The sequence below is a fragment of the Sinohyriopsis cumingii genome, chromosome 2 (assembly GCF_028554795.1).
Source record: "Sinohyriopsis cumingii isolate HCF-2022 chromosome 2, ASM2855479v2, whole genome shotgun sequence".
NCBI classification, from domain to species: domain Eukaryota; kingdom Metazoa; phylum Mollusca; class Bivalvia; order Unionida; family Unionidae; genus Sinohyriopsis; species Sinohyriopsis cumingii.
In genome coordinates this window covers 107,120,449-107,408,806 of record NC_142962.1, presented here as the reverse complement: position 1 = coordinate 107,408,806, position 288,358 = coordinate 107,120,449, and the positions used below count along the sequence as shown (strand labels likewise).

Here is a 288,358-nt window from a genome sequence, read left to right as displayed (position 1 = left end):
TGATAATAAGTTGAAAGAATTATCTTAACCATTTGCTAGCAGCACTTTGCAAGAGTTCATTTCTTGGGTTTAGATGATGAAAAATGTGCTAACATACAACATGTATTGGTGCACAAAAATCCCCTGAAAATGATTTTTAATTTAAAACTAGTTTAAGAAATGTAACACAAGAAGAGAAAATTACCATAAATTGTGTAGTTTTTCCTTAAGATCAATTTTAATTTTTTAAGAGATGGAATATTCTTTACAATTCAAAGAAAAATTTATTTTCTTGCAGCATAAATAAGAATATATCTATATAAAAAAAACATTATATTATAAAGTAATGCTTAAGAAAACCAAGATCATATATATATATATATATATATATATATATATATATATATATATATATATATATATATATATATATATATATGTTTGTCTTGACCATTTCAGTTGCAATTTAGCAAGTTTAATAGTTACTTAGCAGAATTTGTTGAAGTATATAGAAGGCAAATAATGTCACTTCATATTTCTGGTTATTGCAAGATGTGTTTAATAATATCCTAGAAAGTTGTTGTTAACAGTACATGTATATTTACTTGTGCCATTGTTTTCTTTACTTCAGACTTTAAAAAACTATAACATGATGGTCAGTATTATAAGATGTCTATAAATAATTTAGTAGTCAGAATCTTTGAATCTGTTTTGTGGGCATTTTCCAATCCATTGAGGGGGGGGGCATATTTCAGTCTATGTTTTGGTTACATATTTCAGCATGTAAAAAATTAAAAAGAATGTCTGTATCCAAGTTAGAAAATGTTAAATAAAAAATAATTTCCACAAAAAATTGATTATTGTTTGTAATTATTGAGTCATTATGTACTGCTTTTAGTACTTTTTATTTCAAATCTGTGAAATAGAGGTGAGCAGTTGGACTATCATTGTTGGTATCTGCACATGTCAAAGCACACATCTATGTGCAGCTTCACTGCATCACTGTTCTTGCTAAGACCCAGTTTGTCATGGTTTTATTGCACCTACTGTCATGGTGGCTATGGGGACTAACTTTGTACATACATGTACACTAGCTATGCTTTCTGTGTTACATTTTTTGAATTTTATTAAGAATTTTTAGTGTGTACCAGTATTCTCCCCAGGACATTAGCCATTGCACTAAAAATAAGCAATAGTTTTAGCCCTCAATGCTTTGTACCAGTACCAATATGCTTTGATTTTTCCCAATAACTTTTACAAATGATTCTGTTTAAAATAAAAGTCACTTAATTTCAGCCCATATAACTCAAATGACACCTTTTCTTTGTGCTTCTTGAGTATTTAAGATCAGTCAAGATAATTACTTGCTCAGTTAGCTATTATCATTTTTACCTAGCTTGGCCATACAGCCTGTGGATGACCTTATGCTGGTTCTTTGGACTAGCATACCATATAGGCACCATCCATTTAGTATGTACGCAAAAATCTGGCAAAGCTTGAGCCCTCCCTCCTCCCTGTACACATGCATACTTTTTTTTTATCCCTCCCCCCACCTGTGTACGTACACTTGATGCACACACACACACACCAGAATTCTCTAGAACGGCCTATATTTAATCCATGCAGAAATGATCATGGATTAATAATATTAACATGTTTAATAAAACAGATAGTCAACCGACATTGAATGTCTGGCTGCATCAAAGAAATAAACTGCATAACTTTAAAAAGTTTGTCTAGTGTCTGCTAAAATTCAAATGTTGCAGTTGAACAGGTTACATGTTAAACAAATTATTATCGAGGTTTCAGCCCCCCTGCCCTTTCCTATGAATACATACATTATTAGCAGACCACCACCCCATATGCAAGAATATGCATTTGGGTTAACCTCCCCTCCCCCCTCCATGTGTACATAATACATGGATGGCCCCACATTCTTGCTTATAAATAGAGTGAAACTGCAAACAACAAAGATCCCAATCTGCCATAGCATAATGTTCTGCAGATCAGGGTCTGCCTTGATTGTTTTACTGATTAGTCCTAACAAACTGCACAGACCCAGATCTGCTGGCGCATTATGTGATGGTAGATCTGGTTCTGTGTAGTTTGCAGTTGAACTCCACTTATAAGCAAGTATAAATGGTAATTTGTTCTTGTTTCATAAGCGACTATATATGGTAGTCACCAGATCAGCTTTTTAATGATTAGCCTGCTGGTAGTGTGTACTATATTTCAATTGTTTTCATTACCAACTGATAGGCATGACACATTTCTTTTGAAGTTAGTAAAATCCTTACTAAAAAATCCTCACTCACCCCTAAAACAAAGCTGATAACGACCTATATTCCTAGAAGCTAGATTTAATTGGGCATGAGACACAGGCTTTGAGTAACCTTGGAGTGAAAACCAGCAAGAGAAGCATAGTTCATGCATCAACAATTACCTTGATCAGCCACTATGACTGGGCATCACAAAAAGCATGCAGTATGCAATCCACTATTTAATTCCTATACTTGTTCATGGTATAACACAACTTGAAAGTAATCTATGAATATATACAATGTATAAGTATTGATATGTAAAGTGTACTGCTGAATAAGTCTATTTATTCTATTTATCCTAAGTTCCAACTGCACTGGTCAGGAAAAGACATTCAGTGAAGAATAGAATGTATGTCGGATGAAAAATATCTGTATAGTCAGGAGTTAAATGCAAATGCCAAACCTATGTTGGTAAAGTTAAAATGAAGGTCACAGTGACCTTTGGATATAAGTGTTTAATACTAACAGAGATGCAGCCATTATCTTGTTTCTGATTGGAACATAAATAGTATCCAATTAATCAACTATAAACATAAAATTCAAAGGAAGTCAATCAATCATGAAATACAGGTGACAGAGACCTTTTTTTGCAATAAGGGTATATTACTTATCAAAATGCATCCATCACCATGTGTCTTGATTCTGTATAGGATATGATATATATCTAATACCAAATTCTTTCATTGGTAGTGTGCGTGTGTGTGTGTGTTTTGGATTTTTAACATAGCTTTAACAATTTTTCAATTATATTGATATGATATCTGCAGTGTGGAAGCTTATTGTGATATCTAGCACTGGGGTATCATGCTGCAGACACGTATCATGATGTACCATCCAGTCAAATTATTCTGACATCAGGCCGACCAGTCCTAACACTAACCCCATAATGTTGAGTGCCAAGTGAGGCAGTTGCTAGTATACTTTTTTATAATTTTTGGGTATGACTTGGCCGAGGTTCGAACCCGCGACATCCCACGCCCGAGGCGGATGCTCTAACCACTAGGTCACCAGAGTGGTTGCATGGTCCAGATCTAAACACAAAAATTTGACAAAATCATAAAATGGTACTAACGGCTGCCTCACTAGGAGCTCGGCATTAAGAAGTTAGTGTTAGGACTGGTCTGCATGATGTCAGGATAATGTGACTGGGTGGGACATGACACTACATGTCTGCGGCATGATGCCCCAGTGTTAGACATCGCTATAAACTGCCACACTGCAGACATCGTAGCGATATGACTGAAACATTGTTAAAGCTAACTTAAAAATCCCAAATCACAGAAACCACTTAAAGATTCGCAGAGGTGATCGATGTCATACTCTAGTTGTATAACACACCATTTCCAAAGGAAACGCAGCGAGCTGTTCTGCTGGTTCTTTCTGTCACATACACACATGCATGCGCACGTGCGTTAATCATGTTGAGTTTGATAAACCGGACAATACCAACACAGCAGTATACTTGAAGTGCTGGATTTATGTCCAGATTTTCCCTTTAAATTAGGGAGTGGGATAAAAGCTTTAAAAAAAATTGATCCTTTGAAAAATGTCTTGATCAAAGTAGATTGAGAAAACAAGTTTACACAAGAATTGAAAACAATGTTACAAAGAAGTTACTCCGGTAAAGTTAGTAAATGCGGTTATGACCATCCATACTACTAAAAATAGTACAATCTAATTTATTTGGCTCATGTTGGTGTGTGAGAATAAATACTTCTGGCGCGCTTGGGGGCGGGGGTGAATGTACTTGCTGCTTATGTGTGTAGACCGTAGTGATATTTCACTACTACAATAAATGGATATGACAGTGTGCTATAATTGTGGTACTGAAAAAGCACCAAACTAAGTGAATAGAAGGAATAGCACGTACCAACGTTATAGAACTTTTTCTGTGTGCTGGAACAATTTGAAGATAACAGTAAAGTGCTTATGTGGTAGAACTATTACACAGAGAAATTTCCGTTGGTGAAAATACCCACAAAATAAAACAGGACTCGAAACAGAACGAATGATAGAAGAAAACAGAGAACTATCGTGCCAACGTAAACCATTTAATACAAGCAATGACGCCAGATTCAGGGAGTAAAAGTGTCATATCATTTGATCTGATTTAATCATTTGGTAGTTTGGAACCAGCTAAAGACAACATTCCGTAACATGAATGACGGGAAACACAACATTACACCTCATAGAAAGTGTCAATGTACACGACACTTAGTTTTTGACAGATGTGGAGACAAATTAGAAAATGAACATGAGAATTTGTATTGATCAAACAACCATTGTGTTTGGGGGGCGGGTGGGTTTAGATCCAAAAACATTCCAGTTAAACAATAAGTGATATACAAGAAAAACACGATAACTACACTCATGCCTGAGTAATAACTGAGAGAAAAAAATGAAAAAAGACTATTGAAAGATCTCGAATCGATTTATCACTTAATTTCAGAAAGATTAATAAAAAGCAGCAAATACAGTGATAAAGACTACAGTCATGTCTACGAGATCGTGACCAGCGTAAAGGTAACGAAAATCACAGTTGTTGATGCAATCATAAGAACATAAAGACCTCTTTCAAATTTCATTTAGAGAATATATAGCACGAATTCACACAACTACACGATTAATCTATGCATTTTTTCGTGACAATATATTTGACATGTACCATAAAATCTTTGGTCACAAAGAATTACTACAAATTAACCCAAATCAGTTCATATGGTATAACGGTACCAATTGCGCAAGTCCAGGTGGGCGGAGCTTAAGGTGTATGGAACATTGTATTCAGAATTAAAGAACAACACTAGCTGTGATCGGTGCATTATGTAAGAGTTGTACTTTCTGTTTGGCTTAAAAAAATGTTGAGCCTCTTGGCAACATGTGAGTTTGTGTTAATTTCTATCTAGGTCATATTTTGTATTTTTTATGATTTTTTTAAAATATGGTACACATGACTGAAAATGTGCTTGTTGTGACTAGATAACTCTTACCCCTGTCTAGTTCCAGTAGAGTTATCTCTCTTAAATGCAATGGAGTACCTGGTTATGTCATTGTCAAATTGACAATCTAGTATTGTTCTATATGGCAGTGTGTGACATGCATGCCCAAGTAGGACAGAAAGTATATTTATTTCACAGAACATTAGCATTGAGGTATATGGAAAAACAATTGGTACCGTGATACCATATGGGAAGCATTTGTATACCATTCTAGCTGAGTTGATATGGGAATAATTTGTATACCATTCTGGAGGAGTTGATATGGGAAGCATTTGCATACCATTCTAGATGAGTTGATATGGGAATCATTTGTATACCATTCTATATGATATGCAAATGGTATATAGATGTTGAAGATTCATTTTTCACAGACACCTAGTTGATGTGTTAATGAGGATGAAAAGATAATTTGCTCTTTATAAAGTGTAACATCTTGCATACAATGACCTTACTAGATACACTGCATAAAGCAATACACATGTGTAATCATCATTTTCATCCGGCAGGTAGTACTGTGTTTTTTGAGCTTCCGTAATCAAGCTGACATGCACACGATACATTCTTCCATCCGCTTGCGAAAAGATGGTAATTTGTTTTCAAGCAGTATTATTGAAGTGCGCTAAAAATATTCGAGCACCTCTATACGAGCTAAAACGATCGGACTATTTGAATTTATTATTAAATTTTCAACACACACAAATACCCATTGACAGAAATGATAACAATAAAATACAACAAAACAGTGTTAGGTATATTAACATCTGCATGCATCTGCACCGGTACAAATAACAGAAAATAAAAACCAGTGTATTTATCCATGCATGAATCGTAAGGTTGTCTTTCAAAAAGCTTAAGCAAACTGCAGTGTTGTTGTTAGTCATAAATAATATCTATATTTCGTGTCTCTAAAATTAATTCAAAGTACTTTTGCTGTGTTTAGAAGTTGTTTTCTGATGTTAAAACAATCTTTTTTGCAAAAGAATGAATTTTGTGAAAAAGATTTCTTCGTGGAATATTGTAAGCAATTTGATTTAATAAACAAGGACAAGCAAAATTAGTGTATATACATTTAAAAAGAAATAGAAAGTCAATATTTTCTCCTACTCTCTAGGGTAGTAAATTAAAATGTCTGCAAATTGGTTCAGTTGAGTTACTGGCAAAATTCAAACCTACATTAAAATATACATTTTGTACAACTTTTGTACAACCATTTAAATTTGTTGATTGGTGAGGGGACCAAGGTTCATAACAACATTTAAAAATCAGTATTATGAAATATAAACATTACAAAGATGGAGACTGGCTCACAGTGTTTGTAAAGTGTAATTTTAAAGCTCCAACAGCTGCATTTAATTGGATATAGTTGGCTTAATACAGACATTAAAACTGAGGGTACGTCTCAACCATACCATCACATACTGATGTCGCCCTATAGCTTCACACACCTCCCTTTAAATAGCTAAAGCAAATATGATTTGGGAGGTGGGGTGGAATGGGATAAATGTGATGCAACAACTCTTCTTCACATTCGCTACAGTTTCTCACACCTGTCGTCACACCTGTCGTCTACTCTATCAGCAAATCTCTGATGGAGTTCGCAATCGCTTATATGTCCGATAGATTTACAAAACTTTGCGTCATCAGCAAAGTAAAAGACACCGAGTGCTCAAAAAGTAAAGGGATGCCATTTGTATGCAATAAAAATAAATTGGATCCCAAAACAGACCGCTGAAGTACCCCAGAAATGACCTCGTTCCATTTTGAATTTCGACTAGTTCCATCAACTCTCTGATATATGTTTTTCAAATATGAGGAAAATCAGCCAAGAATATCACCAGTCACTCATAGGATTGAAGTTTATGTGAAAGAAATTAGCGAGACACAGAATCAAATACATTTGGCAAAGTCAGTTTAAACTGCATGAACCTATAACTTGCCATCAAAATATAGATATTATTTATGACTAACAAGAGTGTACATCGGTCCACATGTTGAGGCGCCGAGAACAGGTGAATCAATGCAGTGAACTGCACTTATTTATAGGTACAGGAAGGATTGAAACGGATTGAGTTCATTCACCAATCCGAACACGCGTTACAAAATTCAGTCAGCCCGCATCCAATCCGAAGAGAGCAGTCTGTGACGTCATGTAGTCTATATAGATTCGCTAGCGCTTGTGTGCAGTCAATCTATGCGACAGTGATTCAACATGACGGAAACTCAGAAAACGATCCATTGGGGTGCACCAGCAGGGGAGACTGCCCAAGGGAACCCGGACTTACTTTCAGAAGAGGTGAATTGGGATTTTGTGGATTTTCTCTCCTCGCAAGAATTTGTTCCGGAACCTGCGTTACCTTCTTCATTACCGCAAGTGGAGAATTTTAGACAGAGACAGAAAGAAGAATTGGAGAAATTTATACAACGACAAAAGGAAGCGGAACAGGCTTTTCTCCTACAGCAACAGCAGCAAGAAGAAGAGGTAAGAAAAAAACAACTGCAACAACAGCAAGAAGAAGTAGCAGCAAAGAAACAAGAGGGTGAAAATCAAACGGCTACGGTACTGTTGGACATTTTAGCGGAGTTAAGAAGTCTGAAACAAATGTATCAGACTTCTTTATCACGACCGAAGAGAATACGACCTTCCCGAGCTAAACACGTCAACCCTGTGACTAAGCCTACCGTACCACCCTTAGTGATTTCAACCCAATCATTATCATCATCATCATCAACATTACGCAGTCCAGAAGTAGGCCTTGGCCGTGGCAAAGGCTTAAGGCAGTTAAAGTTGATTGCTTAAACTCACCCCTACACCATAAAGAAAAAAGGCCCTTTTCAGGGCCACCCACATTTCTCGAAAAGAGATAGCCTTTCAATTTGCCAATAACTCAAAAAAAAAAAAAAAAAAGAAACCCCACCCATTTTACCCTTATAGTACGTGTCTGTGTATGAGTGCGTGAGTGTAGCTTCTTATTTTAAAATCAAAACTCAAAGACACTTACCTTATATCATTCATTTATTCTTTTCTCCATTTTTTACAATCCAATTCACAATTCACAACACAACACTTTAACAAAAAGTTCATTGACTTCTTCTTTCTCCTTGTTTAGTCTCTCTGTTTTTTGAATTTCTTCACCGTCTTTTCCTCATTTTCTTCCCTTCTTCTTTTCTTCTCCTGTTTCTTTTTCTTCACTTGTCTGCTTTCTTCCTCTGAAGAATCCCTCTCTTCTTCCGAAGAATCCCTCTCTTCTTCTGAAGAATCCTTCTTTTCTTCTGACTCCTCTTGTTTCTTTTTTGGGCAATCTGGAGACCAATGTCCTTTTTCTTTACAATAATAACAGGTATCTTGACTTTTGTCTTTTTTAGCCCCTGTTTCTTTTCTTTTTTGACGGTCTGGACACTCTGAAGACCAATGCCCTTTCTTCTGACAGATATAGCAAGTATCCTGACTTTTATCTCGAAAGGAAGGAGAGTAGTCCGTCGGCTGGTCTGAAGAGAATTTTCTAATGACCCCTCGCAAAGCTCTGACGAAACGTTCCATTTGGGTAGTCTCTTCCATCGTTGTGCTCGGCTTGAGAGTGAAATGAATAGTGAAAGAACAAGACACACACCCTTTTATATACGCTGGTTAGCCATGACTATAAATTAGTCTATGGTGTTTACACTTGAGTCATTTGACGTTTTGTACTCAAGATGAAACGATCCCATTCATTCGAGAAGAAAGAAGAAGAAAGTAAGAGGCAGAAACGTGATCTATCGCCTCGTACCAAAGCTGAAATCTTGGCACAAATTCATGCCAGTGATTTTGAAGAGGACATGAGTGAATCAGAATTTGAAACCTCTAAACCAAGTTCACCACCCTTAGTCAACCCTGAAAAATACTATTCCATTCGAGAGACGGAAAAGCGCTCCTCTAGAAAATTTAGAACCACGGCTTACACCTACACGGTGAAGTTTAAAGATTTCAAGGCCGACGTACCCTTGGAGAAAGCAAAAGGGTTTATCACCGAGATGTGGGATTCTTTGCTCACCGCACTCAAGCGACAATGTCAACCCAAAGAAGACGATCGCTTGACACTATCCATAGATCACGACGGTTTGAAATCCCCTGTTTGGATCGAGTTTAGCAGACCCGCAGAACTAACTCCTTCCAAAATCATGGACAAGATTCAACACGTACAACAATCTAATGACCAGTTTGACATCACCGATGGTAAAGCCACACTGAAAATGGCTCACGTCTCTCTTCCTCAAGGGACAGGACGCAAAAAGATGTTATTGGTGGACGACCTTCGCAACACCAAAACAAGTCTCGTCCGAATTAACAACCCTCAAGACCAGATGTGTTTAGCCCGAGCCATCGTGGTGGGACGAACCTATGCCAACAAGAACTACACGGTAGAATGGAAAAGAACCTGGAACACTATTCAACGTTCCAATCGAGCCAAACAACGAAACGAAGCAGAACTCCTGTTGCAACAAGCCGGACTGTCCAAAGACACACCCTGTGGCATTCCTGAGATGCAAAAATTGCAAGATGTCCTAGCTCCCCGATACACCTTGAAAGTGCACCCTCAAGAAATGCGCGGGCCTCTGTTGTTTCGAGGCCAAGACTTTAAGGACGGAAAATACATTCATGTCTATTATCACGATGACCATTTCGATACCATTACCAGTATCAATGGATTCCTGGGATACAGATATTACTGTGAGAAATGTGATTATGGTTATAACAATCGAGAGCAACACAAGCATTGTGGATGGAAATGCCCAGGATGTTTGGCCTCTCCATCCTGTCTGAGCGAAAAACCAGTGCCTTGTTCAACTTGTCAGCGCACGTTTGTCAGTCCTACCTGTTACCAACAACATCTGAAAACACAAGGTTCACAGCAGAAATGTGCTTGTCAACTGCTGAGATTGTGCCCCACGTGTGAACAAGTCATACGTACCAGTAAGGCCAAGGCACACGTATGTCGAGGAAAGAAAAAATGTCACATTTGTCACCACATCGTGGACTTGGAACACCAATGCTACGTGCAAAAATACCAACCCCCACCAGAGAAAGAGGACGGTCACAAGAAGAAAGGCAATTTCATCTTTTTCGATTTCGAATGCATGCAAGAGACTGGCATTCACATTCCTAATTTTTGCGTGGCTCATCGAGCGTGCGAGAAGTGCATTCAAGAACCTATCTTCAGTCATTGCCCTCACTGCAGCAAGATTCCTGGAGGGCGTGAAAAAATCTTTCGGGGACCGAACACGTTAGCCGATTTTGCCCAATGGGTCTTAGACCCCATCGACAAGACGTGGAGCCAAGAGGACATCGAACGTTACGGAGATTGTCATCGTCATGCCACGGTGATGGCTCACAATTTCTCCGGATACGATGGACAGTTTCTTTTGAGATACTATACAGAACAAGGCACCGAACGTCCTAAAGTGACTTTGAACGGAGCCAAAATCATTTTCATGCAAGTGGGACAAGTACAGTTTAAAGATTCGATGAGCTATTTGGCCATGCCTTTGAGTCGAATGCCTAAAACGTTTGGAATGACAGAAATGGCTAAAGGGTACTTTCCTCACTTTTTCAATACGGAAGCCAATCAACACGCCGTTCTACCCCATTTGCCTGAGGCTCACTATTACGACCCCGACAACATGCGTACCGAACAACGAGAAGCTTTCTACGTTTGGTACCAGGCTCACGCCTCGGACCCTTTCGACTTTCAGGAAGAAATGTTAAAGTATTGTCGTTCCGACGTGGACATTTTACGACGTTGCTGTGGAAAATTTCGAGAACTGTTCATGGAACACGGAGGGGTAGATCCTTTGAAAGAAGCTTGCACCATTGCCAAAGCGTGTTCCTTAGTGTATCGACAACGATTCATGCCTGAAAACACCGTGGCTGTCATCAGCCCTCAAACGACCCACTTTGTCAAACGTCAATACTCGGTCAAAGCCCTACGCTGGTTACATTACTTGTGCGACAAGGAAGACAAGTGGATTCAGCATGCCCGCAACGGAGGGGGCGAAAAGACCATCGGAACGTATTCGGTCGATGGCTGGGACTTAGAAAACCCCAAGATCGTGTACGAGTTTAACGGTTGCTTATTTCACGGATGTCCCGTCTGTTACCCTGACCGTGGCACTAAAAATCAGTTTTTGCAAGGATCCATGGAAGACTTGTACCAGGACACTTGTCAGCGACGCCTAAAGTTAGAACAGCAAGGATACCAAGTGGTGGAAATGTGGGAACACGAGTACGATCACCGTATGAAAACCGATCCCGAGTTTAAACGCCTCGTGGAAAGTTACCAGTTCATGGACCCGCTGAACCCGAGGGATAGTTTGTACGGAGGAAGGACCAATGCCACCTGTTTGCTGTACCAAGCCGACGAAGAGAAAGGAGAAGAAATCAAATACTTGGACGTGTGTTCGCTGTATCCCTACGTGTGCAAATATTGTCGCTTTCCTGTAGGGCACCCGCAATTGCTGACGGAACACATCGACCTGGTCAACATTCGACAATACGAAGGCTTGATCAAGTGCAAAGTTTTGCCTCCCACGAACCTGTACCATCCCGTCTTACCTCACCATTGTCAAGGCAAACTGATGTTTCCCTTGTGCCGTACTTGTGCCGAAACGTGCAACCAAGACCAACCTTGTCAGCACAGCCAGGAAGAACGGGCCTTGACGGGAACCTGGGTCAGCGTAGAATTGTTCAAAGCTCTGGACATGGGATACCAACTGTTAGAAGTGTACGAAATTTGCCTCTTTCCCAAGACACAACAATACCACAAGGGTGATCCCAGTCAGAACGGCATTTTCGCCGACTACGTGGATGCCTTTTTGAAACTGAAGCAAGAAGCCAGCGGCTATCCTTCCTGGTGTCACACTCCCGAAGACCAAATACAATTCAAAGAGAAATACTACGAACAAGAAGGCATCACTTTAGACCACATCGAGAAAAACGAAGGCAGGCGATCGTTTGCCAAAGTGATGTTAAATTGCTTGTGGGGTAAAATGGCACAACGACCGTGTTTACCCAAGACGGAATATTTGACAGAACCTTCCCGCTACTTCCAAATGATTCACGACAAAACCAAATACATGAAACACGTGGACGTCGTTCGAGAGGATTTGATCTTGGTCAATTACGAAGAAGATCTGGACTTTGTACAAGACGACCCTTTTGGAAATGTCATCATTGCAGCTTACGTGACAGCCCATGCTCGCTTAAAATTGTACGAAGCTTTAGAACTGTTAGAAGAACGCGTCCTGTACTTTGACACGGACAGTTGCATTTACATCGATCACCCGATTCAACATCACCCTGACATCGAAGGAGACCGTTTAGGAGCCTGGACAGACGAGCATCCCGACGACAAGATTCTAAGTTTCGTCAGTGGTGGTCCCAAAAATTACGGCTACGAATACCGTGACAAACAAGGAGAAGTGCACACGACGTGCAAAGTGAAAGGACTGACTCTGAATTATCGTACCAGTCGTGTGGTCAACTTTGGGGTATTGAAAGAAGCCTTGCAATCGGGAGAGGATGGAAACTTTAAAGTGACCACTCACCAACCGAACAAAATTGTACGTTTACCCACTCACCACATCGTCAGTCGACCCTTGGAAAAAGTCTATCAAATTGTATACCAGAAGCGAGTGCGACTTCCCAATCATTTCACCTTACCGTACAGTCACGTCGGTATTGGTCTGTATATAAAAAAGGAACCCTAGGCAAGATCGATAGTTCATTGTGACTACCAAGACCGAGCGAACAAGATGAATACTTTCAGAGAAACACAGAACAAGTTGTTTAGAAGGGCACAATTCAAGTGTGAGGCTTCGGAAGTGGAATGCGATTGTGAGCCTTGCGATGGGTACGATGCTGTACGTTGTGACCTGAGCGATGCCGTAAAGCATCATGGGAACTTTAGTGTCCCTACCCCTATCATGGAAAGTGATGCTGTGCGTGTCAAACCTGAGGGATGCGAAAGTGATGCCGCTCGTCCTCTTGGACATTTTACTGGGTTTCGTTTTAAAGGGGAATGTTCACCTTCACGTCTACCCCCTTACGGATGTCATCCAGCCCTGAGCAAACTCCTACCCATGTCACTCAACCCTCATCGAAACGAACCTGTGAAAGACGAATATTCGTTCCCTGTGCGTTTGTCGGAATACTGCGACTTTGAAAATCGTCTTCAATCGTTCAAAGGAAAATGGCCAAAGTATCTGGGAGGACCGACCCCCGAAGAATTAGCCAGAGCCGGATTTTTCTACTTGGGCGAAGGAGATAAAGTCAAGTGCTTCAGTTGCGGTGTGTCACTTCACCACTGGGAACCGCAAGATTCGGCCTACGTAGAACATGCTCGATGGTCACCGAATTGTCATTACTTACCCTTAGTGGGACCGAGACATTGAAGTAACTTCTTACCATAATAATCTGTTCATGGATACTTTGCTAGAGAACATTCGTGCCTTGCCTGTGGAATTGAGAGAATGCGTTTACCGAGAGCTGGTCAAAATACAAGTGAAACGTAAAGAACAATTGCATCCGTTACGTCACCGGTGTTTGAACCACTGGTACCTTCAGGCTATACAAGGACTGATTGAGTTGAAAGTGTTCCATTGGACAGACATTGATCAACGACCTCCTGGTTATAAAAAGGAATGGTTTGGTATGGACGATTCTATCTACTACATTGTAAACGTACTGCATCGAATTCCAGAGGAAGAGTTAACGAATTACCAACATCTTTCACGCAATGTCAACTTGGTGAAAGAGGAAACTTCTGAACGAATTGTAATGTGTAAATTAGTGGTGAAACGATTTAGATTCGACAATGAATTAAAACCATGTTTGTGCAAACAGTACATTTCTTGTGTCAGACCAAGGAGGATTTAGTATGACCTATTCATGGATACTTTGCTAGAGAACATTCGTGCCTTGCCTGTGGAATTGAGAGAATGCATTTACCGAGAGCTGGTCAAAATACAAGTCAAACGTAAAGAACAATTGCATCCGATACCTCACCAGATCTTTAACCACTGGTACCTGAATGGTATAAGAGAACTGATTCGTCAGAAATTGTTTCAGTGGTCAGACCTTGTTCAATACTTCCAGGCCCCCGATGATCCACGTGTTGATCATTTTGGTTACTTCGAGATTCACCTAGAGCAACCCATTGAGGAAGACGAGGTAAAGGATTACCAACATATTTTCCGTGGAATCTACTTAGCGGAAGAGGAAACTTCTAATCGAACTCTGACGTTTCGGTTACAATATGCAAGATTTACATTCCCAACTGGAGAACGAAGATCACTAGCTAGAAAGTACGTGTATTCTTTTCGAAACAAAGAGACTATAAAAACAGGCTGCTATGCCACGACTTATGTCGTATGTAATCCAACAGATTCCGTGGAAGGAACTCAATGACAATATTCAAACTGTGGATCATTACCATCGATTATTACAAGAACTGTATCCATTCAATTTGGGTCGACAAGTGGTGTGTGTCTTAGTGACTTGTTTTCTGGGATTTCGTTTACCAGCCGATTCTTTGTGGACTCTTTACGAACAGTACTTACCACACCCCTATGGCCTTAAATGGTCACGAAAAACTCCTTTTGCTCAAAGCCTTGCGTTTTCATCTGGATACTTCTCGACCTCAACAGGAAAAAAAGATTCGTCAACTTTTAGCTACCCAAGACGTGTATGACGATGTGTGTGTAGCTTGTGACTTACATCCCCATTGGACAGATGTCCGTGCCTGGAAAGAATGGGGTTTTGAGGCTTGGACCCAAGAAGTGGCCCAGTATGCACGAGAGTTGTTCAAGGAAAAAAGTTACTTTTCAACCCGTGTTAGTGATGGTGCCAGAAGAACCAGTCACCCAGGACAGGACTGTCGTGGACAGACCTGAAAGACCCTTTTCGGGAGGACACTTGTGTGACCTTACCCCCTACTATAGAACTGGTTAGAACATTACCCAAAACATGTGGTTGTTGTACAGACACTTGTTTTTATTCCACGTTCATGGTTATCATGTGCCTTTTATCCTTGTACTTAAGCCTTTGGCTTTTATGTATTTTTGTCTTTCGTATTCATGTTTGATAAAAAACATTCAATAAACGTGTTCTGAAAAAGTATATAAACTCTTGTCTTGTTTGTTTTTCGTGTCACAAGTGACATTTCTCACACCATGGCTACCTCTGCTGTCTCTGCTCCCTCTTCCTCTACTGTCAAAGTCATCGACGAACACTTAGATCGTGCCAGTTGGGAGGCTTTGTATCTTCGCCATCCCTTTAACATGCTCATTGCTGGACCTAGCGGTTCAGGCAAAACCGAATTCGTCAAACGTTTGATCGAACATAAACATCATTTGATCGATCGATCCCCTCAACGAATCGTGTGGTGTTACAAAGAGTGGCAATCGGCGTACAGCCTCTTGCGAGAAAGTCAAGGCGATTCCATCGTGTTTGTGGAAGGCATTCCTAAAGAAGACGATGGCATCGTCTCTGACTCCCGTCTAACCCATTTGGTCATTTTTGACGACATGATAGGAGAAGACGAAGAAGAAATTAAACTGTGGTTCACGTGCAAAGGGCATCACCGTAATGCCAGTGTCGTTTACATCACCCAAAATTTGTTTCAACAAAGTAAAGCCCATCGCACCATCAGTCTCAATGCGCATTACGTGGTCTTGTTTAAAAGCCCTCGAGATAAATCGCAAGTGCAAGTCTTAGCCAAACAGTTAGGAACGCCTTGGCTGACTCAGGCGTACGACGATGCCACTCAAACGCCACACGCCTATTTACTCGTCGATTTGAAACCTACGACCCCCGAGGATTTGCGATTTCGTACCCACTTGTTTCACCACTGGTGCCAAGACGGAGGGCCTGTCCTGTACACGTCTCCGTCCTCGACTTCATTTCACTCCCCATGAAAAAAAATCTATAAAAACCTCAGACCCTTTCTCGTCTGCCTCACACAGTGTGAACATGACGTCCCTTCAGTTGCATCTTCGCGTCAAATTGATTCGTGCCTTGTATGGTATCAGTCGAGAAAAAGATCCACAAACACGAGCTCGTGTCTTAGAAGCTAGTCTCAAAGAAGTCTTACGATGGTTCACGGTGACGGCACGTCAATTACTCCAAGGAATCATTCAGATTCCTCATCAAACCAAACGCTTTTTCGATCGAAACAAAGTCGCTTTGGTCCAACTGGCCGATCCCCGCATCGACACTCAAACCAAAAAACAAATCATTTTGAAACCTGGAGGGAGCGGTACTCTAGGAGGGGTCATCATTCGCTCACTCTTAAGATGGGATCCTAATGCCCCCAAACTTCTCCCCAAGAAAAAAGTCCAACGAAGCCCCAAGAAGAAAAAGAAAAAGACCAGGTCCCCAAGAAGAATAACTTCTCCAGTGGCAGGACCCTCCTCTTACCAGACACCACCACCCCGGAAAAAGAAAAGATGCCCCCAGAAAAAGAAACAGAAAAAAAGTCCCCAGAAAAAGAAAAGTCCACAGAAGAAAACTAGTCGCAAGAGAGGCACCTCGGCCAGGACGCAACCTTACACTCGCAAACCACGACCTGCCACGGCAGTGACTGCGTCTCCGGCAGCCTCACGTTTGTCCACTTCTCCGTTGATGTCACCAGGAACTGAAGAGTACTTGGAGACGTTGATCACACCAAGAACTTCTCCGTTGATGACCCCCAAAAGAACTTCCCCAGTGGCAGGACCTTCCAATTTAGCGGCAGTGGCTGCTGCTCACAAAGTACCTTCTCCCAAAATCAAAGTCCATGAAAGATCGGGCATGTTACAAAGTTTACTGGATTTGTCCAAGCAAGAACTGGCTCGATTTAGTCCGCTGCGTACCCCTGCACGACGTGTCATGCCTGTCCTCAAACTGATACGACGTAAAGACAATCAGTGGCGACGCGTTCCAGTATAAAAAAGGCCTGTGACCAAGTAGGGTATCAGTGTTTTTTGGTGCTCCTAAAGACTCAAAGATGTCACCCTCCAGAAAACCCCAAGGAAAGAAAAGGAAAGGACTGCCACCACGTTTAGCCAAACATGGGGACCTGTTATCTGTCCTGTCCAAAGCTTCTCCACCCTTACGAAAAAAACTCATTCAAACGGCTTCCAAAGAGGTCATCGATACCGTGTGCGAATGTTGTTTGAACGTCTTGAAAGGCACGATCCCTTTGTCCAAACACCAGAAACAATTCTTAAGCAAGCATCGTCACGTTCTTCGCCAAATGGTTCGAAAAAAAATTCCCATTCGTCAAAAAAAGAAGATGTTGGTCCAACGTGGAGGCATTTTGCCTCTCTTGTTAGGCCCCATACTGAAAGGAGTCTTGGGAACCATGTTGGGAGGACTGGTGGGAGCAAGATAAAAAGGCTCTCGGAAGTCCCAAGATCTCAGAATCGACCCCTGACAACCCCATGGAAGGACGAAAACTAGCTTTAGTGCCTTACAAACGATGGATGGAATACCATCGGTGGCAAGAACAACGCACCCCGCATTTACCTCCCAATCCCAATTTGAGCGAAATGTCCCAGTTACAACACGAATTGCAGTCCTTGATGGATCGCCAAGATTTGTCCGAAACAGAAAAATCGCAAAAGTACGGTCAACTCTTGCAACGATTGCAACTCTTTCACCAGAAAGCTTTAGACGAAACAGCTCTACCCACTCTGAAAGATTTTAAGACCTTGATGAAAAGTCCAGCACCATCACCAGTACCAGTACCAGTACCAGTACCAGTGGTCAAGACAGAAAAAGGAGAAGAAGAAGAGGAAGGGTTTCTAACTCCACCAGAAAAAGTACGCAAGTTAACAACACCACCTACCTCCAGAATTGGATGGATTAAAAAGATGATGGCCACCCCTTCTTCATCACAAGAGAAAAAGAAAGTGAAGACAGAAGTGAAACAAGAACCGATATCCCCTGCACAGACATCCTCCTCCTCTTCGACACCTACTGCCGGTCGCACACGCAAAGCCTTGCAATCCAAGAAAATACCCCAAGAGAAAAAGAGTAGCCTCTTCCAAGAGTGGGTGCCTTATTAACACATCAACCAACACAAAAAATGGAAAAAGTCTTAGCCAGCATTTACTACGATCCCTCTCATCCTGCAGGTTACGCAGGAGTTCAAAAATTGTATCGTGCTGCCAAAACTCGACTGAAAAGTCTCCGTTTACCTCAAGTGCAACGATGGTTACAAGAACAAGCTACCTACACTTTACACAAACCCATTCGACGCAAGTTTGCCAGAAGTCGCACCCGAGTGGAAGGCATCGATCATCAATGGCAAGCCGATTTAGCCGATGTCTCTCATTTGGCCAGCTACAATCGCGGCTACAAATATTTGTTTTGTGTCATCGACGTCTTTTCCAAATTTGCCTGGGTCGTGCCCTTGACTTCCAAATCCAGCAGCGAGTTAGTGCGAGCCCTGCAACGAGTGTTGAAACAAAGCGGTCGTCACCCTCTTCGATGGCAAACGGACAAAGGCACCGAATTTCTGAACCAAGCTTTCCAAAAAGAATTAAAGAAACGTGACATTCATTTTTTTACCACCGAGAATCCCGAAACCAAAGCCAGCATCGTGGAACGTTTTCAACGCACTTTGAAAGAACGCATGTGGAAATATTTTACGCATCACCACACTCTGAAGTACATCGACATCTTACCGCACCTGGTGCAAGCGTACAACCAATCTTACCATCGAAGCATCGGACGTGCCCCGCAAGACGTGACTCCCGACAACGAAGTGCTGGTGTTTGAGCGTCTGTTTGGTACGTCCCCGACGAGGGCTGTCCCCAAGAAAAGTGGAGAGTTGACCGTAGGAGATTGGGTGCGCATTGGCAAAACCAAACGCACTTTCGACAAAGGTTAGTTACCTAACTGGACGACCGAATTGTTTCGCGTCACTGGACGAGTGCATGGCCGTCATCCTGCCGTCTATAAATTGGAAGACATCAACGGAGAAGTATTCAAAGGAACGTTTTATTTACCCGAGTTACAACGTGTCACCAAAAAAGAAGACAACGTGTACGACATCGAAAGCATTCTCGAACGCAGAACCCGTAAAGTGGGCAAACGACGTGTCAAAGAAGTCAAAGTACGTTGGAAAGGATATCCACCCAGTTTCGATTCTTGGATCGACGCTTCGCAAGTCATCGACTATAAAAAGAAGAAGTGACCATCATGCCCTTTCACACAGCAGACGTAGCTACGTCGACCACTCCTTCTTCCCCTAGTTCTTCTGTGCAAGATTTACAAAAACAACCCTTGTGGGTGTGGTGTGGAGAACGTGTGCCTAAAACGCAAATCGTCTTTTTCTGCCAAATCTTCGTGGTGTATTGTGTCATCGGGGCAGCCATCGCCAATTTGAGTTTGCAACAAGGAGACAAACAATTGTGGACCATTTTATTGAGCAGTTGCATCGGTTACCTGCTTCCCAATCCCTCCCTGAAATTCTCCTCGAACGGGAACGTTGTGTCCAGTGCCAGTGCCAGTCACCACTCCAACAACAACCACAACCAGAACCCCATTTTGGGCGGAGACACGCCTCTGACGTCCAGTAATAACCCCTCGGACAGCCACAGAACTCTGGAATTATGAGTCACGAAAACCAATTTTACTTAACCTTACCCAGTGACAGTTCCATGGAGGTGTTTCCCAACAACACATTGTGCTGTTACACGGCTAAATTACCTCAAGCCATCCCCTTAGATCACGAAGCCCATTGGGAAGTGGCTTTAGTAGAAATGATTCACCCGACCCAAGTCCTCAATGTCCTTCCCAACCAAAATAAATTTGATGTGGAAGTTTATGACGAGCAAGTGCAAAAGTGGATGGATGACCATAGCAAATATGACAAGAAAACCCGTTTACAAAATCAAAAGTACACCACCTATCACTTGTTCATTTCCCCAGGCTATTATTTTAGTGGTCAACATTTGGTCAGCACCATAGCCACCAGGTTTAATGGCGTGTTTCTGAAAGCTTTGGAAAGTGTCTATAAAGGTATCGTCACCCTGGAATACCACAAAACAGCTCGTCGCTTCCTGATAAAATTTCCTGAGGGGCGTAAAATGATGTCTTTCTTATTTTGTCCTGAATTGTTTGACATGTTGGGCGGAGACATGGAGATGAGGAAGAAAGTAGAACAAAAACCCGAATTACCAATCATTGGCGACAACGAGACTTTTGCCAAGTATTTTCGTACCCCGGTAGAACTGAACCAAGGACTGAATTTGATGTTTGTGTACTCCGATGTGGTGGAGTACAACGTGGTGGGACACACCTCCGTACCGTTAGTGCGTGTCATTCCTTTCAAAGTGGATTCTGCCGCAAACGCTGACGAGGAAGGTGGAAACACTTACCACGTCCACCGCGAATTTGTCCATCCTCACTATTTGCCTGTCAGCAAGTCGTATTTGGACACAGTCAACATTACTATAAAAGGAGATTTGGGACAAAATATTCCATTCACCAAAGGAAAAGTCACGGTGAAACTCCATTTTCGAAAACGGTTTTCTCACGATTCGTAAGTAAGTCATGTATCCAGTGTACCGAGGGGTTGCACGACAGCGAGGACACGGTTTAGGAGACATGTTAAAATCAGCCTTTCGTTCGGTGGCCCCGGTGTTGAAACCGATGGTGACACGCGGATTGCACGCCTTGAAAGATGCGGCACTGACGCAAGGCAAAGAATTTCTCCAAAATGTCATCATCGACAAACAAAACCCTAAAGAAGCCTTGATGAGGGCAGGCAAAAATGTCTTGCTGCAAACGGGTAAAGACATTTTAGGCCGACGAGACACACCTATAAATGCCCTGCACGCTACCGAATCAGGCATTCAGCAAGGACAAGGTAGAAAGAGACGACGACGAAGAAAACACCCTTTCACCAGACTTCAAGCTAGAAAGGCCAAGAAAAGAAGAACCGTTCGAGACTTAGACGTTTTCGATTATTGAAACACAGAAAAAAAAATGATGCACCGAGAGTCTTGCGCTTGTTCCAAGACGGAACTGGATCTGTTTGCCATTCCCCCCACCATGATGACCATGCAAGAATCTCAGTGGGTGGAATTTCACCCCGTCTCCTCATTGACCGATTCCGCTCCCATCGAGTTTGAAATCAAAGGACAGCCCGAAGATTACATCGATCTGAATAGCAGTTACTTGTACCTGAAAGTCAAAGTTGTAGATAAGACAGGAGGTGATATAGACACTGAAGCAGTAGCTCCCGTCAACAATTTCATGCATTCCTTGTTCAGCGGAGTGGACTTGTACTTGAACAACAAACTGGTCAGCAGCAGCATGGATACTTACCCTTATCGGGCCTACCTGGAAAATCTCTTGACGTACGGAATAGATGCCAAGAACACTCATCTCAATGCCTGTGTGGTATGGGAAGCTGACGATGAAGGCCAGTTTGAAGAATTGGTAACTGATACAACCAAAGAACACAATGGGGGATTTGTAGAACGAAGAGACAGAATCAAAGATGGAAAGAGTTTAGAACTGATGGATCGTTTACATTTGGACATGTGGTTGCAAGAGAAATATTTGCTGAACGGGGTGAATGTTCGCCTGAGACTGAATCGGAGCAGTACCGCTTTCCATTTATTGGCTAGTGCTGACGATTACAAAACCAAAATCCAAGAAGCCAGACTCTACGTGCGACGTGTGGAAGTGCTACCTAAAGTAGGTAACGACATCAGTCAGACGTTGAGCAGAACGACCGCCAAGTATCCGATCCGACGCGTGGAAGTGAAAACCTTCACCATTCCCAAGGGACAGCGATCCATGATCGAAGATCATCTGTTCCAAGGACAGCTACCCAAACGTTTGATCGTTGGTATCGTCGAGAATGAAGCCTTCAACGGAACTATCACTAAAAATCCTTTCTACTTTAAACACTTTGACGTGTCCAAGATCGAAGTCAGTCGCGATGGCAAGACCTTGTGTACCCGACCTTTCGAACCTGACTTTAAAAAGAAGAATTACTTGAGGTCGTACTTGTCCCTGTACGAAGCCACCGGACAGTTAGGAACCAACACCAGTCACGGCATTACGTACGAGGATTATGCAGGAGGCTACGCTTTGTGGGCTTTCGATTTCACTCCAGACCAAGGCAGCGACGAGGGACATTTCCACCCTATAAAATCCGGCCAGATTCGTGTGGAAATTCAGTTTGCAATCAAAGACCCCGGTGTTGATGATAATCCAACGTTGAACGTCATCCTGTATGCAGAATTCGATAATACCATAGAAATCAACAGTTTGAGAGAAGTCATTCTAGATTACTAGAAGCCATGGAAGACTGTTATCCCTCTTTACCTAGTGAAGAAACTTTGGACATGGAATGTGAGGAGACCGTGGAAGGAGAATCCCAAGACAAAGACGAAGAAATTGTCATGATGAAGTCGAGATGGCCAGAACAAAAAACCCATTTAGTCTCCTGTTTTGCCAAACACTTGGTCGAAAAAATGACGGAATTGATCAAGAAAAATTGCTATGGATGTCAAAACGATCATCCCAGTCAAATTCAACACGATAAATGCCTGATGTTGAGTCAAGAAGAAAAATTGGACGAGTATCTGGACGAAGCTTGGAGTCTCATCTCAAACAAAGACGTGTTGCACCAGTGGTATAAAGACTTGCGTGAACATTCTTGTCCACCATTAACCACTCAAGAGATCCATCGTATCGAAGCTCTCCTGAATCAGAGTGAGGAAACAGAACGAATAACCGTTTATTCGTCAGACATTTTCAAGCAAAAAGTCAGGATCGAATTGACAACTTATTATTACCTGTGAAGAAGAAGAAGACAAAAACCACACAAATGGATACCTGGGAACTTTATTACCTTTTGAACCACAGTTCGTATACGGCTTCTTGGAATCCTGTCGTCTGTGCTAAAGATGAACTCCCTCATCGCAAACCTCAAGACCATCAAGCTTACGTGATCAACACGGACGACAGTCATCTCCCAGGAACCCACTGGGTAGCCGTCTACTTTCCTCAAGAAGGATGTGTGGAATATTTCGATTCGTACGGATTACCCCCTTTGGAAGACGATATCATCGACTTTATGAGAAGAAATGCTCAAACCACCCGATTCAATAACGTGAAATTACAAGACACAGATTCCTTGGTGTGTGGACAGTACTGTGTGTATTTTCTGCATCATCGCAGCCTGGGCTATTCCTTAGAACATTTAGTGACTCATTTCGATCCTCGTTCTTCTGCTAGAAACGATGTGAAAGTAGATCGATGGTTTTGTGACCATTATGCTTATCTTTTGTCTCAAGCTAGGAAACGTAGTGTCCATCAATGGCCTAATGATTTCCAACAGTGGAAATCACAATTTCATTCACAACGTTGTCAGCCCTGTTCAAAGTAGATTGTCTATTGAGAAAAAAATGTTTGTGATTAGAAAAAAAATTGTTTGATGTTGTAGTGTTGGATTATTGTTAAAAAATGTTAGAGTTGTTGTTTAGTGTTAAGTGATTTTTGAATAAAAAATGTTGTGTTTTGAAAAAATGTCTTTGTCTTTTGTTTAGCTATAAGAATGTTGGATTGATGCTCTTTGATTTCTTACTATCCCTCTCATGACACTCACTGAACGTTGCGGCTCGAAAACCGTGTGGGGGATGTTTTCCTTCACGTCCGCGCTTTGACTTTAAGAACCGGGGTTGTTTCCAGTCTAACCATCCATTGTCGACTCATCCTCCTACGAAGATGTGCTCCAAACTAGCTAAGCTCAACGAAGCCTACGTGAATTTGCATAGGGTCAGACACAGTCTGATACCGAAGCCAGAAGAAATAGAGAATGTGAGAATGTTAAAAATCACTGAAGACCTGATAGAAGAGCTCTTCAGAGAAGAAATGAACGGGGAAAAAGAAGAATGGACAGAGAAGTACAGACTTCAGAGACAGCAGCAACAGCAGCAACAACAGCAACAGCAGCAGCAGCAGCAACCTGAACCTGACAGAGGCTTTGTCGATTGCCGTATCGACACTAAAGAGTTCTTCTTCTCTTTCCGAAGAAGCAGACCTATCGCCAGAAAGTCTATCCTCAGAGGACATCGCATTCTTAGAAACTAAAAAAGAATGCCATAGCAAAACAAAAAAAAAAAACAGCCCTTTTCAGGGCTACCCAATACTCTAGAAAAGAAATAACCATCGATTTGCCAATGTGTGTAGGTAGAGTAGTGTGAAAATAAACACTAACTCTTTCTTAAAAAATGTGAGGGTATGTGTTTGTGTGTTTGTGTGTTTGTAAGTGATAAAGTAGGTTGGTGTGGATAGTAGATTAAAATTATGTCTTTTTGGTGTTTGAGGTGTATATTTGGGGTTAGATTGGATTGCTTTGAGTATGTGGATAGTCTATTGAAGTGATTTATAAAAAATTTTACAATAGTGATGGGTAGCAAAAAAAAGTGAGTGAGTGTTTCTTTTAGGTCCGCGCGTTGTTGTTGTTGTTGTTTTTTGGTCATGATCTAGGTAAGATGAATTTTATGTTTTAGGGGATGTTTTCCTTCACGTCCGCGCTTTCAGTATAAACTGAAACTCGTTCGGCAGTCCAGCTACCCTTGTTGATTGATCAACACCAAAAATGAACACGAGACTGGAGAAACTGTTGGAACTTCATGTGCATCTGGAATATGCCAGGCGCATATTAAATGAACTGGCCGCGGAAGCCATTGTCGAGGAGGGAAGGATAAGAGAGGAGGAAAGAAGAAACAAAGAAGAGGAGGAGAGAAGATATAAAGAAGAAGAAGAAGAGGAAAGAAGATACAAAGAGGAGGAGAGAAGATACAAAGAAGAGGAGGAGGAAAAGGAGAGAAGAAAAAATTTCAGAATCCCAGAGAGCGAAAATTGGGATTCTGAAGCGACATATCCTGCCTCTGCTCTCTCCCCCCAAAAGGTAAAAAGTAACTGGGGGATAAGGTGTGTATGTGGCGCCAGGCCTGGAAGGTGCCACCATTAACCAGGTGTCCATGAAGTTCCAAACAAAACAGCCCTTTTCAGGGCTACCCAATACTCTAGAAAAGAAATAACGATCGATTTGCCAATGTGTGTAGGTAGAGTAGTGTGTATATAAACACTAACTCTTTTTTAATGTGTGAGGGTATGTGTTGGTGTGTTAGTGTTTATAAGAGCTCAGGTATGTTTGTGTGAATAGTAGATTATGGGTTTATTAATTGTTTCTTAGCGTATGTGGAGAGTATAGTTGGGGTTATATTATATGAAATGAAAAAGTAGGGGGATGTTTTCCTTCACGTCCGCGCGTTGTTCGGTCATGATCTAGGTAAGATCAATTTTATGTTTTTAGGGGATGTTTTCCTTCACGTACGCGCTTTCAGTATAAAACTAACAGTGTTGGCCATTGGAACCCATTCTACGGAATAAGCAAACAAGAAGATGCCGGCAGCTTCAGCTTTATACAACGATCTTATGGGAAGTTGGTATTGGATGGTAGATGGATTGAGTGTAGTAGAAAGGGTTGAACAGGAATGGAGGTATGCAGTGACAAAAGACTTCGTCTCAAGACAAGTAACCAGCCTCCACTTATCCGTAAATATTGTAAAAGAAATGATAGAGGATGAGGAGAAGAGAATCAGAGGTTTAATTAACCCACCGTATGTCAAAGTGGGTAAGTTAAAAGAAGCGATAGATCATGTGACGGGTGCAAGGTGCTTTCTAGAAGACATTGTAGAATGGACAGATTGGTCTTTCGCGAAGTGGGGGTTAGAAAAACTTAAGAAAGCTGAAGAACTAATGAGGAATGTGCTGACCGAAGAGGTCAAGAAGATCAAAGAAAAGTGGTCAAAGGAAAGAAAAGAAGAAGAAAATAGAAAAAAAGGGATGAATTCGAAAAACTGAACACAAACTGGATGAAAATCCAAGAGAAGTTCCGGGCCATGGGCCACCCGGACTGGTTGCCGGAAACAGAAAAGAAAAAGAAGAAAGGAATGATGGACAAAATAAGAGGATGGTGGAAGAAGTTAAGAAGTTAAAAGAAGAAGAAGAAAAAACCCAAAGGCCCTTTTCAGGGCCAGCCATATTTCTCGAAAAGAGATAGCCTTTCCATTGCCTACCCCTTTTTTTAAATTTAAAAAAAAAAAAAAAAAAAAAATCCCATGTTCAATTCCCTTTGTCCCTAAACAAGCCCAAACTCTATTCCCCATGTTAAATTCCCCTTGTACGTAGAGTGGCCCACGATTTTTCGCCATGTTAAATTCCCCTTGTACGTAGAGTGGCCCACGATTTTTCGCCATGTTAAATTTCCATTGTACGTAGAGTGGCCCAGGGGTCCCTGTAATGCTAATTCCCATTGTACGTAGGGTGGCCCCCTTCACTACTAATAATAAATAATAATAATAATACTTTATTCAGTAATTTGTACAAGTAAATATAATGTGCGCCGTGGTTGAAAGAAGTTAAATATGGTGTTCATCATGAGTATAGATACATAATTTTGTTATGTATATTTGATTTAATTATATCTGATTTAATATATATTTATTTCAATTTAATTGTTTGTCAGTTTTTAAAAAAAATGATTTTCACTACATGATATTGTAATGTCAATTTATTCACTAGAGATGATACTTTTTTTAGAAAATAGTTTGACCTTGACTGTTAGTTTATAAACACCAGGTGTTGATCTAAATCCTGACATTGTTTCAGAATTTGTAACTACCTTCGTAAATAAATTCTGTTTTATTTTAAAATGATTGGTTATTTCGAGGATATGATGGGACTTTGTCTTTACGATATAAACAAAAAAAATTTATTTTATTTTTATTTCTTAGACTACAAAATGATTAGTTTTCGTTAGGGTCACACTGGGTAAACGTGACCTGTAACAAGTATTTGCTTCTATACACTTCCAGAAGATGATCATGTAACCCTTGTTAGTAGTAAATAGGGGCACTTTACGTACAATGGGAATTAGCATTAAAAACACCCCTGGGTCAGATTACGTACAATGGAAATTTAACATGGCGAAAAATCGTGGGTCAGATTACGTACAATGGGAATTAACATGGGAATAAATCGTGGGTCACTTTACGTACAAGGGGAATTTAACATGGAACTATAGTGTGGGTCTGTCTAGCGACAAGGGGAAATTAACATGGGGGAATAGAGTTTGGGCTTGTCTAGGGACAAGAGGAATTGAATATGGGATTTTTTTTTATAAAAAAAAAATTAAAAAAAGGGGTAGGCAATTGAAAAGTCATTCTCTTTTCGAGAAATGTGGGTGGCCCTGAAAAGGGCCTTTGGGTTTCTTCTGCTTCTTCTTCTTTTATTTCCTCCATTTCCTCATCCACCCCCTAATCTTTCCCAAAATTCCTTTGTTCTTCCTCTTTTCTTTTTCTGGTAACCAGTCTGGGTGCCCCATAGCCCTGAACTTCTCTTGTATCTTTATCCAATTGCTGTTGAGTTTTTAAAATGCGTCTTTTTTCTTTAAGTTTTCTTTCTCCTTTCTTTCTTTACTCCACTTGTCTTTGATCTTCATGACCTCTTCCTCCATCACTTTTCTCATTAGTTGTTCCGATTTCTTAATCTGGTCCAGGCCTTTTTTGACAAAGGACCACTCTGTCCATTCCATTACTTATTCCAAAAAACACCTTACTTCTAGCACATTATCCATGGCTTCTTTCAAGTGGACAATCTTTACATACTCTGGATCTATAAAGCCTCTTAGTCTTTTTACTTCTTCTTCTATCATCTCTGCCACCAGAGCCATGGATGATTTTAGGTTTGTCACTTGCCTTCTTACAAAATCCCTGGTTATTTCATACTTCCATTCACGTTCAATCCTTTCCACTGCATAAGCTCCATCCACCATCCAATACCAAATGTCCTTTAACTGGTTAAACAATTCTGTTACAGCTACCATTTTCTTTCCTTTATTCCTTAGAATGGTGCGAACGACGAACGTTGTGGGTTCTTATACTTAAAGTGCGGACGTGAAGGAAAAGATCCCCCTAAAACAAAATTGATCTTACCTAGATCATGACCAAACAACGCGCGGACGTGAAGGAAAACATCCCCCACTTTTCTCATTTCATATAATAAAACCCAAACTGTACTCTCCACATACGCTAAGAAACAATAAAGAAACTACTATTCACACAAACTTTACTTGAGCAGTTACAAACACTAACACAAACACGCTCACTATTAATAAAGAGTTAGTGTTTATATTCACACTACTCTACCTACACACATTGGCAAATTGATAGTTATTTCTTTTCTTGAGTATTGTGTAGCCCTGAAAAGGGCTGTTTTTTTGGATCTTCATGGACACCTGGTTAATGGTGGCACCTTCCAGGCCTGGCGCCACATACACATCTTGTTCCCCAGTTACTTTTTACTTTTTTGGGGGAGAGAGCAGAGGCAGGATATCTGGCTTCAGAATCCCAATTTTCGGTTTCTGGGATTCTGAAATTTCTTCTTCTTCTCTCTTTTTGCTCCTCCTCTTCTTTGTTTCTTCTCTCCTCCTCCTCTTCTTTGTATCTTCTCTCCGCCTCTTCTTTGTATCTTCTCTCCTCCTCTTCTTTGTTTCTTCTTTCCTCCTCCTCTCTTATCCTTCCCTCTTCCACAATGGCTTCCGAGGCCAGTTCATTTAGTATGCGCCTGGCATATTCCAGATGCACATGAAGTTCCAACAGTTTCGCCAGTCTCGTGTTCATTTTTGGTGTTGATCAATCAACAAGGGTAGCTAGACTGCCGAACGAGTTTCAATTTATAGTGAAAGCGCGGACGTGAAAGAAAACATCCCCCCTAAAAAACATAAAATTGATCTTACCTAGATCATGACCAATAAAAACAACGCGCGGACCTAAAAGAAACACTCATTCACTTTTTTATGCTACCCATCACTATTTTAATTTTTTTTTATAAATCACTTCAATAGACTATTTACATACGCAAAGCAATCCAATCTAACCCCAAATATACACCTCAAACACCAAAAAAAGACATCATTTTAATCTACTATCCATACCAACGTACATGAGCACTTACAAACACATACCCTCACATTTTTTAAAAAAGAGTTAGTGTTTATATTCACACTACTCTACCTACACACATTGGCAAATGGATGGTTATTTCTTTTCTAGAGTATTGGGTAGCCCTGAAAAGGGCTGGTTTTTTTTGTGTTTTTTTGTTTGCTATGGCAATCTTTTTTAGTTTCTAAGAATGAGATGTCCTCTGATTATAGACTTTCTGGCGATAGGTCTGCTTCTTCGGAAAGAGAAGAAGAACTCTTTGGTGTCGATACGACAATCGACAAAGCCTCTGTCAGCTTCAGGTTGCTGCTGCTGTTGTTGTTGTTGTTGCTGCTGCTGCTGTTGCTGCTGTTTCTGAAGTCTGTACTTCTCTGTCCATTCTTCTTTCTCCCTGTTCACGTCTTCTCTGAAGAGCTCTTCTATGAGGTCTTCAGTGACTTTTAACATTCTCACATTGTCTATTTCTTCTGGCTTCGGTATCAGACTGTGTCTGACCCTATGCAAATTCACGTAGGCTTCGTTGAGCTTAGCTAGTTTGGAGCACATCTTCGTAGGAGGATGAGTCGACAATGGATGGTTAGACTGGAAACAACCCCGGTTCTTAAAGTCAAAGCGCGGACGTGAAGGAAAACATCCCCCACACGGTTTTCGAGCCGCAACGTTCAGTGAGTGTCATGAGAGGGATAGTAAGAAGTCAAAGAGCATCATTCAAACATTCTTATAGCTAAACAAAAGACAAAGGCATTTTTTTCAAAACACAACATTTTTTATTCAAAAATCACTTAACACTAAACAACAACTCTAACATTTTTTAACAATAATCCAGCATTATAACATCAAACATTTTTTTTTCAAATCACAAATATTTTTTTCTCAATTTACAGTCTACTTTAAACAGGGCTGACAACGTTGTGAATGAAATTGTGATTTCCACTGTTGGAAGTCATTAGGCCATTGATGGACACTACGTTTCCTAGCTTGAGACAAAAGATAAGCATAATGGTCACAGAACCATCGATCTACTTTCACATCATTTCTAGAAGAAGAACGAGGATCAAAATGAGTCACTAAATGTTCTAAGGAATAGCCCAGGCTGCGATGATGCAGAAAATACACACAATATTGTCCACACACCAAGGAATCTGTGCCTTGTAATTTCACATTATTGAATCGGGTGGTTTGAGCATTTCTTCTCATAAAGTCAATGATACCGTCTTCCAAAGGGGGCAATCCGTACGAATCGAAATATTCCATACATCCTTCTTGAGGAAAGTAAACGGCTACCCAGTGGGTTCCTGGAAGATGACTGTCGTCTGTGTTGATCACATAAGCTAGATGGTCTTGAGGTTTGCGATGAGGGAGTTCATCTTTAGCACAGACGACAGGATTCCAAGAAGCCGTATATGAACTGTGGTTCCAAAGGTAATAAAGTTCCCAGGTATCCATTTGTGTGTTTTTTTTTTCTTCTTCACAGGTAATAATAAGTCGTCAATTCGATCCTGACTTTTTGCTTGAAAATGTCTGACAAATAACCGTTTCTTCGTTTCGTCTCCTCACTCTGATTCAGGAGAGTTTCGATACGATGGATCTCTTGAGTGGTTAATGGTGGACAAGAATGTTCACGCAAGTCTTTATACCACTGGTGCAACACGTCTTCGTCCGAGATGAGACTCCAAGCTTCGTCCAGATATTCGTCCAATTTTTCTTCTTGACTCAACATCAGGCATTTATCGTGTTGAATTTGACTGGGATGATCGTTTTGACATCCATAGCAATTTTTCTTGATCAATTCCGTCATTTTGTCGACCAAGTGTTTGGCAAAACAGCAGACTAAATGGGCTTCTTGTTCTGGCCATCTTGACTTCATCATGATATCTTCTTCGTCTTTGTCTTGGGATTCTTCTTCCGCGGTCTCCTCACATTCCATCTCCAAAGTTTCTCCACTAGGTAAAGAGGGATAACAGTCTTCCATAGCTTCTAATAATCTAGAATGACTTCTCTCAAACTGTTGATTTCTATGGTATTATCAAATTCTGCATACAGGATGACGTTCACCGTTACATCAGGATCTCGGTTTGCAAACTGAATTTCGACACGAATCTGGCCGGATTTTATAGGGTGGAAATGTCCCTCGTCGCTGCCTTGGTCTGGAGTGAAATCAAAAGCCCACAAAGCGTAGCCTCCTGCGTAATCCTCGTACGTAATACCGTGACTGGTGTTGGTTCCTAACTGTCCGGTAGCTTCGTACAGGGACAAGTACGATCTCAAGTAATTCTTCGCGGCACCAAAGTTAGGTTCGAAAGGTCGGGTACACAAGGTCTTGCCATCGCGACTGACTTCAATCTTGGACACGCCAAAGTGTTGAAAGTTGAAAGGATTTTCAGCGTAGGCTCCGTTGAAGGCTGCATTGCTTACGATGCCAAGGATTAAACGCTTGGGTAACTGTCCTTGGAACAGATGATCTTCGATCATGGATCGCTGTCCAGCAGGAATGGTGAACGTTTTCACTTCCACTCTTCGTATCGGATACTTGGCGGTCTTTCTGCTCAACGTCTGACTGATGTCGTTTCCCACTTTAGGTAACACTTCTACGCGACGCACGTAGAGCCTGGCTTCTTGAATGACGGTTTTGTAAGTGGAACCATCAGCAGCCATCAAATGGAAAACGGCACTGCTGCGATTCAGTCTCAGGCGGATATCCACCCCGTTCAGCAAATACTTTTCTTGTAACCACATGTCCAAATGCAAGCGATCCATCAGTTCTAAACTACGACTTAGATGAATTTTCTTTCGTCGTTCTACAAATCCCAATAAATTTTGAGCATCCCCAGCAACTGTAATGTTGTTGAACCTATTCACTTGGTCAGGTTTCCATACCACGCAAGCATCCAGATGAGTGTTCTTGGCTTCTTTTCCGTACGTCAAGAGATTTTCCAGGTAGGCTCGGTAAGGGTAAGTATCCATGCTGCTGCTGACCAGTTTGTTATTCAAATACAAGTCCACTCCACTGAACAAGGAATGCATGAAATTATTGACGGGAGCTACTGCATCATCATTGTCTATGTTAGCGTTGGGTGGATCGATCACTTTCACTTTCAAGTATAGGTAACTGCTATTCAGATCGATGTAATCTTCGGGCTGTCCTTTGATTTCAAACTCGATGGGAGCGGAATCGGTCAATGAGGAGACGGGATGAAATTCCACCCACTGGGATTCTTGCATGGTCATCATGGTGGGGGGAATGGCAAACATATCCAGTTCCGACTTGGAACAAGCATATGACTCTCGGTGCATCATTTTTTGTCTCTTTCTCAATAATCGAAAACGTCTAAGTCTCGAACGGTTCTTCTTTTCTTGGCCTTTCTAGCTTTAAGTCTGGTGAAAGGGTGTTTTCTTCGTCGTCTCTTTCTGCCTTGTCCTTGCTGAATGCCTGACTCGGTAGCGTGCAGGGCATTTATAGGTGTGTCTCGTCGGCCTAAAATGTCTTTACCCGTTTGCAGCAAGACATTTTTGCCTGCTCTCATGAAGGCTTCTTTAGGGTTTTGTTTGTCGATGATGACATTTTGGAGAAATTCTTTGCCTTGTGTCAGTGCCGCATCTTTCAAGGCGTGCAATCCGCGTGTCACCATCGGTTTCAACACCGGGGCCACCGAACGAAAGGCCGATTTTAACATGTCTCCTAAACCGTGTCCTCGCTGTCGTGCAACCCCTTGGTACACTGGATACATGACTTAAGAGTCGTGAGAAAACCGTTTTCGAAAATGGAGTTTCACCGTGACTTTTCCTTTGGTGAATGGAATATTTTGTCCCAAATCTCCATTTATAGTAATGTTGACCGTGTCCAAATAAGACTTGCTGACGGGCAAATAGTGAGGATGGACAAATTCGCGGTGGACGTGGTAAGTGTTTCCACCTTCCTCGTCAGCGTTCGTGGCAGAATCCACTTTGAAAGGAATGACACGCAGTAACGGCACGGAGGTGTGTCCCACCACGTTGTACTCCACCACATCGGAATACACGAACATCAAATTCAGTCCTTGATTCAGTTCTACTGGGGTACGAAATAACTTGGTAAAAGACTCGTTGTCGTAAACGATGGGTAATTCGTTTTTCTTCATCATGGCCATTCTCATGTTCATGTCTCCGCCCAACATGTCAAACAATTCAGGACAAAATAAAATGGACATGATTTTACTCCGTTCAAATTTCATCGAGAAGCGACGAGCTGCTTTGTGGTACTCCATGGTGACACTTTTGTTGACATGCTCCAAAGCTTTCAGAAACACGCCATTAAACCTGGTGGCTATGGTGCTGACCAAATATTGACCACTAAAATAATAGCCTGATGGAATGAACAAGTGATAGGTGGTGTACTTTTGTGTACGGGTTTTCTTGTCATATTTGACATTGGTATCCATCCACTGTTGCAATGGCTCGTCATGAACTTCCACATCAAAAAAATTTTGATTGGGAAGGACATTGAGGACTTGGGTCGGGTGAATGATTTCTACTAAAGCCACTTCCCAATGGGCTTCGTGATCTAAGGGGATGCCCTGAGGTAATTTGGCCGTGTAACAGCACAACGTGTTGTGGGGAAACACCTCCATGGAACTGTCACTGGGTAAGGTTAAGTAAAATTGGCTTTGGTGACTCATAATTCCAGAGTTCTGTGGCTGTCCGAGGGGTTACTGGACGTCAGAGACGTGTCTTCGCCCAAAATGGGGTTCTGGTTGTGGTTGTTGTTGTTGGAGTGGTGACTGACACTGGCACTGGACACAAGGTTCCCGTTTGAGGAGAATTTCAGGGAGGGATTGGGAAGCAGGTAACCGATGCAACTGCTCAATAAAATGGTCCACAATTGTTTGTCTCCTTGTTGCAAACTCAAATTGGCAATGGCTGCCCCGATGACACAATACACCACGAAGATTTGGCAGAAAAAGACGATTTGCGTTTTAGGCACACGTTCTCCACACCACACCCACAAGGGTTGTTTTTGTAAATCTTGCACAGAAGAACTAGGTGAAGGAGGAGTGGTAAACGTAGCTGCGTCTGCTGTGTGAAAGGGCATGATGGTCACTTCTTTTTATAGTCGATGACTTGCGAAGCGTCGATCCAAGAATCAAAACTGGGTGGATATCCTTTCCAACGTACTTTGACTTCTTTGACACGTCGTTTGCCCACTTTACGGGTTCTGCGTTCGAGAATGCTTTCGATGTCGTACACGTTGTCTTCTTTTTTGGTGACACGTTGTAACTCGGGCAAATAAAACGTTCCTTTGAGCACTTCTCCGTTCATGTCTTCCAATTTATAGACGGCAGGATGACGGCCATGCACTCGTCCAGTGACGCGAAACAATTCGGTCGTCCAGTTACGTAAGTAACCTTTGTCGAAAGTGCGTTTGGTTTTGCCAATGCGCACCCAATCTCCTCGGCCAACTCTCCACTTTTCTTGGGGACAGCCCTCGTCGGGGACGTACCAAACAGGCGCTCAAACACCGACACTTCGTTGTCGGGAGTCACTTCTTGCGGGGCACGTCCGATGCTTCGATGGTAAGATTGGTTGTACGCTTGCACCAGGTGCGGTAAGATGTCGATGTACTTCAGAGTGTAGTGATGCGTAAAATATTTCCACATGCGTTCTTTCAAAGTGCGTTGAAAACGTTCCACGATGCTGGCTTTGGTTTCGGGATTCTCGTTGGTAAAAAAATGAATGTCACGTTTCTTTAATTCTTTTTGGAAAGCTTGGTTCAGAAATTCGGTGCCTTTGTCCGTTTGCCATCGAAGAGGGTGACGACCGCTTTGTTTCAACACCCGTTGCAGGGCTCGCACTAACTCGCTGATCGATTTGGTAGTCAAGGGCACGACCCAGGCAAATTTGGAAAAGACGTCGATGACACAAAACAAATATTTGTAGCCACGATTATAGCTGGCCAAATGAGAGACATCGGCTAAATCGGCTTGCCATTGATGATCGATGCCTTCCACTCGGGTGCGACTTCTGGCAAACTTGCGTCGAATGGGTTTGTGTAAAGTGTAGGTAGCTTGTTCTTGTAACCATCGTTGCACTTGAGGTAAACGGAGACTTTTCAATCGAGTTTTGGCAGCACGATACAATTTTTGAACTCCTGCGTAACCTGCAGGATGAGAGGGATCGAAATAAATGCTGGCTAAGACTTTTTCCATTTTTTGTGTTTGTGTGTTAATAAGACATCCACTCTTGGAGGATGCTACTCTTTTTCTCTTGGGGTATTTTCTTGGATTGCAATGCTTTGCGTGTGCGACCGGCAATAGGTGTTGAAGAGGAGGATGTCTGAGCGGGGGATATCGGTTCTTGTTTCACTTCTGTCTTCACTTCTGTCTTCACTTTCTTTTTCTCTTGTGATGAAGAAGGGGTGGCCATCATCTTTTTAATCCATCCAATTCTGGAGGTAGGTGGTGTTGTTAACTTGCGTACTTTTTCTGGTGGAGTTTGAAACCCTTCTTCTTCTTCTCCTTTTTCTGTCTTGGTCACTGGTAGTGATGGTACTGGTACTGGTACTGGTACTGGTACTGGTACAGATGATGGTGCTGAACTTTTCATCAAGGTCTTAAAATCTTTCAGAGTAGGTAGAGCTGTTTCGTCTAAAGCTTTCTGGTGAAAGAGTTGCAGTCGTTGCAAGAGTTGACCGTACTTTTGCGATTTTTCTGTTTCGGACAAATCTTGGCGATCCATCAAGGACTGCAATTCGTGTTGTAACTGGGACATCTCGTTCAAATGGGGATTGGGAGGTAAGTGCGGGGTACGTTGTTCTTGCCACCGATGGTATTCCATCCATCGTATGTAAGGCACTAAAGCCAGTTTTCGTCCTTCCATGGGGTTGTCAGGGGTCGATTCTGAGATCTTGGGACTTCCGAGAGCCTTTTTATCTTGCTCCCACCAGTCCTCCCAACATGGTTCCCAAGACTCCTTTCAGTAAGGGGCCTAACAAGAGAGGTAAAATACCTCCACGTTCGACCAACATCTTTTTTTGACGAATGGGAATTTTCTTTTGAACCATTTGGCGAGGAACGTGACGATGTTTGCTTAAGCATTGTTTCTGGTGTTTGGACAAAGGGATCGTGCCTTTCAAGACGTTCAAGCAACATTCGCACACGGTATCGATGACCTCTTTGGAGGCCGATTGAATGAGTTTTTTTCGTAGAGGTGGAGAAGCTTTGGACAGGACAGATAACATGTCCCCATGTTTGACTAAACGTGGTGGTAGTCCTTTCCTTTTCTTTCCTTGGGGTTTTCTGGAGGGTGACATCTTTGAGTCTTCAGGAGCACCAAAAAACACTGATACTCCCGACTTGGTCACAGGCCTTTTTTATACTGGAACGCGTCGCCACTGATTGTCTTTACGTCGTATCAGTTTGAGGACAGGCATGACACGTCGTGGAGGGGTACGTAACGGACTAAATCGAGCCAGTTCTTGCTTGGACAAATCCAGTAAACTTTGTAACATGCCCGATCTTTCTTGGACTTTGATTTTGGGAGAAGGTACTTTGTGAGCAGCAGCCACTGCCACTAAATTGGAGGGTCCTGCCACTGGGGAAGTTCTTTTTGGGGGTCATCAACGGAGAAGTTCTTGGTGTAATCAACGTCTCCAAGTACTCTTCAGTTCTTGGTGTCATCAACGGAGAAGTGGATGAACGTGAGGATGCCGGAGACGCAGTCACCGCCGTGGCAGGTCGTGATTTGCGAGTGTAAGGTTGCGTCCTGGCCGACGTGCCTCTCTTGCGACTAGTTTTCTTCTGTGGGCTTTTCTTTTTCTGGGGACTTTTTCTCTGTTTCTTTTTCTGGGGGCATCTTTTCTTTTTCCGGGGTGGTGTCTGGTAAGAGGAGGGTCCTGCCACTGGAGAAGTTATTCTTCTTGGGGACCTGGTCTTTTTCTTCTTGGGGCTTCGTTGGACTTTTTTCTTGGGGAGAAGTTTGGGGGATTAGGATCCCATCTTAAGAGAGAGCGAATGATGACCCCTCCTAGAGTACCGCGTTTGGTTTGATGAGGAATCTGAATGATTCCTTGGAGTATTTGACGTGCCGTCACCGTGAACCATCGTAAGACTTCTTTGAGACTAGCTTCTAAGACACGAGCTCGTATTTGTGGATTTTTTTCTCGACTGATGCCATACAAGGCACGAATCAATTTGACGGGAAGATGCGACTGAAGGGACGTCATGTTCAAAATGTGTGAGACGAAAAGGGTCTGAGGTTTTTATAGATTTTTTTTCGTGGAGTGAAATTAAGTCGAGGACGGAGACGTGTACAGGACAGGCCCTCCGTCTTGGCACCAGTGGTGAAACAAGTGGGTACGAAATCGCAAATCCTCGGGGGTCGTAGGTTTCAAATCGACGAGTAAATAGGCGTGTGGTGATTGAGTGGCATCGTCGTACGCCTGAGTCAGCCAAGGCGTTCCTAACTGTTTGGCTAAGACTTGCACTTGCGATTTATCTCGAGGGCTTTTAAACAAGACCACGTAATGCGCATTGAGACTGATGGTGCGATGGGCTTTACTTTGTTGAAACAAATTTTGGGTGATGTAAACGACACTGGCATTACGGTGATGCCCTTTGCGCGTGAACCACAGTTTAATTTCTTCTTCGTCTTCTCCTAACATGTCGTCGAAAATGACCAAATGGGTTTGACGGGAGTCAGAGACGATGCCGTCGTCTTCTTTAGGAATGCCTTCCACAAACACGATGGAATCGCCTTGACTTTCTCGCAAGAGGCTGTACGCCGATTGCCACTCTTTGTAACACCACACGATCCGTTGAGGTGGCCGATCGATCAAATGATGTTTATGTTCGATCAAACGTTTGACGAATTCGGTTTTGCCTGAACCGCTAGGTCCAGCAATGAACATGTTAAAGGGATGGCGAAGATACAAAGCCTCCCAACTGGCACGATCTAAGTGTTCGTCGATGACTTTGACAGTAGAGGAAGAGGGAGCAGAGACAGCAGAGGTAGCCATTGTGTGAGAAATGTCACTTGTGACACGAAAACAAACAAGACAAGAGTTTATATACTTTTTCAGAACATGTTTATTGAATGTTTTTTTCAAACATGAATACGAAAGACAAAAATACATAAAAGCCAAAGGCTTAAGTACAAGGATAACAGGCAGATGATAACCATTAACGTGGAATAAAAACAAGTGTCTGTACAACATGTTTTGGGTAATGTTCTAACCAGTTCTATAGTAGGGGGTAAGGTCACACAAGTGTCCTCCCGAAAGGGTCTTTCAGGCCTGTCCACGACAGTCCCGTCCTGGGTGACGGGTTCTTCTGGCACCGTCACTAACACGGGTTGAAAAGTAACTTTTTTCCTTGAACAACTCTCGTGCATACTGGGCCACTTCTTGGGTCCAAGCCTCAAAATCCCATTCTTTCCAGGCACGGACATCTGTCCAATGGGGATGTAAGTCACAAGCTACACACACATCGTCATACACGTCTTGGGTAGCTAAAAGTTGACGAATCTTTTTTTCCCGTAGAGGTCGAGAAGTATCCAGATGAAACCGCAAGGCTTTGAGCAAAAGGAGTTTTTCGTGACCATTTAAGGCCATTGAGGTGGTAAGTACTGATCGTAAAGAGTCCACAAAGAATCGGCTGGTAAACGAAATCCCAGAAAACAAGTCACTAAGACACACACCACTTGTCGACCCAAATTGAATGGATACAGTTCTTGTAATAATCGATGGTAATGATCCACGGTTTGAATATGGTCATTGAGTTCCTTCCACGGAATCTGTTCAATGACATGTGACATAAGTCGTGGCATGGCAGCCTGTTTTTATATTCTCTTTTTTTCGGATGCAATACACGTACTTTCTAGCCAGAGATCTTCGTTCTCCAGTAGGGAATTTAAATGTTACATACTGTAACCGAAACGTCAGAGTTCGTTTAGAAGTTTCGTCTTCCGCTAAGCAGATTCCACGTAACAAATGTTGGTAATCCTTTAACTCGTCTTCCTGCAGTAAGTGAATGTCGAAGTAACCAAAATTATGAACATGTACATCATTGGCGACCTCAAAGTTGTGAACAATGTCTGACCACTGAAACAATTTCTGACGAATCATTTTTCTTATACCATTCAGGTACCAGTGGTTAAAGATCTGGTGACGTAACGGATGCAATTGTTCTTTACGTTTGACTTGTATTTTGACCAGCTCTCGGTAAATCCTTTCTCTCAACTCCTCAGGCAAGCCCAAAATGTTCTCTTGTAAAGTATCCATAAGTATATACACTGTTTTTGGAATCCTTGGGTGGTGGCCAATAGCCTCGTTTAACTTTGTGCCTAATGTAATATCCACTCATAATCAGTCTTCTTGTACTTTGGAACAGAGCATAATTTAAAAACGGTTGAATAACTTTGCGTTTGCGTTTCACTTGTATTTTGATCAGTTCTCGGTAAATGCGTTCTCTCAACTCCACAGGCAAGGCACGAATGTTCTCTTGTAAAGTATCCATGAATAGGTCATACTAAATCCTCTTTGGTCTGACACAAGACATGTACTGTTTGCACGATTTTCAAAGTCGCAGTATTCCGACAAACGCACAGGGAACGAATATTCGTCTTTCACAGGTTCGTTTCGATGAGGGTTGAGTGACATGGGCAGGAGTTTGCTCAGGGCTGGATGACATCCGTAAGGGGGTAGACGTGAAGGTGAACATTCCCCTTTAAAACGAAACCCAGTAAAGTGTCCAAGAGGACGAGTGGCATCGCTTTCACATCCCTCAGGTTTGACACGCACAGCATCACTTTCCATGATAGGGGTCGTAAGAACAAAGTTCCCATGATGCTTTACGGCATCGCTAAGGTCATAACGTACAGCATCGTTCCCATCGCAAGGCTCACAATCGCATTCCACTTCCGAAGCCTCACACTTGAATTGTGCCCTTCTAAACAACTTGTTCTGTGTTTCTCTGAAAGTATTCATCTTGTTCGCTCGGTCTTGGTAGTCACAATGAACTATCGATCTTGACCATAGCCCCCTTTTTATACTAGTCGCAATGCAGTCTCCAGCTTGTACATCTTTCCTTTTTTACGTTTTTTATGTCTTGTTCTGGAAGGTACCGTCGACATTGTACCGTAGTGTGATGGGTGGAAAGGCCATAGAAAGGTAAGGGCAGTGCGGAGACCATCGAGTATGTTCCAGAATAGCTGAATCTTTATAGATACATAGATCCATTCGTAACTTCAGTCCGCAAGCGAAACACTGTACCTCGTATCCCAATCCTGACTCAGGTCCCAAGTAGACAAATCCTGTTCTAGCTAAAACATGCGAAGAAGGTAATCCTTCCCTATCCGTAGGCCATTTCTGAAACGTGTCCAATCGACGGGCACAATCACAATAGTCAGGTAAGAAGACTGGAAAATGGTAGGGTTTGAACTTGGAGTTCTCATCGGGTTTCTCACTCGATTCTTGCTGTGGCGAAGTCATCCTTCTAGCAGGTGACTATCCTCTTACAACCAATGTTTTATACCAACGTGTCCATACGGTAAGGTGAAATGATTGGGAAGTCGCACTCGCTTCTGGTACACGCTTTGATAGACTTTTTACAAGGGTCGACTGACGATGTGGTGAGTGGGTAAACGTACAATCTTGTTGGGTTGATAGGTGGTCACTTTAAAGTTTCCATCCTCTCCGGATTGCAAGGCTTCTTTCAATACCCCAAAGTTGACCACTCGACTGGTACGATAATTCAGAGTCAGTCCTTTCACTTTGCACGTCGTGTGCACTTCTCCTTGTTTGTCACGGTATTCGTAGCCGTAATTTTTGGGACCGCCACTGACGAAGCTTAGAATCTTGTCGTCGGGATGCTCGTCTGTCCAGGCTCCTAAACGGTCTCCTTCGATGTTAGGGTGCTGTTGACTCGGGTGATGGATGTAAATGCAACTGTCCGTGTGAAAGTACAGGACGCGTTCTCCTAACAGTTCTAAAGCTTCGTACAATTTTAAGCGAGCATGAGCTGTCACGTAAGCCGCAATGATGACATTTCCAAAAGGGTCGTCTTGTACAAAGTCCAGATCTTCTTCGTAATTGACCAAGATCAAATCCTCTCGAACGACGTCCACGTGTTTCATGTATTTGGTTTTGTCGTGAATCATCTGGAAGTAGCGGGAAGGTTCTGTCAAATATTCCGTCTTGGGTAAACACGGTCGTTGTGCCATTTTACCCCACAAGCAATCTAACATCACTTTGGCAAACGATCGCCTGCCTTCGTTTTTCTCGATGTGGTCTAAAGAGATGCCTTCTTGTTCATAGTATTTCTCTTTGAACTGTATTTGGTCTTCGGGAGTGTGACACCAGGAAGGATAGCCGCTGGCTTCTTGCTTCAGTTTCAAAAAGGCATCCACGTAGTCAGCGAAAATGCATTTCTGACTGGGGTCACCCTTGTGGTATTGTTGTGTCTTGGCAAAGTGGCAAATTTCGTACACTTCTAACAGTCGGTATCCCATGACCAGAGCTTTGAACAATTCTACGCTGACCCAGGTTCCCGTCAAGACACGTTCTTCCTGGCTGTGATGGCAAGGCTGGTCTTGGTTGCACGTTTCGGCACAAGTACGGCACAATGGAAACATCAGTTTGCCTTGACAATGGTGAGGTAAGACGGGATGGTATAGGTTCGTGGGAGGCAAAACTTTACACTTGATCAAGCCTTCGTATTGTCGAATGTTTTTCAGGTCGATGTGTTCCGTCAGCAATTGCGGGTGCACTGCAGGAAAGCGACAATACTTGCACACGTAGGGATACAGCGAACACACGTCCAAGTATTTGATTTCTTCTCCTTTCTCTTCGTCGGCTTGGTACAGCAAACAGGTGGCATTGGTCCTTCCTCCGTACAAACTATCCCTCGGGTTCAGCGGGTCCATGAACTGGTAACTTTCCACGAGACGTTTAAACTCGGGATCGATTTTCAAACGGTGATCGTATTCGTGTTCCCACATTTCCACCACTTGGTATCCTTCCTGTTCCAACTTTAGGCGCCGCTGACAAGTGTCCTGGTACAGGTCTTCCATGGTCCGTTGTAAAAACTGATTTTTAGTGTCACGATCAGGGTAGCAGACGGGACATCCGTGAAATAAGCAACCGTTAAACTCATACACGATCTTGGGGTTTTCTAAGTCCCAGCCATCGACCGAATACGTTCCGATGGTCTTTTCACCCCCTCCGTTGCGGGCATGCTGAATCCACTTGTCTTCCTTGTCGCACAAGTAATGTAACCAACGTAGGGCTTTGGCCGAGTATTGACGTTTGACAAAGTGGGTCGTTTGAGGACTGATGACAGCCACGGTGTTTTCAGGCATGAATCGTTGTCGATACACTAAGGAACACGCTTTGGCAATGATGCAAGCTTCTTTCAAAGGATCGACCCCTCCGTGTTCCATGAACAGTTCTCGAAATTTTCCACAGCAACGTCGTAAAATGTCCACGTCGGAACGACAATACTTTAGCATTTCTTCCTGAAAGTCGAAAGGGTCCGAGGCGTGAGCCTGGTACCAAGCGTAGAAAGCTTCTCGTTGTTCGGTACGCATGTTGTCGGGGTCGTAATAGTGAGCCTCAGGCAAATGGGGTAGAACGGCGTGTTGATTGGCTTCCGTATTGAAAAAGTGTGTAAAGTACCCTTTAGCCATTTCTGTCATTCCAAACGTTTTAGGCATTCGACTCAAAGGCATGGCCAAGTAACTCATCGAATCTTTAAACTGTACTTGTCCCACTTGCATGAAAATGATTTTGGCTCCGTTCAAAGTCACTTTAGGACGTTCGGTGCCTTGTTCCGTATAGTATCTCAAAAGAAACTGTCCATCGTATCCGGAGAAATTGTGAGCCATCACCGTGGCATGACGATGACAATCTCCGTAACGTTCGATGTCCTCTTGGCTCCACGTCTTGTCGACGGGGTCTAAAACCCATTGGGCAAAATCGGCTAACGTGTTCGGTCCTCTAAAGATTTTTTCACGCCCTCCAGGAATCTTGCTGCAGTGAGGGCAATGACTGAAGATAGGTTCTTGAATGCACTTCTCGCACGCTCGATGAGCCACGCAGAAATTAGGAATGTGAATGCTGGTCTCTTGCATGCATTCGAAATCGAAAAAGATGAAATTGCCTTTCTTCTTGTGACCGTCCTCTTTCTCTGGTGGGGGGTGGTATTTTTGCACGTAGCATTGGTGTTCCAAGTCCACGATGTGGTGACAAATGTGACATTTTTTCTTTCCTCGACATACGTGTGCCTTGGCAGCATTGGTACATATGCCTTGTCCACACGTAGGGCACAATCTCAGGAGTTGACAAGCACATTTCTGCTGTGAACCTTGCGTCTTCAGATGTTGTTGGTAACAGGTAGGACTGACAAACGTTCGCAGACAAGTTGAACAAGGCACTGGTTTTTCGCTCAGACAAGGTGAAGAGGCCAAACAGCCTGAGCATTTCGATCCACAATGCTTGTGTTGCTCTCGATTATTATAACCATGGTCACATTTCTCACAGTAATAACTGTATCCCAGGAATCCGGTGATACTGGTAATGGTATCGAAATGTTCATCGTGATAATAGACATGAATGTATTTTCCGTCCTTAAAGTCTTGGCCTCGAAACAACAGAGGTCCGCGCACTTCTTGAGGGTGCACTTTCAAGGTGTAGCGTGGAGCTAGGGCATCTTGCAATTTTTGCATCTCAGGAATGCCACAGGGTGTGTCTTTGGACAGGCCGGCTTGTTGCAACAGGAGTTCTGCTTCGTTTCGTTGTTTGGCTCGATAGGAACGTTGAATAGTGTTCCAGGTTCTTTTCCATTCTACCGTGTCGTTCTTGTTGACATAGGTTCTTCCTACCACGATGGCACGGGCTAAACACATCTGGTCATGAGTGTTGTTAATTCGGACGAGACTCTTTTTGGTGTTGCGAAGGTCGTCCACCAATAACATCTTTTTGCGTCCAGTCCCTTGAGGAGGAGAGATGTGGGTCATGTCCAGTATGGCTTTACCATCGGTGATGTCAAACTGATCATTAGATTGTTGTACGTGTTGAATCTTGTCCATGACTTTGGAAGCGGTCAATTCTGCAGGGGTGCTAAACTCGATCCAAACAGGGGATTTCAAACCGTCGTGTTGTATGGAAAGTCTCAAGCGATCGTCTTCTTTGGGTTGACATTGTCGCTTGAGTGCAGTGAGCAAAGAATCCCACACCCCAGTGATGAACACTTCTGCTTTCTCTAACGGCACTTCAGCCTTGAAATCTTTAAACTTCACCGTGTATTTGTAAGCCGTGGTTCTAAATTTTCTAGAGGAGCGCTTTTCCGTCTCTCGAATGGAATAGTATTTTTCAGGGTTGACTAAGGGTGACGAACTTGGTTTAGAGGTTTCAAATTCTGGTTCACTCATGTCCTCTTCAAAATCACTGGCATGAATTTGTGCCAAGATTTCAGCCCTGGTACGAGGCGATAGATCACGTTTCTGCCTCTTACTTTCTTCTTCTTTCTTCTCGAATGAATAGGATCGTTTCATTTTGAGTGAAAAACGTCAAATGACTCAAGTTTAAACACCATAGACTAATTTATAGTCATGGCAGACCAGCGTATATAAAAGGGTGTGTGTCTTGTCCTTTCACTATTCATTTCACTCTCAAGTCGAGCACAACGATGGAAGAGACTAACCAAATCGAACGTTTCGTCAGAGCTTTGCGAGGGGTCATTAGAAAATTCTCTTCAGACCAGCCGACGGACTACTCTCCTTCCTTTCGAGATAAAAGTCAAGATACTTGCTATATCTGTCAGAAGAAAGGGCATTGGTCTTCAGAGTGTCCAGACCGTCAAAAAAGAACAAAAACAGGGGCTAAAAAAGACAAAAGTCAAGATACCTGTTATTATTGTAAAGAAAAAGGACATTGGTCTCCAGATTGCCCAAAAAAGAAACAAGAGGAGTCAGAAGAAAAGAGAAATTATTCAGAAGAAGAGAGGGATTCTTCGGAAGAAGAGAGGGATTTTTTAGAGGAAGAAAGCAGACAGGTGAAGAAAAAGGAACAGGAGAAGAAAAGAAGAAGGGAAGAAAGTGAGGAGGAAGAAGAGGAAAAGAGTGTGACGGTGAAGAAATTTAAAAAACAGAGAGACTAAACGAGGAGAAAGAAGAAGTCAATGAACTTTCTTTAAAAGTGTTATGATGTGAATTGTGAATTGGATTGTAATAATGGATAAAAGAATAAATTAATGATATAAGGTAAGTGTCTTTGAGTTATGATTTTAAAATAAGAACGTACACTCACGCACTCATACAAAGACACGTACTATAGGGTGTAAAATGGGTTGGGTTTTTTTTGAGTTATTGGCAAATTGAAAGGCTATCTCTTTTCGAGAAATGTGGGTGGCCCTGAAAAGGGCCTTTTTTCTTTATGGTGTAGGGGTGAGTTTAAGCAATCAACTTTAACTGCCTTAAGCCTTTGCCACGGCCAAGGCCTACTTCTGGACTGCGTAATGTTGATGATGATGATGATAATGATTGGGTTGAAATCACTAAGGGTGGTACGGTAGGCTTAGTCACAGGGTTAACGTGTTTAGCTCGGGAAGGTCGTATTCTCTTCGGTCGTAATAAAGAAGTCTGATACATTTGTTTCAGACTTCTTAACTCCGCTAAAATGTCCAACAGTACTGTGACCGTTTGATTTTCACCCTCTTGTTTCTTTGCTGCTACTTCTTCTTGCTGTTGTTGCTGTTGGTTTTTTCTTACCTCTTCTTCTTGCTGCTGTTGCTGTAGGAGAAAAGCTTGTTCCGCTTCCTTTTGTCGTTGTATAAATTTCTCCAATTCTTCTTTCTGTCTCAGTCTAAAATTCTCCACTTGCGGTAATGAAGAAGGTAACGAAGGTTCCGGAACAAATTCTTGCGAGGAGAGAAAATCCACAAAATCCCAATTCACCTCTTCTGAAAGTAAGTCCGGGTTCCCTTGGGCAGTCTCCCCTGTTGGTGCACCCCAATGGATCGTTTTCTGAATTTCCGTCATGTTGAATCACTGTCGCATAGACTGACTGCACACAAGCGCTAGCGAATCTATATAGACCAACTGACGTCACAGACTACTCTCTTCGGATTGGATGCGGGCTGACTGAATTTTGTAACGCGTGTTCGGATTGGTGAATGAACTCAATCCGTTTCAATCCTTCCTCTACCTATAAATAAGCGCAGTTCACTGCATTGATTCACCTGTTCTCGTCGCTTCAAGATGTGGACCACAGTCGAATCATCCACCCTTGTGTCTTCCATGATGTTTAGGACGGACATGCTCATGTATGTCCGATCCAAGTGGACCGTTGTCCACAGGCCAAACACCAGTCTGTGGATACGTAGGATCTACGTAGAAAGACAAGGATGCCTCAAAAGAGTGCTGATTTACGGGCCAACAGTGAGACGCAGCCTAAGGACAAGAAGAAGACCAATGCGGTGCCCTTTATGTTAATGGATACATTAACATAAACCCAAAGGCCCTTTTCAGGGCCACCCATATTTCTCGAAAAGAGAATGACCTTTCAATTGCCTACCCCTTTTTTTAATTTTTAAAAAAAAAAAAAAAATCCCATATTCAATTCCCCTTGTCCCTAGACAAGCCCAAACTCTATTCCCCCATGTTAATTTCCCCTTGTCGCTAGACAGACCCACACTATAGTTCCATGTTAAATTCCCCTTGTACGTAAAGTGACCCACGATTTATTCCCATGTTAATTCCCATTGTACGTAATCTGACCCACGCTTTTTCGCCATGTTAAATTTCCATTGTACGTAATCTGACCCAGGGGTGTTTTTAATGCTAATTCCCATTGTACGTAAAGTGCCCCTATTTACTACTCTTGTTTACGTTTTAGAAAGCCCATATAATCCATGTTTTGGAGAATTAATCTCAGTAGAACTGTTAGTTGTATGTTGTTCTGTTTGGGGTTATTTCAGATTACTTGGTTTGGAGTTATTTCAAATTACTTGGATTCAAAAGGATTAATTCTGTTATTTTTCTGGAAAATACGTGTGCTTATGTAATATTGTGGAACAATAACAGTATTTTTTAAATAAAAATTTATTCAGCTATCAGAAACCGGAGAGATAAGTCTTGTTTCTACAGACCGCTCCAGTGGCCTAGTGGTTAGACCGTCCGCCTCGGATGCGGGAGGTCGTGGGTTCGATCCCCGGCCGAGTCATACCAAAGACTTACAAAAATGGTACTAACAGCTGCCTCGCTTGGCGCTCAGCATTAAGAGGTTAGTGTTTCGGACTGGTCGGCCTGGTGTCAGGATAATGTGACTGGGTGGGACATCGTGCTACATGTCTGCGGCATGGTGCCCCAGTGCTAGACATCACTGTAACCTGTCACACTGCAGACATCGTAGCAATATGACCGAAAAATTGTTAAAAGCTACGTTAAAAATCCAAATCACACAAACACACTTGTTTCTACAAGAAACCGTAGACTTCAACACTACAGATTGCAGCATGTCATCTTCTTTCATCTTAGATTCTTCGTCGGGATTCGAACGTGAAATCAGAAGAACATTTTGTTATTAGGACTACTAAAAAAAATTTTGGGATTTGATTCTATAAAACCGTAAGCTCATATTTTGTTATATTTACATAATTTTTCCAGGGAAGCCAAATTGATGTAGTAAGAAAGATTTCTTAAAATTACAATATTCTGTGACTCATTAGGGATACAGTTTTTCTACAGATGGAAAGAGATAATAAACTTCATTAAATTATTTCTTTCTTATATGGTCGTAAGCTGGACAAATACAAAAAAAAAATGGAATTTATCTTCTACCTAATAAACTTTATTTTTCTGGCATAGTTCACAATACATATTATTTCTCTCAATCCTGCTATGCCTACCTCAGGTAGTACCGGTTTCTATTTTCAGAGTATGCGCAGAGCATCTAAATTTAGCAAGTCATTTCTTAACAAAATACGATAATCCACATAAGAGGTATTTTCCCGCTCATAATTCGGTTTTATACATACTATAATACCCAAATTTATGTGAGTTCTTAATATCACTTTGCCAGTTTTGAGGTGTTGAATCCTTCATTTTTTTTTAAAATAGTGCGAAAATTTGTTTTTCGTCTCCAACATCTTTTTTAGCCAAACATACCCAAAATCGAAACGAAATAACATGTCTTTAGCTTCGGTAACCCAGGTGACACGGTTAGTTTCATCTAGTCGTTTCAGCATTAAATAACGTTGTTGTGGGTATCGAGTTGAAGGCATTCTTATGACCTTCAACCAGTATTTAATGTAACGTACAAAATACGAGGCACAAAGTGGGTATTCTTCTCAATCCCCTAACACAATCGCATTATTGGTAGATTTAGGAACACCTAAATACTGTTTGCAAAAATTGTATTGCACAATTTCAATATCTCTACTAAATTCATATCCCCAAATTTATGACTCTTAGCAAGCAATTGGTTTATTACCAAATCAAACATTTTACACTAAAGCAGGCGAATCATTTTTGATAATTCAAAATCTTTGAAGTTGCTTTCTTTGCCTGAACTTTTTTTTATCTGTTTTTCTTTCCTCCAAACCAACTTTTGGTTGAAAAATAAACCCATGTACTTGTAATAAGGCACACCTCCAATACGACTTTCTTTGAAAAACCATACCTCCTTTTGCTTGACATAATAATTTTAGTTTTATCAAGATTACCCATCATCTCAGTTTTATCAAAGGAACGTTCGATAACATTTATTTGGTTCTGAAGTAGCTTTACTGCATCGGCGCAATTAGTGATATCATCAGCGTAAAGTACTGGAAAATAGCATCAATATCATCTGCCATAAATATACCTCTGTTGCATTCGATCTTCAAATGAGTAGTAAAATCATTAATAAAATTGGAAAACATGATAGGGCTTAAAACACAACATTGCCTTGTACCAAGTGTACATTCGAAATAAGCAGTTAAACCTTTGGGTGTTCTGGTACGGCTTTTTAGATTTCTATATATATCTATTAAAATGTTTACTATTTTACCATTCATACCCTTAGGTATTATTGACGACCATAACATATCATGCTGTATTTTATCAAAAGCTTTTTCAAATCAACAAAAAAGACAACAAAAACTACCTTTTCTTTTAGTAATATATTTCTGAGTTAAAGCCTGAATAATAAAGATATTGTAGCATGCAGAGTATTATTTTTCCCCATAAAGCCTGCCTGTTCTTCATCTAGAACACCATTGTTTTCCGTCCACGTATATATACGAGTATTCAATATATCAGTAAAGACTTTGTATAGAGTGTCAATAAGAGAAATTACTCTGTAATTGTTTGGATCGTTCTTGTCACCGCAATTATATATAGGACAGATAATACTCTTCTCCCACTGTTTAGGAAAGCAACCGGATTCAAAGAGTTTGTTGAACAGAGCGTTAAGGAATGGTAAGCTCGTTTTCTTCGTGCACTGATAAAAACGAGTAGGTATCATATCAGGTCCAATGGTTTTGTTTTTTATTTTAATTTCGTCATTTGTATAGGAATATTTAAGTCATCAACCTGTAAGTGAGGTATTTCTTCGCTAACAATATTGTCAGTCATTTAACTCGCACACAGACTTTTTCAATAAAGATTTAAAACATTCATACCAGGTTTTTTGTTGTTGGGATATATATATATATATATATATATATATATATATATATATATATATATATATATATATATATATATATATATATATATATTCTAGTTAATGTTGAGAATAACGGGTTTCCCGTTTCAAAATATGCCAAAATTGTCGAGGGTTTTTCCTCGCTGGAGTTAATTTGTTCATATGGACTTCTCTAGTGTATCTTTTCTTGAGTGCGATTATTGATTTAAAAGCTGTTTTATACTCTCTATACAATTTAAAGTCAGCTTCTGAATTTGAGAATCGAAAGCGTCTTAACATGTAGTTTTTATTATATTTTGACTTATCGCATTCCCTATCCTACCAAAGTGGTTGATTCATTATCATAGTAGGCGCTCTATCTCTGGTCTGCAAAACTGAATCTATATTCTGATATACTGAACTAATATTCCGAGAGAGAAGTCAATATCAGAAACAAAATATCTGAATAGATAATTATTCATGTCTTCAAAGGTTCTGTTAAACATTCTTACAAATGGCTGTATATTGTCTACAGTAAGACGAAAATATTCTCTTTAGTAAGGGTATAAATATCAATATTAATGTTGTCTACATCACAATAAGTTTGATGGTCATTAACATCCAGTTTGGGAAATGTTATCTTCATTTCTCACACACTGAGTTAGTCTAATTGAACAATGTATTGGAAAATGTGTGATTCATCTCAAGTCCCTATCCCAAATCCGATGATACACCTAAATAGTTTAGAGGAACATGTCATATGGTCCACTACGCTGCAACCGTTATGAGTTATGTATGTGAAATGACCATCGAGCCTTCCATTCATAATACGAATATTAACATTTCTGCACAAATCTATTAACGATAAGCCAAAATTTTTATACCCATTATCGTCTTTTGAATGCCTCTAAATTGAAAACCTATCTGCATCATAATCAACATTGCATTCATACATAAAATCAACCGTATCCTCAGGGATAACATTTTCAAAATTCTTAATTCTAGCATTCAAATCTCCAGATAAGAAAAGATAATAATTTCTATGTTGGTTTTTAATCGTAAATAACTTCTCGTTTAATGATTCAATTCCATCTTCAATAATATTGTTATATATTGGAGAATATTCATGGAAATGTACATGAATACCATAATTATATCTTTATCAGTATGCAAAGTTAATGACTTAAGTAGCAGCACTACGCAGTCATTAAACGTATCAAATACTCCTTTTACAAAATCTTTAATTACGACTGCTTTGCGCACAAAAACGGCTACACCTTCCGATATCCTACCTTTAACCATCTTATTACGAACACAACTATAAGTAATTTAATCTTCAATTTTTTTTTAAAATTCCTCTAATGCTTTTCCACAATCTTTAAAAACTTGAGTAGTAAGGTTCCACCAGAAATATTCTCGACTCCTACACCAGCCAAAAGATCGAACTATTTTAGCAGTAAGCGAAACGGCATGTACTATCTACTTAACAAAGTGATTGTGTTAATTTTAAATGGATCGATGAATAAAAAAATCCTTTGTTTTCACGGGCCATTCTCAGTTTGCTCGATAGCATTGCAACAAAGTTCAGGGAAAAAAGAATGCATATTGTCAAAGAGTAAAAATTATTATCTGTCCCAGACACATGTAGAGATGCCAAAGTTGTGACCCTGGATATACCTCTTTTAAAATATAGACAGAGAGAAAGAGACAGAGGGGGAGAGAGAAAGAATGAGAGAAAGACGCGACACAGTGGTTTTGGTGCACACATCTTAGCAGCCAAAAGCTAATACAAAATAGATTGTCTTTCTTCCAAATATTTACTTCAGCTGAATTTATTACTTGTTAATTAAAAATTATTGAATAGAACAATTAAAATATGCAAACAACACTCGGCTGTCTTGAAACTCAAAGCAGACATTATGATGCCAATTTAGCATTTCTTGCCCAGGGTAAAAGTTTATTTCTCATTCTGTGAATAAGTTATTCCAGATCTATTCTCATTCTGTGAATAGGGTATTCAAAGTCTTCTTTTATTATAATGTGAATTAGATATTCAAATTTTCTATTCTCATTCTGTGAATACGCAATTCAAAATTTTCTATTCTCATTCTGTGAATACGATAATCAAAATATATTCCCATTCCATGAACAGGGAGAATAGAGTATTCAAAGTCTTATATTCTTATTTTGCGAATAAGATAGTCAAATTCTTCTATTCTGACTCTGCGCATAAAATATTCAAAATCTTCTATTCTCACTCTGTGAATACGATAATCAAAATCTATTCTCATTCTATGAACAGATTTTTCGAAGTCCTCTATTCTCATTCTGTGAATATTGGAAATCTTCTATTCTCTGTGAATAAGTATTCAAAATCTTCTGAACCATCGTCGACTCCTGAGAACAATGTGGTAGAATTAAATCTCAGTCGAAAGAGTGAACTATGTATGATCGTCTTCTCGCTGGTGAAGAGTGTGGCTGTGGTAAATAAATAAATAAAATTGTATGCAACATTGTATTGTGCTTATAAAATGAAAATGCATATCAATTCTATCAAATTTTGAATTACTTTCAAATTAAACACAAAATACCGACAAATAATTTAACAGACAAATCCAATAATCCACTAATTTGTCGAGTACTAGCCGCCTAGCTTATTATCTGTCAAAAACCAACTACTAAATTTTCAACTGTATATATTCCACCACAAATATACATGCATGCATGCACGCACCAGAAATATATACATGCAACACACACTCACGCACACATACATACACACACACATACATACATACATACATACATACAGTTGGAGTATGCGCATTTGGTTATAGCTCCCCGTTTTAAGGAGTTCTTAGATCTGTGTGATTACTAGTGTGATTATAGGAATTCGGCGTAATGGAAATATCCCTAGCCCGAAATAATTAGCCAGTTACTAGGAGCAAACGTCACGGAGTGAAGTGTTAATGAGTTTCCAAAATGCCATGGTTCACTAGTAGTGAATTCAGGCCAAAACTGAATGAATGTCCCTGGTCCCTGTCGTAAGATAGTCCATATTAAAATCTAGTGGTGTCACTGGTGTACATTGGTAGTGTGACTGCAGTGGCAGTATTTACGGTAGGAAACCGGTAAATTACACAAAGGAATAAATAAGTTGGGACTCAGCAGATATCGTTTATGTCGCCATGGTGACAAATGTGGTGCAGTTATATTGGCGAAATGTGCCTGGAAAGCATACATTGGCTGGCCTAATGTGGCGGAGTTAAAATAGTTCCCAGTGTTAGGGGATACTCGTATAGTTTCTACGGCGTGAACGGCTGGCGGTAAGGAAACCTGATGAAGAGAAACCAAGCAGTTGTGCGGTTGATAGATATTTGGCAGGTTGTTTTATCTGTGGTCTTGCATTAATCAGAGTAAAATTGAAGTATAGAAGGGACACGTTGGGCTTTCTAATTTACAACTGAAGTTGTATAGAAGTCTTTGGAAATTTGGGGTAAACTTATGACTTCTAGTGAGAATCGCGCCAGGGTTTTGACAACCGCTCAGTCAAGAAAGACCCCTGACTTGTAACAAGACATACATACATACATACATACATACATACATACATACATACATACATACATATAATCATAGCTTACTCTTGCTTTTCGCAGTACCGCCGTTCTAAGAACTACTCCATGGTTCTCGAGTGGGACGGCTTGGGATTCAGACAGGGGCGGTGGAGCAGTGTTTGTGCACATTTCCAGGAGTGGTGAAGAAGGCAACTCTTGCATGCCACCTTCAAGGTCTGTAGAAAGATCTGATCTATTTGGATGCGAATAGCCTTGTTCTTGCTGTGCACGTCCAGGAGACAATAATGGTTCAGAAAGTTCTAAAGATGGTCCTGCAACCATCGCGGATGATGGATCTGATACGTGTTCTGGCAAGTGTTGCTGGTGCTCACCTGAAAATTTCGCAACAAAAGAAAAATATTCATATGCAATCAGAAATGGCTATCTTTTTTAAATACTGAAGATATTGCGATCAGAAATTATTACGATATTCATACTAAATGAGTGGTTTAGTCTTTTTTATTTTTGTCCTATTTCTTGCATTATCCCGTCCAGCACTTATGTTACCGTGTGTGAGGAAATTTCCGTGTGGTGTCATTGTTGGGGCTTGCCTCCAATCACAAAAATATATATATTTAGTTATATATTACTGACGAATGTTCAATATAATTCACCAGAACTCAAATTATATAATAAAAAAGTATGGTGTGCATAATACTTATAATAAAGTATTTTAGAAATAATTATCATTATATGTTGAGAACTAATTTTAAAATGCCCTTTCATTTTTAAAGAATTAGTAAACTTATTTTTATGATATTAGTTTACACTTTCACTAGTCAAGTTATTCTGTAAATTAGAACAATATAAAAAATATTCTTAACTAATTGTAAACAGGGGACATAATTAAAAAAAATTGATTAATGAATGTCATACAGTGTTTTGGAATTTGGACCTTTTGGATATATCGTATTAAGACGGTGAATCCAACAGGTTTCCTGTAGCAGTCATTCCATCTCAGAATTGGCTATAACAATAGGTTGAAAGGAGAAATCTTGCAAAGTATGGGAACTCTTGTTAAAATGTGCGGCAACATGAGATGAAAATGATTGATCGATATAAATTTTTGTATGTCTGATCTATGTTGGTTCTTACGTTTAGATATTTGTTGACTGGTTTGTCCAATATATTGGATGCCACATTTTGTGCATGTGATCAAATAAATGACAGTTGATGTTGCACAATTAGTATCACAATGCATATTAAAAGTTTCTTTCTTATTAATACTATTGAAAAAAGTATTTTCATTAATAAAAGAACAGTGTGAACATCTGGGTCTATTATACTTACTTGATGATCCCATTTTATATGATTTTTTTTTTCCAGCTTAGAATTAATAGGAAATCTTTAAGACTTTTAGTTCTTTTATAAGCAAGTGTGGTTTTGCTTTGGTGTAGCGATTTAACACTTGCTTTACATGCTAATTGTAATAAAACCCCATATTTATCGATAATCTTACCTATATTAGGCAACCTTGGATTATATTCAATAACAAAAGGAATCTGTCCCGATGTGACATCATCATTGCGACCTATCGCAACGGGTGTTACTTACGGCTTGGGTCGACACATAGTACAGTCAATAAACCGACTGAAATCAACTCTTTGTTAACATGAGTGTGTGTTGGGCCCATTCCCACTCAAGAAAGCCCTTCATTCAGGTCGTTAGGGACATATAGTCCTGCGACCTGACGGCTAAATTAGCAGTGCTCCTTGAGCACATAAACGCCTATGGGATGTGGCACTAATTCCTTCCCCCAGGAACATTTAGCATCCCGCTGTGAGGGAATAAACCCGTCGCAAATGCCTTTTTAGGCGCACGCGTCGTAAATCCAAATAATCAATCAATCAATCAATCAAAACAATTGAAATGATATCGTCATTTCTATTTTTGATTTTACATTGTAAAGATTCAAGTTGTGTAAGAGAAAATACTTTTTGGAAAGCAGTACTAATGATGTCAATAGGGTAAATTCTATTTTAAAAAAATGCTGATATAACTCTGTCAAAGATTATATAAAAACAGTGTAATCCGAAATAAGTCTTCTATATCTTATTGCTTGACTATATGGTATCCCGTTTATACATGACTTTGGATGACATGAAGAATATTCAACATACTGGTGAATATTCGTGTTTTTAACATGAACCATATCATTATTTTTATTTTTCACGACCTCTACGTCCAAATATGACACTTACTTAATTTTATTGTTGGATGTAGTTTGCTTAAACCATGTATTATATATGTGTGTGTGTGTGTGTGTGTGTGTGTCATCCATTCAAATACTCTCATCTCCTCACCATTTATTGTTTCCATAGCTGCAAACATGACGTAAGCGAATTCTTCTGCATCCCTTTCGTTGGAAAACTTGAGACCGTAGACATGGAAAGCCGAATCTCGCCATTGATGAAATGTGGGCGTGGCTTGGATGTATTTCATCCCTCTCGCGATTTCACTGGCTAAAAACACCTGTGGAAGAAAATGAGAATCCAAAGTTAAAAAATTTGCCCCAGATTTGCTATATTCGTACAGCAAAATCAGGTTGATTCATCACAATCTTACTCCCGTCGTTTATAGAAAATGGCTGTTCTTTGGGCCAAAATTTAGCCCGGCTTCTCAAACCTGTCTGACAATAAACCTTGTGTCCGATGACTGCAGACAATAGGCAATCTAAAACGTTATTCAGTTTAAGGCGAATTTTTTAAATGCCCGAGCAAAGTCATTTAGATTCTGATTGCATTCTTTATCTTCTTTTTTTTTGGGGGGGGGGGGCAGGTATTTTGCCTTGCTTCATGGCTTTTTTTCTTCCAGTGAAAGTTTAACCTCGCAAATGCAAAGCATGGAAAAGGAGTGGCGGTCTTGATTTCAAAGCTGAATGATTACAACCATTATTGACATTTTTGAAGAAAAAAAATCTTTAAAAAAAATCCCAACTTTTTATCTATTTTTCTTTTATTTCTTCTACTACGTCTTTTATGTGGTGGTGGTGGGTGGGTGGGGGATACAAATATTTCACTGAAGCCACTCTTATCTTCATTGACTCAAAAGTTCTGAGTTAAAAATCAAGAATTGTCAATTTTTCTGTTTTCATGATATTCCTAGAAACGCATTTTTATGTTACGACAGTTGCAATATTTACGTAAATCACGCTTTGTAAAAAATATATTGCTTATAATATATGAAGGAAAGTATGCATTGTTCCGATGAAGAACAAAATCCCTAATCATACACAAATTTCTGTCAAAACTTATCCACCGGTTTCTTCCAAAAAATACTAAACAATCTTAAAATGTTTATATAAAATAAAATGTTAGAATCATTTGAGAGGTACGACCTCATGATTATCGCTCTCTTTTCCGATGATCGTCATTTTGTTATTGCTTGTGTTATGGTAAATCCCCAGCTCGATCTGTTCCGATGTAGGACACCATCTTTGGTTGACTTCATCATACATCATAAGAAGAGCTCTAGCGGACACCAGTAATAGGTGATCGTCGCTTTAAAAAAGAAAAAATAAGGTTATGGTTATTTACGCTTCACTTATCCATTCATCTAGTAAAATGGTTATTTACGCTTCACTCATCCATTCATCTAGTAAAATGACTCACGCAACGGAGATACACTAAAAGCGATTTACTTCCGTTTCATTAGTCGAGTTATTTTCGGTAGAGATAGCAGAAGTTAGACTAAAAGCGGGTCAAACTTTTCAACTTGGGATAATTTTCAGGTGACTCAGGGTAAATTTCCTTTTGGATAACTATGTCAGAAAGCATTATAAGTATCCCACAACATCCCCACGCTTTCAGAAGTATGACTTAATTGGTGGTGTGTTATTGCAGAGATGTTTGATTTTAATTTTTAAATGAATATTAAAACTGATAAAAGTTATTGTTAATCTCATTGAATGATCAGTGCCATCTTTGTTTCTATTTTCTAAAAGGAAAGTTTCCAATTAAGACATATAAAATCTTTAACTATTTCAGTTTTTACAATTTTACTCTTTTCTACAGCTGACTATGAACAATTTTCTTGACATTATGCAAACATTGGGTTTTATCTAATGTTTTATGGCTGGTCTATGGACACATTTTCCGATCATTTAAAAACCGCAATTAACTGTATCGACCTTCGAGGTTAGTAGGGACTGTAATATTCTGAAGACAATATTTATGAATGCGACATGATATAATACAAGAACCTTCGTCTTACATAACAAAATTAAAATAATAAAGGTAAATGATTGCAATTAAACCTTTCTGCATGCAACACTGCTATTGACCAATATTGCTAACATGTGCATAATGCATGCGTCTATATATTGCATAGTTCGACCCTTACAAAAGACAGCTAAAAATCATAACTATGCAAGTATTGTACATCCATTAATATTTGTATCAACTGTGTAATAAAATAACGTACAAATCTACTGACAAGTCATGCAAATATCTTGTAAAATTTTGTGTAATTAAATCAACAATTTGGTTCAGGTTGAGAACCGCGTTACGATGTCTTAAAACTTTAAAATACTGTAACATAAAACGTTAATGTTGTTGAAGCCACAGGTGAAAAAATGCTTTACATAGCGTTCTCACTTACAAGACGAATCCATCTGCAAACTACAGACCCAAATCTGGGTATGTGCCGTTTGTTAGGAGTAATCAGTAGAATAAACAAAACAGACCCTGATCTGTATGCTCATTATGATTCTGCAGATGAGGTTCTTTCTTGTTTGCAGTTTGACTTGACTTATAAGCGAGTAATTACGGTATCTCTCGCCATCTCCTAATCACGCGAGACTTAACATGTATCACTACACTAATTATATTCCTTGCATATTTCATTTTTAAAAAATAGCGTTTTGATGGAATACATTTCATTAGTTTATACGCACCATGACTATCTTAGTCACTAACCTGGATTACAACCTATAAACATATTAGCATAGGTTATGATGCATTTTCTACAAATAGTTACAAATGAGGCTGCAAGGGACAGTTTTTATGCACATATTTATTGTGGCCCGCACCTGCCTAATATAAAACTTAATAAAACATAAAATACATGAGTGAGGTCAAAATGGTTTATACTTTTGGATAGGAGTGTGTGTGATTTGGATTTTTAACGTAGCTTTAACAATTTTTCAGTCATATCGCTACGATGTCTGCAGTGTGACAGTTTATAGTGATGTCTTGCACTGGGGCATCATGCCACAGAAATGTAGCATGATGTCCAATCCAGTCACATTAACCTGACACCAGACCGACCAGTCCGAACACTAAACTCCTAATGCTGAGCGCCAAGCGAGGCAGCTGTAAGTACCATTTTTGTAAGTCTTTGCTATGACTCGGCAGAGGATCGAACCCACCACGACCTTCCGCATCCAAGACGGACGTTCTAACCACTAGCCACCAGAGCGGTCACTTTTGGATAGGTATAATAAAGTCAAACATAAGACGATCAGCCATTTCACCAGACAAGTCGGTGGGAATTCATAGAATAAAAAGTTTATTCACCTCACCCCCACCCCCCACAATTTATACATGCATTTTTCATGTCCGAAGGCCATTTTTTAGAACACGTGATGCTCACTGTGCAAACACAATCTCTTTCCCTGGGTGATGATTTTGAAAAACATCGTGTACTTAATAGCCTGATGCAATTAAAAATAGGCAGTTTTTGAGATATTCTACTTACTTTGAACCAACGTGTCTACTGCTATACGCGGCTAGCTCTGTTTCCTAGCCGACTATTGGTATTTCACTGGCTACATAATGTGCAGTGACTACGTGATGTGAACATGCCTCACATCAGTTTCAAGAACAACACAAGCCGGAATGACCCAATTCACAGATATATCCATATTTTTAATGATTACACTACAATAGTTCAAAAAGTAACACCACAACCTTAAGTTAAGACATTTACCTGTGGTGCTATTAATATCATATTTCAATTTACAAAATTGTCCCCTACCACCTGAATGAAACGACAGTACAAGTGATCTTTCTGAAACCAGTCGAATTATATGCGTTTGCTATGTCCTCGCACTCAAAGACAAGAGGAAGAAGTCTACAAACGTTTGTTTTCTCTTTGGGTTCTAAAGCTGCTTTCTATTTAAGACAACTAACGATCTTTGTTGGTTAGCAAATCTCCAAGAAAAATCAAAGATATAGATAATATATAATATTAAATTTCTGAAGTATTGCAGTAGATGCAAGAACAGCTGACCGTCGCAATTACATAAATATACATATAAACAAGCATAATTAGCACATTTGGTTAACATTTTAACATTTGCTCAGGCGTAGTTTGCTCCATAGTTCACTTTATTTTACAAGAAAATGGTCTAAGTGTATTGTGACGTCATGGCATAAGTTACAAATGTGATGTGCAAACACAAAAGGTCGTTTATCATACTCATCGAACAAATGGGTATCATACTGATTTTGAGGTTTTAAAACCATTTTGTAGCTTTTTTGTGGAAACGTTATGTAATTTACTTTGACTGGATCTCAAGCAACGTTTTGAAGCAGAATGTTCTTTCATTTTAAGTGTTGAAAGTGTATAGTTTTAGCCATCTAAATGTAAAGAAAGCTTACTATAGGAAACGTTCCTGCCGTTTCGCGCTCGTTTTTGTTTTGTTTCTTCTACATTTTTTGTTGGGAGAGGGAAGGGAGCGTACGCCCTTGACATGTTCGATAGTCTTGTCCCTTGTTCTCAGAGATTGATGGGGGCCCCCGAGTGTCCGAGTGGTCTAAAGCGCTCTTCGTTATGGATCACTGCCATCTCACCTCTGTCTTCGTGGGTTCGAGTCTCGGATTCGGCTAATGTGGGTATGTGAGAAAGCTTCCAGTAGCTTCTTGAGGGTGGGTGGTTGTTTCCGGGGTCTTCCCGGGTTCTTCCTCCACCATTAATATTGGCCGCCATGTATAGCCTATCGTGTGCTGAAAAATGGCGTTAAACCCTACAACAACAACAACAGAGCTTGATGATAACAAAGTCTCAAACTATACCTCAAAATCCTATGTTTAAAAAAACCTGACATTCTTTAACTGTCATTAAGAATAAAGCTAGAAACAGAATTTATGGTACATCAACTAGCGTGTGAAATTTAAGTTAGTAAGAAGTGCTATTAATATCATATTACAACATCTGAGTTCTAGTGTTTGTTTCGAGATTTTTTAAAAAAAAATCAGGGAATAATAGGTTAAACTAGGTTCATACCTTTCTACCGAAGAGATCAGCCTTGTAGATGTTGATTCTTGTACCGTACCTTCGCTGTGAAAGTCATCCGCTGGTGATTGAGCCTCGCTAACATCATTGTATCTACAAACGGTATTTACACTGTAAGAAGTAACATTGTGGGACTTTGAACATTTCATGGCCCGGTGGCACATTGCGCACCTGTCACAGTACACTTCATCACACTCAGAACATCGGTAGCATCCCCGAGACACTGAACCGTACACTTGACATGGGTCACACGCACGTGCTGCCTGTGCTTTCTGTGCATCAATTATTGAAACGATAACATGGTTTAGCCTGAATCTCTCCACTAACGCTGATGGAGAATCGTCCACGTTCAAATGCGTTTCTTCTCTGCATTCCGGACACACGATAATAACTTTATCATGACTAATGTCTCTGCTAATGTTTCTATTGCGCAACTGACTTGTTACAAACTTGGTAAGGCATCCATGGCAAAAAGTATGAAGGCACGGAAGACATCTAGGTGTGCAAAAAATATCAAGGCACAAAGAGCAAGTAATAACTCTCTCGTCAACCCGAATTTCTCCCTCAGCCATGTCAGCTGAACAAGTGATAGTAAGGACAAGTTCTCACTCAAGGAGATTATTTAGTGTCCTAGTTATCGTTTCACAACTCGTATATATCCGGTACCTAGTTACCTACGCATAAATTAAAGTTTTGAAAAGGATGCGCGCTTGCTTGTGCAATTAAAGTATATTTGTTGCACAGACCTGTAGGTAAGCACTGTGCACATCGTGTTACCGTCGAGATGAAAATATTGTATAGAAATGCCTTCGTCTTTTTGACCCGCATGACCGCTGAAGATCGCCAGGTGTTGTATCACATAGGCACAAGGACCGAAGCGCCGATAAATATAACAATGAAAAAGCGGCCAACCATTCTTAAGGGCTGAATACAACAGATTGTGATAACAAAGAAAACACGTCGTAGAACAAATACCCCGAGTAATTTAAGTCTCCAGTGACCTTCTCATAAGTACGAATTCCAACACCTTTAATACCACAGTGAAAATATTTTCTCCGAAATAGTATTTTAAAGGTGAGCTTTGATTATACATTTATTTTATAAATTAAATACTGAAACTTACTGGAAGAGGACATTGATATCTGTTTGCAAGAATCAATCAAAATAATATTGCTTTCTGTCGAGTATTGGTTTGAACGTTATCTGAGCAAGCAATCACGTTGTGTTCCAACGCTCAGGCACTTGAGGGGTTCTAAATATAATTTGTCCTCGTTTGAGTAATACTTGGTAACAAAACCTAATAGCAGTTTCGTCTTTCATCAAATTTCTCAGAGATCTAACAAGACGGTTTCCTATTGCCGTGGTATCCTGCGGCAAGGACACGCACCAGAAGATAGTTAATGAGTAACACGGTGAGTCATATTTACAAATATCTTCAGAAGTCGAGACAAGTCCAAACCGTAAAATAACAACGTGTTATCGATTTAATGGTTAATCGGACGGGATTATTTTTTTTTAGAATATCGTCTGCTATGAGTAATAATGAGGAGATTGTTGTTGTTTTTGTAGGGTTTAACGCCATTTTTCAGCACAAGATAGGCTATACATGGCGGCCAGTATAACTGGTGGAGGAACAACCCTGGTAAACCCAGGGAAGAGCCACCGACCCACGAGAAGCTACTGGCAGGCTTTCCCACGTACCCACGCCAGCCGTACCTTAGACTCGAACCCACGCAGACAGAGGTGAGATAGCAGTGATTCGGAACGGTGAGCGCTTTAGACCACTCGGCCACTCGGGGCCCCAATAATGAGGAGATGGTTGTTGTTGTTGTTGTTTTTGTAGGGTTTAACGCCCTTTTTCAGCACAAGATAGGCTATACATGGCGGCCAGTATAACTGGTGGAGGAAGAACCCTGGAAAACCCAGGGAAGAACCACCGACCCACGAGAAGCTACTGGCAGACTTTCCGACATACCCACGTTATAAGCCGAGCCTTGGATTCGAACAAACGCAGACATGGGTGAGATGACAGTGATCCGGGGCCCCAATAATGAGGAGATGGTAAGAACAAGGTTATTTTTCCCAGCAATGAGGGGTCAGATTTTTGTCTTTAAAGAAATTTCACTCCCGGCCAGTGAATATTAAATGATCGATGAAAGAAAGAGCTAAAGTCAATCGTAACAAAAGCAACTTTAAATAATTTTTCTTTTCGATCCATAAGGAAATATCAACTGAATATGGGGAAAATAGATAAATTAAAGAAAACAAACTTTGCAGTTCAAATTTCCAGTTTACTGAGGAAAAGAATGCAGGCGGTAACATCCTTTTCAGAAATAATAAGGATACTTTGTTTTGCAGATATCGAAACTTGATTATTAGAACTAACTGCATCAGATTTGAAGCTTCTGGTCCGGATACAGACAACCGGCACCGATCCCCTTAAGAGAGCACCGGCGTCTATGTGCCAGTTGACAGGGGAATAAAATTAATAATAATAATAATAATAATAATAATAATAATAATTTATTATAATAATAATAATACTTTCATAGGTTATTATATATCCTTAGGTTAGAGCGTCCGCCTCGGATGCGAGAGGTCGCGGCTCGAACTCCGGCCGAGTCATATCAAAGACTTATAATAATGGTACCAGCAGCTGCCTCGCTTGGCGCTCAGCTTTAACAAGTTAGTGTTAGGTTTGGTGGGCATGGTGTCAGGTTAATGTGACTGGGTGGGACATGGTGCTACATATCTGCGACATGATGCCCCAGTGCTAGATATCACAATAAACCGTCACACTCCAGCCGTTGTAGCGATATGACTGAAAAATTGTTTAAGCTACGTTATAAATCTAAATCACACACACACACCTCCACCCCACACATCCTTAAGTGATACATTGAGAATTGCACATTAGAAAGTGTATGTGACTCTTCGTTCGTTTTTATTTGATATTTTCGATAAGTACTTAATTTTTTTCTTCAAATCATGATGTGCAATTCATCAGTTGTTTTTATATTTATTTCTCAAGATTTTTGAAGTTTTTCATATTTCGGATTAATGTTCCTATTGTGGAAAGTAAACTGTTATCTTAAAGATTCTAGAACTAGTTTGCTGGTTTTTGTTTGTGTTGTTATTTTTTTAATTTTTATTTTAAAGAAAGTGTATACCTGCGAAGATTTTTAAGTTCAGGCACGTAATGTCTTGGGTACGAAACGTCTATGGTACAAAAAGAAAAATTCTAACGGATTGATACGAAACGTCTTGAGTAAAATTATATCGATATGAAATGTCTTTGATTTGAATTGTTTTGTGTACAAAATGTATTGAGTGCGAAATGTCTCATGTAGTATAGTAATGTGGGCTATATTGACATACTTTGTAAGCATTTTCAAGTCCATCTTGCCATGTTGCTGTTACACATTTTTTTCAGAACTTGGCCCAGTCATATTTGTGCTATTTTTGAAAATAGAATAATAAATTTAAAATTGAGATTGTTGGCAGACGCAAATGCATAACGGACGCAGGCCATTCCATAAGCACTGTTTGCCTTCCGCTCCGTCATCTAAACATTGACAGTAATTTACGGAAGGATGCTTGTATGGCTTTAAAAAAAGCAGTCGGTTAAAGACTGTTGTATTTTCAGTAATGTTGGACATATTTGTTGGCAGATCAGCATCATGTGCATACATGTGAAAGCCAACCAAGCTATAATGCTTTCTGTTAAACTTTGCCAAACTCTTTTGACATTATTTTTTTTTAGAACTCTTGTAAATGTTTCTCAATTCCCATTCCCAGCAGCCACAAGTGATAGCGGATCGGCATTATTTGAAGAGAAAAAAAAAACCCATCTAAATGACTATCATGCCAATCTGATGCCAGAATGCTTTTCATAAAATGTGGCCAGGTCTGTTCACAGGTTGCAAGTAAAAGTAGTTTTTAGGTTTTCCTATTTTTAGTAATGGCTGCTATAGTTGATGTCAGTTCAATATGGGGTTAAATTGAATTTAAAGTCATCAATATATGGATATTTTCTGTTAAATTTGACAAATTCCACCAAGCGTTTATTTTAAAAGAAATCTCTTAAAGGTGTTTTTTTTTTATCTGTTGAGACAAGAAGCATATTTGCTGGCATATCGGCATCATTTGTATACATTTTGAAACTCATTATATCAGGATGCTCTGTGCCAAATTTTGCCCAAAGTGGTTTAGTATTGTTGATTTTTTGCCAATGAATTTTTGAGAGACCCACGAGAGACACAGTATCATTTCACAAACTTTGCCCTCTGCTAGATGAGCTAAAGACTGACAGACTTTCATGCAAGGACCCTTGTAGTGAAAATTTGTCAAATTCTGTTGTTTGGATTCTGAAAGTAGCTTCACGATTTTTCTAATTTTAGCAATTGTGGCCATATTTGAAGACAGATCAGAATCATTCGTGTAAATCTGAAAGCCACCAACGCCTGGACGATTTCTGTTAAACTCAGTCAAATTCTGTTGAACTATATTTCTTTTTAGAAGTCATTCAGACGTTTTCTAATTTTCAGTTAACAACACCCATAGTTGACGGCGGATTGGCATCATTTAAACAAAAATTGAAATACCCTGATGACAACATGCTTTTTATTCATTTTGATAAAACTCTGTCGAGCGGCATTAAGAATAAATCATTCTTAGGTTTTCCCATTTTTAGCAACGGTGGCTATATTAGATAGCGGATTGACATTATTTGTACAAAATTTAAACCATCTATGCCAGTATGATTTCGGTCAAATTATTTCAAGTGGGTTTTGAGAACTACCTAAACGTTTTCTATTGCTAATAACAGCGTCCATACTTGATAGCAGATCAGTATCGTTTGCATAAATTTACAGGCCTTTCATTTTTAGTAACGTTGACCGTACCTGATAGCGAATTCGGCATCATACGAACAAATTTTTGAAAGAACTTCTTGCCTGTATGTTTGTCAGTTATGGTAACGTTCCGTTAAGTGGTGTTGTAGAAATAAGTTCAACAGGGACTGTAGGGACGACGGACGACGTTCTACGGAGTATCGACAGAGAACCATATCACAAGATCGTTTGGTCTTATGGCACAGCAAGCTAAAAACGGGATCTGTGTTATTATTGTCAAACACACAAAAATCATACAAATACCTACCTGAACCCAATAGCAACATGTGCTATATTTTAGTATTACCCTGGGTGACTGTAGAATACTAGTATGTGTATAAGTTTGAAAGTTTATAATAATAATAATAATAATTTATTACTTCCTCATATGGGGCCCCGAGTGGCCGAGTGGTCTAAAGCGCTCTCCGTTACGGATCACTGCCATCTCACCTCTGTCTGCGTGGGTTCGAGTCTCGGATTCGGCTAATGTGGGTATGTGAGAAAGCTTGCCAGTAGCTTCTCGTGGGTCGGTGGTTCTTTCCGGGGTTTTCCCGGGTTCTTCCTCCACCATTAATACTGGCCGCCATGTATAGCCTATCGTGTGCTGAAAAATGGCGTTAAACCCTACAACAACAACAACAACAACAACTTCCTCATATCTTTAGAAGCTAAGCGCGTTACACTATTAGTAGTATAAGGGGTGAGATTAGCGACAATGGGAATTAGCATTAAAAACACCCCCTGGGTAAGATTAGCGACAATAGAAATTTAACATTAACCACCCTGGGTAAGATTAGCGACAATGGAAATTTAACATGGGCAAAAAACCCTGGGTAAGATTAGCGACAATGGAATTTAACATTGGAGAAAGGAAAAAAAGGAAATATTGAGATTAGCGACAAAGGCATTCGAACAATGGAAAAAAAAATATCGATTCTAGGGACAAAGGCAATTGAACATGGGGAATAGAGTTTGGGTCTGTCTAGGGACAAGGGGAATTGAACATGGGAATAGAGTTTGGGTTTGTCTAGGGACAAAGGGGAACTGAACATGTTAGAAAAAAAAACTACTTTAGGGACAAGGGGAATTGAACATGGGATTTTGTTTTTTTTTAAAAAAAAATTATAAAGGGGTAGGCAATCGAAAGGCTATCTCTTTTCGAGAAATGTGGGTGGCCCTGAAAAGGGCCTTTGGATTTATGTTAATATTAATATTAACATAGACGGCATCTGTCACATCTTCTTCTTCTTAAACTCCTTCTAACTGCAGGTCCATACACAAGTACCCTCTTGAGGCATCCTTGTCTTTCTATGTAAACTCTTCTCATCTATAGACTAGTATCTGTCCTATCAACAACAGTCCACTTGGACCGGACATACATGAGCATGTCCGTCCTAAACATCATTGAAGACACAAGGCTGGATGATTCAACTGTGGTCCACATCGTGAGGCGACGAGAACAGGTGAATCAATGCAGTGAACTGCGCTTATTTATAGGCAGAGGAAGGATTGAAACGGATTGAGTTCATTCACCAATCCGAACACGCGTTACAAATTTCAGTCAGTCCGCATCCAATCCGAAGAGAGCAATCTGTGGTCTATATAGATTCGCAAGCGCCTGTGTGATGTCAATCTATGCGACAGTGATTCAACATGACGGAAACTCAGAAAACGATCCATTGGGGTGCACCAGCAGTGGAGACCGCCCAAGGGAACCCGGACTTACTTTCAGAAGAGGTACATTGGGATTTTGTGGATTTTCTTACCTCGCAAGAATTTGTTCCGGAACCTTCGTCTCATTCTTCATTACCGCAAGTGGAGAATTTTAGACAGAGACAGAAAGAAGAATTGGAGAAATTTATGCAACGACAAAAGGAAGCGGAACAAGCTTTTCTCCTACAGCAACAGCAACAGCAACAAGAAGAGGTAAGAAAAAAACAACAACAAGAAGTAGCAGCAAAGAAACAAGAGGGTGAAAATCAAACGGCTACGGTACTGTTGGACATTTTAGCGGAGTTAAGAAGTCTGAAACAAATGTATCAGACTTCTTTATCACGACCGAAGAGAATACGACCTTCCCGAGCTAAACACGCCAACCCTGTGACTAAGCCTATCGTACCACCCTTAGTGATTTCAACCCAATCATCATCATCAGAAGTAGGCCTCGGCCGTGGCAAAGGCTTAAGACAGTTAAAGTTGATTGCTTAAACTCACCCCTACACCAAAAAAGGCCCTTCTCAGGGCCACCCACTTCTCTCGAAAAGAGATAGCCTTTCAATTTGCCAATAACTCAAAAATCAACAAAAAAAACCATTTTACCCTTATAAGTTTGAAAGTTTATAATAATAATAATAATAATAATAATAATAATTTATTACTTCCTCATATCTTTAGAAGCTAAGCGCGTTACACTATTAGACATAGAAAAGCATAAACAACAACACAATTACAAAAACAAACACCATGAAATTACAACATAAAAGCACACTGACGATAATTAAGGAAATACACATTATCAGGTCTTTGAGTCTGTTCTTGTAGTCGAAATATGTGCATTTTAGGAGCACTATTGAATGAGATAAGTGTCCTTGTGTCTATATGGGCAGTTCATTCCAACTAACTGGGTCTTGGTATGTAAAAGAGCGTTGTCGGTATGACTTCATTTTAACAGTGGGATCAGTGAGAATAGTGTCTGAAGATGTGATGTACACGTGGGTGAGGTCAGATAGGTATATTGGAATGTTGTTGTTGTTGTTGTTGTGGGGTTTAACGCCATTTTTCAGCACACGATGGGCTATGTATGGAGGAAGAACCCGGGAAAACCCCGGGAAGAATCATCGACCCACGAGAAGCTGCTGGCAAGCTTTCTCACATGCCAACATTGGCCAAATCCTAGACTCGAACCCACGCAGACAGAGGTGAGATGGCAGTAATCCGTAACGGAGAGCGCTTTAGACCACTCGGACGTTTCTAGTTGTCACGTTTGCTCAGCCCGGTTCGTAAGTCGTGTACAAACTAAGGTATTAGTACTAGCCATGTTTGATATCTGAACTTATAACAGACTAGAGTTAATCTCTTACGCAAGGTTACCGTGACCAGAGAGAAGATCCGGCGTCTTGAATCGGCACAGATGTTAGATAGAGCAACTTCACACCTAGGTATTACAGCTTTGTCCTAGATCAGAGGAACCGCGAGGGAACGGGTCGTGTTCTAAATCCGTCCCCACGTGGACAGCCAGCGAGAAGGACATTGTCCGCTAAGTTTGACTGGATCGAATTAAAGAGACATCCAATGGGAACTGAGACGGAGGGTTTGGTAACAATTTCGATCTGAATTATAACTTGTAACTAGCAATCGAAAATCTAGTTCTCCTGGGAAGATTGCTAAGCAAATAGGATTATCTCCAGAAAGTCACTCGTAATTTGGCGGCAAAACTTAGAAACAGATTCTTAGTGTAGAAGAAGGATGGCACACATAGGTTTTGTGTCGACTACAGGAAGCTGAATCAGGTAACGGAATTTCAAGTCGAAATGCTACCTGACCCAGAAAATATTTTCGCTTCTGTCTCGAAAGCGAAATATTTTTCAAAGTTGGATTTGTCCAAGGGCGATTAGCACATTCCGGTAAGGGAGGATGATAGGGCAAAGCTCACTTTTGCTACTCCCGATGGGACCTACCAATGGTATGTCATGCCGTTCGGAGTCCAGAATGGGCTCAGCGTCTTCACTAGAACATTATGGAGCAGATACGTAAGGCGGTATTGACGGATTGCCTTTCCAAATATCACCTTGGGTTCGGGACTTTGGACTATTTGGGACATAACCTGAGTCAAGGCACGCTGTTCCCAGAGAAGTCGAAGGTGAAGTAGCTGAGAAACACAGCACACCCCACCACAAATACTGAGGTGAGGTCATTCCTGTGATCTGCCGGGTATTACCGGAGGTATGAAGCCAATATCAGTGCGATTGCGGGGCCGTTGTCTGACCTGATCAGGAAACGGGCCCCGAGTAAAGTTATTTGGACGGATTCGTGTGAGCATTGAAGGATAGGCTGACATCCGACGCTTTTGTCCGTCTACCGGATCTGTGCAAATACTTCGTGCTCCGCATTGAGGCTGGCGACACGGGCCTGGGATCAGTATTACTGCAAGAGCACGAGGGGACGCTTTTTGCTGTCTGCAGTCGGAAACTGTTGACGAGAAAAACCACTCCATTCCTCGTAATCGTGTTCTGGATATCACGGTTCGAGCGGTACTTATACGGGCGAAAGTTTATATTGGAGACCGACCACTAACCCCTCGCCTATCTCACGCAGGCGAAATTGTCGAAAGGACGCTTGATGCGATGGTCGCTGTTCTTACAGTAGTACCAGATGCAGATCAGATACGTAAAAGGAACCGAGAACGTAGGCGCCGATTTCATGAGCAGGAGCGCTTAAATGGCACAGATCTCTCTGTAGATCCTCATATGTTGTGCTGTATATTCGTGTCCGTACTTAGCGTGTAGCGTCGTTATGATTTTGTTTCTTTTATTGCTTGTAGTAACGCACATTTGCATTTGGATCAATTTCGGGGAAATAAAATCCCGATTTTATTCTCAAGCGCGTGTGTGTGTCACGTTTGCTCAGCTCAGTTCTTAAGTCATGTATAAACTTAGGTATTAGTATAAGCCATGTTTGATGTCTGAACACATCCGCAGGCTAGAGTTAATCTCTTATGCAAGGTTACCGTGACCAAAGAGAAGATTCGGCATCTTGAATCGGCACAGGTATTAGATAGTGCAACTTCACACCTAGGTGTTACAGCTTTGTCCTAGATCAGAGGAACCGCAAGGGAACGGGGCGTGTTCTAAATCCCTCCCCACGTGGACAAAACAACGGGAAGGACAATGTTCACTAAGTTTGATTTGATCGAATCAAAGAGACATCCAATCGGAATTGAGATGGAGGGTGTGGTAACAATTTCGATCCGAATTATAACTTCTTAATAGCAAGCAAAAATTTAGTTCTTTTGGGAAGATTGCTGAGCAAATAGGATTACCCCGAGAAAGCCACTCATACTTTGGCAGGAAAACTTGGAAACAGATTCTAAGGAAAGACAAAGGAAGCTTTTTGGGGGACATAACTTCCGGTTCATTTGAGTCCCGAGTCTCTAAGTAAGAGGGGACATGAAAGTAAGATTAGCAGAGCAGTCAGAGTTGACAAGTCTAGACGGTATAGAGTCGAAGAAGAGGAGGGAGGAAAAGTAGTCGCGGAGAAGAAAGTGAAGAAGAAGGAGTATAGAGAAGTCGCGGAGAAGAAGGAATTTGGAGAAAGTCGGGATGAAGAGAAGAAGGGCTTGGAGAATTAGGAGAGGAGAATACACAGATGAGTAGACTACAAAGACAGGTGGAAAGCTATCTCACATTACTAATCAAAAGATGCAATAGGCTATCACAGGGTCGAACGGAAGGAGAGTACTTGGAAAATTTTAATGATTTGATTTAGATGAATTTCACTTTTTTTGTATATTCAATCATTTAACCATTGGCACTGCTGACTGAGGGCTCAGAGCTTTACATCTTTCACTAAATATCGAGCCTGGGTGGGACTTCTATACGAATTTAAATAACTACTGGAAGCACCCCACCCCAACACCTACGCATAACAAACCCCGACACGCCAAGTGGGTTTAATATGCTTTTATGCCAGACCACTCACAAATTGACAGGCTGAATTATGAAAAAGGAGTTAACAATTTTAGAGGCTGTTTTTAAGAAAGACGTTTCTAAAATATATATAACCAATGAAAGCATGATTTTTAATATTGAAGTATATTTTGAAGGACACAAAACCATACTATCTATATATATATATATATATATATATATATATATATATATATATATATATATATATATATATATATATATCTGTGTGTGTGCGTATTTATGTGTGTGTGAGTGTATATATATATATATATATATATATATATATATATATATATATATATATATATATATATATATAAATAATGATCATAGAATAATGATATTCAATGTTATTCATCTGGACTGCATTCCATTTGCAATTATTAAATAGCAAATGATACGAAGCAAAAGCCAATTATTTATGATTTATAATGATACACATGCTCAACATGATTCGATCGTGTATGGGTATCAATTACTGCTAACCGCTCTGGTGGCCTAAATGGTTAGAGTGTCTGCCTCGGATGCGGGTTCAAGCCTCGTCAGAGTCATATCAAAGACATTTTAAAAAAATGGTACTAGCGACTGCTTCATTTCGCACTTAGCATTAGGAGGTTAGTGTTAGGACTGGTCGGCCTCGTGTCAATATAAAGTGACTGGTTTGGGGTATGATGCGAAATGTCTGCGAGCAGCAGGGAGGGTGAACAGAGTCTAATTGGTTCACCTGTATTTTCGCAAATTAAGACTTCCTAGGGGATCGCAAAAATCGTTAAAAAAAATTACGATATTCAGCGTAAAATAACTTCGTCAACGACAAATTGGTTTACCTGTTATCGCTGATAGGTTTTTTTTTTCTTCGATGTAACTTAAGAAAATACGCACAATTGTCGGTGACGCGTTGAGAGCGTCGCCCTCTATGCTGCTCAATTAAAATATTTTATCAAGACCAACTCGATACCGTGTTCTAGGATCGTGTAAGTTTATTGTTATAAATCCGTGCGGGGTTATTTTAGCACGACTAAATAAATTTTTAAATTTATTTATGTCCATATCACCGCTGCACCAGGTCTGATGAATATTTCGTAACGTGTGAGTATCAACTCCGTTAAAGACAGTAAGAATATTACAGTTATCTCTGATCACTTTAGGGATCTGTGTATACCGCTGGGTTACATAAATGACATCTGTGTTTTTGTGTCTACCTCTGGAAAATATCCTAGCTGGATTTGATTGTTTATCCAACATTACGTCATCGTAAACAACTAAATTGTTAATTGACCCATCAATATCATCAATATTTGGCGCTTCATTGATGTCAGTTATAAATTCAACAACATCATCTCCACTTAACGATTTTGCGCTTTCATTATAATCTTTTATTACATCATAACAACGCTGATCGTCTACAGATGGTGCTACCAGATATAATTTATCCCATTTCATCCACTTCATTATTAAATTAAGTAACAACTGCGTTTTGCCACTTCCAGATGGACCTATAATAATCATACGAACAGAATTTGGTAGCGCTGCGTCATGCTTAACTGGTTCTCGTTTCCTCGTTGCAGTAAAGTCAGTGATTTCCATCAGAAAATATATAAAAAGAATATGAATTTATATTGTGTGAAATGCAGGGCGCGCACGCCAACAAGTGATTTAACAACCATTACAATAAAAAATAATAGATCTGCGGTTACGGGCAAGTGTGAACGATGCGGTACAAAGAAATTTAAATTTATCTCCACTGGCAAGTCAAGGTGGAAAACCAAAACCAAAATCAAAATCAAGTAAAAAAAAAAAAGCAACAGGGAGGTGATATTGCATCAAAATTAGGAAAACTACCGGGGACTCCGTGGGCTAAATACCCAGGAGAAAAACATCTTCCACGATATAGTTACTGCAGCCCTGGAACCAGACTTGATATCAGACTTGATGACCAAGATCAACCAAAACCAGGTGAGTATCCGATAAACGCTATTGATAAGGCGTGTCATGCTCATGATGTAGCTTATAAAAGAAAAAATCTGCAGAATAGACATCTCGCAGATGTGAAATTAATTCACGCGCTAAATTCCATTACTGATAAATCGCTCAATGAAAAATTAGCTAGTTGGTTAATAAAATCCGCAATGAAAGGTAAATTAGCGTTAGGTGCTGGTAATTAATTATAAATGGAGTCGATTTATTATTCCCCAAAAGGATATTGGAGGGGTAGCGCAGCAATTAGTAAACTCGCTGAAGCAGCAAAAGTTACGCGCGTTACTGCTAAAAGTTGGTTATCCAAACAGGCAATATGGCAAATTTACCAACCACCGCCTAAACAAATTCACTTTGCACATTTCAATGTCAGTGTGCCAAATGAAGTTCATCAAGCTGATATATTATTTCTGCCACATGATACCATTAAAATCCGAAGACGTCAAATAACATATAAATACGCGCTAACTATAGTTGATATTGCAAGTGGATACAAAGATGCGGAACCGTTAACGACTAAAACAACATCTGAAGCAGCCAATGCTTTTGAACGAATTTATCAACGAGGACCTCTACGATGGCCACATCTATTACAAGTTGATCCTGGCAAAGAATTTCAGGGTGCAGTATCATCGCTGATGAAACAACATAACGTCACCATCAGACAAGGACATTCTGAAATTTACCGTGATCAGGCAGTTGTTGAGCGATTTAATCGAACACTTGCTGAGCGGTTATTTGGATATCAATACGCGAAGGAATTCATTCAGGACAAGAGATCACGCGAATGGGTTGCAAGATTACCAAGCGTGATAACTGCATTAAATAATGAAATTACTCGAACAACCAACATGAAACCTATTAATGCAATTACCAAAAAACATATACCACAACGACGTGATTTTTCAGCACAACCAATACTGGGTGATGTCACTGTGAGATATTTATATGAACCAGGTGAACTTGAAAAGGGTAAAAAAAGAGCGACTGATCTTATCTGGAGCATCACTACACACAAGATATCTAAAGCAGCAGAGGGGGCGAACAGACCGAAACTAATTTTAAAAATAACTATTCCACGGGAATTATTCCTCGATAGAAGCCTATTTTGATGAAATAAACACTTCTACGTATCTACATAAAACATATCGAAAACTGTGTAAAAATTATGTCAACGACGACGTGGTATCAGCACCACGGGAGAACAGACCGAAACTAAATTTAAAACAAACTATTCCACGGAAATTACTCCTCGATAGAAACCTATTTCGGTGAAATAAACCCTTTCACGGGGCCCACGTAAACACATCGAAATTATTTTTATGCTGCAAAAATTGTGTCGAGGCCGACGCGATATCGTGTTCGCGGATCATGTAAATTTATTGTCACAAATCCATGCGGGGTTCTTTGAGCGCGACTGAAGAAATTTTTAAATTTATTAATATCCATATCGCCGCTACACCAGGTTTGATGAATATTTCTCAGCGTATGTGTATCAACACCGTTAAACACAGCAAGAAGATTACAGTTATCCCTGATTACTTTTGGTATTTGTGTGTAACGTTGAGTAACATAAATGACATCGGTGTTTTTATGACGACCTCGGGAGAATATCCTTGCAGGATTTTTTTGTTTATCCAGCATCACATCATCGTACACTACTAGGTTATTTTTTTCCCCGTCGAGGTCCTCAACGGATGGAGCTTCTTCGATATCAGTGATAAATTCAACTACTTCCTCACCGTCTTCACTCAGCGCTTTTGCACTCTCATTAAAATCTTTTATAACATTATAGCATCGCTGATCATCTACAGATGGTGCTACCAAATACAGCTTATCCCACTTCATCCACTTTATAATCAGGTTCAGCAACAACTGTGTTTTACCTGAACCGGATGGTCCAATGATAATCATTCTGATAGAGTTTGGCAACACCGAATTATGCTTGATTGGCTCCCTTCGCCGCGTCGCAGAAAAGTCTGTAATTTCCATTTGTATACAAAGAATAATAATTATGGATCTATATTGTGTGAAGTGTCGGGCACGAACCCCTACGAATGATCTAACAACCATTACAACAAAAAATAACAGACTAGCACTTTCTGGTACGTGTACGCGATGTGGCACAAAAAAATTTAAATTTCAAAAAAAAAACGAGGTGGTGACATTGCAGCCGCCCTCGGACGACTTCCAGGTACCCCTTGGAGTAAATATCCCGGAGAAAAACATCTTCCAGGATACAATTACTGCGGTCCCGGGACTCGTCTAGATATCAGACTTGACAGCAACGATCAGCCCAAACCTGGCGAGTATCCGATAAACGCTATCGACGCAGCGTGTCACATACATGATATTGCTTATCGAAGTAAAGATCTACAAGACAGGCATATCGCGGATGTGAAATTAATTCATGCACTAAGCGCCATAAAAAATAAATCATTTAGGGAGTCACTCGCTAATTGGTTAGTAAGATCAGCGATGAAATCTAAATTAGTAATCGGGGCTGGATAATTAATAGAAATGCAAGCATTTCCAATGCAGACAAGTCCAAGGACTTCCAACGCTAGTGTTTCCATGCAAGCGATTTATTATTCCCCAATCGGATATTGGAGAGGTAACTCAGCAATTAATAAACTCGCCAACGCGGCATCAGTAACACGCGAGGTTGCCAAAAATTGGCTATCAAAACAAGCAATATGGCAAATCTACTTACCACCACCTCGACAAATCAACTTTGCACATTTTGATGTTAGTGTGCCCAATGAAGTTCATCAGGCTGACATACTATTCCTGCCTCATGATACTGTCCGTAGAAAAACATACAAATACGCGCTAACAGTAGTTGATGTTGCTAGTAGATACAAAGAAGCAGAACCATTAATGACAAAAACAGCGTCCGAAGTCGCCTCTGCGTTTTCGCGAATTTATCAACGAGGACCTCTAAACTGGCCACGATTATTACAAGTTGATCCTGGCAAGGAATTTCAGGGCGCGGTGTCATCACTGACAAAGCAGCATAACGTTACCATACGACGAGGACATACTGAAATTCATCACGATCAGGCAATTGTTGAGCGATTTAATAGAACACTCGCTGAGAGATTATTCGGATACCAGTACGCGAGGGAATTCATTTACGATACGAGATCTCGTGAATGGGTTGCAAGACTGCCAAACGTGATAGCCGCACTGAACAATGAAATTACCAGAACAACAAACATGAGACCTGTAAATGCAATCACAAAAAAATATATACCCGGCGTCCGTGGACATGTTTCAACGCTAGCGTCCCCACTGCTGGGTAATGTCACCGTTAGGTATTTATACGAACCAGGCGAACTAGAAGGAGGAAAAAAAAGAGCAACCGATCCCACATGGAGTGTTACTACACATAAGATATCCAGCATAACCAGATCAACCGGCAGACCTCCCATCTACAGATTAGATTCGACTGCTCCTCAACGCGGATTTAAACGCGAGCAACTTCAGGTGATTCCCACGGATACACAACTGCCACCCAAATCACTAAAGTGATTCGCACTAAAGTGATCCGCACCCTCTGCGTCGGTTACACTCAAGACAGGTCAACATCACATTTTCACGTGCATGACCGCGACTGCTATCTATTCTATCTACGGTAAATTGCCTTGGGTCGTTTTTCGAATACTGCCACAGCAATAAACAATTACAACTCGCACAGTGATTATTCTGCTGTTGTTGTAATTGTATTACAAATTCAACATCCAAACTTGGATCAAACTCTCTACCATTTTTTTTGTCGCTCTGTTTGTAACCGGCTAATTTCTTTCTTATTGTATCCGCGATTGAGCTGTTGATGCTGTCGTTGATAACATCATCTAATACAATTCTTCGTAACTGACCTATCCTTCTTACTCTTGACACGGCTAAATAAACTAAATTTGACCACTCGATGCGATCATCAACAATCCAAACTGTTGTATCTGAAATAGTTAGTCCCTGCGAACTGTGGATGGTCATAGCGTATCCTAGCACCCATGGTGATTTATTCATTTTCAATGCCTGTTCAACAGCATCAATATCAACTGTGATAATATCATTTAATACTAAATTCTGTTTTTCCGATCTCCCGGGTATATCAACGTCGATATTCTGCAATCGCGTATCAGCTGGTCTATAACACAATGGCACTACCAGCATTGGAAATTTCTTCTGATGTAACTGAAATAACCGCTGCTGAAGTGTATCCCTGACTATCTTTCTACTTGCCACTATGAGATCACTCGGGTTCCACATTTCCTCGAAGTCGTTCATGGAAGTCTCTGGAATTATTTCACGCATTATCTCACATTGGACTTTATCAGGTTGTAGCCTGATCAACGCCTTAAACTCTTTCAGCGTTTCATCGAGTGATCTAACATCATTAGTTATTTCCTCATAATAATCTACAAAAGTTTTTAGCCACGTGTGTGGAGATTCACCTGTAAATGGCGGTGGTTGACCATGATCGCCGCACATCACCACTGCGGTATTTTTCTTTAGCAACCAATCCAGAAACTGTTTTAATGTATCCAACGGCACAGTGTCTATCTCATCCCAGATGATTATTCCAGGGATATATTTCGTTCCCATTCGTTCAGGTGTCCACGTGCCGCCGCTGTATTTGAAAAAACTGTGATACGTGCACGCGTTAACATCCCGTTGTCTCATCTCCCTGGCAAGTCTGTGTGTGGGAGTCAGCACGACCAAGTCAGAACCGCGAAATAATTCAATCGCGCGAGTTGTCTTACCAGAACCACCAGGCCCGTTCAGATAAACTGTTCTATGTCTCACAACAGGATCGTGCACCGATGGTAGTGAAGTTGTCCCCAACGAAACCGTCGAAGACATTTCTGCGCTGCGATATTCATCCTCGATTTCAACATCAGCTGATTCACAATATCCATGCAACATTTCATTTTTTATTCTCCATGAGCCCCACGATGGATCATTCGGTATAACCTTATTCAACGCCGCTAAGTGTTTTTTATCGATATAGAATGAATCCGTTGCAACTCTCACTGCGTCAACGGGAAACCTATTAATCATCGACAACAAATTTATGGATACATAAGCGAGCATCGAAGATCTCAAATGTGTGTACTGAGATGATTCTCCGTCGATGTAACTAACAACAGTCCCTAGTTTTTCCCCGTTTGACAGAAACACATCTTCGCGGGTACAAAACGTATTATTCGTGGCGGCATCAGCGACAATAAGATCCAATTCGGCCTCGTCCATGATTAATCGACTATGATGTAGTTTATGATCATACGCCCCACCTTGAGTAAATTTTCCTATTATTCTTCGTCCTAGATCTTTTGCTGTGCTTTCATCAGTTCGGGGAGCTCTTTCGATGATAGTGTCGATAAACGATTCTGGATATTCTCGGAAATTATTAGTTTCTTCGATGACTTGCGGAGTTGGCAACCAAACTTCAGCTTGACGATCATAGCATATAATCGCGGTACTGACCGTCAGCGACAGCAGTATTCGACTGTCAAGCATGTATCGCAATAACACTATCGGTGCCCATCGCTTCTCAACGAAATGTCTGCCAAACCAAACATAACACACAGGATGTAAATCCTTAGCGAGTTTAAACGACGACACACAAGCAACCCCGGTCAGGTCAAAATCAGGCAATGGTCCGTCAACAGCAACTCTTGTCATCGAGCTTGTAATATGACCAAACCGTTTAAAATATTCGCTGCATTCTCCACGCCCAAGGAAACTTCCCGGATAACACGCCGTCATATCCACGGATATCATATCGCGGTGATCATACTGGGTATTCCACAAACCACCGTGTCCGTATTCGATACAGCTCTGTTGAATATCCTCGAGAAAACTCTTCGGGGTTGGTCTCCATGAATTTCGTTCTCGGGCTATATGCGTGACAACACCCGGGACAGTAAAACACTGCGTCAGTAACGTATCAGTGTTCGTCGCATGATATTTTTCTGCGAGTTTTTTCATTTCGTGATGTAATGCCGCAGTTCTGTATACCTCCCCGTTGGGTTTCACAAACTGATCAAACTCTCCCTCGAGGTCACTTCGGAATAACCACACCGACACTGGATCGGTTTTACTTATATGATAAATAAAATCAAACATGGAAACTCTTCGAGTTTCACCACTAGTGGTTCCCCCGCTAGCATTTTCCAATTCCGGATAATACTTTACAACACGGTCTCGAGGAAATATCCTAACTGAGTCAGTCCAGGCGTGACTGTTATGATCGATAATAGTTATTGGTGCTCCACGGGAATCATATTTACTCTTGTACAATACCTCACCGGTCAACGATGAAACCGTTATAGGAAATTTTAGTAATCGTTCGAGCTCGGCAACATCATTTATTGACGCTCCTTCATCCACTACTTTTGCCGCCCACGCTGTTATTTTAGTCTGTCTTAGCGGTGTTAGGCCGTTTCCTCGCGCGGCATTTTTAAAATGTTCCATTACTCGCTCGGCTACACAATTCATCCTGGAAGTCAGAGACTTCTCTGGGGATTTTATCCCCGTTGACTCTGTCAATGATGACGTCAACGACTCCGACATTTTCATCGGTTTGAGTTTATCAACGCGTGGTTTCTTAATCGGATAAATTCCATAAATGACTGCGGTCACAGGATACGCTCTGGCATAATATGGTGTATCAATCCCAACAAGTACTCCCGGGTTTGTGTCTTTGTTCACAAGAACGGTCTTTCCGTGCCGGGTATCAAGAACAGGGTCTAGTTTGTCTCTGATAATCCACGTTGTTTCACCTGTTTCCTCGTCGTCGACGCCAATAATAAATTTTATCTGAATGAAATATTTTTTATCATCGAGATACCCAATTATGTTACGCGCGATTGTATCATTGATGGTACCATCAATGATCGTGTTTTCAGAAACGTCGGCGTTTTCAGAAATGATTTTATACGAAGACCACACATGTGCGGCACCATCACGACGAAACTCTTCTTTGGCGTTCTTGATAACACCAATTACCGCTGCGAGTTCTCGTCGTCGTCGATCAAAAGTTAACCGGTCAAGATCGAATCGACCCCGGGGAAATTGGAAATTTCTAGGTTTTATTCTGGATAGTCTTGAGAAACTCATTATTATAATTAAGACAAGTATTTAAATAGACAAAGATATTATATATAATGAACCAATGCAAGTGGATCAAACTAAATTCGGCCGCGCCGTGTAGCAAACCATGCAGACACGAATACTGTGGACAACATGCTCAACAGGTCCGCGGCGGTAGTTTAGGACCGATGCCGTGTATCAGATGCGGTGTTGGAACACAGGGAAAAACGCAATTATGTTCGGCGTGTGGTGGAAAACGCTATCGAGAACTAAAACGGTATTACGATAAAAAACATCCAGACTCTGAAAATGCAAGGTATTTCTCCGAGCGTGATTATATAAATAAGTTTTCAGACAAATTATGAATTAGACAAATGATTTTGCTTATAATATAATGAATCAAGAATTCATCCCACAACAAGAATTTGTTGCACATCCAACTATTCCCAATTATGAAGCAAACCGCGACGGAGTAGTACGACACTGCACGCGAAGACGACCAGTTGGTGTAGTTGATAATAGTGGTTATTCACGATTTACTGCCATGGGTGGAAAAAGATATTTATGCCATCGTTTCGTCTATGAATGTTTCCATGGAGTGATCCCTAAAGGTCTTGTTGTTGATCACATTAATGGTAACACCCTTGATAACTCTATAGATAATCTTCGCGTGGTCACTCAGAGTAAGAACTGCCGGTCGGGTAAAACAGGACGTAGTAAAACAGTTGGAAAACGGGCTATTAAGTCTACAAATACACAAACTGGTGAAGAAATTGTATTCCAGTCAATGAGCGCCGCTGGTAGGTATTTCGATATTTGTCCACCTGTTGTACAGTATGTCGCAGCTGGGATCCGCAAAACAGCATTTTCAAAACGACTAAAACAAAAAATCTCATTTTGTTACGTCGACAACTTGGAAGTCAAAGACGCTAGCGTTTCCAAAGACGCAGAAATGCAAGCATGAGAAACTCAAAGAGTTTCCAGAGAAATGTTTAGACTTCCAGTTAGATAAAAAAAATGGTTATAATATATGAATTACGAGAGTATTAATATCGTAATTGATGAAATTCAAAAATTGAAGCAGCGGGGGTTTAATATTTTAACAGACGCTGAAACAATTATGTCAGATTTTGAATCCTTGAATGAGCTATCAACGAAGAAGAATACTCTTCCCGCGCGATACAGGTTCATTAAGATGTTGCAAAATTGCATTTATAGATCACTTGCCACGATCACCCACGAACAGGTATCTGAATTTATTCCGTTGACGCGTGCAGTTGAAAGTATTCGTCTTACACTATCACACGAGTATGAGACTCGAAAATTAATTAACTCCCGAGTGAGATTGTTAAAAAGTCAAATAAAGAATTCAGACGCAGAAGTCAAGGACGCAGAAATGCAAGGACTTCTGGATACATTAAGCATTTCTCAAGTCTAACGTGGAAACACCATTGTGAGTTTACAAGGGTAAAAAAAAAGTATTATTTTTTTTTTGTCTTTGAAATTCTACTGTGGAAACGCTAGCGTTTCTGCGTCTTTGACTTCTCAGAACTCTTTGAGTTCCAGGATTTGCTTGAGTGTTTCAGCATCAATACACGAATGAGAATAGTTCATGATGTGTTCTTGGTCACAAAAAACTGTGATCGTGTGATACTTCTGTAACTGTTCCTGTTGCGGCCGTGTCAACAAGAAGTCTTCGTTGCCGTGGTCGTCAACGACTATTCCGACGGGGAAATGCAAAGCATTTCTCACGACAGTGTCAGGTTCCGAATACTGTTCCGAAGAAACGCTAACGTTTCCAGAAATGCTTGCATTTCCAAATGCGGTCTTGATTGCCGCGTTGAGAATTTGTTTGTCATGTATGCGAACTCGGACATGGATATACTCGCGCATTATACACAACTGCAGTTTTTTAAATGTGGAAATGCATTGCATGAGAAGTCTTTAGACTTCCACAGAAGTCTTTGAGTTTCAGGTCTTCAGGATTTCACCAATAAGTTTATACTAACAGTCTCGCCACGCAGGTCCAACAGATTCCCGCGTTGGTCGACGAGTTTGAAATTTATCGTTGACAACCACGGATTATTGCACCGTAGATAGACAGGATTGATTGGTTCTTGCACAATCAGAAAACCAGGGGGGTCTTTTGGTGTGAACGTGTATAGGATAAACCCCTGTTGGGCCGTGCCTGCATTTCCGGCGCTGTAGCTACCGTCGATGACGTCACATACAAGATTGACCGCAATAACATCTGTGATCGAAACGATCCCCGGAGATACGTGTCTGCCATCCGCGGATGTACTGTTGTCGTGCTTGAGAATAACCGGCTGCGGTTTTGTTCGCGTGTACGCGTCAGTGATATCCTTATAGGATTCATCGATGAGATCCTGGACTGATTTTCGCAGCTCTGGCGCGTTATATCCAGGAAATTTATAAGTTGGAATATCCTCCACGCGAATACCACGTGTGGCTGCAAATTTTGATTTGGTTAGAAGTCCAGGATGATCATCCTCATCCTCAAGGTCCAGTATAGTCTGAATTATTTTTATTCTTATAATTTCCATGGCGGATGCGAGTTTGTTTAGTTTTTCTATGACCGCGATAATATTATCACGCGAGGTTGTTAAATCATGAGTATAATCCTGGAAATATCCTCGCAGCAGCTGTAGTTGTTGTTGATGTACTAGATTGATCGGAATAAATAATTCAGATTCCATATCATTTAGATAGTACACGCGGGGCTCCTGCCCTGCATCACGGGTAGTTACTAGCCTCCAAGAATTATTGTACATGAAAGAAATATATCTTTTTTCTAGTAGTAATTGATCTGCAAGGAATAAATAATGGTCGTACTTGAGGTCGTGTAGTGCTTCTTTGTCTGTCATAAAATCCGATTTTTCAGGTTTTGGTGGGCGCGGTTTAACCTCAACGGAGGGGTCTCGTGGCCATCCTAATACGGTTCTGATTGAGCTGTTATAAATATCCACGGCGTATCCCGGCAATGAGACTTCAATGACCGAAGACAGCGTTGGTTCATGAGCTGTTATAGATATTTTGGCTTCCTTGCCGGTGATTCGTTTTATTTGGCGTTGTATCTCATTATTGATTTCTTCGATCTGATAACTCCCAGTGGGTAGTGTAATTGTATCCCATTCAAGTTCAGCCGAGTCCACTTGGGTTTTCCACGAGAACACAAATGAATTATTCGGCTGCAGACCACCAAATGATGCCGACCTGATATTGGGCCAGCTGTGATACACACTGAGCTTTGCCAACGCGACTTCGTTCACCCGAATTGGAGTTCGAAAATTAATGCCGAATTGGGGATCCGTCGACGATACTGAAATCATTGTGGTCTTTGCCGGGGTTGTGTTTGTGGCTATTTGTTGAAGCAGTTCCGTTGACATTATTTATTTGTTTAGTTTTCAAATAGTCATTGTACGCATCTGACATTAGTTTGAATTCAGAATCTGATATCGACGCGGCGTCGCTACTTTGCACGTCTAACGATGATGATATCAGCGATGATAATTTCTGATATGCGGTCGTGGCTGTATTTAATTTTGTCGTGTAATCGTGTAATTTTGTGTTAGCGCACGAGGATATTTTTTTTGCTATGATGTTGAAAACTCCCCCCGCGGTAGTGGCCGTACAAATAGAGATTGTGACAGCGGCCACGGCCGTTATCGGAGTAACCGCTGATAGTATTACTCCCGCGGATGCAACAACGGCAGATACTGAATAAACCGCGACGTCTAACACTGTTATGCGTCTGCGGTATTTTTTTACTTTTTGACTGGTTACTTCGATGACAGTTTTTAACTCAGATTGCCACTCACGGACTTGATTGTATCGATACGCGGATGCGTTTTCCATTATTGTATTACCCGGTGACCAATTGAGGTGTTTCAGCGACAAATTCCAGGCAATACCAAGTGGTTGAGTCTATTTTATCGTCGGTTTCCAGCATAAATTCTTCTTCGGTTCCCTTGTTTAGCACCACAGTCGCAACTCCGGAAATCTTATCAGTTAAATAATGCCGCCACGGATATTTGGTAAGTATCTTAAATGCTGCGGAAGAAAATACTGACAGTCTGTATACTCCAGTGACCTTTGCAGTGTAGCTTGTGATGGTGTTATTATCTCGTGACCATGTCCCTGATCCTGATTTTACAACGTAGCTGACGTTAACAATATCCGATGGGGTTACTCCGGCAGGAATTTTAATTAAATTAAATTTTGCAAGTATCTCCGGAATTCCATTTACTACGTTATCTAATTTTTCCTTGATGTCAGCGAGTTTCATATTGACGATATTAGGTTTCCCGAAGAACTCATCTACGGTATTAAGAACGTTTCTGCGAAGTCTTGTAAACGCGCCCACGTGAACATCATACTCAGCTCGTAACGTGGATAATTTAGTATCTATGGCGGTGTCGGCTGTGTCCACATACTGTTTGTTTGCTGCGTCGTCGTTCGAAGTTGGATCTCTCAGTACGGTTATTTTGTTGTTGTTCATGCTGAGTTCGCCGGTCATTACGTCGCCGGCTTTTTTCACACATTTATCAACACCTTTATCAATACTGTCTTTGATGCTCACGATTGATATATTCGAGTCCTTGATCCGGCCGCCATCACTAAATGCAACGAAGTTATCCTTGGTAGCTCCAAGAACTCTGCGAATTATATCATTCCACTTAATGTTGCTCGTTCTTAGTTTTCCTTGCCTGTCTTGGAAAATAGCAACTTCATCTGGGTCAACTCCAGCTATATTCAAAAGATTATCGACTTCATCTCGGGTCGCATATTTTGAGAGATCAACATCTGTGCTTGGTTTACCTCTTCGTGAAGGTCTTCCGTAAATATCCACCATTATTTGTATTACTGTTTTTCAAATGTTGTGACCGCTACCAATCCGAGAATTTCTCGATGCGGTATATTCATGCACGAGTTTATGAGGAGACGTTGTTGGATTTCTTGAGATTGCATCAAGAACATTTAAAACCTCGTTCCCACAAATGGGCGGATCAATTAATGTTTGTGTTGGTAACGTCGACTGCCACACTGGAATTGGAAATCCTTCCGATTTCTTGACATACTTGAGAAACTCAACTGGCGGTGCTAGCCCGTACGAATCGAAATAGATAATTCCACGTGGATCGATCGCGTAAGCAACCCAGTGAGTTCCCGGACCATCTTTGTTGTCGAGATTGATAATGCCAGTTTCTGGATTATTCGGTCGTTGCGGTAATTGATCTCGCATAAATACTCCTCGGAAGTGTTTTACACGTAGTTTTTTAACAGCATCGAGTAAATCAAAATTAGAAGCTGGAAGCTTCAACATTGGAAACACTTTATGTTTCGGCGTTAGAATTTTTTTGGATACCACGATGCGGGAGTTCCTGGTAGTCTTAGTCCGCGTCCCTTTTTTTTCTTGTATCCGGATCCTGTTGCTTTCTTTAGTACCATTTCCCCAAGAGCTAACATAGGTAATGCTGTTTTAGGGGGGGGAGGTAGTGAAGACATAATCCTCTTCGCCATGGTGGGACCTACTGCAGCGAGTAATCCTGGAAGGGCCGCAAGTGGTATATTACCACCCTTTTTCGTGCCCCGGTTGCGGTATCCTTTGCCGGCTATTTTATCTGCTGCAATCCCGGCTACTTTTCCAACTACTCCTAATGCGGCTGCTTTTGCTACGGCGGGGGCGGCTGCAGCGATCAATCCTGGTATTGCCGCGGCAAGTATTGGAATAAGAGGAAATATTCCACCGGTTTTAACCATATCGTGGATGGCCGCAGCTCCAAAATGAAGTTTGATTCCACGTCGAGCCGCGATCGCGTTAGAAATTTGATTGAGCTGTGTTTGAGTAACTGCTAGTTTATTCTGTCCTGTACCGAGTTGTGAATGTTTGAGAGTTATAGATGTTCCTGACGACGATGCTTGTTTAGATCGTAGTTTATTGATTTGTCCTTGCGATAAAGCAACATTGACGTGATGATATACCATTTTATTTAATAAGGTATGATTTAATTGTGTTTCATTACATGTTTTCTACGGGAGCGTCGATGACTCTCATTCTACCGCCAACACCTTCAAGCAGCATTGCTTTATCGGAAAGTATAACCGCGACAGCTCTAAAACCAGCAACACCTGCAATTGTGGGGAAAGTCGGTGGAACCGCAAGTGGATTTCCATCTACACCAACGATTGCAGGGGGAAATATACCCACATTAGCCCTGAAGTGTATATCAACGACAGATTGTTTTGTTAAATCCATATGCTCGAGTGAGAAGTAATAAATCGGATACAGTGTTGTAAAATCCAATTGTGATATTTGCAAACCAGTATCGATATTTTGATCGCGCCCCATAAATGACATCAGACGATGATATGCCCGTGCAACTTCATTTCGATCATAATTTATCGTTATATCCTCGGATGGTTCTTGATGTCCGTTTATTCGCAGCGAAACCTCAGTGACATTAAGTTTGTCAAATATCATATGCGATCGTGTTTGTTCGCCAGTTCTGCTGCTGTTCTGAAGTGCAATGAAAATATGACGCGGTGCCGACACTCCTTGTTGTGATGATATATGCCACGTGAATTGACCAGCACCAGAACCTTGAATGGAATCTGTTGTTGTTGTCAACCATGATATCAAAGATTTACCGCCGGTGTCCATGAAAGAAAGTAACCGCTGTTCTTCGACGAGTGATGGAGTCATAACTGGCATCCACAACGCGAGCTTTGATAATATTACTTTGCCATTGAGTGCTGTGGTAGTAGCAATTAAACCGGCGGCTATTTCGTGCCAGAGGGCATCATTGTCATCACTTTTTCGGTTAAGTACAACTGTATGTTTGGCTCCAAAGATAACCTTTCGGACATTTCTGCAGAATCCAAAGATGTGCGACAATGGAATCGCGCATGAAAATCTTTTATTGTCACCCGACAACATCAACCTCCGCGTTGCAAAACCTAAATTGTAATCCGGATTGGGAAAAGGTAAATCTTCTACGGCAGCAGCACCAAAAGGAGCTATACGGATGGTTGGTGTTCTCAAAACGGTAGGTCTATGATCGGGATAATTAGTATTATCCTTGGCGAACATCATAGTCGGACCAGCCGATCTAGTGTAGTCATCGGAGTATCGTGCCAATCCGATAATTGTTGTGGCAACGTCGACATTATCCTGAATCGTTTCAATTTCTCTTCCGTCAATGCTGTATGAAGCACTTTTGAACAGCGCCATGATACCATTGTTGACAAACCCAACTCGAGCACCAGCTCCGTATGCTGGACCAGTAGCTGTTACAAGTTTACCCGTGACTTCAAGAAATGCTTCCGAGGGTAGAAAATATCTGCTTGTGTCCTGAACTCGCAATTCGATTCGTCCACGCTGATCAGGCACTGTTGCTTCATATGAATAATACTGAAAATCATGTACAGAATCGTCTTTGAGTATTGGTGCATCCATGTCAAATGCGGGATCGGATATACGTTTGAACATTTTATATAAAATCATCGCCGTCTAAAACGAAGTCCACTTCCTGATATCAGGCTTGTATTTATTTGTTCGGGTGTTTGGGTTACAAGTTCTGCAAGTTTTTGATTGGCAGCCTTATTTATTACTTTACTGACGTGTGCGGGCATAAGTTCAGTACTGGCCAGTTTCACCGGTGGTGGTTTTTCTGGTCTACGAATTAACCGCGCCAGTCTATCCTTGATTGACGCGAATGCTTTCCCGGCAAGATCACCAACAGTTCCAAGGGCTTTATCCTTGACAACATCAATAGCTTTCATCGACAATTGTTTCGCAATCGGAATCACTTTAGGAGCTATTCTTGAAAACAATCCAGTAATCGTATCACCGAGACCATCTCCGTAGGTTGCTCTGTAGACTGGTAATCGCGAGTTCACTACGCGGACTTGTATCACGCGGCCAGGTTGAGAATTGTGTATGATCATTTTATTTAATTATTGTTTCTCTAACTTAGTCGCTGTGGTAATCGTCGACGAGTTCATTAATGAGCCCCCGGTAAGTACCAATATCCATAATTTTACGCTGAAATAATCTTTGACAGATATTCGCGGCTTCGTTTATGATTTCGCGAGAGTTGTTTCCGGCACGTCTTCCTCCGATGAGAACTTCCAACCGTGATACATCATTGATGATATTATCAGGACAAGTAATGTGACTACCAAGACCACTACCTGTAACTGTATCTGGTGCGTCGTGAAATTCTCCCTCTGGAGATTGCGGTCGAGGAGGTTCTTGCTGCGGTAGCGGAGGTTGTATTTGTTGTTGCTGTTGTTGCAGAGGTGGAGGAAGTTGATACTGGGGGGATTGTTTTTGTTTTATTTGTTTTATTCGCTCGTTATAAAGTTTTTTTACGTCTCCATCAAAATCTCTAAAATCTAAATCATCATCTCTAGCTTGCTTTTTGTTTGTATGTATTCGATATATCCATTTGATAAGATTATCATCAGTTATTTTTTCATAGGGGGGTTTTAAGATACTAGATTTTTTAAATATACTAGTTAATACTTTTTTAGGTAATTCTCCCCTTTTAGTATTTCTAATTTCTTCGATAAAATTTTCCTTAAATCTTTTAATCAATTCTACGTTTTCTTTTACTGGTTTTGGTTCTTTTCCCACATCGGCGACGTCAGTACCTTCAGGTGGAAGTTGAGCCGCAGCTATGCCAGTTGGAAGATCTCGTAAAATCTTCTTTGTCTGTTTAGTTCTTCTTGCTATTTTTTCAGCCTGCGTCGCAGTTTGTTTTGATACCGGAAGAAGATCTTCTTTGATGACAGTTGTAACCCGTTCAGTAGCTTTGGTCACGGGTTTAAATAATTCCTCCGCGGATTCTGCAAAGACTTCCCGTGCTTGCTGTCGTTGTTGTAATTTTTCTCTGACACTATCACGGACAGGAAGAAATTTCTGAATTGCTTTGAGACGTTCTCGAGCTAATCTAGTCGTACGTGCTTCTCCAATATTTGCCATTATTTATTTGTCAATGATTTAATTCCACTAACACACGTCGTCGTTGACACAATTTTTGCAGCATAAAAATAATTTCGATGTGTTTACGTGGGCCCCGTGAAAGGGTTTATTTCACCGAAATAGGTTTCTATCGAGGAGTAATTTCCGTGGAATAGTTTGTTTTAAATTTAGTTTCGGTCTGTTCTCCCGTGGTGCTGATACCACGTCGTCGTTGACATAATTTTTACACAGTTTTCGATATGTTTTATGTAGATACGTAGAAGTGTTTATTTCATCAAAATAGGCTTCTATCGAGGAATAATTCCCGTGGAAGAGTTATTTTTAAAATTAGTTTCGGTCTGTTCGCCCCCTCTGCTGCTTCTAACATAATTAGATCTACTGGTAGACCAGCAATCTACAGGTTGGATTCAACTGCTCCTCAACGTGGATTCACACATGAACAATTACAAGTAATTCCCGAGGATACACAATTACCGCCCAAATCATTTAACTAGCGCCTCTACGCCGGTTGCACTCAAGACAGGTTAGCATCACATTTTGTCGTGTATGACCAAGACGATTATCTTTTCTATCTACGGTGAATTGTCTTGGGTGTTTACTCGAATACTGCCACAACATTATACAATTACAGCTCGCACAATGATTATTCTGCTGTTGCTTCAGTGTCATGATAAATTCAACATCAAGGTCAAATTCTCGATTATTTTTTTTTGTCACTTTGTTTGTAACCGGCTAATTTTTTTCTTATTATATCACTGTTGTTTTCATTATTAATTTCATCAGCCATTGACTCATCCAAGATAATCCTTCGCAGTTGAGATATTCTTCTGACTCTGGACACAGCCAAGTAAACTAAGTTTGACCACTCGATTCGATCATCAACGATCCAAACAACTGTATCAGTGATGGTCAGTCCTTGAGATGAATGTATCGTCATTGCGTATCCTAGCGTCCACGGGGATTTATCAGCGCGCAGTGCATCTTCAACAACATTGACATCAACTGTGACAATATCATTTAATACTAAATTCTGTTTCTCGGTCTGTCCTGGTATATCAATGTCGATATTCTATAACCGCGTAACAGCTGGTCTATAACACAATGGTACTGGCAGTGTTGGAAATTTTTTCTTGTGTAATTGAAATAACTGTTGTTGAAGTGTGTCTCTGACTATCTTTCTACTTGCCACTATCAAATCGTTTGGTCTCCACGTTTTCCAAAAGTCGTTCAAGGAAGTTTCTGAAATCACCTTGCGCATTATTTCACACAGAATTTTATTCGGTTGTAGTCTGAGTAATGTTTTAAATTCCTTTAATTCTGCATCAAGAGATCTGTGATCATCAGTTATCTCCTCGTAATAATCAACAAAATTCTTCATCCAATCGTGTGGAGATGGTCCAACAAACGGAGGTGGCTGACCGTGATCGCCGCACATCATCACAGCTGTATGTTTTGTTAATAACCAATCGAGAAATGTTTTTAATGTTTCTAACGGTACCGTACATATTTCATCCCAAATTATAACCTTTGGAATATATTTCTCTCCCATTCGATCTGAAGTCCACACACCACCACTGTATTTGAGAAAGTTGTGATAAGTACAAGAATTAACTCCTTGTTGTTTCATCTCCCTGGCAAGTCTGTGTGTTGGTGTTAACACGATCATATCCGAATTCTGTCGAAATAATTCGATTACTCGAGTTGTCTTACCAGAGCCCCCCCCCGCCCCGTTCAAGTAAACGGTTTTGTGTCTGGATACTGGGTCATACACAGATGGTGCATTCGACATTTCTGATAATTCTGATTTACAATAACTATCTTTGATCTCAACATCAGCGGATTCACAATAGCAATGTAACATTTCCTTTTTTATTCTCCATCAACTCCACAATTCATCATTGCTTGTAAAACGAGCCAGTAATTCTGAATATTTTTTTATCGATATAAAATGAATCCGTAGCAACTCTAACTGCAGTGTCAGGAAATCTATTTATCATCGATAGCAAATTTATAGAAACATAAGCATGCATCGAAGATCTTAAATGGGTGTACTGAGGCGATTCTCCGTTGATGTAACTAACAATTGTGTCCAACCATGTTCCGTCAGACAAGTAAGCGTCCTCCCGATTACAAAATATATTTCTCGCAGTGGCATCATTAATTATAAAATCTAATTCAACATCATCCACAATCAATCGTGAGTGATGTCGTTTATGATCATATGCACCACCCTGAGTAAATTTACCGATTATTCTTCTACCGAGATCCTTTGCTGTTTTTTCACTGTTGTTGAGTTTAATCTTAAGAATATTAGAAGCATCATTAACAATGACATCCGCGGGTAGATCTGGATATTCCTGTTTGCATTCTTCGATGACTTCATCGAGACTGATACGCTCCGGTGATGGTAACCAAACCGAAGTCTGCGGTCGATATGATATAATTGCTTCACTGACAACCAACGATATCAATATTTTACTGTCGATCATATATCGTAATAACACTATTGGCGCCCAACGTTTCTCCGAGAAGTGTCTGCCAAACCAAATATAACAAATCGGATGAAGATTCATAGTGAATTCAAACGACGTTACACGAGCAAATCCTGTCAGGGAAAAATCGGGTAATGGACCATTAATTGATACTCTTACCATCTCATGACAAGGATGACCAAATCTTTTAAAATATCCAGCACACTCACCCATCCCAAGAAAACTTCCGGGATAACACGCGGTCATGTCTAAGGAAACCATCTCGCTGATATTATACTTGGTGTTCCACAAACCGCCGTGTCCGTATTCGATACAACTATCCTGGACATCTGTAAGGAACTCAGCGTGTGTTGGTCTCCATGAATTTCTTTCTCGAGCAGCGTGGGCAGCAACTGATGGAATTGTTAAACAATTAGTTAATAATTGCTCAGTATTTTCTGAGTACCTCTGTGCGAGTTTTCTCATTTCTTCGTGGAGAGATTCCTTACGACATCATTCGCCGTTAGGTCTTACAAATTGATCATACTCGCCTTCTTCGGAACTTTTAAACAACCATACTGACACAGGGTCGTTTTTGCTTATTCAGCTGATAGCATCAAATATTCCACTCCAAAAGCTCTCTGACGAGTAATATCTCACAACACGATTTCGTGGAAATATTGTGACTGCGGCGCTCCAAGCATAAGCGTTGTGATCAATAATTTCAATTGATGCTCCTCTTGATTTACTATCTGATTCATATAAAACCTCTCCTGTTAACGCTTTTACTATCATTGGAAAATTTAATTTAATTGATAACTCAGCGACATCGTTTATTGACGCGCCTGTATCCTTAACCGATTCAGCCCATTTGTTTATTTTTTCACGTCGCAGATCAGTTAAACCGTTTCCACGCTTCGCATTTGTAAAATATTCTATTACTCGCTCGGCTACACAATTCAGCTTTGAAAATCTCATCGGGGTAAGATCATTAATGTTAGGTCTATCATTTAGCTGATAGATTCCATAAATAACCGCTGTTACACGATACGCTCGAGCGTAATATGGTTTGTCAATCCCAGTCAGCATTCCTGGTTTGGAATCTTTACTTAACAGAGCGGTTTTTCCATTAGCAAGGACAGGGTCACGTTTGTCACGGATAATCCACGTGTCGGAATCCGCCTGCACAATAAACTTTATTCTGAAATGGTATTTCTGATTGAGGTAATCGATAATTGTTTTCGCTCGTGTATCGTTCATTGTAGCGTCCTTGACATCGTTGTCATGTATAATTTTGAACGTGGACCACACGTGAGATGCTCCATCATCACGAAATTCTTTTTTGGCATCTCTGATAATATCAAACAGACCAGTCAGAGCTCGCCTTCGCGAATCAGGGGTTAGTCTGTCAAGATCGAATCTAGAAGCTTTCCGGGGTTTGATTGCAGATAATCTCTCAAACTCCTCCATATTATATTTAAGACAAATATTTAGATAAGAAATATATATATATATATATATATATATATATATATATATATATATATATATATATATATATATATATAATGAATCAGTGCAAGTGGCTCAAGGTAGGATCTGTAACTGTTTGTAACAAATCCTGCAGAAAAGAATTCTGCAGGGAACATTCCCAAAGCAACCGAAGGGGGAGTTCAGGACCAATACCGTGTCTGCGATGTGGTATTGGGGTCAGGGGTAAAACACAATTGTGCGCAGGTTGCGGGGGAAAAGATATCGTGAACTTAAAAGATATTATAACAAAAAGAATAACAATGATGTGCTGAAATGTGAGGGCGATTATATAACTAGGTTTCAGACAAATTATAAATTAGACAAATGACATTATTATATAAAATGAACCAGGAATTTGTCCGACATCCCATCATCAAGAATTACGAAGCGAATCGTAATGGAATAGTTAGACATTGTCTGCTGAAAAATTCAGTTGGTATTGTTAATAATTCTGGTTATCTTAGATTTACTGCTGGGGGAAAAAGTTACTACAATCACAGGTTTGTATTCGAGTGTTTCTTTGGGAAGATCAAAGATGGTTTTGTGATCGATCACATTAACAGAGATAAACTTAATAACTCTCTTTAAAATTTACGAGTTATCACACAAAGGGAAAATTCTGCACGTGGGAATGCTGGGGGAAGCAGAAGGCCTAAGATGGTTCAATCTTTAAATATAGCGACCGGTGAAAAGAGAGTTTTTCAGTCGATGTACGCGGCTGGCAAGTATTTTGATATTTAGTCGCGTTCGGTCCAACGTGTTGCAGAAAATATAATCAAATCAACATTTTCATACAAGTTTAATAACTGGATCATATTTTCTTATGCAGATAAAGATAATGGAGACAACTCTGCAGCGACTGTGTAAAAGTCAATGATGCGATTATCCCCCCTTGATTTCATCAAGGAGATTGCACGACACATATCATTACCTGTAAAGGTAATATACATTATCCAGCGAGCAGAACTATATACAGTTTTTTTTTACAGCCTATTGTAACCGTCTTATTGTATACACACTAGCAGCAGTCTATTTTCGCATTAACACTTCCGCGTTTGATAAAATCAACAATTGTCAGTACAGGTAAATATTTCGTCAAGGTGATTTCATCAAGGAGATTGCACAACACATACCATTATCTGTAAAGGTAATATGCATTATCCAGCGGCAGGCAGAACTGTATAGTATTTTTTTACAGCCAATTGTAACCGTCTTATTGTATACACACTAGCAGCAGACTATTTTCACAGTAACACTTCCGCGTTTGATAAAATCAACAATTGTCAGTACAGGTAAATGTTATTTTCACAAAATCTAGTTCAGAACTTAAAATCTAGTTCAGAATTCAGCTGCAGCTCTGTCAATAGTTACCTATATGATAATTTTAAAATCCTATATCATCAGATGAGACCGTGGTGTAGTGGTTAGTTCGGCTGTCTCTCGTCTATGACGTTATCACTGCCAACGGATCGAATCTCGTAACAGACATAGTGTCGACGGTGCCAATAAATATGGCTTTTATGTGGGGAGCTCCAGCAAGGGCCCTGATGTTCATATCCTCCTCTACGTCAAATCGTGGGGGTGACGTTTTTTCATCCCTGGGATTTAATCGGGGGGGGGGGGGGGGGGTATGTACATGAAAAGTACACAGACAGCCTTCTGAATACTCTAACATTTCGCCTCACTTTCGCTTAGAGAATTTGCTGGAGGTATGTTTGTGAATGCGCCCCCCAAAAATAAACAGTTGCCTTGGATGCAGAAAGCTCTACGTCACATGGGTCTCATTCAGAAAGAATGCGGCCACGATCACGAAGGATGCCCAGAATCGACAAGAAACGATCTGTAAGACAAAAATCTCCGAGATAAAATCTTGCGACAAAAAGTCTGAAAGGACCTCGTGAAAAAGCCAGTGCAAGACCCATTGATTGATAACCGCTCATCAAGGCTGCTGTTTATTTTTTCTTTTAAATATATAATTATATAAATAATGAATTACGAAAATATCAATGATGTAATTGTTGCTATTAAAAAATTAGAAGAAAACATAATTAATATATCTAATGAATTAAATCCTGAAAAAATCATGTCTGATTTTGAAGCACTATATGAGGCTAAATTGGAAGGTCGGTATATTTTGCCTGCTTAGTATAAATTTATAAAGAGAATCCAGACAGAGTTATATAAATCACCAGCTACAATAGAAGAACATCAACTAGATGAATATGTCCCTCTCTGCCGTGCAATCGAAAAAATTAGGTCAGCATTATCTGAAGAATACGAAGCCAGGAAGGTAATTCATACTCGTGTAAGACAGTTGAGAAAAAAGATTGAGAGATAGATCCCCTTGATTGGGAAATGGAAGTCAGGTACGTGGAAATGAAACTGAAAGTAGAATGTCAGTCTCGCTGCACTGACAGAAAAAAAAATATTTTTTTACCTGCATCAATCTGACCCACATCAATCAATCTGACGAGTTATTTTCACTTATATGATCTGACCTGCATCAATCTGACCTGCATCAATCTGATGAGTTATTTGTATGATCTGACCCACATGAATCTGACCTACATCAATCAATCTGATTCACTTGTATCATCTGCATCTGTATCAATCTGATCTGCAGAGTTAAATAACATTTCCTTAAGCCGATCAAATGTAATGCAGGAATGCGTGTAATTTAAAATCTGGTCTCTGTCACATGTGATCATACAAGTACATTCTTGCCGCAGTTCATCTAACTGCCCCTGCGTTAATAAAAAGTCTTCATTACCGAATACATCAATAAATAAATCAACTGTGCTGACCGGGGATTGCATAAACACCTCTTTGATGTAGTTTTCAAGTGCTTGTTTGTTGAGAATAAAAACCTTCACGTGCTGGTACATATACAATACTCGTTTGATTAAGTAGGAATCAGGGTCTGTCAGGAAAAAATAAAATTCTTTGCAGGTATATTTTTTTTTACTGAATTTGCATGATTTTGACAGGTATATTACCCTGCAGAATTAGCAAATCGGACGATTTTCATGTTTCTGTCAGGTATATTACCCTGCAGAATTAGTAAATCGGTCGATTTTCATGATTTTGACAGGCATATTGCCCTTCAGAATTAGCAAATCGGACGATGTGTACAAAATATATATAAATAAAATATTTTTACTGTTGCTAGTGCACAAAAAATACTTGCTTGTGAATTTCAGTCGATTTTTATGATTTTGTCAGGTATATTACCCTTCCGAATTAGCAAATCGGACGATTTTCATGATTTTGACAGGCATATTACCCTTCAGAATTGAGAAATTTTACAGTTTTTCAGTAAAAAAAAAATTCTTATAATTCTGAGCGACACTAAAAAAAAATATCCACCCTGACTGTCAGGATTTTTTTTGAATAAGATTCTGAAGATTGAAAATCTTTAGGATAGAAATCCTTAGGATGGAAATCTTTACGATTGAAATCCTTAGGATTTTACAAGTAGATTAATGTGTAGTGTTTCATGTCTTAAATCCAGAAGGTGGTTAGACTGGTCTGTTAGTTTGAAATTTATTCTTGATAATAGTGGATTATAACACTGCAAATAAACTTGATTGATCGTGTTTAATGATTTCATCGCGTGAAGTTATATCAGAAAGATGTTCTTGAAAGAGTTGCCGCAGTTGCTGTAGTTTTCTTTTATGTTCTTGATTAATTTCGCTGAAGTGTCTAAACATTTGATTTGGACTAAGTAGGTTTCTTTCAGCACCAACTGACCAAAATTCGGTTCCATCACCCTCATCTCTATATCTAATAGCCATCGCATCTTCACTCAGCGGTGAATTTCTTATTCTAAGTAAAAGATCTTTGTACGATGGTGCCATATCGTGGTACGAAGTCTTATCCGTGAAATAATCAGACTTTTTCGGTTCTGCTGGTATCGGTGGTGCTTCGGGTGGGATTTCATGCCATCCTAACACTGTTCTGATCTAACTCTGATATATATATCTACGGCGTAGTCTGGAGTGCTTATTTCAATCGCAGAAGACAGCGTTGGTTCATGAACAGTTATTTTTATCTTGGATTCTTTTCCTGTGATATTTTTTATTCGACGTTGTAATTCCTCACTGATTTCTTCGATTTGATAAGACCCCGTTGGTATCCCAATGACGTTCCAGTCGGGTGTACCATCTGGTCGGTTTTTATGTGCAAACACGAACGAATTATTCGCTGGTAATCCACCAAACGATTTTGATCTGATATTGGGCTAACTGTGGTATACTCGTAATTGTGCTAGTGCGGTTTCTTTCACGGAAATTGCAGTTGGAAAATTAATACTAAATTCAGGGTTAGTCGAACTTACCGTTATCATCGAAATTCTCTTGGGGTTTGTATTTTCGACTATGTTGAGCAGAGCTCGATGAAGTAATTCCGTCATTATCTATCTTGGTTGTTTTTAAATGGCGGATGCAGTCTTCGTATATCTTAACCATTAGAGCGAATTCGGAATATGGTATTTTTGTATCATCGATGCTTGATGATATCAACGACGATAATTTTGAGTATGCGGCTGTGGCTGTGTTTAGTTGTATGACGTAATCGTGCAATTTTGTGCTCGTGCACGAGGATATTTTTTTGCGATTATATTAAAAAAACCTGCGATTGCAGTTGATGAAGAGACGATTGTTACTGCGATTGTTACTGGTGTTAGTGCTGATAATGCTACTCCGGTGGATGCAACTAACGCGGATTCAGAGTATACTAACGCATCCAGGATGACTGCTCGTCGTTTATATTTTTTTTACTTTTAGATTGTATTTGTCGATGAGGGTTTTTAACTCTGATTGCCATTCGCGCACTTGATCGTATCTATATTGTTGCGCATCTAATGTTGTTGTTGATGCTGTTAAGGATGTCATTTATTATCTTACGCAGTAACCAACTGAGGTGTTACAGCTACAAATTCCAAACACCACCAGTAAGATGTTGCGTATAATGTCTTATCGGCTGCTTCCAGTATAAATTCCTCTTCGGTTCCGCTATTTATTATTACAGTCACAACCCCGGAAAACCTGTCGGTGGAATATCGCCAGGGATATTTTGTAAATATCTCAAATTTTGCAGCACTGAACACAGACAGTCTATACACACCAGTAACTGTTGCGATGTATTTGATAGTTTTATTTTGTTCAGACCATGTTGCAAATCCAGATGATACCGTGTATACTATGTTGGCAAAATGCCCGGGAGTAACTCCAGGTGGAATTTTAATCAAATTGGTTTTGTTAACGATCTCAGGAATCCCACCTACGATATTTTGCTGTGTTTGTTTGATCGCGTCAATGTCGGTTTTGATATCAGAAAGATTTATGCCGACGGTGAGCGGAGTGCCGAAGAATCCTTCTGCCATTTCATTAATTTTTTGAAAGTTTCTACGAAGCCTTGAAAACGCGTTTACGTGAACGTCATACTCGACCCGCAGCGTGGATAATTTACTGTCTACGGTGTCGACGTATAATTTGTTTGCGACGTCGTTGTCAGATTTTGGAGTTGTTACAGCTACTATTTTGTTCCCGTTCATGTTGAGTTCACCTGTCATTGTGTCACCGGTATTTTTTAAACGATTTGATAATAACGCTTCTAGGGTTGCGAAATGCGCGTCAACATATTGTTTGTTTGAGGCATCTTCCGGGGATGTTGGATTTCTTAATACTGTTATCTTGTTTCCGTTCATGCTGAGTTCACCTGTCATTGTGTCACCGGTATTTTTTAAGCGATTTGATACAACTTTTTTCATCTCGTCTCTGATGGTTGTAAACGATAAACTTGAATCCCTGATTTTTCCGCTGTCAGTAAATACAGGGATGTTATCTGGGGTAGCTCCAAGAACCATGCGAACTATGTCATTCCATCTGATATTGCTGGTTTTTAGTTTTCCGTATCGGTCCTGAAAAATAACAACCTCATCTGGGTCTATCCCGGATAACGTTAAAAGATTGTAAATTTCATCTTTGGTCGCATATTTTGATAAATCTAACTCACCGCGTTTTTTTATGTTTGCTTCGATGAGAGATCTTCCGTAAATATCTACCATTATTCTCTTAAGAATTGTTTAAATCGACCTGCGGTATACTCGTGCACGACTTTGTGAGGTGGTTTGGTTGATTTTGATATCGCGTCAAGAACATTTAATACTTCACGGCCACATATTGGTGGATCGGTTAGTGTTTGTGTTGGTAGCGTTGAATACCAGATTGGAATGGGAGTGTTTTGCACTGGAGTACTTCGTACTCTACGTGCATTCCTGAGGAATTCGACTGGCGGTGCTAACCCATACGAATCGAAATAGATAATTCCACGTGGATCGATCGCTTAAGCAACCCAGTGAGTTCCTGGACCATCACTGTTATAAAGATTAATAATTCCGGTTTCTGGATTATTCGGTTGTTGTGGTAATTGATCTCGCATAAAGACGCCTTTGAAATTGTTTATATCTAATTGTTTAGCATCATCTAGCAAATCAAAATTTGACATCGGTGTGTGTAATACTTCGTATTGTGTCAAAACCGTTTGGGTACCATGAAGGTGGAGTTCCTGGAAGTCTTAGACCCCGTCCTTTTTTTTGTACCCTTTTCCAGTTGCTTTTTTCAAAGCCATTCCAGCACTGTCCCAACAGCCCCCAACGCGGCTGCTTTTGCGAAAGCTGGGGCAGCAGCAGCTATCATCGTTGGTATTGCTGCGAGAAGCGGAAATATACCACCGGTTTTAGCCATATCCTTGATAGCTTCGGGAGCGAAATCAAGTTGAACTCCGGTTTTTGCTTGCTTTGCTTTATTGAAATGTTTTAGTTGGGTTTTAGGCAACGATAACTTGTTTGGACCACCGTTAGCGATTTGATAATTTTTTTTAGTGTTATCGTTGCCCCACATGCACTTGCGTTTTTCGATTGTAATTTCTTTACCTGACCAGAAGTCAAAGTGACATTAACATGACTGTATGACATTTTATAATAAATGCGATTGATCTAATTGTCTACATGTTTTTGAAAACTACATGTTTTCTACTGGTGCATCAATGAGTCTCATTCGGCCATTGATACCTTCAAGTAACATTGCCTTATTGCTAAGTATGACTGCGATTGCTTTGTAACCAGTGTCATGAACTAACGGATCAAGATTGAAAATTGGTAGGTGACCAATCTGAGCTCGGAAGTATATATCGACGACAGATTGCTTGGATAAATCAAGATGCTCCAGCGGGAAGTAATAAATCGGATACAGATTTGTAAAATCAAACTGTGATATTTGCGTCCCAGTATCTATATTTGTATTACGCGCCAAGAACGTCAGCCAACGATGATACGCACGCGCTACATGATTTTGTGTAAAATTTAGTGATATATCTTCAGATGGTTCTTGTTGCCCGTTTATTCTCAACGAAACATCAGTAACATCAAGATTCTCAAATATCATATGAGATCGGTTTTGTTCATTTTCCCGACTCTTTCCTTGCAGTGCAATAAAAATATGTCGTGACGCAGAAATACCTTGTTGTGATGCTATATGCCAAGCAAACAAACCCACGGCAGAACTTTGAGCGGAATCTGTGGTCACTGTTAACCACGATAACAATGATTTACCACCCTGATTCATAAAAGAAAGTAATCGGGGTTCTTATGTGATCGATGGAGTTAATACCGGCATCCACAGTGAAAGTTTTGTTATCTCTACTTTGCCAGCATCAGCAGCAGCATCATCATCAACAATACCAGCTCCTCGCCAGATCGCATCATTATCACTTTCTTTTCTGTAAAGCACAACTCCAAAGATAACCCTTCTAAAATCTCTGCAAAATCCAAAGATACGAGTTAGTGGAATCGCACATGAAAAGTTCCTACTGAGCCCTGACAACATTGTTTGGCGTGTTGCAAATCCTAAATTGTATTTGGGGCTAATACCTTTTATAATTTCAAAAGGATTAGTTGGTTTAGCTTCGCGGTCGGGGTTGTTAGCTTCTACCTGATCAACATTTCCAGTAGCAACTGGCGTGAGTAACTTGATATACTGAATATGATCGGCGTTGTCGGTAATATCTTTAGCAAACATCATTGATGGACCAGCCGATCTTATAAAGTCGTCAGAGTATCTTGCTAGACCAATTATTGTTGTAGCAACATCGACATCCTTCTGAATCGATTCGATATTTTTTCCATCAATCATGTAATTGGCGCTACTAAATAATGCCATAATTCCATTATTGACAAAACCAACTCGGTCATTGGCACCGTAGTTATTATTATTCGTCTTTACAAGTCTACCCTCTACTTCAATAAAAGCCTCACGAGGTAGAAAATATCTACTTGTATCATGAACTTGAAGTTTGATACACCCTCGTTGATTTGGTTCTTTTGCATCATAGGAATAAAATTGATAATCACGAACTGAGTTATCTTGCTCGACCGGCTCATCTATGTTAAATGCTGGGTCGGATATGCGTTTGAACATTTTATACTATTGCGTATTTTTCCAAATGGTGATTATTTTCGTCGAACACGAAGTCCACTTCCTGCTATCAAATTCGCTGTTATATTTTTTTGTGCGTCAGATTCCTGGTTTAATAACGCTGCTAGTCCCTGATTTGCAGCTTGATTTATCACCTTACTAACATCCGCGGGCATAATTTCAGTACTCGGTAATTTCACCGGTGGTTTTCGTCTTATTAATCGCGCTAGTCTTTCTTTGATTACCGAGAGCGCCTTACCAGCAGCGCTAACAATTGCACCAGGAGCTTTTTCACTAACAACATTAATGGCTTTCATCGATAATTGTTTTGCAAGAGGACCAAATTTTGGTGCTAACCCTGCAAATAATTTTTGAGTCACAAAAAAAAGTCCGTCTCCGTAAGCTGCTCTATAGATTGGTAATCGTGAGTCTACTGCTCTGATCTGCACAGGTGCATGTCTGTTATATATGACCATTATGCTATTTACTATTGTTTAATCGCTGTAATCATCGAGTTCTCAGTAAATACTAGTATCCATGACACCACCTTGAAACAATCGCCGACAGATATCAGCTGCTTCATTAATTATTTCTGATGAGTTATTTCCGGCTCGTTTTCCTCCTATGAGGACTTCTAACCGCGAAACGTCATTGAAGATACTATTAGGGCAGGGAATATAATCACTCCCCAAACCACTACCAGTAGCACCAGTGTCAGGTTTATCGTCTTTTGTTGTCTCGGAAAATGTTTGTTGTTTTATATCCATTTGCTTAAGTTTCCTTACCTCTGGATCAAATTTTCTGTACTTATCACCACTGGCTTGTCTTTCTTTCTATTTATGCGATATATCCATTTTATAAGATCGGTGCCGTCTGCCTTCCCTTTAAAACCATGTTTTAAGACATTAGATTTATCGAGTATACTAAGAAATATTTTTTTCAGGCAACTTTTCTACTTCAGTACTTGTGATATCTTTGATAAAATCCTCCCTAAATCTTGCAATCAATTTAATATTTTCTTTTATTGGTTTAAGCGCAGGTTTCACATCAGTAACTTCAATTTGTCTACCTTCAGGTATTTCACCGAGTCGAGATTCCACGGCAGCTATTTTTTCGGCAGTTTCTTTTAATACCTGAATAAGACTTTCTTGTTTCTCACCTGGTTCCTTTTTAGGTCCCCTAATGGCAGCTAAAACATCTTCAGTAACCGCAGTGACAGGTTTAAACAACTGTTCCGATTCCGCTGCGTACTCAACTTGCGCTTCCTGCAGCGATTGAACATTTTTTTAAAACTCATCCTTTACAAGGATGTATTTCTTAAATGCTTCTTCTAGCTCTCTAGCTAGTCTAGCTGTGTAGGATTCCGAATGTACCATTATTTGGTATAACAATTTTTTAATTGAGCAGCAGGGAGGGCGACGCTCTCAACGCGTCACCGACAATTGCGCGTATTTTCTTAAGTTACATCGAAGAAAAAAAAACCTATCAGCGATAACAGGTAAACCAATTTGTCGTTGACGAAGTTGTTTTACGCTGAATATCGCATTTTTTTAAACGATTTTTGCGATCCCCCAGGAAGTCTTAATTTGCGAAAATACAGGTGAACCAATTATATTCTGTTCACCCTCCCTGCTGCTCTGCGGCATAATGCCCAAGTGCTAGACATTACTATAAACTGCCAAACTGCAGTCATCATAGCGTTATGACTGGAAAATTGTTAAAGTTACCTTAAAAATCTAAATCACACACACACATTAATTACTGTCCGTCTGACATAAATCACTGCTATCAAGTCAAGCAACGAATCAATATAGCACTTAAGTTTAGGAACTCAGTTTTCAATGAAACAATATGCAATAAACTATGCAGTATAATTATATAAAAATAGAATTATATTGCTTGATGTGCAAAAAGCAACATAAAAAAAAAAATGACGAATTTGCCACACAAATTAAAAACGTTAGGGATATTGTGAATGATTCCTATAATTGAAGAAACCAAATCTGGCAGAAATGTTATAAAAGTCAGTTGTACAACATGCAACAAATATTTATGTCACCAAAAATTGATGGCAAACTGGGCACACACAAGACAACTATGCCCTTTTTGTGCCAAAAAGCAATATCCAGCTGCATTCTTATAAATATTTCGGGTCAGGTAATCCATTGGAAAATGGTTAACCTTTAAACCAGCTGGATAGAATATGTAAATGACATGGCCACTGTTATGATGAAAAGTTCCCTTACAAAGATCAATGTGATACAAAACAGATGGGCAAATGCACATGAAACACCCAGCCAAAAGCACAGAAACAATTTGTTACAAGGCTAATTACTTGCAAAAACATGGGCTTGGATTGGGCATATCTCAAACCTTAAAAAAAGGCATTGGGTGAATCAAAATAATATTTTAACTTGCGAAAGAATTGCATAAACCCCAAATTAGGAAGTTTCTGAATGCCGTGTCATTAATATTCTGCAATAGGAATCAAGTCGAACCCCAAGGAGGTATGGGAGAGGCTGCCGAGTCCTGTGGTCAGGACTTGGGTGCTGGAGCTGTTTCAGAGCATGTCAATGTACAGCGTTTTGTGGCTTTAGGGTAAGAGTTGATTTATCTTACTAGTCCATCAGAAATTCTCACACAGAGGAGAGGTCAGCATGCAGACCGGTGACTTCTTCGTCCTGAGCTTTGCGTTTTCACGCTTTGCCCATAGTTCTAATCTACAAGACAAACAGAGCAAAACGTTTAAAACTGTAGCCCTGCACCTGTCTCTTTGAACACGATGTTGGTGCAGAGCTAAAGCTTAAAATCTTGATCCTGAAATTGATAACAGGCCATCTAATAAAGCAATGAAGCGTACTGGTAAAATATAATGACATAACCACGTCTGAGGAGGAAACATTTACACCTGTGGGCCTGCACATGTGATTTTTTGAATACCATGTGGGCGCAGAGCTATAGCAAATGATGGTTACTCAGAAAAAAGTGATAGCAGACGATCTCATTTATAATGTTTTTCCTGTAGGGATGGTCAAGGACGGCATATTCAAAGTAGAAACATTGAAGCATGGCGTTCCAAGGCAAAGGATGCCGTGGTAAAGCAAAATCACCTGTTTGTACCAGAAAAGATGAATTATATATATATATATAAGGAGTTTCTTTAGGGCACGAATACATGCACACATATTAATACTGTAGCCCAAAGAGAACTTGTGAAATTGAATAGGCTACCTGTGCGAGTAACTAAGTGCTCTTTAAATATGACGGAATGCTTATGCAGATAAACAGGACCCAAGTGTCACCTATAAAAACATGCATGAGTAAGACATGACTTTGTAAACAGTGTATAGAAAGCTCACCTGTACTTGTCTGACCAGAGCAGGAGCAATTCAGAAACATAGTGTCTACATTGCACATTAAAAGGGAACTGAGGCACCAGTATGGATATCTTACAAAGTTGATATGACAATGTCCATTATGTGGCAGTGACCTGTAGGTAAAATGGCCCACAGACTGCCTGTACAAGTAAATACATTGCAGTTGGTGCCCGGATGCTCAAAATGCCCTTCAACAGAAATTTACTGATATGTGCTCATTCATAATGGAATTACACATATACTTAGTTTTTATAAATGCTAGCTTGAACTTAATGTGAAGTTGTTTAGGCTCCCCGTGCAAGTACCTGAATTTGTGACGACAAAATGTTAGAAAATTGAAAAGGCAGAACTTTGGAGGCATAGGAAGAAAAAAGTTGGAAATATAGATGGCGTATAATTTCCATAGAAGTGAAAAAACTCCTCCAATTTGTAATGGTATATCTCCCACATAAATTCTGGCTTTTGCAAGGCCTCTTGTGATGAGAGGATGCCTCTTGGCATGAGCATAAGTAGTAATTGAAAGGTTATTACACTCTGCCGCCAATTTTTATACATAAGGGGAGATCACTCTGCCTGACTGCCATATAGGTCGCCAGACAACGTTTAGCTTTCTTTAGCTGAAATTAGTAACTGGGAGGGTTGGATTTGCGAGGTAGTAGTAGTTCATGTAAGGAATTATGACTGGGTAACGTATTTAAAGAAGAAACTATCTTTTTAAAGTCAAATCCTACTATTTTGTGACACATTGTGATCTGGCATGTATATTGCTCTAAGAGTGTGGTCTTAACAGAGATACATACAATCAACTGTTATTAACTGAACTTGAGAAATAAACTTTGAACACAACATTTAACCAAAGTCAGTTACAAAGTTCATACAAACATCTCAGGAATAAATCTGAAGACTTTTCTAGAGCTCATTATGATTTTTTTCCAAGGTTCCTTATATTAACTTACCCACCTTTAAAATTTAATTATAAAACCTTTTATTATACATTTAATTACGCTAAGTCCATCCACCATAATTAAATTATAAAGTCTGAAACGTTTATTTTGAAATGTAAACATCAACACATATACAACAGTAATGTCAGCAAAAGTTTCCGTTATTACTAATTTACCATTTGCATATGCACTTTGTCAAATCATTGTTTCTTCCAAGCAATGCCAAATATTTACATTTAACTTCTTCAAATCCTAGCATTAAATAAATACACTATGACTTAATCTGTCTTTTTATGATGGTCACATGCAACGTAGTTACAGTATTTTATGTCATACCTTCAAATGTACAGAACAGAACAGAAAATGTTGGCCAGTAGTGTAGGCCACCAGCCCATAACATTTAATAACAATGTACCATGAAAAAAAAAATGATCTTTCTGAACATAATGTAAACTAAATATTTACAATCACATAATGTCTGGCTTAAACGTACATTTGAAACCTTTCAATCTTTTGAAAATGACAATTTTCTTGACATTCAGTTTAAATGTTTGTTTTATAATACATACAAAAATATTATACATACAGAAAGTGCATATCACTTCGATTTCCTTACAGAAGAGTAATGCTGTTGATATACACTCAAAACACAATAGGAATCTTTAACAAAATCCAAAAGCAGAGAGAATTGCAAATTTCCACTAATAAGATCAATCTCATAGCTGCAGAATTTTTTATATGAGCTGCAGGTGCTTGTTTGCTTGCAAATACTGAGACTGTACTCTTTTAGTCCTTGAGAATAAGACTTGTGCATAGTAACATCTGAACATTAGCAATCACATACTTTCGCTTATAACATATACAGATTTACAGATCACATACATACATAACATGTACACATTTACAGTATAATCACTAAATTTATATTGCTATTTTTCATTTTATTAATTTTCTTAGAAAATCAGGCATCCCCCACTTTCTAAAACAAAACATTCCAGGTTTTCTTCTTGGTAATATGCTTAACTGCATATGTTTGAAAGAAGAAACATTTTTAAGAAAGGGCTGCTTCACATTTTGACAAAAAGCCTTAAAAATCACATACCTATGCATAAAAAGATAGACTGAATTTTTAAAAATCATTTACATCGGTCGCTAAGATTTACTTTTAATGTAATTGAAGGCCAGGGCATGGGATTCTGCATTTAAAACAGGTTCATCAGCCTCGAGATTTCTATATATCTACCAGGATCTGATAGTAAAATTCACCACAAAGGTGAGTTTGGGGTGGAAGAGATGATGAAGGTGCCTAATGACAGGATGTTTGATGATAATAAGAATGTAGTTTAAAGTGTGAACTGCTAAATAATAAATAAAGATGTATTTCAATAAATTTTCATTAACATTACACATCAAATGGGAAATGGAGAACATAAGCTTTATTATTTTTCTCTTTAACTTATCGAGATCATGTCACAGACTGGTCTTCACACTTTCCACATGACCGTGATTTTATGGCACACTATTACTGTAAGGCTGCATCCACACAAAATACTGATATGGCACCAACTAATGTGATCATACAATTCTGTGCAGATGCTATTAGTCAGGTTTCTTACCTTTGCATCACTGTGTGTCAGGTACAACTGATAGTGACATAACACAAGCTATGTCATCAAATTAATTTTATTTCATGACAATTTTGTAAAGGTAGGAGATACTCTCAAATAAAATGCTGGGTTATCCATTTCCACAGCTAACAATTTAGCCGATACTCCAGCTGCCTTGAAGTCTTTTCTCAGGAAGTAATAACTCTACACAATGCAGCTAGCATTACAATAGGGGAACTATACATGCTGCTTTCCTCTTTTTTGTTTGTTAAATGCAAGCCTTTACTTTGGAGATTATTATCAATGGATATTACCATATATATCTATTTGTTTTATTGACTTATTGAAAATAATTATATTTTCCTAATGAAATTATGAGTCATTCTGTCATTAAACAGTCATCTTACAGGGTTTGGTTTACTCTGCAAAAGACTGAAAAGCAAGGCTCTTCCATTAAATATGTGTGGGACCCACCTAAGGCACTTTCAAAGTGAAGTTGTTACCCATTGATGCAATTTAGGATTTTGGATCATTTCATATGAAATCTTTCTGTAATCAGGATACCCTGGCAAATATTTTTAAAATACTCCCTTCTTTGGGTACATTGTGCTGGCAGATCTGGGTCCATGCAGCTTGCATTTGGACTAATCTTATAATGAGTATATACAATATGTTTAAACAGAACCATCCTGGGGTACATTGGACTTAAAGAGTTGTTTATCTGAACTCCAACAAAAAAAATAATAAAAAATGCAAATGTAAAATGTACGCAGTAAACAAAACTTCTATTTAATGCAAACTTTCCCAATTCATTTATCTCTGATCATGGTTGGTGACAGCCAAATGCTTGTGTACTCAAATGGCCATTTGGTTAAGTTGGGTTAGGTTTGGTTTGGTGTCATGGCAAAATACACCAAAAAACTGCACTGACTAAAAAAATAAAATCATTTAATGTATTACCATGTCATTCAGGAGACTACATCCTTGTAACTTGTGTATAAAATAAAAAACAAAAAATCACCTCATTTCCAACCTCAATGAAAGTATTAAATCTTACTGATTTCTACTTTCCTCTACTCAAGGAAATGAAGCCTTTTTCCAAAATTAAGAATTAGCCATCTGCAAAGATACAGATTTAAGACTGACCACCTTTTAGACTGCAAACAATTTATGAGTAATGGCCATGTGATTAAACAACAAGAAGGAAAATAAAAAACAGTCATTCATATTACCTATCTTCATTCATAAGTGCTTTTGACTGCTGTCCAGAATGCAGCCAATACAATAAAATGAACATAAATTGTTCATATTGAAAAATCTTCAAATGAAGAGCAAAACTGAGTTAACTCCTCTTAACCTGTTCATACTGAAAGCCCTTTACATGATGAGTGTAGCTGAATTACCTCCTACCATGTTTTTTAAATGTATTATTAAAATCACTGCCACTACCAATAAATAAAATAAAAATAAAGATTTGTTTGACATTAAACAGTACAAACTGAATAATTATCTTACTAAATGAAAAATATTTTCTATTCCCTTTAAACTGGATTGTCTCAACTAAATGGCTCATTCAATTAGAAGAAATGTAAGCTATGTTGCCTTAGCTCATAATGATGCATTAGCTGTCTAAGACCTGCCCAAGTTTTATTAAACACCAGTGATGTTATGTTCTATTTCTCTTTAGAAGCCATATGTCGCATAAGTTGACTGGTCAATTTTTCTAGCTTTCTGACATCTTGGGCATGCTCCGATCTGTACTGGAGACACTGAAATAGCAAAAATATTTGTAACCGAGCTGCAATCCACATGTTTCAGATATAAATTCCAACTACTGTATCAGAACTGCATCATAAAAAAAAATCTTCACAGCTAATACTAGAACTGAAAGCGAGAAGAGATACCACAAATCAAGAATCAAATTAGAAGGTCAAGAGCCTTTTGTTCACCATACATGATGGCAAAATAAATGTGGTTGACTTGACTTTTTCAAAATCATTTTGTTAGTTTGTGAACATTTTTTTTACCCCCAAACTAATGTGATTTTTTTTCCTCTATGGAAATGAGAAATTTATTATAATAAATGTTGTCAGAGTGAGCAGCAAAGAATAAAAAGAAAGTCCAATCCAAACATCTCCCCGATTTTAGTAATATTTCCTGAAGTATGTATTTTCCCTACAAAGGCTCTGCAATTTGGGTACATATATTTCATCCAGTAAGATACGGCCCATAATAATGCATGTGTTTTACTGTACTGAACCTAATAAAGTTCATTTCAGAACTTAAACTGAAATAAAATACCACATGAGACAGAGTCTACTTGGTGATGCTCATAATTGCCGGAGAACACAGGGCAAATAAACTGACAAGTTAATATCTGTTAATTCCAAGGGCTAGTAAATTTAAGATTTTATTCCACTGCATGAACAATTCAAGTAAATAGAAGAATATGCTTTCAAGATTCATGTGAAATAAGCACACTATGCAATGCCAGAGTTGGGAAATTTTCCAGCAGGTATTATCTAATTTCATTAACCCCATTGTGTAATCTACATTGGGATTATCAGATTTCATTAACCTCAATGTATAATCTACAACGGGATTATCATATTTCATTAACTCCAATGTGTAATCTACATCAGGATATTTGCTTTGCCGTAAGACACCAAACCAAACCATTGTTATACAGGTCACACTTGCCATGTACCTACACACAAAATTTTAACAAGGCTCTTTGGTTATATAAACTGGAACTAATTGATTCTAAAGAATACATATTAATAAATTATTTTTGACTTTTTTAAATTTTATATTAATAAATTTATCTTAAGTAAAAGATCACCTTTTAAAATGCATTAAGATTAACCACTATGACTATCACGCATTTACTTTTTACTTTTCCTTATGTTTACTAATATCTGAATGGGTCAGAATGGACAATATTGGTCTGATATTTTTAACAATTTTCTATTCATTATCGCCTTAGAAACTGAAAGAAATCTTCAAATAAGTTTCACCAACGATTATCTTATTATCATTTAGACTAAGACTAAGATCAAAGTACTGAGGATACTGATGGATTGGTGGGTAGAAGTGATACTAAGCAACACAAGATCTGATAAAGGGACATAACTCCATTAACACTGCTGTTCATAGTCCTTTTTACTATCATAAATATGCTGACTTAAACAACCTTTATAATATTTTATGCATTTTCATTTCTTTTTGAGTCACATCAGAATTTAAACATTATATGAGGAATTAGTGTTATTTTCTTTTAAAAGGATATTGTACGTTTTGTTTCAAGTACATTCAGGGGGTACTCTACAGATATTACGAACTTCTCAGAGTGACACATGTAAGGGGAAGTTGTTTACATTTGCAACATGCATAATGGAGAGAATGTTGGCATACCTCTATGTTACTGTCAATTACTGTGGCTGAAATTTCTTAGGATATTGTATTTGTGGAAACTGTACATAGTATAAGCACATGGCAAACCAAAATGACTGCTGCCACGGGTTAAAAAAATCAGCCTGAACTAGTCGAAAGTATACAATCCTTAGCAGTCATTAACATTGGGAAAATGAATTTTGCCCGACCAGACACTACCAGCTTCTGAAAGTGAAGTTAATGAAATACCAAATATATAAAAATTTAAAAAAAACATTACTTGCTCTTTTCTTCTTACAATTTACCTCTTAAGTCCACAAAGCGAAAATAACAAAGTGGAGCTTACAGTTTTTTTTTCTTCATAGATGCACATCTGAAATAAGGCCAAGCTGTATACTTGATAACCTATATTACATCCATCATTCATATACCAAAATAAAGGGAATTATAAGTTATTTTAACAAACCTTATTGGGGCCCCGAGCGGCCAAGAGGTCTAAAGTGCTCACCATTCTGAATCACTGCAATCTCACCTAATGTCTGTGTGGGTTAAAGTATCAGGCTTGGTTAATGTGGATACATGAGAAAGCCTGCCAGCAGTTTCTCCTGGGTTGGTGGTTCTTCCAGGGGTTTTCCTCCACCAGCTATACTGGCTGCCATGTATAGCCTATCTTGTGCTGAAATGTAGCGTTAAACCCTACAACAACAACAACAACAACAAGACCTATCATATACAAGGTTCTTTTTAAATAGCCAGTATAAACAGTGTGGAAAACTAGGGAAAGTCTTTTCTTCAAAAACTCAAAATATGAAACTGTAGAGTGCCACCTCATCAGTGGAAACAATGTCTAAGGGCAGTTACTCAAATATAATTATTTATCCAAATCTGAGTTGCCTCCTTTGACATGTATAACTTGGTTACAATTGTTACTCTCATGTCTGTGCCAACAGATGTAGTCCCAATCTATTTTTTTCACCATCTTTTTTTGTGGTCATTCATGGCTTATATTTAGGTATTCTTGGTACTGATATAAATGATATTTTTTTTCTTTAAAATATGACCATTTTGGTTTGACTGTTTTCGTGACAGCACCCAGTGAGTAATCTGACATACATGCATGCCCTAATTGGAATCTGTGACACATGGCACAATCTTTTATTTACAGTTCAGCCTCTGAGAAAAAAATAGCCAGTTAACCTCTGACTTTCACAGTGAATTTAACTTGGAAGGTACTTTAGATTAACATATGATTTATTAAGTTTGGACACACTGTAAAGTTCAATACTGACAAACAAATGTACATACTATATTGGGAAAATAATTGTGATGCAAGTCCTGTAACTGCCTTGAATTTCCACTCGATCTATACTATAAACCAATTATAGTAAGATCATAAAGTCTGTTACTATAATTGGCAATACAAGATAAATTTGGTAAAGATAATGGACACTATGCCATAAGTATGGAGAGCTTGAAATCCCTCCAAGTCAAAAAGTATTCTTTTGGAAAAAAGTTGCATTGAGAATACAAGCTGCTATGAAATAAAGATCTGCATTGGACAGAGTTCTACATTTGTACTTGGGATGTATCACATTAATGCAGACCTATCCCTCTTTAAAATACTCTAAAGTTTGGTATCAGCTTTTAGAAATGTATTCAATGCCACAAAAATGTACTGAAGCAAAATAATAACCAAATTCAAATCGAGAATTTGAACAATATACAAAGCCTACAGAGGTCTCGCTAGGATTTTAAAACTAGGAGTCCTGGACTCTCATTTTGGTAAAAACAGTAGTCCCACCATCAAAAGTTGCAGTCCTTTCTTTCCTATAGAATCAACATAGACGTGAGTGCATCTATTTTTAGATGGAGAGGTTATCGTAATGTAATCACTCACTATAATATGGCTTCGTAATGATGTAATATCAGCCCATTAACAGGATCGCAAATTTAATTGTATACATACTTGTAGTAATTTTAGGCAAATAAATAGTATCAGATTTGCTGTTTTCCCCCGTATTTTCGCAAATACGTGTCAAGTCAGAAAACAGCTTAGACCTTAAAGCGCATCTTGTGAATTCCACAACATAGCATTGTCCCATACGTTTCTGACCTACATAATTTGCATTTTAAAGTTAAATCATTAATAAAATAATACCTAGGCTTTGGTTTCAATGATTTGTATATTTTTTCTGAATATATTTGCTTGAAGATTTAAGAAAACAAACAATCTGGTACATCCCAGACTTAGCGAAGTCCACCAATATTTCCCCCTACGCCTACTGGTTCACTTACAGTTTCAAACTAATTTTATGACGAAATAGTGCATAAGAGGCAGATAATATATATCCACATCACTGATTCTGATCTTAAAACACAAGTTTGTATGTTTCATCATCAAAGGATAGCATGCAGGAAATTGACAGTTGCTACCTTACTCAGAAAAGGGTTAATGGTCAATCAGCTACCAAAACATAATGCTTGTGAATGGGCAAGAGTTTGTTTGTCAACATAATTGATATAAAAACTAGGCCTAGCTACTGATGCCTTGATGAATACATTTCGCTACAACACTAGAACTAACTGGGCTAAGGCTAGAGGCATCATTTAAAAAAAATATGGTATGGTCAATGTACCACTTAAATAATCACAGGGCGAAGTTGTTTTCACTTTCCTAACAGAAGAAGGCGAAGTTTACATTTTTAGGCAACTTGTCACCCACTTACGAATGGCATTTTGTCTTAAGTCTCAACATGCCTTGTTTCTGAGATCACAAGCGCTGCTTATTCTGCTACATTCGGAAAAGAACACAAGTTGTTTATTTGATGTACTTTTATAAATGACCACATGTACATCTCTGGGTCTTTCTGCCTCTGAATTCAATCACTGTAAATATCTACATTTTCCCACATGGCCACCAGTCAAAGCCTTTGAACTTGCCGCCCAGCTATTGCATCATGTTCTTTTTTATGTACTCTTATAAAATGGCAACATGTATGTATCAAGGGGTCTTTCAGTCACTGAATTCTGTCATTGTAAATATCAGCACAGCTAAATGATCAATACATTTTCCCACAAAGCAGGACTGACAAGTCTTTGAATTTTGCCGCACACCTATTACATGTGTATGGAGGATTCCCGCCTCAGTGATTTTCTGCATCCCAGATCAAAAACTGGCGTCCAAATACACTTAATTAAGCGTTTCCGGGATCTCTGGCCTAGCTGCTTTTGTATTCTTGCCACATTGCAAACATGTTTTTAAGCCATGAATACAGTACTAAAACAATGAATGGTTTAAAACTTGAATAATGTTTTTTAAATTAATAATTATTAAGTCAAATCAAAGCATATTCAACAAAAAACACCCTCACCACACCCCAACCCATTAAAACATATTTCTCTAAAAATCATAAAAGAAAACATTACACCGTAAATTAGCACAGACAGTGAATGTCTACAAAATGGACATAATGATGCTATTGTAGGGTTTCACATAAATATTAGGACATAATGATGCTATTGTAGGGTTTCACATAAATATTAACCACTGAGTTAATCGTCTTACCACTGAATCATCTGTAATTTTGATGGACAGTTTCCCTTCACACTGTCGATATTTTATTACAAAGCGGCACTGAAAAAAAGGTAAAACAGAAGGAAAATTATTTTAATGAATGAAAAAAAAACGCAATATAAATCAAATCTGACTTGAACAACTTAAGGCAGTATGCAGTAAAAACAATGTTAATAGATTTATACAAAACCAAAAGTTTAAATATTTGCAAAAATAAAATATGTACAACCTTTTGCTTAATTCCTACAAGCCAGTGCTGCACTTTGGTTGAACAGTCAGGGGGACATGTTATGTACCTCAGTAATGATCAACATTTGTTAATTTAGTGGGACACAAGTAGTCTTAGGCAGGTAAAAATGCACTGTGTTCCCTCTGGTTACAACACTGCAAGCAAAACAAAAAGCTACTAATGACTTTAAAAGGTCATGTAAAGTAGACAACAGAGCAGGGTTAAAACCAAAGCCACTAATAACTTTAAAAGGTCATGTAAAGTAGACAATAGAGCAAGGTTAAAACCAAAGCCACTAATGACTTTAAAAGGTCATGTAAAGTAGACAACGGAGCAGGGTTATAACCAAAGCCACTAATGACTTTAAAAGGTCATGTAAAGTAGACAATGGAGCAAGGTTATAACCAAAGCCACTAATGACTTTAAAAGGTCACGTAAAGTAGACAACAGAGCAAGGTTAAAACCAAAGCCACTAATGACTTTAAAAGGTCACGTAAAGTAGACAACAGAGCAAGGTTAAAACCAAAGCCACTAATGACTTTAAAAGGTCATGTAAAGTAGACAACAGAGCAAGGTTAAAACCAAAGCAACTAATGACTTTAAAAGGTCACGTAAAGTAGACAACAGAGCAAGGTTATAACCAAAGCCACTAATGATTTTAAAAGGTCATGTAAAGTAGACAATGGAGCAAGGTTATAACCAAAGCCACTAATGACTTTAAAAGGTCATGTAAAGTAGACAACAGAGCAAGGTTATAACCAAAGCAACTAATGACTTTAAAAGGTCATGTAAAGTAGACAATGGAGCAGGGTTATAACCAAAGCCACTAATGACTTTAAAAGGTCATGTAAAGTAGACAACAGAGCAAGGTTATAACCAAAGCAACTAATGACTTTAAAAGGTCATGTAAAGTAGACAATGGAGCAGGGTTATAACCAAAGCCACTAATGACTTTAAAAGGTCATGTAAAGTAGACAACAGAGCAAGGTTATAACCAAAGCCACTAATGACTTTAAAAGGTCATGTAAAGTAGACAACGGAGCAAGGTTATAACCAAAGCCACTAATGACTTTAAAAGGTCATGTAAAGTAGACAATGGAGCAAGGTTATAACCAAAGCCACTAATGACTTTAAAAGGTCATGTAAAGTAGACAACAGAGCAAGGTTATAACCAAAGCCACTAATGACTTTAAAAGGTCATGTAAAGTAGACAACAGAGCAAGGTTAAAACCAAAGCCACTAATGACTTTAAAAGGTCATGTAAAGTAGACAACAGAGCAAGGTTAAAACCAAAGCCACTAATAACTTTAAAAGGTCATGTAAAGTAGACAATGGAGCAAGGTTATAACCAAAGCATGGCTTGAAAGAAATATCCTGATACAGACATAATCTACACTGTGCACCACTTGTAAGTACAACTTTTTAACTGCTGCATATACCATACTTTTGTCTAAATCCCTCCCCCCCCCATGCATTCTGGCAGATAGTTTATGTAAGAATCATGTCATTTGGCAACGATCACCAACTATCCCGAATTAGTGAACCCCCAAACCAGGACACACCATTTTCATATTTATCTGCTTTAGCCCATTCACGTACTACAAAACCCAATTCACATACTTAAAAAAAAAAAAAATCACAGTTCAGATCTGACCCTGGATGGCATGGTTTCAATGATACAATATGGGAAAGCTATGTGACTGCTTAAATTTATCAGAACTAATATTTATTCCCAATTCTGTAATGCACTGAAATAATTTTCCAACAAGATCATTTCAAAAAAAAAATAAGGTAGGCAAATTCTGCCTAATGCCCTTCATAGTTTATATATATTTGTAATCAACAGCTACAGTGCTGAGACATCATCCCAGTCCTTCATGAAACCCCTAATAGGAAACTCACATAAATTATCTATCATCTGCATAAAAGTTGTACAGACCATTTTATAACAAAAATTCTGTCCCATTTCTGGACTTGGCACCAGCCATTTTATCTTCCTGAGAAATTTTTCATCAAAACATCTAGACACTGTTTTGTTCTCCTTGTCTGTCCCATGTCCTATGCTATTTGGTGAAAAACATAAAAGGTTTCTGTCTTGGATATGGTATCATACAGCATTATAGTGCCATGGTGTACTGTATTCTACTAGTACTAAACAAAAAAGACAATATTCCTGATACTGATACTTGTTTACTTACTCTGTTTCGAACTATGTATTCAAGAAATACTATCAAATAATGCCAGTTTTGCAACAACGAAAAAGGTCCAATAGAAAACACAATGTCTACCATCATATTAAACAAGATTCTTGTATTCTTGTTGTTGTTGTTGTTGTTGTAGGGTTTAACGCCATTTTTCAGCACACGATAGGCTATACATGGCGGCCAGTATTAATGGTGGAGGAAGAACCTGGGAAAACCCCGGAAAGAACCACCGACCCTCGAGAAGCTACTGGCAAGCTTTCTCACATACCCACATTAGCCGAATCCAAGACTCGAACCTACGCAGACAGAGGTGAGATGGCAGTGATCCGTAACGGAGAGCGCTTTAGACCACTCGGCCACTCGGGGCCCCTTGTATTCTTGTGGTAAATGATGTAAGCAGCTTGTAAAATAAACACCATGTCAATAACAACATCCAGAATCGTCTATAGTAGAAAACTTAAAATTACAAACTTTAAAAATATTTACATATTTACAGTGTAGGTCTATAAGTTTTATTTCCAGTTACTTTATGATGAGGTAATGCAATGCTCTCTCCTCAGTAGTCTAAGTTCTCAGCAAGATAGGGAATCCAGTGGATCTGACATTACACTTCCCCTCCTTTACAACAATCACTTGCTATCAATTAACAAGTTCCTCTGGATCAGTGATTTTGAACTCTTCCAGTCAAAATACATTGCTATTGTGTTTGTTAAATGGCACCTGTTCTTCTACAAAGCTTTATTTTCTTTACAGAAAGGTTTTTCTTTGCAGAACTTCTTCCTCTTGATTTCTGTATGTGATCGATGGTGCTACCTGCCCACTGTGTATGAACATACTATTAACGGACAGATTCCGTATTTACTACATGTAGCTATGATGTTTACTGGAGAAACTATTCTTTCATTCTTTCACTCCAATGTTTCCTTGTTTTAAATTAATTAGTATGAATTACTGGTATAACTTCATTCATTTTTTTTGGACACATCATTAATTATATCAAGAGAAAGATTCAGAATACCGTGGAATGAGTTGTAATACAATGACTGTTATTGGCAGTAAGCAATATGTAAATAATGTCAATCAATTAACCACTAGAAACCATCACCAACTTGGACTTTATTCAGCCAAGTGGGATGTAATTCTGCTTTCAGTATGAGATGGAGCAAGCATATAATTCAATGGGGTGGGGGTGGGGTGTAAAGGTAAAAATGTAAATCTTTCTGATATTTTCTGTTGATTCATTATTTTCTTATTTCTACAGAGGAAACATTGTTCAATGAGTTTGTTATCAATTAAGATCAAACACTTCCTGGTAACAAACATACAGCTCTAACAACCAGCAAATGGTTCAATGACTTATTAAGAACAAAGATAGTAAAAACTGTGAAATTATGGAATCTGCAAGAATAGGAGTGAGTCTACATATAGTGACAGTAAAGGATTTGAATACTTAATTGACATGAGAATACTGAATACTGCCATTTAGTACATAATAGTCAAAGTGACAAATCTGAATTTTGAATTCTGAAACTTGGAAGGAATATAATCCATAGAGTGGCAATAAAAAGTGATTTTGATTTTTGCAAGCATGGATTATTTATGGTCTAAATCTATATGTTTACCATATTTCTGATTCTTTATAAAGGGTTACTGTAGCTATGTAGAGATTTATTTTCAATGAATATGTGAATAATTAAGGATTGACCATTTCTTTTATGTTCACTGAAGTATACCCCACCAAAAAAAGACTATTTATACTGTGATATATGAAAAACTAAGCTATTCAATTGTTATGATTAAATGTTATGTCTAGTAAAGACAATAAATAAAAGTCTTTTAAGAAGCTACTGAGTCCCACTTGAACAATCAGGTTGCAAATACTTTACAAAGATTTATTTTCAATGCAAATGCCACAAAAAGTAGGGCTTAAGCGTTTTCTTTTTGGCTGATACAGGCATGAACCCAAAAAATTCAAAATGACCTGGCCAATCAGATTGGTTTTAAATGTACCAATTAAAGAAAAATACAATTAATCACCATATAAATGTGTAATCAAATTCATGAAAATTAGTGAAATGTCACTATTTAATGTCCATATGACCTGTATGACTTGTACTTTAACTGGAAACTAAAAATCACACAAAGATACAAAGATTTTAAAACAATATATATATGAAATGATCCTTAACATTACATCCATATTAACTATTATATAAATTGTGGACTGATAGGCTGTGTACATAATGGGCAGAGCAGCATCTAACACAATGTTAAACTGTTAATATTTCTCTATATAAAGCAATATATATATCTTTAAGTTATTGTTGTTGTTGTGGGGTTTAACGCCATTTTTTAGCACACGATAGGCTATGCATGTTGGCCAGTATTAATGGTGGAGGAAGAACCCGGGAAAACCCCAGGAAGAACCAATGACCTGGCAAGCTTTCTCACATACCCACATTGGCCGAATCCTAGACTATATTAAGTTCCATTATGAGCAGTTCTAAAAATATCAGATGGCCCAACATCCAGGGCCCCTCTAAATTTATATCGGGTACTTCCTGTATTATGAGTTACATGCCCATCAGACGTGTCCAAAAAAATTAATAATATGCACAAGAAAAATTGATCGCACTGACTGATGAAATTTGTTTATGGATTTACAAGATGATGACATACCCCAGGGGTCAAGTTAGACCGGAATTTTAGGAAGAAGTGACTTTTTCTTTTGGACAGAACAGGGAGAAGTGAGAGCTCAACAAGGATAAGTGGAAGGAAAGCTTTCTCTTATTTGAATTACGCCCTCTATTTCCCAGTATTCATATTTAACGTTGGATTTATGCAATACTTTAAAGTAGAATATTTTCAGAGTTATTTTGTTCATATCACTTTAAATTGCCACTCTATGGATTATATTCCTTCCAAGTTTCAGAATTCAAAATTCAGATTTGTCACTTTGAAAGAGAATAATAAAAACTACATTGTACCGAATTTTAACTGAGTAACTATCTGTAATATTTTTTTAATAACTTTCTAAAAGTTAACAATAATGGCACTTGAAAGATTTCTAAACACATCTGAAACAGCCCCTGTACCAAGTTCATGAGGGCAAATGCCCACGTGTGTTCAGATTATACTTTCATCTTCATTTCTTCGTTGCAGATAAAACATTACCATAAGTATTCATACATAGCACACTGAAATGCATAAAATTACAGACATGGCTCTTCTATAGTTGGTATATGAACTAAACCCTTTTTTCCAACAAAATCAACAGACATGAGTGCATCTATTTTTAGAAGGAGGGGTTTTCATAATGTAACCACTCACCTTATATAACTTTATTACAATAATCCATTGAAAGGATTGCAAATTTTTGGTTTTATTGTCTATGTATTTTGTAGTAATTTTAGGCATTGGTTAAAATTTGTTTCACTGCTTTTTTCAGTATTTTCACAAATATGACTAAAGTAAGAAAACAATCTTGACCTAAGTAACAGCACTTCTCACGAATTCCACAACATAGCATTGTTCCATTAGTTTCTGACTTACAAAATTGCATTTTATAGTTAAATCTTCAATAACATAATACCTAGTCTTTGCTTTCTAAGAAGTGTATATTTTTATGAATATGCCCAATGGTTTACAAAAACAGATCATCTAAAAAACTGGTACTTCCCAGACACAGTGATGTCCACCATTATTTCCCTGTTACCGGTACTAGTTCACATACAGTTTCAAATTAAAACTTCTCCCAGTTATTCAGTAATTTGAAAAAAGATTAAAAGGAAAATGTAATTAACATCTTCCCATGACTTTAGTCTATTGCTCTTTGCCATTTACTGTTTATTCTTTCTTACTGTACTAAGCAATCATTAACTAGAGTGTATGTCAATGCAGTCATTTAGGTGCATTTGTTCAAATTAAATTATTGTTTTTCTAAAATTTTCAAACAATCACCATTTACGAGTAACTAACTTATAGAAAATGACACTCATTACTGAAATAGTCAATACTGAATATCTACAGGACTTGATTTGTACTTTAACTGGATGCTAACAATCATACACAGAAGCAATGAAGATAGAAAGACATACAATGAATTTAAAAAACAACAATATTAAATAACGTTGAGAAAGGACACCCACATTTTTTCATAAATCAAAGACCAATAGGCCTAGTCCAATAAATCAACCTCCCAAACCTGTGCTGATACTGATGGGTGATATGTGGATCTGACATCACCTATTTATTAAAATTTTGTTGCATAGAAATCTTTCTTGGACACACATGCATACACTTTAGACAATTAAATGTATTTGGTAGCAGTCATATCTAGCACAAAATAAAAATGGCCACAGGACAGAAGGTTGTGATATTCCATTATTCTACAACATAAGACACATCACCCAATATTTTTGTTCTGGAGGGTGATGGGTCTTACTGCCTAACTAATGGCACTGTGTAGCGTGTTTTGATGTCGACTAACAGTATGACGAAAGTCAAATTTTCAGAAATATTACACACAACTGGCAACCAACAACGACGCTTTCCTAAAAAGTAAAGTTATGTTTATGCCAGACTTTACTTACCCCAATGTCTTTTCTCTAATAAATTCAAATTCTCACAAAAGAAATGGACCTGTTTTCAAGTTTTGTTGGCCTACATTTCAGTTGGCTGGAAAGCGATGAAAGCCGGGAATGCGAAAATCGGGTTAAGTTGAAATATTATTCTTTAATGAAATGAATAAAAATATATTATGCCTATTGGGACTGTAAAGCAATGTTTCATTTCGTTCAAGAAACATATTCACCATATGAACCTACTTAAACATACTTTGGCATACCATCGCATTGCAATAAATTCAAATGCATGTCAATGGAAAACATGAAAATGCGTTCATTTGCTAGTGTCATATTTTCATTCTGCCAGGATAAAGACAGCACAGTAAGTATATTAATTACACATAAATTAGTGGAAGAGTGTCGATATATCCTGCCAAATGTGTGAGATATTCCTGAAACTGTGACTATTCGTTCTGATGTCAACGACATCGGAACACGCTATACAAGCCCATTATTTGGATAGTAAGACATAGCACTTAAACAAAAACAACATGTGGTATGTCTTACATTGTAGGACTACTATTCCATGTGGATTTACAAGCTGTCAATCATAAAATTTGCTCTGGAAATATAATGCACATGTGGCCATAAGAACCATTCAACCTACCATAGACCCAATACCCAGAAGTCTAGGAGCACTGACCTGTGACCTTGGAACCGCCTTTCCATCCTCTCCCCCCTTGACATGGCCAAACATCAAAACAAACAATGTGCAGTGCACACCCTTAATACCACTGAAAATTCAGTACCAAACATAATTGTGTGATGGGTCCATTCCCGCTCGTACATACATAAATGTAGCTTAATAATGATGACTGAATAGGTTGAGTGTATACTGGGTCTACTCCCACTCGCCTTCAAGCCCTCCATTCAGACAGGATTTCTTGTAAGGTCCACTGCCTGACGGCTTTAATTAAAAAGTGCTCCATGAGCACATAAATGCCTGGGGGAAGTTAGTCCATTTCCTTCCCCTAAGAGCAATTGAATAGCCTACCATGTAGGCATAAAGCAAAGGTAAATGCTTGAAAGAGCACAAACCTCTTTAATCAAACATAGATAGATAGCTCCACAGCTGCAAGAAAATGTATAAAATGTACACTGATGAGTGCAGACAAGATTTTCTGCAGTTTTGCAGGTTTTAATGAATGGGCGATATCATCCCTAAACCACCAGTCAACATCTCAGGTGTGGTTCTTATTTATCAGCCTACGATAGGCAAAGTATTTAAATAGCGATTTGGGTAATCCCGGTTTGTTATGCAGTGGCGTCACTCGGGTTGGTGTCACCCAGTGCGGTAGCTCATGGTGTCACTCCCATGGTCCTCCTTCCGTAACAGACCATACAAAATCCTTAGTAATGTCATTTTGGTGTCACCCCCTCTGATGGTGTCACCCGGTGCAGTCCGCACCCCCCGCATCCCTCTAGCAACGCCACTGCTGTGCCTGCTAGTCATGTATTTAACTATGATCAGTTATCCGCTTATGAAATCCGACTAGACCGAGCAGTGTGTGTTCTGTAAAATTTGCAATTTTTCATTTTGGTGTCACCCCTCTGAGATGGTGTCACCCGGTGCGGTCCGCACCCCCCTAGCGACGCCACTGTTGTTATGGGCCCAGAATGTTGTTTTGTGAGCCGATCCTGCTACAGTCCTACATGTAAGACCTCGATGCTGTGGGCATCAAGGTCTTACAGCCTAACTAACGGCACTGTGTAGCGTGTTTTGATGTCGACCAACATCATTATGAAAGTCAAATTTTCAGGAATATTTCACACAATTGACAACTAAAATAACAATTCTTTTCTACAAAGTAAAGTCATAATGTTTTAGTCAGACTTTGCTTACTCTGATGTTTTTTTTTTCTAATAAATTCAAATTCTCACAAAAGAAATGGACCTGTTTTCAAATGGCACTGGCCTACATTTCAGTTGACTGGAAAGGAATGAAAGCCAGAAATGCTGAAATCGTGTTAAGTAAAAATATTATTCATTAACAAAATGAATAAAAAATATATTATGCCTATTGGAACTGTGAGCAACAGTTTGTTTCGTTCAAGAAACATATCCCCAACATGAACCTACTTGAGCTTACCTTGACTACCGTCACATTGGAACAAATTCAAATGTATGTCAATGGAACGTGAAAATGCGTCCATTTGATAGTATCATATTTTCCTTCTGCCAGGATAAAGACAGCACAGCAAGTATATTAATTACACATAAGTTAGTGGAAGAGTGTTGATATAGGCTGCCAAGTGTGAGATGTTCCTGAAACTTTGATTACTCATTCCAGTGTCAACGACATTATTTGGATAGTAAGACATAGCACTAAAACAGAAACAATATGTGCTATGTCTTACATTGTAGGACTATAGTCTGATAATACAAACTCGTTTGTTTGTACCCCCTTACCGATTTAAATAATGGAAACCTTTAATGTGATAAAAAGTGCAAGGCATTTAGTCAATTCATTCATTGATTTATAGTTTCTAACCTGACTCTGAGTAGAGTGGCCTTAACATTGTCATCGTATGCGTGTTTCATGCTTAACGGACATTTTCAGTGCAAGAGATGGACATGCTCGGATCCATTTCCAGTTTCTGGACAAGTCCATTTTCAGGAAAGGGGTGTATCACAACTACAGATGTACATACATAAGTCGTCTGCTTCCGATATTTACAACGTCGAATCAAGCAATGGAAAATAATGACAACTACAAATTTGCTTTTCATGTGGATTTAACAAGCGGTTTAATTTCTATGTTCATATATGCAGAGGGATATAATTCCAAATTCTCAATGTTATGTAATTTATGCAATTATTCAGCAGTTACAGAACACGATGAGCTACATCCTTATGTCGTCTGATGGAAATAAACTAGCCTATAGTGTACACAATATGGCGCCGTGTTAGTATGGAAAGTCCGTTACGCATGAAATGGTGCATGGGATAATAATAATAATGAGGACTTTGTATAGCGCCTAATCTTTAGAAGCTCTAAGCGCTTTACAACATTAGACAACACCTATAAGATAAGAAGTATAATAATATAATTACAAAAACAAACAACATAAAATTTGAAAAACATTAAAAAATAAAAAAAAACATGCTGAGAATATTTCAGGTAGGAAACATTATTAGGTCTTTAAGTTTGTTTTTGGAGTCGAAATAAGTGAGTTTTGAGAGCACTCTTGAATGTGATCACTGTGTCTTTGTGTCTAAGTTCAGTGGGCAATTCATTCCATGTTGCTGGGCCCTGTTATGCAAAAGAACGCTGTCCATATGACTTTGTTTTCATAATGGGAATAATGAGTATACGATTGTCAGAAGAGGAGCGTAAGTATCTTGCTGGTGTGTACACATGGGTGAGGTCAGATAGGTATGTTGGACTAGAGTCCGACTGTGAAATGTAGCACAGAAAACAAATTTTGTGTTTGATTCTGTATCGAATGGAGAGCCAGTGTAGCGCACAGAGCAGCGGGGAGATATGCAGCATTAGTGCCATTCTGGTCAGTCAGGTTAGAAATTATAAATCAATGATTCAATTGACTTAGTTCTGTGCACTTTTTATCACATTAAACGTTCTCGTTTTTGAAATCGGTAGTGGGGTACAAACAAACGGGGATGTAGAGTCAGACTATAGACTCTGCTAATGTGCTATGGGCCGACGAGACCAGATGTCGAAACAGACTGACCTGTGTTGTTAAAAATTGGTAAAAACTGCTACACGAGCTGATGTAATTCCAACTAGAAATAAAAATATCAGAAACTTCTCAATAAACTGGTGTAATTCCAACTAATAATAAAATTTGTATGTTGTTTATGTTTATAATCAACCAATGCGTCATAGTGGTTCAACATACTTTCATCGGATCATTAAGATAAAGACGTTCTGCTGCCTTTGCGAACTCTTCCCATGACGTCAAGTATGTCATTTTGGAACTTCGGAAATTCTATCTCATAGAGAAGGAAGAAAAACAAAACAATTTAAATGCAGGAGAAAAGCGGTGAAATTTGGCTCAACGTGGGCACCGGCAACAGGAAGTTCAGCAATGAGAGTGTCAACGCCGCAAATTGGAATCGAAAAATGTAGTGAAGTCAAAAGAAAAAAGTAAAACAGAAAAATCTCATTAAACAATTTAAGCAAAATTTGATTTTCATTCACAATAACGCGGTGATAATTTTTTATTGAATGCCTCACAGGATTTTATATTTCCGCCATTTCAGCACCTAATGTATAGAAAAATGGCGTCAACGACGGGACATCAATGCGGAAGACAATGAATCTAGGTCAGCATTGCCTTTTCTGAGTATTATCTGTCATCTTTAACGCAGGAGAAGATAAAGCTCGTGACTGTGAAGGAAGAAAGGACGAATATTAGAAGCTGTAGACAAGAGAATTATTGAAAATGACGTATGTATACTTAATGTTTTTCTTCATTTCAGATGCTTTACTGTCAGCGCTCAATTCAATTATATTATTGGATGTTTGCTTATATCCTGACTTTCTTAAGTCGAGGATCATTTATTATTAATATATGGATTGCCTGTCCATGTAAAAGGTCGTACGAGAATGCCCATCGTAATCAGACATCCACAAATTATGTTTCTTGTCACGGTACCTTTGGACTCGTCTTATTGCTTCCAGTTTACATTGGAAATAAGTGGTCGAAAAGTGTACATACAGTCAATAACTGGAAGAGGAAATACCCATGCAGATGTCATTTTCTGTTTTCAGTTTATCTCTTTAGCTATGATAGGTGACACTAAAAAGCTGATGAAGTTCCATGCATTGTGGATCAATAAATAAAAATAATATATATATATATATATATATATATATATATATATATATATATATATATATATATATATATATATATATATATATTCGGCCCAAAGCCAGTTCGGCCCAGCTTGGTCCAAAAATAAGACCATTTGGCCCAGCTTGAAAGATAATTTGGCCCCTCCTTCTTAACAATACAATTATGACATTAGTTTTAACCCATAAAAAGTTTGTTTTCTTATATATATAAAAAAAACTAGATACTCAGTATGGGATAAATACAGTTTTTATATAATTTGTACTGTATAGTTCAAAATTTTAGCTTTTGGTAACAGAACCATGTAGAATAATGATCTTTTTGCAATTTGGGATATATTATGTGTAAAGTATGAAATAAGAGAGGTTTCCTTTTCCTTTCTAGCATTTACTGGTATTTTGTTTTTTTATACCAGTTTTATAAGAGAGAGTGCATTTCATTTGCTTAAAACTATGCAGCATGTGGCACTTGTGCATTATAACATGCTTACACTGTTGTCTGGCTTTTCTGTGCATCTAAGATTTCTGTCATCAATATTGGCACAAAACGCATACCGAATTTGACATTTTGATGAAAATAAAATGCTGCAATGCATACCATTTGAAAAGAGGCAGTTGTCACCAGAATATTCATTTCAAAATAATATTAATTTTTGGATACACAGTATACCACCCGTGTTTTCATGACTCATGATATTTCAGACTATTCTGCACATGGCTTTGAAAGATGTAATGTTTATGCATCGGGCTATGGAGATGAAATATATTACATTGGACTCTTTCTGTCTGCATTTCAGTCGAGTAATTAGGTCAGGTTTGTTGTTGTTGTTGTGGGGTTTAACACCATTTTTTCAGCACATGATAGGCTATACATGGTGGCCAGTGGTAATGGTGGAGGAAAAACCCGGGAAAACTCCGGAAAGAACCACCAACCCACAATAAGCTTCTGGCAAGCTTCCTCACATATCCACATTGGCTGAATCTGAGACTCAAACTGGCACAGGCAGAGGTGAGATGGCAGTGATCCGTAACGGAGAGTGCTTTACACCACTCTGCCACTCGGGAGGTCAGGTTTGTAACAATGCCAATACTTGACATGAGATATTAAGCAGACTAAACCGATACTGTAAAAAACAATAGTTAAAGCTCAAAATTTTATAAAAATAAGCTATTATGTGGAAGAGCAACAACAATGAATAGGATGTAATGTGTTTACAATATCTCATTTATGGGGAAAAAATTATTAAAGAATTAAGAAACAAACTATGCGCTGGGGAGTGTCTTGAGAATCCTGTTCTAGCGGCAAGTTTACATGCTGGATAGCAGACGATTAAGTAGGTGTGGGACAGTTTCTTGCAAAATCAAAAATTTTTATTAAAATGCAGCATTGTTCTAAGGTAAACATTTCCATCTTTTAAATGTATTTATTTGAATGATTCTAAAAGATACATATTAATTCGATTTTTCTAGATTACAAGTTCTTCTTGGTCATTGAGTGGGTCTTCATGTTGACATTAGAAAACACATTTTTCACATGCATTTAGAGTAGAAATGTGAGATATTTTTATATACTTTATGAATATCACTTTCCTCAATTAAAGAATGATCATTCTTTCTTGATACAATTTGGATTTTCAACCGTAAACAACACATGATCCATTGTTTACAGAAATGTTGTATCGTTGTGCAGAATTACCCGACATGGTGATATACAACACAAAATGACAATATCAGATTGGATATGTATTTATTGTCAAGACAGGGATCATTTTGTTATATCAGATGGTTTTCCAAAACAAAATCAAAGCAGAATAGTATTAAAACAATAGACAAATTAATACAAATGTATTAATTCCATTGTGTATTCCCACTCATTCTTCCATTATTTTTTTCAACATCATTACTAACCTAATCGATCAGAAATCATCATAATCCCATTTTCAGACCAATAGAGGTCTTGTATCTCAAAAGTTCATATATTCTTCGGTAAATATCATCAAATAGTGCTATATTTTGGATTTGAAGAAATTCTTTTCATATTTATACATTTATTTCCCTGATTTTAACTTTTTTATCAATATATCAATACATTCTATATTAAATGATTAGGAACATTTAGTCGATCAATTATGAATATCAATAAATGTAATATAGTAATCTTTTTGTTAGAAGTATCATATTACCAAACTCTGGTACTTTAAAAGAAACATGTGATCAAATGATGTAGATTTCAGATTGACATGATAACATGCAATGCCTGAATACAAGTACACAGTCTGTATAATGTTTGATTAAATTATGGATAAGGAAGTAAAATAAATTCAGGTCTGAAACATTCCAGAAATGCCATTTCTTGTGCATAAATAGGAAATTCCTTCACAACAAGAATTTATACACTCACAAATGGATACATGTCTACAGAAATAAACAGTGTCCATGAACATATGTAGATTTTTTAAAATAAATTTGCTGCTTACACAGAAATAAAGATAATTTGTACCATAATTAAGACTGGCAATTAGTCTGTTCATTTCTAATTTGATTGGAAGAAAACAGCAAATATGATTGACGATGTTGACTGGTACTGACAAGCTTTCAGTTTTTGCATGCACACATGAAGACATGTATACATCAGCTTGGAAAATAAAAACAAGCAATAAAAATAACAGTTAAGAGCTTTATATTTCAGCAACTAAACAATGACAAAATACTGAGAATCACTCTCTTTCCCTCACACACACACACACACACACACACTGACACAACTGATATGAAAGTATCAAATTTGTGATCATTGATCAATATAAGGAATAGTTTGATCAACTCCAAAGGCCTTAACACATTAACCCCTAGCGACAACTTTACGGGGCAGGAGGTAGGAGCCTACTGCCGAGCTCTGTAGCGTCATGGTCATGCATGATACACTAAAGTGGATGGTATTATAGAAAGGTAGATAGATGTAGCTCTACAATGATACCAAATAATCTGGAATATCTAGTTGCACTACAAAATACAGATAGAAAAACCTCATTTTTTGGACCCGACTTTTTTTAATGCAAAATTCGCCAGTGGTCAGAATCCCATTTTGTGTCTGGATTTTAGACTTTTTGGTCTCAGATCTAAGGCAAACCGGTATGAACTGCAAACAGACAGATGAGTCTTTGCAAAAAGTAGGATAAGATAGGCATTTGGAATAAAGAGTGGTCTCCATACGAAAATAATGGTTCCGTTTAGCAAAAAAAACACAAAAAACAAGTCCAACTTTTACCCTTCAGCTCATGCGCGAGTCAAATAGCCAACGAAAAACGATGTTTCTAACACAACTAGGCAGTATGTTATTGAAAGATGACCGGGGATTTGGTGTTTTCGAGTATATTCAGAAATAGCTTTCAAAATATGTTTCCTACTCAATTTCCAGGCAAAAATGGCAAAAACCTCCAGGGGTTAATGTGTTAAGACACACACAAAACTGATTTGGTTGCTGATGTTTTGAACATTCAGTCTTAATTGTATACTGTAGCAACAGCTGTCTATTTGTAATGCCCAAATGGTTTTTTGTAATTGTAAATAAGAGATACATAAATAGTTATTTTGTGGTGTTTGTGGCATGATTCTGAAACTAAGTCAGTTCTTCAGCTAAATGTATTCAGAACTTTATTCAGTAGGACTCTTGTTAAAAATGCTTGGTTTGTTTGGGGTTTTAATTCAAAATACAATAAGTTCTTTGTATATTTTTATTTTGTATAATAGGAGAGTAGATTATTTGTTGAATTTTACAAAACTTGTTGGTGTTTGCTCTTTTCAGTTACTTATTTTAAGACCATAATCATAATAAAATATATTTCGTACATGAAGAAAAGTTGTTCATCAAGCAATAAAACATTGCTTCTACTATTTTTTGTGTAATCCCTTTTTTCAATATCTACTGCAAAATAAAAGATAGTTTTGTTTGAATTATTTGTCTCTAATGGTAGGTATTATTTTCATGAGATACTAAAAACAAATATTCGGGTAACAAAATTATGAGTTATTCTTAGTTCCACATGTCCTGTGTTGCCAATGGTGGAACTAGTCACTATTCATGGCCTGTTAAAGAATCATCACCTCCTTACTGCATTGAACTTCAAGATACAGACACACACTATAGCTCTATAATGCTATTATTCTTAAATTCTAAAATTATTAAATGAAATCAGGATCGACAAACCATGAAGTACAAAAGTTAAACAAAAGCTAAATCAGAAATAATAAACATACATTCGTTTTTTTTTTATGGTTATATAGGCCTACGCTTGACACATATTACTCAGAAACAAATTTGAAGAAAGTGTAAATTTAAAGATGTAAAAACAATTACAATAGGCCCTTTGAAGTACATCCATGAAAACCTTAATGAAACACATGTTATGGGTATTAACAGAACTGCCAACTGTTATGATTTTGCCGTAAGTCTTATGAAATTTACCATTAAAATATGAACTTATGGCATACAGGCAAACACTATGAAAAAATGATCATTGCCAAAAGATCCGGATTTTTTTTTCATCTTTGTTTGATTTGGATCCTGGTTTCCTATTAGAAGTAGTGAAATTGGTCAGGGAACCAGACTAACTTTACAGCAGCACATCAGATGCTTTAAACTGCAGCTATTTGTTTATGCAAATCGTCTGCATGATCACACTGTTGATCATAGAATTTTTTTAAAAATGGTGTCCAGCAGGCGATGCATGTTTAAGACAAAAGGGGAAATAAGCCTCTTGAAATGTGTTAATAGTCATCACAGAAATATAAAAAGGAATATTCAGAATCTTGTGAATAAAAGCTAGAAGGGACACAATTATGTTTATTGGACATTATGTGCCAATTTGAGTATGACTTATGGCGGGAAATATGATTACCGTCATCATGTGGAATGGAAGAAAGAATTTCAAGAATTACATCAAGTTGAGAGATAGCAACAAGTCATTGAGCTCCATAGGGTTTGGAACTAAAATTTGTGCAACTGTACTAGTGGTAAATATCGTCTACATGTACTTTACAAACTTTTCAGTTGAACATAATGTTTATCGTCGCTGCATGTTTTGAATACCAAGCTTTTTAATTACGTTTTCCAGCTTTACAATAACAGTTTATGGTATTTTGTTACACTTTACTCAAAACATGTCAAACTTAACGGGAAAAAAATCAACTGCCTTACTGAGATGGACTCATCAGGGTTGGCTGCTCTGTATTAAGAGTCTTTAATTTTCTACCTTTTTTGCCGGTTAAGAAAATTACAGATTGTCTAATTGATGTTAAAAACGAAACAAGTATCCATTGCAAGATGATTACACGAAAGCCTTTTGAATTATCCCTATCAAAGTTGGATTATTATACTCAAGGAATATGCCCCACCCCTACTTTTGTTACTAATTTGTAACAAGTACATCTACATTTTATAAGGCCATGTACAATCATGTTTGTCTAATGTGCAGCAGTGCTACAACTTGAAGACTAAAAGTAAATATATTTGTTATAATATCTCATGAAAGGTATTACCAATCTTGGAAAAATGTGTACAGGTCTGTTTGAATATATATTTATATTAAGTATTATTGTTTCATAAATCAATATTGATAATTGACTAGAACACTTAAATTGATAATATTTTCGTGAAGGTGTATGGAATTTTTAGCATAAAAGTTAAATGTATAAATATATTTTTAGAATGTGCAAGATGTCAGTTTGCATTTTCATTCATATCTATGTATGTTGCGGAGTACCCGGCTGTAGAATGTCCATCATATTCCATGAAAAACGATGGAAAACGCTGGAAAATTCTAGCATGGAAAACGCTGGAGTATTTGGACTAATATTCCAGCCTCTGTCCAGGGTAGGCTGGAAAACCCTGAACAATTCTTGCATGGAAAACGCTGGACAATTCTAGCATGGAAAACGCTGGAGTATTTGGACTAATATTCCAGCCTATGTCCAGGGTAGGCTGGAAAACCCTGGACAATTCTAGCATGGAAAACGTTGGAAAATTCTAGCATGGAAAACGCTGGAGTATTTGGACTAATATTCCACCTATGTCCAGGGTAGGCTGGAAAACCCTGGACAATTCTAGCATGGAAAACGCTGGAAAATTCTAGCATGGAAAACGCTGGAGTATTTGGACTAATATTCCAGCCTATGTCCAGGGTAGGCTGGAAAACCCTGGACAATTCTAGCATGGAAAACGCTGGAAAATTCTAGCATGGAAAACGCTGGAGTATTTGGACTAATATTCCAGCCTCTGTCCAGGGTAGGCTGGAAAACCCTGGACAATTCTTGCATGGAAAACGCTGGAAAATTCTAGCATGGAAAACGCTGGAGTATTTGGACTATATTCCAGGCTATGTCCAGGGTAGGCTGGAAAACCCTGGACAATTCTAGCATGGAAAACGATGGAAAACCCTGGACAATTCTAGCATGGAAAATGCTGGAGCATTTGGACTAATATTCCAGTCTTTATCCAGGGTAGGCTGGAAAACCCTGGACAACACTAAAATTTAGCTGAAAATTGTTGAAATATTTTATGAAAACGAGATTTTTAACAGTGATACAACTTTTATTTGATGATAATTTCATGAAGAACATGATCCAAATTACCCCAACCAACTCCTTGTATTGACTGTGATGTTTAGTAACTTTTAAACAAGGAAACAAAAATTAAAAACTATACTTGTCACTCGTAGCTTAATAGGTTGTGCACTAGTATTCAGTAGACAACATGGCTTAAGTTGTCACAAATATCGCTACACTTCTACTGGTGTGTCATAAAATCCAGATTACTGGCTCCTTAACATCATCCAAGTTTCTAAAAATATGTTCTCTTACTCTAGTTATAGTTTGAATTTATTCTGAAGCAATCTTAACAACAAAATAACACAAATTCACGTTAATTTCTATCTCAATTTTAATTAAAAAAATTTAAAATATTTTTTTTACACGTGTTGTTTCATAGTTCATTCACCACATTTCTTATTTTTCTGTTGTCACCAATGGAGTCTGTGGAAGTGATGGTACTCTTGATGGTTTAACCAAATCGCAAAGCTTCTATCTCACCATCACCTCCCCAATGTTATACTTCTCCTTCATGATTTCTGAAATACAAATCATTGTATATTAATGAATAGAATCAAGCAAGATTTCAAATTTATTTCAATCCCATATATATATATATATATATATATATATATATATATATAGAGAGAGAGAGAGAGAGAGAGAGAGAGGGGAGTGAGAGAATGAGAGTTATGCCTGAAACATTTCATGCAATTACAGTACTTTTACAATACCTGAGGTTGGTAATTGTAATGAGGCACTTGGCTTGATGACTAACCTGATAGGCTTAAAAACCTGTGGTTTCCATCATAAATTAAACTGGCTACCTAACTGCTCCTGTGGCCTAAGTCTAAGTGGTTAGAGCGCCTGCTACGGGTGTGAGAGGTCACAGGTTTGAACCCTTAACCGAGTCATACCAAAGACTTATTAAAAAAATGGTACTATTAGCTGCCTTGCCTGGTGCTCAGCATTAACCCTTTACCTCATGCAAGCGTCTTTTGACGCCTCTACTCCATTCACGTGGAAGCGCCTTTTGACGCCTGCTGTAAACATCAGCCATTTTAAGCTGGTTTTCATAGCGCCACCTTCAGGGAAAACCCCCATTTAGATACTACATTCATTTCTGTGAATGACAATTACATCGGATCACGTGGTCACTGTTTATGCCCTGGTCGATATCTGCTATTTAAAGTAACTGGGTCATAATCTCCACTCTCCAAAATGGAGGTCGCGGATTTCATTCAGTACTTAGGAAGTTTTCACGATTAGAATCAGAACTACGAAAGATTCAATAACTTAGGTAAAGGCTCTGATATTGTTGCAGGCAGCAATTAGTTTTCATAAATTATCAAATTCAGATGACTTAGTGATGTAGATGCAGACGACAAATTGTAAATTTCAAGTATGAGAAATGGCAGCTACGATTGGTCACGCGGCCTCACTGACATGACGGTGAATGAGTCCTCTCAAGATTTTAAAGCACGTAAAAAATTCTTCAGTGAAAAAAATTTACGCAGCTATAACAATCAGACTTTTAATCTTAAATTTTTCCACACATAATAGATGTGTACCAAAAATGTAAAATGGTTACAATTGCTGTTTAACATAAAATACACTACAATGCTGAACAGTTAACAGGCAGGCCTATGCGTATGGAGTCGTATAGGTAACAGGTGCTCTATTTATAGCATGCTGCACTTTGTAATTATGCTCTATAAGGTAAACGGTTAAAAGGTTAGTGTTAGGACTGGTCAACCTGGTGTCAAGATAATGTGACTGGGTAGAAGACATTATGCTACACGTCTGTGGCATGATATCCCAGTGCTAGACATCACTATAAATTGCCACACTGCAGACATCGTAGCGATGTGACTAAACATTTGTTAAAGCTACGTTACTAAACATCTGAATCACGCACACACAAACTGGCTACCATATACATGCAGTTGTGATTATACCATTTAAACTGAAAGTAGATTTACATTGTCCATTTGAATATTGCCTGTCTACACTATAATGTTTCAAGTAGTAGTTGTGGATACGTTTAAATTTCATAATAATGTTCCAGCCTTAGTTCATAAAAAAATTTTGTTACAATTTGGCATATATTTTGTCATAGGTTAACAAAGTTTAAAATGCATGGTTAATAATTTAAAATATACCATAAATTATTTGAATTCTGGACTGGTTTTGGAGAGGTGGCCTTGTGTGTGCTTATTATTGGCTCTTGCCCCAGTTAGTGTCTTGCCAATATATTCAACAGAGCTGTACAACATTCTGAATATTTATCTAGCAGCTTTGTTAAAATCCAAAATCTGACATATTTCTGCCTCATGCTGGGTGTGAAAAAAAATTTAATCCAAATTTTCACCATGATGATTCATATGCACTAAGTTTCTGATATATTTACTTATCTATATACACAACTCCAGGTTACAGCTAATGTTCTAGACATTTGAATTTGAAACAAATGTGGTATTACCTCTCGCTTGCTTAATTCAAAATTAAAAGATCGAAGAATTTCAATGAAGCTGTCGCCATCAAGTTGTTTACATAACTGTGCCTTGCCACTTTTTTCTGAAATTAAAGGACACAAACTAAACAAGTATTTTTGGTGAGGAAAATTGATAATCATTTCCAACAGTTTACAACTGTACATTCTTATTAATTATACAATAAGTTACTATTAAATATTACTGAAATGGCTGAATATAAATTGGATAGACAGAAACAAGCCATAATCTGAATTGAAGATTAATTGGAAAAGAGATCTACCGGTATATTTCCGAGTCACAGTCTAAAATTAATTAAAACAAATATAACTTATTGCTACAAATAGCACACTGTCTGGAAAATAATAACGAAAATGTAAAAAATACAAATACCAGTCAGATCATTAATAATATCAAGGGTGAATAAAATTTAAAGTGAAATTTACAATTTGGAAATATATATTCGCAAGGCCGGCACGTACCAACTTTTTTGAAAGACAGACACGAGATGACTGGTCATTGTGCATTAGGATAAGTAAAAAATGTTGCCAGTTATGTAAACAAAGCTTAAAACATAACACATACCTTTCAATATCCTTACAAGTTTGACGTTTAATTTATCAGTCTTCAAACAGCATAAAAAAAGAAATTGTTCCATAGGATATATTTCGTAATAGCTTTCCGTAAATTTACGTCACGTTAAGTCTTTCGCAGCTAAGGTACTTGGCGGCCGTGCAAATAATTTTGCTACAACTGGACTGAGTAATGACTTACCTGCTATTTTCGCAATAATACACTCATGGTATCCCTTGAATCCACGACAAACCGCCATCACTTTCTCTCCCGTGCGATATTCCTTCATTTCTTTTCGTGGCGAGTGTACATTAGCCATACAGATTATGCCTCATTCACCCATATAACCAGTGATATTTCTGGTTCAGTGGTCATCTTAAAATCCTGGGATATTTTATATTTTACAATTTCAATGACACTCCAATCGAAAATTGCGCCCAAATTCTAGACTGGTTATCCAAAGCGTTTTACGGTGCCAAATTTGGAACCAAACTTTACAGAAACGGTTTTTATTTTTTTTTTTGTTTTTTCTTTTTACAGAAAATTTGGTTCTAACACATGAAATCGAAATATGCCGGCTTTTTCAATGTAGTAATTGGTTAAAAAAAATAAGTACATAATTTTATATCCCATCATAGTCAGCTTCATCAGCCATCATCATACGGAACAACCTCGGCTACTTCTGCGTGACAAAAACGTGACTCCGATACGTGAAGGCGAATACTTGACAGAAAAATCAGACATTTTGTTCTCTTTTGATTTATGATTTATCTAAAGAGTTAATATCTATACATCGGATACCAACGCCGTGATTTGGATATGTTGGGGAATGATTGGTTTACAGTAAAGTGGTTTTAGAAGACAAAGTTTACGACCAAGAGGCAATATCGTGTCGAGGTGTGGAACACAAATGGAAAGACAACACAAATTGGACACCCAAATATTATAGGTGAGTATGAAATAAACGGAGTCTCGACTTTATCTCGTTTGCCCAAGTATAAACTGACTATATGATTAACCGCCCAACACTATATATGTATGACTGATAATTAAATTGTAAGCAAGTATTTAAATAAATGTGAAAAGATATACAACGTCAAAAACAAGTTTCCTTTTGCACCAGTTTTAAAATTAGAGTAGGTATTTTTGTTTTTCAATATATATGTATATATAACTTTCAAAGCAACCTAATTTGTGGAATTTTATTTTAACAGCCATAACCTTGTAATTGTCAGTCTTGGAAATGTTAACTCCAGTGATACATGTAAGCCCAAACAGGGTTTGTTCTGGTATTATGATAAAGTTGTGAATTTCTTGAGTATTTATAGATCTAGTCCGAAAAGGTCTTTAGGTTACTGCTAAATTTTCAGACTGCTACATATATAAGTAAAATCATAACTTAAGTAACTTTAAGTCCTGGAAAAAGAAATTTTGAAAAATTTCACATTAATCTTAGCAAGATTAAAATGTACACAAGTTTTACCATGAAGATGATTTTTGAACGATATGTTAATGTTTTAATCAGTCTGACTGTACAGTCTGTAAACATTTTATTGCTGTTTGTGTATTACAGGTACTGGTGTTCAGGACAAAATATATAAGCGGCTTGAAGTTAATTCCACAAAGTCCATTCCTAAAAGCACCATGTACTGGAGGAAGAGAAAACAATGATAATTCCAGGAGTAATAGAGAGTTTTTTTACATTTTAAATAATGTCTGCAGCTGTCTCCCACAACAATGTTTATTTGTATGAAGATAAGCATTATTCTTTATACATTTGTTCTTACCTAGTACATTCACAGCTTAACATGGTTCATATCTTAAACACAGTTTCATTACCATATCAATAATTTAAGGAATAAACAAATTTCACTGTACAACACTAAGTGGAATTTTCAGAGTTCAACAAATTCTGAGTATATGGTGAAATCATTCAGTATTTACAAACAGAATATTCAATGTACGTGTTTGAACAGAACATTCACTCTGTATGGGTTATCCAACACACCATACACAATATGTGCACAATGTACACCATATTTAACCAAATCAGCCAATTACAGAAATTCCAGGAAATATCTGATCAGTATTGATTCTTGCAGAACAAGATATAATAATTTATTGTTATGCATTGTCATACTTCAGTTTTTAATTATTTAAAATGTTAAATATAATTTTTACTTTCATTTTTCTTATAATGCCCTAAAACGTTATGAAACTTGAGTTGTTTTTCTGAAAACATCACATACATTTATGAAGTGTATGTTGTATCACATGTACTTTGTATGATGGAGTATATTATTGTGTATAAATTACTTGTCATTTACATGCATTCATTGTGTATCATATTTGCATTACCCATGTTTAAATGATGCATGCATTAACATTGGATTTGTCAAACTAAACTACTGTAACAGTGTAATATTAACTGTACATATTCAATTCCCACAACAAAACAATAATGTTTGAATGTTAAGATTTTAATATGAATTATACATGTTCACTAAAATTTGTATTTCTCATTACAGTGTTGTTGATCTAGGTGAATCCAGTTCTGTTGGTCTTGGATATTATGAAATTGGTGACAGTACGTAATACTAATCTTCAAATATAATGAGAATATCAACAGATGAACCAACTAGATATGGTGACAGTGACATGAGTTTTTCATCTGACTCAGAAGAAAGTATAGAGTTTTAATCAAGTTCAGACGATGAAGAGTATCATCAGGTGAATGAAGCAACTCAGTCTTACCCATCCCATGTCACAGATCCCCCACTTTATGTCATAGCCCCATAACAAGATATATATTGTAGTGAAATCACAAAGTCTGAACATGTTATTGTCCTTGGGGCTTTGCCAACAAGACATAATTTGTCAGATGCTAAATATGTGACTTTTTGGACTTAATTCAGTTGCATCTTCCTTCAGCAAACACAGGATTGACAATTGTCAAAGATTTGAAGGAAAAATGTGAATTCAGTAAGGAGTATCTCAAATACAATTTTTATTGTGAGATCTGCAAAAAATTGTACTCCGATAAAGAAGAAATGTGTGAAACTGGGGGCTGTACAGGTGTACATAACTAATAATTATGAGCAAACATCTCTTTGGAATGAAGTTGGCTCTGACAAGAAAGAAGACTTCCTTTCATCATCAAAAATAGGATCAAGTGTCTTCGAGAACCTATTATTGTTGTTGAAATTAGAAATGTCATTTATGGTACTGTTCTCCCCAATCATCATGAAAAGGACTAAAATGGCTTTCACCACTGCACAGCAGAATTTCATACTTATACACTAGTGTCAAGCTCATGTGGTGAACAGATTTGGACATATTTATGATTTTATATGCACCAGATATTTTCTGGTCAGGATTTAACACATTTTTCAGGATATCTTTTCATACATGTATAGTTTGTGTTACACCAACATTTTTGTATAGTGATGTTCTTTTGATAATGAACATTTAATTACATATGTGGTACATACAATAAATGATGTACTACTTCAACACTTGTAGTTTGTTTTTTTAAAGCAGGGGTCAAGTGTGTGTGTGTGTGTATGGTTTAGTTTGTTTATTTGACTTGTGTCCTCTATTTCTCAGTATATATTTATCATAGGTTTGAAATAATAGTTTAGTTTCAAGTTCAAAAATCTGTGTTACAGCGCAGTTTAGTCATGATTGCTCTTTCTTTAGGTAATTCAAAATAATTCTCTGTACCAATCTTGAAAATTGACTAAGTTCTTTTCCAGGGTTTTCCATGCTGAAATTTATCCCAAAAATTCTAAGTCCAAACTGTCCATCCTTTTCCAGGGTTTTCCATGCTGAAATTTATCCAAAAAATTCTAAGTCTAAACTGTCCATGCTTTTCCAGGGTTTTCCATGCTGAAAAAAATTCAGAGTCCAAAATGTCCATCATTTTCCAGGGTTTTCCATGCTGAAAAAAATCAAAGTCCAAAATGTCCATCGTTTTCCAGGGTTTTCCATGCTGAAAAATTTCAAAGTCCAAAATGTCCAGCATTTTCCAGGCATGTCCAGCATTTTCCATGCACAATGTCCAGGCTTTCCATGCTAAATTCTGCAGAATATTTCATTTTTCCATCGTTTTCCAGGGTTTTCCATGTTTTTCCATCGTATTCCATCCTTTTCCAGAGTATACGATGGAAAAAGTACAGCCGGGTATGCTTACTTTTTTAAAAAGATAATATCAAGATAGTTCGTTTAAATTTCAGTTTTTTCTAAAACGTATTCAATTTTACAGCCTGTAAAAATTGTGAAAAATATTGTGTCCTAATTATCTTGTATATAAGTGTATTTACTTTGTTGTTGAAAAAATGTAATGGTATCTTTATCCAAAAGATTGTGAAATAATTTCATTAATATAGTAGAAAGGTGCAGCCCCTGACAACTTACCAAAATTTGTGGAGTGGCCTCCCCACTTGGAAAAATTACTGCCCACCCTTGGTCTACTTGACCATTTTGAAAATCTTCTTATTACTATTCCTCCTGCAAGGATGATCTTATCCATAAAAAGACTTCCTATGATGTCTGGTTGGTCCTAAATAAAAATGGTGCTGCTCTGACTTCCAATATGGCCACAATGCCAGCCAGGAATCTTGTTTTTGCTAATACTCGTAAAGGATGGTCAAATCAACATTGAGTTTGTTTGCTAATTACTTCCTATGATGTTTCACCAGTCATTCTACCCACTAGGGGTGTAAATTTCAGGGTTAAAAAAAAAACTTGGTCTCAGAACTGGGGATCAAGTAAAAAATATGAGAGTCAAGAATCTACTGAAATATTTCAGTTGTGCCCATAAATTTTTCATCTGGACATAAGAAACAGCTTTCATTAAATGCTTCCTCCCGCTCTCTGTCTGTCTTCGTTTAGTATATGGTTGTAATTTTGATAGTCCTATTCTTCATTTTGTATCACAGTTGTAAGCCAACACATTACACGTAACATTATATGTCATTACAGAATACTCAAAACTTTTAACCAGCTAGTTTACTCCTACTGTGATGAAGTGTTTAGTTTTGTCAGTTTTATTTTACTTCTTCCTGGAGCACATTTATCCAAAGGTTATGGAGTTTAATAGTTCATTTTCCTTTTAGCACGTTGCACTTACACTTTTAATAGTCTCTTATTGCAGCAAGTTACAAACCAACAAATTACATGCAAGTCATTAAATAAAAAAATACAATAATCCCCTTTGTAATCCAAATAACACATTATTCTCTGCAAGCTTTCTGATTTCTTTGTTGTGAAATAATGCTTTTTTTTGGACCAATAATGTGTTCTTCAGATGCATCATAGTGAACAAGGGCAGATTTTTGTAAATTCTCGGACCCTTCCATGAAAGGATATTCACTTTTGCACACAGAACACAGGTCAGGATGGTCGTCCCAACGGACATGCTATACTCCAGCCAGTGGAATTCTTTCCTCCATTTCTCATTGAAGTTACACTCCACAGTTCCTTTGATATGTTCTGCTTGTTTCACTTTTTTTGCTGGTGATTATGAGTGCATGTCATCTTTCTTGTTGGAAAAGCATCAAGGTTTGTTGTCTGGTTTTTGTTGCCAGCCTGAAGGAAATAAAATAAGAGCTCACGAGATATGGGGAAGCTGTTTCATCATAACATTGCCTACACTCAAAGCATACACAATTCCATCATATGTCCTCTTTGTTGGAGATTGAACAAAATCATGCAGTATGTGAATCCTTTTCATTAAATATACACATGGCATCAAAAAGTGCACCAAATTTTGGGATGTCTGTCTCTGATGCACAAGTGTACACAAGGGAAACACTGCCAGTAGTCTTCATATGATATCTTGTTGGCAGGCGTCCATTTAATATAGCTCCTGCAACAAATGTCTTAAAAATAATGTTGTTATTACTCCCCTTAATGGGTGATCATTATGAAATAGCATTTTCACCAAAAGACTTCAAATGGAGTGTGTTTTGTCCTAAATGAAAATTGTATCACTCTGATATCCAATATGTGTGCCACAGCAGATAATTTGAAAATCTTGTTCTCCCAGAACAATGTCTGAGATGGTCTGAACACTCAACAGTTAAAGGAAGAAATGGTCATATCTTGAATTCCCAGAATTTTCTTTGCCAATAAAGCAACATTCCCTTCAAGAGACTCTTGTTCTTTTAAAAATATAAAACTATACATTGCAGATATTGCTTGCAAACAACAGTGTTTATTGAAAATTGAATGTTCTAGGAACCAGAAAAGGATAGTGATCAGTCTGATTTCTTCTGGTTGGTTAAAATGCAAACAGTGTGACAATGTTTAGAAATTATACATTGATGAATAAAATGAAAGGTTTTTTTCACAACTTTTGTTTTGTTGTAGTTTTTGTTTGTTTTGAAAATCAATATGGGGATATGATCAATTTGCAAATACTTTACTATACTCATCGAATTTTTAACTCACAGAATGGGAAAGCAACACTCTGTTAGGGTGATATTTTAACTGACATGCCTGAGGGTGGAAAGATGGTTACTGTCCAATCTTATCTTTATTGTATACATTTAAAAGCCAGAATAATGAAGCGCTATCTGACACCAAGCTCCAGATTTTCAGGTGACAAGTGAGAGCAGTATTTCACATTATGCATTGCACCATCATGTCCTTATAGGTTCTGCATTTTTGTTAGGTTACCAGTCTGTCTTTGACATCAGTTTTATGTGTACACAGCAATCGAGTTATCATAACAAAGAAATATTTGGTATCACTTACTCTTAAAACTGAATACTGGGCAGTATAACTTAAACATGATCGCTGTGTAACATTAACACATTAACCCCTGGAGGTTTTTGCCATTTTTGCCTGAAAATCGAGTAGGAAACACATTTTGAAAGCTATTTCTGAATAGACTCGAAAACACCAAATCCCCGGTCATCTTTCAATAACATACTGCCTAGTTGTGTTAGAAACATCGTTTTTCGTTGGCTATTTGACTCGCGCATGAGCAGAAGGGTAAAAGTTGGACTTGGTTTTTTGTGTTTTTCTTGTTAAACGGAGCCATTATTTTCGTATGGTGACCACTCTTTATTCCAAATGCCTATCTTATCCTACTTTTTGCAAAGCTCATCTGTCTGTTTGCAGTTCATACCGGTTTGCCTTAGATCTGAGACCAAAAAGTCTAAAGTCCAGACACAAAATGGGATTCCGACCACTGGTGAATTTTGCGTAATTAAAAGTCGGGTCCAAAAAATGAGGTTTTTCTATCTGTATTTTGTAGTGCAACTAGATATTCCAGATTATTTGGTATCATTGTAGAGCTACATCTATCTACCTTCTATAATACCATCCACGTTAGTGTATCATGCATGACCATGACGCTACAGAGTTCGGCAGTAGGCTACTACCTCCTGCCCCGTAAAGTCGTTGCTAGGGGTTAATGTGTTAGTGGAACTTAAAATCTGTTGGGTATTTATGACTTACAAATTAATCTCAAAGTCCAGAATAGAAAGTCGAATAGTGTTATACCATGATAAAAATTAACTTAGAATTAATCAGTGTGGGTCAGTTTTTTCATGGCTTATCTTTCAAAAAATTGACTTTCATTGAGTACCTGAAAAGTCAGACCATTCAAACCAGTTTTAAAGTGTTGTAGGAAGTGAAAAAAAACAAGTGTTGTTGACGTCTGTTTTATCGGAATACACATACATCATATATGATGATACAAAATCATTTACAACTTTATGGAAATGTTGTTTTTCACATTTTGATGTATTGATTTACTTAAGAGGTTTATCAGTTACATTCTTGATAAAAGCAAGTTCTTCCAGTGTCATCTTCTATCTATGTACCACTAACACAGAAAAACAAACAATCTCTTGCCAACAAAGGATTCACAGATTAGATATAAATAGGTAGATGGATGGATAAATAGATTAATTAATACATCACTATAGGATTTATTTACATAGTCCACTAAATCATCATCACAAAAATGTCACAAATATTACTGTATTGTGACTTAATAGTTTTTTCCATGACAACATATGAGAAGTTGTCATTTCAGTGAGTGCTCTAGTAAATTTTGATTCCAAAAGTAACATTTCTATTATTACAGTCTTTTGCAAAACAAGTTCATACAACATATTTGGTGGTTTATATTATAGAAAAATGAAAGTTGAAGATATTTAATTTGTGTTTATACTACTTGGCTGAAAAGTTCCAATCATCATTTATAGAATTTATCCAATATGTGCATACTTTTCTCTATATTCCGTAACTTGACCCTATTCTGGTGTGAGAAAAAAATTCACTTCATCCATAATTGGAGTCCTGCATGGACCCAGGAAGAGGCAGAATGATTTTCTATATCCCCTAAAATAAATATTGCTGAAACTTAAAAGAAAACTGATTACCTTTTAAGCACAGATTGTTCCGTACAAATACTACTAAGCAAATGAAACAAATTTGTTGTGTCTCAATCAATGTTCTACAATTATTTGATGGTACTGCTGCAATAACAAGCCAGCATTTGTTTGGTCCTTGAAAGTTTGCATTTAGCGGTGACTTCAGTAACACATGCATCCTTCATCAAAACAAGCAGATTACAGTTTTCAATAAAAACAAAACGCCTTTCTTCCAAGGAAGTTATAAGCACCAGACTTAAATAAAAGCAATGGAATCTGATTGATTGTTGCATTTATCAAATTGATTGGTGCACTTATTGTGCTGTGACAGTTTCTAAATGGCAGGAAAATGTTTACTGCCAAAGGTGACATAAAATGCAAATTAAATTTCAAATCTTTTGAAACCATAGATATTTGATTGCAATAATGTGTGTTAAACTTTTTAGCTTGTTCACGTTTTTTCCCCTATGAAAAGCTTCTTCCCTTTGTTGCCTCAACAAGATGATAGCTGTCTCCAGCTGACCAAAATCTAGTCCATTTACATGTAGCATGTAAACAACTATAGTAAACAACTATTAAGCCATGTGCTATGGACAACAATAAATATCTCACTGAATTGTTTAGCGACATGTTGACAATGGGCTATAAATTGAATGAGGACTAACATTTTTTTTTACATTAAAGTTATTTGTGTTTACTAATAGCATGCAAATGATATATAAATTTCTAACTTGTGATCCATAGTTGAATTCATGGACCTTTCGAATACTTGTACAGTACGAATTATGGATTTTTCTATACAGCTGTAAGTTATCAATACACACATGTATTTCAGACTAGTTTTGTCTTTAATTAAGCAATATTTCCATGGTTTATTTTCTCTTAGTGTGTAAATCCTACTCATTGACAACAGGTTACTTACAAATTTCACTTGTGTATGAAATTTTATATTTTAAAAAAAACAAAACCTTTAACATCCACTTAAGTCAACAATATTACCTTGGTCACTGGGATATCAAGATAAACAGGTATTAATGTATTATGAAAATGGCAACAGTCATTGTAATTTTGTAACAAAATATTGAGGTTGGTGATATATTTTGGCGACAACTTTATTAATGCCAGCGCCATCCCTGCAGTGGTATTCCAGATAAATTCTGATATTGAATATTTAAACGTTGTTTAAACCTAAAATCTTGATTATTTCAAAGAACAGAGTATGTCACATAGCCTTTTTAACAAATCATTTGCTTTTTTCCAAAGTTTAGTTAGATAGGAAGAATGGTGAAAGTTATGATAAACAGCAGCATTAGGGGCTATTAGAGTTTGAAAACCTGTTATAGATCATAATTATTCATATCATTAGGTATAGGGCTGTCTTAATTCCAATTGTTACATAAATAGGCAGTACAATTATTACTCTACATTTGGTTCACATTTATTTAGTATTTCCCTTATACTGTACATAGATTCATTTTCTATCATTTTCATTATAATGTGTTATGGATCTCAATTACTGCATTATGGTGGATTTCCCATGTATTTCATTGGTATTTAATGCATTTTACGCCAAACTTGGAACTTGCTTTTCTAACTTTTGGTCCTCGGGACATAGGGTTTATACCGGCTGATATATATTGCTGTTTGCATTTTGACTAGAATAAAAAAAATTGTTACAGTGCACCCTGCAGCTCTGAAAGTGATTTTCTGCATGTTCAACCACAAAACATTATCTTGATCTTCATTGATGTCAGCTTCTTTCTTAATGCATCATGCATTTCTGCAGTTTAAATAGTAGATGGAATTAGTCATTTGTACTTGTTTGATTTGTATTTGTGCTGTGACTAAAAGGGCAAGATAGACTTCAGTGTTAAAATCTTTTTTCTAGGCTTTTGGCGACAGTTTGGAGTTGGTTTCACAGCCGCTATCACATAGGAGGAGGTGGGGGTGGGGCTAAATTGGTACAAACATGTATGCTAGTTGTACGTTCTTGGTAAAGAGTTTGCATTTATCTCGGGGTTTTGTGCACACTGTGTATATAGTGATACATGGAATGATGAGCTTGGTCAGAGGGGATGCATCGTGATGAATCTTTACCATTATCACACGGGCCCTGAGTGGCCAAGTGGTCCAAAGCGCTCCCTGTTACGGATCACTGCCATCTTACCTCTGTCTGCATCGGTTCGAGTCTCGAATTCAGCCAATGTGGGTATGTGAGAAAGCTTGCCAGTAGCTTCTCGTTGGGTCAGTGGTTCTTTCCAGGGTTTTTCCAGGTTCTTCCTCAACCATTAATACTGGCCGCCATGTATAGCCTATTGTGTGCTGAAAAATGGCATTAAACCCCACAACAACAACAATAACCTTTATCACAACTGTACTATATATACTCGTATGTAAGTTGAGTCAAACTGCAAAAAACAAAGATCTTAATCTGGCATGGCATAATGCACCTTCAAATCAGTGTCTTTGTTGTTTTTTGTTCTACTGATTACTCAGCAAACTGCACAGACCCTGGCAGATCTGGATCTGTGTAATTTTGCAGCTGGACTTATCTTATAAGCGAATATATATGATAGTTTACATTTTTCCTTAAACAAAATAATGTTGCTGTTACCTACATATACAGTACTAGCAGATCAGGGTCTATGTTGTATGTTCTATTGATTACAGCTAAATGTATAAACTTTGATCTGCTGATGCATTTTTTGAAGGCAGATCTTGGTCTGTGCAGTTGGACTCATCTTATAAGCAAGTGCATACAAAAAATGATCGAACAGTTTGTGCATTGCATTTTACCATTTCAAATATGGATAAAGCTTCCCACAGAAGCTGTCATTATTTTATGAACCCTTAGTGGCCGTTATCATTGGCTTTATCTTGATTGTAGTTTCAGTACATAAGATGGTAGAAGTGTATAAAGAGATCTCTTGTGGTAGATGCTTAATTTTATGTTCAGCTTCTCAAAACTGTATTAAGTATTGGTACTCTCGGCAAGCCAAGTTGTTGCTTATACATGTATGGTGCCCATTCCTTTAAAAATTGATGGACCCAGAATGGCAGTGTCTGCTCCAAGAAGCATAGTTGTATGACTTGCTAATGCATGAAAATTGCACATTACTGTTTATTTTTAGTCCCTTGCATTACTTTTTCATTAAATCCTCCACCATTCATAAAATTTCCCTATTTTCTTTACATGGTGTCTGTAACTTTCCCCATAAATTTTAAAATGTTAGAATACAGTAAACATGGAATAGGCAGCCAGTATAACCCTTCAATATGTCTGTATTTCAGATTAAACTTGTGCTCAGGTCTTCTTGGGTGCATTTCCTCTTTTCTTTGTTCAGTTTCAAGCCGACTTTATAAAAGTTTTGTCATTTTCATCTGGCCCAAAGAAAATGTGAACTTGTTATATGCCCCTTGATGATGAAAATTTATTGTTATCCTTGTCCATTGATCTGCATGTATGTCCATTTACAACACTTAGTTGAGTCTTGAATCTACTCAATTTTCTGGAACTGAAATGGGGGATCAGTGCTTCATGAACACATTTCTATTTTTTTGGACCTTCTTGATGTGTGTACACATGGCTTGGTAAATGCTGTTTAGAGATCATAGTCACTATGCTGAATGATATTGATTAACCTGGTACTTGATTATCTTTTCTGTGATTACAGCTCTCAACCTTTATTTATGGAATATAGTCTACCACATTGCAGTAACAAATCAAATTATTCATATTTGTTTTTTGTGTCTTAATGGCTTCTAAGAGTTTGACTTCTTGAAATATTAATGAACTAGTACAGTATAATAATCACCTTTAGCTTATTCAGTTTTTCCAATTTGAGATAAGGTTACTGAAGTGGGGTGAGTACAAGACTACATTTGTATTTTGGGACATTTTGAAAAATTAGTGTTAGCTTTTTATGGTTTGCCAATATGCCGAACACCAGAGTGATTTTCAAAGGATCATCAGGTTTTAAGATAACTTCATTGTTGACTTCACTCTGTGGATGTGTATCAATCTACACATAGTGAAAGAGTATGACCATAACTTATAATTTTGTAGAATAAGTAGATAGCAGTTTCGGTTTTCAGATCCTGGATGCAATCTTACGGGGAGGAAGGTCAAAGGTCACATCCTTGTAACCAAAACTCCATCCATACTAATTGATGTAGAATGGTCAGATATAGTTACAGGAAGATGAGGGGGCAGGGGCAGTTTTTATGTGCTAATTTAATGTAGCAATCAGTGACCTAGTATAAAAAAATCATTAAAAAAAATCAAATTCACAAGTGAGGTCAAAAAGGTCCATATTTTTAGATACCTATATTAAAACAAAGCATAAGAATAGTATCCACTTGACCAGAGAAGTCAATGGCAGTTCAAAGCAGAAGTTTATGCACCCCAACCCTAATTTTATACTTACAATTTGCATGTCCGAAGGACATTTTTGACACCATGTGATGCTCACAGTGCAAACACAAGCTCTTTTCCTAGATGACAGTTCTGCAAAACAGTGTGTACTAAACAGGCTGATGCAATTGAAAATAGTTGTCATCCAAGCCGTTTTTGAGATGTTCTACTTCCCCCAAACCCATGTGTTTACTGCTATGGGGGGCTAGCTCTTCTTCCTAGCCGACTACTGGTATTTCACTATCAACATACTGCAGAGTAGCTATGGAAGGTGTACATGCCTGACATCAATTTCAAGAACAACACAAGCCCAAAACACCTAGTTCACAACTCTATCCATATCTTTAATTAGTAAACAATAATAACTGTAGAAGTCACACAATAGCCTTAAGTTAAGAAATTTGCCAGGGTCCAATTTACGAAACTGTACCCTGCCACCTGAGTTCATAACAAGTTTGGTTTGGAATCCTACATGCGGGGGGTGGGGGGTGGGGGATTTAGAGTGAAATGGGCAGATATTTTGTTATGGCATTTTTATATAAGTCCAGCCTTGTGGGCTTATTCACACTACACTGACTCCTGAAATTGAAGGAATGCAGACAGTCCTGGGAAAGAACTCTATATCTTTCATGGTTAATTAATTTCACAGATGAAATGATCTCCAGCTGATATTGGTATTAAGATACTGACATGATTATGGTTCAATTATTTTGCCTGACTGTGAAACAGGATAGAGATCACTTGTATACTGGGAATAGAGGGCTATGGGATACTGTAAATGTTGTTAAAGTCTACCAGTTGAAAGCAATAGCTATCTGTAATTAATTAATGGTCATTATTTGTGCATCTTTTATCACCTAAGCATTCTAACTAGGACCAATTTACTACATCTGTTTTAACAGATTTGCTGGACATATTTTTTAAGTGACTAAAATGAATATTGTGCAAGTGTCCAGTTGTTGTAAATTTGAAGGAAAGAAAACACTTCAAGATATGCAGCTGGACAGCAGAATGCCTTTCATATTTATTTTTTACAATGGGTCTTTTCTGGACAGTCTTTTTTTTCCTGAAATGTGTTTCAAAATATTAATTATTTTCATCATTAACCATTTAATTATCTTTTCTGTATAATATTTTTTTTGTTCCTTTCCCATATCAGCATAGATAGGGATTAATTATTTTTCATTTGTCTGCTTTTAATCTGGAAGCTTTTAATCCCTTCCTCAGCTGACCGCTCTGGTGGCCGTATGGTTAGAGTGTCAGCCTCTGATGTTGGAGGTGCTTGTTGAACCCCGGCCGAGTCATACTAAAGACTTATAAAAATGTCACTAACAGCTGCCTCACTAGATGCTCAGTATTAACAGGTTAGTGTTAGGACTGGTCGGCCTGATGTCAGGATAATGTGACTGGGTGGGACATCATGCTACATGTCTGTGACATGATACCCCAGTGCTAGACATCATTGTAAACTGCCACATTGCAGACATCGTAGTAATATGACTGAAAAATTGTTAAAGCTACATTAAAAATCCCAAACATGCACACACACACACACACACACCCTTCCTCAGTTTGGACAGTTTTGTATTTATTATGCATGAGTTTCTCTATTGCCGACCTAAAATAATTTTGCAACATTCTCTAATGTAAGCTGTCACCTTTATACTTATCTTGCAGTGACCATGATAAAAAGTACAAAGAAACTAGACCACTGAAAGGCTGTGAAGTACAGAATTAGTGTATGCTTCATATAATTTTATATAGCAAGGAAAATAAATCAAGCAAGAATAAGATTATAACAAATGAAGGCTTGCATTCCCAGTCTGTTATTCCATATGAATATATTTGATAGGATTTGTAATAAAAAAGGTCTGTGAATTAATAGATCTTTCTTTAAAAGGAAGTTTTAAAGTTTTGTGGGGTTTTCACTATACAGCATTATGAATTAGATCATGAGGCTGTTTTAGAATTTATTCAAGCTTTACAGGAAGTAATAGAGTTATAGTGTGAGTACATATGTGTATGTATTTTTTTCAATCCTTTTTTTTCTCCCAAATTGATCAGGTAGCCTGTCAGGCTGTAAACAATAAACTTGCATTGTGACAGTCCTTAACTTAGTTTTGTGTGTATGTCAGGTTAAGTCAGATGGTATTTAAATACACATGAACATGTAAATTTTCATTTGTAGTAAGTTAGATTTTTGTTTTTACAGCTTGTTTTGTGTTTGAGCATTACTTATTTGAGTAGAGTCATTGTACTGAGTTGGGCTTGGCCTGATGACCAAATGATCTAGGGCACTAGCCATTACAGTCCAGTCCATCTCACCTATGTCCACATGAGTTCAAGTCTTGGCATCAGCCAATGTGGTTATGTGAGAATCAATAGCCTCCTTGATGGTTCTTTACAGGGCTTTCCCAGGTTCTTCCTATACCAGATGTATTAGCCACCATGTACATGTTTAGCCCATCATGTGCTGAAAAATGGTGTAAAACCTACAATACCATAAACCACAACAACAACTATAATGAGCAGTTTCACACCAAGAACAAGTACAGAACTCCTTCACTATAATGCTCAGTCATTGGGATCCATACAAGAGGACCAGCTAAACATGATGGTAATGATAGTCCAGTGTACTGCTTCACAGACCACTATTTGTTATAATCAGCAATCACTGTTTGTAATAACCAGCAACCACTGTTTGTAATAACCGACACTGTATTTCCAAAATAAATTTTAAAAACAAGAAAATCGTTTATCATTGATGTAGTGGGGTGCCAGGTGACCAAGTGGTCTGAAGCATTTGCCTTTACAGGTCACTTACCATCTCACCTTTCATTGTGGGTTTGAGTCTCGGGCTTGGCAAATGTTGGTATGTGAGAAAGCTTGCCAGTAGCTTCCCTTGGGTTGGTGATTTCTACCAGGTGTTTTTATGGATTCTCCCTCCACCAGTTATACTGGCTGTCATGTAAGGCCTGTCTTGCCCTGAAAAATGGCATTAAACTCTAAACAACAACTTACATGTAGTAATAGCTAATATATAAGACAATCTTTACTGAAAGCCTCTAACCTTGTTCAGGTTTACCAGAACATGCACATATGCAAATTAATTTTTTAAATAATCAAGGAAAATAAAACTAAATGATTTTTGCTATTGTTTTATTGCCACCTGAAGGCTTTAGAAAACCTCTTTATCTCAACATAACCAAATTATCTGAATTGTTCTGTTAGGGATATCAAATCTTCAGTCTGCACAGCAATAGGAAATCCTTTATCTATTGCAGAACATTATTTCTGTCTATTATCTAACGAAAGGAGTCTGCTGTAGTAATTGATTACATAATCAATAGATGAGGATGATTGTGTATCAAATGAAGCTTGCAGGCAGTGCTCTGAGTCATTTTTTTCATGTTCTACAATAAAGAAAGGCTTTGCATTCTGAAGTGACTCACCATCCAAGTAGCTAGCTGCATGGTTCAGGTTATGGTTGCTGTTGAAAATTTGCAGCTTTGGGTTATTGAAACGTTTACTCAAACCATTTAGTACAATATCGGTGTTCCATAGATAAAAGTTTGGAGTGTTTTTGCCAGTTCCATTCAGGGCTTATAAAATTACTCCTATTAGCTCTTAAGCTGTACAAGGTAAATACCAGGTTGGTGCTGAAGTGCCTTGAAGAATTGTGTTCTGAAGGATGTAATGTACTGATGTCAATTTCAAGCAGGAGATTTTTAAGCAGGAAATAATCTAATTATGAATGATAATCCATATGCCAGCATCATTGAGCTGGAATTGGAAGAGGACATCTATACTTCTCCATATGGGTCAGTATGCATTTGTCTTTACTAATTGATAGCGATGGGGCTTAAGGTAGGGGAAAACGTAAGGAAGTCAGTACTGAATAGAAAACGTATGGTCTATGCATAAGCAAGATTGGTTGTTTCCTATGAGTCTTCTTATTCTTCTATTTGTTAGAAGACATACTTTCTTTGTATTTGATCAATATTTTATATTTCATCTAAATTCTGCTGAATATGCGTTTTCTCTGATTCAGTGAGCAAGTTTCAGAAATGTTAAAAATAATTTGAGGAATTTTGACTGTAGCTACAGCTCACACCATTGTCTGCTACTGCCTTTCACCAGTTGTACCATGTATACTTGCTTTATAATCCTGATCCAGCTGCAGACTGTACAGACCCAGATCTGTTGTCGCATAATTCCCCAGCAGATCTGGGTCTGTGCAGTTTATTTGGACTAATCTGTAGAACAGTCAAAAAAGACCCTCATCTTTCAGAACATTATCTGATGGCAGATCTGAGTCTATGTTATTTGCAGTTGGAATGGACTTACAATTGAGTTTATATGATATGTACCATACATACTTGCTTATTAGTCGAATCAAATTGCAAACAACAGATATCCTGATCTGCCGTCACATAATACAACTGCTGATTAGGGTCTCTGTTGTTTGTTCTACTGATTACTCCAAACAAATTGAATAGATCTAGATCTGCTGCCGAATTATGTGATGGCAGATCTGTGTGTGCAGTTTGCAGTTGGACTTGTCTTATAAGCGAGTATATGTGGTAATATCGTGTCTATGATGAGTAGGGCAGTAGGTTTATACATGTAGCAATTGTTTCTTTGTCATGCTAGTAAATTCCATTATGAACAGCCATGGGCAAAAGTAAGCCAGAGATTTGATTTTTGCCTGTGGCTTGTGAATATGAGTAATTTCTACAAACCTGGTGTGAATATTAGACACAACTCTTTTTCATCTTTACATGTAAGCAAATTGAAGTCTGTTTTCTGAGCTATATTTATTCTGTTATGTTACTGGCTTTTTACTTTTGTCACTGCCTAATAATCACCAGTCATTTACAATATATTATTGTTTGTACAGTGTGGCATAATAATGATAACATAAATTTAGATGAAGGCACTTAGGTTTTTTAAGTGTTTTCTTAGGCGTCTTCAGAGGCCAGAAGAGGTCAGACTTCTACTGTAAATTGGATTTAGGCCAGATGTTAATTATTTCAAAGTCATGCTTTACTTTGAGCAATTTACTCAGCAAAATTTCATTTCCAATTGATAAACATTTTTGCTAATAAAGATGTGCCATCACCAAATTCCTAATTTCCAAAGAAAAATCCATGAAATTATTTATCATTATACATTTATTTGTTTTAACTGAAAACGATATTTTGCCTGTAAGTTTATAGCTACTTATTTTGTATAGTCAGCACAAAATGTGCCGTATGTAGATGATTCTTCATTGGGGCTGTATATTCATAAAACAAAAAAAAACTGGTACCCAACAAATGGGCACAAGCAACCAATTAAGATCCAGTAGATGCTAATGTTAATATTTGGTCAAATTACTATACCTTCAAGGTCAGACTGGTAAAATAGGCTTTTATCCTATGAACAATCTTCCCAAGAGGGGGCTTAAAATGGATGAAAATGACATCATGTGCAGCTTGTTTTGAAGAGAAAAAAATGACCTTGTACATTCCTACTAAAACAATCCAGCCCAGTGAGATCTTCCCATTTGCATCCAGTAGTCTCTGAATGGGAAAAACAATAAAATAAAAACAGTTATAGGTTTTAGGGATTAGGTTTAAGCATACTATTGCAAACAATTTAACACTGTTTAGACTTATGAAAAAACGATGTTCCTGTGATTATTCTCAGTCATGCAGCGACCTTAATTCTTATAACCACAATATTTAATACCACACTTAGGTTGGTTCTGTGGATCATATAATGAGTACAGTAGTTGGCCCGTTACCAAGTTACCAGATAAAAAGGAAATTCCCAATGCCAGTAACTGCAATATCTCAGCCTTCCTTGGGTACACAAGTTTGTGCTAGGGTTATCTCTGCTTTTCACGGATGACCTTAGTTACACCACTGCACAAATATAATGTGCATTTAATAGTGAGGCACATATGTGTTTTTTTAAGGTCTGTAAAATTGACTATAGGTTATATTTATAGGTACATTCTTAACTGAAGGTTTTACAAGCTTATTTATGTGGGTGAATATGGTTAGTTACTGTAAAGAGTGAATCAGATAAAATTTATGGGGAGACTGTAGCTGGCTCAGGTAACCAGACCCTTCTGCAGTTTTTTTTATCAGATGTAAACCTTTAAATACAAAAAAAATTAAACTTTATCAGTAATAGCAGCCAAAATGGTTAACCATGTCAGATTCTGAAGGAAACCTCAATTTATTTTTGAAATAAAAGTTATCATTCCACACTCCTTTTATTATTTAGGTTTAGTTCAGTTTGCTACATTGTATACTGCTTATAGACTGAGTTCAGTTTTCAGCTTTCCACATCATTGTTCCCATAGGTCCTTCCTTTTATTCCATTTTCCTTCCTGCACAATAACTCCCTTAATTATTGTTGGATTTTTAAATAAATTTGGCTTGTGGTTTGATTTTCACGATACCTTGACCAAGTTAGATTTTCATTTTTCCACTATATGTAATTTATTTTGTCTGAGTTTGATTGTCAGCATTCTGCATCAAAGTTTAACCGAGTTAAAGCCACTGTTTGGGCTAAGAAAACAAACATGTTTCCTATTGCACAGCTGTTAAAATTAGGGTAGACAGGTCAGTTTTTTAAAAACGTTATGTATATTCAGTTTGATATTTGTGATTTTTTTTTTTCTTTGGGGAAAAATAGTGCTTGGGACAGCAGTGAGACACAGGGATGGTTAGCCAACTATTTTTTTTTATTGGCCTTGTCACTTATACCCAGTTTTATTACCACACAGTAACTCCCAATATTTATTATTAGATTTCAATGCAGTATTTTATGGGCATCATTATATTGATTAGTCAATCAAAATCAAAGGACATACAGTTCCTGTAATAAGCTTGTTCCGAATTTAAAAAGGGCATTCTAGTCTCTCCAATTGGTATGTGCATATTGGATTGCTGTGGTACCGTGGGTCTTAAAGCTGGCGATCAGCAAATAAGTACGTAAAAACACTGACCCTCAAGATATTATAATTGTCTGTTTGTTGTTCTTTGCTCTTTATTAAAATGCATTTAATTTCCAGTTTAAAATCAGATGTCTGCGAAATATGATCAATAAATGCTATGTAGATTCTAGGTTATGCAAGGGGAGTTACTCGGATATCTTGGTAATACTGAAAAAATATTTTTAGGATGGCATGAACTTGTCCAGTTGTTGGGAACTTGATGTATATGTTCCGAAAGTGTAAATCAGTTAGCATGGATGCTGCTTCCGTGGCACTGATTCTACCATCTGTGCCATCCAACATAAACTTATCAGACACAGTTAAAGAAATGCATTTGTAACCACCTATGATGTGGAGATTATTGTTGTGATCATCGCAGAGAACCAACATGAGCATGAAAGTACATGTTGACCTCCGATTATTTCAACAAACTCCAAGTGTTCCAATCACAAATATCGTGAAAAGTTATAAATCATGTACAAAAATTAAAAACCTGTAAATTGCAAAAACCACCGGAAAACAACAACTGTCCACACTCCACATTTTGACTATTATTTTCTATCATAGATTCGACCTCTTGATTCTTGACAGATACGGTAATCATGTGATATAACTCTCGCATAACATTGTTGGACATGATCAGACAGCAAACTGTTAACCAATTTGCTACTGTGATAGCGTTGTTAAGAATATATAGATTCTTTTTGAGGACATGGGATACAGACATTATTTGGACACAGTGATATTCTTGGGTGTATTTTTAATGTTGTGTACTTGTCAGCAGTTCTGAGATTTTCCCACAATCAGCTGGTGATAACAGAACTAGTAACTTCTGCTCATGTATTGTATATAAGTACACTCTATGTGATGATATGCCGAAAAGATAAATAAAACTTTGAATACTGCGATACCATAGAACTCACGATATCATAGGAAGCTACCATACATACTCTAGTATTCTGGGATTGTGTCATGCAGCAGGTTTAATATAGGCACATCTTGTTCCTATATATATACCACCTTATTCGTCAGGTCCAAATGCAAACTGCACAAACCCAGATCTGCTTGATATTCAGTTTGTTAGGAGTAGAATAAACAACACAGACATTTAATCTGCAAGTGCATTATATGATGGTAGTTCAGGGTCTATGTTGTTTCCAGTTGGACCTGATTCATAATTGAGTATATATGGTATTTTTCATGCTCATGCACTGGCTGATTATCTCAATTTCTGTATATCTTGTGGGTTTTAACAGCACTTGAACATTATTATTAGCTTCACCTCTGTCTGCATGGGTTCGAGTCTCGGATTCGGCTAATGTGGGCATGTGAGAAAGCTTGCCAGTAGCTTCTCATAGGTCGGTGGTTCTTTCCGGGGTTTTCCCGGGTTCTTCCTCCACCATTAATACTGGCCGCCATGTGTAGCCTATCGTGTGCTGAAAAATGGCGTTAAACCCTACAACAACAACAACAACAACAACAACATTATTAGCTGTATAATGCTAAGGAAATGGGAGCAATTGATCTTTCCCAAGGACACAGTGAGGCAGCCATCCTAGGCTGGCCTGGGCAGATATAAACCCTATAGACCCTAGGATTGAGTCAGGTGCTCTACAAATTGAGTTAATATGACCTCCCACATAAAATTGAACTTAATGTATAAGCAAGTCCAACATACACGTATCATTTAAATATATTCAGTCTTGATAGTTATTATCTTACCTATTACAAAACATTTTTATAATAAAAATATAAATAAGGAAAATTATGCACTACCAACTGATATACAATGGTGACCCCCACACACACCAAAAAAATTGAACTTGAGGTATAAACAATTCAGCTGATTTATATTGTCCAACATATAATTTAATCATATTCAATACAGATAGTGATTATCTTACCTTAGATAGTAATTATCTTACCTTAGATAGTAATTAGATAGTGATTATCTTACCTTATACAAAGCAATTTGTTTAAATGTAAAGAAGGAAAATTATGCACTGTAACCACCTGGCAACCCCAGACAGAATTGAACTTTAGGTATTATGAAGCAAGCCAGCTGATCTATATCTTAAGCATGTAATTTAATCATATTCAATGCAGGTAGTGATTATGCCACCTAATACAAAGCGTGTTGTTGTTGTTTTAAATAAAGGAAATGTATGCAATTGGAAAATCAACAGTAGTACACTTTGTTCTCATTTTTTAAGGAGGACTATCATGGTGTACCTCTCCAGTGGCCTAGTGGTTAGAGCCTTGGATGTGTGAGGTCATGCGATTCAACTCCAGCTGAGTCATACCAAAAACTTATAAATGGTACTAGCAGCTGCCTTGCATGGCACTCAGCATTAAGAGGTTAGTGTTAGGACTGGTTGGCCTGGCATCATGATAAGGTGACTTGGTGGGACATGATGCTACATGTCTGCAGCATGATGCCTCAGTGCTAGACATCACTATAAACTGTCACTGCAGACATCATAGTGATGTGACTGAAAAATTGTTAAAGCTACATTTAAAATCCAAACACATACACTTATCACGGTCACAGGAATACGCTTATTAATCTGTTGAGATAACTTTTCAAACAGACCATATTGGGCACAGACAACTAATTCAGTTCCCTTATACTGTAATATTAATGTTCGGCATAATTGCTGTACCTTTGTGGTAAGAGCAGCAAATTGTGTGCACATACTATAAATGATCTATCTAGAATGAAAAGTCGTAAATGAAATCAAAATGATGTTGATCTGACCTCCAGTATAGCCACCATGGCAGTAAGTTTGAAAATCTTTTTATTGCAAGTCATATTGATTTTCACTGAAAGACAAATGTCTAGTTCATTTTAATGAAAATGGTGCTGATCTGTTTTCCAATGTGGCAACCATGACAGCCAGCTTGAACACCCCAAAATGGATGATCATGCTTACATGGGGTTTTCATCAGAAGATCTAAGAATGTTGTCTGGTGTATCCTTAAGACAGCAACAGCAACAATAAAAACACAGTAGCAGTAATACTCACAATAAGAAACAATACAAAATAATCATCATTTTCAAAGTCCAAATTTTGATATTTGGGTAAATTCATAATTGATCTGGAAACCATCAAGGGTGACGGTGTTGGTGTAATTGCATAAATGATAGTACATATGCATGTGCTATGTCACTGATTTGGTAAGGGGTGGCTATCTTAGAGTATTAAGTACATCTTCTATGGCAACCATATAGAAAAGTGTTGTTTAACTTATTCATCTGCAAACTTGGTAGGACTGTTTCTGAGGACATGCTGTATTAAAACTATTTTGGGGTAGCATCTCTAGCAGTGGTGTAGTTTTCTTGGCAACCAGATGGAAAGTTGATTTTAGACTTTTTCTGCACCATGGCTGAGCTGACTTTTCTCTAGCATGGCTGAGCCAATTTCAGTCATATTTTGTAAAAATATTTGCTGTGACATGCTCTGTAAAATTTGGACCTGGATGGTTCCCCTAGAAGTTTTATGGCATTCATAGCTGCCATACAGAAACTACCGATACTTCAGAAAAGCCGAGTCTATTTAGATTAAACTTGGGTAGAATGTTTGTTTGAATATGGTCTGTTAAAATCATGTCCTGTGTGTCTCCTCTAGCATAGCAACAGCATGGAAAACATGTTTTTTGCCATTTCCAGGCTGTCTCAGACATTTTTGGTTGGCCTTTGTAGGAATGTGTCTTAAGACATTTTGTATCTAAATTGTGTTTAGAGTGGCTATCCTGGTAATAATGCTATATTATTGAAGTTTCTTCAGTTTATCATTTCCTATGGTTAAACATTGTACTAGAGATAAAGCAACATATTTATGATAGAGTTAATTTCTCCTTCCTGAATGGCTTCCTGTTTGAATTGCTGTTCAAGAAATCATGCAGATAAAACATTACAGCATTATATGTTCTGAGTGCAAACTGTAGGATTTATTGGTTTTCTTCCTGGCATCATATCTGGCATCCTGGCAATTTTAAGTATTTTCATTGAAATTTCATTTAAAGTTGCTAATGTTACATGATATAATTAGTTGTCCTTGTGCTACAGTAAATATGATGCCATTCAGAATGTTATTTCCTGATGTATTTCAGTGTATGCAGGAAGTAATTGTAATTGCTAATTGGCTGTGTAGACAGAAAATTTAATTGAGACAGGCAGCCTACAGAGTACTATACTCTTGTACTAACTACTATAATTAAGACCACCTATTCAGAATAAAAAGTGGCCTTATTGTAGGGGTGGTCTCTAATGAAGGGAACAAAATGGTAAAATTGTACTTAGCTAGCTATTTGACATAATACATGCACTTCTCGTTAATAGGTACTGACTTCAGCTTTTGGTCTAAACTAACTTTTGGTCTAAATTAGTTTTTGGTCTAAATTTGCTTTTGGTCTAAATTGGCTTTTGGCCTAAACTAGCTTTTTGTGTAAATTAGTTTTTGGTCTAAGCCATCTCTTGGTCTAAACCAGGTCTTAATTAGCTTTTGGTCTAAATCGGCATTTGGTATAAATTTGCTTTTGGTCTAAATCAGCATTTGGTGTAAATTTGCTTTTGGTCTAAATCGGCTTTTGGTATAAATTTGCTTTTGGTCTAAATTTGCTTTTGAGTTTAACTAGCTTAAAACATCAAGTGCTACGCATACCTGTACATGCCTGGACCCCAATTTGCCTTGTGTTTGTGGGGGTGTCGGGGGAATTGTCGTCTATAAACATGGACATTTTACTGGAACCAATATCACCATGAATTCTGTGTCTAATTACATGTACCACTTAACTTTCTTTAGTAAATCTGCCAAAAAGATGGATCTTACATATGCTTTATTCAGGGCTCGAAATTAATGTTCATTACCCACTGTTAGTGACTTTATGGTTGGGTAACTTGGGTTACTCAAAAACATAATGGGGGTGGGGGATAAGAACAGTGTTACTTTCTGCAACACACATTTATAGCCCGTTATTTGTTGTCATATATGAAGAAAATTAATCTACTTAGGAGGCATTTGCCTCATAAAAAATTATACTTGCTTTGAAGAGTTTTTGTATGCTGTCTGAAGAAACTATTAGGCCCCATGGGTAGGTAGCTGTCAGAAGAAGTGGTGATGGGTTTGTCCATTATATAATTTTGACAAGCCACAGGGGTAGGGTCATCATAGCATCAGAGAAATATAATGGGAGTGATCAAGAGATTTCTTCTGTAATTTTCTCATGAAAAAATTATCTGGCCAAAAATTGTGCTGAAACAAATCTTAACAAAGCCAATCTACACCCATCTGATAGCCTCTGTTATATGATTCTACCATCTTACGTCTCAAATCCAAATGTCATGCAGTGGTAACAGAAATTAGAATAGCCATTGTTGAGGATTCAACCCAGTACTGTTCACATAAAACATTGGCACAGTACCAATCATCTGCATGTAAAAGGACAAGACTAAAGAATTTGGACTGCTCCGGTGGTCTAGTGGTTAGAGTGTCTGCCTTGGATGTGGGAGGTCATGGGTTTGAACCCTAGCTTAATCCTACCAAATACTTATTAAAAAAAATGGTGCTAACAGCTCCCTTGCTAGGCGCTCAGCATTAAGAGAGGTTAGTGTTAGGAGTGGTGGGCCTGGTGTCAGGATAATGTGACTGGGTGGGACATCATGCTACATATCTGTGGCATCATGCCCCAATGCTAGACGTCGCTATAAACTGCCACACTGGAGACATCGTAGCAATATGACTGAAAAATTGTTAAAGCTATGTTAAAAAATCCAAATCACACACACAATTTAAGAGTTAGGAAGAGAGTGACTTCATCTACTGCAATCACTATGCACCAGGGATTTTTCAACCATTTTCAAAATGAGGCTTTTGGTCAATGGAATGGGGACTCTCTATGCATGAAAAGGTAAAATTGGAAAATTTAGATTTTATTTGCACAATGTTAATTCACAGAAATTTGCAAAATAAAAAGATTATTGAGTATTTAAATAATTCAATTGTCCAAAGAGGAAATTAAAGATCATATCCTTTTGTTCAGTATAATGTATTAATAAACTTCAACTTTTGGGTCAATTTTCTCTTGAAAGAGAAAGGTGGAGAGTTAGAGAAAAGGAATTTTACTCTGTGGTCAATTTTGGTGCAGATTTGATTACAATAAATGCCAGGAAATACGTTGCTATTTAAGGAATATCCCCACAGAAAATTCTTCCATAAAAAAAATTAGTGAACTGAAATTTTGTTGACTAATGAGAAGCAGAATATGCCTGGATGGATATGTCCAGTTCTGGTACTACTAACATTTCATCCAATACTTTATCCAAGAAACATGAAAAGAGGGGGTTTCTTGTCTCTAGAAACTGTTTCCCATCGTCTTCTCTAATTTATTTGGAGCTGGCTGTTTTATGTTGTACAGCAAGTGCATTTGAAGCTGAATATAAATTGTTTTAATATTTGTGTCAAGTTTTAGTAATATTTCATCAGTATTTTAATCATCTGAAGGAAAAATATGCACAAGCAAAAGTTCAGAGTGACTATTTTGGCCATTATGCAACTTTCAGTTTCAACACTCACTTCTCCCAAATTTTGGTGACACTTTATTCTGGCTTGAGAGAGAGGTCATTTCACCCAAAAGGCAGCATGGATCCTGTTAAGAAATATTATGTTGCTTTCACTCTTTGGTTTCCTTGCTTCTAAAACTCGTCATAGTAATTTTTATCCCAAAGTCAGTATAATTAAGATTTTTGGAAATACTACGGGAGTTTTTTTGCACTCATATAGAAAAAAATTGACAATTTTTGGCACGGAAATTGTGTTGAATTTCTTCCCCAAAAGAGACCAAAAATATCCCAATTCACTCTTTTGCTTTGCTTAATGGTTTTTGTTGTTTATTTTTCATGTATTGGACTCTTTGCCTTGCAGGGAAGTAGCCATTGTTTCTGCAAGGGCTAATGTGATGGTGTACGATGAAGCGAGCAAGAAATGGATACCAAGTGGTTCGACAGGTACCCCAGGTTTATCCAAGGTCCAAATCTACCATCACACACAGAACACTACCTTTAGAGTTGTGGGCCGAAAATTACAGGACCATGAGGTACACTCTGTAGATTGATTTTCTCAAAAATTGTTCACAGTGTTTGCAAAGTGACATAAGTATTAAATTTCTGTCAGTGACAACAGCATTATCACCATCAGAATGGTACGGTAATAAAATGTTAGTGTTGTTTTGACAGTTACATAAAAAGTATAATGGTGCTAAGTGCAGCAGAGACAACGTTCGTTATATTTCTTGTTTGTTATGTGTGCATCCAAATGCCATTTGTCAGTAGATATATACTTATACAACATAAAAAGTTTGCACCCGTACATTTTCAGTTCATGTAGTTTGAAAGGGTTTATCAGAATCAAAATTAGCAGCAGTTCATCAGATCAGTGCTAATTAATTTCTTGTTCTTTTTAATCCCCATTGTTCTCTTGTTCCCTAGAGTGTTAGAACAACTAGGATTTTTACTTATTATTTTTCAAAATGAGGCTTTATAAGTCTTTGCTGGTTTTGCTTGATTTATAAGGCAAAATCATATGTCAGAGACTAAACCAGATTTATGTACTTGTCATCCCGCCATTGTAGTGCCATAGTCATCAAAATCCCTATTATGGTTAACCATTCTGTCTCTAAAGGATTAGCAAGCATGGAGACATATCCCACTGAAAAGTTTGTATTGTTTATTTGTCTGGAAACCTGCTCATTGCCAATACTGTTATAATGAGAGATCTTCTCAGCCTGCTTTCACTGTAGCATGAGGTACAGCCGGTAATTTTTTGTCTGTGGAGTTGCAATACAAAATGCCCAGAAGCCATGGGGTCTTTTTCTTTTTCTCTTTTTAAGTTATTTGTTAGTTTTTTTTCTTCTTCTGGGTGACAAGGTTGTAAAAAAATGTTTACCCAATGATCTTTTTACATTTAATTTCTGGATATAGTCATTAATTTTCTCGTCATCTTGTGAATACTTTCAAGTAGCTTTGGTGATTTTCTTAACACATTTTATGCTAATGCGACTATGTCATAGTATTTCATTGTCTGTAGTCAAAGTTTCTTTTTCTCTCCATGTTCATGGTATCTCATTCTGTCCATAGTCATAGTATCTCATTCTGTCCATAGCCATAATATCACATTCTGTCCATAGCCATAATATCTCATTCTGTTCATAGCCATAGTATCTCATTCTGTCCTTAGTCATAGTATCTCATTCTGTCCATAGCCATATAGCCATAATATCTCATTCTGTCTAGAGTCATAGTATCTCATTCTGTCCATAGCCATAATATTTCATTCTATCCATAGTCATATTATCTCATTCTATCCATAGTCATAGTATCTCATTCTGTCCATAGTCATAGTATCTCATTCTGTCCATAGTCAAGTATATCATTCTGTCCATAGCCATAATATCTCATTCTATCCATAGTCATAGTATCTCATTCTATCCATAGACATAGTATCTTATTCTATCCATAGTTATAGTATCTCATTCTGTCCAGAGTCATAGTATCTCATTCTGTCCATAGCCATAATATTTCATTCTATCCATGGTCATAGTATCTCATTCTATCCATAGACATAGTATCTTATTCTATCCATAGTCATAGTATCTCATTCTGTCCAGAGTCATAGTATCTCATTCTGTCCATAGCCATAATATCTCATTTTGTTCCATGGTCATAGTATCTTATTCTTTCTATTGTGATAATATCTCAGGACTTGAAACTCTTTGAAGGTTTTCAAGGGGAATGGGTTAGATATGCTTTTTTTTATCTTGGTTGTATATACGATTTAGATCGACAGAAGTTCAACATCCACAAGAAACCAGTTCACGTCGTTACTTTTAATTACTTAAATTTGGATAAACCAGTTGATGAGACCAGTCAGAATATTTACACAAGAAAAACTGCACACTTAAACTGAAGAACATGTTTTAGAATGTGATCATTTGCAGAACAGTTTTTGTAAAAATTATAAGTTTGAACTAACAGTGCTAGAAACTTCAAATTTGAACTAAAATACTAAAAATTGAATTGTCTTATCTTCACTAGTATTAGAGCATTTCATTCATCTTCATGGATAAAAGATTCACGGAACATAAAAGTAAGTTTTTTAATAAATGCTTTTCTTTTCAGTCATTTCAATATACATTGGTAAATGATAAAAAAAATTTATTATATATTTCATGAAGAGAGAGAGAGATATTGAAATATATGGGGGGGGGGACATTTTTGCCACAGTGACAGTATCCCATTTATTCCCACAGTGCCAATATCACTTTTGGAACTACTTTCTCTTTCCATTTAGGAAGTATATATGCCCTCATGTATGTTCATCAGACATGTATTCATTTAGGCCTATTTTTGTAATTTTTCATCTTTTCCTTCTCACTCTCTCTCCGCATAATAATAGAACTTAAAACATGAAAAACTGTTGACCCTCTAGTATATATTTATGTAATCAGTGAAATGTGCTGTCAAAAAAGAAAAAAAAACGGACCCCAAACAACCAAAGCAGTTTTCAAGTATTAACATTTTTATACGAAATTAGTTTTTCACTTGAGTCATGCAGATTGTCATTGACTGAATTTACATGACCTGTTCTACTGGATATTCTGTAGCACCCATAAAGTATCATATACCTATTACATTCAGTGACAAATGGCACACATTTTAAAGAAAAATTCTTGATTTCATATTGTAATAAAATTGTTTTATACAGAGATTATAACTGTCATCCCAATCCTTATCTTGTCTGAAAACAATGGAGAAAGTAGGACGTCAGGCATTGATTAGTGTTGATCGCAAACGGATATCAAGTGACAATCAAAATTAGGGCACAGCATCTCTTACCAAAATATACAGCAAGCCCACCAAAACATAGAATTCATCCCTGAATACAATAATAAACAAAAATAGCAATATCTGTTTATGTAATTTGATGAAGAAAATAACTTTTTCAGAGAATACACTAAAATGTTCAAAAATTACATCTTTTATAAATCATAAGGAATAATTTTGTTCAGCTGCATTTATTTTCTCAATATTAAGTTTTAATTTTAAGTTTAAAATTTATTATTCTATGCACATGGGTATGATCAGATATATATATCATTTGTTTTCCATTAGCATCAGTGTCTGCATTGAATTTTTATTTTAAAGTATTTTTATTGTTTTATACAGAGGAGAAACATGAACACGTAAAGCAAGTTTGTCAACACTACTATTCTCATGATAGTTCTATATCGGGACACTAAATCTTGGGAAGAGAACCTCTCATCTATAGATGAGCATTTTGGAGATGAAGATTATCTTCAGAAAGATTATCCATGTAAGTGACAGGCAGAACATGGAGATTGTGGATTATTTCTGAAAAATTCTTCATGTTTTGGTAGCAGACTGGCAGTTCAAGGAGATTAGAGTTTATCTGTGCATGATTTTTCATGTCCTTATAGAGGTATGGCACTACAAGGAGATCATGGTTTATCCATGCAAGATTCTTCATGTCCTGGTAGAGGTCTGGCACAACAAGGAGATCATGGTTTATCCATGCAAGATTCTTCATCTCCTGGTAGAGGTCTGGCACAACAAGAAAGCTCAGGGTTTATTCATGCAAGATTCTTCATGTCCCAGTAGAGGTCTGGCACAACAAGGAGATTAGGGTTTAACTATGCAAGATTCTTGATGTCCTGAGAGAGGTGTGGCACTGCAAGGATACCAGGGTTTATCCATGCAAGATTCTTCATGTCCCAGTAGAGGTCAGGCACAGCAAGATCAGGGTTTATCCATGCAAGATTATTCATTTGTCAGTTGATCTCTGGCACGTCAAGGAGATCAGGGTTTATCCATGAAGATTCTTCATGTCCCAGTAGAGATCTGGCACAACTAGGAGATCAGGGTTTATCCATGCAAGATTCTTCATGTCCTGGTAGAGGTCTGGCAGGACAAGGAGAGATCGAAGTTTATCCATGCAAGATTATTCATTTGTCAGTTGATCGCTGGCACATCAAGGAGATTAGGGTTTATCCATGCAAGATTCTTCATGTCCCAGTAGAGGTCTGGCACAACAAGGAGATTAGGGTTTATCCATGCAAGATTCTTGATGTCCTGAGAGAGGTGTGGCACTACAAGGATACCAGGGTTTATCCATGCAAGATTCTTCATGTCCCAGTAGAGGTCTGGCACAACAAGGAGATTAGGGTTTATCCATGCAAGATTCTTGATGTCCTGAGAGAGGTGTGGCACTACAAGGATACCTGGGTTTATCCATGCAAGATTCTTCATGTCCCAGTAGAGGTCAGGCACAGCAAGATAAGGGTTTATCCATGCAAGATTATTCATTTGTCAGTTGATCTCTGTCACATCAAGGAGATCAGGGTTTATCCATGAAGATTCTTCATGTCCTAGTAGAGGTCTGGCACAGCAAGGAGATCAGGGTTTATCCATGCAAGATTCTTCATGTCCTGGTAGAGGTCTGGCAGGACAAGGAGAGATCGAAGTTTATCCATGCAAGATTATTCATTTGTCAGTTGATCTCTGGCACATCAAGGAGATTAGGGTTTATCCATGCAAGATTCTTCATGTCCCAGTAGAGGTCTGGCACAACAAGGAGATCATGGTTTATCCATGCAAGATTATTGATGTCCTGAGAGAGGTGTGGCACTACAAGGATACCAGGGTTTATCCATGCAAGATTCTTCATGTCCCAGTAGAGGTCTGGCACAACAAGGAGATTAGGGTTTATCCATGCAAGATTCTTGATGTCCTGAGAGAGGTGTGGCACTACAAGGATACCAGGGTTTATCCATGCAAGATTCTTCATGTCCCAGTAGAGGTCAGGCACAGCAAGATCAGGGTTTATCCATGCAAGATTATTCATTTGTCAGTTGATCTCTGTCACATCAAGGAGATTAGGGTTTATCCATGCAAGATTCTTCATGTCCCGGTAGAGGTCTGGCACAACAAGGAGAACATGGTTTATCCATGCAAGATTCTTCATGTCCTGGTAGAGGTCTGGCAGGACAAGGAGAGATCGAAGTTTATCCATGCAAGATTCTTAATGTCCTGTTAGAGGACTATTAATAAATGGAGAAAGGGGTTTATTCCTTCAAGATTATCCATGTCCTACATGTCCTGTGCCATAACATAGAAAATCTTACAGGATAAATTACAATCTCCTTGACATGGAGAATCTTGTGGGAGATGGATATTGGGGTTTATCCTAGAAAGATTCTCCATGTTCTGGAAGAGGACTAGCAAGACATGGGCTTTGGGATGTATGTCTACAAAATTTGTCAAGTTGTGGTAAGAAAAAACTGTTCATATCCTGGCTGTGTTCACTTATCTTGTTGACATTTCAGAGTATCACATACAGCCATCTGCTTGTAACAAAAGTTCTCACAATTTCCGTCTTAGTATTATTTACTCAATTTACTTAAGCTAATTTTGAATTTTATTTATACTTTTTCAGGTGGTAATAAATTGTGCAGTATTAAAAAATTTGAAATACAACCAAGCCACGCCTACCTTCCACCAGTGGCGGGATAACAGACAGGTGTATGGGCTAAACTTTGCAAATAAAGAAGATGCAGACAGCTTTGCAAATGCTATGCTCACAGCATTAGAAACATTAAACAGTAAGTGTGGATCAACAAACCCCTCCTTTACACTTGGCAAATAATTTATCACATTCTGTTAAAAAAATTCCAATTCATGTCAATTATTGCATGACAAAGCACTTGTAATAAATTATCACTGCCTTCATAATATTTATCATTATAAACATTAATCAGATACAAATTTCAGAGGTAAATACATTATTTATTCAATTTTTTTGCATTTAACTGTTGAGGTTTTTTTACATGCCAGCCATAAGGCAAAGCATTATATGTTATTACCCTGTTCATACATCAGTCTGTTGCCAGTTTTTTACTTTAATTTTCTGCCATCTACATTTACCAAGATTTATAGATGGTTTGCATATGGGATAAGGAAGAACCCTAATGATCTCATGCTCAAAAGCCCCAAAGTTACAGTCACTGACTGAAAGAAGGAAAATGGTTTCCTGACAGAAACTTATTCTGTCCATTTTATGGTTACCAGACTTTATAGCTGTCTTGCACATAGTGTAAGGAAAAACCCTTTTGATATTGGAGTCTTAAGTTGAGCAGTCATGGTCTTTGTGACTAACAGAACAAAATTGGTTTCTGTACAACTACTTGACATACCTTAAAGAAAATTTGTGGATAGCTTGTACTTGAGTAAGGTAGAAGGCTTTTGATTTTGGGGTGAAAAGGTCAAAGGCTAGGGTTACCAATTGAAAGAAGATAAATGGGTTCTGCGCTATAACATTAGTTCTACATCGCAGACCTAGACCAAATGTTGCAGATGACTTACACTCAGGTAGGGAAGAGGCCTATTAATTTCAATGTCTAAAAGTCGTAGGTCAAGGCTTTCAGTACAAAATTAAGTTACCTACATAGAGTACTATTAAGCATTGGGTAGACCTATAAATCTGCATTTTGTGATACTCTGTTCAATGATATTGAGCATTGTTGGTCATAGACCGCCTCTGTGATGGTGTTTTTTTTAATCTGTTGTACATCCATCTGTTAGCACGTGTTTGTTATTACTATACATCCTAAGCTATTTGCAGGGTTGCCAAGAAACTTTTCACACACATTCATCGCGTTGTCTATTTGGTACTTGAAGAAAATGGTGCCACTGGGACAACCACTTTGGCAACCACAGCAGCCATCTTGAAACTCTTGTTATTGTCACTCCTCCTGAATGGATGGTCTTATCAGTATGTGGTTTCCATTAAAATATCTAGTTTGTGGTAATCTGCTGGCTGAATATTTAATGAAACCCCAAGCAGATAATTTAGGGTACAGCAGCCAATTTTGGGTGCACATTGAGACAATTGTGGATATGGTGACATTGGAATCTTGTATTGCTGAAATCATTGGTTTTTGTACGCATGGGCAAGACATTTGAACATGTCCTTTGTCCAAAAAAACAGGCATCATCCAAATATCCCAACCCATTTTGCAGCAGGATGGTTTTCATAATACTTAGTAAATGTTTACAAGACGCAAGTTGGTGTTTGCATCAGTTTTGTTACTAATTTCACATCCTTTGTGCATTTTCTTTGCAATAATTTGTGTTAGATTAGTAGAGACAATTCTTTTAGAAATTAGGTGTAGCCTTTTGCAAGTTTCTTGGGCAGTTGTTAATGTAATAGTATTCCATTGATTCTCCTGACCCAAAATTTGAATGGTAAGATTTTTTTTCTTGTTTTTCATACCTAAAGCATAAAAAAATACCATGATATAGAGTCTGGGGGAGGGGAGATATGGTAGTCCTACCCAGTTCATGGACTATAAATGGTCCCAATTTAATGTCCAATATGGCCATAAAAGCCACTTTCTTGAAAATATTTTTATTGCTACTTCTCTTGAACAAAAATGTGACATTGACAAGACATTTCCACCAGAAGACTTCTTATGATGTCTAGTTGGTCCTAAATGAAAATGGTACTGATCTGATGTCTCTTATGGCTGCCTTGAAAATCTTGTTATCACTACCCCTGAATGCATGGCCATATCAACATGGGATTTGCAGTGAAAGTTTTCTCCTTTTGGCTAGGGCTTTTGCCAGAAGACTTACTGTGATGTCTGGTTGGTCTTAAATGAAAATGATGGCACTTGCTCGTCCAGTATGGTTGCCTTAGCAGTCGTCTTGAGAATCTTGTTAACGCTATGTCTGAAGAGATGGTCATATGAACATGGGGATTTTACTAAAAGACCTTTTATGATGTCTTTTTATGGTGTCTATTTTGTCTTAGTGAAAATGATGCTGATCTGATGTCTGGTAAGGCCCCTACAGTGGCCATCTTGAAAATCTTGTCATCACTACTCTTGAATGGATGGTCATATCAATATTTTGTTTTCACTTAAAGACTTCTTATGATGTCTGTTTTGTTGTAAATGAAGATTGTGCCAATCTTAATTTGAACATGGTTGACACAGTGGCCATCTGGAGAATCTTTTTTTTGATCTTCTCTTATAAGCTGGTTATATCAGTATTGTATCAGTCACCAGAACACTTCATAAGATGTCTAATTGATCCTCAGTGGAAATGGTGTACATCTGATATCCAGTATGGCCACAATGGTGGCCATCTTGAAAATCTTATTGTTGTTACTCCTACAGAACAGATCATGTCAACAGATGACTTGTCATAAATGTCTTTTTGGTCAGAAATATTTATTGCTACCCTTAAACAGAAAGTCATTTTGACATCAGGTTTTCATCAGACAAGTTCTTATGGTGCCTAGTTGGTCATAAATTAAAATGATGCAAATTGACCCTCATTATGGCCACAAAGGTGACCATCTTGAAAATATTATCTATATTATATCCAAATGGATGGTTATATCAACATGGAGGTTTCACCAGTAGACTTGTTATGAAACCTAACTGGTCCTAAATGAAAATTGTGTTAATCTTTCATCCAATATGGCTGCAACAATAACTGTCTTGAAAGTCTTGTTGTTACTATTACCCTGAATAGATGTTCATATCATCATGGAGATTTCACCAAAAGACTTACTTGGTCCAAAATGAAATTTATTCCAATTTGACATCCAGTATTACCACCACAGAAAATAATTTTTTGAAAATCTTGTTCTTGGTGAAGAATGTCAGATGATTTCAACACTCAACAGTCGGAAGGAAGAAATGGTCTTATTATGAATTCCTTGATATTCTTTTTGCCCAGTAGAGTATCAGTGTCTTCAAGGGACTCTTGTTTAGTGATAAAGCAGCAGAAACATTTGTTCCTTAACTGCTGTACTATTAGATGCTTCAAGACATCAGTATCAAGGATTGCACACTGTACCTCTTGGATTTGGTGTCAATACATTTAATGTCTTTTTTTTAATTTATTGAACTTAGTGGGATCTATAAAGTCTTGAAAAAGCAGGTGAGTCAGAATTGGCTGAAATGTATTAATAAACAATTTTTTTAATTTCAGTTAGGTCATTGATTTGGGAAAAAATGTATTCCTTTTGATCAAGTTGTGGCTGCTGTAATTGTGAAAGCTCTGTCATATAAATTGATTATATAATTACCAACATTTCCTTAATAGGTACTCCTGTGCAGGCGCCTAGTAAGTAAACAGTTGTAGAGTATTAGCAGTGTGTGCTAAATTAGTTTTCACAGCTTTTGCTAGTTTATTGCATTGCACATCTTGCAGCTCCTTGTTACAAGGAAGACAATACATTGTTCGTTAATGAATGTTTGCACATTCAGCACTTGACTAAATTGAAAATCTTGCCATTAATCTTCAGATTTGCTTATTTTAAAACTAGTAATAGATTGACCACATCAGTAAATTTATTCTCATTCTAAAATATACACTTTAACATAGGAATGTCCCAGGTGTTTATTTGTGACTGCTATTGTTTGGTCTTTTTTGAGGTTTTTGTTGGATTAAGAGAATGTTAGCCAACAAAAGAAAAGATTTATGGGCTAACTGTTCTTGGAAGGAAAATATAAAATATATTTTTTGATGAAACATACTTAATAAGATGATTAAATGTTTATTATGTTTATCAGAAATTATAGATGAATCAACTTTGTCAGTTTGGTTCACACCACTGATGTTTAAAAACTAGATCTCTTTTTGCATATAGGTTCAGGGTAAATATGTGAAGTATTTTGACTGGATTGCAGTGATAGCGCTCTTACAGTAAATCAGTTTCTTTGAGTATTTGTAACTTTCAGTCAAAATATCCAATAAATCGATTACAATTTCTATGATAACGTTTGGTAAAAATTCAGTTTTGTTTTTTCAAGATATCATGTTAATAGTTTGATTAAATATTAATTGATTATTAATCATTTAACAAAAACTGACAGTTGACAATTATAATTTAGTTTATCTGATTACCACCACTAACTTTGAAGTGACTTGTTTGTTCTTGAGTTTACCATTCATTGAATTTCTTGCCCCCCCTTTTTTTGTTGTCATTCTTATATTTGATAGTTCCCCTTTAAATATACACTTTTTCAATAGACTAACCCCTACAGGAGAAACTGTAGTATTGGTACAGTGACTAACTTGTACATATATATCAAGGAGCTTTTTATTTTTTAAGTTTCTATAGAAAATTGCTTAGGTTAGAATGCTTTGCTAGACAGTAGTTTCTTACAACTTATGTGATAATAATTTGTTAAGTAAGGGCTTATACAAAGTTCATATCTTTGCTGCATAAAGGTCTATGTTACATTAAATAAAACAAAGGTTGCTCACATTTCCATTGATCATGGGTCAAAGTTGCAATAAAATAAATGGTACATATTGAAGTAATTATTGCACGATAGTCAGAGTTACAGGTATCATTCAGTTCTTTTTCAATTGTCCAGCGAAAAGTTAAGCAAAGATGGAGGCACATAAGACTCTGGAGTCCTATACTTACCACCATCACCATTTGTTTGCCCTACTACAACTACTACTACTACTAATACTTTGTCCAGCATAAGTCTGTCCATCCATTCACACTACTTGTAGCTGCCCAGACTATGAAACTCTTACTCATAATTGGATGCCATTTGGTAGGTGGATTCCATATTGTACATATATCTACCTTTAATAGGTTTTGTCTTTTCAAACCCAATTTCGATTGAGTCATTGCCCTTTTTCAGTACATTTTAAATCTCCTCTATTGCATATAAATTTTAACCAGCAATGCTCAGGAACCATCCAGCATATTACGATGCAGTTTCGTCTGTACACCATCTCATAGGTATAGATTTGCGTTTTATGAGTTTTGTCTAGACAAGTCCATTTTGGAGTTATAGCCCTTAAAATTAAAGTTAATATCATCACAGGGGATGTTTGCTTCAAGAACCATTCAACTTATTCTGATGCCTTAAAGGCTTTGGCTTTTCAGGTCGAACATTCAGATGCAGTTTGGTGCGTACACTGTCTTGAAGGACCCGATGTGCCCTTTAGGGGCTTTTATTCTTCAAGTCCAATTTTGGAGTTATGGTCCTTGAAAGTTGATATCTTCAAATGGGATATTTACTTGTAACCAGCTTAACTAAAAAACTATTCAGCACATTCTGATGCTTTGTCTCATCAAGTCGATTTTTAGGAGTTATGGTCCTTGACTATTGATATCTTCAAATGCGATATTTGCTTGTAACCAGCATAGTTCACAAATTATTTTGCATATTCTGATGCATTGTGGGTTTTATATTTTTATCTGCAGTTTGGAATTTACATTGTCTCAAAGGCCTAGATGTGCCTTTTATGGATTTTGTCTCAGTTACACCATTTTGTACAGAATAATAGTTCTTGTAAATTGACTTCATATCTTTATATTGGATGTTTCTTGTATTGATAAGTCCTTGAAGGATTTGAATTTCAAATATTCCACATCATCATTAAGAGGTATAATGGCCCCTGAATGCCTAGGGGCATCATTCAGATGAGCTTCTCTGTCCATCATTTCTTGCATCCATCAGTCCCACTTTTATTGCCTAATTTTAGTTGGATTTTAACCCCAAATTTAGATGAAGCAAGATGTTGAGATCTTGGTTGACTTTGAGTGTTAGCATTCAGTGTTATTGCTGGCATAATTATAGCCCCAGATTGTTTAAATCATACAGTTTCCCTTTTTCATTTCCACACAATAGCTGCTTGCATATAATTAGATTTGAATCCTATTTGGCATGCAGCATGATATTGGTAGAACATTGAAAAAGTTCATTTCTCAGCATTTAGTGTCATTGTTTTGCATAATAAAAGCTGCAAATTATTAGACCCAACCACTTTATTTCGGCACAATAACTTCATTAGTTATTATTGAATTTCAGCCAAATTTAGTAAACAGATATTGATAAAACCTCAGCTGAATTTGAGTGTTGGCAATCTACATCATCATTTATCAGTGTTATAGTTGCCTCTGATTGTCTGAACCGTCCATTTTCCCTTTTCACAATAACTCCGCTATTTATTATCAGGTTTAAATTAAATTTGTATGCTGTTTGGTATTGATGAAACATTGAGTTCACTTGTCAACATTCAATCCTGTGTTCTTGTTTAGCACTACAACCTACCCAGTTTTGTCTCCAGGCACCAGCTCCCTTATTTATTACTTGATTTCAACCAGATTCAGTATGCAGCTATTTATTGATGCAACCTTGACTGTATTTATTAGTTGGCAGTATATCTTACTATCCAGCAGATTTAAAGTTCTTAATTATAAGATCCACCCACATTTGTTTCGGTTTTTCGACACAGTAACTCCATTAATTATTATTGGATTTCATCTACAGCTTGAGATTGATGAGACCTTGGCTGAGATCAGTTGTCTTCCATCTGTACCTCCATTTAAGAGAATTATTGCCCCTGAATTTCAGACCCAACTACTTTCTTTCTTCCTCAATAAATCACTTAATTATTACTGGATTGCAGCCAGATTTGGATTGCCATTTGATGAGGCCATGTTTGAAATCAGTTGTCAGCTTTTTTCATATTTGTTTAGTAGATTGTTGGATTTTGAATGTTCGACCCATTTTTATTTCTGCACAGTAACTTAAGTGTTATTGAATTTTGTCCAGATATGGTCTGGAGCTTGGTTAAGTTGTAACTGTTAGCATTCTGCATTTGTTTCTCAGATTTATTGCCCTTGATTGTCAGATCCACCCAGTTTCATATCCACACAATAACTCCATTAATTATTATATAATTTCATTCCAATTTGGTATACTGCTTGATGTTGATGAGGCCATATCTCTGTTATCAGCATTCTCCGTCACTGTTTTGCAGAGTTACAGTCCATAATTGTCAAGGCCACCTAGTTTCACACAAAAAACTCCTTTAATTGTTATTGTATTTCAACCATTTTTTATTTGCAGCTGATATTGATGAGAACTTGGTGCATTTCAGTTGTCAGCCATCAACAGTCGTCATTTAGTAGTGTTAAAACATCTGTTAATGAGACAAATAAACTTTATTTCCTACACAATATATTCCTTGATTATTATTTGACTAAGTTTTATACACCTTGGTACTGACGGGACCTTGGCTGAGTTCAGTTCCCAGATTGTTAGGCCATTCCATTTTAGTTTCTGTATAATAAATCTGTTAATTATTATTAGATTTCAACCAGAGTTTATAGACATTTTGATATTGATGAGCCAATTGAAATGTGGGGAACATCATTTTCAGGAATTTGATTCTTTATTTGTCATCTGAATATTTATTGACTGCTTGTTCAGTGTGTTCATTTAATCTGACATATTTTACACTGTCTTTAATGCAGATGTGATGTTTGGTAAGCCATGTTGTGTCCAGATTCTTTATCATTACCTCTGAGTTATGCTTTTAAACATTTCTGGTTAACATTTTTGTGCAAATATTTAATTTTAATAAATTTTTAATTGTGCATGGGTATGTAGTGAATCCACCTTATACTAAATACATCTAATCCTAACTCCGCGATTATTTTCTTCTCTGGGGAAACTCGTTAGATCTGGTGTAGATAAACTATATTTTCTCATGAAAAACACTCACCAACTGTAATTAATCTATTTGTGCATGCCATTTAGTACTATACCACAGGTTAGAGTCTGTTCTGTTTCAGATACGATTTCTTGAAATAGCATATACTCTGATCTGCCTGCATAATATGCATCAGCAGATCTTGGTCTGTGCACATTAAGTAACAGCAGTCATGGTCTACACACATTATGCAATGGCAGATCTTGGTCTACACGATTATTTGAAAGCAAATCTCAGTCTATACACATAGTGCAAGAGCTGATTATGGTCTACACACATTACACAATGGCAAATCAGGGTCAACACACACTGTGTATTAACAAATCTGGGTCTACACTATATGATACATACTGATTAACAAATCAACTTGCCTGATTCCTGGGATAAGCTCAAATTTGACTTGGGCCTGCTCAAGTTTACTAGGTACTTGTTCGCTGGCAAGTTTTAAAAAATTAATTGAGGTGTGAAGAGAAAGGGGTCATGTTTTTATTCACAATGCTTTATGTTCTTCAAAGATTTGTGTTGCCGATTTTAAGGTGCAGGAATTAATTGGTAATACAATAACATGCATAATTTCTTTGAAAGTAAAAGTCAATCATCACTAATTATTAACCACTTGAAGGACCTTTTGTTCAAAGTGTGATCAGTGTATAAAAATGTTAGCACCCACAAGTGGTGTTAATGATCTCTTGTTAACGTGATAATTACAGGAGGTCAGTACATAGGCAACAAATTAAATGGATAGAAATAAGTGTTCTCAATTTCGAAAGTTGGCTTGTCAAATATTTTGAAACATGTCGCTGATTTCAAGGTGACTAGATGATAATCATTAAGCAAATGGATAAAATAGATGTTCACAAATCCTTCATTTGTGAGTATAAATAAATCATTCTAAACAGCCATGATTGCATTATTGTTGATTTAGTTGATTAGATGAATCTGTTATGGTATCTAGGAAATAGAAACTTGGTATGGTTTTTAGCTCTAATGCAGGGATGTAAAAATGTTATAAAAGTCAGCATGCCAAGGGCAAGGTGATGGGTAATTTGAAATATTTTCACTGGTCATACTATATCTGCATTCCTTTTGTCATCACATATCTGTTTACATGTATTATTTAAGGTGCCAACAAATATTAGAAAACAAAACTTAAAATAAATATGTGATTTCCTTAAAATATCCCATATTTTTGCTCATGCTGGGATCTTATTTTTGGGGCAAGCTCCAATTTCCCAAGTGCAAGTTCAGTTTTCCAATCAGCTTGCCCTGGGCAAATTTTAAATCCATGGCTCTACACACATTGGGGGCACTAGATCTGGCTATGCATGCATTATGCAGCAGCAAGTTTGGGTCTACACACATTGTAACAGTAGATCTGAAATGTACACAGTATATGATAATGGGTCTATGCACATTATAACAGTAGATCTAGGTATATGCATTTTATGTGATATAGTAGATCTGGGTCTACATAGATTATAACAGCAGACCTAAGTGACTTTAAATCTGGGTATATACACATCATGCATTAGACAGTCTGGGTCTACAAACATTGAGACAATAGATTTGAATATACATGGATTGTGACTAGATCTGGGTACACACATTGTGACTATAGATTTGGGTTCATGCATATTGACTATATCTGGGTACATGCATTATGACTTATCTGGGTACATGCATTCGGAATAGATTTGGGTACATTGTGACTGTAGATTTGGGTTCATGCATTGTGACTGTAGATCTGGATACATCCATCGTGACTCAATCTGGGTACATGCATTGTGAATAGTTTTGGGTACATGCATTGTGACTGTAGATTTGGGTTCATGCATTGTGACTGTAGATCTGGGTACATGCATTTGTGACTAATTCTGGTTCTACACACATTGTGCCTAGATCTGGTTCAGCATGTATTGTCTCTGTAGATCTAGTTCTACATGAATTCTGACAGTAGACATTATCCAACACAAGATCTGGGTCTACACTATTTGCATTTGTTTGCATTTTACAAAGAGAAAATACGTTAATTTCTCAAATTGATGGCTTTCCCATTTAATGAGGACTAAACTGCTGCAAAATTTGACCCTTCCCAAGATTACAGTAGTCTCTTTTTCCTTCTCAATTTAAAAATCCAGGTGCCCATTTCCCACCTCATTTTCCTAATGAGATTTTTTTTGTTTAATTGTTTCTCAAATTTTGTAATGCATATACTCTCTTTTAAGTTGAGTTGAACTGCAAGCAACATAATCACTGATCTGCTGTCACATATAACACTGGCAGATGAGGGTCTGTGTTCATTATTCTACTGATTAGACCTAAGAAACTGCGGCAACTAAAATCTGCTGGTGCTTTATGTGATGGCAGATCCGGGTCTATGCGGTTTGCTGTTGGATCAGACTTATAAGTGTGTATATACGCTAGGTATTGTTGTTATTTTTAGGTCCAAATATAATCAACTGTTCTGTTTAACATATAGCTAAAAAAGTTCTTTTTCATGCAAATTAATTGTAGAAAAGAGAAAGCAATCTTTTCCCATGGCATGAGAATATATTTCAGATTCCAATATTTGCAGACTTCTGATTTCTCAGTTGAGGATCAAAGGAATCATTCCCACAATGCGTGGTTTTATCTCTGCTTTTTTGCAACATAGACCAAATCTTCTGATGGCTCTAGCAAGCAGATACGGTATTTCAAGAGTGATAATGACAAAGAACACATTCAATACATTTTTTGAAAAGTGTGTATATGTACAGGGTGGGTGATCTTTTTATTGTACAATGAATTTTTTCTTAACATGGTGAATCGGTTTATGACTGCATGTTCTAATCATGGAGGATATATAAATTTATATATTACTGTGCATAAAACTTAGTAGTTAGATTCATTATTTTATATGGCAGTTTCTATACAAGTATCTGCAATTGTCCAGAGAAGATTTTCTGGTTATGATATGTTGTAGGCTAGAACATTTTATTGCTTCCATTAGTTTACATAAAGTCATGATAAATGTTATCAGCATGAATGATCTGGAAGATATTAAAGCAAGCTTTTATATAATTATTTGCTTTGCTTACTGTAATTCTGGTCAGCAAGTCAGATGTGAGAGTTCTGGAAAAATGTGTGACATAATGATCAAGTCTGCGTTTCCTTGCTTTCAGGGCAGTTGCTTCAAGTAAGAAAGTTAAGTTTAAAACAATGTTGTTGCAAACAGAAAGTGAGATAACTTCATTTTCAGTGCATTAAGTCAGACAGAATTATCCAAATGAATTGTAGAAGAGCTCTAGTGACTCAGTGGTTAGCATGCAGAATTTGCAACCAGAAGGTTGTGGGTTCAAAACCAATTATTGGATTAGTGCAGGTTGGCTACTGTGGTGTGTCCTCAGGCAAGACACTTTACTCCATTTGCCTCAGTGTAAAATATTTTCTTTTGATGTGCTGTGAAACATAAAACCACATAACTGCCTGATCTCTTTATCACTGTTACGGTATATAGTTAATACGGCAACACTGCAATATATCAAGAGTCAATTTGCACAAGAGATCACCATTTTATGCATATACTGTAGAAGGCTGACAATGAGGTAAGGAAGGTGCCAATTGATTGTGAGGTCAAAAGTCAAGATCATTTTGACTGAAAGAGAAAAATGGTTTCCACACAATACATGTAACATTAGTTTTATCAAAACAGACCTGGACCAGACCTTGCACATGGGATAAGAAAGAAGCCTATTGATTTTGGGTCAAAGGTCATTCAGTGTGACTGAAAGAAAAAAAATTGTTTCTGTACAAAAGTTTCAGTTGTCTATATTGAGAACTATTAAACACGTGGCTGGCATATAATGTGCGATTTACAGAACTTCAGATGGTTTAAGTTGATTTCAGGCATGTATGAATATGCTTTATTGGGCTTGTAGATAAAAACTCAAGTGTTGTTAAATAAATGATCGCATAGTCTTGCATATTTAGTGAGTATATTAGTTTGTGATCCTACTGCTATTTAAAGCAAATGCAGCTCAGTAAATACCGCACTGATATTACTAATTGGTAATAATAATTTCACTAATAAAAACACCTAAGACACCAGTATATACTGAATCAAGATATATATTCCTTAGCTTCGTAATTCAGATGACCATTTTTTAAATTTAATGTTCGAAGCTAATGGATTTAATACTTTTCTGCCCGCCTGATCTTGTGTACTGGTGCACCATGCCCGGTATATATATTTTGATAAAACTTACATTGTCTTTTAAAAAATCCTAAATTTTAAAAGAATTTTTCTTTCTTTACTGAATACTATGGATGGTTTACATTCTCAGTAATGGTAGAACCTATTGATTTGGAGAGTCCAAATATTAAAGGTCAAGGTCACACTGACTTGAAGAACAATCACTTCTGTTCAAAAACTATTTTTCTAGACCACGTACCCTCAACATACTTTGTAAAAATAGATTGCACTTTGTCACACTGAATCAAAGAAAAAAAATGGTTTTGGCACAATAAGTTTAACTACAGACTACATACCTCAACCAAACTTTGTTGATCACTTGCACTGACAGTAGAGAATCCCTTTAATTTGGGGTCATATAGTTAAATGTCAGGGTCACTGTGATACAGGCAAGGATAATGTTTCCTTTGCTCTCCTCCCCCCCCCACCCCACCATCAGGATTGAGAGATTTGGAGCCAAAAACTGTGAAAGACATAAAATGATATGCTTAGAGTGATTTTTTAAAATTTAAATTGATTATATTTTGTAAATACAAGAGAGACACTTGTCCCAATTTCATTTCTCACAATAAAGGAGCTAAATGGGCTTAGTGATTAGCACACTGGACTTGCAACAGAAAGGATGTGGGTTAGAATCCTAATCCTGCCATTGGATTAGCCAGTATTGATTACTATACTGTGAAACATCATATGAATGAATTTCATTTGCAATAAAGAAGGTATCAAAAATAGTTTGCACAGTTAATCATGTCTTGGGAGAACACTGCTGTGCAAGACCATTGTTGAGAGACCAGGATCTCCATGCGGAGATTTATTGATTACTGTACTTACTGTAGTGTTATGACATGTATTGAGAGACCACCTATCTTGAGAGACCATTACTTTTTGGCAAAAGAGGTTTCTTTAAATGTAGAATCTACTGTTTGTGCATGAAAATAGCATCAGTTTAAACAGGAAGTATCTTTGCAAGAATGGATCAGCAAAATGATTGACTATGAACAGAATATAATGAAAAACAGTAGCAAATGCAGTTGGATGGAGTAAAAGTAAATTTGTAACTTGGAATTTTTTCCAGTAGAACCTTTATGAGAACAGTTTCAGTTTGTTTTTCAAATAATGTATGTCGAGTACTTTTGCAGCATATAGCTTTTTAGTGAAATTGGGGTAATAAATATTGTCAAAATTCATCATGATATATTGTAACCATTTAGATCTTCTATCAATAAAAAATAACTTGTCAAAACATAAAATCTTCATATTTTTTAAAACTAAAACATTGTATAAAAAATATCTTTAAAATTACCTAATTTACCTATTTTCTTGGCTGTTCCAGAGCCACCTCCTCCTTCAGTACCACCCCCATCACTTCAGAGAGATCCACAAGCATACCAAATTCCACCTCAGCTGCCACAGACACCACAGCCACTAGTTAATGGGCCAGAACAAGAACCCATCAGGTACAGTATTAACTTATGTCCAGTTCAAATAAACGATTGCTATTTGATAACAATCATCTTCATCAGAATTAACAATTTTCTTGTAAACATATGCATCACTTTATTAGTATTGTTGAGAAATGCCTGAATTCTGCACTGTTGATGGAGTGCCAGTTTTGGTGGATTTCATGGTTAAAGACCAAACAGTTATCCTTCCTTCAGTAGAAAAGCACATTATCTTCAGTTCTACAAAATCTGCCAATGAAAATGTTATTTTTTTGCAAAGACAAAAGAAGTCATACCCTTAAAATTAAATGCATTCACAATGTTGAAAATATCATAGAAATTTATTAAAAAATAGCCAAGATGGTAATTGTCAAAGTGGATTATGTGATTATTAACACGCGCTCATAATATGATTGGTTGGAAGTCCACTAGAATCCCAGATGAGGAGTAATTGATTGGCAGGTGTGGATATAAAGTTGATTGTATTTTCCAGGATAGGCAGACATAGGGATCATTTGGTCTGGTCTTTGGCATCATCACACCAACTCCCATGATATTGTGTGATTCTCTAGGTTTTCACTTTTGTGGTTGAATTACCATGGTTTTATCTCGTGTTTTATTTTATTTTATTTTTTAACAAGTGTTTTCAAAATTTTCTTTATTGTATACTTTGCAGTCTTTGGTTTTTTATTTGTCTTTGCATTATGATGCCCATGACTATTTTTAATTGTTGACATCTTTAATCCAATCCTTCATTTGTCAGAACATATTTGCATGTCCCCAGAGGGGTTTGGTTAATAAAAGGTTTTACTGTATTATACAGTTGTTTTGTTTGAGGTGTTTTTTTATATATAAAGATTAATTCATATAACTTAGAAGAAAAATAATTGCACAGTGATGTATATATGAATAGATAGCAGGTAGCTCACTAAAAAAACAGCTCAGTTTTTACTTCACTTTCACAAAACACAACAGAGGCAGCATGTGTAATATATAAAGGAGGAATAAGTTTTACTCTGTGTATGTGTGTGTGTGTGAGTGAGATTTGGATTTGTAACAGCTTTTTTTTCCAGTCATATTACTATGATGTCTTCATTGTAACAATTTATAGTGATGTCTTGTTCTGGGGCATCATACTGCAGACATTTAGCATGATACCCCACCCAGTAACATTATCCTGACACTGTGCCAACCAGTCTAGAATGACCTCTTAATGCTGAGCGCCAAGCAAGGTAGCTGCTAGTACCATTTTTATCAGTCTTTGATATGACTTGGCTGGGGTTCGAACCTGCGACCTCCACATCCAAGATGGATGCTCTAACCACTAGGCCACTGGAGCAGTCAACACGTTTTACTAATTAACTGCTCAAAACAATTTGCCTTCAGTTCATTTTTTAAAATAGAAAATGCAATTTAGTCGCATTGTAAAAACCTACAGTGGGTACAGAAAAAAGTTGTTTCCACCAATTCATGACATCAGATTTATATAGTTCTAGATATACACCATTGGAATCAGCGAGGGATACCTTTCAATTAATTTATCTGCCTAGCTCAAGCTTAATACAGTCAGCTGCAGATTTGATTCCCTCTACCTTTACGATTACCATGTCAGATAGGTAATCACACTCCAGATTCAGAGAATCTTCACCTTTTTGCATGTTTGGGGATGGGATTCTCTTCACATTTCACTAGAACCTCCAGCATCATACTCTGGTTCCATGACAACTGTGGTAATGGAAGCTGATCAGGATGAGGCTCCAGAGGAACTTCATCCTGAGGGAGAGCTCTGCCAGGTAGTCTTGCTTCAGCAGGCTGGTATTGGTCCTTTTTTTATTTTAACAAGTTGCTGCAATTTTTTGATCATAATTGCTTCTACAAGCTTGTTAACCTTCTGTATTTCTTCTTTTGGAATTGACAGTTGAGCAGGGTGCCAATCAGAAGCAAGTTGTCAACTTCATCCTCCTTGTGCTATGTTTCCAGGATGGCATTTATTTTCAGTTTCTTTGAGATTTTTGTAATCATGGGTTTGTCACTCTCAAGGACATTGAGCTAGGCCCCCACTTTTGTGAGAAGAGGCAACACCAGACAGCTGAGTGGCATGTTTTGCTGTATTGAAGCTTAAAGAATGTCAAATATTCTCTTTGCAGTCTTTCTGTATTTCTCATCAAGAAGCCAGGATCTATTCTTCCTCTTCAAACAAGTGTCAATTGTAGCTTATTATATTACATGTTGTTGTTGAATATATCTCCTCAGCATCTAAAATGTTGATTTTGGCTAGTACAACATAGAGCTTTGCCACTGCTACCCAAGGTTGCTTTTTTTGCTAAGTTGAATGTTATTGCAAACCCACCCCAACCACTGCTGGAACATAAGTTTCAGAACTTTGATAAAATTTGATGCATTGTCAGAGATCAACAAATTCATGAAGGTTCTTCTCGGCAGATATGTCCTTTAAGGCTAGAGTCATATTTTTAGCAGGAATAGTCCTGCTGCTTGGACTTAGAATTGGACCTGGAATTACCAAGGTCTCTGGTCAATAGTTTTTTTAAACTTCATCTCACATTCCTTTGTAATGTAATGGACAGTCACTGTCATGGGTAATTCCAGTTTTGGAGTGAAGTCCAAAAGTCTGCTGTTATGCCAATAACCACTTGGTTCTTAAAGTTGTGTTCAACTTAGCTATTTACCTTAGTTTAAGGGGGGCCCCAAGTGGCAGAGGTCTAAAGCAATCTCCGTTATGGATCACTGCCATCTCACCTCTGTCTGCATGGGTTCAAGTCTCGGATTCGGCTAATGTGGGTGTATGAGAAAGCTTGTGAGTAGCTTCTCTTGGGTCGGTGGTTCTTTCCGGGGTTTTCCCGGGTTCTTCCTCCACCACTAGTACTGGCCGCCACGTATAGCCTATCATGTGCTGAAAAATGGCATTAAACCCTACAACAACAACAACAACCTTTGTTTAAACGTGGGGAAGCATAGTTTCAGTGAACCAAGTGTCTGATGGAAGTATATACCTGAGTGCAAATGTATGTAACATTAGCTTCAATGCATCATGCTCCAGAGTTAACAGTGGGTGCAAATCCTTCACTAAATAACAAGATGCTGCTTTATTGATTTGAGAGTCTCTCTCTGAATTAAATTCCAGTGTTTGTAACCTTTTAGAACTTTTAGAGCTTAGTTTGTCTACTTTCTACTCAAAATTCCAGTTGCAACACTAGTTTCTGTCATGTTTCTTGGAGAGATGATCAATCAATAAAGTAATGATTCATGTATACTGAAATTAAGTTTTACCTTGTCAGCAAATAGGGTAGTTGTATCCATTTTTTAATGTATGATACATTTAATTGTTTTGCTTTTCTTAAATTCCCATTAGTGTATTCCAAACTTTTTGCTTTAACATAAATGTGTGACATCTCATATTTTTATGATATATTTCTCAACATAGTAAAACAATTTGCCGGTTTTGATACCCATGAAATTATGTGTTTTTTTAGAGTATCAACCATTGTTAAATGAATTATTACAATTCTTGACTTTGTCCTTTCAGATCACATAGAAGACATCCATCAGAAGGTTAGTTGATGATATAATGGCTGGGAAAGAATTTCCCTTGTGCAGGTCATACATACAAAGAAAGTTGTCTGTAGTATGGTGGATAAAATCATGTGTGCTTTGTGACATGATTTACTTGATGTGTTCTTTGGCACCATATATCAAGCCATCATATAAGTTACATAACATCACTTGCATATACAGTAAAACCTTAAAATAAACAGTGGGCATACTTTTGATACAAATGATGCAAATCCATCATCAAATATAGCCACCCTTACTAAAATAGAGCACAGTTTAAATGGTATTTGCTTAAAAATTGCTCATCAGAATTCAACCAAGTTTTTACGGAATTCATTCTGTCAAAAAGAAATTTTTAGTAAGCACAGATGTTGCTGGGCCGCCATCACATTTGGCATTGGTTTATAAAAACAACCCCATACATTAAAATGACTTCTCCACAACTGCTCAGCAGAATCTTTTACCAATAAAAGAAAGCGTCTTGTCATGAAGATTAACTCGTATGATGCTGATTATCTCTATGGCAGGCATAACTTGAAAAAAAATACAAGTTTGGGGATATCACGAACCCTGATACTAACCCATATTTCTTGTTCAACTTTGGCTCTTAGGTCGATGTCAGCTTGAGATGTCTCAGGTCCACTTGGACATTTGGTTTAGTTTTACACATTTTTTTACTTTTTGGATAAAAGCCTTGTCATAATTTAGCAAAATCTTCTTGTAATGAGTACACATGATATTTAGTATGTGTACATGTGTTTATATATAGATGACATGATTATATTCTCAGTGCATTATGGAAGTTATTCAGTTTTTATACATTTTTTAAACGCTTGTTGAATCTGACATTTTAACTTTTTTTAAACAGAAAATTTGTCAACTTGATTGAGCTATGACCACATGAGGTAGATAAATGAAGTTTGGAAGGCATGTTTGTATGTATATGTATTTATCCCGATTCAGATTTTGTGCCAATATTGTAAATTTGAAGATATTTTGTTTCTTCTAATTTTTTAATTTTGGGGAACTGTTTTGATCTACAGTGGAGGCAGACATGCTTTGCAAACACAAACGTTCATGTTGTTTTTACTGTTTTGTAACAAGATATCCAGGATACAGTGTTAAAATTTGTTTGGAATTAGCTGGTTCTATTGTTGATAGAATACAGTGAAATTACATATGTACACAGAAACACACACACAACAAAAATACAAGAATACCAGTTATTTTGCATTCAGTGTTAATTGACATTTAGAAATTATTTTGCATTTCATTGTTGAGCAACATGATGCAGTTTTCTTTGATACTTTGAGTATTTGCTGGTCTTGATTTTGTTTATTTGTTAAAACCTTCGGAAATTTTTAGCTGGTTATATTGGATATAGAATATAATGAAAATTATATACACACATGCAGTGTTAAATGACATTCATTAGTTAGTTTGTGTTGTTGGTGCTGAATGACATGTTATTGTTTTCTTGGATACAACTCATTAAATATTTGCTTGTCCTAGTTTTGTTTAATGTTATACTAGATGGCATTTAAAAAAATCTGCTTCATGACATACTGTTGTGAGCTTGCCTGACTTTAATGCCTGGCATGCTTATGGTGTGGCCATGTGTACATCATACATTGTTCATCGATTAATATTTGTTGCCATTTTAGAGGCCATGTTTTTTCAAATCAAGTTTTAATAAAAATTAGCTTTATATGAATAATATCTTAAGTTTTAAGTGAATGCTTATTAATGAAGTGATCTTAAATCTGATTGGTTGAGCTATTTACCACTCTGGCGGCTCTATTTTCAATTTGAATTTGGTCAAACTTGGAATGTATGCCCATGTCATCAGGATCTTGGATAAGCTTGAAAATGAGTGAGATCTGCTTACATTAATGATGTGATCATGCATCTGATTGACTGTACATGTTACCACTCTGGAGCCCATATTTTTGGTCTAATTTTGATAAAACTTGGATTATTGCCTTATATCAGACCTGCCAGTCCATAACAATTTGGCCACAAGCCTTAAGGAAATGACTCTTAGAATACAGACTGATAGAATTAAAGCAAAAATTATGGAAATATAATTGCCATGGTAAAATCTGGTTACTGGTTTGCCCGTGCTTGATTCAGATCCGGCTTTAATATTAGATTCAGTGGAGTTGGTCAGGGAACCAGACTAACTTTATAGGTGTACCTATGATGCTTTAAACTGCACATTATTTCATGTAAAATGATCGCATGATCAAGCTGTTGCTTTTAGCAGTTTTCTAAAACTGCTAACCAACAGGTTATATATGTTCAAGATGAAAGGGACAATAAGCCTCTTGAAAAGTTGTAATGGTCAGTAAAGAAGGAAATAGAATATCCACATTCTTGGGTAGGGGGGACAGGAAAGGCAATAATTCTTATGTGTATCATCTGTTTTGATTGAGTGTGTCTCATGACTGGAGAGATTACTGCTATCACCTCATGAAATAGAGAATGCTAAGTATTATGTGGAGTTGAGAGGTAGCAAGATGACTTTGAGCTGCATAGAGTTTGGTACTGCAGTTTGTGAAACTACTGGAGGTAATTAAGATCTAAGTACACTTCACAGATTGTTTAATTGAATATAATATTTACCATTGCTGCATCATCCTCAGTCACACTTTTGAACTTTTAAATACATTTTCCAACTTGACAATAGCAGTATATGAGTATATGATATTTTGTTATACCTTTAGGAAGAGTATTGTCTGCCTTACTGAGAATTTCTGAGGGAAAAGTATCGACTGCCTTACTGAGAAGGTCTTATTTGGATTGGCATGTTAGTTATGTCATCAAGCTCTTTGATGGGTTTGATTACGAGCAAGGTCCACAAATGTTAATGAGGTGATCGTGTATCTGATTGGCTGAGCTTGTTACTACTCTCAAGGCCATGTTTCTGATCAGATTTGATACGTATACTTATATTATCAGGATCTTGTGTGAATACAGTTATGAGTGACAACCATAACGAGTTTATCTTGCATTTTATTGTCTGGTCATGTGAACACCCAGAGCAATATTCCTGATAAGATTGTTGCCAGATTTGGTAGGTCAACTTATATTACTGTTCTTTGTGTGGTCTTAATGCCATTTTTAACACATATGTTTTATATATGGTGGAGGAAGAACCCCAGGAAACCTGGGAAGATACACCGACACATGGGAAGCCACCGGCAAGCTTTCTCACATACCCCCAAAGGCCGAGCATGGGGCATGAACTCATGCAGACAAAGGTGAGATGGCAGTGATTGGTAAAGGCAACCACTTTAGATCATTTCCACCATCCAGGGCCCCTGTAAACTTGTATCAAGACTTTAGATAATTTTGATTCAAAGAGTCATTTATACATGGTAATGATGTAATCTTGCATCTGATCAGTTGAGCTTGTGGACCCTCATGAGCCCATGTTTCTTATCAGATTTGACATGTAAGCTTGTATCATCAGTTTAATTATGAGTGAGATACATATATATTAATTCGGTCACGAGTCTAATGAGGGGCCCCGAGTGGCCGAGTGGTCTAAAGCGCTGTCCGTCACGGATCACTGCCATCTCACCTCTGTCTGCGTGGGTTCGAGTCTTGGGCTCGGCAAATGTGGATATGTGAGAAAGCTTGCTGGTAGCTTCTCGTGGGTCGGTGGTTCTTTCCGGGGTTTTCCCGGTTCTTCCTCCACCATTAATACTGGCCGCCATGTATAGCCAATCTTGTGCTGAAAAATGGCATTAAACCCTATGACAACAACAACAACGAGTCTAATGCCTTAAACACCCAGCCATCACAAGATCTTGATAATTTTCAGGCTTTGACTACAGGGTTGGTGTACCGTGGATGTAAGGACAGATCCAGCAATCTATGCTATCTGCACAGATTTACTCCCCATATAATGCCAGATATGTGTATGCACATTAAGTTGGGGCTTTGAACAATTCCTAAGTTATGAACACAATCTTGTCCCTTGGGGCTGGGAAAGATTTAGGGGATGCAGAGGAGTTCAAAAATGCAGATCATGGCATAAGCTGGTTGTTGTATGTATAACTTGGGCTTCCTGTGCTGCAAAATATACAAATAGTCTAGAAAGAACACACTTGCACACACTTACACATAGACATGCACACACACAGACATGCACACACACAGAGACACACACATATTAATAGACCTTCAAACTATTCTGTCCCCACTACAGTTAAAATACATTTATAAATTTATATTCACAAGCTGACATATGTCAGCTAGGCAGGTGAGTGGTATTTCCAGTCATGTCATAGTATGGCATAGGATATATGTATTTGTAAACTACACCATATACACATTTTCAGGAACACCATTCCAGCAGCCTGCACCAGTGCCACCAACACCTGTTTTGCAACCAGCTCCACCTGTTGCACCACCAGCGCCACCTGTTCCAGCTCCGCCCCCAGCCCCTCCTTCTGTCGGAGCTCCTCCACCACCACCTCCTCCCCCAATCCCACCAAGTAATACTGGACCTAGTGGTGTGGGTGGCCTCGCAGCAGCCTTGCAAGCAGCAAAACTTAAGAGAACACAGGTTCCTGTTGAAGTATCCAACAATTTTTCTTTCTTTCTCTGCATCAGCAGGCAGACATGGGTATCTCTTTTTTTTGTAGCACCAGCACTGGCATCAGTATCAACATAAGATCTTGTGTTAAAATTTAGAGTTAAAGCTTTTGAAAGGATTACAAATGTTAGCATGACTAGACGGTAGGTGTCTTATCTTTCTAACAGGATCTAGATTTCAAAATTTTAATAGTAAATATGTTGTTCAGAAACCAAGCTTTTATATACACACACACACACACACACACACACACACACACACATATATATATATATATATATATATATATATATATATATTATTTGAATGAAAGTTATGATTAATAAATGATATACATTGTACATATTTCTTGTTATTTATGTTGCCAAAAAAAAATATCCTTTGAGTTCATTTCTTGCAGTAAGAATTTTAATATATTGTTGTTGCTGACCACATATTTAAGGACCTAATAATTGCTGTATCAAACCAATAGGACCATATCCACTGTCTACAAATAAAACGACAGACAAAAATATCAGTATTCACATGCACTTAAAAACAGGCAAATGCAAATTATTTAAATGAATTTTCAGAATGTAAGGAAATTTAATTGTGCATTTTGTTCAGACACATTAATCTTGCTTTCAAGATAGAACAAGATCCTTTCAAGATAGAACAAGATCTTTTTGCTCTTGTTTGGTATATTCCAGTGCTGTCAAATGGATGTTTTCCAACAGCCCTCTCACATGACTTGTTTAGATGGATAGGTTTTTGTCATACATGTACAGGAATATGTTTTAAATGAATAATCCAGTCTTCAGTTTTTTTATCACTAAATTATTCCTCATCTGATACTAAACTACATAGTGTCAGATGAGGAATACTTTTGTACCAGTTTTTTAAGACTAATCAGGTAAACATAGGCCCAGTTTTAATTATCACAGCTTTGCATCATGTTGATTTTATACAGGTGTACATAGATGGTTTGAAAATTAACTACCTTTAAGTTCAGTTGCATCCACACTGGTACATCTTGCTGTTTGTACATTTTTTCATACAATCCTGCTCTTTTCGGATTGGTTTTTTATTGTATCAAAATTTGTGCATACATATATTCATTAGGATGATAATATTTGAAAACAATATTTATTCATAAGGGATTCTGTATTTTCATAAGCAGTAAATCAGTTTATCTTTACAAATACTTTATACAAAATCAGGAGAGAATATTCTACTTTTTTGAGGGAAGATCCTGTAGATGTTTGTGACAGATAAAAACAAAAATTGAAAGTGAGAAATAAATAAGTTTATTCTTTAAAAATAGACAAATATTAATTAGTTCTGTGTTTCTCTTTAAATTTCATTTCTTTTATTAGTATCAGTAGGGCCACAATCATCAGTGAGATGTCTTTAAATCATATTTCACCAATGCATTCAATAGGTTGATGAATGTCATTTGATGTGGTTAATTTGTCCTGCCATGCTTCTTCACAGCATGTGATTGATTTTTAATTTGTAATAATCATCAGCATAACAAATTATTTAAAATGAAATTTGTGAATAAAAGATGTTCATTCCTTACCTATTCTGGTTATTAAAATGAAAGGTTTTCATATAATTTGCAACTGAAAGTTCATTGGGCTTATTTATTTACATTTTCAATACCTATATACACACCTTTGCTTTCTCCTCGACATAAAACCTCCATTTTCACTACTGAAATTTCAGCTATGCTGAAATCTTAGAACTACATTGAAACCTCTGTTAAATTTTTTTTAAATCATCATTTCTAATTCCCTTTCCACACAGAAAGCATTGCAAAACCTTAAATTTGACAAGTCATTAATATCCTAGATGCAACAGAATTATGACTTTGCTTTTAAAACCTTGAACAGCATTGAATTGTCTACTTTTAACTGCCTAGTTGCTTTCATGTAAATCTCATTTTTTTGTAAAAGGTATAAAAGGACCATTTCCTGTCTACAAAGAAAACTACAGAGAAGAATATCAATAGCCATATACATTTGAAAACAAACAATATTTTAAAGTTATTTTTATACTTTTTTTTATTTTTATACTCATTTTGTATTTTTGAGTTATTTTATACTTATTTTATATTTTTTGAGTTATTTTTATACTTGTTTATATTTTCAAGTTTTTTATATATACTTATTTTGTATTTTCAAATTATCTTTTTAATTGTTTTATATTTTTGAGCTATGTGTATACTTTTTTATATTTTCAGGTTATTTATATACTTTTTTATATTTTCAAGTTATTTTTATACTATTTTATATTTTCAAGTTTTATACTTATTTTATATTTTCTGGTTATTTTTATACTTATTTTATATTTTGGAGTTACTTTTATACTTTGTTTATCTTTTCAAGTTTTATACTTAATTTATATTTTCTAGTTATTTTTATACTTATTTTATATTTTAGGGTTATTTTTACACTTTTTGCATTAAGGGTAATGAAAGGCCTGAATGTCAATATGACGATTATACTATGTACAGAGTATAAAATGCTTCACCTTGCTGCTACGCTTCATGAAGTTGAAGCTGGAGATGAAATTTCATTCTTCATTTTGGTATATGAATTCAGTCTCATTTAGAAACAGCAAAAATCAATCAGTGATATTCTTAGTCACAAAATTATCACCATGGCTAATGTAACCCCAAATATAATATTTTATCATTTCCGATTCAGGTAGTCTGCTTCATTTCTTTAGAGTCAATTCAGTGAAATAAGAGCCTCTTGTTGTGGCCCTATGTTTCCATGTAAAGTTGGTTTGAAAGATCGAGACATGGTTGCGGATGAAATGAGAAAAAAAATTGTATCTTCAGTTCTTTTATTGCAGCAGAAATTTAAGTTGAATAAAGTAAGTGACACTCAGATTTCTCAAGATGATGAAGATTATAAGTGTAAAACATGATCAGTAGAAGCAATGGTACAATGATTTCACATACAAAGTAAAGCAATATATATGCATTATTATAGGGATATAACAAACTATAGATAGGACAAAATAACTCTAGTGGTACTATGAATTTTGTTATAAACGTTTTATTATATTATTATTATTATTATTACTATTTGTAGCAAAGAGATAGTAGTCCTACAGGCTCCAAACCCCCACCACCTACAAGTGCAATGGAACGAGTAAGTGGCAATGTTGCTGGTCCAATTGGTGGAGGAGCAAGTTCTGGAGGGATGGACCTGATGGATGAAATGGCCAGAAAGATTGCAATGAGGAGGAAAATAACAGACAAAGAAGATAGTGTAAGTAATTTAATATACATATATAAAAACTTAAGAGCATGAAAGTCAATCTTATTGCTAAATAATCTCAAGATTCTGTAAATAGGGCTCCACTTGACAAAGGTGGCAGAACTTGTAGTAATCATATCTGCCTGTCAGCGGTTTGACTCCTGCTGATAAAATGACTGGGCATCCTGGGATTTCAACCGGATTTGATATGCAGCTCTTTAGCCCCCAGAAGATTCAGATTTCCCGTCTGCTTTGTCATCATTTAGAGGAGTGTGGCCCCTGATGGCCATTCCTACCAAGGATTGTTTGATTTTAACTAAATTTGACATGCATCTCAATGCTAAGAAGTCCTTTAATGATTTGCAGACATGATTTTTCTCCATTTTAAAGCAAAATTCTGCTTTTCTCCCGACTTCAATCAGATATTTCTTGATAGAATATGTTTTTTATATCATCTCCAATCCGGTTTTTTAAAAATGGTCTGTCCAGTCCCATTCCACAATGACCCTTGTAAATTATTTGTTCCATATTTTAGTTAGCACATGACTCTCATAAAGAGTATTCTGATTGGTCAAAGGTTTAAATTCATCCAGTGAATCTTCGTGTAATGGAAACTGATGGCAATGGAAAGAAGAAGCATTCTTGCAAAACATGGCATCCTGAGTTGTTGAGAGAGACCATGACATGAAAAGTTTAGATAAAGGTTTAGAAAACATATGGAAATGGGAATAGCTGGAGCAGAAAGTTGACGGAAATTTAGTTGGTCAGTTTATAAGAAAACTGAACACTAGAGGACTGACATTTTGTATCCTCTACAAGAAAGATCTGAATTACGGTAGTCGCGGTTGGAAGAGTTTGGAAAAGCTCATACAAAAGAAGCTGCACACGGAAAAACTGAAGCTCAGAAGGTATCTGGAAAAAGTGCAGTTAATTACTATAAGAAGAAAGATTTCCTGCATGAGAGAACAGATGTAACCCTCTGTCAGAATATGTGCACTGCATGTTGCCAATACAAGCACCAGCTTGAAAGGAAAAAGGCTCTCATTGAGAAGGAAAAGAAACGATTGCACATTGAGCCAAAAAAAGTCAGTGGTGACAAAAAGGAGGACTTAAGAAATCTTTGCCAAAGCCGCAAAAAGAGCTCGACTGGCATATCATTAGGTTGTCTCCATTGGAGAAAAAGACAAGTGAATGTATGGGATTATTTGTATATAGTTGCTTTACATGGGTGTTTATTTTACAAATTGACAAATAATTGTGACTTCATTATGGTGTGAACACTGACATGCACATGAAATAACTTCAGCATCAATAGTACTGGAGAACAAATTCATAGGAAAATATATATTGTGAAATTGTTGAAGTCAAGTTGAACATATTTGGTAAGTTTATTAGTTTTTCAAATGATTATTTTGGTTTATTTTATCATCATAAGTTGCACCAGCAGCATTTTTTTATGAATGTAAAATGCATTTTTTAACAGGGGCTTCAGCCCCCTGGACACCCCTTGGGACCCCGTTTTGGGAGGACCCCCAAACCCCTCTGAAAAAAATTTCAGCTTTTTTTATGGAAGACCAAAATTATTTCTGGATTTGGATTGCCAGCTTTCCACAACTTCATTTACTGGAGTTATGCTTTGCGCTTTTTGTGTTCAACCCATTACTTATTTGTCAATTTAAAAAGATGTAATTGTAGAACATTTTAGAGATACACATACATAGCTGCCAACTCTCATGATTTTAGTGTGAATTTCACAACTTTCTGCAGTGATTCATGGATTCACGCCGCATGCAAAAAATCACGAATTCCGCAATTCTCAATTATTTTACATTTTCCCATTAAGTGCTAGTCATGATATTGGCAGTTGCCGAAATGGTCCGGTTTTGCTAGTTGTGATATTAGTAGAACTATAGCCAATTCGTACAGTTGGACTGGTAGCAAGCATTTTAGCATATTTTAATCTATATATATATATATATATATATATATATATATATATATATATATATATATATATATATAAGAGTAGTTTTACAAATGCTTTTGAAAGAAACTGGGGCCTAACTCAAATTTTTCAACACATATGTGCGCCAACACTGATTTGAGTTACCGTTCGGCATTGCATCTTGAAAATGTCTTCACCAACAAGGAAAAAGAAATGTAATGCGCAGAAAGTGAAGTTTTGTTTGGAATATACCAAAAATTGGCTGTGCATTCAGCCATCAAATACAGATATACATCATGCATTTGCACAGTGTGCCAAAAATTTTAGCATTGGACATGGTGGCAGGGATGATGTGAAGAAGCACATTGGTAGCTAAAAGCATATAGAGGCTGGGAAACTACATGAAGACAGCTTTTTTGAGTGTTGGAATTTTTTAGATTGAAAGATTAGCCTATGTTGTAATTTGCTCGAGTTTTCTGCACATGCGCTGACACCACTAATTGTTCACCGTTTAACCTTTTATCTTCTGGATAAAAACCATTTCATAATTAAGCTACACTGCAGTTAAAATGTTTTCACCTCCAAGGAAAAAGATTTGTATTCCCAAAAAAGTGAAGTATAGATTGGAGTACGCCTAAATTTGGCCTAGCATTCAGCCATCAAACATTGATGAACATTATGCTTTTCGCACAGTAGTGTGCTGCAAATTTTACAATTGGGAATGTGCACAAGGGCTGGTATTGTTGCTTACAATTTACCTGTCATACAAGTACCATGTAGTAATATTATATAGTACATGTATGACAGATAAATTGTAGACATCGATACTAGCCCTTATGGATATGTGGCAGAACGATGTGAAAAAGCACACTGCTATAGCGCCCCCTGGCCAGCAGATTTCAGTTTTGGAGTACTTTAAGCCATCTACTCAAGTCCTGCATGCTACCAATGCTGAAGCATTGTTTGTGAGCTTTCTTGTTGAACAAGTAACATGCCTTTCTTGGTTAAAGATCAGCAACAGTAACAGTGAAAGATTATTTCCTATTGTGAGGAAAAATAAGACAAACTTTAGTGCCTCCTTAGGTGCTGAAAATTTGTGTATATCAGTAAATTTGGCTGCAAATAAAGTAGTACATGCAATCAGTGTAAATAACATGTTTTAGTTTATTTTGGGATTTTCATATAATGCAGTATTGACCATTGAAATGGATGGAGTTCACTAATTGCATTCAAAATTCACTAATTTTTATCCCACTTTTCACTAATTGCAAGTTGGGAGGGTTGGCAGTGCTGCACATATGTCTGATTTAAAGGTTATAACCATAATTTTTATGCCCCAAAATGTGCAAGGAACATAGTGTTACCCTCTTGTATTTCCTTCCAACTAGCCATCAACCTTCTTAACATAGTCCTGCCATGGAACTTTAGGTAAATGTTGCATGTGGGACAGTTTTTCATGCCATGTTTAGTGCAGGATCATAGATCTTTTCAAACCAAACAGAATCATACAGCTTATAAACTTGTATGCATTAGAAACCAGACAGAATCGTTCAGCTTTTAAACTTGTATGCTTTAGAAACCAAACAGAATCAATCAGCTTTTAAACTTATATGCTTTAGAAACCGAACAGAATCATACAGCTTATAAACTTGTATCCTTTGGAAATCAAACAGAATCAATCAGCTTTTAAACTTGTATGCTTTAGAAACTGAACAGAATCATACAGCTTATAAACTTGTATGCTTTAGAAACCAAACAGAATCAATCAGCTTTTAAACTTGTATGCTTTAGAAACCAAACAGAATCATACAGCTTATAAACTTGTATGCTTTAGAAACCAAACAGAATCATACAGCTTATAAACTTGTATGATATAGAAACCAAACAGAATCATACAGCATATAAACTTGTATGCTTTAGAAACCAAGCAGAATCGTACAGCTTATAAACTTGTATGATATAGAAACCAAACAGAATCATACAGCTTATAAACTTACATGCTTTAGAAAGCAAGCAGAATCATACAGCCTATAAACGTATATGCTTTAGAAACCAAACAGAATCATACAGCCAATAAACTTTTATGCTTTAGAAACCAAACAGAATCATACAGCCTATAAACTTGTATGGTATAGAAACCAAATTTGTCTTTACCATAATCGTAAAAGTTCTTGCTGCATCATGTACTTTGTAACAGTACTGTAAATTGTAATTTTCGATGTATATTATCTAGTAGCTTGTTGATTGAAGTGTTCAGAATTTTGTTTCTTAGAAATTTTAAATTTTGAGCTTGATAGTGCTATATTTGAATTATCTTCACTAGCCATGGTTCCGATGTGTTAACCTATCAGCACCTTGGAGGATTGATTAGATATTTGAGTGCTTCAGATGTGTGAGTTTCATTAGATGTGACACCAACCAACCACATCATGTCAAAATCAAGTTGTTCAAATTTGAACACAGTTCCTATATGATCAAGACAAGGGGAGTGCACAACTGTAATGGACTCATAAATAATCAATTTTCCACTTTTGACCTGTGTTTGTACAAATACATCCTTTCCTTCAAATACACCTGTAATAACTTCTGTTTGGTACTTAGTCATACTTTTAATGTTAAACTTAGTATCCTTTTGAAGTCAGCTATTTCCACCATTTTCAGCCAATGTATAATGCACCGCTGTTACATGTTGTTGGTTAGCTAGCATTGCAGTCTAAGGGAGGCAGCTCATGAAATCCAGTAGATGTCGCTAGGACAAAACACTTGAATATCTGATCAGTCTGCCAAGGTGTAGATAGGTTAACATATCAAAACCTTGGCCTGCGAAGATGTATTTGAATATATTTATGAAGACAGTAAGTCATTAAGGGAATTCAGCAACAAATCTATTTTAAAATAGTATTTTACAAATTCCTTATGGACATGTTCAGGACATCATAAAACTTAAGATGCCATTGTGACTGATTCATCAAACTTTTTTTTTTAAAATGGGTTTCTCACTTCGATCAAGATACGCAAATGTACTATTTACAGTAGAACATGGTTACTTTTGATGAACTTTGTTGCCACAAATTTATGATTAGTACAAAGTGACTAATCATATGGATACAGTGGGACCCCGCTATAACACGGTAGTTGGGAGCCATAGAATCCGACCGTGTTTTGAACCGAACCGTGTTATATGCAACCAACTCAGTTAGCTGAAAAAAATGTACCCCCCACCAAAAAAAAATAAAAAAAAGGGGGCGGGGGTAATACGTGCTTTGTCGGCACAGTTGCTATCTTGAATCAATGCATATTAAATGAGAAATACACCTGTAGTGAAAAGAGAGAAGACATCATACTTTATTTAGTGAACCATGAATTGGTTCATATACGTGAATACTGCTTATATATAAATGTCTAATGTATCAACGCAGTGTACTCACCTGCGAATTTCATCATATACATTGAATCCACAATACAAGTGATTCCATCAAAAATATGCATACACAGCTTTAAAATATTCATTAATTTTGTAACAGGTGGTCATATTGGTCTGAATTCAGTGGAAAAAAACATAGCACAATCACGTAACGAATGACGAAGCACATTTACTTTGAAGTACGTTCGAAGTTGGTAAAAGTTAGTTTGCAATTTAAGCCGCCGTTGGCATAAACTTTTTCCCTACAAAAGGAAACTTTCACAGCACAGTTAAAGTGTTCCAGTCACGTTTGGAAAATGCAAAAATCCATCAGATTCCATCACTTTTATTTAAGTTTGGTACTGACTTCTTTTGAAGAAAACTTCTTGGCTGTTATTGAAAGACTGTAGTCAGCTTTCTTTGATGAAGGCTGCACGCGCTTTTGAAGTGGCTGCTAAAGAACAGCTTTGGAGAACCAAACGAATGCTCATTTCTTATTGTGGCGGCAACATCAAATAATTGTATTGTATGATTGAGATGGGGATTTTTTCCATTTGCTGAGTACGTTTTCATAACAGTCGGTGCTTCAAAGGTAATCTGTTTCCCTTGAAATTTCAGCAAACTGTTTTATCTGGATACATTTTTAAAAGGAATTGGCCGTCATTTAGACTATTCTAGTTACTGTCCCTCCATGCCTACTGAATAAACCAATAAGAATTTTTTATTTTTTTTTTTACATTTGTGGTAACAGCATTATGCTGCCTTCTACGCATGCGTCTGAAAGTTAAGAAAGGGTCAACGGAAGATAGAGACGCAGGTGTTCTGACGATATTGATTATTACAGAAAACGTGAGTGTTCTGAAGGATTTAATTCTGAGTGAAAAGAAGATGAATTTTACTTACCATCCACACACAAATGCGTCTTTGTAAATATATTAATTACTAGCGAGCAGCCGAAAATCTGATGAAAGACAGATTACGAGAGAATGCCTCGTCCAGTTTATCTCCGTTACCAGAAATGTCAGCAACAAAAAAGTGGATATTTCACAACATGCAGAACTCGTGCTACATGTCAGGATAAGCGGATTATGATATAACAATGCACTGTTTAGATGGTTTGTCAGTATAGACAAAGAATTTATTTATGTAACAATAGATAAATTTCAGTGCATTTTATATCCAGTTTGCGGCTTCCTTTCATGGGGCCTCTGAATTTCTGCACTCCAAACCAATGGTTGTATATAAAAGTTTAAACAGCCAACAATGTTGCCAATAAATAAAAAAAGCCACATGGTATGTTGTGCAGCCAATAAGGAAAAACAATCCAAGTTTGCGACATTGGCGAAGACCTACGCAATCCCAGAATAAACGTTTTATGCGTTTTTTCTTCTTACTTTTAAGAAGAAAGAAAAAGTACTTTTTTGTGTACGAGAAAAATACATATAAAATTTCAGGAGCCAAGCCACGATCGTCTTGCATTTTTTATTCATACGCGATCTCTATCCCAAAATGATAAACAACTTTTTACGGTATTTTTTGCGTACTTTTTAAGATTTTTTTTTTTGCACAAGAAAAATACATGTATATAAAATTTCGGGAGCCAGGCCACAACCGCGTTATAGCGGGGTCCCACTGTACTTCATAATATGTATTTGACAAAGCAATATACATGCATGATAATTGCAATATGATGAATTGTGGATATAACAAAGTATTCTTTTTTATGATTTTCTGAAATCTGATTGGTCAGGCCCCATTTAATTTTTTAGGGTTATATATGAACTTTAAATTTTTTTTTAACTTTGTGCCCACTATTCTTTTTGGACCATTCACAGAGACTCATAGGTAAAATGAATTGCAAGCTAACATCAGGGTTTCCACACTTTTGAGAAATATGGGAAAAAGTCAGCAGATAGAATTGGTTTATTCCCAACTGTGAAAAATACTTAATTTTGCATATGTTGATCCAAGTCAGGGGAACAACTAGGAATTTTCAGCTGCCACTTGATCACAGAAAGAATATGTAATGGAGTCATAATTGAACTGTCATGAGCTGAATTTATAAAGTTCTTACCAGAATTTCCAAGTTTGCAAAACTCTTCAGTCACTTGAGGTACAGTTGCTGTAATTATCTTTTGGGTGCTTACCTTAAACATATTTTTGTATAGTCAGAGTATTCAGGTGATTGAATTTATCAAGTAGGCTGGTTACTCCTTAGTCAGTTCCATATCAGTTTCTTTTGTTAAACAGAAGGCCTGAAGACCAGTCTAGTGTCAGACTGTGTGAACGTGTCTGCAATCTTGGTACATTTAAGAGAAAAATAACAAGGCTTATCTTCCATAGTTCCCCTTTGGATATGTAAGTTAATTAAAATGTTTTATGATAAATCTTTGTTTATTATTTAGTTGTTTGCTTTAGGACAACACTAATTAGCATCATTGTTGATAGTAATCTTCACAACCACTCCAAACCCCAACTTGACTTCATGTTGAATTTTACTATCAGATCATGGTAACTGTGTAAAAAAATCTGCAAATTGCTTGAGCAATTTGTAATGCAAAATTCTGCTCTGGGGAGTTCTTGTCAGTAGCTGCATTAAATATACTGTTCATAGATTATATTGAAAGTAGATATTAGGACACTAACCAGACATAAATGATATTAAAATGTTCTGAAAAAATAGGTCCTTTGTTTCATGCAAAAGTACGTAATTTCTAAGGGAATTTTGTTTCATTTTAAAACAACCATTTCATAAAAAAATACTTCTTTGTGACAGTAAATGTAGTTAAGCAGAGTAAAGATAACATATTTATTCTGTAAATTGAAATGTATGCAGATTTATATGAATTCCAGTTGTTATGCTTGTTTCATTGGTACATCATGTGGTTTAGTAGATGGTCATAGGTATAATTATATGTAATGGGAGAGCTGGAGAATAGAAACAAGGAGAGAGAGAAAGTGGGGAGGGATGGGGGAGGGAGAGAAATGGGAAGCACAAACCCTGATATTTTACTTTCTTCACAGGTTACATGTTAACATGTGGTCCTTCATTTTAACAGTTAAAAAATTCATGCAGTATAATAGGTGAACTTTGTCTCATGTTTTGACAAGTCACATTTTTACTTCAGCACTTCTGCCTTTTACAAGCATTTATCTTTTGATAGACATTTTCAAATTTAGTTTCACATTTACAGGCAGGATCTGATTCCCCACTACCTGCTGCTCCAGTTACACAACAACAACAACCACCACTGCTGCCACAGCCACAGGCCCTGAGCACACAGCCACCAACAGGACGGACCAATGGAAAGCTAGGAATAAATGGCTCGGCTTCACCCAGCTTAAGTAGAAGGTGGGTACATTGATATAAACTTGGACAAAGGAAGCATAAGATATTATTACTTAATAGCATTCTGTTACCAAACACTGAGGTACAACCAGTTATATAGATATATACCGGTGTAATAGATCTGGTTTTCTCCACTTTTTGCATCACCTCGCGCTAAGAGCCATTGGATATATTGTCACTACTGCATTTCAGACTTAACGGAACTTCGACACTACATTGTGTGTACATTTGCATGGGTGAGTTTGTTGTTTTTCGTACAACAGGAGTGATGTACTTAATAGTGTTTTGTAAGTTCCAGATATTTCTCTGAATTTCCATAATGCAGACAACAGTATTTACCTTTTATGTATGTGTAGACCTTGACTTAAATGAACTTTTCCATTAACCAGCAAGCTCCTCTTTTACATTGAAAACCTCATTTTGTTTTGAAACATGAAGAATATGACATTATTAGGGACTGCTGATGACAGTCAAGTTAGAAATTATAAATTAATGAAAGAAATGAGTAAGTTTTGTACATTTTTTACATCCTTTGGTGTATAAAATTGGGGGTGGGGGTTTACAATCTTCCTGGGGTAAAGGTGGAAACTATAGGCTTATCAGACACATTTAATGTAAAGAGATCATAACATTCAGCTATTTTACTTATCATGATCAGAATTCCATGGCCATCTACATAAATTTAGTAAATATATTTTGACATTCCCCTAATCTGTTATGTATTTGTTTCTAGAAAAAAATTAAACTTCAGATTAATGGATATGTGACTTTATAAACCTGCTGTTGGCATTTGGGAAAATGGGAGGAGAATGGAGCAATGAGAATTGCTCAATAACTGTCATAATACAATAATAACTGATGCTTAAAGAAATAGTCCTTATCACTGTATAGTCGAAGCAAAGACTATTTTCTAATCAAAGTCTAAGTCTTTGCATGGTTTGAATTTCCACCATCCATCCATAAATGCTGATATTGAATTCTTTATTTCATATACCCTGTTACGTATATTTGATTTAATTATCTGGTTTAATATATATTTATTTCAATTTAATTGTTTGTCAGTTTTAATTTTTTTTATATTTTTCATTACATGCTATTGTAATGTAAATTTATTCACTGGAGATGATACTTTTTCCCAAAAATAGTTTGACCATGACTGTTTGTTTTATAAACACCAGTTGTTGATCTAGGATATGACTTTGATTCAAAATTAGTAACAACCACATAAATAAGTTCTGTTTTTATTTTAAAATGATTAGTTGTGGTCGATGGTCATGATGAGACTACATGTTTAAGATGTAAACAAGTTTTGTATGTTTTATTTCTTAGAGTAAAATGATTGGTTTTTGTCAGGGCCACACTGGGTGTACATGATCTTTAACAAGTACTTAATTTTGACATGGTTCTGGAACATGATCATGTGACCCCCTTTTTGCATTTTGGAATACAATATAACCTTTGTTTTGGAGAGATGTTCTCAGTAGAAGCTGGGCTTTTTTCTTTACACTGGAAGTTATATGTTGTCCTGTTTGGAATTATTTCAAATTACTTGGAGTTGGATTCAAAAGGATTTTTTTTTTTTCCTGGAAAATATGTGTGCTCATGTAATTTGTTGAACAAGGACAGCCCTTGTACAAATTTTTTTGGATTTCCAAAACCAGTGATAATTCTTGTTTCTACAAGGAACTGTAGACTTCAACACGTCAGGTTACAGCATACATCATCATCTTCCATCTTGGATTCTTCGTCAGGACTCGAACTTTGAATCATTAGAACATTTTGTTATTAGGACTACTAAATTTTATCCATGGATTATTCTTGGGTTATTTTTGGATTTGACTCTATAAAACCGTAAGTTCATATTTTTTCATTTTTACAGAATTTTTCCAGAGAAACAAATTATTGTATTTTTTTTGAAGCTTGTTGTTTTCACTCATTCTCATGTTACTGTTTATTCGAGCCTAAAAACGTAACATAAGAACCCTTAAAGCAGATGTTGTAAACATTGGGAAAATACTCGGTGTTCATTTTTGTTAATGAGTATCTGTTTTCGTGGTTTTGCCAAAAAGTAATATTTTATTGGTACTTATATTCATCCGTTCAGGAAGTGGTTCTCTTGTTTCTATATAAGCATCATTATTCATTTGGTCTCAAAATTTGTGGGAGCCATGGTAGCTAAGTTTGTATGTTTCAACCCAAGGCTGGCAGATTCGATACTTGTCCAAGTCAGCTGCTTTGGTGTTTTCTTGGGAAAGGCACTTAACTCCCATTTCCTTGGTATGATATAGCAAATAATGTGCTATAAGTGTTGTATAAACCGTCAAACCAAACCTTACAATTTTTATGGTTTTTTAGTAACTATAGAATCCACAAAAATTGGTACCACATGAAAAATATTGAATCAACAAAACTTAGTCAAATAGAAATATAAAATACATATTGAGAGTGGAAAATACTATAAATTCACTATCACATGACAGGTGCACATTTTGATGGATTTCATGGTTACTATAAACCACATTGAAAGACTCAATGCATAATAATCCATCTGTGAAAACAATACAACCCTCTTCCCCAATTCACAGATTTAAAGACCCAATGGATAATGATCCATCTGTGAAAACAATACAACCCGCTTCCCCAATTCACAGATTTAAAGACCCAAGAAATAATAAACCATCTGTGAAAACAATATAACCCCTTTCCCCAATTTACTGATTTAAAGACCCAGTGAATAATGATCCAACTGTGGAAACAATACAACCCGCTTCCCCAATTCACAACTCTAAATAGCTATGAAAACGTAATTTTTGTCCAAAACCATGAAAACTACTGCCCACAAAAGGAATGACTCTGAAGTAGAATATGACAATAGAATCATAATACTACAAGCATATAATTCTGTAAAACTAAAATATCTGCACAGTATGCCAGACCAAAAAATGAAATGAGCAGTCTTCTATGCTCAGAGGTCAAACACACTATCTGTTTAAGTTGTGCAGGAGTAAAATCGAACCTAAGAAAATTTTTATGCTGAGACTGGTTATCATGTATAGTGAGATTAATACCATATGATTTGTTTAATCAAACAATTATGTGTAACCATTTATTTGTCAGTGTAAGAAAATTTAATGTTCTCAAAATTTGTTTATGCAGTAAAACAATTAATGGTAGAATGAAATTTTTTAACAAATTATTTCAAAATGTTTGTAAGCTGGTTATTCTGTCGTTGTCTTTCTTGGTTGCCAAAATATTTTTTATTTAGTGTATGACAATTGTGGGAGAGATATATGTATTTATCCCACTTTTAACTTCAGTGCTAGTAGTAAAGTGTTCAAAGAGATGCCAGGGTAAGTCAAAATGCAATGAGTTTTTCTTACATCTTTTATCTGTTTCTTGGTAGAGACATCACTTAACTGCTTTTTCTGTCATCCACTCTTGTCCTGAATGGGGAGCAAATTTCTTATTCTACCTTGGCTTGGAAGCATGTTGCAATATTGTTAGGATTTAGGTCTTTGCCTTTAATACATTGAATGACCTTTTCTCATAATAGATGTCAGTGTCTATAACAAACATGCAACTCATACATATAGAGAACAAGAATGCAAACCTTCCTGCTTGTAATAAATCCTCCTTTTTTGACCAGATTGAAAAAGCAATTCCAACTTTTGGATAGAAAATGCCCATTAATCCACCCAGCAGTCAATCCATCCATTTTGTAAGTGTATCTGTCTGTCAAGTTTCATCACTTCAGTTGAAGTTAGTACTATATCCTGATTTCTCAGATGCTTTTGTCTGTGATGTCATGGTATGTTTATGCTTCAGTCAGAACTAGGCTACTGTGACCTATATTTTATGCGTCACTTACCTGCATTAACCTTTATGTTTAACTCACCTAAGGCTCAGTTGACTGCAGAATTAAGTCACATGGCATATAGATGCATCGTGAATATTACAACCTTCCATTGAAACTAGGTCAGTATGACCTGTAATTCACACATTACCAAACAGTGTTAACCTTTTGTGTCTGGCTTATATTGTTGGACAGTATTGCTTGCAGAGTATTGCAGGGGAATATTGGCACCCATCTAAAACCATTGGACTGGAACAAATGATGTGAAGAACTCTGCTCATGCACACAATAGTAGTGACAGGTTGTGGAGTTGAACTTGGTAGGACATGTTACCTGTGTATAGGTTTCACCCTGTTCAGTAATTAAGTGTAGTATATTATGCTGTCAGGGGTAGGGGTCCAATTTCTTGGTGTTGATGATGTTTATTTGCAGAATGGTGTGGGCTTTAACTATATTCTGGAGCTGGGGCATGATTTTTTTCTTTTTTTTTTATAGTTCTACTGGCCATAGACCAGAAGAGCTTGTAGGATGGTGTATTGTCCTTTGTTATAATTCATTCATTGGCTTAAGTTTGTTGCCTCTTCTTATAAAAAAAAAAACTGCTTGGAGGATTGCCATGAAACTACACACACATTTATCATGCCTTGAAAAATTATTGACATTGAAGGGTTGCCTTCAAAATTCCTTGAAATTGTTGGAAAGCTCAGTGAATTTTCAAAAGCAGTTTATATCAGGGAATCCAAAATATTAAAACTGAATAAAAACTTTTGAAATACTTGTTTGCAAGTAGAGTGTCACTCATTTCAAGGGACACTTATACGTTTTTAGTTATACTGACTTCATCAAACTTAGCACATGGATAAATCTTAACATTGTGTGAGACAAATCAAAAGCTTTTTTTTTAGTGATATCAGGTTCAAGGCCACTGACCATGACAATGTATTAGGTTTTACACTTACAATTGTCTTGTGAACATGTTAGCTCACCCATGTAGGAAAATATTTTTATTTTCAGAATTAGTATATTGTACTTTCTCAAGAATATCAAAGATGGTTTAAATACTCAGCTGTTATTAGAAGAAACAGTCTTCTCTTGAACTCCTGTAAATTCTTTTTGGCCAATAAAGCACAAGGCCTTTCAAGGGACTCTTGTTTTTCTCCAGATAATTGAATTATATGACACCATTTAATCCAGATACTTGATAATTAAACTATGTCACTCACCTGGACAGCTTATGCTGTTATAGTTTCACAGTGAAATATGACCATATGTATTATAAAGAGGTGTTTGTAGTACAATTTTGTTTTAAGATGATGTTTCAGGGCTAAATAAAGAAGCAGAAGTATTTGATTTCTGTTGTGGCATATGGTGATCCTCTGTATAGTTAGAACCTGCTATGGTTCAGTGGTTAGCATACCAGACTTGTGACAGAAAGGATGCAGGTTCAAATCCTACCATTGGATCAGTCCAAGTCAGTTACTATGTTGTGTCCATGGGCATGGCACTTTTCTCAGATCAGCTCTGCAATGAATAACCTACAGTGTATTTGTGTTACTGTGCTGTAAAACACCAAACCCAACCAAACTCAAAACATATTTCTATCTCTTAAATGCTAATCTGAAAAGCAAGAAATATATTGTACCAGGTATGTTATTTTTTGTCACTCACATTTTGTTTGGTAGGGGTGGGTGGGGGGAGACTGAATATAGGTAAACATATTGATGGTAATTTTCTTAAATATGTACATTTTCCAAAATTTAAGTAAGAGATAATGATGAGAAATTCAAGAGACCTGCAGAATTGTCATTCTCAAGCTCTGCATAAATTCACAAAAGAAAACAGATGTTGGGTGTATGACACTGGATGAAGAACAACATGATTGATGTCAAAAGAATGAAAATACCATTAAACATGTTAGAAGCATGTAAATTAGCTTTGACACCGGTTTAGAATACCTGTTGCGGATCATCAGTTTAAAGATTAAATCTTTAAGGTATATGGCCAATAACCAGTTTGAGTATTACGATTGGCAATAATGGGAATCAGCAGGACATCAAACAAGTTATATCTGAATTGTTTAGGACTGGGCAGGAAACACATTTTTGGATTTCATTCTTATGCCTGACAAAGTGTATGAAATGTACAGTTCCCTTAAAAATAAGTTATTGAGTTCATGGCTGGAGAAAACAGTGGATCATTGGTAAAACATGGACATGCATCAGACTGTTTTGGAAAGTAAAAATGCCCAGAAAGTCTGCAAACATAGATAGGCTGAGTGTACCCTTTGCAACAGCTACACAAATTAGAAAGCAGAAACAAAAGGCAAGAAATGACCATTTGTTAAAACAGATTTCAAGAAAGCTATATACAGCTCCGGTGGCCTAGTGGTTAGAGCGTCTGCCTCGGATGTGGGAGGTCGTGGGTTCAATCCCCAGCTGAGTCATACCAAAGACTTTAAAAAATGGTACTAACAGCTGCCTCACTTGGCACTTAGCATTAAGAGGTTAGTTTTAGGACTGGATGGCCTGGTGTCAGGATAATGTGACTGGGTGGGACATCATGCTACATGTCTGCGGCATGATGCCCCAGTGCTAGACATCACTATAAACTGTCACGCTGTAGACATCGTAGCGATATGACTGAAAAATTGTTAAAGCTACGTTAAAAATCCAAAGCACACACACACATGCAAGAAAGCTATTCAAAGAGCATTAATGTGGAGATAAGAAAGAAAAAATAAAATCTGTGTTAATGAAGCAGGAATGCTTGTGAAAAAGATCAAATTTCTTTCATCATTTACAGGTTCAGCAGCGTACTAGAAAATTCTTTCTTTATTTGGACTCCTGAGAAACATAGTATTTTAATGGAATTATTTACATTCACAGAGAATAATAATAATTGTATTTATTAGCAGAAAATCTTAGAAGAGTATCAACTGCCTGTTTAAAGTGAAACTTTTTACAAATACTGTTTAGTATACAATGAGGGAAATGGGCATGTAAGTTTTTTTTTTCAGGCATACTAATTAACAAAATGAGCATAATGCTGAGACTTACCTGGATTGCGAATAACAAAGAGGCAACAGGTAAAAACCTTGTGCTATCAAATGTGCGTGACAATATGCTCTTAATACTTTATTCATTTCCATGGTTCCGAGAGAAGGGAAAATTACTGGTAAAAGTATTTATAATTGTGACTTAAACTTCCATATTATGGCATAATTTTAAAACTTGTGTCTGATATTTTTTCATCAGTCTGGGTCAGCCCCCACAATTTTGGTCCGTTTCAAGTATTTACAATTTTTTGTTCCTAAAGGAAAATGCTTTGTACAAAAGTTACAGTACAAAAAAAAATTTTCATTGGTATGGATTGTTGTGGCAAACAAATTGACTAGTACAATGTAATTTATTTTGTTAAATTTTCTTGGGCAAGGACCACTTGTGACTAGTAGGATTTTTTTAATGGTACTTTCAGTCTATTATTGGATACAGTGGAAATGGAAACTAAGTTCAATTCTCAAAGACTGCAGAGACTGCCACGATGGGCTGGTCTGGATGGGTATTGAACCCACAAACCCTGGAGTACGAGTCTGGCAGATGTTTTCAGGACCATATGGTCAAACTGTTAGAAAAATAAAAACATAAATTATTCAGAATCTAACCTTCATTTAATGTGTAATTTAGATTAATAATTTTACATTTGATTTTGCTTACAGGTAAATGTTTGTGACAAGGAAGTCATGTTCCTATTAACTGACATTTATATTGAACTTATATGTGGCACTGTGCATGATTTTCCCTTCATTAAGAAAATATATAGCTCTTTATTCAGGTTATATATATATATATATATATATATATATATATATATATATATATATATATATATATATATATATATATATATATATATATATATATAAACACACATCAGACCTTAACATGGTCAGCTGTTCAGTCATGACAATACACAAACAATACTATTTACTCACTTGGTATAAAGTTGTTTCTGTTCTCTGAAAGCTCAGGATTGCTGCATGTTTTGATGAAGTATTTTTGTGTTCAGCTTTCAAATAAGGGAAAGAACACAACTTGTACCACTTCTGACTTAACCTGCCTCTCGAATTTTCTGGCATACGTGGAAAAGTAAAAAGCTCCCAGAGTGATATTTATCATATGAATGAAATGCATGTGGATTTGTGCCAAAAAACCATGACTGGTTTCAATATACATGTATATTGAATATTATTGAATATTATTTTTTATTGGCTCAAGCTGACAGGTAAGGATACATGTTAACCAGCACATAATCTATAGTAACTGTTTAATTTCAGTAATCCAATATTCTGTGAATTTGCTAGTTTCTGCTGGGTACCAGTTTTCATGGATTTTGTGTTTGCAAGAAGAAAAACTGAAAGACCCCAACAAACAATGATCCATCTGTGGAATTAATAGGACTGCTTCCCCAATCCACAAATTTATTTAACAATGCAAATGGAATTTTCCACAAAACCATGAAAATTGATGTGCATGAAAAAATTCAAATTGACGGACTTTGTGCAGACTTTTAGAATATTCATTAACCAACTTACTCATCTGTTCAGTATTCTTATTTCTCAGGAATTATTGAAATTTACAGACTGTTTAAAAGTTACGGTGGTAACCACATTCCATATCAAAGTTAAATACAGTTTAGAACAACAGTGTGTAAAGAATCAATCAGAATAGTTCTCCACCATTAACCGTGTTTAAGTTTTCTCTTGTAGATCTTGTATATCTAACTTCTTTAGCAATGAGAAGGAGAACAAGAAAAAGCAAATGCCTCTATCAGTATCTTGTAAGCCATTGCTGGGGGTGGGGTCTTACCCAACCCACTTTTCACTGTTTCATCTGCAGTCAGGTAGTACATGTATTCATAAACCTTTTGAGAACACTTGGGTAGAAATATTGTAATAATGGATGGGGTGTCTGGAATTTTGCACATTATATTATGTACTTCCATGTAATGTTTACTTACATTTATAGACTATACGATAAACATCTGTGTAAATCACTACCTGATTATGTATGTTTATATCAGAACATTACCAAAATCCTGGGGGTAAGTGTTTATTATTTATTATCACATCACTGTTTTCATACACACTCATTTGCATCTATACCTCAACTCTTGTGTCTTCTCCATAATTCTAAATTTCCTCTTAACAAAAAAAAAGTGACTTTGAAATTTTATCCTTATTTTCAACAAGTACATCTGTGATATTTTATGTCATACATAATCATTCAAACATAATATTCCTAGTATGCCATCAGCATTGATATTTACAACAAGATATTACTACAATATATAGTATAGGCAAGACATGTAAATCATCAAAAATTAAAGTTGTATACTTTTTATTAAAGGATTGCTTTGGTGGTGGTGGCCTAGTGGTTAGAACTTCTGTCTCGGATGCAGGAGATCATGGGTTCAAACCCTGACCGAGTCATACCGGAGACTTATAAAAGCGGTACTAGCAGCTGCCTCAGCAGGCGCTTAGCAATAAAAGGTTAATGTTAGGAGTGGTTGGTCTGGTGTCAGGATAATGTGACTGGGTGGGACATAATGCTTGATGCCTTTGGCATGATGCCCCAGTGCTAGACATCACTATAAACTGCCACCCTGCTCACATCATAGCAATATGACTGAAAATTTTTTTGAAGCTATGTTAAAAATAAATCCAAATCACACACACACGCACACACACACACACACACACGCACACACACACACACTTTTTATCAAAAACATTCTACAAAATTCATTTTTGTCCCAATTTATTCTCATACCCCAAAAAGTCAAGTTAATATTTTTTCCACTACTGTGTAAGTTGAGTCCAACTGCACACAATATAGACAACAATCTGCCGAAGTATAATCTGCCATCAGATCAGGTCTGTGTTTGTTTGATTGATTGCTCCTAACAAACTGCATAGATCCAGATCTGTAGCACATTATTCAGTGGCAGATCTTGGTCTGTGCAGTTTGCAGTTGGACTAGACTTATAAGTGAGTATATACAGTGTTCTCTGTTTCTCCCAGAATCACTGTATCATACTAGAATTTGGTAAATGTATAGTCTTTTCATAAGAAGAAATTATATTTAATTGTGTCACAACAGATTTTACTAGCTGATGGAAACTTGGGAGTCTTACTTCTTTATTTGGTTGCATTTAATTTTGATAGAATACCTTATGAACTAAGTTATATGTGAAGTAAGACAGCAAACAACAGAGATCCAGATCTGCCATCACATAATGCCTATGCAGATCAGGATCTGTCTTGTTTGTTCTACTGATTACTTTAACAAACTGCACAGATGCAGATTTGCCTGTGCAATATGCAATGGCAGATCTGAGTCTGTGCAGTTTGGAGTTGGACTCATCTTAAGAGTAAGTATATACAATAGCCAGGGGAAAATATTAAGTTGAAATGTAAACCCATAAAAAAATAGGTGACTAAATAGAAGGCCATAAGACCTTGAAATTGCTTTGATTTTCCGAATTATGGCCCAAGTTCCTCTCAGCGTATCAGAGTTTTTTAAAATGTTTCTTCCGTCAGAGAGGAGTAATGACTGGCAGGTAGCTAAATCTGAAGATTTTTACTTCTCTAAAAGATAAATGCATTACTATCACTCTGTTGCCTTATCTAAACAATTTCTATTCACAAATTAGTATGTAGACTACTCCGTGGCTGAATGCTTAGAGCTTCTGAGATGCAGGAGGTCATACCTTCATACCCCAGCCAACTCTTACCAGCATCTTATAAAAATATAGAACTGGCAGCTGCCTCACCTGGCACTCAGCATTAAGAGATTAGTGTTAGAACCAGTCTGCTTGGTGTCAGGATAATGTGACTGGGTGGAAAATTATGCTTTTTGTCTGCGGCATGATGTCTCAGTGCTAGAAATCACTATAACCTGCCACACCGCAGACATTGTAGTGATATGACTGAAAATTGCTGAAAGCTATGTTAAAAATCCCAGTCACATACAACTAGTATGTTGAGAGGGCCAAATAATTTGACTTCTAGTTCAAACATACTAACCTATGTAAAGGCCATCAAATTTTCAGGACTGAGGCCCGTCAGTTTTCTTTACCAATTAGGCAAATGCACATACATAATGGAAATCAATCTTACTGAAAAAGATAACTCACTTGGAAATGCATATTGAGCACAACTTGATCTTCATGCACTTATTTCCAATGGCAGTGTGTCTACAAGACTAAACAAACACAAACACCAGAACTGCTACCTGTAAATCTTTATTTGAAAAAGACAACCCCATAACATTAATATGTTGTTGGTGTTCTAGATCAGCAACAAGGATTATAATGCAACTTAGTTTACCTAGCCACTTTCCAACTGGCATTAAACTTGTCAGGCACATCAGTATGTTAAAGACACAGGGTTTTTCCTTTTCTAAGCATATTATTTTGGGGAAAATAATCATTTTATTTTTCACGCAATTTATGTAGACAGCAAGAAAAATAATAATTTTTTAATGTATAAAAAATTTGATAAGTGATGACACCCAAACACACACACTCACGCACACACATGGTTTCTAAAACTTCAGCATTTATACCTGAAACTGTTACAAGGTTAAATTAGCTAAGTCATGTCTGCAATGCAACATGTTTAAATTGTGGGGAGGGAATGCAGGAATAAGATGTATATGGCAGAAAATCAGAAAAATCCATTTTATGTAGTATGCAATCTTAATTATGATTATTATTATTATTATTATTATTATTATTATTATTATCTTGCTCTTATCTTAAGTAGTTTGATATCTGTCAGTTATATGAAGAATGGTAGGTTTTAGTTTTTCTGTTGAAAACTTTCTCAAGGATCATGTTCAGACTTCTGATTTCAAAGTTATTTGGATGTCAATTATGCCAGCTACAAGCATTTCTTTAGGTAAGTCACAATTTCCTTACAGTTTCTACCACAGGCACTTTTCTCATCACGTTCTCATGAAAGATTATCTTCCAGTTCATTGTTCATTTTCTGTGGCAACATGTATTCTGCTGCATGGGATTTTATATTAATGATAATATTTCCTTGTGTCCTTCAGTGACAAGGATTGTTTTAGGGGCTCCAGGACTGTGATAATTGGCCCTTTCAGTAAGAAATATTTCAAAATCATGCAGAAATCTGAATTTTATAAGTTACCGTACTATTGAAAATTTGGTTTTTATTGGTCTAATTTTTCAAAATTGGTGAACATAGGCTTGAGTCCTAAAGATTTTTAAAAAAAGAAATTCTGACCAGCCCATAATGTTGAAATGTTGATGTGACTAGGTAAAGATTTTGTAAAGGTTCCCCCATAAAGGCATACAAAACAAAGGCAAAATAGGGTTAAAATGCACTCCTGATCCATATACATAAATTCATGTAAGTTGGTAAGAGATGTATCTTGATACATGCTCATCACAGACGAAAGTCTCAATGTCCATATATTTTCATGTTTCACTGACTTTGTTCTAGTCTCAAGCACTGTTTATTACAGAATCAGCAACATAGGTGATTGTATGCCCCCCTGTTAGTCCTACAACCTGGTGGCCAAGTGGTTAGAGCATCTGTTTTGAATACACAGATTCGATCCCTGGCCAAGTCATACCAGTGACTTCTAAAAATGGTACTTACAGCTGATTCGCTAGGTGCTTAGCATTAAGAGGTTAGTTTTAGGACTGGTCTGCCTGATGTCAGGATAATGTGACTCGGTGGGACATCATGTGGCATGATGCCATAGTGCTAGACATCACTATAAACTGCCATGCTGCATACATTGTAGCAATATGACTGAAAAAATGTTAAAGCTAACTTAAAAATCCAAATCACATACACAACCTTACAACAAAAGGTCACTGTGACCTCTATTTAACATTCAATAGTTTTTTATGTTAAGTTTTTGTATTTAGCTCATGAGATTGGTATTTATCTACTATATAATACCGTAGTAACTGGAATCATGGCAAGAGGATGCATCTAGATGAATACTACATCCTCAATTTAAAAGTAGGTCACTGAGCCATATTTCACATTTCACTGCCTTTGGTTCAGTTTCATACTTTATCTGTTAATGTTGTGATAAATTAACTAGATGATTATATACATGTAGTACCAGATCCAAGCAAAAAAATGTTACTGTGACCAATATTTCACATTCAACTGGCTGAATTCAGTTAAGTTGTTGCATTTAGCTCATGATAACATAGGGTTTTCACACACTCTGTGCATACTATTTTATATTGAATCATGAAATATGGGGATGCGGCTTTATGAACCCTGTTTCCTCTATTCACTAGGAGGTCAGTATCAACCATAATTTATGCTTCACTGACTTAGATAAAATTTTGAGCATGATATTCATTTCTCATGCACTGTTCATGCTAGAATTGCAAAATTATGATGACATGCATTTCTGTTACTACCACACTGCTGCAACAAAAGAAGTTCATCATGACCTATATTTCTTTCCTTATGGCCTTGACATTTTGCATTTAGCTCAAGACCACTTTAATTTTTGGCATGCTGTATGAATATTAGCCTCCCAAGAATCATGAAACGTGGTGAATGGATGCACCTTGATAAGTTCTACATTCGTTTTACCTAAATTTTATGCTCAGTTACTTTCTTCAAATTTTGTGTTGAAAGTTTAATTTTTGTGGTATTATGTTCTAATAATGATTCTTGGTAATTGGATGCATCACGGATACTACTACTCCCTTAAAAGCATAGGTCACTGTGACCTACAATTTTACATTGATTCATGCATGCCATACCTATCTAAATCCTATCCAGCTCAGAAGATAATTTCTAACCAAGGCAGTTGGATATATGAATAGTTCATTCAGTAGTGGGTTTTCCATTTGAATGACTAGATATTGTATATTGTGATATATTACTCTTGCAGGTAAACTGTATTGCACATGTGAATGAGTAGACAGTATATGAATTAGGTGAGTCCAGTACATGCTGCATGCTTTGCATGTGAGGCTTCAGCTGTAGTGGCTAATCAAGGTAATGATTGATCCTGAAATTAGTTGCTGCTAGTTGACACTCCAAGACTAATGACTTTATCCAGTAAAATCCAGCAGGAAGTACAACCCCTATAATATCAACCTTTAGACCTTGGGAACATTGAGGGACCAGACCAGGTACCCTAACAAGTACCAATAAGATGCAAGGGAAAGGTCAACCCCTATTTCTAAAATGTATCTCAATAAATTGTTAAATCCTAATTCTTTGTGGGGTTTTTTTATACAAAAAAACAACACTACAGACCTATGGGGACTATATAAATATATCAATTCCTTTATAAATTTTTGGCCACATGGAGGAACTCGTCAGAGGTTACCAGCTAACATAGCTGGGAGCTTATGAGGGGTGAGCAGTGATAATAGCTTACCACAGAGGTTCCAAGAACAATGAATTTTAAAACATTAATACCAAAATAACAGGTCGGTGGTTCTTCACGGGGTTTTCCCAGGTTCTTCCTCCACCATTAATACTGGCCGCCATATATAGCCTATCTTGTGCTGAAAAATGGCATTAAACTCCACAACAACAACAACAACAAAAATAACATTTATCTTTTTGTCTTCAACTTATTACCAGTACATTGGTATGATAGAGAAGAGTGATATTTTGTTTATTCTTTTAATACTTGTATGCCCTGTCACAGTAGGTAGGTAGGTAGGTAGGTAGGTAAGTGGGTGACTGTAGGTAGGTAGCAGCCTGCACAGCACATCAGCACAATAAATAAAGTCCAAAGTAATAGTTAAAATTTCAAGTAGCAAATATTGGAAAAATTCATCAGTAAAAATAAACGATTGCTTAAAATAATATTTTGTTAAAAATGGGACTAAGATCACTTAAGTCTAAATTTTCTTTATGATATTTTTTACAGTGGTTGTTGGAGACTAATGAATATAATTGTTGATTACACTTTCATTGAAAGTTGTTTGAAACATTTGAAATTGTATTTGAAAGATTTTACTTATTTTTCCCTTTGACATTGTTTTGTTAGCCTTTTTACTGATTTCAGAACTTATTCAGTATTATATAGCCAGGATTGTGTTGATGTACCATTAAACCCTGTTATTAAATGCTCATTTTTTCCCCCGTTAACTTTACATTGTCAGAATCGTTCAATATTCCCCGATACTTAACAAGTGCGACAATACACATATAGCATTCACGTGAATAAAGGAACTACTTTCTATTGTAAACAAACAATGACGCAGACGCCAGCACTTTTGATTTGTAAACAATGCTCTTTTCCATCTGGTGATGTCACACTGATGGTAATGGTTGGGATGTACAGTATATATCGTTATATTACTCAAAATGTCTCTGATTGCATCTGAATTTTTATATTTACAACATTTTTCCATGCTATATTAAATATTAATTAGAACAAATCTGTATGTAGTTTTATCAGCAGTAAATCAGGTCTTCTCACATAATTTAAACAAAATCCATAAAATATCCACATTTCTTAATTACAAAAAGTAATTGTTAGTGACTTCTTCAAAAGAATTTTTTAATCTCAGTGCAGCCAGTGTGGATATGTGAGAAAGCTTGCAAGTAGCTTCCTGTGAGACAGTGGTTTTTATTAGTTAGTATGCATAGGCCTGTGATGCTGAATGGTATTTCACAAACCCATTTAAAGGATTTATCAAGGATGAAACATGTCATTTACTAACTTCTGACCCATAGGTTTTGCTCATAATGTTTATTATTTTATAAAACCACATATCAGGTATCCAGTAGTTAGCAATTGTAAAAGCAGTGAACCCATTTAATTACAGTAGCACCATCTCTCTCTCTCTCTCTCACACACACACATATGTATGCACACACACACACACATGCATGCATGCACACATGCATGCATGCATGCACACACACACTCACTGGATTGCATTGACCTAACAGCTCAAATGTAATAGTCAGAACTGCCAGTTACACAGAAATTGTTTTGTAGTTTATAAGATTATGAGAAAACTACAAGGCTTGATTGTCTGACAAAATTAGATTCAAAAGACTGATTTACCCTCGACTGTTTGACTAATTTTGCTAAGATTTGACAAATATTTTTTTAAAAATCTGTTCAATAGAAATTATATGTTATCCTTGACATTCCGATTAAACTCATAGTATGTAATAATGCATAATTAGTTGTTTGAAATATTACTTTAAAAGAACATTCATTTTTGTCTAACCACCATCCATTCTTTGATGCATGACCACTGCACCAGACTTTAAAAAAAACTTTAACACAGAATTTTAATACCATACCTTGACAATGATACTATCATCAGCACAGGTGGTTGATGCAAGCTTAATGTTGAAGAAAGAAAAAAATAGCTTATTTATTTAATTTTATTGAACTATTTGTTATTTATGCCAAGTAAAACTTAACTAATTATTCACCTTTGTACCAAGCAGAAGCAGATTTGCACCTGCTGATAACATGTCTGTGTGCATTTTCTGTGAATAACAGGTCTGCATACATTTTCTACCAATAACAGGCAACATAGTTCATCTTTGCTTAACATCTAACATGCATCATTTATAAGTTACTTTTGTCTGTTGTACCCACTTGTTGTCAGTTAAAAACATGTCACAAAGGAAGGCAGCCTTTTTCACCCCAAAAATCTCATTTTCTTTGTTCCAGACATAATATTTTCTTGGTTTGGACCCATTTTAATATTAAGCTTGCATTGGGTACTATTAAGGGCATATTGCCATAAGTAGTGTAGTGGATAAGTGCACTGTTTTGAGTAAAGTGACAAAGTGATATTGGGGATAAATAACTATTGCAACCTGCTGATGCCAAGGACAAGTGTTATGAAAGTTTTCTCTGAACCCACATAAAAGTGATGCCTTTGTCTCATGATACCTTTAGTGGAGAAAATAAAGTAAAGGTGTTTATTTTTCACGATGGTGAGTTTGATTTTACCTATTCTGTTTGAGAGATAGGCTTATATCAGATAGTTTTTTACATGAGTATATACAGTAATTCAGAGGAGCTTCTGTCCCATTCAAGTTACATGTGTGGATAGACTTGTTCAACCAGACCACTCACCTGGTTCTGTGATATCTTTTCCATACAAGGTTTTGGTAAAGGACTAGAAAAATGATTGTAACTTTCAAAACAAAGCATAGTCATTGATTGATAAGGCTTCAATGGTTGTCCAAATGTTTAAACATGTAGATGGTTTACAATAACCAAAATGTTGCTGTTTAACTGAAATGATTGGAAACTCAACATTTCCCCCAATCTACCATTAGGTTTACGAAGCAGCTGATAGCTGTTGCAATGTGCATGCTGTACCTCACTCCGCTGGCAGCTGTTGCAGTGTGCATTCAGTACCTCACTCAGCTGGCAGCTGTTGCAATGTGCATACTGCACTTCACAAAGCTGGCATTTGTTGCAATGTGCATTCAGTACCTCATTCAGCTGGCAGCTGTTGCATTGTGCATGCTGTACTTTACTCAACTGGCAGCTTTTGCATTGTGCATGCTGTACTTCACTCAGCTGGCAGTGTTGCAATGTGCATAATGTACTTCACTCAGCTGGCAGTGTTGCAATGTGCATACTGTATTTCACTCAGCTGGCAGCTGTTGCAGTGTGCATGCTGTACTTCACTCAGCTGGCATTGTTGCATTGTGCATGCTGTACTTTACTCAGCTGGCAGCTGTTGCAATGTGCATGCTGTACTTCACTCAGCTGGCAGTGTTGCAATGTGCATGCTGTACTTCACTCAGCTGACAGCTGTTGCACTGTGCATGCTGTACTTCACTCAGCTGGCAATTGTTTCATTTGCTGTACATCTTATTATGACTTGATTCATTTTATAAGACTTGTCTTTGTTGTATATATCTGATAGTTGCAGTAAATATCCCTAGCTTTGTGTTAAATATTGTTTCCTGCTGTTGCATACATGTATGTGATGAAAACTTTGACTTTAGAACCAGACATACTGTCTGGACATGCACGTGGGATGCTTTTGAAGGATCTACAAGGACAAAGAAACTCATTCACAACTTTTAGGCCAATCCTGTTTGATCATACCGCAAATGTATGCTGATAACTCCATTTGGAACACCATGACTATTTACAAAACAACAGTTGATAGAGAAGTTGTGAATGCATGGAACTATATTTTCATTCCCAACTTCTCAGTCAATCCTACATTTAATCCAGTTGTACAAATAGCAGAGATAGTTCAGTGTAATTGCAGTCTCTTTCTTGTGGTGAACTTTCTGGCAAACAATATGTATGATTTGTTTTGTAAATTATTTTCTGATATAAATCCAAGGCATATTTTGTCATACAGAAATAGTTGAAGATGTTAAGATCGTAAGAAACTCTGCAATGGGCTAGAAATGTGAAATAGTGTTTCTTTTAAATGAAAAATTACTGTTGTAAGGTTCTGCTAACAGACATGACATTTAAAAGTGAGTACCATTGTTCAAAGAATTTGTATCAGCAAATCGACCTGATGTGTCATGTTTTTTAATGTGCACTAGAATCAAGACCTGCCACATTCAGTGTGCACAATTTAAAAAAAGAATTAATTCCACTAAAGCAAAGATGTGGAAATAAATAAATTTTGGAACTAGTAGTTTCTGAACAGTAAGTCACATAAATATTTGTTTACATGTTTACCGATTTTTTGAAACTTTTTTAGGCAGTAAACTTAAATTAAGTTGTTCACACATGTAAAAGTTGCCATCTTATTGAATGATTAGTGGATTAGTCAGCATTCTTAATAAAGGATTGTTTCACAATACGCAAATTTTGTATTTCATTTTACGATTTGGACCAACCAGATTATGGTAATATTAGCACACTGCGTACATTGAAGGGGTTTGCATTGCCATCTTTTTGTCAAAAATACATCATACATATTTTTAGATCGATTGCTTAACTACAAATAGTGCTGATGGATATTATACTATATATGGTGTATTTTGCATCAAAATAAAAAGAACTGGACAACACCCATTGATATCAGTCAATTGTACAGACCTTGACCAGTCTCTGGGTCACTATAGATTTCTCAGAATCATTTAGGAGTCTGGATAAAGGTTACTAGCATGTAGCATGTTACATTTTACCTTTGATCAAATAAAAACGCTCGCTTCACCAACTGTTTAGGGTCTGATTTCTGACATCCAAACAATTTTTTTCCACACACACAAACAGATGCAGACACACACACACACACAGATGCAGACACACACACACACACACACACACCTATCTGGATAATAGTGGTTTTCTTTCTGATTAATTTTAATCATCTAGCAGTATGTTTTATTTTGAGATTATGTCCATGATACAAAAACAACATTATTCACTGTTATGGTAGCTAAAACAAAACATCATTTGAAGAAGATTATATAGAATGATTAAATGATTAATGTCCAGCATAGAAGCAAAGATTTAACAAATACGGATTTTTATTCGGTTTGCCATTTTTAGCATGGGCTATGAAAGAAACTTCTCAGGCAAAGATAACCATGCCTTCATAATGACAGCGTTTTGTACGGTGTGTCAGTTATTCCTTTTAAGAATGTAACCACAAAAATGAATATATAGATTTTACAGTGGATGATTCATTAGAATTGTCTGAAAGATAAGGTAGTTAATTCAGTCTGCTTATGTGTCAGACCACACTGGTTTCTACTCAGAAGAATGTCATTTTCAAGGACCACTGACCAATATTACATTCAGTGTTATTACTAATTGACTCAGTCCATCACAACTTGCCCAGTTGGGAAGTTTTTTTTATTAGGTCAGTTTACATCAGTTTTGAGTGAAGGATCTGTATTCTGTGAACACATTTCTGCCTTTTTATTGAATGGAAGATTGAATGGAAGATCAGATTTGAATCGAGTCCTAGGTGGACATTGCAGTCATAACACGCTTGCTTAGCACCTCTGTGGTAGGTATTGGGTTCAGTCACTAGATACATCAGGTGGTAGTGGCTAGCTACCCAGTGTTGTTGGTCTGGTTTCCTTTACTTTAAGAGTCAGTACATGCAACAAATTGGACTGGCAACAGTAATTTGTTAATTTGTTATAGTTGATACAAAGTCAGTGAAATTTGCTATACTCTCAATGTTGTTTTATGACTTACCATATATACTTGCATATAAGTTGGATACAGCTGCATAGAACCAGTTCTGCTATTGCATATTGTGCTGGCAGATCTGGGTCTATGCAATATTAGTTTGGAGCAATCAGTAGAACAAACAACACAGACCCTTATCTGCCAGTGCATTATGTGATGGTGGATCAGGATCAGTGTTGTTTTCTGTTCTACCTGACATATATGAGTAAATGTGGTACATGACTTTAAATATGATCCGTAAATTTAGAAGTTGAGTATTTTGGTAGAATGTGTGACTGCATTACAGGTCTAGTAAACAACCGTGATATTGTAACATACATTTAACCTGCAACAAAATATGTCATGGTACAAAAATTTTATTATCTGCTCTTTCATGCATGCCTTCAGGTAAAATGTGCACATGCATTTTGGTTTCAAGGATGTGGCATTCCTGCCACAGATTCTTTTGTCTCTTTTTGAGTTAGAGATTTTTTCCAAGGTAAAGCTGAATAGCCATCTATAGTCTTTTCTTTCTTGTGCATATTTCTGTATTAAATATGGACTGCATGTATTACGTGAATAGATTGTAATTTACAAAAACATGTACATTCTTATCCTGTGACATAGATTTTCCTTTATGCAGCATGATTTGCTAGGGCATTGTTCTAAATATATTGATTATTCATGCAAATTAAAATGTATCAGATTGTTCTAAAGTGTAAGAGTCATAAATTTCAATTTCTGGAAGAACTTCATGAGATTTCAAATGGAAATAGATTTTATCATTGAGAGAAGATTATGTCAAAATAAATATTAAATGATTTGATATTAAAAAGATTAAAATATGTCTAATTCAAATCACTATAACAACGTGTAATACAAAATATCTTATTAGTTAGGATCTGGCCATTTAATTTAATTTTCTTGGAGTGAGAGAGCGGGGGATTGTTTTAAAAGAAATATCCAGCCTTTGAATAGCTTGAACAAAATATTCTTGATCCAATTGGTAAAAAAGAACTGTTATATTAAATAAAAAGTATTTAGCTCCCCCTCCTCTGAAAAGTAAATGGTCAGTTCCACATGGAATAAGATTCATTTTGGTACTAGTGACAGGTACCTGTAACAATTTATACATTGCTCTGATATGTTTATGGATTGATTTATTGGTTGTTGTTTATTGGCATATCAACACATGAAAGGTTATATAATGTTGAAACCCAGTGACACATCACAGCAGCCAAGCTTGCATGGTCTTGGCAAGATTCAAACCCACACACTTCTGGTTATGAGTTAGCATGCAGACCATTGAGCCACAATAGGTTTGATATTTTTATGCTGTGTCTATAAGAGTAAATATAGAAATTATATGTACATTTTCTATACTTGCCATTGTATTGAATTTCTACATTAGTATTGATTGTTACAGGTGTCTGTGGTCTTAGTGTCCAGCTGTTTCAGTCATTGTTAAAATTATAATAAGACAGCATTTAATTTGCACACTTTAATTCAGGCAACATTTTCATTCAATTTTCAGTGTAAGTATTATTCAACCTAGTATCTGTCCATTACAGATAATTAATGTTTGTTTCAGAAGCACATATTCTTTTTCATATTTCTTATTTTTATGCTCCCACTTTATGTTCCCAAGATATGATGGAAGCATACAATAAAAACATTGTCCATTTGTCACATTATGTCACATCCATAGCCAAAAAAAATTCTGCTGAGAGTACCTCTTGGAGGATTGTATAGATTGAAATGGGAATTTGTATTAATTCATCACTATGTAAGTTGCTTATACTGGAAAATATTTGCATTGACCTAGAAATCAACGAGCCATAATGACATCTGTTATTTTATGCAAATTTATGTAAGCACAAATTATATCCCGGATATTTCATTTAATATTTTCCAGCATATGCAACTTGTTTAAATAAACTAGTTGAAACATAATAAAGTTAAAGGTTTAATTCCTGTAGACACAGCCATGTAAAGTTTTGCAAACAGAACTGTTTTATTTGTTTGTTTTGTCTATGTTTTGTGTTTGCCTCTGAAAAAGACTCATGAGAGAGTCAAAAGATCTCAGGCTAGTTAGATACTAGTTTCGCCCTGTTTGTTGTCAGTTTATTGCATATATATATATATATATATATATATATATATATATATATATATATATATATATATATATATATCTGTATGTATATATAATCTTATAATAAAATGCACCAAAGCAAGCCATATGTTCCATCCCAGCCCCCAAAATCTTGAATAAATTATTACCCTATCAGAAGTAAATGTGTAAGACTTGAACAGGTCATCCATGAATAGGGCAGCATAATTGTATGTTTTATTTCCTAACTTATTACATATTGTCTATTCTGTTATACTATAAATAGGTGCATGTCAGAAATGTGAATTGTATCTTTTGCTACAAGAAATTATTTTAAATTATAAAGTGGTCTCATACTAAAAAAAAATTTTTATTAATGTGTGTGTGTGTGTATATATATATATATATATATATATATATATATATATGTATATGTATATATACATTTTTATTACTTTCAAAATAGTTCTTAGTCATGATGTAACATTTTGTTATTATTTAAATGTAATAATTATCTTATTATTGTTAACTTATTTCATGAATTATCCATTATTCGTTATTATTGTATATGTTGATCATTCCAACTATCATTAAGTCCTACTACTACTACTACTACTACTACTACTACTACTACTACTATTACTCCCTACAGAAATAATCATCAAATGGATTTAGATCTTTGTGTCTATTAGATCAGAAGAAGTCAAATTCAGCAAACTGATGACTTGATCTGGATCAGTTTGACGTGCACTACTCACAAATTTACGTATCAGTGAAATTGGAGTTGAATCCTCTTCAATTTCATAAGTGGAATTACATTATTAAACTCACAGAGCTGAATCCATAAATATGTTTGCAGTGGTTGATTCTTAGCAATGGCGATTCTAAATGTCTGCATACACATCGATATTCATAGTACTGGTACATAACAATCCCTCAGTCCAACTCCATGTTGTACATGCTAATAAACACACAGCATTTACAGTGTCTGGGAACACTGTACTGGATTGGGAATAAAAATTCGCAGAAAGAAAGAGAAGATACAAAAGTATGTGCATTTTATTTAGCTCACCTGGCTTTAAGGCCAAGAGAGCTTGTCGTATGGCTCAGCATCCAAGATGCATAGTACATCATTTATCCATTGTTCAGCCAACAACAATTACCACATTGGAGTCCATACTTTTGAACTAGTTTAATCAGACTTGGAATTTGGGCTGTTAAGTTATATCATCAAAATTCTTGGATAAACAGTTGATAATGAGTGATATCCGTGCATATTAATGAGGTGATCTTGGGTCAGTTTGGCTGAATTTATGGTATTACCACTCTGGAGTCCATGTGTCTGAACTGACTTCGATCAGCTTAAAATCTGCACTTATGTCCTCGAGATTTCATGCAAGTTTGATAGTGAATGTGATAGATGCTGAGTAATATTGAAAGTACTTGTTTCCACTGTATTTCAGATCCAATTTTGATCAAATTCAGAACATTTGCTTAGATCATCAGGGTCTTGGAATAGGTTCAGTAATGAATGAAATACATGCATGTGGTCTTGCCCCTGATGGTTGAGTTTGTAAGTACTCTAGAATTCAAATTTCTTGGACTGTTTTGATCAGATTTGGAATATGTGCTTTTGTGAGTTTGATAATAAATGAAGAGCATGAATATTCATGGCTTGGTCTGGCATCTGATTGGCTGAGCATGTTACCACTCAGGAGCATTATCCTGGTTTTGATCTAACTTGAAATAGGGGCTTATATCATCAATATTTTGGATGGGTTTGACATTTTGACATTGAGTTTTTGTGTTTTGCATTTAATGCCATTTTTCAGCACTTGATAGGCTGTAGTTGGCAGCAGGTATATATTTTGGAGGAAGAACCATGTAACAATCACCAACTCATGAAACGCTACTAACAAGCTTTTTCACATGCCTGAGTTAGCCAAGCTGAGGCAGTAACCCTCGCAGACATAGGTGAGATGTCAGCAATCTGTAATGGCACTTCTGATTGGTTGAGTTCATTTCCACTCTCAAAGTTAAAATTCAAATCTCAGTTTAATTAGATTTGGAAAATGAGCTTTTATATTCGAGCTCTTTGATGAGTTCAGTAATGTACTATATCCATGCATATTATTGAGGTGATCTTGTATGTGTGTGAATGGTTGAGCTTGTTACCACTCCAGAAACTTTTTCTGATCCAGTTTTGATCAAACTTGGTAAATAAGATGGATCTTCAGAATCCTTGGATGAGTATAATTATGAGCAATATCAGTAGATATTAATGAGGTGCATGTGCATCTGAATGGCTGAGCTTGTTAACACTTTCATGACAATTTCTGATCATATTTTATCACATCTGGTAATTGGCGTATATTATGAGATTCGTGTTTTATTATGAGCAAAACTTACGCATATGAGGAGATCTTGCTTATGATTGGCTGAGCTTTGCACAGCTTCAGACTATTTCTGGCCTGATTTAATCAAACTTGGTAAATGGGATAATATTGTCAAGACATTGGATGATTTGTGGTATGAATGAGACTTATGAATATTTCATGAGGTGATCGTGTGTCTGATTGGCTGTAGTTTTTTAATACTCTTGAGACTTTATCTTTGATAGGGTTTTGATCAAACTTGGTATATTGGCCAGTGTTATCAAGATCTTGGTTGTGTGTGATTATGAGTGAAATTCATCACCTAACATCATCCTGGTGGAGTTTGTGAACACTTTAGCAGCTCTAAATCAGATTAAGTAATCTTGTATTTACTTACTAAGGTTGTTACCACTCTGGAGACCAAATACTGATCAGATTTTACTTCACATTGGCAAATCAACATTCTTTATCATAATGGTGATTCCTAAAGAATGGGGTTGTATAGGTAATCATTATAGATGTGAAAACAAAACATTGGAGGGAGTCATAGCATGTAATGTTGGCACATTTTATTTATTGTAATTGGCTGTAGACAATTAATCTGTTTATTAGCTTGTATCCTGATACTGAAGGGCCACTCAGCCCTGAACAGTCATCAGAATACTAGCTTAACTGATGAGTAAGTAAATGTATTGCAACTGCTATCTTCACCTTATATATTCACTTATAAGTCAAGTCCATATGCAAACTTTACAGACCCAGATTTGCCATTGCATAATGTGCTTGCCGATCTGGGTCTCTGCAGTTTGTTAGGAGAAATCAGTAGAACAAGCAACATAGGCCCCGATCTGTAGGCTTATTATGCTACAGCAGATCTGGATCTGTCTTGTTTGCAGACTCTGCTTATAAGCGAGTATTGACAGTGCTTTTGATTTCAAAATGTTCTCAATGCACATGTCATTAGACAGAAGTTCATGTCATTAGACAGAAGTTCATGTCATTAGACAGAAGTTTCCCCCAAGTCTTGTATCATACTGAAGTTTATCTGTTCATGTATTGTGATTTTTTTTTCCTATTGATATCAAAATATAATTGGGCATTTAAACCTTCCACATATGAGAATTTCATAATAGATTATCAGTATGATTAATTTTTGGCAAAACAGGGTCTTAGTTTATTATCATCTATTTTAAGATCACTCATTAAAATGTTAAATGAGGTTATTGTATTACCTTTGATCTGTTGTCCATCATCTGTCAAAACTTACTTGTGAGCAAATTACAGGCTTTATTTTTTTATCCAAGTTAGAGTAATTTTATGTTGTCAAGATCTTGGATGGGTTCAGTTATTAGTGACAATGATATATGTTTACGACATCGTCTTGCATATAATTGACTGAGATCGGAAACACTCTCCAGAATCCATATTTTTGACCATTTTTAATGAGAACTGGTATGTAAGCTTACATCTACATCATAAAGATGTCACATGAGTTTGATTATGAGTGACATCCACTTATACTTAGTAAGTAGTCTTGCATCTTGATTAATTGACATTGTCATTACTACGCTGGAGGTCAAATTTTTATCAGATTTGGTATGCTGTATTTTTAATAGCACCTATGCAATATCTAGTAAATTGAGATTGAAACCTTATATACACATACACATAGTTCATTGCATGCAGTTACTTGCCTTTTTTAAAAAAAGTTTATTAGAGAGCAAGGGAAGTAACCAGTGAAAAGGACTACATTATTTAGAATCAAAGGTTTGGGGTTTATGCTGAGTCCTTTCCCTTGCTAAAAAAAATTAAAAACATTTTTAAAGTTAGTTTTTGAATTAAGAATGGATAAATTTCAATAGGGCAAGAGTTAACAACAGCAATAAAGCAGAATACAAAAGAGATTATAATGAATTATTTGTAGTTTACACTGAAGAAAAAATATAAAATAGAACTTTAACAAATAACACACTTAGTTGATATTAATTTGATGATATATTTGTACATGTGTATTTATGAGATTATATTGTTTGGGTGTGGCTCAGTGCTTAGCATGCCAGATGCACGGCCAAAAAGTATGAGATGGAATCCTACTTTCAGACCGGTCTGGGTCAGCTGTTGTGATGTGTCTTTAGGCAGGGCAATTTACTCCTATTGCCACAGTTTTAACTCATTAATCCCTGGAGGGTTTTGTCATTTTCACCTGAAATGTGGGTAGTCATTTTTTCCTGAAATGCAAGTAGGGAACTCATTTTGGAGACTATTTCTGAATACACCCTAATACATTGACTTCCAAGAGATTTCCGGTTAACCTAATGATAATCTGTTTTATCAATGTCGTTTTTCATTGGCCATTTCACACGTGCATGAGCAGAAGGGTAAAAGTTGGAGTACTTTTTTTTTCAATAAAGAATAAAACGATAGGTGGGGAGGGGAATTTGCTAATAATTAAGTGTAGCCCATGTACTAAAGAGCTGCAAGGGTATCTTTTCCACACTAGTAAATGTTTCTTTATACGTTTAATTATGTGAAGGGGAAAAGATTTTGCTTCAAGAAGAACATATTTCTTAAAAAAATGATGTCCCTGTTTCAAAGTTTATTTGCAGAGAACTGCAGACTCTACCCCATTCTTGAATATTTTGAAGCAAGTTTGATATCTTGGACTTCATAGAGTTTGAGAATTGCTATTATTGTTGTATTAAAATGCCAAACTGTTTATTTGTCATTTATATCTTATCATATATATGAAGAATTATTTTAAGGAATTTCATATATTCTTTGGCATTAATGACAAATTTTATTTAATGTATATTTTGTATATTTAGCTTTAAATTTTTTTAAAAATGTGCATTTCTCCTGAAACATTACTAAGAACAAAGAAACTCATGATATTAAAAATTCTGAGAAACTTAATAGCTGATCCAGGCTGATCAAATGGTGTTAATTAAGCTACAACTTTTTGGTGGTCATGAGTCCAGTGTCTTAACCACCAACTACTGCAGCTTCCATGGATCAGGATAACAAGTGATAACTCCATGGGCAGGGCCCAGGGGAGGTGGTAAGGACAAACCCAGGAGTCCATGCTAATGGCACAGATTAACTTTTCATATAATGCCATGTTAATAGGTGGAACTGTGAGTGAAGCTGGACCTAGTCCCCAGGGTGTATGAAGATAACCAAAGGGCATGGCTGGTTGTAACAGTAATTTGTTCTTTTAATGCCAAGAATATACATTGTTTTATGGAGCGATGAAATATAGATATTGGCTTCCACTTTGCATCAGTCAGTATTACATTTACCACTGAATAAAACAAATTTAACTATAGGTGTTTGTGTCTGTGTGTGTGTGTGTTTGTGTGTATGTAATTTACATTGGGTTTTTTTTTTTAATTTCATTATATGATTTGGATAATTGTATTTGTATGTTGTCCAAAATGAAGTTCACAAGTTCACTGTTTTCTTGACTAGAGACAAGGATGATGTTTTTGTTTTAGTAAACAAATTATATATAGCTAATATTTTCTCCGAGTGTTGGTTTAATGTTAGGATTATTATCAGTGGAAGTAAACATTTATTAGGGTCTGGGTCATGGTTATTGGAATTCCCTCCCAAAAATACCTAGCCTACATGATGTTTGATGTTTACCACATTCTTTAATTTTAGTAACAAACTGTTCTAGAATGGAAAATTCCATTAAGACATAGTATTTCCATAATTACTAGTAATGAATACTAATTGTGACCTAGGTCAAGTAGAGAGGTATATAATCTTGTTTATCAAAAAAATTACTTATTCTTGCTTTAATATATGTGTTATTGTTTTGTTTAGTATTTTGTTTTGGGATGAATTGTGTATTCAAATTGTTATTCTCTAGAATTACAAAGTGCTCAATAATATTCTTGGACAGAGATCAACATGGAATTATAGTGATATCAAACAAGGACATCTTTGATTATATTAATGTGATTCATCGAAAGACTTTTGTCATATCACTATGTCAGAGACCACTATAGGCATATCAGCACCTTCAGTATTGGATCTTATTTTTTGAACATCTCTAGAATTTAATTAGAACTTATTCATTTGGACTGAGGATAAATCTTTTTTCAACTGTTTTGAGATTTAATTTGTATTACTGTAAGTTCTTTTAAAATTTTCACTTTGTAGTCTAGGGAAATAAATTATTTGTTGAATTTTACAAAACTTATTGGTTTTCGCTCTTTTCTATTAGTTAAAGATAATTATAGTCATTATAATAGAGCAACATAGCATAATGTTTCATTATAATTTAACACACATTCACCACACAATGTCATTTGGTCACTTCATCGAATTTCTCACATTTTGTAGTTAAATGAGAAATTGAATCTGAAAGATAAATACATCGCACATAATATTTATGAAGACTGTAGTTTGATCCTTCCTGCAGACAGCAGAAGGCATAGGATATAGTTTAGTTTGTTTCATAAATTTACCTCAGTTAAGTACTTAAAAGAGATGCACTTTCCATGTTTTCTTTCAGGCGCCCTTCCACAGGAGGTCAGGAGAATCTCCAGGCCAGTAATCCAAGTCCTCTAAGTAGTGACTTAGAAACGCTTAAGCAAGAAATTCTGGGAGAAATGAGAACAGAAATGAGAAAAATGAAAGACGAAATTCTAGCAGGTACAGATTTGGTGATAACTCAATGCATCTTACTTGAACTGTGCATCATCTGCATGGCACAATACAATATATATCACATTTCTTGGGTTGTGACACACAGTATATATCACATTTCTTGGGTTGTGACACACAGTATATATCACATTTCTTGGGTTGTGACACACAGTATATATCACATTTCTTGGGTTGTGACACACAGTATATATCACATTATTTGGACAGTGTTACAATACTTGTCATATTATTTGGGTGGTGACACAATGCAACATATGTTATTTCTTGAACATTATAAGTTGTAACCAATCTTATATAGGTCCCCCCCCACTGCTCAGTCATCTTAATGGAAATTTCCATAAAACTACAAATAAAATTCATTCCTAAAAGATTCTAATAGTCGGAATCAGGGCTGTATCCTGAAGTCAAACTCAATAAACATGTTTATACTACATGATGTTAGACATGTAGGCTTAACTCCTATCCTTAGATGTGGATAAAGTCATTCACACAATACAAAGTTAAGTTTATTCAAGACTGATATTCCATTACCCTGAAAAAGAAGGTTAGAGGTCACGACTTTCAATTTCACACCACTCGTCTTGATGTCAGAATCATAGCAAAAATTCTTTGAATGAATCTCTGTACTCAGAGATTTCAGAATCCATTTTAGAAAAGAAAATGAGAACTTTACTCCACAGTGTTTTGCACTCTTGCAGGTTAGCAGATATGCTACAGTTTTAGCTAAAAATGTAGAAATTAATGTATCCACATAGCAGACCAGCCATCTCAGTTTAGACAAATTTGAAAATTAAAGCCCATCGACCTGGAATTGAGAGTGAAAAATCGTCTAGTTTCAAAATGTTTTTATTCCTATGGCAACCATTTTGGCCCATTTTTCATAAAATGTTCAAAATAGAAAAGCAAGAAAACACTTGTTTTATGATCTTCCTTCTGTGGGCTTGAGGCGTTAGAGTAGACTTGATGCACCTTTCTGCATGTCATAGGAGGAGACTAATTTGGGTGATCTTTTTGCCCTGAGGTGCATCCAGTGATGAGAAGGTCTTAGACTTTTGGACTCATTTTACATGAGAATTAATTTTTATTTTTACCTGAGATGAGTTTAGGACAAATTGTTTTCCTTACTTCCAGCTGGATCCTGGCATGCATGATTCAGGGAGAGTTTCACATTGCTAGATGTGTCAGATGCATAGATGTGTCATAGATGTTTTTGATTGCTGATATTGCCTGCACAGGAGCAGATGGGTTCAAATTTGACTACGTTGTTTGATCGGGGGTTTTTTTTTCTTTCTTATTGGATTAATGATTGTTACCTCCCTTTTCCACTAAATTTCAAACTTACCCTACTTTTGGCAGAGATTGTCTTTTAGCCATTCAGCCAGTTTGCATTAGATCAAAAAGAGGAACTCTAAATCTGGACACAACTGCAGTTCCAGAAACAGTGGTTTTTAGCCTTTAAAAAAATCGTATCCAAAAAATTTCAGTTTTTTAAAAATGTGAGCACAACATCAACATTACTTGGCACAAATGTAATTCTCCATATTTCCTCTTTTCTCAAGTACCAACCACTTTTATCTTGAATTTTGATGATATCTCAGACCCTGGAACAAAGGTACTACCTCATGATGCAAAAGGCAAATTTATGCTTAATGAGTTGAAAGACAGCATGTTTAAAAAAAAAATGATTTTGTATTTTAAGAATTTTATTCTTTTTTGCCTTTATCTTAAGTTATACACATGTATGCACACACACACACACACACACACACACACAGTTTTGTTTCAAGACTTGAGATTAAAAGACTTGACATAACCAGAAACTTATCAAGTTTGGTTGGTTGTGTTGGTTTTTTATTTTTTTGTTTCATGTTGAATTTTTCTTGTCTGTTTTCTTTATTCCTGTTTAAGTAAACTTTGTACTGTGTTTTGCCTGCAATCCTTTGGATGAATTACAACACTAATACCTCATGATACTGGTATCAAAGCATGTTGTCGTCACAGTTTTTTTGGGCCTTGCCAAATCTTCATTTCCATTGAGTTTATAAAATATTATTCTAGCTGGGAAATAGGTTTGAATTACTGAATTTGTGACAGCATAGTTCTTGCTTTTTAATCCAAAGTAAAATACAGGTCCTGTTTGTCATGACACATAATTCTTCTCCACCAACTTTACGTTACCTCAGCATTAAGAATATTTTTAACACTTAACTCTGCAAGTATGCAATACCATGCCAGGTCCCTCACATTTACTGAGATTTTCGTTTCTATGTTTTTCAAGATGCATATTGTTTAGATGTTGGAAAACTGAGAAAATGAGAAAATATATGAATTAAACCCTTATACATTATTATTTACTGGTATTTGTTTTTCTTTTCAGCAATTAGAGAGATGAACATTAGGTAAAATCATCCTTCACTTAGGCTTAGAGACTGGTCAGTAATTAACGGAACATAGGAGTCTGTCCAGTATACTTCAGCATTGAATCATCACTGCTTGGTTGGCCAGCAGGCCACAGAACAAAATTCACAGCTGATTAGTGATGCAATTTGCTCAAAGCGTGTACATTTATCATTATAGGCTATTTATAGGCCATTACTGTTTTCTGTACAAGCATATTCTTCAAAATGTCATTCCTTAATCTGACGAGCAGAACTAAAATTGGTTTAGTTTCTTCTCCAGCACAACCATGAATGAATTTATCAATATATCAGTATAATGTTTGTATATTCAGTGGTAAACATTAAGATGCCACATGTTAATTTTAAGTATACAATTAAACTCTGTTAATCAGAACACTGGTTGACACCCTTTTTACTCAGACGAGCAAGGAATATGGAAAACTAAAACACATCTTGCATTTCACAAATAACCAATGCTAGAGAGAACCTGCATATCATGTACAGGGAGTATAGAAATGATAATGGAAGGATAAAAGTATAGTTTATGATGGAGGTTAAAGCCTCTGGTGTAAGTTGTATTTTGTATCCACCATCATGATAATATAGGATCATTATGGTATTTGTTTACCTTCCAGATTTGAGTTTTAGCTTTAGTTTGCAGATTGTATAGCAGAAATCTGCAGATACTGTTATCTGAATACAGATACATTCAGATTAACCAAGTCTTGATTAATGGGGTATTAACCAAGTTTTCATTAATGTGGTATTAACCAAGTCTTGATTAATGCAGTATTAACCAAGTTTTCATTAATGTGGTATTAACCAAGTCTTGATTAATGTGGTATTAACCAAGTCTTGATTAATGGGAGTATTAACAAAGTCTTGATTAATGGGACCTTAACCAAATCTTGATTAATGGGGTATTAACCAAGTCTTGATTAATGGGGCATTAATCAAGTCTTGATTAATGTGGTATTAACCAAGTCTTGATTAATAGGACATTAACCAAGTCTTGATTAATGGGGTATTAACCAAGCCTTGATTAATGGGGTTTCACTGTAATGGTTTATGCATCATTTCCCTAATACTTTGCTGTATTTTAATCTTCCACAAATTATCACCAGTTGTTATGATGGTACCAAAAATTATGCGCTTTAGTTTTATTTTACACTTGTGGTTAACTTTATATTTTCATAAAATTGCTTTAAATTTTTTCCTTAGTTTATAAAAGACAGGCTATTTCATTGTCATAATATGGATGGAAAATATGTTTGTGCATGTCATGACCCTAATTTGTGGTCTTTTTGTATGTTTTGATTGGGATGAAACTCGCCATGCATGGCATGTGTACATATGAAAGTATTAAACTATGTCCAAGGTAATCATAGCTGAGGAGGCCTTTGCACATATGCTGACCTTTGGTTTCTTTGTTTGAATGTTCAGCACCTAAGTATGTCACATTTAAAAACAATTCCTGATTCTCACATTAAGCTGATTTGGTAAGTTTCTGATACCAGACAAAAAAATTCATTAAAACAGTGCATACCACCAAGAAACTACGTAGTGGTGTTCACGCGTTATGTCAGATCACATCCACTTTATGAGGAAGTTGAGAGGTGGAGTCCATTACCCTTGTGAAACATTTGAAGTTAGACATGATATGGTTGCATACAATTTAGCTGGCAGAGAATGAAAATGTTTGATATATGTATGTGGTATGTGTTGTTTTGAAGATTCTGTCATCAGAATATTCATATCTGTGTAATCTTCGAATCCTGTGAGATTTTGAAACATCATGACCTGAGTGCTAATGCTGTACATCCAGATCCAAAGGTCAGAGGTTGGCATAAAGTGCAGAAATAGTCCTGAAGCCAGTCAAATAGTATCTGTTAACTGACCAAGCTTCAACGGTCAAAGGCTGGCATAAAGTGCAGAAATAGTCCTGAAGCCAGTCAAATAGTATATGTTAACTGACCAAGCTTCAACGGTCAAAGGCTGGCATAAAGTGCAGAAATAGTCCTGAAGCCAGTCAAATAGTATATGTTAACTGACCAAGCTTCCAAGGTCAAAGGCTAGCATAAAGTGCAGAAATAGTCCTGTAGCTAGTGAAATAACATCAGACAACTGGAACACAGAAACAAATTCATTTTTTTCTAGCTGAAAGATATTCTCTTGTCCAGTTTAAGTGTATTTTATTCATGATCACATTATATATAATCAAAATTTAACCAAATCTCAAACAAATTATATTTGCTACATCATTTCATTCAAAACAATTAACAAACTATATACAGAAATGGATAGTTGTATATGTATGTACATGCATGTAGCTACGTTAATCCTAATCCCTAGACATCACTGAAAAAGATTGTTTTCTTTATTCACACCACTGAAAGTGATCATAGTCTTGCTCCCACACCACTGAAAGTGATCAGTCTTGCTCCCACACCACTGAAAGTGATCAGTCTTGCTCCCACACCACTGAAAGTGATCAGTCTTGCTCCCACACCACTGAAAGTGATCATAGTCTTGCTCCCACACCACTGAAAGTGATCATAGTCTTGCTCCCACACCACTGAAACTGATCATACCCTTAATCCCACACCACTGAACTGATTATATTCTTACTCCCACACTATCAGCCAATGTGGATGTGTGAGAAAGCTTGCCAGTTGCTTCCCATGGGTCAGTGGTTCTTTCCATGTTTTTCCTGGTTTCTTCCTCTACCAGTTGTACTGGTTGCCATGTATAGCCTGTTTTGTGTTGAGTAATGGTGTTAAACCCTAAACAACAGTAACTCTCACACACTAAAAGAGACTGTTGATCAGGTTTAAAAAAGTCACCACAAGGTTGTAAACTTGGGTATACTTTTCGTTACCTCTACTGTTCATTGGCCAGAATACTAGCTTTTGTTATGGTCTTTCACCTGGGATATGTGAAAACAGGTCTGTTATTGCCATTCCTTTCCTCCTAAATTACTTGGAGGATTGTCACAAAACTTGACAGACACATTCACCCTTGGGTCTAGTTGGACCTCAACAAAAGTGGTGTCCCTTGAAGAGATTGGATGGTCATATTGACTTTGGGGTTTTCTCAGAAAGACCTCTTCTGATTTCACATTGGTTCTTACTGAAAATGTGATACTTAATGGATGGTAATATTGATTTGGGGTTTTTGGTAAGAGGCTTCTTACAATGTCTAGTTCAGTCTGAAATGAAAATACTGGCAATCTGTCAACCAGTATGACAACCATGGTGGCCAGTTTGAAAATCTTCTTATTACTACTTCTGAAGAATGGATGGAAATACTAACATGGAGTTTCACTACAAGACTTCTTGTGGTGTCTAGTTGATTTTAAATGAAAATGGTGCTGATCTGACTACCAAGCTGGCCATGCTACTCCTCCTGTACACATGGTCTTATTACATAGGGTTTGTCTCAAAGACCTTTTATTATATCTAGTTTGTCCTAAAATATAATGGTGCTGATCTGACCCCCAACATGGTCGCCATTTTAGGCATTTTAAAAATCTTGTTATTGCTACTTCTCCTGAATTGATGGTCGCATGCTGTCCAGTTGCTCCCATTGAAAATGGTTTCAGTATAAAATCCTATAAGGCCATCATGGCAGCCCTTTGGAAAATCTTGTTTTTTTAAACTCATAAATGGAAAGTAATATCAACATGTAGTTTTCACCAGAAGACTTCTTTTGGTATCTGTTTGGTCCTCTTGTTGTTGTTGTTGTTGTTGGGTTTAACACCATTTTTCAGCACACGATAAGCTATGCATGGCGGCCAGTATTAATGGTGGAGGAAGAACCCTGGAAAACCCTGGGAAGAACCATCGACCAATGAGAAGCTACTGGCAAGCTTTCTCACATACCCACATTGGTTGAATCCTAGACTCGAACCCACGCAGACAGAGGTGAGATGGCAGTGATCCGTAATGGAGAGCGCTTTAGACCACTCTGCCACTTGGGACCCCTGTTTGGTCCTGAATGTGAATGATGCTGATTTGACATACAACATGTCCATCATGTGTAACATGTAAATCTTGTAACACTACACTTTCTGAATGGATGGTCATATGGGGTTTTTCACCAAAAGAGTTACTATGGTAAATAGTTGGTCCTAAATGGAAATGGTCCAATCTTACATCCAATATGGCCACATAATAAACATGTTGAAAATCTTGTTCTCACTACTCCACCTGAATGTATGGTCATATCAACATGTGGTTTTCACCAGAGGATTTGTAATATCTAGCTAGTCTGAAATGAAATGTTGCCATTCTTTAATCTAGTATGACCACTTACTTATTTCAACACTTAGTAGTGAAAAGTAAAAGAGGGTTTTATCTTGCTTGCTCGAATTTCTTTTCAGACAGTAAGGCATCAGACCCTTTGAGGAACTCTTTTTACTGTTCCAAACCCCACAAAATGGGGGGGGGGTATTATCTGAATAGAGGAGGGTTTAAATGAAGGAGTAAAGCTAGGACTTGAAAACATAATACATGGTTTGGTTGGATTTGGTTGAGTTTTCTGTGCAATGTGTTTTAGAAATTAGTGCAAATCATGCATACTAGAATTGAGCCTACTGCATCATCATTTTAACTTTATAGATCCACATTTTCCATATTATTATACCAGCAGATTTGGGTTTCTTGCTATTCATTCAAAATTGATCAAAGGGTTATGGGTTCGAATTTCACTAGCTACACTGCTGTCATACTTCTTACTCATTGAATAAGGTTGGGGTCATATTAGAAGCAGTCTAATTATTTTTTTTTCTTGGGTACAGATTTTCAGATTCTGTGGTTACTACATAAACCACAAATTTAAAGATGCAGTCAACAATGATCCGTCTGTGGAAATAGTATGACTCCCTTCCCTATTTTAATTACCAGTACCAATAAAAATTTCATTTCTTGGAAAAAGATGAAATTTAATTCCCATGAAAAGAAAGAAATTCACAGTAATTTGCTGTCAGTTACTTAAGATGGATAAGTAGACTGGTATCTGTAACTGTTAGTTGTATGGATTAGAAAATTAGATGCGCCAGAAAAAATATACTATATTTAGCAATGTACAGTACCCAGCAAACTACAAACAGCATAGACCAAGATCTGCCATCACAAGATGTGCTGGAATATCTTGGTCTTCACTGTTAGTTAGAAATAATATTGAGTAGAATTAATAAGAGATATCCTGGACTGCCATGACGTTTTGAAAACAGCACTGGTATTGTGCCATTCATAGATAGTTGTGCATGATACAATGTATGTACCAGCATAGAAGTCGAGTCCAGCTGCAGACTTTGTAGACCCTGATTTGCTGTCACATACTGCATAGGCATATTATGATCAGTGCAGCTTGTTAGGAGTGATCAGTAGAAGAAACAACATAGATCCTGATCTGCTGGTGAATTTTGCAGTGACAGATGAGGATCTGTGTTATTTGCATGTGGGCTTGACTTTTGCTGCATGTATATATGATTGGAGTAAATTTGGATAGTGGATTTGAGTTCAGTTATTGTAGCTGAATTCAGTCAATTAATTAATAATGGAAAATTCTCAGCTTGAAATAGGTCTGTATGTTAAAATATTTGAAAAATATCAATGTAGGTATTGGTCCTTGCACTTGTTGGATCATATGAATCATATATGGAGTTGTTTCCCCTAAGTCATGCTAATTGTATATGTATTTCATAATGGAGAAAGAAATTCTTTAAACTAAATTCATTGCATTGCTTGTATTTTACTTAAGATTGACAAATAATGTGAATGTAACTGGATTGTGCCATGAATATTATGTTGCCAAAGGTACCTTGACTGCTTTTTCGTCAACCAGTCTTTGATAACAATCTTTTAATAAATTTTGGGTTTTTTTTTACTTTTCATTAGCAAAAGAACATTTGATGATCTGCAATCTCGTTGGGATCTTTCATTGTATGTGTATTTAAAAAGTTTTCACATCATTTGTTAAGCTTACTTACTTAAAAGCCATTCAGAATATTTGTAAAATCAAAATTTATTAGAAATTGAATAATCATTACAGTGGTCCTCCACTTGAGAAGCTCCACTGAAAAAAGCCACCTGTTTTATAAGCCCACCTTGCCTGGAATCAAATATTTGAACTTATTTGTCCCCTTTGTCTCATTTAAAATGACAACTTTTTATTGGATTATGGGAAACCTTATAAGACATGATCACTTAATATAAAAAATTAGTGCATTCAGGTATGTAATCATCAATAACACACAACAGTTTTGTTTTACTCTTGCTATTTCATATATATATATATATATATATATATATATATATATATATATATATATATATATATATATATAATATAAACAAACCAAAATTAAAAATTTATCCAAGTCCATTTAACAAAAATTATTCATTAAAGATCCACCCCATCTTGGTAAATTTATGTAGAGTATTTACATTTGTTTCCTTAATTATAATTGCTTTTAAATCCATACAAATGCGGCTTTACTTTTTAAAAATTTTAATAAAATTCACGCTACTTAAAGACTTAGTAGTATCACTACAGTAACCAGCATGATTACTGGTGTCTTTAAATTTGTGTAAGTTAATACCTAAGTGATTGCAAGTTAATACCTAAGTAATTGCAAGTTAATACCTAAGTAAGTTAATACCTAAATAATCATAAGTTAAATAACTTCAGTCCGAGTCCATTACTTCTGATAAATATATTTGAAATATCAATTACATTGCATGGGCTCCAGGTCCAGGGCGCTTGGCTTTCACATATTGCTCACATCTCACCTGTCTACATGGGTTTGTATATTAGGTCGACCAGTGTGGGTTTATGAGAAAGCTTCCCATGGGTTGATATTTTTTCATGGGGTCTTCTTCAGCCCTTCCTCCACCAAAAATACTGGCTGCCATGTAGGACTCATTGTACTAATTAAGTTCCCATAGTAAACCTATATTACCAGCCTTGTCATATTATTTAATTAACGAGTAAAAGGTCAAGGTGACTAACTATATGTACATGTATTATTACAGAAAAAAGAGATTTAAATGACAAAAAATGACCTAAAATTCCTGCCAGAAGACATATAATTTTAAACTAAAGTATGGTAAACATAAGTCCATTAAAATGCAAAATTTGAACTTTCAAAACATTCACTGAAAGAAATTAGTGGGATGCAAAGTCATGAGAGGTCATCACCATTAAGCATGGTGGAAGAGACCAAATTGATAATATCTGAAGCATTATGTTTCAAAGCACAACTAGAAAATATCTTATTGCTTACTGTAATTACTCTATAAATGGTAAATTGTATGAATTTTACATCTGTATTGCTTAGATATAAACCAAAGTGCAAAACACTCCCCCAACATAGTCAAATCTACACACTATTCCCCCGTTCTTGGCAGCAGTTGATATATCTGAATATGCGTTTAATATCCCACTGAAAGTCACTCATTGGTTTACAAAAAGTATTAATTTTGCTTGTTATCCACAAGTAAAACCATACGATTGCATTTATAGTAAAGTTAATTCCACTTGCATATGTAGAGTCACTGTATTGCTGTGACTGTCTATAGGACTCGTGATACAAATTCAGTTCCCACAGTAAACCTATGTAAACACTAAGATTAAAAATTCAATAACTGCTCATGATCAAACCTATATTTATCAGTATAGATGAAACCTAGATGTCAGCTTCTGTATAGAGGAAAGGATATGAGCTGCAGCATTTTCTGGACCTGCATGTGTTTGAAACACGTGCTTTCATTCCTGCATCAGAGTCAGGTGCTAATTTTAGTAATGCGTGTTCCAAACTCAAGACTGTTAAAGGACTGAAATTCCATCAATAAAACAATGTCTGTATTTTTTTCACTTACAACTAGGATAAGCTCTCAAAAGATTCTTTTTCCTAACACATAACTTATTAATCAATCCTGGTCAGCCAAACCGATATATACCGGCAAATATATTTTATGTTCACCCATTTCCAGGCTGGTTCCCATTTTTTCATATTATTAGTACCATGTGTCCTATAGTGCCTATCTTATGTTAAAAATGGTGTTAAACCCACAAAAAATAACACATCAAATATATTGTTCAAAATAATGCTTTTGTGTTGTTTTCAGTATATAAAAACATTTCAGTATATAAAAACATAATACCTAGCAGTTAATTATCAGTGTTAGATGTTTCTGTAGCTAGTTATAAGTAATTTCTAATTCACTGCAATAACTTTACATTTTAGTGAATAGAATTAATAACATTGCATTGGACAGAAGTGATGGAACTAAAAATGTCTTCCAGAATGCAGCTCTGACAGAAAAATTAGTTTTCTTAGTAGTCTGCATTTATATTAATGTTATTAAATGCGTTCTCATTATCATATTCCTTGAGTGATATATTTACTTGCACAGTAACAGCCTTTGAATGCTCTCCCCTTACTTGTCTTTAAAAAACATAATTACTGTTCATATAATAATCAAAACCTGAAAATCATTTTCAAACTGGAGTAAAAAGTGTGTCATGCAACCCACACCCCTTCTCCTTTGCATAATATGAATTCTTTTACTTATTGCAATATTTAACCAAGCATGATAGAGAGACAGACTAAGATGGATGCACAAGGGGGTGGTAAATTGCCCCTTCCTGGTTCATGGTAGAGCATAAGAAATTTGTGTATTTCATATACATACATGAGGCAAAATAGAAACATGTTATGCCCAGCCCAAGTTTCATAGAACAAAGACGATGAAGATATGTCCAGCATGAGTTTCATAGTTATTCCAGAACAAAGATAATCGCACATATGCATCAGCATAGTACATCAAATAAATCAAATATATATTTTGTGGCAGATACTTGCTTGTGAATAGCTGTTAACTTGTGGTAAAATATTGAAGTTATGTTCATTTGAAATTTTACGTTATGTATACTGACCCTCAGCTTTGTAATAGATATTAGAACTATGTCTCACTAGCTTTTAGTTTGTATGTGATTATGTGATGCCTAATATAACACAGTGTTAGTTTGGCTGTTTTTGTTTGGCAGCCCGTAGAAAATGGCAAATGCGAGAGGTTGACTAACATTTGGTGATTGTTTATTTACTTTAATTATTTACTTATTTTGATGTCTGTCACATTTAACAATTATCTATTAAAACTAATTATTGCATGTACCAGTCTTTCTTAATTGTGCTCATTTGGGTCACCATTTTGCAATGTCATGCTTTATTTTGTATCTAATATGGTGATGGTGATCACATATCACAATAATGCTTTGTCATCATCATCATTATTCCTGTTTTCAAGTACAAATGACCTGTAGATTGATGTAGCCTAAACACTAATATCTTCAGTATTGTTTGTGGGGAAAAAAACAACTATGTAAGTGATGGTGCCTTTCAATATATATTTTGTTCTGTGGGTTTCTTTCCACATTTTATTCTTGACAACATATTGTCCTTTTCTTTTAAATAATTTTTTTATAGTTTATATGTTCATTCCAGTAGTCACATGTGTAGGTTGTTGAGAAATTCACTAAATAACTGAATAAACTTACTAAAGGGATGAGCACTTAGTAGAAAAGAGAACTGAATGAACATCTGAAAAAGGAATACAACTGTGTCCAAAATATTGATAATTGTGCATTTTGGTAAATAAAAAAAAATAAAAACTATATGCAGACATACTTTAGTGGAAATGTGATAACTATTTACAGATGACTCCTAATTTACTCTATAAATTTGTCTTTTTTTATGAACCTGTTGAAATTTCTCACAAATTGACATTATTATCAAATATTGGCAGACTTGAGATGTTACACCTATACCAACAGCACACTTCCTGTCTGCCCGCATGGGAGTTGAGAAAAAATTTACTAAGATTGCAAATTGATCTAGCAAACAAATGAAATGATTGAGGTCTCCTGGATTAGTTGATGCATTTAAGATTGAATATATAATCATTCTGAGTCAAGTTGCATGCGGTTTAAAATGAACCTTTGCAATACATTTCCTTGCTTTCAAATTTTGTCCAAATTTTGCTATGTACTGTCATTAAGTTAGATCTGTATTCATCATACAGTGTTAACATTTGTGTCCTACTGGGTACAGTGTAACTATCACGAGGTCTGGTGTATATTTGTCATGAAATGTTAACATTTGTTTTCCTACAGGGTACATTATAATTGGCATTTAAGTTTGGATTTCTGGTGTAGTCATATATTTTTAATTCCAGGTGTTAAAGGGCTACAACAGATTAAGTACATTTTTATAGTTTTTAAAACAATATTTTCAGAACCTGAATGCATTTTACTGATCAAGGCACATTTTCATTTTGCAATTGTTTAGTCGTTAGAGACCTTCAATGCTTGTTGCAAGTATATTCTAGATAAGCTTGCTTCATTTAAATCTACTGCATTTAGAGTCCTAGTTCAAGTTTTTGGTTAGCTGTTGCTATTTTCTGTACAGTTTACCTCTTCATAGGTTATTTGTGCTATCCTTTTTGCTTGGTATAGATCCAGGTACAATATATGACATTACTTCATAGAATGTTCATCATTGTATAGTTTGGGCACTATGATTGCAGGTATATTTTAAACTTGTCAAAAATCTGAATTTTTTCTATTTACAGTTATAATGGAATGTTTTTTCCTTCTCTCTGTTCATAAACAGTATGATCTAAGTGATTAAGTATAAAATGTTGACATCACTTTGGTTTCATGTTTGATGGGCACTTTAAAATTTGATCATGCTGAAGCACATTGAGTAAAGTACTTTGCCGAAGTAGATACCACGATTGCCAATTTGGGCAGATCCATTGGTGGGAATTAAGCCCACATTATTCTGGTCATAAGTCCAATGTCTTAAGCCATTTCAACTCACAGATGTATGGTAAATTCATAATCTCTTATCTTTAGTTTAATTCTTTCAACCACTTCAGAATTACAACTGTATTATTACTCATATTTACTAATAGTATGTATATAAATGTAATTTGGTAAAGAATTCATATTGTTTGTAAATACAGACCATATATGTCATATAAGGCCAAGATTTACGTTTTTGTACATGATGTATTATTGTTCATTCATCAATTGCCTTTTATGCTCATCAAAAATAAACTCAAAATAATTTTAATGTTTTTTTTTTGTCATTTAACTGATTCTGTATGATGTTGTACTGAGCAGGGATTTCAAAATCTTAATTTATCTCGGCCACCATATGATGTAAACCATACAAAACCATGATTGGTACCATCTGATGCAAACCAAACAAAACCATGTTTGGTACCATCTGATGCAAACCAAACAAAACCATGATTGGTACCATCTGATGCAAACCAAACAAAACCATGATTGGTACCATCTGATGCAAACCAAACCAAACCAGCTATGATTAGTACCAGCTGTATATCCAAATGACCACATATACAAATCAAATATTTCTAGACAGTTGGATAATGTCTGGCATGGTCGTTTTGGTGTTTTATGGCACAGAAATATGTGAATGTTGTATCAAGCTCTTGGCATAAAATAAAAGTGCCTCACCAAGGGCTGATCCAATGATTTGATTTGAACCCACACACATCTTGTCATAATCGAGCACGCTAACTACTGGGTCACCACAGCTCCAGTGGTTCAGGAAACATAATTCTCAAATAATTCTGGTGCCTTTGCCCTGCTTATAAAGGAAATATACCACACCTCGAAAAAGGCAAATCACCAGCCCCAAACTAGACTGCTCTCTCTTGTACATGGCAAATTGACAAGTTTGCAAGCATGCTGACAACACAACATCTTCACAGTGAGTGAAAAAATGCCTATTCAGTGTTATTATGACAATTTAAAATAAAATGGCTTGATTCTCAGCAAATGTTAGAATAAAAAACTAATATGTTACAGTAAAACCAGAAATGATAATTACATCCCTCTGGCGTTTGGTTGCTCATAGTAAGCCAACATCAAACATTCTTGTATTTGAAATGTACATGTAATACTATGGATCAGTTGAACTGCATGGCCTAATTCAGTGACCTGGAAATAGTGACACATATCCATCAAATTAAGCAGGGCTGGTGCCACAAAACAATCGAGAGTCTGATTAATAAAAACTGGAAACTGTCAAATTATTTTAGAATAATTCATCATTCATATAGAAACCTTTAAAGAGTTAACTGAGGAAAGTCTCAGCACAAAAGTTACATTCCTAGTGATTTAAATATAATCTTCTGCATACCTTCAGTGACTGGTATTAATTATTTGAAACTTTACAGGAAAACAAAATAAAGAAGGACCTTTGTAAAATTTTGTTTAATTAAGAGGGAAGCATCATACTATTTTAATAAACTTTTTATATTAATAATTGTGTTTTTGCAATTTGTTTGTATCTCTCTCTCTCTCTCTCTCTCTCTCTCTCTCTATATATATATAAACATATAAACACAGGAAAACTTTTTTACAAAATCGTTTTTCCCCTGAAATTGTCTCTTACAAGGACATCTTTAAATTCTTTATCATTTTATCATCATCATTAATTATATGATTAGTTGAAGATTAACAGTATTGTCATTGTGTAGAATAAGGATTGCCTTAGAGTATCATATCTGACATAGTGGTTTAGTTAGTGAGACAACTTGTTGACCAGGCTGTCGTGTAGATCTTGAGATCGACAAAGCTGCATGCTTCACCTATCTACCACCAGCTGTCATTCTGGCGTTCATTCAACATTCCAATGGACTACTTCCACACTCAAACTATAAGCCGTTTTATTTATAACATAATAATGTCGAGTGAAGCTGCTGTTGGACTATAATACTGGGCTAGCTCATGATCTGACACCTTGATCAATTTTATACTTTTGTACAAGTCCAACTATAAAAAGACATGGACCCTGATTTGCCATTGCACAGTGCACTGGCAGATCCAGTTCTATATGGTTTTGTTTTACTAATTACTTCTAGCAAACTGCATCTGCCAGCACATTATAGGACAGCACGTTGGATCTGTTCAGTTTGCAGTTGGACTCATAAGCAAGTATAGATTCTTATTTAAGCTATCAAATCTTTACTATCTTTTAACAGTTTTTTTGAAAACTTCACTATGAACCAAATATTACTCTGACAAAGTGGTAAAATTTTCAAAAGAAAATATTTGATTTTCAATTATAAAGATAACGCAATGCTAATTAGTGGCACGAATTTGTGGAATTTGTGATCAAAGTGGTATGTATAACTTGGTTGAGAGAGGTTCTGATTACAATTCCCTACACCAGCTAAGTTTTCTTTGTTAAGCTAAGAAACTACAAAACAGGACCGTGTCAAAGTAGGGAGATCCTTTAGGGATTTTCTCACAACTGCTTAAGGGCCAAACCATTACTGCATTCAGCTTGGAGAAAAAGAAAAAGATTCAAGACACTCCTGTTATGATTTCCACTATTAATGAACAATTTTGGGTCCATATAAAATCATTCATTATAACGAAATTGTATTTTCATGTACAAGTGCACTCTATGGTACAACATGTGTATTCACTATAGTGAAGATTTTCTCATAACTTTAGACAATGAAAAGAGCAAGAAAAACTCATTTGCTGCTGCTTTTCCCAGAATTCTACATCCACTGGTTTGTTATCTGTAAACATCCCTCACACTGTACATAGAACAGAAGATGGCAGTGGATTTTTATGAAATATTTTACTCAAGGACTAATTAACCTTAATTATGGTATATACTGTATGTACTCTCTTACAAGTCAAGTCCAACTGCAAACTTAACAGACCCAGCTCTACTGTTGCCAAATGGACCCACAGATCTGGGTCTGTGCAGTTAGCTAGGAGTAATTAGTAGAACAAACAGTATTGATCCTGATTTGCTGGTACATTATGCTATGGCAGATCAGGATCATTGTTGTTTGCACTTAGGAACTTTTGCATGGGTAAACTGGCAAGAGGAATTTCTAGAAATAGTTTATATTTTGGGCATTTAAAAAAAAAATTTGCTTGCTCTACATGAACTAGAGTATCATGAATGGTACACAATACCCAACCGTGTTTAACAGATTGTTGTGTATGCACCAGAAGACTCAAGTACAGAAAACTTGGGTAATTATTAACTAACGAGTATTAATGACCTAGACATTTTGCTAATGTAGTCTTAAACCTTACTGTGCAGAAACCATTATTTTCTAATTAGACTTACCATGACTTTTGATTGCATCTATAGGTTTCTTTATTAAATACAAGTCATCTACAAAGTTTGGTCTAGAAACTTACTCCAGAAGAAAAGTTACAATGTAAAGCCCTTTTTTAAATTTCAAAAATGCCTTAACCTTTGACCCTAAAAAAAGAGTCCTCCTCCATACCTCAAATGTAATCCCTCCACAAACTTTAGTCAACATACATGGTCTAAAACTTGACTTGTCAAGTAAAATCCATCTATCTTCTCTCAGCCAGTGATGACATTTGTACCTTAAAATCAATAAATGTGAAAAAAACTTTTCTTCATTCAGTCAGTGACCTTGACTTTTGAACTCAGAATCAATAGTCTTCATTCAGATGTTATGTTAACCAAATGCAGATGCCTCAGATGTGACTATCATGTTACTGGACAGATAGAATATGCTGTGCCAAAATGCAGTGTATAAAAATACTGACATAAACAGACACATGTAACAGATGATATTTTCTCACTACTGATGTAAATTGCAACAGCTGGCACAAACATAATAGAAAAAAGGACTGAAAAAATGTTAGTCACAATTAATGTGTTTATTAACAACAGTTAATTCATGAAAATGAGGCAAAAACGTGATCTGTACAGCAAAGTAACTTACTGTCACATAACGTCATTAACAAAAAGTTTTTATATATAAACTTGTGCTTGTAACATATAACAACAACTTCATGATGCTTCATGCAAAATAACATTGTCACATTATGTAAAGAGCATGAATCTGTCCTTTTAGACTGGTGTCGTATTCTGACAAAATAGAACACTATTCGTATAATGGGTTCACACTTAGAAACTCCCAAGTTGCACGATTTAAGGTGAATCTGGGAATAAATCTTATGTTAGTGTTCAGTAAATGAAAGTCATTCCTGTTGATTAAAATACAACTTAATAATTAAAAAATGCAACGTTTGCTATCATTTTAAATTGTTGAGTTTTGCTAGGATGGGATTTAAGGATACTTTTCTGAAATCAGCACCTGTTGTGCAGTTCATGACTTATTATACTGTAACATTGTCAATGTGACACCATTTGTTATCAAAGTGTATCACAGCATAGGAGCTCGAAGAAATGGGATTTAAAAGAAGTATTTGTGAACTGTCTACTAACAAATAATGAAAATAACAACTGCTTGTACAGGTTTAATAATCTTGGTACCAGTCCTCCGAGATGATGATACACTCACCAAACTGTACACACAGACCTTGAGAATCTTCAGCGATTCATGACCTGCAGTAAACTGGTCAAGTGGTCTTTCTGTTACAGAAAAAACAGCATCGCAACAATTCTTTATTATTGCAACAATTCACTCACAAGTATAACTTTTCATATTTAATAAAAGGATTCTATGATCTTCAACCTATGCACATTTTATGCAATGTTAAAAACTGTTATTTAATAGATAATTAGAGTACTTTTTCTCCATACTGATCTATGTAATGAGCTTTATTATTGAGAAAAATATTAAACTAACAATAGCTCAAGTAAACACGCATCAACCTACTTAGTTTTTAAGTGATTCTGGATTAGTTGGACAATTACCATACATACTTGTTTATAATACAAGTCCATCTGCAAACTGCACAGACCCAGATCTGATGTCATAATGCTCTTGCAGATCTGGATCTGTGCAGTTTATTATGAGTAATCAGTAGAAAAAACAATATAAGTACATTACACTACAGGAGATCAGGATCTACACTGTGTGCAGTTGGACTCGATTTATAGGCAAGTATATAAAGTAACTATGTAACCTACAAAGAATTTAAGTGATTCTGGATTGTTTGCCAAATTAACTATGTAAAAAAACAATAGTTTTTCAAAACAGTTAAATACTGGAGGATTCTGAAAGTGAATGTGTCCTTACTTATATCATGTTCACAAAATATACTTATATCCATTACTAACTTGTTTATTAATATTGTAATAACAAGAAGCATGCTTAAGTTATTAAAAATTTCACAAAGAAATTATTAACACAATTTTTCATAATGCATAGATCTATCTTAACTTAAATTAGACAACACAGTCACAATATACCTTATTTTTATACCAAGACCCTAAATGTCACAAGACATTTTAAAAACTTGTGAGACTGAATTATACCATATTCATTTGTAAATACTGCCCACTCAACGGTAAACCAGTCGACCCATATCTGTTGCCACATAATCCGTAGACAGCTCTATAATGTATAGTCTACTCACAATTTCAAGTAAAATGCATGTCTGTAATCTACAAAGCTTTATATGATGGCAGAAATGGGTCTATGCTGTTTAGGGTTTGAGTTAGGTTTGCATTAATAAGTGGATATGTGTGGCATATAGATAAATATTTAGTATTACAGTACCAGTGTTCATTTCCATGGTAATTATACAAGATTTTTCTGTGAGTAGTAAATGCTTTAGTAATATCAGCTATACAATCTATTTGCGAAGTAATAACTTGGAAAGGCAAAGTTAGTTGGACTAAATTTCTTACAGTTTATGAAGAAAACAAACTTAAGATGGAAGGCATCGATGTTGGAATGCAATTGGTAATCAGGCTCTAAGCACATACTATGACATGTTCTTGGTCTGGCTATCTTCTGGGATAACCACTAAAATTAATCTCTGAAATGGCTGCCATTTTTGTGCCAACCATAATTATTCTGCAGAATGAACTTAATGTAATTACGGATATAATAACTTCAAGCGATCATTTTAAACTGGAAAATATTAAAGTGTTCTAAGATTGTTTACTAACTGAAATAATGATTGTTTTCTATATTAAAACACACAGATATAATCTCATCTTGACATGCTAGAAGGTCAGATAATGATATTAATGCTTACTGGAATCATAATGAGCCTCTGAGAGCTGGGACAAAACAATGAACACCCTCATCACACTTTATGCAAGCTCTTAATGAATTTTATAAGACAATAAATTATTAGGTGGTACTGAAATAGGAAATATACCAAAATTATTCAGATTTTGGCCTGATATTTTGGCCCCTTTCAATATGATAGATGTCAACTTTAGAGCACAGACTAAATCAGAATAATTACAGTATCTTTCCTCGACACTGCTGTAAAGGCATTCTGTACCAATCGAACATACATTTTTCACACTACTTATCTCGCATTTTAATCAATTAAGATGACTAATGATGTAAAGCATATTAAAAAGGCAGTATTAATGATGAATGATTCTACATATCAATATTATAAATGTATCAAACTATGGATAAGTAAATTACCAAACCATATATTTATGAAAGTCAGCATACGTAACATAATCTTCTTGACATGTACATTTTTTATGAATCTGTATTTTTTCCCACCTTTTTAGAAGAAAAGATAGAAAATGAATAAAAAAGCGAGGTGATTATTTGGTTCTTTTATTACATTTACAATTTGATTATCTGGCCCTTTTATTACATTTAAGATATCCCAATAAAAAATATGGCTTTACTTGCTTTTCCTACAAGGTCTGACACAAGCCTATCTCACCACAATGTTTCCAGCAAAAGCCTGCCAATTCTTTCAATATTACTTTCCTTGTGTATATTTCTTGTATACTAACTGCATTCTTCCCATTAAAGCTGGATCTCAATTTTCAGTGCTATTTAATTTAAAGAATCTCATTGCAACAGTATATGCAAGTCACATTGTTATAAATATACTACTGTATGTACTTGCTTGTAAGTCAAATCAAACTGCAAACAACAAAGATCCTGATCTACCTTAGCATACTGCTCCAACACACCAGGGTCTATGTTGCTTGTTCCACTGTTAACTCCTAACAAACTGCACAGACTCAGATCTGCCAGCGCATTGTGTGACAGCGGATTTGGGTCTGTACAGTTTGTAGTTGGACTTGACCTATAAGCGAGTATAAACAATACATTTCTTTTCCTAACAAACCAATTCCTAAGGTCCCTTACTATTACTTGAAAGTGTAGCCATTGGCAAGTTTCAACAAGCAAATGTAGCAATTATACAATGTAACTTTTTGTAACAACAAAGATCCTGATCTACCTTAGCATACTGCTCCAACACACCAGGGTCTATGTTGCTTGTTCCACTGTTAACTCCTAACAAACTGCACAGACTCAGATCTGCCAGCGCATTGTGTGACAGCGGATTTGGGTCTGTACAGTTTGTAGTTGGACTTGACCTATAAGCGAGTATAAACAATACATTTCTTTTCCTGACAAACCAATTCCTAAGGTCCCTTACTATTACTTGAAAGTGTAGCCATTGGCAAGTTTCAACAAGCAAATGTAGCAATTATACAATGTAACTTTTGGTAAATCAGCCAGAATGACACTTGAAATGATCTCTAAGAAGTTTGTGATTTTTAAAGAAAATGGTTCTCTCTGAAAAATACAACTCTTTCCGAGTCTCTACTACAATGTAATGAATGATTTTATGTCCACAAGAATTAACATATACAGACATACAGCTGAATTAGGTAATCCATTCTAATGGATGTATCCCTCTTCGTCTGTAAGTGCATGTCCATAATTTTTAGATTAGAAAACGTCTTTCTCCATAGTAATACGATATATACTCATGTGCAAGTCAGATCCAACTCAAATATGCACAGGCCCAGATCTGCTATCACATATGCACCAGCATATCTGGATGTATGCAGTTTGTTAGGAGTAATCAGTTGAACAAACAAAATTAGACCCAGATCTTCCAGCATGTTATGCGACAACAGATAAGGGTCCATGCTGTTTGCAACTGTACTTGACTTGTACACAAGCACATACAGTACATTGAGTTCTTCAGGTAGGGAAATATCCTCAGTTCCCGTTCTCTATCTGCTGATTTGGGATAACTCCCACAGGATTTCACATTTGTCTGGGTCATCTAGGGATGCCTCTAAGAAGTTCTGAAATCGGACTTTGCAGCTGACAATGGCTGAACTCCTCTTTTATCATGAGAATCTGAAATGAAGAAATTTCCACTTTAGCATCATCAAAATAAAATTATTAATGATCCTGTTAAACTCATACAAAAACCAGTTCAGTTTCTAATTCAACATTTATTATTCATTAGCATAAACTCTAAACAATAACAACTGTATTTCACCCACACTCACATAAAGTTAAATGTTCATATTCCTTTTCTATCTAATTTATCATCAGATACAAGCCCATAATGTAAAGTCTCAGGCCTTCTTTCTTGATCCAGCAGAATGCCTTTCCAGGGACATACACCAGTCATTTGTATTTATTTCCCAGTATTTCTGGTACTTTCTTATTCTGTTCTTTCTATCTTATTTTATATAATTGCTTACAAGTCCTGCTGCAAACTGCACAGACCCAGATCTCTGCCATCACATAATGAGATAGCAGATTTAGGTCTATGCAGTTTGATCGCAGTAATCAGTAAAACAAATAAAAAGACCGAGATCTGCAGGCGCATTATGTTACAGAAGATCAGGATCTTTTTGAAAGTATTTTGTCATGAAAAAAAAAAACATACTCTTAATATCATTAAATATGTAGAAAGATCACTCATGAATTTCCCTACATCCATTACCGATGGAAACTACAGAAGTATCAGTATGGTATAAATATACTGTGGAATGTACAACTGGAACAAAATAGCCAATCCCTCAATAATTCACCCCTGATAACTTGCAAACCCACTCATAATGTGGGGACAGGCATGGATCCCATTTTTTAAAACCAGAAAATACCCTAAAATTTATCCCTATTTCTTAAACTTGAAGAAAATTGTGATCAAAATTTGTAACTGAAACAATATATCGCTCATTTTATGGTCAAAAATGGTAGACGATACCTGGAAATTTTAATCAACATTTTGACATTATCACCAAACAACATTATTAGTACACCGTAATTAAAGCTATTCAAGAAAATTTCCATCAATGAAAATGTCACTTACTCCTAGTGTAAGCAGTATATTAATATTTAAAGGTCAATTAAATAACTTTTATAAAGTGAAATTTGTTTTTTAATTATATCTTTAAGTTCCTCTTAAGTGTAATCATCACAAATGCAATGTGTATTTAAACATAAAATGTGTCAATCTACCAAACAGCTATGTCTGCAAGCCTTTCTCTTAAAACCTAATTAAGTGCCGACTGTGTCTTGATAACTGACTTGTGGAAGTATTTGTAGGGGTGATTATAAAATGAGGATTCAGTCATTAAACAGCCCAGTTTCGTATCCCCCTCCCCCCAGTTTTCTCAACGTAAGCTCATTTTTCCAATTTTTGGAGGTTTCTCTGCAACTCATGCCCTCGCTTATAGTGTGGTCTATGTTTGTGGACCCCGTTGTGCGTGATTTATCGAGGGATAGGTGTACCATGATAAACTGGTATACCATTAATACCATGCACTTATCTACTGGCATACTGGAAGATTTAACAAATTTTATTCAGTTTTGAAAAAGTTACTCAGAGATTTTCTATATTTAGTAATGGTGGTCATATCTGCTAGCGAATCAGCATCAGTTATAAAAATATTACAGCCCTCTACATCAGGATGCTGTCAACTTTCATCCAATTGTTTTAGTAGGACTTTTTGCTAAGTCATCCAAAGGGTTTTATAATTTTAGTAAAGGTGGCCAATATTTTATAGTGGTTTGGCTTCAGTTGTGGAGAAAAAAAAAGATCGTAATGCCAATATACTCTCTGTCAAATATGGTCAAATTCTGTCAAATATGGTCAAATTCCGTTCAGCAGATATGGAAAGGAGGCTGTACAAATTTGAGAGGTCTTCAAACAGGGATTCTTCCTGTCATGTTTTTTTAATAAAATTCTATTCCAGTTTCGGAGATCTAATTTAAAGTTTTTTCCTAGCTTAGTCACAACAGCAATATTTGATGGCAGACAAGCATTTTATCCAGAACACTTTGTTTGAATGTTACTGGTTTCCAAGAACCTGTTTAAATGTTTTTATATTTTTCATAATGGTAACCATAATTTTAAAGGCAGGCTGTCACTACATACGTGTTATGCTATAAACATGATTTTGTACTCACAAACTGCCTGGCATGGTTGTGTTTTAAAAAACACAACCTTCAGTAATCATTCAAAAACAACAAAATCAAACCAAAAAAAAAAAACTCCACTTCAAAATATCCTAATAACAAGAAGCATGTATAAGCATTAAACAGAACTATCCTTGGGGGCTGTCTATAGAGAGAATTTAAAGGTAAAGCAGTCAGGTATAAACAACCACCATTTCATGTATTACTTAACTGGCTGACAATAGCTAGGGTGATGTATTAAGTCTTTTGAAGATTCCAGTGCAGGAGCCCACTGTGCTAATTTTGCACAGGTAAAGTTTAGAAAGTGGAACAACCCAATTTTTTTTAAGTTATAAATCAGAGGGATGCTAGATGAGTGCTGAAGAATAAAAGTTATTACAACTATTGCCTTGAATGAAACTGTTTAAGCCATCTATATTATATATTACTGGCAAGTTTGTGAACTACAGTGATGCTTCCTTGAAGTCGGATTTGACTCCATAAGTGAAACACAAAGCATGGTTCTTTCAACTGTCCAAACAGTGTTCAAGTGCAAAAGTTGGCATTACATACTAAAGGAGGCAACTCATGAAATCTAACAGGTGTCACTAGGACCACAGAAAAATCTGCTCAATCTGCCAAGGTGTAGAATGGGTTAACATATCTGTATCTTGGTTAGCAAAGGTGACTTTGGAGAAGAAGTTTGAAATATCAACTGTTGTTAGACAGAAAACAGACAATGAAAGAACAATACAGAGCCATGCCACAAAAGTTCATGTTGATTATGGCCACCAACTGTTGACAGACAGAAGACAATGAGATATACAACCAACTCAGCCAGGGCACAAGTTCATGTTGACTATGACCAGGTGAGCTAAAATTATAATACTGTTTCAATACATCACTTAAATAAATTGTGGGTCACAACAATCCAAAACTGTACATACGTCTTTATATTCCTTTACAGTGGTCAGTACTTGCCACAACTGTCTTATTAGTAATAAAAATTGCTATGTTATGGATGAAGTTAAGTTAAAAATGGGGTTTATTTTTACCTTTAAATTTTTTCACTGCTCTTTTCCTCTCATCAGCATCATAATACCAAACTGTTATAGCATATCTGGAAGCAGATGAAAAAAATACTAATAAAATACTGAATGAAAGCATAAAAACATTAAAAGTTGAGAAGGAAGCTTTTTGTAATAAAATGAAGAATTATTCCATTGGAAGAATGACTGAATGGTGTTTACGATGGCCATCCAACTTTGATTCCATTTTTCTTTCCAAATTGGGACAAAGACGGGCCACACAAAATGAGTCACAACAACCCAGAGAAATCTCTGTTCAATGCAAATCTAGGTGATAGTTTGTATCCATGCAAATTACCACTAATTAATTTTTGAGTGCAAGTGACATTAGTAATGTGAGGTTTCTGAATTTCTGTGTGCATGTACAATTAGTCTAGCAATATGAATACAGCAATCGAGAATAGGCAGGACATAACCTCTATTTCTGCTCAAGTTTGTAAATAAAATGTACAAACGTAAGTGAAATTTGACTTCAGAAACCAAAAATGGCCCGATGGCAGGCATGTAATCAAAGTACCCATGATACTGACAAATATTTTGTACAAATTAATACCTAATGATCCACCAGCTTCATGGTATTACTTAACCTATTTATCAAATCAATTTATCAATTGAGTCAGACGTTTATCCAATCAAATACAAGATCACTTCATCTCACTCTTAATAAAGCTCATTGAATATCTTGGTGATACAGAACAATGTATAAAGAATCTGATAAAAAATACAGTTTCGTTGGGTACCAATTTTCAAGTTTGCACTGAAGCATGAATTTTAAGACAACAAATTAGCCACATATAATTATATGATAAAGAAGCCTCCCCCTCCCCAAATTTTTATTGCATTTCAATCTTTGAATTTAACAAAGTTATTTGACATCTCAACATCATTTCTGAAATCTAGTTAAAATGATCAGCTTTTATATGTTTATTTTAACCTTTTAAAAAAAGAATTATAAAGCATTTTATATTGTTTCAATGCACATGTATCTGTATGGTATTCAGCAGCTCTAATTTCCACTCATTGCCTTAAACTGATATATTGTGAACTAAGCAAAGAAGGAGAGTAATGCGAAAAGCATAGGATAGTCAAACACTTATTACTGAAAATAAAAAGAACAGAAAAATGACATAATAAATGAAAATTAGATTTAATATTCATCAAATTGATTATTCATTCAAGTGAAACTGTTATTGAAATATTTTAATTCTCATGACAGCATATCTCATTATATACATGCATGCTTAATCCCATGTATATACCGTATTTTCCGGCGTATAAGTTGATACTTTTTGACTTGAAAGTTCAGTCTTCGTCTTATACTCCAAATCGACTTATATATGGATTGTGTCATTGAAATTGCATCGACTTATATATGGATTACAGTATCCGGTATGCTATTGACAATGCTCTATAATCGGCATAATCGAAAACAGGTCACACAGAAGTACAAATTCATGTTAAATTACTATGTCAATAAATTGTCATAAACTAATATGACTGCGTTTATATTTGTAAGTTTTGTCATTATTTATTTTGCATTCTGCGTGTTTTTTCTTATTTCTCAAACATAAAATAAAAGAAAACAATTTACTGTACCGGTAAAAACTTCACCGGAAAAAATGTAGTGAATTGCTTCCTAAATCCCAAGAATGATCACTGAATGCTGTATAAATTTTCTCAACAAGCAAAATATGATCTCCATTCCCACGAACGAAACTTACATGAGTCAACACCTGGCAATATTAGACCGTATATATAAGCATAAATTCACACCCAAGTTAGGGATTCTTTCACTCCTGTATTTTGAGAAATAAATAATTGTTATTAATTATGCAAAACTGTTTTTTTTTTGCTATTTCTTGTTGCGGAGTTTAAGTCTCTGCAGCCGTAACACAGATTGATGGCAAAAGGAAAAGATCAATGAGTAAAATGCTGCACTGGCGACATATAATTGTGATTGAGATTTTTTCCATTTGCTTTGTATTTATACGCAGTAGTCGGTACTTCAATGGTAATCAGTTTTCTATGAAGGTTCAGCAAAACTTTTGTATATGTAAAAAAAAAAAAACAACAGAAGGATTAGCCATTCAATTAATTGTATCTGTTCTATTCGCGTCTTCAGAAGTCGGTCAGTTGTAGGTATAGTTCGGTAGCATGATTGACTGTATCACAGCATACAGTACTCAGCCCAGATGTCAGCATAAGCAGATTATGATGTAACAATGCACTGTAAAGATGGGGTTGTCAATACGAACTAAGGATTGTTTGTGTAACAGATTGATTCCAATGCATTGCTTAGTCAAGTTTGTGGCTTCCTTTCGTTCTCCCTTGTAATTTATCCAGTCCAAATCCATGATTATATGTACAATTAAATAACCAAAAAGTCTTTCGCCAAAAAAATTGCCAGATGGGATATTTTTGTCGCCAATAAGGAATAAAAATCGCAATTTGCGACATTGGCGATGCCCAGGACGATCCCTGGGTAAAGGTTATGGTAAAAATAGGAGTCCCAACATCAAAAGTTGCAGTCTCTTCTTTCTTACAGAATCAACACAGACACGAGAGAGAGAGAGTGAGAGATGAAAAAAATTGTCCGTGTACAAGATCGTTCTTTTATTCAGGGTGGTTTTTATTTGTAGCTTTTGCAAAGAGAAAAAAGATGGTATTTTGAGTTACCTGACGATTGTGATAATCCTCATGTATTACGAGCCTACTATATTCAATTATCAATAAACACCTCTAAATCAACAATTCATTCTTGTTTTAATTACGATGTACATTGTCACAACAACCACATGGCTACGCAGTGTTATTTACACGGTAATTAAACATGCTTAGCGCTTTGGCTATAATTGAAACCAGATTGAGGGCAAGAATCGACAGAACAGGTCAAATCAGCAAGGCTGCCAGTAGGGAAATGAGGCTTTTTTTAGGGAAATGAAAATCTGTCAACATTTTATTGAAGTCATTGTCCATACAAAATTTGTTATAAGGACAAGAGATCATACCCATTACTTTGTATTCGAACTCGCCGATAAAGATAATAGTGGGGTATATCACTGAATAGATTAGTAATAAAATGTTAATTATATCCAAGTCCAAACAGAACAAACACTTAAAAATAGTATATGTATGTATATATATATATATATATATATATATATATATATATATATATATATATATATATATATATACAAATCGATTTAACGGAGTCCGTGACTTTCAAACTTACGATAGAAAATGACAAGTTTGTGTAAGTTACGTTCGTAACTACAGGTAATAAAATGAACTACAACATGGATGTGCTTTCAATTATAATAAAACAAGCATGGACTGTTTATTCAGCTGTGTCAATTGATAACAAAATATAGCAGTTCAGAAGTAAAATCACAAGCATGTTAGCATCGGTAATGCAATTTCACGATTGCCGGTAATATGGAATATCATACAACGATACCATCAATATTCATGCAACTGGAAGTTACTAGTATAAAATACAAAGCCAAGTTATTGACCTGGTCTCGTCTTATACTCTGAATCGACTTATATGTGGACAAAGGATGGAAAATTTACAAAATTGGTCAATTCGACTTATACTCCGCATCGACTTGTAGGCCGGAAAATACGGTACACAAATTACCACAAATACTGAAGCATAATCTTCACTGATTTTAGGACACAACCACTAATCAACGTCATGCCAATCTATTCTGCTGGTACATACAAACATTTGTCAGGTAAATAATACGAAGTTTCGAATCAAACAAGTCCAGCATTCTCAAAGTCGCTGATAATTAGGCCAGATCTTTCCAAAATTTTAATTGCACCACAATTATCTATCAAGCATGAATCATCTGCACTAACATGATTTAAAAGTAAAGTCTAGTGATTGAAGTTCATTTTTAGATAAGGTGGTTTCAAACAAAAGAGTGATTCCTTTCTTTTGTCAATTTAATGAGCATGTTCACCATTTGAACATATCAAATGCTGACATTGCTTTCTATCTGCATTGAGCAAGGGGCAGTTGGTGATTAATTTTGGTTCTCATGTGGGATGATGACATTATCCAAACCAACTGGATCTAAGTAGATTTTTTACCACTCTTAAGCCACTGCGTTAACGTCATGATCATCAGAAGTAATTGATGATGCAACTTTATGGACAGCGTTTTAAGGAAAAGATCATACACATGTACTTTAATAACAGACTAGTTGGTTAGATTTGTTAGTTGTGTTGGCTGCCTTTGATGTTTAGTGTAACTGTTATATCTTGACAAGTGTGTGATTTGTGTTCATATAGTGGATATTACTGTTTTAATTATTGAAATGGCTATCAAGTGTTGTTGTCATAGTTATGTTCTTTTGTATTCTTAGATTTGGTGTATCTGAATTGGTTAATTCATGAAATACGCAAATGCTGACAAACAAAACCATTAATCTATGGACCCACAAAATGACTTTTCTTTTCAAAACCATGAAAATCAAGACTCATGAATGTATCATACTGTTGTATCAACAGTATAAGCCCTTATTTCAAGTATTGTTGAAATCTGCTAAAAAATAATGTCTTCTCAGATGTAAAAGTCTGCTCTTGTTCACTGAACGTATTGAACATCATGACAATATTTGACTTACGATCAAAATCTGATCAGAATTATGGCCTGCATGGTGTAGCAAGCTCAACCAATCAAAAGCAAGATTACTCAATGGATTTCACTCGTCGCCAAAGCTGGGGATGGGAGGTGTTTACAGTACAATATAAATCTTCTGTAAGGTCCTCTTCACAACCAAAAGGTCGCTGAAGTACAGATGACCCTTGTAGCCACTCCTATCATTGCTAATGCAGTACAAACTGAATGATTTTTTTTCTGGCAACTCCTCCAATGATTTGATAGCACTATTGATCTGATTGTTAACATCTGTTCAACAGCTGCTCTGATCGTTAATTTGCAGTTTTCATTCTTTGCTAGCACTTTGGCAGCTTTCCTAACAGAGCAGTCCAACATTTGCACAATTCAGCCTTGACAAATTTGTTGTTGATGGAAACATCCAGTGTCTGGATTTGTTTTATATACATCCCCCTGGAATTACAGCAGGGACAACATTTCCCGTTTTTAGTACTGTCTGGTGGGTTATAAAGGAAACCCGAAAAGGAGCAATCTCTCTTTTAGGGCGTGTTTACACTTCTTGTATCCAAAGTAACATCAGTGCTAAAAGCATCCAGGCTTTATCCTGCAAAGTTGCAACCAAGTCATTTGGTATTTTGATGCCTTTTAACTCACAAACATCTCTGAATATAATTACTAGCAGTAGTACTGCTACTGACACAGCAAGTACGATGGTTGAGAGTCTTTTTTTTTTTAGTTTCTGTTGTGTGAATGTGAACAGAATTAGCTCCTTTTTCTCCAACATTTTGCCAAGGTCAAAGTCAAAATACATAGGTGTTTCATCCAATTTATTATAATCAATATCTTTAATGTATGCCCATTTTTATTTCTCCATTATAATATTCTTGGAATGAGGTAATTTTCTCCTCCAACTCTTCACACTACGATGCATCATTTCATAAATGAAGATGACTACACATGACTTGCTTTAAAGCATGTCCATAGGTTTAAGATACACAAGGGACACAACTCCAGATCACATAGCTTTTATACTGGACTTTGAAAATTTCTTAAAGATCAATTTTTACTCACCCATTATAATCTAGCAATATAAAAGCTGACAATAATAATAAACTAATTCAATTGTGTAAACGGCTATTTTCTGGAGTTTATCAAAGACCAGTCTACTCTATCTCTGGTAAGTGCTTATTAGTACTGAAGAGTGAGCACAGAATGCTTGTTATGAGCTTGATCAAGCAGAAAATATGGACTTTTAAGAAACAATGTCAACCAAATTCTTAAGAGAAGATCATTTTCGTTAAAAGGAAACATTGGTCAGCCCTGAATCTGCACCTCCATGATTGGAAGTGTGAGCATAAAACTTTAATTTTGGAAATTTTCACTACCTTTTCAAGACGTGCAAGTGAATTTTCAACCCAAAAACGTAAATATTGCCATTCCTACAAAGCTATTCCGCAAAAACAATAATCTGAAGAGAAAAAGTATTTCATGAACATAAATAATTATTCTATTGTCAGCAACATTATATTGTGAAAATATGTTATTTACATATGAAGTGTGTTCACATCAATGGTGCAAAAGTAGCTTTTATCTTTTCATCGTGCATACCTAGTTCTATATGCTGGTTGCACTTCATGGGGATTCCTCCTGTCTGACCAGAAAAACAACAACCTGTCAAACTTGGGCTCTACATTGGCAACTCTGTTCTGACCTTCAGGAAAAATTCTCAGCAATCCACCATCAGTCTAAAATAAGACAGAAAATAACCAAATCACTTATAGTATTATGTACAAACAAATATTATAGTTTTTGGCAATACTGTAACCTTTGAAGCTTTCAGTTCCTACAGCTTTTCCTATTATCTCCAAAAAAATGTGGTTTGGGGTAATATAGTGACCTCTGACCTCTCAATTCCTTCAGTACCGGTTATGTGTTCTTTCCTTTTACCATATCAAAACCTAATAATGATTCTTGTGAACCAAAACAGCATTGAACAAGCTTAACTCCATTTGATTGCCATCAAATACAAGATTGAAATTAGCATCCATATTCGATGACACATCAACAATAATGAAAGGACCCTTATGTCAGGTTGCTTTGCGTCAATGCTGGTTAAATTTTGTTCAGTAGCAGTTGTTTGGGGTTTGTTTTTTGTTGTTTTTTTTAATAAGACAGTGTAAATAGTTTTCTGTTTTAACTATTAGCAGTCATATTTGATGGTGGAACATCACTGCTTGCATAAATCTGAAAGTTCTGGCACTAGGACACTTTCTGTCAAATTTGTTAAGAGTATGTCAAGTGGCATTTTAGAATTAGTTCTTAAAGGGTTTTGTATTTTTAACTAATGTGACTATATTTGATTGTAAACGTGCATCATTTGTACAAATTTGAAAGCACTTATATTACCCGATTGTTTTCGGCTGGGTAGAAGTGATGCTGAAAGTTTTTGTTCTGTGTTTGGTAACTGCAGTTATATTTGATGACGGACCGAAAAGGCTTAGCCACACTAGACTTAAGTTATTTTACTCTCACATAAATTTCTTTCTGCATCTCCGAAGTTATTATTTTGTGTGCCAAAACTGCTTCAAATTTGTAAATTAGATTTATTTTTGTTTTGTTTAAGTTTTGATATAAATCTTTGCTTTTAAACAGTGCAACATTATCATCCATTATCCTTATTCCATTATCCAAAAGTTCGTCCATTATCCTAATTCCATTATCCAAAAGTAATTCCTTTATTGTTTTGTTTATGCAATTTCTCTTTCTGAATTGAAAAAAAAAAATTTTCAATAGTTCCTCCCCACCACCACCACCACCACCAATTCATACGATCTTGATTTGGGATCTTATCGCTGCCTGCTTTGCAATTTTTTATTTTTTGTTTGCTTTTAGGGAAGGGGTGTTGTTTTTTTTCTCCCTCGAACTTCTAGTAAGACTTGTTTTGGTCAAGTTATTTTGGTTTACTAAGATATATCAAGCCATACTTCTATCGTCCATATTTTTAGAATTTTTTCTTTTCTTGTTTTGTCGTTGTCTATGAGAACTATATTGTTTAAGATCTAAATTTCACTTCCAGAATTGCAAAAAAGCAGTTAACAATCACGTTAGCGTCGCCAGAAGTGAATCACAATGTCTGCATCACGATACTGTACTGTACTGACTCGGCATATATGGCTCTAAATCAATATACATTATCTTTTTTTTCAGGAGGTCTTGCATCGAATGTCCTTTAACCTGGGCATGTAAGCCACGACCATAAGGTCAAAATCAATAGTTACTGCTCACTGATCTGTTTTGTTAGTGTGAGCAATAGATGATCCATAAAATGTAAAGGCCACGGGCGGCCATGCGCTCTTGGAGCGCACCTTTACAGATCACCATCTCTGTCTGCGAAGGTTCCAATCTCTGGCTCAACCAAGGTAGGTATGTGAGACAGCTTGCCAGCAGCTTCCCATCGGTCTGTGGTTCTTCCCGGGGCTTTGCCGACTTCTTTCACCACCGCCATGTATATCATGTGCTGAAAAAATGGCGTTAAACCCACAACAACAAAAATAATACAAAATTTAAAAACATGTCCTCAAAAATCAGGAAATAATATATATAGTCTGCTCTGTCTGATTGGATTTGGTTGCCGACAAGTAAATAATCAACTAGCTGAATTATGTACACTCTATATTGATCTAGTAAACAGAATTCATTAATCGTGTCCTGGGTTGCCGTTTGAGCCATAGATTTTGTACCATGTCAAATACTGTACTGTAAAGTTCAATGTCATGTACAGCATTTTAGTCACCACTCCCATGCTGATGGTATAGAATCCCAAGCGTGTCAAAGTAATGTGTCAAGTTTAATCTGAATAACATTTGTCACCACTCCTACTATCGAAACTTGGATCTCAAAGTGTATAAATTTTGTGTCAAGTTCAATGGCTTGAACATCATTCCATCCACCACAAATGACAACAAATTATTACAATGAACAATATTTTGTTTTTTAAAAAAATTTCAAAACAAAATGCCGCACGATATTATTCACCTGTCTTGCATACCGTAACAGTAGAGCATTTCACTACAGAGGATTATGTAGTACTGTAAAAACATAATCTAAGTAAACTATCTCTTTAACTGCGTATGATATTCATCAGACCTCTTTTTTCCTAATAATAACGTGTTTTAAAAATAATGACACAATCGACACGCTGAGTCTCCAGCTTATACTCATCCAAGATCACAGTAACCCATTTACCGAGTTTACAGAAACTGGATGAGAAATAGTCTCTTGACCTTGAGTGGAAACAAGATCAGCCAATAAGAAGCAAACTATTTCATCAACGTGCGCTCATCTCACTTATTATACTGCCTATAGATGACAACTATGACACAAGCTTTTTTGTCGTTAACTCTGACTGGAATTTTGTCTATATAGTGGAAACAAGTTCAGTCAATCAGATACCTCAGTAATATGCCACTATCTTGCTCCAAATCAAACTCATCATCGAACATCTCAATATATCTATTTAACAGGTTTGATTAAAAAAGAATCCAATCTGAAATGTAGATGCTATATTACTGATAATCTCAATCATATTCGAGGTCGCATCAAATAATGTGCAAAGCTTTAGTCGTAACCATATGCAACCAAAATCATGATGACATGCCTGTTTACCACGTACATGTGCACTAAAACTCGGGGTTATCACCACTGCGACCATAAAAATTGACTAGTGTAATTCTATTTCCATCAATGAATATATACCATACAAAGTATCTTTCCTAACAAACGTCCCACACTTTGAACGAAAATCAAAATTATCTCTAAAACGAATAGCAACATCAATACTATTACTACATGAAAGAATAATGTCTTTAAAAAAATCTGTATAACCGTTCTGCGTCAGTGTTTCCTTTTCTTCAATCTAAGCATTAATGTTTTTCATGTAAACGTATAATGGAAATGCAATTTTGTTTAATCCAGTCGAAAATATATCCTTTTTTCAAGAAGTCCATGTTGCATTTTTTTTTTTTGATTATACAAAGTATACTTGTGACATGTTTTATATAATCTCCACACTAGAACAACTTTTTCTTTCTTTTCTACAAAGTAAATCGTTCGAAAAATGAAGAAAAAAACCCCAATATCTTGTTGCCGCGATATTTAAAGTCACGAGGAAGATGGCCGCAACACAACCGGAACTGCAAAATTTGTATTCATTAGCCACGATTGTTATGTCATTTTATTTTACGTTGCAAAAACAAGAAGCTGAATGTAAATGGGTGTCATTGCCACAAACTAAAAGAGATGTATTTTGTTAAACGGAGCTGCAATAAAAAAAATAGAATAAAATGCATCTTGCTCGCTTGCTGACAGCTGAACATATATGGATTCGTCGACCTTGTACCGTGATTTTTCCTTTGTTTTCTTTTAATAAATGTTCTACATAACACTGCAATATACTTCTCGTTTTCAATGAAAAAACAGTTAGCGGCAAGACTGTTCGCTAAATTGCTTTTTTTTAATTATCTAGTGAATGAAGAAAAGGAATAAGTTTTAATACTTCTTTACCAGGTGAGACGAAACATTGACATCTGTAGAGAACAGATGAAATCTCACACCTTAAAGGAAGAAAGTGCATTACTGAGGAACGTAGCATCAACTTTTTTTAAGTATTATAAAGAAAGATCAGTAAAACTTTCTAAACAACTAAAATTGCAAATTGAGGCATTACTTCTTAAAAATTCAACTCATCAACTGAAATAAAAAGAATGAACGAAAGAAATCGTCTGGCCCATTTGCATGAAACGTCGATGTACAACCAGAGCATACCAATATTCACAGACACACACAATATATATATATATATATATATATATATATATATATATATATATATATATATATATATATATATAATGCCTATGGTGGAAAATGAAATATGTTTAAAAGAACAAGATAAAAGTCGTTTTTAGCATTTTTTAATTTGCTGAAAACAGGGTAGATCAAGTCTGTGACACAGCACACGGCACTAACACGATCATTACGTTAACTTCCAAGAAGACTATTTACTTACTACAAAGACGTTTCCGATGCTGAAGCTAACATTTTAACCGATGCTTTAAAACTTTTGGCTAGAATAATGGACGATTTGTATTTTTTTCAAGTGTGTTCCAGCGATCACTGCATCGTCTTTTTACTTTCAATTTGATCATAAATCGTTCCAAATTTGTTAAGTCTTTGCTGGTAAATTAGGGCCACAAATGAATTTAAAGTAATCACAGCCCGCTGTTTGGTTGATTAAATTATTACTGATGCTGTGAAATTATTTCACTTTAAAAAACATTTTGGCGCTCTGAAGCCCCTCACACACACACACACACACACACACACACACACCTCTACATGTTTATCTACAACATTTTCATTTAATTCTCATAATTTCCACAAATGAAAAGGTAAACATGAATACAATGCATCTATGAAGTAGGCACACACATCATACACCTTGCACTGCCACATATACATAGGCGGTTCATTTGCAACACAGGGACTGGTATCGTTGTCAATGATCTGACTGCAAATCATACATGTACTATTTAATCCTGGGATTTACCAACAAATTATACATGTACTATTTAATCCTGGGATTTACCAACAAATTATACATATACTGTACCATATAATCCTAGGATTTACCAACAAATCATACATGTACTATATAATTCTAGGATTGTACGATCTGAAGGGTCAATTGTAAGCAACGATACCAATCCCATGTGATTATACATGTGAAGTCGCCGCACACCCAATATACTGCGTTTCAAACTATAATGTAATGGGAGTAAACATAAATAGAATGAAATTCCACAAACTAAAATTACATATCTTCAATAAAATAAAACAGAATTCGTTTACACCTGTTAGGATTTACTAAAAACAGTAACACAATAAACTGCAATACTGCGAACATAATTACAAAACCATATCCCCGCCCTCCGCCTAATACATTTTTCATAACACACTGCCATGTACAATATTGAGGTGTATGAGCCAAAACAACCACGTAACAACCACATACCCAGGGACGTTAATGGCAAGCTTTCTCACATACCCCCACGTTGGTCGAGCCAGAGTCTCGAACCCACGCGGACAGAGGTTGGATATCTGTAAAGGCAAGCGTCTTAGACCACTCGGCCACCAGAGAACCCACGTGTGTGTGTGTGTACGTACGTATGTATGTATGTATGTATGTATGTATGTATGTACAAGATTTACATTAAATATATGTAACGGAACCAAATCCAACAAACAACTTTTCCCGCCACTTCTGACTATAAATGTTTCGTGCTCAGAGGCGTAGCTTGGGGGGGGGGGGAAGGGGGGTACATATGTCCCCGGGCGCCAAGGTACAGGGGCGCCAAAATGAGGTTTACAACGTTACATTATAATAAGTAAACAAGGGTAATATTCAAAAATGTGATTAAACGGGGAGGGGGCTGGGGCGCCAATTTTATAGTTCGTCCCCGGGCGCAAAATATCATAGCTACGCCTCTGTTCGTGCTTCCAAGCTTCCTGTTCTAAGATTTCTTCAGTTTAAAAAACTTTATCTCCATTTAAATATGTTCGTGTCAGTGAATAGTGGCAATCAAAAATGACCCAATATTTGATTGCACGTTTCAATACCTGGGTTTCCAGTCAATTTATTTACATTTTTTAAAAACCACACGCGCTTGAAAAAGGTACGTAGGTAGGTAGGCAGGTAAACTCGGCTACACCTAGTCATAGCCGAAGAAGGAAAAAGAAGCAAAAACATCTCTTACCATTACATTCCAGTCCTTATTGAAATAGTAAATGCATGTGACACAACGTCCGTCTCCGTTTGGGTTGTCCACGTGCCTGAGAAATCCTGTAGTTAGACCCGGATAACACGCCACCATTGCCTGGAGAAAATTACCACCGTAAGAAAATTAAACAGAAAACTAACAACTCTGTGGCTAAGGGCCACAATTCCCACTACCTACATCAGCTTTTGGAGAGTATGGTACAATAAACGTGTAGTAAATAGAACGAACTGCCTTAAATAAAATATATATCTATTAATTCGTCTGAGTAATTCCAACAAAATTCGGATACATTTGTATGATATGAAGTGTTATCAGAATCTTACACATGGAATTAGTTAAATGGATTAACCGAATCCTCTTTTTATTTTAGAAGTTTCTCTAAGACGATATTTATTACACCTGCCACTACAAATGGTCATGTATTCCGTAGCGCCATCTCAGAAATCATGGACTCCCCACCCCTTCAAGATCTGAACCCCGCTGTGTAATGAACATGGAAAACTTCATCATTTTATGTCTCCGTCAAAGACAATTTATATCATCCGCACACACACCAATGCACGCGCTAAGTACATATTTCCATTATTTTACCACATGAATGATCAATAATCTTGTAATTAAATTCCTCTATTAACCGCTTAAACGGTTTTCTTTTTTTTTTTATCAGACCTGTTTTTGAGATGCATTCTTCGTAGGCAGTATTATTTTGGTCCGTAATAAATCATAGTGACAGATGTCACTCTAACACGACCCGATATTTGCATTATATATATGTAACGGAACCAAATCCAACAAACAACTTTTTGTCTTCTCACGTCTGACTATAAATGTTTCGTGCTTCCAAGCTTCCTTTTTTAAGATTTCTTCCGTTTAAAAAACATTCTGTCCATTTAAATAAGTTCGTGTCAATGAACAGTGGCAATAAAAAAATAACCCAATATTTGATTACACGTTTCAATACCTGGGTTTCCAATCAATTTTTTTTAAAAAAAACACACGCGCTTGAAAAAGGTTAACAGACCATTTTAACTAATTTTCCAGAAACATCAATGACTTTCACTTCTCTCCTCTGTTTAAATTAACAAGACGATTCTATTTCGATAAAAAAAAATTAAAATTAAAACTGCGAAAAAATCATGCCGATGGTTCTGACGCGTACTCCAACCCGTTCTTTCCGCCAATTCGGAGCTACACGTGTAAAGTTTTGTGATGTATACGAAGTCTCCCTATGGCTGCAGATTAATCTAAAACTTGGCCATTCTTACACAACTGCTGTAACCGAGTAACACTGACCTTACTTTTTTCAGACTGCACTCTGCAACATACAAGATCCATGCAGTGTAGTGTTAAATATAAATGTTCATGATCGAGGGCGATACACACGCATGGGCGTCCACAGAGGTTTTTCGGGGGGAGGGGTGTGTGATGGGTTGGACGGGAAGTCAAAATAAAACGGGACGAGTCTTCAAAATGATACCAATAAGGTCAAGGGTCAAAGGATAAAATGTATACCCTGTCTGTAAAGTCATTTGGAGTAAAATGCACTGCCCATGAGAACACCATGGCCGAATTGCAATGAACAGCGTTTATCGGCCGTTCGCCTAACCGTAACTTGTGTGTGTGTGTGTGTGTGTGTGTGTGTGTGTGTGTGTGTGTGTGTGTGTGTGTGTGTAGGTTTTAGTCACCCTAACTTGGAGGAAGATTGAATTTACTGAAGATGAAATAATGACTAAAGAGAATACATATACAGGAATTCACAATCTGTCATTTCATCAATCATTTGTTAGTTTCGAAATAAAATAATTCAGAAAACTCTGCTATTTATTATAATAAATGCTTGTATATAATGACTGGACACTAAAATGAACTCGAGATCCGGAACCCATCTGTTGCAGCCCATTTCTAGTTAAATCAATTTAAAAACATCTTAATTTTTTCATGAGTTACATGAGCACATGATCAAAAGTTTATTGCAATAACGAAAAGTCTTTAAAGAAAATAGTAAAATACAACAAAGCTAACGCGTGAAATCTCGTTTTCATAACACTTAGAGGTGCGCAGCATTCGGTTTACCGCGGATATTTTTTTCTTCGGTGGTACACATTACCGCACTTTTATGCCGCACATGTACTTGGGCAGTTTCAGTCAGCAAGGAATATACTGAAATTCCCGAATAATATTCTTACGAATTTAATCACATAAACAGCACGTTTTCATTTTTCATGAAAAATAATTCCAAAAATTACTTGCTAAACAACTGTATTTGTCACAAAAATAGTTTTGATTATTATAAATATAAACAGATCTATGATCCAATAATCACACGCTTGACGCCTGTCACGTATGCCAACGTGGTGCCCAAATGATATATAGTGAATGCTATTCAGGTCAATTCCCCCAATTTATGGTCCAATTACGGGCTTTATTATATCCATACTGTAGCTAATACATTGTAGGAATCAGTGTCAACATTTCCTATTTTTATCAACATGCTCTCTAATGTCAGCATGTCTTTTAAATGGCTGTCATCTAAGTTTAATCATCCCACTTGAGTTTATTTATACAACTTATTCAACAATTACCAATTAACATATGCATAACAAATTCATATCCTATACGATACTGACCATTTAACTTTCTGGGTTGTGGGTGGATGCGATATTCTTTTAGCTATTTTGTTTCCTTTTATCTCAAGAAAATTAATTTTTGTCAGATAATATAACGGATATATGATATTACTTAGCTAATACATCAGAGAAAAGATGTCTTTTCCGGCCACTGAAATATTTTTATGTATTAGGCCGGCCGTTGTCCCAAATCACTCATGAAAATTCCACTTGATCCTTTTTTGTAGTGAACTCGATCGCTTTTAAATAATAAATTTTTAATCAGGGTGGAAGTCGTATGTGAGGGTTCTTCAATTAGGGCTCGACATTAAAGCTACGTCATCCATCATTTATATGTATACTGATATAGATTTTTCATAACTTTCAAAATGCTGACTTCCGCGACAGAAGAATTTTCAGGCATGTTAAATAGGCATAGTATCTATAAATGGGGCTCCGAGTGGGCGAGTGGTCTAAAGCGCTCACCGTTACGGATCACTGTCATACTGCCATCTCACCTCTGTCTGCATGGGTTCGAGTCTCGGGTTCGGCCAATGTGGGTATGTGAAAAAGCTTGCCAGCAGCTTCTCTTCGCTCGGTGGTTCTTTCCGGGATTTCCCAGGTTCTTCCTCCATCATTTAAACTGGCGCCATGTATAACCTATCTTGAAAAATGGCGTTAAAGCCTACAACAACAACAACAACATATCTAGAAATATCTTGATACCATACTTACTCTCATATCCTGATATGAATTCTGACGTCTGATTTGGCAAATATCGAACCACTGACCAATCAAAAGTAAGAATTTTGAGTAGAGCTAGTTGGAAAATGTAGATATAATCTAGTGGTAGGCAAAGTACTCGTAAAAATCCAAGTCAAGAAAAAGTGACGTTATAAACTTAACCCGTATTCTCAAAACTTTATGAACACTGTCCCGAAGCTTGAGGATCTAAAAACATTAGTGTGTGTGCGTGTGCTGGCGTGCGCTCTCTGGATTTTTAAGGCTACGATGTCTACAGTGAGGCAGTTTATAGTGATGTCTAGCACCGGGACATCATGATGCAGACATGTATCATCATGTCCCACCCAGTCACATTATCCTGACACCAGGCTGACCAGTCCTAACATTAACCTTTTAACGCTGAGCGCCAAGCGGGGCAACTGCTAGTTCCATTTATATGTCTTTGGTATTACTCGTCCGGGATTCGAACCCGAGGCGGACGCTCTAACCACTTAAACCACCCGGGGTGGTCCAAAACTTTTGATACTATGCATCTTTATTTTGAATAAAGTTGGAATCGTATAGCTTCCAGACTGTTCTTAACTTCTGTCCCTCAACATGCAGGACAAAATATTTGATGAAGGTGTGCTCTTAAAATGGGGTTAAGTTTCAAATTTACGGGACCAGTATTTGACACACGGAGTAAGCATGTGCTTTCGCAAACACATATATTAACCTCTACATTGTACTTTTCTAACATATGATCACGGGAAGCTTTTAACTTGGTGATGTAGCAGCGTGGACAAAAATTTATTCCAATATGGGCGAGCTTCCAGAACTTTATATTTCTTCTAGCACATGGGTATAGAACTGGTTCAATTGGTTATACAGTAGCGTGGGCATGATTTTATTTCAAATGAGCATTCTTGAACGACTTTTTTTTTTTCTAGAGTGCAAGTACGTATAAAGTCCATCGTTTTATCTGATTAGGCTCGTGGTTTTAAGTTCCCTCATGATAAGAGCTTTCTGTGCTGGTTGCCAACAGCCTAAGTGAACAATATGGTTTGATGGTTTACGACATATCAATACAATCTGGCTATTTTAGGCGTTGTGAACGAAACATCAGCAAGAGATATTTCTTTCCCGTTCGAGTAAAAATGAAACAACCATAAATAAAGCTTGTACATTTTTTGGGCACACGATTCTATTTCGGTGACCAAGTTAGCAACAGCTTTGGAATAAGTGGGAACAGCTATCCTTTAAATAAAAATCAGACATAAAAAACGGTTTAAGGACGAAAAATTCTTGTCACATATTTGGATTCCTTTCAGAAAGGCAGCACACCTGTACATTATGACTAATTCCGATTTTTTGTTGTGAGCTTCATAGCCGGCCTAGCAAACTTGAATCACATGAGTCTGACGTTTTATCAATAAAGTACGGCGAAATATCTGACAAGATGAAATCACCTTGTCGGTAATATAAATGAACACAAGGAATGCAAGCGTCACCACAAACCCTCCGCCCGATTCTACTTTTCTCACGTCTTTTATTGCTTTAGAATCGCAAGACGACTGAAAAATTACACATATGCATTCAAAAGACAGTGACCTACCAACGCAAAACTCTCGGACGACCATGTCATGAATCCAATCCGGCGAATTAACCTTTATTTTCACCATTACGGTCACAAACCCTTTCTATCAGAATCCACCAGACGGAAGGAGCCCATTCTACCACGGGCTGAATAACACGATGAAAGTAATATCGCAATATCATTTTATAATTTTATATAAATTTCCAGAACAGAAATATGTAGTTAAATATTAAAGACGGATGATGTGTTCATTTATATTACCGGTAAGGTGATTTGATTTTGTCAGAGATTTCGACGTACTTTTATTGATAAAACGTCAGACTCCTGTGCTTGAACGACTTTTCATCGAGATATACCTGCATTAAACTGATAGAAAAATGATTTATTTCCTCAAAAATCGCGAGCATAGCATTCCTTATATTTTTAATCCGCTGACAATCGAGACGAAACTACAGCGTCGCTGAAATTTGACCTGGATCTCGCCATTAGCATTCCTAGTCATATCACTACACAAATCTCGCAACCTACATGTCAATGACCACAGAGGTCATATAGTCACATGATATCAACAATAAACAATTGCTAGTGTTGCTGTAGGAAAACAAATCGAACATATGAATGAAAGTAACGTAATCTTTATCGAAAAATTAAAGAACACAAACTTCTCAAACTGCTTTCGTGAATGTTAGTTTTTTCTTCAAGTTGCTGCAATATTTACAGATTTCCGGTCGTTGTTTTCAGAATAAATATTTTGAGAAGTTTGTGTTCTTTAATTTTTCTATAAAGATTACGTTACTTTCATTGATATGTTCGATTTGTTTTCCAACAGCAACACTAGCAATTGTTTATTGCTGATATCACGTGACTCTTTGACCTCTGATGTCACTGATATTTAGGTTGCGAGATTAGTATAGTCATGTGAATCGGAATGCTAATGGCGAGATCCAGGTCAAATTTCAGCCAACGATGTACTTTCATCTCGTCTGTCAGCGGATTAAAGACACGACAAATTATATGCTCGCGATTTTTGAGAAAATAATTCATATTCCTATCGATTTCATGCAGGTACATCTCGAATAAAAGTCGTTCAAGTTTGCTAGGCCGGCTAGTAAGCGGCTACCTATACCGACACCAAATGGTGTCGGCGAATTCCAACTTTTCAATAGGCAATGGACTCTGACCCTACACCCCAACATAAATGTCCAAAACAAAAAATGGGTCAAAGGAAACTCGGAATAGCGGTTAGAAGTGAGTTGTTAGTGATCTTGTAACGGCAAACGCCTTAGACCATTCACCCACCCGTGTCCCAAAAGTACAAGTCAACATACGGAAAGTATGATTACGTTCGTAAACAGATCATTCTTTTCTATTTTTCTTTACAGAAATATCACTCTAAAGCAGTATAAAAATATGGATGTCTGACTTTTAAAATAATTTTAATATACACTTCTCTACCTTACGAAAATAATTATTTCCAACAGAAAGGAACATTAAAATATGCGACAGACCCTTTATAAAATGATAGAAATACCGATTTTGCTTTTATTCCGGGGGAACGAATGGTATCAAAATACCACATCGTGCTTCCTCATATTAGCACTATTGTAGTCGAGACAATGTCCGTCGCACACGGTAGACATAAATCGAGTCCTTTAACGACGTAATGAACAGGCGGTGAGTCCTTTGTAGACTGACAGTCTTGAACCAACACGTGTTTGCAAAGTTTCCAACCGGGGTTTTGTCTGTTGTCAGACTATTGCATTTAACTGCGCTTTTCAAGTAAAAGTGTATTTCACAATGATTCCATGCTGCCAATATCACATTCAGATGAGTTTGCTTCCAAACACTGGCTTGGCTAATCTCTTTGGTGTGCGGGGTTGAAGGTGTGCAAATAGATACATTGCCAATACTGTGTTAAAAAGAGCCGTTTAAAGTAACAAAACAAAAACAAACAAAAGAATATCGTTCTGAAAACTCTGCAAACAAGATGCGTGATGGGGTGTTGCTTTAAGCCCTTAAATTGACAAAGTACTCACCACCTGCTTGTTCATCAGTTCTTTATTAACAGGAGACATGTCGACCGTATCAGATTGATGGAGACAAACGATAATCTGTTGATGTACGGTGTGTGACCCAAAATTTCATCATCTTGACATTTGACTGAACGTAAACATTAGTGACAGGGGTGACACATTACAAGGAAATAACCGTGGGCATCCAAACAAATCGAAAATATTACATGGAAATTGCTGCGGACAGCAAAACAAACTGAAAACATGAATATATTTTTTTTCCTGTAACTGAAAATATGTCTTATACAGTACTATACATTCTGATTATTCAAAAACTAAAGTTTTATCTACAATCACACCGCTTTTAAAGTCTCTTTGAGTAACCTACGTTGATTTGTTACTGATTTTGATTAAGTGTGTACATTTTCGAATTTGGGCATGGTGATCTCACTATCTGAACAGCCCGTTCCGATGACAAACTGAAAAGTATCAATCTGTTACTTGTTTTTTTTAAATGCAAACAAATGATTAAATGAAATTGGTAAATTATTTTGTTTTATCGTGTCTACTTTTGTCTCTCCTTTTGGGCCCAGTAAATTACTAAGGTACGAGAAAATTAATGATATGCTCTTCAAAAAAAAGTACAAGACTCTGATTAGTACAGAGACATTATTTGACATTATAAATTATATCATTTTGTGAAATATATGGGAAGTCCTACCAAACTGTATTGAAGTAAATCTGAAAGGCACACCCCCATAGCACATGTAATGAATCAAGTGGATGTGAGGTTTTATGCGCATACTGTGGTACGGATCATGTCGGTATATAGGTAGATGTACAGCGGTTTCTGCGGCGATTCTATAAATGGTATACAAATCATTTTGTTTACCGTAGCTTTCATCTATTTGTGTTTAAATATTTTGACTCTTACAAAGTCTGTTGTTCTAAAAACTCGACCAACAACCAAACCACTCCACCCAAACCAACGAATTTCTTAAAGACGCTTAGCAACGAACCAAACATGCGAGAATGGAAGGTTAGTCGAATAGTAGCCGTTGTCGAATACAAAAGAAAAATGACATCGCTCCCGGCAGCTTATACCCCCACCCTCTTTAAAAACAAAAGCGTCAAGGATATAAAAAAAAAGGTCATAACACGTACCCATTAGATTCATCAATTTATAAATTCTAACCTGAAATTCGAAAGGGGGCTTCTAATACTGCCAACTCCTTTGCGTTTCTATCCAAACGGGAGATTCTTCACTAATCAGGAGACCATATTTTGCGTTGGCGACTCTGTATTTTTCAGACAACGGGAATAATGTAGTTCATCGTCTTCGATATACTCAGAATAATTTTGTTAATGTGTGAGTTCAATCCATTTTAACCCTTGCCCGTTACAGTTTGCCCAATCTTCTTACCAGAAATATTAAAACTAAACAGTGCAAGTATTAGATGCACACGGCACTTTCAAGTTCTGTAAATGTGTAGTCCAAGTAACTACATCTTTAAAAGAGAAATGGACTATTCCAAAAACCGGAAAAGGACAGAAAACAGACCTTTTTATTTACAGTAATGAAGCTCCCAATTTTATTGAAACCAAAACAAGTGAGGATGATATCTATTTTACCAATATATCACTAAAAAAAAACGTGTCAAATCACCATTTTGTCACAATATAGCATTTCTTCACGATGCTCGTTTAGATCTTCACTTCACTAATAATGGATAAAATACGTTGATAATAATAGCATGGTAAGTACCAACTCTGACAATCTCGAAAGAACCTTCGAGCTTGTTAACCATCAAGTACTTATGTGCAAATCAAAATTACTTTAATAATTTACTTTAATATGTAATCTTCAAGTCTAAAATGGTTCCAGTTAAGTACTGACTTTTGCCAATACAAATTAACTCTGGGCAACTACTCCTCAACAGCACAGTATACTGCCATGGAGTTCTGTCGTGGGTCATCTCTACTTAATAACACACATAAATGATTTTACACTGTACATATATATTTAAATAATGCCGAAAGGCAAATAAACTTAGATAAATGGAAATACATCTATAGGAAGACTGGCACTAGACCAGAAAGTTACGATCATGTTTGAAAGGAAAATTCATTTTGATTCAGCAAAATTTAAAACCCTTTTAAAAAGTAACTCTGGTGTGTCCAGAACCACAGGAGCTCGTATCTTTGCTTACAATCGACCTGTCAGACACGTACTGTGTAACTACGTAGTTATTATACAGTACATGTATGACAGGTCAATTGTAAGCAACGATACGAGCCCTGTGCATCATCCACTACCCAAGGTCTCCGTCCTGCTTGATTTTTTTCATTTTATTCATTAGGTGGTAGTCTGTTTGATAATTTTATGTCTGTAAATATTTTAAAGACTTTGTAATACACTGCATTTCCTACTAAACAGCGCCTACTGTATGCTGAAGACAGATGCATGGCCATGTAAAAACATAAAGTGCTGATCACAAGAGAGGGTGCCTGTTATTTTACATGATCCATAATTAAAAGTGAGTACAAATGTAAATATGTTAATGTTTTGTAAACTGAAAATGTCCCAAGTTTTGGGGATTTTTTAAAATACCTGAGTGCACATTTTCAGTAACAGATATGTGTTCACCCTTTGTTCTCTCTCTCTCTCTCCATATGAAAGATTATTAAAATATGTAACCCATTAATTATTATTATAAAAGGTATGTTTTCTTCTACATTCCTATCGATAATAGTATACTCTTCCGTATCTTGCAAACTGACACAGCATGCACCGTTCGAGATATACGTATAATGCTTCACTGTGTAAGTGTTAAGGCAAACTGCTACCTCATAAACATACAAGAATTATAATAGACCTTTAATTCTTACATGTTTTCATTTTTCAACTGATCGGTACCCACCTTCGTTCTGCCATTAATATTGTATTTATCCAGTCTATTTTGGCACTGAATTATTACAGCATCCATACAAGACACGAGAAAGTTAATGTTGCTACACCCATCTTCACTCCCATCCACCCATGTGATAATGTCACCACGAATAGACGTATTCGATGTGGTCATGTTTACTAACTGTCCTCTGGTCAACTTTCCCTTTTTATGAAGACCCTGTACCTCATTTAAAATATCTGTTCCCTTAGATTCTCCGAGAAAATTGTCTACTACACATAAACCGTAAGAATTCAAGCACCGAACAACGTATTCCCCAAGCTCCTTATTTCTAGATTCTAAAATTTTTAGGTACGTTTGACGAGTGTCAATTTCACTATCTGTCTTGATACCGTTATTTGGAGCCATCGTTTTACGTTTTAATGCAGTGTCCATGTAGTCAGGAGCGTGAAGTTTTGATTCCTCCGACTGTAGAATATAACGTTCCGAACTGCCTTCTTCAGCAATAAGGCTTTCCGTAACTGTGTTGACACTCTCTGACAGAATCTTTTTAGGATTAGTATCGTTCTCCTCAGCAGAACTTTTCGAATATGTCTCTAAACTTTCCCTCTGTCTGACATTTATAGTCGACTTCACCAACGTACCTGACTGAAACAAATTTTCCACTGTTTTATCAATTGTATCAACATGATCTGCATGAGTAATTTCACGTGGCGATGTTTTGAATGACTCTTTGCATTGCGCACCATCGTCACGTATTACATCCGGGACAGGTTCAACATCTTCGCGTTTCATTTCGCCGTCGCAATTTTTGGGTGTAATGTCCATATATCCAATTCCCTTGGTTACAAAGTCATCTGCCATTTGGCACGGGGTCTTCTCATTTGAATCCTCACAGGATACGCATTTTTTCGGCTTAGTTAAGTCGAACTTCTGCTCTTGTCCTTCGTGGAAGTCATTATTATGTTGCTCCGCACGTGTTCGTTTACATTTTACTTTATGATTCTTCCAGTGAGCTTTCTGATGTTCTTTGCAACAATACCAAGCACTTCTGCACCCCCCACACAATAATAGATTCTCTAATGCCCCACAAAGTTCGCACTCCATCGTGTATGTTGATTGTGTCACGTACACCGTCTAACATGTATGTTATGACTTTCCAGGGATCACTCATTATTTTCATAATACTGAAAGGGAGCACATCGCATGTACGAATTGTACACAAAAACATTAAAACTCAAACAAAATAATAGTGAACGTGGAGGCAGCAGTCCTGGCCTATTATAACAGACTCATGTACAAAGAATTTAAAATCTAAATAGACCTGTAATTATCGTACAAGGAAAGACAACACGCCAAAGTTGATACGGTCGAACTTGAGAAGATATATATATATATATATATATATATATATATATATATATATATATATATATATATATATATATATAATGGTAAAACTGAATTTAGAATAAATAATTCAAATAAGAAGATGGTTTGTTGTTTTTTTAGCAGCACTTTCAAAACTTGAGCCTGTATCACGCGAAGTATATGAGAGCTTAGTGCCTTTTTCCTCAGGACACACCAAAGCAACCGATCAAGACTAGCATGGACGTGTACTGAATCGCTTCAATTGCGGATCATTAAACAAACCGTAACTTACAATGCCATTATGCCATTTCATATTAGGCTAGGAAGTAGTGATATCGATTCATGTAATCTCTCTCTCTCTCTCTCTCTCTCTCTCTCTCTGCATTTACAGGTATGTATTTGCTCGTGCATATTGTAAAACTAACTGCAGAATAGTAAACCTGGTGTAAAATTATTGTGCGCAATTGGAAACCTAGGATAATTGTACGTGTATAATACTGAAATATTTTAAAAATATGTCATATGGTTATGAAACGAGAAATTAATGATGTTATATGCTTTAATTATGAATGTGGTAAGTGTATTCTTTCCATTGTCCTACATTTGTTTTTGTTTTTTTAACTAAACTAATAATGTGAAGCGTAATCAATTATTTAAAACTTAGTTTCACAAATTTTTGTGAAACCCACGTGCATTTGCCGAAAATAAATGTGTTATACCTTATCAGTAGGCGTGTCTCTTCAGGTGAACATATTTTATCAAATATGGAACGTTTTACATTGTACGTAATAAGAAAAATTAAGAGTCAGGAAACACGTACGTATTTTTCATCAATATGAAAAAGAATGCATCGAATGTATGTGTCTCAATGAACGAAAGTCTAAAGAATATATTTTCCCATTAAGTCTCCACTTTCTTGTAATTTATCATTTTATGCCGAGTTTTGTTATATTCATTTTGTTTTTTGTCCTTTATTTTTTTTAAAACTATGAAGATTATTTTTCGATAGAAATTGGTGGCTGTTTGATTTTCGCAATTAAAATTTATGACAGGTGTAAATTAGAACAAACCGGTGCAACAAAAATAATTTCGTGGCATTGTATGCTATCGTTTTTTAACCGTTTTTTTTTTCTGCTATAACATATGTTGTAGATAAGATAAATATATTCAACAGTAGTTAAGTGGGCCACCATAGGGACAATGGGACTTAGCATTAAAAACACCCCTGGGCAACTCTAGGGACAATGGAAATTTAACATGGAGAAAAACGCTGGGCCACTTTAGGGACAATGGGAATTTAACATAGAGTTTGGGTCTGTCTAGGGACAAGGGAAATTAACATGGGAATAGAGTTTGGGTTTGTCTAGGGACAAGGGGAATTGAATATGGGATTTTTTTTTTTTAAAGTTTTTTTAAATTTAAATTTAAATTTAAATTTAGAAAAGGGGTAGGCAATGGAAAGGCTATCTCTTTTCGAGAAATATGGCTGGCCCTGAAAAGGGCCTTTGGGTTTTTTCTTCTTCTTCTTTTAACTTCTTAACTTTTTCCACCATCCTCTTATTTTGTCCATCATTCCTTTCTTCTTTTTCTTTTCTGTTTCTGGTATCCAGTCCGGGTGACCCATGGCTCGGAACTTGGCCTGTATTTTCATCCAGTTGTTATTCAGTTGGTCGAATTCTAATTTCTTCTTCTTATTCTGTTCTTCCTTTCTTTCTTTAGTCCACCTTTCCTTTATGTTTTCTACTTCTTGGGTCATCACTTGTTTCATTATTTCTTCTCCTTTTTTCAACCTGTTCAGTCCCCTCTTCATATATGACAACTCCGTCCAATACACTATATGTTCTAGGAAGCACCGGACTTGGATGACATAATCCAGTGCTTCCTTCAAACTCCCCACTCTTACATAAGGTGGGTCAATAAATCCTCTTGATTTGTTGACTTCATCTTCTATCATTCCTTCTATTATATGTCTGGCGGCCTTTATACGTTCGACTTGACTGGTTACCAAGTGTTCTTTATCTTCATACTCCCATTCCTTTTGTATCCTTTCTATAGCATATTCTGCATCTATTATCCAGAAATAGATATGCCTCAATTGATTAAATAAATCAGTCACTTGCGTCATCTTGTCTAGATTATTCTTTGTAGAATGGTTTGAACGACGAATACTGTGGGTTCTTATACGAAAAGCGCGGACGTGAAGGAAAACATCCTCCTACTTTTTCATTTCATATAATAAAACCCAAACTATACTCTCCACATACGCTAAGAAACAATAAACAAATCCATAACCTACTATCCACACACTCGTACGTGAGCGGGTACAAACACAAACACACAAACACAAACACACAAACGCATACGCTAAGAAACGATAAACAAATCCATAATCTACTATCCACACAATCGTACGTGAGCGGTTACAAACACAAACACACAAACACAAACACACAAACACATACGCTAAGAAACAATAAACAAATCCATAATCTACTATCCACACAATCGTACGTGAGCGGGTACAAACACAAACACACAAACACAAATACACAAACACATACGTTAAGAAACAATAAACAAATCCATAATCTACTATCCACACAATCGTACGTGAGCGGGTACAAACACAAACACACAAACACAAATACACAAACACATACGCTAAGAAACAATAAACAAATCCATAATCTACTATCCACACAATCGTACGTGAGCGGGTACAAACACAAACACACAAACACAAACACACAAACACATACGCTAAGAAACGATAAACAAATCCATAATCTACTATCCACACAATCGTACGTGAGCGGTTACAAACACAAACACACAAACACAAACACACAAACACATACGCTAAGAAACAATAAACAAATCCATAATCTACTATCCACACAATCGTACGTGAGCGGGTACAAACACAAACACACAAACACAAACACATACGCTAAGAAACAATAAACAAATCCATAATCTACTATTCACACAATCGTACGTGAGCGGTTACAAACACAAACACACAAACACAAACACACAAACACAAATACATACGCTAAGAAACAATAAACAAATCCATAATCTACTATCCACACAATCGTACGTGAGCGGGTACAAACACAAACACACAAACACATACCCTCACACTATCTTAAAAAAGAGTTAGTGTTTATATTCACACTACTCTACCTACACATTGGCAAATTGATGGTTATTTCTTTTCTAGAGTATTGGGTAGCCCTGAAAAGGGCTGTTTTTTTGGAACTTCATGGACACCTGGTTAATGGTGGCACCTTCCAGGCCTGGCGCCACATACACATCTTATCCCCCAGTTACTTTTTACTTTTTTGGGGGAGAGAGCAGAGGCAGGATATGTCGCTTCAGAATCCCAATTTTCGCTCTCTGGGATTCTGAAATTTATTCTTCTTCTCTTCTTTTCCTTCTCCTCCTCCTCTTCTTTGTTTCTTCTCTCCTCCTCTTTGTATCTTCTTTCCTCTTCTTCTTCTTCTTTATATCTTCTCTCCTCCTCTTCTTTTTTTCTTCTTTCCTCCTCCTCTCTTATCCTTCCCTCCTCCACAATGGCTTCCGCGGCCAGTTCATTCAACAGGCGCCTGGCATATTCCAGATGCACATGAAGTTCCAACAGTTTAGACAGTCTCGTGTTCATTTTTGGTGTTGATCAATCAACAAGGGTAGCTAGACTGCCCAGCGAGTTTCAATTTATAGTGAAAGCGCGGACGTGAAGGAAAACATCCCCCTAAAAAACATAAAATTGATGTTACTTACATCATGACCAAAAACAACAACGCGCGGACCTAAAAGAAACACTCACTCACTTTTTTATGCTACCCATCACTATTTAAAAATTTTTTATAAATCACTTCATTAGACTATCCACATACGCAAAGCAATCCAATCTAACTCCAAATATACACCTCAAACACCAAAAAAACATGATTTTAATCTACTATTCATACCAACTTACTTAAGCACTTACTAACACACAAACACATACCCTCACATTTTTAAAAAAAGAGTTAGTGTTTATTTTCACACTACTCTACCTACACACATTGGCAAATCGATCGTTATTTCTTTTCTAGAGTATTGGGGTAGCCCTGAAAAGGGCTGGGTTTTTTTTTTGTTTGCTATGGCATTCTCTTTTAGTTTCTAAGAATGCGATGTCCTCTGAGGATAGACTTTCTGGCGATAGGTCTGCTTCTTCGGAAAGAGAAGAAGAACTCTTTGGTGTCGATACGACAATCGACAAAGCCTCTGTCAGCGTCAGGTTGCTGCTGCTGTTGTTGTTGTTGTTGTTGCTGCTGTTGCTGCTCTCTCTGAAGTCTGTACTTCTCCGTCCAATCTTCTTTCTCCCTGTTCATTTCTTCTCTGAAGAGCTCTTCTATCAGGTCTTCAGTGATTTTTAACATTCTCACATTCTCTATTTCTTCTGGCTTCGGTATCAGACTGTTGTCTGACCCTATGCAAATTCACGTAGGCTTCGTTGAGTTTAGCTAGTTTGGAGCACATCTTCTTAGGAGGATGAGTCGACAATGAATGGTTAGACTGGAAACAACCCAATTCTTAAAGTCAAAGCGCGGACGTGAAGGAAAACATCCCCCACACGGTTTTTGAGTCGCAACGTTTAGTGAGTGTCATGAGAGGGATAGTAAGAAATGAAAGAGCATCAATCCAACATTCTTATAGCTAAACAAAAGACAAAGGCATTTTTTTCAAAACACAACATTTTTTATTCAAAAATCACTTAACACTAAACAACAACTCTAACATTTTTAACAATAATCCAACATCATAACATCAAACAATTTTTTTTCAAAACACAACATTTTTTTCCACAGTCTCATCACATTCCATCTTTAAAGTTTCTCCACTAGGTAAAGAGGGATAACAGTCTTCCATGGTTTCTAGTAATCTAGGATGACTTCTCTCAAACTGTTGATTTCTATGGTATTATCGAATTCTGCATACAGGATGACGTTCACCGTTTCATCAGGGTCTCGGTCTTTAAACTGAATTTCCACACGAATCTGGCCGGATTTTATAGGGTGGAAATGTCCCTCGTCGCTGCCTTGGTCTGGAGTGAAATCGAAAGCCCACAAAGCGTAGCCTCCTGCATAATCCTCGTACGTAATGCCGTGACTGGTATTGGTTCCTAACTGTCCGGTGGCTTCGTACAGGGACAAGTACGATCTCAAGTAATTCTTCTTGGTAAAGTCAGGTTCGAAAGGTCGGGTACACAAGGTCTTGCCATCGCGACTGACTTCGATTTTGGACACGCCAAAGTGTTGAAAGTAGAAAGGATTTTTTTCGGCAGCTCCGTTGAAGGCTGTATTCTCGACGATACCAACGATCAAACGTTTGGGTAACTGTCCTTGGAACAGATGATCTTCGATCATGGATCGCTGTCCCTTGGGAATGGTGAAGGTTTTCACTTCCACGCGTCGTATGGGATACTTGGCGGTCGTTCTGCTCAACGTCTGACTAATGTCGTTTCCCACTTTAGGTAACACTTCCACACGGCGTACGTAGAGTCTGGCTTCTAGGATTTTGGTTTTGTAACCGTCACTATCAGCCATCAAATGGAAAGCGGCCCTGCTACGATTCAGTCTCAGGCGGACATCCACCCCGTTCAACAAATACTTTTCTTGCAACCACATGTCCAAATGCAAACGATCCATCAGTTCTAAACTTGTGTCGGCTCCCTTGATTCTCTTTCTTCGTTCTACAAATCCATCATTGTTGTCTTTCTTTTCATCAGTTTCCAATATTTCAAACTTGGTAGGTTCGTCAGCTTCCCATACCACACAGGCATTGAGATGAGTGTTCTTGGCATCTATTCCGTACGTCAAGAGATTTTCCAGGTAGGCACGATAAGGGTAAGTATCCATGCTGCTACTGACCAGTTTGTTATTCAAGTACAAGTCCACTCCACTGAACAAGGAATGCATGAAATTGTTGACGGGAGCTACTGCTTCATCGTCTATAGCACCTCCAGTCTTATCTAGAATTTTGACTTTCAGGTACAAGTAACTGCTATTCAGATCGATGTAATCTTCGGGCTGTCCTTTGATTTCAAACTCGATGGGAGCGGAATCGGTCAGTGAGGAGACGGGGTGAAATTCCACCCACTGGGATTCTTGCATGGTCATCATGGTAGGGGGCATGGCAAACAGATCCAGTTCCGTCTTGGAACAAACGCAAGATTCTCGGTGCATCATTTTTTTTGGTCTCTTTTCTCAATAATCGAAAACGTCTAAGTCTCGAACGGTTCTTCTTTTCTTGGCCTTTCTCGCTTGAAGTCTGGTGAAAGGGTGTTTTCTTCGTCGTCTCTTTCTGCCTTGTCCTTGCTGAATGACTGACTCGGTAGCGTGCAGGGCATTTATAGGTGTTTCTCGTTGGCCTAAAATGTCTTTGCCCGTTTGCAGCAAGACATTTTTGCCTGCCCTCATGAAGGCTTCTTTAGGGTTTTGTTTGTCGATGATGACATTTTGGAGAAATTCTTTGCCTTGCGTCAGTGCCGCATCTTTCAAGGCGTGCAATCCGCGTGTCACCATCGGTTTCAACACCGGGGCCACCGAACGAAAGGCCGATTTTAACATGTCTCCTAAGCCGTGTCCTCGCAGTCGAGCAACCACTCGGTACACTGGATACATGACTTACTTACGAGTCGTGAGAGAACCGTTTTCGAAAATGGAGTTTCACCGTGACTTTTCCTTTGGTGAATGGAATATTTTGTCCCAAATCTCCTTTTATAGCAATGTTGACCGTGTCCAAATATGACTTGCTGACAGGCAAATAATGCGGATGTACAAATTCGCGGTGGACGTGGTAAGTGTTTCCACCTTCCTCGTCAGTGTTCGTGGCAGAATCCACTTTGAAAGGAATGACACGCAGTAACGGTACGGAGGTGTGTCCCACCACGTTGTACTCCACCACATCGGAATACACGAACATCAAATTCAGTCCTTGGTTCAGTTCTACCGGGGCACGAAATAACTTGCTAAAAGACTCGTTGTCGTAAACGATGGGTAATTCGTTTTTCTTCATCATGGTCTTTCTCATGTCCATGTCTCCGCCCAACATGTCATACAATTCAGGACAAAATAAAATGGACAGGATTTTACTCCGTTCAAATTTCATCAAGAAGCGACGAGCTGTTTTGTGGTACTCCATGGTGACATTTTTGTTGACATGCTCCAAAGCTTTCAGAAACACGACATTAAACCTGGAGGTTATGGTGCTGACCAAATGTTGACCACTAAAATAATAGCCTGGGGGAATGAACAAGTGATAGGTGGTGTACTTTTGTGTACGGGTTTTCTTGTCATATTTGACATTGCTATCCATCCACTGTTGCATTTGCTCGTCATGAACTTCCACATCAAAAAAATTTTGATTGGGAAGGACATTGAGGACTTGGGTCGGGTGAATCATTTCTACTAGACCCACTTCCCAATGGGCTTCGTGATCTAAGGGGATGGCTTGAGGTAATTTGGCCGTGTAACAGCACAACGTGTTCTTGGGAAACACCTCCATGGAACTGTCACTGGGTAAAGTTAAGTAAAATTGGTTTTGGTGACTCATAATTCCAGAGTTCTGTGGCTGTCCGAGGGGTTACTGGACGTCAGAGGCGTGTCTCCGCCCAAAATCGGGTTCTGGTTGTGATTGAAGTGGTGACTGGCACTGGCACTGGACACAAGGTTCCCGGGGTTCCCGTTCGAGGTGAATTTCAGGGAGGGATTAGGAAGCAGGTAACCGATGCAACTGCTCAATAAAATGGTCCACAATTGTTTGTCTCCTTGTTGCAAACTCAAATTGGCAATGGCTGCCCCGATGACACAATACACCACGAAGATTTGGCAGAAAAAGACGATTTGCGTTTTAGGCACACGTTCTCCACACCACACCCACAAGGGTTGTTTTTGTAAATCTTGCACAGAAGAACTAGGGGAAGAAGGAGTGGTCGACGTAGCTGCGTCTGCTGTGTGAAAGGGCATGATGGTCACTTCTTCTTTTTATAGTCGATGACTTGCGAAGCGTCGATCCAAGAATCGAAACTGGGTGGATATCCTTTCCAACGTACTTTGACTTCTTTGACACGTCGTTTGCCCACTTTACGGGTTCTGCGTTCGAGAA

The 288,358-nt window shown here is 36.9% G+C and overlaps 4 protein-coding genes and 2 long non-coding RNA genes across 15 annotated transcripts; 2 read left to right on the top strand and 4 right to left on the bottom strand.

The window, feature by feature from the left end:
• Window positions 1–51,786: 51,786 nt before the first annotated feature.
• On the bottom strand, window positions 51,787–61,774 carry LOC149805581 (protein enabled homolog). 2 transcript variants are annotated; one of them, XM_089950216.1, is made up of 5 exons: window positions 60,833–61,774; window positions 56,943–57,105; window positions 55,909–56,077; window positions 53,633–53,937; window positions 51,787–52,466 (listed from the first exon to the last, which is right to left on the bottom strand). In XM_089950216.1, the coding sequence occupies exons 1-5, from the start codon at window positions 61,411–61,413 to the stop codon at window positions 52,413–52,415; spliced, it is 1,272 nt and encodes a 423-aa protein (XP_089806342.1). In that variant the 5' UTR covers window positions 61,414–61,774; the 3' UTR covers window positions 51,787–52,412. The 2 variants fall into 2 exon arrangements, with proteins under 2 accessions (XP_089806342.1, XP_089806343.1); XM_089950217.1 differs by lacking the exon at window positions 60,833–61,774 and adding an exon at window positions 59,303–59,369.
• A 44,615-nt stretch (window positions 61,775–106,389) lies between these two features.
• LOC149805580 (signal recognition particle 9 kDa protein-like) lies at window positions 106,390–125,987 on the bottom strand. Its single transcript, XM_089950215.1, has 3 exons — window positions 125,797–125,987; window positions 114,870–114,938; window positions 106,390–109,680 (listed from the first exon to the last, which is right to left on the bottom strand). The coding sequence occupies exons 1-3, from the start codon at window positions 125,866–125,868 to the stop codon at window positions 109,585–109,587; spliced, it is 237 nt and encodes a 78-aa protein (XP_089806341.1). The 5' UTR covers window positions 125,869–125,987; the 3' UTR covers window positions 106,390–109,584.
• A 182-nt stretch (window positions 125,988–126,169) lies between these two features.
• Window positions 126,170–245,346, top strand: LOC149805577 (vasodilator-stimulated phosphoprotein-like). 8 transcript variants are annotated; one of them, XM_089950212.1, is made up of 14 exons: window positions 126,170–126,347; window positions 163,124–163,295; window positions 168,710–168,875; window positions 172,390–172,410; window positions 182,379–182,502; window positions 186,032–186,057; window positions 190,407–190,645; window positions 193,747–193,926; window positions 202,457–202,614; window positions 205,929–205,961; window positions 211,544–211,564; window positions 214,407–214,424; window positions 231,650–231,789; window positions 234,182–245,346. In XM_089950212.1, the coding sequence occupies exons 1-14, from the start codon at window positions 126,343–126,345 to the stop codon at window positions 234,205–234,207; spliced, it is 1,329 nt and encodes a 442-aa protein (XP_089806338.1). In that variant the 5' UTR covers window positions 126,170–126,342; the 3' UTR covers window positions 234,208–245,346. The 8 variants fall into 8 exon arrangements, with proteins under 8 accessions (XP_089806338.1, XP_089806332.1, XP_089806335.1 ...); XM_089950206.1 differs by lacking the exon at window positions 126,170–126,347 and adding an exon at window positions 152,669–153,030; XM_089950207.1 differs by lacking the exon at window positions 126,170–126,347 and adding an exon at window positions 152,671–153,030 and having other exon boundaries at window positions 190,407–190,633.
• LOC149805579 (uncharacterized) lies at window positions 133,700–136,888 on the bottom strand. The gene is made up of 3 exons (XR_016419699.1): window positions 136,607–136,888; window positions 135,823–135,917; window positions 133,700–133,879 (listed from the first exon to the last, which is right to left on the bottom strand). It is a non-coding gene; the product is annotated as an uncharacterized LOC149805579 (long non-coding RNA).
• LOC149805578 (uncharacterized) lies at window positions 137,217–139,712 on the top strand. The gene is made up of 3 exons (XR_016419700.1): window positions 137,217–137,354; window positions 137,979–138,087; window positions 138,934–139,712. It is a non-coding gene; the product is annotated as an uncharacterized LOC149805578 (long non-coding RNA).
• Window positions 245,347–248,957: 3,611 nt separating the features above from the next.
• LOC149805576 (egl nine homolog 1-like) lies at window positions 248,958–279,995 on the bottom strand. 2 transcript variants are annotated; one of them, XM_089950204.1, is made up of 5 exons: window positions 278,843–279,988; window positions 268,960–269,079; window positions 262,754–262,890; window positions 256,483–256,547; window positions 248,958–253,372 (listed from the first exon to the last, which is right to left on the bottom strand). In XM_089950204.1, exons 1-5 carry the CDS (start codon window positions 279,935–279,937, stop codon window positions 253,308–253,310), a joined length of 1,482 nt encoding a protein of 493 aa, XP_089806330.1. In that variant the 5' UTR covers window positions 279,938–279,988; the 3' UTR covers window positions 248,958–253,307. The 2 variants fall into 2 exon arrangements, with proteins under 2 accessions (XP_089806330.1, XP_089806331.1); XM_089950205.1 differs by lacking the exon at window positions 268,960–269,079 and having other exon boundaries at window positions 278,843–279,995.
• Window positions 279,996–288,358: the final 8,363 nt, after the last annotated feature.

Excerpts from the sequence above, each read along its gene's own strand:
- LOC149805581 (XM_089950216.1), bottom strand. The coding sequence starts at position 61,413 with ATGGCTGAGGGAGAAATTCGGGTTGACGAGAGAGTTATTACTTGCTCT. Across the intron at positions 57,106-60,832 it reads CTGATCTCTTCGGTAGAAAG|CGACGATCACCTATTACTGG; the intron begins GTATGAACCTAG and ends TCTTTTTTAAAG. Across the intron at positions 56,078-56,942 it reads AAGAGAGCGATAATCATGAG|GTGTTTTTAGCCAGTGAAAT; the intron begins GTCGTACCTCTC and ends TTTCTTCCACAG.
- LOC149805580 (XM_089950215.1), bottom strand. The coding sequence starts at position 125,868 with ATGACATACTTGACGTCATGGGAAGAGTTCGCAAAGGCAGCAGAACGT. Across the intron at positions 114,939-125,796 it reads ATCTTAATGATCCGATGAAA|TGCCGCTTTGTAATAAAATA; the intron begins GTATGTTGAACC and ends CCTTTTTTTCAG. Across the intron at positions 109,681-114,869 it reads AAATTACAGATGATTCAGTG|TGTCTCCAGTACAGATCGGA; the intron begins GTAAGACGATTA and ends TTGCTATTTCAG.
- LOC149805577 (XM_089950206.1), top strand. The coding sequence starts at position 152,960 with ATGAATGATAATCCATATGCCAGCATCATTGAGCTGGAATTGGAAGAG. Across the intron at positions 168,876-172,389 it reads AGCATTAGAAACATTAAACA|GTACTCCTGTGCAGGCGCCT; the intron begins GTAAGTGTGGAT and ends TTTCCTTAATAG. Across the intron at positions 186,058-190,406 it reads TAGAAGACATCCATCAGAAG|GAACACCATTCCAGCAGCCT; the intron begins GTTAGTTGATGA and ends ACACATTTTCAG.
- LOC149805576 (XM_089950204.1), bottom strand. The coding sequence starts at position 279,937 with ATGGAGTGCGAACTTTGTGGGGCATTAGAGAATCTATTATTGTGTGGG. Across the intron at positions 269,080-278,842 it reads ATATTAATGGCAGAACGAAG|GCAATGGTGGCGTGTTATCC; the intron begins GTGGGTACCGAT and ends AATTTTCTCCAG. Across the intron at positions 253,373-256,482 it reads AGCAGTGAAAAAATTTAAAG|ATTCTCATGATAAAAGAGGA; the intron begins GTAAAAATAAAC and ends TCTTCATTTCAG.